This window comes from Bos mutus, chromosome 8, assembly GCF_027580195.1.
Source record: "Bos mutus isolate GX-2022 chromosome 8, NWIPB_WYAK_1.1, whole genome shotgun sequence".
NCBI classification, from domain to species: Eukaryota; Metazoa; Chordata; class Mammalia; order Artiodactyla; family Bovidae; genus Bos; species Bos mutus.
Window position 1 is genome coordinate 74,825,331 of NC_091624.1, and position 288,358 is coordinate 75,113,688.

General features: G+C 40.1%; 1 long non-coding RNA gene across 1 annotated transcript; it reads left to right on the forward strand.

The window, feature by feature from the left end:
* The first annotated feature begins 121,970 nt into the window (after positions 1 to 121,970).
* On the forward strand, positions 121,971 to 240,039 carry LOC138988987 (uncharacterized). Its single transcript, XR_011465243.1, has 3 exons — positions 121,971 to 122,103; positions 151,426 to 151,573; positions 239,978 to 240,039. It is a non-coding gene; the product is annotated as an uncharacterized lncRNA (long non-coding RNA).
* The last annotated feature ends 48,319 nt before the right edge of the window (positions 240,040 to 288,358 follow it).

Genomic DNA, 288,358 nt, shown 5'->3' on the forward strand with positions numbered 1-288,358 from the left:
CCAGATGGCTCTAGTGGTAAAGAATCCACCTGCCAATGTAGGAGATGCAAGAAACAAGAGGTCAATCCATGGGTCAGGAAGATCCCTTGGAGGATGAAATGGAAGCCCACTCCAGTATTCTTACCTGGAGAATTCCATGGACAGAGAAGCCTGACAGGCTATGGTCCATGGGGTCACACAGAGTCAGACACGACTGAGCGACTAACACACACATACTAGTATTTATATTTCTGTGAGATGGCGTATATCTTATACTTTTAACTGTAGCTCTGTAAGTTCTTGATTTATTCCTGGTAGTTAGCAAATGTGTTTTCCTTATTATTGTGTGCCCTGGGGTATCTACTATAATATGTAGTGAATGTTGTTGAATGGGAGAAATTTTGGTGTAATAAAAGGATTCCTGTCATTCACTAGCTATGACCTTAGGAAAGTCACCCAAGTCACTTGAGGTCCCAGTCTCCTTGTATACGGAATTGAAAGATTATCCTAAGTTATCTCCAAGGTCCAAGGTTTTTTCATTTAGTAAAAATTTGTAAGCAAAGACAAGAAAGAACAAGAGACTTGATTCCTTTTTCTCATTTTTCATCCAGACTAGACTATAGCTATACATTTCATAAACACAGCCTCCCCCTTAAAATAACAATTTTGTCTTCAAGTGGAATTCTGCTGTTCTCTAAGAGCAACTGGCTCAAACAGCAGCCAGCTTTTAAAATAGTATTTTACTCTGCATAACACGAGGAACATACTTCCTATAATGTGTCTTCACTATAAAGATTCAAGTCCAGCTAAGGAGGTAGGTCATATGGCCATGTGGCTTCAGCTTATGAGTTAATTGGATTATACCTGGGATTACGAAAGTGTTCCGCAAGAGAAGTACCAGTGACTTTTTGCAAGGTCTCTGCAGATCTACCATGCGTGCATGCGTGCGTGCCAAGTTGCTTCAGTCATGTCCAACCCTGTGCAACCATATGGGCTTAGACTATAGCCTTCCAGGCTCCTCTGTCCATGGGATTCTCCAGGCAAGCATACTGGAGTGGGTTGCCATGCCCTCCTCCAAGGGATCTTCCCAACCCAGGAGTCGAACCCACATGCTTTATGTCTCCTACATTGGCAGGTGGGATCTTTACCACTAACACCACCTGGGAAGCCCCGAAGATCTACCATAAATCTTGGTAAATTTAGATGTATGTGTGGGAGGGGGTAGGGGTAGTATGCAACTCACTAGTTATGGATAACTTGCCACACTTTCCTCTTCTATGAAATAGGGATTTCTACCCTGCCTGCTTAAGGCTGTTGTGAGGAATACGTGAGGTAATTTATATGGAGTATTTAACACAATGTCTGGCTCAGTAAGTTGTGGTTATTTATTATTATTTTTTTTTTTAGTGCTGTCACACTTTAAGCAGATAAATGGGAAGACTGAAATGGCACCCAGTGAATTGAGAAAGCAAGAGCCAGTACTATGCCAGCAAGCCACCCAAACAGATAATCTAATTTGTACCTGTCTCAGAGAAAGAGAAAAAGACGCAGAATATTTAAAAAGTTTAGGATCCATTGTAGGGAACTGTGGTGGTCAAAAGGTTTTGTGTTCAGAAATGAATTGAAAATTCTGGCTCAGGCAGATGGGCAAGCCTGACAGACTTTATTTCAGGACAGACTGAAATAAAGCAGCCACCCAACCACCAAGAAGCTGAAGAAGAAGCTAAACTCATCCCTTGCATGGAGAAGAGGAACGTCAGTGAGCACACGTGGCCCATTCTACCCTTTGCAAAGCCCTTTTTTATTTCGGGTTCCGCTCAGTCTTGTGAGGTAGGTAGAGAAGGCATTCATACCTTCTCTCTGTGTGCTCAGTCGTGTTCGACTCTTTATGAGCCCATGGGCTGTAGCCCGCCAGGCTCCTCTATCCGTGGGATTCTCCAGGCAAGAATACCGGAGTGGGCTGCCATTTCCTACTGTCGGGGATCTTCCCTGACCCAGGGATTGAACCCACATCTTCTTCGTTAGCAGGTGGATTCTTTACCACTGAGCCACTTGGGAAGAAGCCCCAGTACTTTCCCTTTTCCACATAACAAAGGGGCTGTGGAAAGACAGGGGACTTGGTAATTCTCACTTGCTGATGAAATGTATTTGGTCATGAACGTCATCTTATGATTCATTGACAGAAGCTGTTCTTCATTAGTTCTGGTTTCTAGGACTTGCCTGTTTTGAACAAAGAAGGAAGACCCAATTGTCGTCCTTTTCTTTCTTTTCCTTTCCTTTACTACCTTAAAGTTCTAGTTGAATTTATAACAGCTGTTAGGGATAGAGAGTGTGTGTATGTGTGATTTAGAGACAAGATATGCTATTACTTCCCATAGATACTAACCATATCCATGTGTTTCTTCTTGTTTTCTCTTGAGCACAGGAACTCTTTTTTTTTTTTCATATCATGCTCTTTAAATCTTCAAGCAACAGCAAAACTCTGTTTTCCAGTATTCTTTCCAGGAGTATCTGCAGTCCTTTTCAGGAGGAAATGTTCATTTCCTAATCAGACACTTTCTTTCCATATGGAGGACTCTCCACTCTTTGTTGCCCTGTTGGACTCTCTTTAATCCCCTCACTGACTTCTCACTTAGTGAGATGGGAAAGGGCTGACTTACACAACTCGCAGCTTTAGATAGAGAAATTGGACATGCATTCCCTAGCCTTTTCTTCTTAGCAGTGAATGTCCCCTAAGAGAACGCCCTTCCTCTAAGCAACTGCCCAGGTCAGGGGTTGGGGGATGTTTTTAGTAGACTTAATGCACGCATATGTGCTCAGTTATGTCTCTTTGTGACCCCATAGACTGTAGCCCACCAGGCTTCTCTGTCCATGGGATTTTCCAGGCAAGAAGAGTGGAGTGGGGTAACCATTTCCTACTTCAGAGGATCTTCCCAACCCAGGGGTCAAACTGATGTCTCCCCTGTCTCCTGCACTGCAGGTGGATTATTTACCACTATGACACCTGGAAAGCCCTTTTAGTAGGTTTGGGTAGCCTTAAAGTACAGCCTGTTGCTTGAATATGAGTGACACAGGTACAACTGAAACCAATATTAGAATATACAGAGGAGCATCTTTCCAAATACAGACCTTTTGGGCACTGGAAGCAGAACACTATTTGCTGTTTGTAAGGCAAAAATTTTCTATGAGTTCTGTGCTCTAGAATACTGGAGACCTGGCTTCAAACTGTCAGAGCCCAGTCTGGATAGATAGCACTAGACGGCTGCCCCCATTCTTTCTGAATTTAGGCCGGAGGAGGCTAATGTGAGAAGATTACAGTTGGGTTCACGTGGTTCAGGCTCAAAAGCTACCATCGTTTTGTCCCAAGTGGACTCTGGGTTAGTTAATTACAAATGAAGGGAAAACATTACCTGTTTGTTTCTTGGTCCTCAGAAATTCTTTATTAAGGGTCAGATCAAAAAAAAAAAAAAAAAAGCTTCCATGGTAAAATGCTAACAATGACTGCTCACGGGAGAATGTAGATGCTTTGTCACTGGATAGAGCCTACCTTCCATCCGATCCTGGGGTGCCAGAATCTGGGACTTCAAAGAGGAAATGGAAATTAGGATGCTTTAAATATACCAGATGAGAAAGAAAGCTTCCTCAAATAACATTGCGTGACAGTAGTTGCTGCTTTTCAAAGAAAACTGCATTATTCTCTGAGGGAAAAGACAATGCATTTTCCCCTTAAGATATGGTTGAATATATGGTGCCAAATACACAGTGCCAAAATTTACCTTCTGATGAACTTAACATCCAAATGAGCTTGAGCTCATAGATCATGTGTTCTAGAGCCCAGGCATAGACTAACCCCCGTCTTGACAAGACTGAAACCAGCAAGGAGAGTGCGGTGGGTAGGATGACAGGCTCTGGAGTGACGGGGGTGGGGGAGGGGTGGGGCAGGGAGGTTTCCTAAGATTTGCATCTTAGGGCTGCTCTGGACTAGCTGGCTGTATGACCTTGCAAACATTACTCAAGGGGCCTGACTTGTTATCTTTTTTTAAATTTATTTTTAATTAATTAATTTATTTTACTTTACAGTATTGTATTGGTTTTGCCATCATTGATTTGAATCTGGCATAAGTGTACATGTGTTCCCCATCCTGAACCCCCCTCCCACCTCCCTCCCCATCCCATCCCTCTGGGTCATCCCAGTGCACCAGCCCCGAGCACCCTGTATCATGCATCAAATCTGGACTGGCGATCTGTTTCACATATGATATTTTTACATGTTTCAATGCCATTCTCCCATATCATCCTGCCCTTGCCCTCTCCCACAGAGTCCAAAAGACTGTTCAATACATCTGTGTCTCTTTTGCTGTCTCTCATACAGGGTTATCGTTACCTTCTTTCTAAATTCCATATATATGCGTTAGTATACCATATTGGTGTTTTTCTTTCTGGCTTACTTCACTCTGTGTAATAGGCTCCAGTTTCATCCACCTCATTAGAACTGATTCACATGTATTATTTTAATGGCAGAGTAATACTCCATTGTGTATATGTACCACAGCTTTATTATCCATTTGTCTCCTGATGGACATCTAGGTTGCTTCCATGTCCTGGTATTATAAACAGTGCTGTGACAAACATTGGGGTACACGTGTCTCATTCGAGTCTTGTTTCCTTGGTGTGTATGCCCAGCAGTGGGATTGCTGGGTCATAAGGCAGTTCTATTTCCAGTTTTTTAAGGACTCTCCACACTGTTCTCCATAGTGGCTGTACTAGTTTGCATTCCCACCAACAGTGTAAGAGGGTTCCCTTTTCTCCACACCCTCTCCAGCATTTATTGCTTGTAGACTTTTGTATAGCAGCCATTCTGTCTGGCATGAAATGGTACCTCATTGTGGTTTTGATTTGCATTTCTATGATAATGAGTGATGTTAAGCATCTTTTCATGTGTTTGTTAGCCATCTGTATGTCTTCTTTGGAGAAATGTCTATTTAGTTCTTTGGCCCACTTTTTGATTGGGTCTTTTATTTTTCTGGAATTGAGCTGCAGGGTTGCTTGTATATTTTTGAGATTAATTATTTGTCCATTGCTTCATTTGCTATTATTTTCTCCCATTCTGAAGGCTGTCTTTTCACCTTGCTTTATAGTTTCCTTTGTTGTGCAGAAGCTTTTAATTTTAATTAGGTCTCATTTGTTTATTTTTGCTTTTATTTCCAATATTCTGGGAGGTGGGTCATAGAGGATCCTGCTGTGATGTATGTCGGAGAGTGTTTTGCCTATGTTTTCCTCTCTAAATGTGTTGGGGTGATGCCAGTGCATCGCCTAACTAATTGAACTTTAAGACCTAATGTGCAGTTAAGACTTAGCATTGGTCTAGTTTAACTTCAGAGAGTCCAGGATAAACTACATCCATTCCAGTGAGAGACTATTGAGCTATTGCTCTTAGCAAACTCCTAAAATTCTGCCCAGGCATTGAGAACTCCAGGACTCAACACTCCCGAAGAGGAAATTGGGGAGAATGAATTTGGACTTCACTTTCTTCAGACTTCTAACTTACAAGGGAAAGATAATATAACCACAAACTTTAATTACTTGAGGATTTAACTTAATTATGAAAATTTAATTTTTGGACTTTCAATACTCCTTAAGAATTTGACGATACAGGTTTATATTAAAATTTTGGGCATATCATTCTTGGCATTTTAGAACTGTAGTATCCTAGTCTATTATTGGTATACTATGTTAATTGGACATGAGGAGCAGGAGGTGGTGAGTATTCTGGATTCTAGAAAGACACATGCAGAGAGTGGGTGGGAAATAAACTCTCTCCAAATCAGGTACCTCCTACCTCTAAGAAGCATGCATGTGGTAGGCAAATTTTAGAGATGGTACAGGCCACGTTTGAAAATGGTGTTCCAGCTCATTTATCATGCAACGCATTAAGCTACTGGTTTTGAATGGGGCACAAAAAAAGTGAAGTCTCTGCAGTGGTATCAGTTTTCAGTACACATTCAGGACAGCTGATTGGGCCATATGACCCAGCGGATCCTACATTATTAGACATATCTGTGACAAGGTCTCTGGCAAGCTTCAATAGGAGAATCATAGCACAGACCCCTGGAGCAAAGCCATGCCATCTGCAGCAGGAATGTGTGCATTGTTTGAGATGCAGTTCCTGGCATGATCCTTAGCCTCAGCCTCATGGAGGACATTTAGTGATTATGTAATTGGAGCTACTCAGGATGAGTTGGATATTGTCAGACCTATTAAGTAATAAAGTCAAGAGAATACAGCAGTAACCCATTGTACCATGGAGATTATATATTCAGGACATGAATGAGCTTGTCCAGAGGGCACAGCTGAGTGAACAGGTGGCCCCAGCTCTCATGTCACCTACCCGTATTGTACTGATGTCTCTTCTTGAGCTCATGCCTATGGCTTTAGGGAGTTCACAATGGCTGACTGGTGGAGGAAGAAAGTATCCTGACCTGAATCAAAAATGGGTTGGTTTAGTATGGACTGTTGCTGCATGATAGCCACATTCAGGGGTGGCTGTGAGACAGTGGTGAGGGGACATTCTCTCAGTGGACAGAGTACTGAGGCATATACCTGATCATCAACTTGGTGGGCAGCAAGATAAATTCCTGGGAAATGGTGAGTAGGTTTGCAGCTTAATCAGGAGCCTGAAGGAGACAGATGGAAAGATGGAGAACGAACAGATGCAGAAGAGAGGCTTGTAGATAGTCCTGTGGGAGGGGGCACAAAGCATGCAGATCTTTGGGACTCACATCGATGCCCATTGGAGAGCATCCACCACAGAGGTGTCACTGAACAACCAGGTTGAAGAAGTAACTTGTCCTGTAGAGTCCAGCAAAGTACTTGCCTAGTGGACTCATGACTGAAGTGGCCATGTTGGCAAGGATGGAGGCTCTGTGTAGGCCCAAAGGCATGAGCTCCTTTTTACTAAGGCTGCTCCAGTAGCTACTATAGAATGTCCAAAGTGTCAACAGGAGAGAAGAGTGCTGAGCCCTCTTTATGGTACTATTTGTTGAGGAAATTAATTAGGCCCTTGCTGGCAATTTGATGACATTGGACCCCTTCTACCTGGATAGGACAGAGATTCATTTGTCTTGTGTTGGTATATATTCTAGAAATGAGTTTGTCTGCTGCCTTAGTCTGTTCAGGATGCTGTTGTAAAATACCACAGATGGGTGTCTTAAAAAGGAATTTCTCTCTCAGTTTTGGAGGCTGGAAGTTTGAGATTATGGCACTAGTATAGTGGAGTGAGGCCCCCTCTTTCTGGTTCACAGCTAGTGACCACTCACTTTGTCCTCATGTGATAGAAGAAGCTGGTGAGCTCTATGGGATCTCTCTTATAAAAGTGTTAATCTTATTCATGAGGGCTCCATCCTTTTGACTTAAGTACTACCCATAGACCCCATTTACTAATACCATCACCTTTGGAGGTTAAGGGGCTTCCCTGATAGCTCAGTTGGTAAAGAATCTGCCTGCAATGCAGGAGACCCCGGTTCAATTCCTGGGTTGGGAAGATCCCCTGGAGAAGGGATAAGCTACCCACCCCAGAATTCTTGGGCTTCCCTTGTGGCTCAGTTGGTAAAGAATCCACCTGCAGTGCGGGAGACCTGGGTTTGATCACTGGGTTGGGAAGATCCCCTGGAGAAGGGCAAGGCTACCCACTCCAGTATTCTGGCCTAGAGAATTCCATGGATTGTATAGTCCATGGGGTCTCAAAGAGTCGGACACAACTGAGCAACTTTCACTTGGGGGTTAAGATTTAAGCATATGCGTTCTGGGGGGACTCAGACAAAAGCACCTTCCTTGTCTAGAGTGGCTCAGTTGGCACATCTGACTGAAGTCCCAGAGGGATCATGTGCTTATTGTCTGATTTATTATCATACAATCCTGCACCACTTTGTATCAAGCAACCCATTTTTCAAGGAAGAAGATGTGACAATGAGCACATGACCACCATGGTGTCCACTGGCCTTAAAATATTCCACCCCATTCAGGAGATTCTACCTGGTAGAGTCTAAAGCACAGCTAAGAAGCCAGCTTGGCAATATCCCATAGTGTTGGGCTATTATCTTTCATGATGTAATGTGTATTTTGAACTGATGTCCACTCTAAGGTGTTGTGTCTTGATAACTGGAGAACGTGAGTCTGGAATACCAGATGGGGACGTAGTAACAGTTACCTTATCATCACCCCCAGTGACCTGGGGAATTTGTGTTTTCCATCTCCACAAATTTAGTCTCAACTGAACTAGAGATCCTGATTTCCAGAGGGAGTTGGTTGTGGGGAGGGGGTCACTTCTGTTGGGGAACACATTAATAGTTCCATGAATCCCAAGGCTATGATTGTAGCCTGGACATTGTGGGCTTCTCATGCATGTTGACAGTGGGGCAAGAAATGGCTTAGATTATGTTATATGCTACCATACTATATTATACCATACCATACTATACTATCAATGATAGGTAGCCCTGATTATCATGCAGAGGTGAGATTTCTGCTATGTAATGGGGGCAGGGAGGAGTATGTCTGGAATTCAGGCAAATCACTGGGTTACCTCTAGGTGTATTCAAGCCCGGTGTTCAACATGAATTGGCAAGCAATTCTAGTAACAACAGCATGCCAAGAGTATTTTTTTTTTACCAGAAGCTTAGACTCTAGGGAATGAAAGCAATCTAGATCAACAAAAGTGCTGTCTGAGGGTGAGGAGGAGGTACCATGGGTGGTAGAGAGCACAGGTGAAAAAATCATTTGTGGAAGTAAAGACTTTAGTTTCTCCCTCTGCTGCTGCTAAGTCACTTCAGTGTGTCTGACTCTATGTGACCCCATAGACGGCAGCCCACCAGGCTCCCCCGTCCCTGGGATTCTCCAGGCAAGAGTACTGGAGTGGGGTGCCATTGCCTTCTCCAGTTTCTCCCTCTAACCCTCCTGTTTTAGGTTTTGTTTCAGAAATTAGATGCAGGTGTTAGCTAATGCCATGGTAGTAATCATTTTGCAGTATATGAATGTATCCAATCAACACATTGTTCATCTTAAATGTACATGATGTTATATATCAGTTATATCTCAATAAAAGTAGAAAGAAAAAGGAATTGTGACCACCTTGGAGAAGCAGTGACAGTTTGGAGTTCGTTTAGATTGAGGCATTGCAAAGGACAGAATGTAGTGGATGTTATCCGCACCCACTCATACTTGTTCAAACTACTAGCCTCTGCGTATCTCTGCTTGAAGGCCTTCTCTGATGACTGGAGGCCACTCTGTGGTCTAAAGCTGGAATTTCTAGAGAATTATGTTTCTAAAAGCAGCTGTCTCTCAGTTAAGCTTGGTGAGAGGTGAGGTGTCTGTGTCCCACCTCCCTTACTTCACATGTGGACTAACTCTGAAATGTCTGTCCCACACTAGCTGGAGCTTGCCTGAAGGTGGGAAGTTCATTTACCCACAGTAGTAAACTTGCACAGTAATGCATCCTGTACAGGCTGCTTCCCTGTTCTCCCCACCTGCTCCTGTCTTACCCCCTAGTGTTTCCTGGGGTCATCTCTCAAATAAACTTCTTGTTCATCAATCTTTGTCTTGTGGTCTACTTCTAAGTGAACCCAAATTAAAACAATTATCTGAAATAGATCACAGAATCAAATATAAAACAGTTCTTCCCCATTTTACAATCTGTTTCGACTGTGATTTGTCTAAGTAAAGATACATGGTAACTGTGTTTAGACATTTGACATGGACCTAAACAACAAAGAGATAAATATTTGTCTAGATCAGGGCTTGGCATGTCTTTTTCCTAAAAATCCAGATGGTAAATATTTCAGGCTTATGGGCCATGTATCAATACATTCAAGATTACGTATAATTCTTTGTGTGCTATTTAATTAAACAAAATTTTTGTTCTTACTGTCCTTTAAAAATGTAAAATCAAGTCTTAGTTCATAAGTTATACAAAACAGGCTGTCAGTCAGATTGGTTCCATAAGCTGTATAGTTTGTGAACCCCTGGCCTAGGCAGGAACGGGTAGAAATAAGGAGATGATGGTTTCACAACACAGCCTTGCCTCAAATGTGAGGCTTTGAGTTTCAAAGAAGTGCTCATTCTTTGGTATTGATTTATATTTACACAGATAGCCAAAGGTCTTGGCTGAGGAACAAGAAGTGCCTAAAACTTGTAATGATCTGAATTTAAGTAAGACAAAAATGTATGGGTTGAATTTTCTCCCAAAACCACATGAAGGGAGAGAGTGCTTGGCACAGCTTTTACTTGGGATGGGGGAGGGTTATTATTTTAACAAAAACATTTGTAAAATCGTTTTGGAGACTCAACAAACCAAAGAGGTGATTGACTTTGCCCGTAGGAGTCATTCTGCACCTTAAGCCTACACTCCAAATATGTTGACATTTCAAAGTTGAATTTTGGCTTTTATAACCTTCACCAGTGTGTTCCCAGCACTAAATATATTGAGGGAAGAAAATCCAAATGGGGTGATTTATTTGAGAAATTCCCACAATGGGGAAAGGTGTCTCTTGAAATGGTGGCCTGAGGGAAAGAGTATATTATGATATATTTAGTAAATGATGTTGAGGGAAATTGCAGAAGACTATATAAATTGGCAATTGGAGAGGGAATAGAAAGAGAGAAAAATATTTTCCTTGGATGAGATTTATGAGCCAGAAAATAGATAGTTTGGGAAAGAAAATTTTTCCTTTTGTTCTCTGAACTCTGATAGACTAACAGCCTTTGGAAAACTGAGGTAGAAGAGCTTTTGCATTATTTCTCGCCATTTCTCCATAGTACATTGCCTGGCAACATATTTTTCTGTTTCCATTTCTTGCTCATCACAAAAAATAATATGAATTTCTGAATTCCATTGCTTGCAGACAAGCATAGTTTGAAATCACATTCATTCCTCTTAGAAAGTGATTAGCTGTATTGGCTCTCATAGGAACAAGTTGGGTCTTGCATAGTCTAAGTGAAGAGATTGTGTTTTGGCTTAGGAGTCCTGGCTTCTGTGGAAAAGGGAGTTATGACTCAGTATCCTTTGATAGACCAGGCAGTCTGAAGCATCAGTCCTCTTGGGTTCTGAATGTTTAGCTGACTCTGTTCATCCATAGAAATAAGGGACTAGAAGAATATAGTGGCCGAAATTTCTCAGAAAGTACAGAAATCTCTGAGTTTGATATGCCCTCTTTCAGGTCTTACCTAAAAGTTATTGATAGCTAGCAAAATGGATGAGCTATATGGCTGGCTCCTAACTGATGTTCTGGTAGAGACAATAGGATCTCTGGTAGAGAACGAGACAAAAAGGAATAAAAAAGGAAAGAGAGGGAGAACTGTCAAGAATATGAATTTCTTATGATTAGATCATCAGCCTGTGGGCAAGTAAGCTTTGTGTGGCTGGGAAGGGAACTTCTTGATTTCTAAATTTTCTTTTCTTCCTAAGCTAAAGGCCTAGTTACATCATAGTTCAGTTCAGTTGCTCAGTCATGTCTGACTCTTTGCAACCCCATGAATTGCAGCATGCCAGGCCTCCCTGTCCAACTCCCTGTCACCAACTCCTGGAGTTCACCCAAACTCATGTCCATCGAGTCAGTGATGCCATCCACCTATCTCATCCTCTGTCGTCTCCTCCTCCTGCCCTCAATCTTCCCCAGCATCAGGATCTTTTCCAATGAGTCAACTCTTCGCATCAGGTGGCCAAAGTATTGGAGTTTCAGCTTCAGCATCAGTCCTTCCAATGAACACCCAGGACTGATCTCCTTTAGGATGGACTAGCTGGATTCCTTGCATTCCAAGGGACTCTCAATAGTCTTCTCCAACACCACTGTTCAAAAGCATTAATTATTTGGCACTCAGCTTTCTTTATAGTCCAACTCTCACATCCATACATGACCACTGGAAAAACCATAGCCTTGACTAGACGGACCTTTGTTGGCAAAGTAATGTCTCTGCTTAGGGGAGACCTATTTAATGTTAATATACCTCATATCTGTGAGTCTCAAAATTTTTCAAGAACTATTTATGGAGAATCTTCTATGTGTGGCCTTGGACTGAGTGCACTAATCGGAGGAAAAGATGTATAGTGCTCTGGGGGAGTTCATGGTCTTCCTGAGGAAAGACACTTTTATATTTCCAAGCCTTTAAAATGCTGTTCCTTTAGCCTGGGTCCTTCTAGCTTCCCACCTGGAAAAAGCTTGCTTATTCTTCCAGGTTGAACTCAAATGCCCCTGCCTCTTTGAAGCAGTCATACTCCCCTGAGAAGTGAGTGTCCTCTCCTTTCTGCTCTCACAGTGCTGTCAGGCTCTGGTTACAAGGAACAGTTGCGAGATCTCTCACTTGTCCATGTCCTCTGGACCGTAGGCACTCTGCAGGTGGAAACACTGTTGTTTGTACTCCACCACCTAGCACAGAGCCTAAAAGCATGTGAGTTCAACAGCCTAGAGGCCTGATAGAACTCACATCCATGTTTGGTTTTACCTGAGCTGTGTGGAGCTACTTAGCGCTTTCAACTGTTTTGAATGAACTTCTAGTTCAACACAGAGTTACAAATTTATGATATCATCTAACAATTTGAAAAATACAGCAGCATTAGGCTTGTTCTCTTGTGTGGCTGGAGCTAAGAGGTGGTTATTCTATGTGAAAAGGATCAAGAGCTTTCTAGCCAGCCATAGTCCCCACTGCTCCCTGAGGTCAGTTTGATGCAGAATGCTTCATTTATTTGCATTTCCTGCCTGGTCTCTGTAGATATTCAGGGTTATACCTCTGTTTCTCAGAACTGCACAGCACTAAACTTGGTGTTACTTCCTTCCCAAAGTCACCCTGGTATTTAACTCCCCCATACAGGAAGTAATTTATATCTTTTGAACTCCTAGTTCAGTGGTTCTTAAAGGGGAAAGAGAATGTACATATCAGAATCACTTGGGATGCTCTTTCAAAATTATTTTTTTAGAGTCAAGGTAGTTAGGAACATATTTTAAAAATCTTCCACATATAAATCTCTTACCCACTGTAAGAACCACTGAATCTGGTCCTTTATCTATTCTCTTCATTTTATTATCTCCTCTACCAGATGATAAGCCCATAGTGGGTAGGATCTCGGTTTACTTTATTTCTGTCCTGGAAAGTGTATTCAGCAGACACTCAATAAATATTTTTTGATTGAGAATCTTAAGTACAGTAGAGAAGTTTAGAAAAAGGTGACCCTGGACTGGCAGGAGGTGATTGTGCATGGCATCATGGAGTGTGCTGGTCTTGACTTTTATCAGAACAGCATTAACCTTGTGGTTAATTCCCTCTGAGGGGAAAGGACCCCCTGTAATGTTTTTATTTTATTTTTTGTTGCACTGGGTCTTCATTGCTGTACATGGGCTTTCTCTAGTTGTGGCAAGCAGGGGTTACTCTCTAGCTGCAGCATGCAGGCTCAGTAGTGTGGGCACATAGGCTTAGTTGCCTCAGGGCATGTGAAATCCTTGAACGCTTGTTCCCTGCATTGGCAGGTGAACTCTTAACCACTGGACCACCAGGGAAGTCCTGGAATGTATTATACGTACTCTTCTTGTCTATATCGTTCATGACTAAGACCTTAAGCAGATACAGATAAGTGAAACTTGTTCGATTAATATACTTTAAACCACATGAATGTAGCAGTTTTTTAGTGAAATGTGTCTTGTTTCTATTAAATTCTAATTATAACTACTGTAAGAGAAAATGAAATCTCCCTAATTACCACAAGAGGGAGATATATAAATAACAGGCTAGGCACTTGACTTGCTTCTGTTTGGTGCTTAAGCTTGATGAGTTCCACATTCTAGAGTCCTCCGAGAAAAGAGAATAAGAGAAAGGTTTTTATGCTTTATATGATCCCCTTATTATGAGATACCAGCTATCTTTTCTGCTCCGTAATTACTTCATTCTGCTCTAATGGATTTGACTTTCATAACCTGTTTATAAATTTATTAGTATAGATGGGTCTACTTTATGAACAAGTCTGACTTGAAAGAATTCCAGCTCTGCTCAACAGATTCATTCTGTCAGTATACATTGGTTGTATATTTTAACCTTGGGCCAGGTAGAGGGGATGCCAAAAAGCAAGATGATTTTTGTCATTTTGGACCTCTCAGTCTAGTGTCACACCCACCACTAAAACATGAGGGGAATAGATTTAGTGACAGTGGTATGGGAAAAATGGTTAAAGGATTCAGAGAGAATAAAGAAATTACTTCAGATGGGAAATTTCAGAGGAGGTGATGTTTCAAATGGATCATGAAAGATGAGTGGTATTTTCAGAGTCTGAAAATGAAGGTAAGAGCATTCCATGACTGTTGTAAGGAAATATACAGAGACTCTAAACTGTTTCGGCTTCTAGGAGAAATGCAAGTTGTCGTCATGGAGGAACTGAAGGATTCATGGAAGACGTAATGGGGAGAATGATAGAGAAGACTAGAAAATTAGGTTGACATCTTTGGTACATATGAGGAGTAGCTTTATTTAATTCTAACCTTGTTTTAGAGAGCCTTTCTCTACTTCATGTTCTGAAAACCTAGAACTCTGACTTCCTTGAATCTCTTGCAGTAGATAGACTCCATCAATCAGATATTCTCCCATGAGATTTAGAAAGCAGAAGTGAGGTAGAACCCATATTTCTATTGCTTTTGGCTATATCTGTTTGCAAGCATGGTGGTAAAGATTTTGCATTTTCCCAATGTCTAGTCTCTAGCCCTTTGTAGACATTGAGAGGATGTGATGGTGGCAGTGATGTCCTGAGAGATTACAACTACAGCAATATATTTGGAAGCCAACAGCTTGAGTGATACTCTCTTGACTTTCTATTCTTATTTGTGGTTGGAGCAGCAGTATCTTTGGTGGGCAAATTCTGTTGTATCTCTGGGATTCATTCCTGGAAACCCTGAGCTAGAGCCCACTCTTTGAGCCCTTCTAACTAATTTGTAAACTCCTAATACTCTGGATTAAAACTCTCTGCTTAAAATAGGGAATTTTGTTTTTGTTTTCTGCAATTCCTATGTGGTTTTATTCTGAGGACAAGGGAGAATCATTGAAGAATTTTTAAGTAGAGGGATAGATATAGCCAGACTCGTGTTTCAGAAAGCTTAGCCTATTGAAAACATGGAGTGTGGGTTGAATGGGAGTAAAATTGGATACAGAGTTATTAGGAGGTGGTTGCATATCATAAGGATGGTCATAGGGATGGGGTAAGATGGTGACAGCAGTTGGCCTCCAGGAAGGACCAGCTTCAATGACTTTTCACATAAAGACTATATGTGTTGAAGGGCTCAAAGCTTGGGGATTAATATTCTATTTTTACTGTCTTGAAATTTCAATTTTTATCTTTGAACTTGGTTTCATTAGTAAAGTCTAATGAGACAATGAAGCATACATACTGCAGAGGGCTCAAAACCTTGGTCAGTGCTGGGTGTCCTTGCTTCCTTGGGATGGGTGCTTGGCTGACTGTTCTTCCTCTTCCCAGTAACCCAGACTACTCATCCTGTGATTTGCCATCATTTCCCAGCTGCTGTTGCTGCTCCCCATACCCACCTAGGCAAGGAGCTAGGCTCAAGGAGGGTGGGAGTCTGGTGCGTACAATTCTATGGCAATATGGTAGGAAGCTTAGTGGGGTGAGCCTCCTGGACACCTCCTATCCAGTTATAGAGTGTGCCTTGGCATGGAGGATGCAATCCATCGGGGGTTGTTCATCTGCATGGGTTCGAGAGCTGGGCCTGTGGGATGGGGATATTGGTATTTTTGCCTCCAGTTCAAGGGCATTACAATGGCTGGTGGGAGGGGAACCTAGCAGTTGGTCGGGTGTGAATTGATTCACATGACGGGGCCCCTGGCCCTGAATCTGGAAGGGTCTGCATACTCCCAGCAAGTGTCACTGTGCCTCAGGGGTGATAACATTGTATAACCAATAAATCCCACCATGACAGATCAGGAAAAAGACACTGAAGAAAGGGAAGAGCTCTATATTTTACTACTTTTATTGTCACAGAACTGTGTGCCCACATTTTTGTTTTGTCCTGGGTCCTACACATTGTGTAGCTGGCCCTGCCTCAAGGTAAAGCACTATGAACAAAAATTAGATCCTAAGCATTGGAAAGACTAGTCACTTGCTTATAAGGAAATGAACCTTATTATGCTGAAAGAATCGTCTCCTCTCCAGGTTTCAGTTACCTGATAATAGGATATATTCTGTTACCAAAAAGAGTGGAAGAAAAGGAAAATAACTTATTCTTTATTATCTATGGACTGCGTGTAGAGAAGTGGTGGGGGGACAATAAAAAAAGAGTGTGAGAGAGAGAGGAAGAGAGAAAGGTTGAACTCTAGTCAAAGTTGTAAAGGAGAAGCAAATGAGAGATTGATCGAGAGCATGGAGTAAAGTTTGCATCTGGCAAAGAGATGCAGATGCCTTTTCAGGGAAAGAAGGGATGGAAGTGATAATGACTGAAAATAAGTGTTTGTAATGGTGGCTGGGGGTATATGTCTTCTCTTTCTTTATTCTGATTGCCTAAAAGTGAACAAGGAAGAAAATTGAAAAATTTCAGTGTGGGAAATGGGAGGAAAAAAAAATCTGGAGATGACTAAGAAAAGACTGGAAAGGATTATCTGCTGTTTGTGAAAATTCTTTGATTTTTTAAAAAGAATTATTATACTGGCTAAACAGTAAGGTCCCTGAAAACTCCTTGATTTTAAAATGGAGTCATCGTTGGCTTACTACAAAGAACTAGCTCCTTTAATGCATTTGAGATGATTTTGTTTCAAGTGATTCAATGTGACATCATTCCTTTGGCATATCTTTTGCTTAAAGTGAGGAATATTTTAATTTCAAGTTTCTTTTTGCATTTCACTTGGCTTCAGCGGATTCCTAGTTTGTACTCTTGGACCTCAGTTTTTCACTCTTAGCTTGATCTTCTGTTTTCCTTGCTTGGATTTTCAGGGAATGCAGGCCACTGTATACACTGACATTTTTGGTTCATGGGGCCTGCTTGTTAAAAACAAGTTTCAAGGCAGATTTTAGTTGATGTAAGTGGGAAGAACCTTTCCTTGGCTTGGCCGTGCCAGGAACCATATCTTGGAACTTCCTTACTTGTCAACTGTAGTGTCTATCCTTACTGAGGCTCTATTTCTGAGTGGCACTTACAGATTATTTCTGCAAGAAAATAGCCTGTAGTGTGTTCTGGGAGGCTTTCTGGGTATTGCTCTGGAAAATAGAAAACCTGTGCCTTTTGCAACCATTTAGTGCTTCTCCTGGATACACAGTCCTTTTTGTTTTTGCCCTTCAAGAACAGAGAATCTGGATAGGCAAAACATTTGTGTCAGCCCCCATGTTTCAACACAGGACTGCTTTTAGAGCATTAGGAAATTCATCACCATTGTCTTAAAAAACCAGTACTATTTCAATATGATGGTAGAGATTAGTTGTTTTCCCTTGTCCTGGAGGGGTGATAAAGAAAATATCTTCATAGTCTGTGCCTCTGTATTAGTATTAGCATACCTTCATAGACAATAGCATGATGTCTCCTTTGGTACCTTTTGTTTGCAAGCTTATCCCCCACCCCCCACCCTGTGGTTAACGTAGGGGGAGAGGATATATTGTACCAGGGAGACTGAATAAATGCTGACTCTAAGGAAGAATTGAACAACTGAATTTTCTCAAAGGCAAGAACCAAGAGAGCTTTCTGGAGCCAGGTATGAACTAAGGGACAGATATCCTCTTCTTTGAGAAGTGTTCATTACCAAGATTCAGCTCCTACTATTTTTTCTCTTTAATGACACACACATTTCAGATTACCAGGGGAGGGAATGTAATTGGCCTCAAACTGTGCATATATCCACCCCTTGGCCAGGCACATGAGGCAGTTAATATTGACAGTTACACCATGATTACATCCAGCAGAAGAGGGGATATTCTCAACTGAAAATGAGCACCAACAATGGGTGAGGCACATTTACATATATTACCTCATTTAACCCTTGCCATCCACCCATACCTTAGGGGTGCTGCTGCTAAGTTGCTTCAGTCCTATCTGACTCTGTGAGACCCCATAGATGGCAACCCACAAGGCCCCTCCATCCCTGGGATTCTCCAGGCAAGAACATTGGAGTGGGTTGCCATTTCCTTCTCCAGTGCATGAAAGTGAAAAGTGAAAGTGAAGTCGCTCAGTCGTGTCCGACCCTCAGCGACCCCATGGACTGCAGCCTTCCAGGCTCCTCCGTCCATGGGATTTTCCAGGCAAGAGTACTGGAGTGGGGTGCCATTGCCTTCTCTGGAGTATACATTGAGGGGCAAAACAAATGGGGAGTGGATGAAGTATATGACCAGAAGAAACAGCCAAATCTGGGACAGAAGAATGTAAACCATTTGAACTCTGAGGATTTAGAAACAAGGGACCCTAACCTTCACCATAAGTCTCACCCTCTTTTAATCCCAACACATAGTTTAGAGGAGGGATCTTTAAACTGATAAGGGAGGAAGAGTATGTGCCTTAACAAGATTTAAGATCTGTGCAAAACACACATAAGAATTGTATGTGTGTTTGTATTCTACCTTTAATATGTTCAGTCTACTCTTTGAGACTCCCAGATACTGGTCAGATTTAGTGGTATGCTTGAAATCATTGCTTCCTGTTGCTACGAGGAGTATTTCCAGAGAAGGGGCAGTAGAAGAGGACATTTAGGACTCAAGTATGTAGTCATTGAAGGGAAGAACTCCCCCAGGTATACCTAGAGGTAAATGGGTGGGTTCCATCCTCATATGTCAAACATATACTCTCTCACTTCATCTTTAGTAATGGTAACACAGGTCAGTTTTTTGAAATTCCTGTTTCTGTGAGGCCTTATACACCCCACCCCTTAAAATGTACAAGTCAAAACAAAATGGGATATGCTCTTCATTGCAGGGGAGTAAGAGTTCCTGGACTCAATTCCAGTGGTGGTGGTGGTGTGTGTGTGTTTGTGTGTGTAGGTTTCCCCACACCAACCAGCAGTTCTTGGACACCAGCAGGGTGTCTGAGAATTCACCTCAGTTTTGACAGTATCACCTCAGAGATAGAATCAGATTCCACAGGTAAAGGGTTCAGTCCCATAAGACCTCCTCCCACCTCAGATGCCAGTCATAGGTCCAGGTTGTTATCTGTACTTCTGACCAACTGACTATAAATCAGAGATTTATAAACCAGATTTCCCACTCAGTGTCAGTTAATTTGCTAGAATAGCTCAAACAACTCAGGAGAACTCATTTCCTCACTAGATTACTGAGTTATTATAAAGCCTATCAAAGAAATTGAATCAACAGCAAGATGAAGAGATACATAGAGTAAGGTCTTCAACATAGGAGCTCTGTCCTCATGGAGCACGGGACTTGGCATGGTGGCACACAGAAGTGTTCTGTTTCTCCTTTGTGGAAGCTGTCCAGTAAAGGGCCAAAGAGCTGTTATTTTCGGCTTCTATGGAGGCTTCATTATATAGTTATGACTGGCTAAATCATTGGCCAGTGGCAATTGATTCAACCGCCAGTCTCTCTCCTCTTCCTCCTCAATCAAGGGGTGAGACTGAAAGTTCCTGTCCTCCAATCATATGGCTGGTTCTTCTGCAACCAGCCCCCACTGTTAGGTGGGATCATAATGTCAACTCCCATGGAGTATTTTCAGGAACTGAAGACAGGAAACTGAATATTAATTTCATTGTTCTTACTGCTTAGGAAATTCCAAGGGCTGGGGAGCTGTGAGCCAGGAACTGCTTCCCTGGTGGCTCAGCTGGTAAAGAATCCGCCTGCAATGCGGGAGACCTGGGTTCTATCCCTGGGTTGGGAAGACCCCTGGAGAAGGGAACAGACTATGGATCAAGACCAAATATATGTGAAGAAAACACATTTGGTCATTTGAATGACCAAATATATAGATCTTTTTCTTGATAAATACACAGTTGGCCCTCCATATTCTTATGTTTTGCATTTGTGGGTACAGGAGGTTGACTGTATTTTTTATACTTTGCCATTTTATATAAGGAACTTGATCATCTGTGGATTTTGGTACGCTTGAGGCTCCTGAAACCAATCCTCTTGGATACCGAGGGACAATGCTCTGTTTTTCCTATAAATCACAGTATCACACAGAGCTTTGCTGAGACTATACTAGGCTAATTTGTATTATAGAAATTTGTATTTTGAGGATATAGTATACAACAGTTCTCAAATCTGTTTGATCACAGAACATTTTGCCATAGGGGTTATTTTTCCAGGGAACACATTTTGGAAAGCCCTGCTCTGTTGCATATCGTTTGCTCGTGCTCCAGAGTGACTTGAGTTTTGAGATCTTTGAAGAGAATTTGCTGTGTTCTTAGAAAAACATGTTTTCTAAAAGTTTGTGAGGCTTCTTTCCTAGTTGTAACAGGAAAAATTCCTTTTTATCACTTCTCAAGCTGCCATATATTGGAGACACTATTACTTGGCTGTGCAGCAATCATTTCTGTCTCTGTTTCCTTTGTTGACATATACCTTCTTTCAGGAACTGAATCATGAAGAGTTTAATCAAGTATTAGCATCATATTTCCTTGTATAATTGGTGGTCTAGAGGTTGGATATGTGACTTTTCTGACCAATAAGGCAAATAGAAGTCTTCTAAGACTTCTGCAGAAATATTTTTTCATTAAAAAGAAAGTTTATGAGAAACAAAAGCCCATTTCTACCTGTCCCCTCCTCCTGTTTTGAACATTGTTAGGCAAGAATGTGCAGGTATGTGGGACAGGTTGAGATGTTCTGGAGAGTTGCAGAAATTGCATCTGTAACTGATATGTTCGATCCAATCCTATAATTATCCACTTGTGAGATTCCTGTCAAGTGAGATTATTGAGATCTGCATTGTTTAATTCACTTTTATCTTAGCATTCTCCTACCTGCAACAGAAATAATTCTAAGCAATACTTAAGACACACATAGCATCTGTCTGTGTTTCAATAAAACCTTATTTACAAAAGTAGACAGTAAGGTGAGTGATTTTGGCCCATGGGTTTTAGTTTAATAACCTCTTTGCTAATCCACCAAACTTTATCTTTACTCCTTTATGTTCTCTGGCTGATATTTGACAGAAAGATTCCCATTTTATAAATGAGGTATTTAAAGCTTAGAGAAGTTGACTTGTTCATGGTCATGTCACAGGCAAGTTGGGACCCTGCCCAATTCTGGTTTGTTTGCCCACCTGTGGTTGTCCCTAACACATTGCCACTGTACTGTCTTTGGAACCTTCTTTTCAAATCACAGACCCATGTTTGAGTCATAGGTCCACTTTGGTATAGAAGAAGGGCCTAAAAGGCTCCTTACAAAGATTGAAATTTCAGTCGGATAATTGAAAATTGGAGGAGCTAGGTCATTTCCCTCTTCCTCTGTCTAGGAACTCCATGGTGTTCATGGGGTTCTCAAGGCAAGAATACTTAGGTGGTTTGACATTCCCTTCTCCAGTGGACCATATTTTGTCAGAACTCTCCACCATGACCCAGCCATCTTCGGTGGCCCTTTTTGGCATGGTTCATAGTTTCATTGAGTTATAGACAAGTCTGTGGTCCATGTGATTAGTTTGGTTAGTTTTCTGTGATTGTGGTTTTCATTCTGTCTGCCCTCTGATGGAAAAGGATAAGAGACTTATGGAGGCCTCCTAATGGGAGAGACTGACTGAGGGGGAAACAGGGTCTTGTTCTGATGGGTGGGGCCATGCTCAGTTCAGTTCAGTCGTGTCTGACTCTTTGTGACCCCGTGAATTGCAGCACGCCAGGACTCCCTGTTCATCACCAACTCCTGGAGTTTACACAAACTCATGTCCATCGAGTTGGTGATGCCACCCAACCATCTCATCCTCTGTCGTCCCCTTCTTCTCCTGCCCCAATCCCTCCCGGCATCAGGGTCTTTTCCAATAAGTCAACTCTTCTCATGAGGTGGCCAAAGTATCGGAGTTTCAGCTTCAACATCAGTCCCTCCAATGAACACCCAGGACTGATCTCCTTTAGAATGGACTGGTTGGATCTCCTTGCAGTCCAAGAGACTCTCAAGAGTCTTCTCCAACACCACAGTTCAAAAGCATCAGTTCTTTGGCATTCAGCTTTCTTCACAGTCCAACTCTCACATCCATACATGACTGCTGGAAAAATCATAGCCTTGACTAGACAAACCTTTGTTGGCAACGTAATATCTCTGCTTTTCAATATGCTATCTAGGTTGGTCACAACTTTTCTTCCAAGGAGTAAGCGTCTTTTAATTTCATGGCTGCAGTCACCATCTGCAGTGATTTTGGAGCCCCAGAAATAAAGTCTGACACTGTTTCCACTGTTTCCTGATCTATTTCCCATGAAGTGATGGGACCAGATGCCATGATCTTAGTTTCTGAATGTTGAGCTTTAAGCCAACTTTTTCACTCTCCTCTTTTACTTTCATCAAGAGGCTTTTGAGTTCCTCTTCACTTTCTGCCATAAGGGTGGTGTCATCTGCATATCTGAGGTTATTGGTATTTCCTCTGGCAATCTTGATTCCAGCTTGTGCTTCTTCCAGCCCAGCATTTCTCATGATGTACTCTGCATATAAGTTAAATAAGCAGGGTGACAATATACAGCCTTGACAAACTCCTTTTCCTATTTGGAATGTCTGTTGTTCCATGTCCAGTTCTAACTGTTGCTTGCTGACCTGCATATAGGTTTCTCAAGGGGCAGGTCATGTGGTCTAGTATTCCCTTCTCTTTCAGAATTTTCCACAGTTTATTATGATCCACACAGTCGAAGCCTTTGACATTGTCAACAAACAGAAACAGATGTTTTTCTGGAACTCTCTTGCTTTTTCCATGATCCAGCGGATGTTGGCAATTTGGTCTCTGGTTCCTCTGCCTTTTCTAAAACCAGCTTGAACATCTGGAAGTTCATGATTCACGTATTGCTGAAGCCTGGCTTGGAGAATTTTGAGCATTACTTTACTAGCATGTGAGATGCGTGCAATTGTGTGGTAGTTTGAGCATTCTTTGGCATTGCCTTTCTTTGGGATTGGAATGAAAAGTGAGCTTTTCCAGTCCTGTGGCCACTGCTGAGTTTTCCAAATTTGCTGGCATATTGAATGCAGCACTTTCACAGCATCATCTTTTAGGGTTTGAAATAGCTCAACTGGAATTCCATCACCTCCCCTAGCTTTGTTCGTAGTGATGCTTTCTAAGGCCCACTTGACTTCACATTCCAGGATGTCTGGCTCTAGGTGAGTGATCACACCATCATGATTATCTGGGTCATGAAGCTCTTTCTTGTACAGTTCTTTTGTGTATTCTTGCCACCTCTTCTTAATATCTTCTGCTTCCGTTAAGTCCATACCATTTCTGTCCTTTATTGAGCCCATTTTTGCATGAAATGTTCCCTTGGTATCTCTAATTTTCTTGAAGAGATCTCTAGTCTTTCCCATTCTGTTGTTTTCCTCTATTTCTTTGCATTGATTGCTGGAGAAGGCTTTCTTATTTCTCCTTGCTATTCTTTGGAACTCTGCTTTCAGATGCTTGTATCTTTCCTTTTCTCCTTTGCTTTTGGCTTCTCTTCTTTTCACAGCTATTTGTAAGGCCTCCTCAGACAGCCATTTTGCTTTTTTCCATTTCTTTTCCATGGGGATGGTCTTGATCCCTGTCTCCTGTACAGTGTCGAACCTCCATCCATAGTTTATCAGGCACTTTGTCTGTCAGATCTAGTCCCTTAAATCTATTTCTCACTTCCACTGTATAATCGTAAGGGATTTGATTTAGGTCATACCTGAATGGTCTAGTGGTTTTCCTCACTTGCTTCATGGGCTATGCTCAGTAAATCTTTAATTCAATTTTCTGTTGATGGGTGGGGCTGTGTTCCCGCCCTTTTGTTTGACCTGGGGCCAAACTATGGTGGAGGTAATGAAGATAATGGTCACCTCCTTCAAAAGGTCCCAAGCACACACTGCCCCAGTCAGTGGCCCCGATCCTGCAGCAGGCCACCGCTGACCCTCACCCCCATTGGAGACTCCAGGACACTCATGGGCAAGTCTGGGTCAGTTTCTTGTGGGGCCACTGCTCCTTTCTCCTGGGTCCTGGTGCATACAAGGTTCTGTTTGTGCCCTCCAAGAGTCTGTTTCCCCAGTCCTGTGTAAGTTCTGGTGGCTCTGTGATGGGGTTAACGGCAACCTCCTCCAAGACACCTTATGCCATACCCAGGTCTGTTGCACCCAGAGCCCCTGCCCCTGTGGCAGGCCACTGCTGACCTGTACCTTTGCAAGAGACACTCAGACACAGTTCTGGTTCAGTCTCTGTGGGTTCTCTGGGTCTTGGTGTGCACAAGGTTTGTTTGAGCCCTCTGAGCATCTCTGATGGGTAAGGGGTTTGATTCTAAACATGATTTTACCCTTCCTACTGTCTTGTTGGGGCTTCTCCTTTGCCCTTGGACGTGGGGTATCTTTTTTGGTGGGACCCAACATTCTCCAGTCGACGGTTGTTCAGCAGCGAGTTGTAGTTTTGGAGTTCTCATAGGAGAAGGTGAGTGTATGTCCTCGTGTGGATCACAACAAACTGTGGAAAATTCTTCAAAAGATGGGAATACCAAACCACCTGATCTGCCTCCTGAGAAATCTGTATGCAGGTCAAGAAGCAACAGTTAGAACTGGACATGGAACAACAGACTGGTTCCAAATAGGAAAAGGAGTTCGTCAAGGCTGTATATTGTCACCCTGCTTATTTAACTTACATGCAGAATACGTCATGTGAAATGCCAGGCTGGGTGAAGTACAAGCTGGAATCAAGATTGCCGGGAGAAATACCAATAACCTCAGATATGCAGATGACACCACCCTTATGGCAGAAAGTGAAGAAGAACTAAAGAGCCTCTTGATGAAAGTGAAAAAGAGTGAAAAAGTTGGCTTAAAGCTCAACATTCAGAAAACTAAGAACATGGCATCTGGTCCCATCACTTCATGGCAAATAGATGGGGAAACAATGGAAACAGTGACAGACTTTATTTTCTTGGGCTCCAAAATCACTGCAGATGGTGACTGCAGCCATAAAATTAAAAGACACTTGCTCCTTAGAAGAAAAGCTGTGACTAACCTAGTCAGCATATTAAAAAGCAGAGACATTACTTTGTTAACAAAGGTCCATATAGTCAAAGCTATGGTTTTTCCAGTAGTCATGTATGGATGTTAGAATTGGACTATAGAGAAAGCTGATCTTTGAAGAATTGATGCTTTTAAACTGTGGTGTTGGAGAAGACTCTCGAGAGTCCCTCGGACTGCAATGAGATCCAACCAGGCAATCTTAAAGGAAATCAGTCCTGAATATTCATTGGAAGGACTGATGTTGAAGCTGAAACTCCAATACTTAGGCCACCTGAGGTGAAGAACTGACTTATTGGAAAACACCTTGATGCTAGGAAAGATTGATGGTGGGAAGAGAAGGGGACAACAGAAGATGAGATTGTTGGGTGGCATCACTAACTCGATTGACATGAGTTTAAGTAACCTCTGGGAGTTGGTGATGGACCGGGAAGCCTGGCGTGCTGCAGTCCATGGGGTTGCAAAGCGTTGGACATGAACGAGTGACTGAACTGACTGTCTAGGAATTATTCTCTCAGTTTATTTCTAGAATAAAAAGGCTGTCTTTTTTTCTACCTTGAACCAGCCTGACTAGTATCTTTTTAGGTTTGTTAGACGCTGACATGGGGTCTCCCTTTGAGTCCCAGCCCAAGAAAACCAGCTGTCCTCTTATGCTAACAAGACAACATTTTTGTTGGATCATTTCTTCTCCAACCTGGGCCACCTCTGAGTCCATTTCTGTCAAAAATTCTCCTTCCCAACAGGCTAGCTCCTCTCCTACAAATTTGGAAAGGGCCTTGAAAGCCAACACTGTTTACCAATTTGTTCTTAGAAGTGTCAGAGCTGTAATCAGGCGAGGTCAAGCAACAATTCTCACAGCTGTTATAAAACATTGCTAATTGCTCTACAGGCTTAATAGAAAAACATCATGCTGTAGCTTGGAAATAGTAATTATTGTGACTCAGGTTTCTTGGCCTAAGTTCCCTAGCTGCATATTCCCTTCCAGACAAAGGGAAAAAATAAAAACAACCCAAACATCTCAACTTTATGAATAATAATAATGCAAAATCATAAAAGTGTCCTTAACTTAAAAGTCTTCCTGACTATTAAAATTGTGATCCTTTGTTAAGACGGCAGTGTAGATCTCACAAATGGAAACTCTAAGGATTTGGATTCTTTACCTCATGTTAAGGAATATTGATTGCAGCCCACAAGAAGGCTTTCATTTAACCACATTTTAAAAAGCTTTCACAAATATTGCAATAAAGTGAAATTCATTGCCAGTTAAACTCTAACTCCAGCATGAGCTTATTTATCATCCAGATGACTGAACTGCTGGTGAGAGGAAACAGAGGGACAGTGGGGGATTTATATAGCACATCTTGAAATATCTTCCTGTAAGGTAATAAAGGGCATGCTCCACATTCGGATCTGATGGCCAATAAACAATTTTCAGAAAAAGGAAGAGATGGTAGAAGTGGGTGCATTAGGAAATTCTATTTATGCTATAGTCAATTATCGCCATTTTCAGCTTTTATTATAAACTTCTTTTCTTCCCTATGAAACATAACTTGTCAGAAATCCTCTACCAAGGGAATAAAATGTCAGGATGGTGTCCAAATCATTATAGCATGTTCTCGTAACAGATTCTTACTTCTAGAAACTCTAAATGATTTGTGACTGTATTCATGGCATTTGAAAGTAAAATTAGTCAAGTGAGATTTTTAAATGAAGGATCTTTGATAAGAAGAGCTATTTGAGTTAAGCCTGCTGACACATATACCTGATTTTTTTCTGACATATTCTCATTCACAATGTGAAAAGTCCTGTCCAAACGTGTGCTTACATGTGCATCTTTGTTTATGATACTGTTTTAATAGAGTTTATATCCCTGTAGTCATCAAAATAAAAGCATTTTAAAAAGAAAAGAGAGAGAGATTTATTGGCAAAGAATTAGATGGGATTCCCATTCCATTTGAAGCTACTTTAAACTTTAAAGGTGAAATTAAATATAAACCATGAGGAAAACAGGTTAGAGGGAAAACAAAGGTAGAAACATATAAAAAAGAGAGAAATTGATATATAAAATCTGTCTATTGAATGTTCATTTCCTAGAGGTCACATAGTTCATGTTGAACTTCTTAGTTTCCAAGCAAAAAAGGTCAGTAATCACATGATTCTGGGCCCACAAAATAAATATGAAGCAATTGTGTGGGAGAGATGTAAGTGTTTAGGTACTGAGACAAAATGCTGAGAAATTTCTTCTGTGAGTTCCTATAAAGAGAAAACTGTGTAAAGTAGTGAACTGTGTTCTTAAAGACATGACAGTAAGTGTAGTAAAATATCTCATATGCTCTTTATCTCATATGCTCTTTTTCATAGTATCTCTCAGTCTAGGTCAGTGGCAAATTGTCATAGCACAATTCACCCAGAGCAGCCGAGACAGCAGAGGACTAAACCACTGGTCTGTAACTGGAGACACTGTGGTCTCTCTTTGTTCTTGTCCTTTCCTGTTTCTGTCTGCCCCTACTAATTGGTGTCTCATTTCTCATACTTGTGCTTTAGGCTTGCCAAACAGCCTGCCCCAGAAAATACAAGTAGAAAACCCACTTCTCTTATAGAGTTATGGTCATGTTGAGACCTAGTTTTAATATATGTATATGAAATCATACATGTAGTGTGTGTATGTCTGTGTGCATATTTGGAACTTTAGGAGGTCAGGACAAACAGCTAGGATTCCTTTGTGTTAAGGACCTGGGAGTTTGTCCAGTACATTGTATATTTCTGGCTTACGCTTGTCATCCTGGTGTAGATATAACAGCTGTAGATGTAACAGCTCCCTTTCATGCTTAAAAGTACCTCAGTTTGGAAGCTAAGTAATATGGGTCACCTTAGTTCTAAATATACTAGAATCAAAGGATGGAGGCTAATGATATTGTCAATTACTTTCCCTCAGGCCAATAGGCCAATTACTAGGAACATGGAGGAAATTTCATGACAGAGGAAATAGTCAACCTGCAGCATCAAAGATACCTTTGAATGAGCCCAAAGAACTGCAGTCACTGGGCAACCAAATTACCTGTATCGTATCAGAGGTTAAGTCCCTTTCCACTTGGAACAGAAGAGCTCTGACTTTGATGGAGACAGGAGAACTTGGGTCCAGCAGCTGACTAGAAACTGCAACACCATTTATAGCATCATCAATACAAGGGAAGAGGGTGGTATTGAGAGGTGGCTGGCATAGTGGCAATGGCATTTAGCACCTGAAAGCAAGATTGTAAGGGACTTGAGCCATGAGGATACAATGAGAGGACTAGGAGAGGAGAATCTTTTTCTTGAAACAATATACATCCTTAATTACTATTTAAGGTGACAACCATTGCTAGTGTCCCTGATGTGTGTGTGTGTATATCTGTGTGCATATGTGTGTGAGAGAGAGAGTAAGCGTGAGATAGAAAAGAACAATGGAAAGAGTAAACTGAGGATTGAAACAGAGTTTCAATCAGAGTTTCAAACAGAGTTTGCTGGTGATTAATTTGGAGATCTAGGAACAGAATCAAGAACATCTCAGTGACTGCAAACCAGAATAAAGGGGGGTGTGGCTCAGAGGTTAAAGCATCTGCTTCCAATGTGGGAGACCTGGGTTCGATCCTTGGGTGGGGAAGATCCCCTGGAGAAGGAAATGGTGACCCACTCCAGTATTCTTGCCTGGAGAATCCCATGGACAAAGGAGCCTGGCAGGCTACAGTCCACGGGTCGCAAAGAGTCGGACACGACTGAGCGACTTCACTTCACTTCAAGTGCTATAAATAGACTTGACTTTAAAATCAGCTTAACAAACAATGGAACAAAGCTTACAATGAACGAATTTCACTATTTCATTTAGAATCCTGAGTTAAAATCCTATTTTTTTCTAGTGTAAATTGACTTTTTTTCTTAACTAGAAAAAAGGAAGCTAGAAGTGAAAACTGGAATGAAAGTCAACCAGGTATAAATATAGGTCCTAAGGATGTGGAATACTCACACAGGAAGATGGCTGTGGTCTAGATAAGGACATGGATTTGTATTCCCCCCATAAGGAGCAGAGCCTCAAAAAGCTACTTGGCAAAAATCTGAAGAAGTGGATATTTGCTGGGCTATTTCTTTCCAGGAGCTTTAGTGTGTCAAAACCATCATCCAGGGGAAATCAAAATTCAAGGCTTCTAGCCTAAGTGAGCAAAATGTCTGAATTTATGTTGCTCATGTAACATAGGAACCTTAGGCAAGATATTAACATAAAAAATATGTCTAAGAAAACAGATGACTTAGGGATCTAGGCAGAAGGAAGCAAGAGTGGTTCTGTGAGACAGAAAGTACAGGGTTCATGCTGCTGCTGCTGCTAAGTCGCTTCAGTCGTGTCCGACTCTGTGCGACCCCATAGAGGGCAACCCACCAGGCTCCCCAGTCCCTGGGATTCTCCAGGCAAGAGCACTGGAGTGGGTTGCCATTTCCTTCTCTATTGCATGAAAGTGAAAAGTGAAAGTGAAGTCGCTCAGTCGTGTCTGACTCTTAGCGACCCCATGGACTGCAGCCTACCAGGGTCCTCCACCCATGGGATTTTCCAGGCAAGAGTACTAGAACTCCCAAAGTTCAATAATATAGTGAAATTAAGCTCATAAGTTAAAAAAAATTTTTAATCTGTGAGTTCACAGATAGTAAGGTAAAGGAGATATAATACAGTAACAAAATGACAACATATTAGAAAAGATTATATATTAACATATTTAGAGCAGGTTAAATAAATGAAAGACAGAATAGAAACTATAATAAAAATGGATTTGCAGAATAACAGTAAATGGGTAGAAAAAAAGTTTCAAAGAAGCTAAATACATATTGTAGAAATAAAAATATAGTATTTGAAATTAAGCACTCAGTGAATGTGTGAAGTAAGATTAGATATGACTGAAGAAAGATTGAGGGATTTTGGAGATCAATGTGAGAAAATAACCTATAATACAGATTTCAGAGATAGGGAGAGCATGAGAAAGTATTATATGCATCTAATATGAGTTCTTATAGGATGAAATAGAATAAATAAGCAGCAGCTTTCTAAAAGACATTTTCCATATTTGGAAAAAAAGGATCGAATCATCCAATTGACAGAGTACCCTGAACAGGATAAATAAAAACCTAGACAAAGTGTGGGAAACTAGAGAACGTCAAATAACATTGAAATCAGAGGAAAACAGATTTCTCTAATAGAAGAATCACAGCTAGATTGGTATATTTCTCAATGGTGGTGATAGACGGCAGAACATAATGGGGTAATACCTTCCAGGTTCCAAGGGAAACTATACCTCATTTAGTAGTGAGAATAAAATAAAGACGTTTTCAGAGAAAGAAATGTTTGCTAATCATTTACTTTGATAAGGAATTGCTAAAAGATATTCTTTGTGTTTTATTATTTTTTTAAGTGAACCCAAAGGGAAGGGGTAGGAAGCAAGAAGAAATTGTGAACAGACAACTGGAAATATGTGAATAAGCCTACATAAGCATTCACTGTAAAGATAGAAATCTTGTAAAAGATACTAATTTTGGGGGGTAGGATTGTTAAAAAACAACTGAAAGTAAAACACTAAACAACAAGATGGAAAAAAAGAGCAGTGATTTGAATTAAATCGTTTTTAGATATTTGTATTATTTAAGAGGGTAAAGAATGGTTAGTTTTAAATATTACTGAGTCAGATTTACATGGTAAACAAATAATGGTAGTTCATAACAAAATAAAAATAGAAAATGTCTACTTTGATACCAGTTGAGAGGGTAAGAAGAGGAATAAATAAAGCCTTATCATTTCAATAGGAGGAATGGAAAGAGAAAGAGAAAGTTAATAGCATAAAATAAGGTGAAGGAAATCCAAAATACATTAGAAATGACAACACAAATGGTATGGATTTCTGTGTTAAAAGAAAATTTATTATATTATTCAATAACTGAACAAAAAATAGAAACCAAATCAGTAGTAAGACATTCACAGGAGTCAAGCTAATGACACTGAGAGACTGAAGCAAAAAGGATATAAAGATCTACCAGGGATGGCAAAGGCTCTTGATTACCTACCCAGCAGGCATTCTAGATGCCCTTCTTAGCCCTTTATTCTTAATGGCAGAGTGCTTATCTCACTCTAGAGGATGAAACTACAAGATTTCCAGGCAACTAGTTTCATTGGAAACCAGCATAGCCCTGTGCAAATCTCCTGGTTTTTGTATATTTAACTCCTGACTAGATCATTTGGGACCCTCATCCATTCTCACATTCTGAGACCTCCCTCCACTCCACCCACCCCCATTTTAAAAGATGGAGGTCTGTGTTAATTATATAATTTTATTATAGAAATTTAGCATCCATTTTTAAACTGTACCACTTGTTTCAGTTCATTATTGTCTTCATTAATATTCTGGTTGCATATACTTTCTATTAGATAAAACTTCCAGGAAAGCTATTGTTTTCCTGATGTAAAGGCACAGATTGATTAGGGAAAACTACTTCCTGTTTGGAACACAAATGCCTGTAAGGTGGCGAGGGGGTCACTATTTTGCAGTTATGTGGATTAAAACCAAATGCTAAGGACAGTAGAAGAGGAAGCTAGAAGGAGCCAGGGCCCTTTTGAATTCCTCAAGCAACAAAAGTAGCCTTGAGCTGTCTGCCTCTGGACTTGTTAACAAGCAAACAAAAGAATTCCTATCTGGTCTAAGCCATCCTGGTTGAATTTCTCTTACATTCCATTGAGTATAATCCTACATTGAGATTTTAAAATCCAACTTCAAAGCTCTTTTAAGAATCGGAAATTTTTTCTTTAAGAGAAAAACACACAATTTAGACCAGTGCTTCTTAAACATTAGGATGCGTTGGAATCATCTGGAAGACTTGTTAAGATAGAATGGTGGGTCACCCCATATTTCCTTTCTGTAAGCCTGTGGCAGGCCCAAGCATTTGCATCTCTAACATAATGTGGTACTGATGCTGCTGGTCCAGGCAGCACCAAATTAGACCAACCAGAACCAGTGAATATCAGAGCTGGATTCGGAAGCATAAGCTTTTTACCACCCCAAACTCTTAGATATGTCAGATGATTTGCCCAAGGTTCCATGGCAAGTTAATGGCAGACTGTATCTTAAATTCTAAATTTCCTAATGCTTAGTCTAGGACCTTTCTATGTCTACTGCTTTGCTGTTGAGTGAATTTATGGATTTGCTTGACTCTTCTAAAATTATTATTTTTATTATTATATTTTAGAAGAGAGCAAGTGTATATATTGGAGAAGGAAATGGCAACCCACTCCAGTATTCTTGTCTGGAGAATCCCACAGACAGAGGAGCCTGGCAGGCTACAGTCCATGGGGTCGCAAGAGTCAGACATGACTCAGCAACTAAAACCACCACCACCACCACCAAGTGTATATATAATGTGTATATCTGTGTGTCTGTGCGTTTCTACCAAGAAATGATTTGAATTCAATTTGAGCACGTTCTGTTAACAAGGCAAACAAGTAACACAGTGACGCAGGATAAGTTTCAAATTCTTGTTTTGAAACTACCTAAGAAGAACACTGTAGTCCTTTACTTTTCTTTATTTCTCTCCCTGTATATCTGAACTATGCTCATCCCTGCTCAGTGTCACCTTCTTGCAGTCTCATGCTTCTGAAAGAGGAGGAGTATGAACATCTTAGACAAACTAATTTCTTACTAAAGATCCCTGAGCAATCCAACCATTTCTTCCTAACCTGAATATCGCTGTACCTCCCAGCAGGCGAGAAGTCATTGCCTAAACCAGGGGTCAGCAGATTTTTTTCTATTAAGGGCCAGATGGTAAATATTTTAGGTTTTGTGGGCCAGACTGTCTCTCACAGCTCCTCATTTCTGCTGTCGCAGTGTGAAAGTGGTTATAGACAATACATAAATAATGAGTGTGGATGTGCTCCAATAAAACTTTATTTATGGACACTGAAATTTGAATTTCATATTTCTTATGTCACAAAGCAGTATTCTTCTTTTAGTGGTTTTTAAAGCATTTAAAAATGTAAAAGGCATCCTGAGCTTGTACAACAGTGGGCAGCAGGCTGAATTTGGTCCTCAGGCTATAGTTTGCTGACCACTAAATCCAAGCTCTTCCTTCCCCATTCTTTCTCCAACAGCCTCTTCCTGACCCTAGTGGAGTCTGCAGGTCAAAGTTTGTTTCTTTTCTATCATTAAGATTCTATTGCTGATAATTAACATGTAAGAAAAAAATCAACCTGATATACAAACTAAAAGTTCAGGGTGATGGCACATCAGTTTAGTAGAGGCAGGAGAGGTTATAATTGGTACTAACCAGAAAACGAAGATCATGGCATCCGGTCCCATCACTTCATGGGAAATAGATGGGGAAACAGTAGAAACAGTGGCAGACTTTATTTTTGGGGCTCCAAAATCACTGCAGATGGTGACTGCAGCCATGAAATTAAAAGACGCTTACTCCTTGGAAGGAAAGATGTGACCAACCTAGATAGCATATTGAAAAGCAGAGATATTACTTTGCCAACAGAGGTTTGTCTAGTCAAGGCTATGGTTTTTCCAGTGGTCATGTATGGATGTGAGAGTTGGACTGTGAAGAAGGCTGAGCGTCGAAGAATTGATGCTTTTAAACTGTGGTGTTGGAGAAAACTCTCGAGAGTCCCTTGGACTGCAAGGAGATCCAACCAGTCCATTCTAAAGGAGATCAGTCCTGGGTGTTCTTTGGAAGGACTGATGATAAAGCTGAAACTCCAGTACTTTGGCCACCTCATGAGAAGAGCTGACTCATTGGAAAAGACTCTTATGCTGGGAGGGATTGGGGGCAGGAGGAGAAGGGGATGACAGAGGACGAGAAGGCTGGATGGCATTACTGACTCGATGGACATGAGTCTGAGTGAACTCCGGGAGTTGGTGATGGACAGGGAGGCCTGGCATGCTGCAATTCATGGGGTCACAAAGAGTCGGACACGACTGAATGACTGAACAGAACTGAGGGACACTAAAAAAAAAACTATCCTATACTGATGGGAATTGGTACTTTTCCAGAAAGTATTTAATTTGTTTGTGTGCATCAAAGATCTTCAGATATTCATAGTCTTTTCCCCAGACTTTTTCAGAAAGGAATCCATCCTAAAGAGGCAACCAGGGATAGGAACAAAATATACTTATTTTCTGATGATTATAGATAGAGAAAAGTATGTTTATTGAAGTGTTATAATTTATAATAAAATTTTTTTTTTAAAAAGCCTAAATGTCTAACCATAGGGAAATGGCTAAATAGATTTTAGTTTATCTGTGCAATACTATGAGTGATTATCTCTCTGTGTAGTATTGAGGATACGTTTTTTTCTTGTTTAGACTTTTCTATCTTCAGGTTTCCCACAATGAGTATACACGACTTTTAAAATTAAGCGAGATTATAAGTAATTAACAAATAAAAGGAGATTGAAAAAATTTTATGTAATAATCACAGTATTTTCTTTTCCTTTAAATCTTTTCCTTGGGTGTGATGGCATGACCTGAAGGCCTCCAATGCTGTTGAATTTACCTTATTCCCTTTGGTGTTTATGTGAACCTCCTGACTGTTTACAACTGCTTTGCCACCTTGCTGTCATTTCTCCCACCTTCACAACTCTGCTCTAGTAATTCCCCTTAGTTTATGGCCAAAGAACCTTTTTCCCACCAGTGGTACAGTTCTTTCACTAGGAATAAGGTGTTCTTTAATTTTCAGTTTCTTGCAATGCTCCTAGTGTTTTCAGCTGTTTTAATACAGACTAGTTCTTTTACTTCCTAAAGTCTTGTTTTTTTCTAATGAAGCCAAGTTCCCTGACACTCGAGTCAAAGAAAAATATAATTACATACAGGGTTCTGTATCCAAATGATCTCTTCCTTTGCAATCAAGCATTCTCCTCCTACTAAACATGGGCTTCTCACTTCACTTGAACTGTAACACATGAAACCTACCCAAGCTGGAACTGTCCTGAGTTTGTGGGAGACTTTGCATCTCCTCTTCATTTGCCTTTATGTTTTATTATGTTTTCATGTATGTTACCCAAAAGAGACCTTTTAGGTTTCCCTCAAGGGAATAATTGAATAACCAAATTTGCAGACTTTATTTTTTAATTGAAGTATAGTTGATTTACAGTATTGTATTAGTTTCAGATGTACAGCACAGTGATTCAGTTATATCTATATCTGTATCTGAATCTACAGATATATATATATATATACACACACACACATACATAACTGAATCTAAATATATACACACACATATATATTCTTTTTCAGTTTCTTCTCCATTATAGGTTATTACAAAATATTGACTATATTTCCCTGTGCTATATAGTAGGCCCTTATTGTTTATTTTGCATGACAGAAGCTTTAGTGTTTTCTAATAGTTTTTCCCATCAAGGCAAATATATAAAATAAACATAATTTTATAACACATTGAAAAAAAATAGACAAGGATGTTTGGGCTGGAAACGCTTGGCTTAGAAGCTCTTGCTGTCCAGACCATGCCCCAGCATCATGGCACACAATTGTAATCTATTTGAGACACAGCAGAATGCCATGGCATAGTTGGGAAGTCCTGCCTTAAAGATCAGTGAGTCCATTCAACCCTCATTCCCTCCGCTTTACTGACTAAGCAATGAGACCCACTCCAGACCTCAGTGGTATCAGGAGGGCAAGCGAGACTTTGAGCCAATGATCTAGGAAAATGGAAGAGATGAAGCCAGAAAGCCTTCTACTTCTCTACCTGTACTCATTCATTTTAATCTCCTATTTAGAATTTTTAATGTTTCTTTTTTCTAAACAAAATTGTCTCATTATAAGGAGAGATCCAAGGTTCATTCAAAAAGTAAGTGGGGGAAAAGTATATCTAACCAAAGATTTGTTAAATCCTGTAATGTTCCTCATGGTGGTATTTTTCATAAGGTATAGTGTTTTGTTTTTTGTTTTTTTTTGTACAGATTTGTAGCAGAAACTAAAGATTTTTCTCAGTTGTAGTTCTTGAATGTTTATACAAAATTCAAATTTTATACAAAATAGTGAGATGAATTTCTTATAAGAAGAAAAAGTTGAGTGATCACCTAGTTAGGATTACTGGGCTCAGAGGGTTAGTTAAGAGACCAAGTACCCTCTGCCTTGGTGCCTGACCAAAGTGCCTGCTCTCAGGGGCCTGAGGGAAGGTACTTGAGGTAGCTGAGATAAACCCAAATTGCCTTTCTCAAATGGCTATGAACTTTTCCCCTTCATACTTTGGAAGAGACAGAAAATAACGCTAAAGCTCTGACTCTCCTATCTGGGAGATCCAGCCATTTAATGAGGGGCTTTGGCTTTGGTGAGCATCACTTGAGTATTTTGAAGTACATTTCAGATTCCTCACCTTTAAAAATAGATGATAGGCAGGGGGGCAGGGGCGGAGGTGTGAGTCTCAGGCTTCAAATGAATGAGATCATTCTGCAGCCTTTCTATTTCCCAAGCTGCAGATGTCACAAGGTGAGAATGAATCCTCAACTTGTTCTGGTTTCCAAGTTACAACCTCTCTGCTTTCCCCCTCCTCTCCTGAGGGAATCTGTGAAGTCTGCAAAAACACTTGATAGCCGATCATTCTAACAGGCAGCAGACACACACATTACCCCACTGAAACTCTCTTACCCAAGAGTTGAAAGCTCTTGTGCATAACAGGCTTAAGTATAAACATGTGTTTTCGCCATTCATCTCCCCACACGCCTCTTTAAGGAAGCCATATGTGATCAAATTCTGGGAGGCAACACAATCTACAGCAGGTGGGCTCTTTAATTGGCCTTCTTGGGGAGTAGCAGAAGTTGGTTTCAAAAGGTACTGACCTTATGGGTTTGGTTAGTAGGAGTTTGTGAAGTGGGCTGTAAAACCTAAACAGAGGACTGGACTGCCTCTCAGATCCATAGGAGAACAGTGGAAACCAGTGTGAATATTTTAGGGGAACTGATACAGAGAATGTGTAGGGGTGATGATGTTGAAGGCCATCAGTATTTAGCTGAAAAAATACTCCTGTTTATCCCCACAGCAGTCCTGTGCGTGGCCTCACAGGCGCTCTCTGGGCTTTTATTCATCTTCTTCCTGGATAGGCTGACAGTGACACAGCATGCCGGGGCTTGGGGAGTGTCTGCTAAGCCACCAAGGTTAATGGCAGAACCAGCATGTTCTTGCCCTCGTATCCTGGTTGTTACTGGTTTGATCAGAAACAAAGTTATAAAAAGATAATGTCAGAGCTGTGTACACAGTAAAGAAAAGTCATGATAAAGTGATGGCTGATGAGTTTGATCAAAAGCAAACTATATAATTTAAGTGCAAAGTATCCATCTATGTAGCCTACCCCATTGAAGTTAGCTGCATGATGAACAATTTGCTTTGTACTCTTGAGGAATCAGCTTATATGTGGTGAATGCTTTCAAGATGGGATTCCTAGAACTCATTAATCCAACTAGTATTTATTGAGTGCCTGCCATATGGAAGGTGCCAGGAGCAAAACAGAGAAGCACTCAGGCCTTACTCTCAGCAGTTTATGATCTGGAAGAAGAAGCATTTGTTAACAGGTCATCTAAATTCTCTCTGATAGTTTTTATGGGAACACATAGGAAAATCCACCCTAGGTTATGGTGGTCAATGGTAGTAAAGAGTGGTTAGGGAAGGATTTTTTGAAGAGTAGCTAAACTGAAACACAAAGGATGGATAAGACTTATTTGACTAAAGAGAGGGGAGAAAGAATGTCGTAGTATTAAGAGCCTGTTCAAATGTCTAGGGTGCAATAGAGGAAAATTCTTCCCAGAGCCTGCAGAGAGTTCAGATATGTAAGGCAGAGGCAGTAAGGGGCAAAAATCATAAAAGACCTGCATGTCTTGTGGTTGGTTTCCTTGTATTTAGAATGCAGATTACCTTTTTGGGATGGTTAGAATGTAGAGTCTTCCCTTTCAGTCTAGAATATTCCATTTGGGATTTACTGCATAATGTTTCTATGTCATGTTTTTAAAGCTTTGTCTATTATCTTAGTGTAAGGAGATAGGCATTAATGGTTTGAGAAATGGAAAAGGAAAGGAAAGTGAAGTCACTCAGTCGTGTTTGACTCTTTGCGATCCCATGGACTGTAGCATACCAGGCTCCTCCGTCCATGGGATTTTCCAGGCAAGGGTACTGGAGTGAGTTGGCATTTCCTTCTCCAGAGGATCTTCCCAACCCAGGGATCAAACCTGGGTCTCCCACATTGCAGGCAGATGTTTTACTGTCTGAGCCACCAGAGAAGCCTAGGGACATCAGTTAACCACTTCTACCAGAAAGGAAAATACGGGTTTGATGGAGATACAAGAAACAAAGATAGAATCAGTAACTTTTGGTTATTTCCATTGTACTGATACAGGTGGGGTTTCTCGGGATGAGACACTAGAAAGTTTCAAATTTTTCATAAGCAGCTATTGCTAAGGATTTAGTTCAGCTCCTTTTTATTATGTCATATTTTCAGATTACATGCTGCTATTAATTTCTGGAGGAAAATATTAAAGATAAATAATAAGCTTTCCAGATGGCTATAACTGTAATTGGCATGAGTTTTATGTAAGTGAACCACACTTTTGTCATTTCTTTCTTCTGCCTTTGTTAGTACTTGAGGAATAATAATCATTATTGTTGGCAGATTTCCCGGATTCCACCTATAGTTTAACAACAACAATTCTTGATATTAGAATACTGTACAGATTACAATACACTTCTACAGGTGTTAGTGTTCTAATGCCTCCTATGTCCATGATTATGCCACTTACATGTACCTGTGATCAGAGGGTGAGTCCTGGGTCTAGTTTCTCATAAAGTGTCCAGGCCATACTAACATATTTAAACATGCCTTGAATTTGAAATCAAGGTTAAGTGATTTTTATTTTCTTTCTAAAAGTTCTGTTCCTGAGTATGGCAAACTGTTGGTTTCCTCTGTTGTACTTTTATCATTTTCTATTAAATCACCCTTATTTGCAAAACTTCTCATTTGCAAAAAATGAGTAGAGAGGAAAAGAATGTTTTGAAATTTCTGGGATATGAAGTTACTCTTACCAACATCTTATAATTTTCTACTATTACCTACTAGGCCATGAATCTTGCAACCATCAAAAGAATTGGAAAAAAAAATGAATTGTGCTTTATTATTACCATATATGGGACATTTATTGAACTCATGTTAGACATGTGAGAGAGATTATTTTAATCCTCACAATAAGCCTACAGGATAGGTTCTATATTTCCATTTTTAATGAAACACTTACAGAGAGATGAAATAAATTGCTAGCATCTACACTGTAATCGACACATGTGATTTCGATGCCTCCATCCTTTCCACCATGCCATCCTCAACGGTTTTCCATTCCAAGGTGACTTGCTTCAAATCACCCAGAGCATCTGATCTACTAAAACTTACTAGAACCTCTGAACATCAGGTTGGAAACTGCAGAACTAGAGCAAAAGGGAAATGTGAAATCACTCTATTAAAATGACAAATATTCCAGATGTAGCTAATTAGTATGATAACCTAGGCGTAAAAGAGAATTGTTAAATTAGTGCCATCAGCCTTGCAATGCCATTAACCATATTATAACTCTTCACATGATTTTCCCCTCACCATGAAATGCCTGATCTCAATTTGCTTTATCATATGGTGCAGTACATCAGTGCCACACACTACTGTGAACACGGTGGTTTTCACAGTGGGATGTTTTTTATCTCTGTAGATTGGTAAATTGAAATAATTTCACCTAGGGTGATCCCTGTACCAAAAGAATACTGGCGACCTTGACTACAGTTCTATATTGTTTTCCTCTCACTTTCCCATGATTTTCTTTTTCTCTTCTGCTCTGAATCACCTACTCTAGAATATAAAGACCCAGGCAGATTCAGAAGACAGTCCCGCTTATCCTAAAAGCTTTCTCTGAGAGGTAGATTTCTGGGAGGGAACTGAGCTTTCTTTTTGGATAGTGAAAGCAACAGACAGCAGGTTAGAGTTAAGGAGGGGTACTTGTGGACTAGCAGGTTTGGAAAACCTGGGGGGGGACAGAAGCACGAATGACAAATTATATCTACAAATTAGGCTAGAGACAGTCTGTACATTCAATGGTAGCCATGAAACTAACACATGAAAGAGGAGTAAGCAAAGTCAGTTTCTGTGATGGCAGAGGAAATGTTTGGGGAAGGCAGCTGGTTTGATGTTTGTTTCAGTAAATGTCAGCATAACTGATACCAACTCTTCTGCTGTTCTCTCTTAGTCTCTCAGTAGAGAGACTTCCCCTCTTCTGGTTTGTACATACCTACCTTGAAGCCTGTTATCACAATTCCCTGTCTTTTGACAGGATTTTAAATTTGAACCAGAAAGCACATGGTGATGCAGGTAGAAGTTCCAGTTAACCAAGTTGGGCCTTGTGAAGTATGTGTGCGAAGAAGAACCAATTTATATAAATTTATAATTTATGTAAAATACACTGTTGACTCATGGTAGCCTCTGATGTTTACTACCATACTGCATGTTTTCTGCCTTGACTTGAGTTGAATATGGCTTGTCAGTTCAAAAGAACAGAGTATACCTGGTGCCTTATACATGAGGGGCTCTCGAATGAAAGAATAAAGGAATAAATAAATTGATGCATGCCTGAATGTAATTAAGATATGCTAGCATGATTTGGCAAAAGATCTTGTCTTAATCATAAGCTGGGTTTGCAGGGGAAAGACATTTCATCGCTCACTAACTCATTCAGATCATTCATTCATGTATTTATTTTACACATATGATTTATTGAAAAACCTATTTTGTGCTAAGTACTGTGGTATCTTCTGAATGTAGAGTGGAAAGAAAAACTGAGCTGGTCCTTGCACTCAAGAATTTATATTCTTGTGGGAGACAAACAATATCAATCTGTAAACTGATAAAAGTGCAGGCAATTTTCAGGATTGTTAAATTGATAGTATTTAGATGATGCAGTTATTAGGAAAGGCCTGTTTGAAGAGACTTGAAGAAGTAGCCATGTCCAGAGCCACAGGTGGAGAGTTCCATAAGGTGGATGGTCTGGGAGGAGGGAGCTTGCGGTGACTCAGCATGGAAAGAACAGAGGAAGAGCAGAGTGGGCTCAGCTGGGGGAATGCATGCCTGATCATGCCATGTCATGGAGAGAGACCCCAGTTAACAGCAAATTGTATTGTAAAAACTCATTTGTAAGTTCATTGCAGGGAACTTGGAAGACATTTACTTGTAGAAAGAACATTACATGTGATTGTCAGCTTGGCAGCCTGCAAAAACCCCACTCACCTGTAATATCTCTGCAGCCAGACCACCAAAGGTTAAGATTTCAGTAGGCAAAGACGTCATAAGATTTGTTCAGTGAGGCGACCCACTGTCTTTGCACTTCAACAAGCTCTGGCACAGATCCCTCCATTGTTGTTCAGTTGCTCAGTAGTGTCTGACTCTTTGCGACTCCATGGACAACAGCACGCCAGGCTTCCCTGTCCTTCACCATCTCCAGGAGTTTGCTCAAACTCACATGCATTGACCCTCCATGGTGACCCCAAATACAAGCTGACTGGTTTTCAGATTGATGTTCATCATGCTTATCATGTTAAGGCTACCCATTTCCTATTCTACCAGTAGCAGTTTATTATTTTTTTTGTCTGTTTTTTTGTTTTGTCTTGAATTGTTAAGAATATATGTGAAATTTTACTAAATGTATTTTCTGTAATTATTAAATTGTAATAGTGGAAACTTTTTGTTAAGAAAATACATGCAATTATTCAGTATTTATTAGTATTTAGTATTATAACATTGCATGGGACATATATTAAAAATTACTAATACTAAAAAATTTCATTATTTATCTGAAATTCAAAGTTTAACAGGGCATCCTGTCTTTTACCTGGAAACCCTAGACAATCACATTCTTATTTGGAACATGAGATGCAGAACAGGAGGCCAGTGGGTCCTTTTCACTTTCTCCTCAGCTGGCCTTCTCCCCAGGCTCAGGAACTGAACCACTGCTTTGTCCCTTATTTCTTACTGGCTCTTGATTCTTTTTTAAATTTTTATTTTATTTTTTGCTGCACCTGGCAGCCTGCAGGATCTTAGTTCCCTGACCAGGAATCGAACTCCTATGCCTGCATTGGAAACATGGAGTCTTTAACCACTGGACCACCAGGAAAGTCCCTCTTGATTCTTTTACATAATATCATAATTCTTCAAAAGACTGTGGTTGGCCCTTCCCTACCCATGCCTAGGGACTAGAATTCTGTACCCAAGTAAAGTCCCTTGGGTAAGTCCCTGCCATTTGCTACCAAGCCTCCCTGATACCTTCATATGGTGGGAACTTTTGGGGCCTAGGTCAACACAGAGGGAGGGAAGAACAGGGTCTGAGAGTAGAGGTATAAGTGGAATTCCTCCCATCTCTCTTCACCTGTGCAAACTTGTGTTTATTGTCTCTGAACCTTAGTGTTTTAAGTCAGTACCATGAAGTCATAACAAACAACTTACAGGATTGTTATGTGGGTTTTACATTATAGTTGTGCACTTAATGTGAGAGAGCTTTTGTCTCATGATTAGACACTGGTTTACTGCTGGACCCCTTTATGGTGTTTGCCTATTGATCCTCTGGGCTTCCTTAATGACTCAGAATGGGTAAAGAATTCTCCTGCAATACAGGAGATGTGAGTTCGATCCCTGGGTCAGAAATATCCCTTGGAGAAGGAAATGGCAACCTACTCCAATATTCTTGTCTGGGAAATCCCACAAAGAGGAAGCTGGTGGGCTACAGTCCAAAGGATTGTGAAGAGTTGGACAGGACTGAATGAGTAAACACATTGAACCTCTTCCTGGTGACTGATACTGGGGATTCCCCAGCACCCAATACACTGAGGGCTCTGTGAAGTCTTCTATGGGTCTGACTGTACTATTCTCAATATTAAGAATAAATATCAATGAATAGAATGCCTGGCACACTAATTATTGTTTTTCTGGTCTTTGGGTCCCAGTATCTAATTCCTGCCTCACAGATATGGTCTCACTCAGCCCCTTAATATTGCAGGCTCCTATGGAGGTCTCATAATCCCTTGCCTCCTCTGCTCATCCTTAGTAGCCAGAGATAGTTGGTCTGGCTGGCCATCCCGCAATGGGAACGGCCCTCACTGCATTCCCAAGACTTTCTCCTGATCCAGCATAAGATGCCTGTCCCATTGCTAGACTTTGCTTGACTCTTACCTAGGCACTTCAACTTCAAATAAGTTCTATTAATATTTACTTGGGAACGAGGTCTTGTGAGACCTTCCTTATTAATGCTTGGCTGAGAAGGTCCAGTGGCACTAATGTTTGCCTCTTTATGTCTGTTAGAGATGGTAGACGTCTTTTACTGCTCATGTCCATTGCTCTTCTAGCATGAATCTAGAATAGGCTTTATGACCAGCTATCCCCAACCTGTTTAATATCAGCTTTCTGTGAGCAATCATAGGTATTTAAAAATGCCTTGAACCTTTATTCTCAGCTCTGAGGGTCCTACTCCTTAAGTCCAAAATTCTCTGCTAACCAAGATAATTAGATATTAATAGTTCTGGGTATGTGTCTGTCACCTTGGTGCTATGTTCTGAAGTCAGGAGAGACTGGGGAATGTAAGAGAAACATCTTGAGCAGTTTATCTCATCTTGAAATATTTCCTAACCTATTCCTCTTCCTTGAGAATTTCCCAGGGGGAATAGCGATTCACCACCTGTTTTTTAGCACCTCCCCCTTTACTTCCACTAACTCTTGTTTTAAAACAGGATAGTTAATTCAAAGAAAAGAAAAAAAAAACATTGCATTACAACATTGTGTATTAGGTATAGAAAAAGAAATTCAACAAATCTCTCTACAAAAATAATGACATTACGTCAAACTAAACTTGGCCTTTTATTTTTTAGTCAGAGAAGTAGGTAACTTTCCAATTAATGTTTAAAAAGAATTAAAAGTTCCCCCTCTAGGCAACTGTACCCAGAGATAGTTTCTAGCTAAGTGAAGCTGGTAATTTGCATGTAAAGACTTCTTTTAATTACTTCCTTAAACTTGCAGTTTTTACAAACTACCTGGGACATAAACTGTTCAAGTATCCTATTGCAAAGGAATTCCTGTGCATCTAATTCTAGGGAAAGCAGTGCCCCAATCAAGAAAGAATTTCCCACATAAATGTTGACCCCCTGGAGGAGAGCACGGCAACCCAGTGTCCATGGAGGATTCCATGGACAGAGAAACCTGGAGGGCTACAGTCCACGGGTTCGCAAAGAATCAGACATGACTGAGCGACTAAGTACAACTCTCAAGTTACTCTCTTGTTTTTGAGCGTTTCTGAATCTCTTGGGTCCGTTTTTCTAGGATTTAATCAAGGGTTTTTCACCTAAAACAAAACTCCCTAATGTTGTTTGGATTGAATCAGAACCCTTTACTTTTATTGATGTCTAGCTTGATCATTGTTTGCTCAGTTCAAAGTCCTTCAGCCTTGGCACTATTGACAGTTTGGATCAGCTGATTCTTTGTTGTGGGGGACTGTCCTACACACTAGAGGGTGATTAGCAGTATCCCCGACCTCTGTCCACCAGATACCAGTTTCACTTCTTCAGTGGGACAACCAATTATGTCTCCAGGCATTGTCAGATATTCCCTGGAGGACAAAATCACCTCTAGCTGAGAAACGCCGATTAGTTGGGTTTAAATTAAGCTGAATAGGAAGAATTGCAAAGAAGAAAAGGGGAGAATGTCTATCTCTTGATACGTACATTTGCTTTTTGTTTTTTGGCATGCTTTCCTCCTTTCCGCTTAACTTGAATATCTCTGTTCTTATATCAGAGGTGAGTGCTTGACGATAACTAGAATGTTTGTTCTGAAGGGATGAGGAAAGTTGAAGTCAAAGGATGCTTCAGTAAGGGAGTTATAGAGTCTGGAATAGAGATATAGAATGAAAATGTCCTCTTGACTTTTCTCTATCTTCCCCACGGCTTCTCCTGGAAACCTGTGTTTAGAAGAGGATTTTATCTCTGTGCAACTAGTGTGAGAACAATGGGTATTAATTGAGTGAAAAGGTATGATAGTTTGATGGTCCAGGTTTTCGTGTCACATAGATTTATCAGTTGATCTTCTAAATAATAGACATTCAGATAAATTCAACATTATGCCCATTTCACAGATGGGAATGAGAGACTCATTCCCAGACTTGGAAGACGAAATAACTTGTCCCAGGTCACCCATAGTTTACATGGCAGAAACAGGTTTCACATGAAGGCCTGTAGATTATTAAAAAAGCCTGTTTTCCCCACTTCAACAAGTCCTTTACTGTGCTGATTTTGGTATCTGAAGCCACAGGGAAAGATCTCTGCTGTTTTGGAGACTTTGTAAAAGATGGCTTTAGAATAGCTGGATCTTATTTGAATATGTGAGGAGTTAGTATATGCACATCCCTATGCCAGTCCTCCTCCATTTTGTAAAGTGGTTTTTAAATGCTACTAAGCCTTTGTGGTTATCTGGTAAGACTCTTCTGACCTACATAATTAAGCTTTTTTTCTGCAGTCCAATATTGTTCATTATTTTCTGCATGTTAGCACCTTCTGCTTTTAGAATAAATAACACCTAATAAAGATAACTCCATAAAATTTGCATAGAGGATGTATGTTTGACTGAGAGCATATGTTGGGTGAGGTGTACCTGCTTACTACCCAAATGTTTAAACAAGGATAATAAAAGAAGCTGCTGTTATGTTACATTGCTGAAGCAAATGTTTATGACATTCATTTCAAATGGGGCATAATATAGCCTTGCAAATAAGGAAAGAGCATTTGCCAGCCATTTTTTTCTCTGCAGAATGATAATGAAATAATCATTCTCTTCTCCTTTCCTGCATACAATTTTGAATAGAATTATAGAAGTTCAGTACTGCAAAAGGAATTAGAGATTTGGCTTCAAGTCTAGATCAGTCACCTAGAAGCTATGCCACCTTGAAGCAGTCACTTAACTTTGTAAGCCTCCATTTTCACATCTTAAAATTGATAGTATTAGATTTTTCATAAATCTGTTGGAATAAGTAACTTGTGATACTATAATGATTATCAAATATACAAAACATTTTGTGCTTGCTGAATTTAACTTCAAATAATATTACTTAAAGATAAATAAGAAAAAACTCTTGACTTCAAGGAATTCTTCCTTAGAGCAAGAGGGAGACATACAAACAAGTAATACTAATATAAGTCCTATAAGAGAGGACAGCAGAAACAATAGAGGAGAAAGAAACAATGCCTGATGCTGAAATACTTATGAACAAGGAGGTATTTGAACTGAAAGATATTTAGTGTTTGTTTTGGACAGGCTAAGAAAGGAAGATGGTAATCCAAGAAAATGATGAAAGCAAAAGCATAGGTGTTTGGGAATAGATGATATGTTTGGAGACTGAAATTTGTTTAGTGTAGATGAGTGAGAAGATTCCAAATGGAGATGGATAGAAGAGGAGACTTGTGTTTAGAAGGTCACTTGAGTGGCAGCATGGTGTGTAAAATAAAACAGGGGAAATTGGCAAATGAGTCGACCAATTGGTTGCCAATTGTAATTTGTTGGAAGTATATATGAGTATCAGGGTTTGTTGGATAGGTAAAGAACTTGGGTAATTCTGAAAATATGTTTTGTTGTGGATTATGTTTCTCTGACTACAAATACATCTGAAATTAGACAACATGTCTAAGATTCATAAGGCTTTAGTTAAGGAATAAAAGTTAAAGAGACAAAGGTATCAGAAGCTGAGTGTAGGGTATTTAAAGGATATTCTAGGAAGAAGGAACCACATGAGTGGATCCTCGGTTGGTAATAACAAAACCGCAAAATCAACAGCAGAGCACAGAAAAAATAGGAAATAGGTGGAGAGAAAGAAGCCTGGAGATGTCAGCAGGGGTCTGATTAGGTGTAGCCTTGAAAGTCTAAATGGAAGGGGAGCTAATTTAGAAAGGAGGAGGGTCATGTCTTCCTTTGAGGCAGAGCTCAAACTTCCAGGTCACCAAATGATGGCTATTCATTGAACCAAAGATCTTAGAAATAACCACTAACTTGGCCAAGAAAAATCTCCCAATTTCTAAATATAATTCCAACAATCACTTTCCAGAGCATCACATGGCTGTGTAGAATAGGTTAGATATCTTCGTGTGATTTCTCAGGAGTGTTCGTTTGGAGGTGATGTCATGGCCATCCTCTAGGCTCCTCCACCTCTTCCCTCCCCTAAGCCTGCACCCGCTGCAAAACGGAAGTCAGAGAACTTGAGCCAGCTCCAGACTGTCCCCTTCCTTCCTACCTTTCTTTGTGCTTTGCTGTTGCTATTTTCAAAGTGGTATGCGAGGGCAGGACAAAGTGTCAGTCTCCCCTTGGAACACATGCTGAAAATGGAAAATAAGATGCATTGTGACATTTTAGCTAAGAGACCTTTCTCAGGCTTTGGGAAAAGCCAGCTGAACAGGCACTCATTGTCACACACCCGGAAAAAAAAATACAGCCCAAATGTCATCTCGAAGCTTGTTTGCTGCTAAATTTTCAGCGTACATTTGATTATTCTTCCTTTTCATTTTTAAGGACAAGGGGTCAGAGCTACTCCAGTTCTACCTTTCTTCTCATAAAAGTCTCCCCGCCTCTTCTCATAAAAGCCACCCACACAAAAGCAAGACTTGCATAAATTTTTTCAAATTGGCAAGAGTACTTCACCTGAATGGGATGAATTCACTTACACTTACTCATATTTTTCAGAGAAATTGACCAAAATTGCCAAACATATAAAACTACATTTTGGACATTTCAAATCCTTTGCTCTCAGTACTAACCTGTAGTGCTCTTTTTCCTTAATCTTCTTTTACTTTTTGTACCTTTTAAGGAGGTTAGATCATGTGAGTGGAAAGAACCAAAACTTTGGAAGCCCTTGGATCTGTTTCTGCTTTGGCATCCTCCCTAGCTGCGTGGCTTAGGTCAATGGCCACTAAGTCCTACTCTCCGCATTTGTTAAATGGGGATAATAACAGTATTTGCCATATGGAATGATATTGATGGTTATGTAAGATAATGGATCTAAAACATCTAGCCCATTGCCGGCAAATGTTGTCATAATACCTCCTGATTTAGCCCAGGGTGGCCACATGCAGGTCAGGGGCTTCTAATAGAAAATGGTTGATCAGGGCTGAATGGAGGCAGAGGGCTCCCTTGTTCTTTGATACCAGTGTGGCCTGAGGAAGCATGGAAGGAGTGTCATAGTCAGGACATTTCCTGCTTGAGTTCCAGGTGAAGACTTGGGGTACAGTAGGGATCCAGGCTAATATGGACCCACATCCCAAGGGCTTATATTTCTGTGAATCTCATGTGGCAGTGCCTTTGCTCCAAGGGCTGTGGGAAAAGAGCAGTGCACCTCTCAATTCTGGGGCTCTGGGCTTGACTCCCAGTTTGCCATTTCTGAGCTCTGTGCTGTGAGTGATGCATTTAACTTCTGTTTTGCAGAGGGTGCAGGCTTAGGGGAGGGAGGAGGTGGAGGAGACTAGAGGATGGCCATGACATCACCTCCAATCGAACACTCCTGAGAAATCACACAAAGATATCATGCCCCAGCTACCTCACCTATCAAATGGCCAGTGATCTACCTAATAGCATTGTTGGGAGAGTTAAATGAGGTAATATTAGCTAACATTTTTTGAGGGCTGCCCATGTGTTAGGCACTGGTATAAGCTGTTGATGTGCGTTAACTCTTTCAGCTCAGGACAACTGTATGAAGTCTGTGCTGTTAGTACCCTAATTCTGCAAATGAAGTTTAGAAATATAAAGAAACCCAAGCTACCCAAGTTCATTCCAGTTGTAGGTAGAAGAGATTGTGACAGGTTCTTTGGCTTTGGAGCTGTGATCTTAAATATCTACTACACCATCTAGGCCAGTGATTCTCAAAGTGTGGTCCCTAGACCATCAGCATCAGCATTGCCTGGGAACTTGATGGAAATGCAAATTCTCTACCCAACCCCAGACCTCCTGAATCAGAATCTCTGAGCATGGAGCCCAGTACTCTGCTTCAGGAACCCTCCAGAGGATTCGTAAATAGACTCAAGTCTGAGAACCACCGCTCTAGACCAGCCTTTGGCAAGCTATAGTAGCCACCTGTTTTTGTCAATAAGGTTTTATTGGAACATAAGCTCATTCATTTATATATTGTCTGTGCTGGCTTTTTTTGCTACACTGTCAGAGTTGAGTAGTTGGGCCAGATACCATCTGGCCTGCGAATTCTAAATTATTCACTATCAGTCCTGAAAAAAAAAGTCACGTGCAGATCCCTGGTCTAGGCAATACAGTGAAAGTACCATGCCAGCACAAACTATTAATAAGTACGCAATAAGGGCTATTATTATTAAGTACTTGGGAGACAAAACTTGGTGATTCAGAGGCCCAGATGCTCCTCTGCCTTGGTGAAGGGTGGGCTAGATCAGTGCAGAACTGAACCACAATCAACTAATTTTTCCTTAGTTTGGATCCAGGGACAACTAAGTAATTTGGTCATGGTGATAGTCATTTCTTACCAAAAGGGGATAAAGGGAAGGAGGATCTTACTCTTGAGGCCATCACCCTGCTGTGTCTTCCTCCTGTAATCCCCGTGGCCTAGGGCTCTCTGAGAGATGTGGGCTTTGGAATGTGGAGCCCCTGCCACCAGCCTCTCAGCCTTTTCTGCTACCTGATTCTCACTTGCAGCAGGGAGCGCCCTTGAGTTCCAGAATCACAGGGACAGAAAGACTGATAGGTGAAGTATTACCTTTATTCCATATCTCCCCAAGTCCGTGGTCCAGTTTGAGACTAAATGCAGGATGCTTTCCCACACCAACAAAACCCCCCTTATCTTTATTTAACAAATATATATTACTCCTCTGTCAAGTGCCAAAGATTTACACGTCAGTTTTTTAGACTTTGAGTTAAGCAGTGTGTTATCCAGATAAAGAAGCCAAGGCTCAGAGAGGGTGTGTGACTTCTTAGGGTCACAGAATGTATGTGCTGTAGTTCCACGACTCAAACTTCCTTCTCCTGAGTCCTGGGCTCAGGCCTCATCTTGTTGTCGGTTCCTGTGACAGGAGCAAATTGACCCTGTAAGAACACCTGTGTGTTTCCCTTGAGGGCTTGTAGGGAAAAACCTTGCTGCCTCCTGAGGACATCAGTTATGCTGGTGGCATCCTTCTCTCTGCATAAGGAAATATATGGATCAGGTTCCTGGCAGGATACAGATGGCACACTTGAAAAGATTTTGATAAAGGGGCCAGGAGCAGCTCCATAGTTTATGGGCCCAGTGAAAGAAGAAAAAGAAATATCACCAGACCCCCCCCAAACACTGGCTGTATAGAAAGGGCTCCCTACCCTACCACGTGTTTCTCCCTCTAGTCCCCTATATGGACACGTCTCAAAAATTACCATCTCAGCAGCCCTAAGGGAAGGCCCTTAGAATCATTATGGCATAACCAAAAGGCCACTTTTTCTCACAAAAATGCATTTGAAATTTACATTACTAACGATAGAGAATTGAGTGTTTTTAAATGGGAAGAAAAAAAGAAAAACTTTCTCCAGTCTTCAGTAAAATAACACAGAAAGATATACCCTTTCTTGTATCAAGGCTTTGGCAGAACTCCCAAAACCCTGATCATAGACCTGAGGTTTACTTCTAGGCAGTCTCTGGGCCTCCCCTCTGTCTCTGGCAGTGTGGAAAGAGATGAAGTGCTGGAACTGAGCTGCTCCAGGTTCCAGTCTCTTCTCTTGCTACCTTGGATTGTGTACTTCTGGTCCTCAGTTTCCTCACCAGACAGGATGCCACTAGCCTTGCAGAATCACCACTGATTAAAATGGATGCCATGTTTGCACATGTGCCCTCTCCTCCCTCTGTCATCAAAGCATTCAGCTTTCTCAGCTTCCACATGGCACACAGTGGCTGAATGCCTATTTCCTAGGCACTGAATGTGAGCATCTCTGCATTCCTCCAGTGCCTTTCACAGGTTCTCAACAGTGTTTTCCTGCTTAGCTGGTGGAAAGCCGTGGAAAGTGGTGTCTCTGAGAACAAAAGGCTGCCGCAGGCACACGTGGCTATACACTGCAGCTTGGCTGTCCCCTTCCTGGAGGTCTTGACTCTTGGCCCCTTGTTTAACCCTTGCTTCTGAGAGCAGGTTATTCACTGAGCTTCAAAGGAAACATCAGGAAGACTTTCCTCCATGCTCAGAGCTGTGGTCTTTTTGGTTTCTCTGCTCCCATTGGGGATCCTCCCTAGCCATCCAGGAATACTAGTTAGCTAAGGGCTTGGCTGCCAACCCCTGGCCGGGGCCACTGGGCAGGGACACGGACATCTGGCAGGCGGGTTTCAGAGAATGCATTGCAGCAGCTGTGTGGCCTGATTGTTCCAGGCCCATTATTCATTTTCCGTAATTGTTGACCTTTCTGTCTGCACTCTCCATGGAGAATTTCAAGCCATTTTCCAGAGCACAGATGAATATCTGAAGTGCACAATAGCACAGGAGACTGTCAGCATCAGCCTTATAATCCCTCTTGGCAGCAGATGGGGAGAGAGGAGAGGCCTATCTACGAGGGGAGCTCTGGCTCAAGCGAGGAGCTCCAGGAGTCAGGCAGGTTTGCAGGGCTAGACAAAGGAAGCCTATTAGTGCTGCCCCTTGGGGGTGTTGTCTGTGTATTTCTAAAATTCAGGACTGGCCATGACATGCCCTTATAATCACATGTACATAGTGCTTGCCGATTAGATTCTGACCCTCCTTTCCAGCCACATCTCTCTGTGCTTCACTTGCTCACCCACTTGCAAGCTGTAATGGACTCTTGGTGATTCCTGATAAAGGCTGTGCAGCTTCATGACAATGGGCCTTTGCACACACCATGTGCTTCTCCTAGAATGTCCTTTCCTTGCCTGCTAAACTTCTTTACCAGCTCTCTTTGGCTGAATGAGTCTCTTCATTCTCTGTGTTCCCATAGCACTTTCCACTGTCACTCATACTGTATGGTATTAGCTGTGCTCACACCTCTGCCTTGCACTTCTTGTGGGCCAGGGTCAGGACAATACTAATTTTTCTATTCCTGTTGCCTGGTACTTGATAGGTACTCTGTAAATGTGTTAAAAATGAATGAGAAAATGAATACCTACCTTTTATTTGTTGGGATTATTTTTTTATGTTGTAAGCAAGATAAGCTCACAGTAATTAAAGCAAAAAATAAATTTATTGTTTCATGTCGCTGAAAAATCTAGGGAATATTGGCTTTAAGAATGGCTTGATTCAAGATTCAAACAATGTGGCCAGCAGGCATTTGTCAACTCTGCTTCCTCTAGCTGTTTCTTTTATCCACAGCCTGGGTCCTCTTACAGTGTTGAGGTGACTGGAGCAGATACTCTCATTCTATTAAGGCCAGAGAAAGAAAGAGAGTGTTTCTTTTCCCAGAAGTCTCAGCAAAGGTCTCATTGAATCTGATGGATTATGTGCTAATCTCTGAACTAATCCCTGTGGTCAAGGGGTTGCACTATGCAAATTGTCTCATCAATCAGGGGTTACCTTTGTCAGTCCCTTTCAGTACAACACTGGCAGAAAGTGGGAGAAGAGGTGAATTCCACAAAGGGAAATTAAAGTAATATTTCTAAATATGGATGTTGGCCAATCAAACAATCAGCTTTCACTTTATGTATTCCGTCCTGCGGGCTTCAATCCAGATAAAAAGGATACAAACCAAAACGTTTCAAAAGGTTTAGTGGCCGTATGCATTTGTTGTGTATTAAATCCAAACCTGAAAGTGAAAAGTACAGTCAAATCCTAGGCTTTACAGTTAAAAAATCCTAATGAAGCTTCCATTTCATAAATCACATGGTTGAGTTTTTTATTATTAAATAATAGTTTTTATCACAGTATACATCAGATGTGTCATCCTTTCTTGTGGTCTAGGTGTATTTTCTCTTGCAGTAGTTCACAATCTTATGATTTGGGAAATCGTGGTAAGGTCCATGAGTAGAGAATTACAAGTTTTTAGACACAGCTGTGTGCCTCAAATTGCTGACTGGGGTTTTCATCTTGTTTTCTTTTTCTACAGCAAATATCACCACTTGGGAGGGAAAAGAAATCAATAGTAATATGAAGAAAATTTTATCTTTTTAGTAGTAATATGATAATTTCTTTCTGAGGAAAGATAAGTCATGTCAAAAAGAAGTTTTGGGCAGTGGGCTCTGTGGTAGAGTCAAGTTCTAGTGGCACACAGGTCCCCAGCACCCAGAAGAAAGAAAGGACTTTTATAAAATACTAGTAGGAGGGCGGAGGGTGGGGGGAGTCAGGCAGAGTTAGCAGAGGAAGAGGGAGACCTAATAAAGAGAAGAGAATTTGTCCATTTGGGATTTTGTTTTTGTGTGCGTCTGAGTATAGAATTAGTGATGTGACATTCCTTCTTTCTCTCAGAAAATCCTTAATAAAATCAATACCATGCATAACACTTTTGTATACAAATTTTTAGGAATTCCAAGAAGGGCTGATGACATCTTCAGGATTGATAGAAGCCTTCTTCTATAGGCATATATGATGACAAAGAAGCTAAGTATGGTTAGCAGTCAAGAGAGTGTCTGGAGAAAATTTATGTATAAAGCCACAAAGAAGCATTAGTCAGGGCAGAGACTGTTCATCAAAAGTTCAAGGCACCTAGGACCCCATCCCCTTACACAGAGTTCATCTGGGACCATTTGTATAAAGTTTGTGGATCAGGAACAAAACCAAAAGAGGGGGCAAAAACTTGGAGCAAGTCTTCCCAAGGTGGACTGTTTTAACTTTACAAATCTTTATTTTATAAGCACAAAAAAGTGGTAGGACCTGGCCAATAAACATTAGAGTGATGGACATCGAGAGTATGGGGACTCCTCTCTTCACCAATGATAGCATCAAAGACTTCAGATAGGTTCTTTGTTCTCCTCCCAGTACTTTTACTGTTTTCCAGACAGCCAGAGGAAAGGTTGAAAAAATACAATTTCTTTTATAGAAGCCAGCTCTGCCTTTATATCTCTTTAATCCTTAATGACCCAGGACCAAAATTGTTTGCTGGTTAAAAACAAAAAGAAAGAAACGAATATCCTTGATAAGAGTTTTGAAATTCAAATTCAACTCAACTGGTTTGTTGAGCCTTTTGGAGTATTTTGAAAGATCTCTCCAGGTAATTGTGTGGTACAAATTGTTACATCATCTTTCCATCCACTTGCAATTCAGTTCATCCACAGATTTCAGAGAAGTCAGTTTTGAACACAGAGTACTAAAGACAGACATGCTACCCTATTCTCAGTCCATTGGCAGCAGTGGGTTTTCACTTTCCCTGTGGAGGGAACGTACTGCCCAGGGGACAGAAAATACTGCCCACAAGACAGTGAGTTTGGTCCTTCTTGGATTCTCTGTTCATTTGTAGCTTCATTTTCTTTCAGTGCTTTCAAGATGTCCCCAGCTTTAGTCAGCTTTGCACAGAGCTCTGTGCTTAGAAAACGGCTTTCCCTTGGCTGTCCCTCTAGGTGAGGGATGAAGACTGCTTCTGCCTCTGGATTTGGGGACAGGTCTTAAATCTTCTCACAGTCCAGTTAAAAGTCACTTCAACAGAGAAGTGCTCCAGCTGCCTTAGTCGCGTTCACCATGAAGAGATTTCATTTCATTAAACTCTAGACTTGACTCTCTCTCAGCAAGATTGGGGAAATGTTACCCGTGCACTATTCCTTGACTCCACTAATGCCACAAATTTTTGATTTATGACAGCTGAGCATTTGGGAACCTCCAAAGGGCCTTGCTGAGGAATGCCTGCTTCCTCTGAAATTAAGGGGAGCAGACAAAGAGTTCGATGTGTGTTTGTGAGTGAGAAATGGAAACCTTCATTCATCATTTGGACTGGGACTGGGGCTTATGGGGCCAAGGGAAGCTGCTCCTTTTAAAAGATCAAGGAAGTTTATATAATTTGGATCTCGTGTATATGTGTGTATGTGTGTGTGTATGTGTGTAAGCACATCATGTGGAGAATGTTAAATCCAAACTTTGAGATTGTGTGACCTTTTTAAAAAGAGACTTTACTTTTTAAAGTAGTTTTAGATTCACAGCAGAATTGACAAGGCACAGAGTTTCCCTATCCATGTATGCATATACATAATATGTTTTAATATTACATTTTAAAACACAATAGGTTTTAACTGATCCTGAATTCTAACTCTAGTTATCTTTGAGTTGGCAAAAAAAATATGAGAATAGTTGCAAGATATGGCATATGGTTCTGAGAACATTGGACCTGAGATTTCAAGGCAATATATTCCCGAGGAACATGTCATTCAGGCTTCATAGAACTCAAGTTTTATTTTGGCCGAAGATCGTGCCTGGACTTAACATTTCTAAATTCTAGACAAGTATCAATCTTTAGGATTTTGGAATGAGAAATCAGAATTCTAAGCATTTTCAGGTATGCCTGAAGTCATGTTGATCTTAAAATACACCTAATATTCCTAATATGAAAGAAAGTGAAAGTGAAGTCACTCAGTCGTGTCTGACTCTTTGCGACCCCATGGACTGTAGCCTACCAGGCTTCTCCATCCATGGAATTTTCCAGGCAAGAGTACTGGAGTGGGTTGCCATTTCCTTCTCCAGGGGATCTTTCCGACCCAGGGATTGAACCCGGGTGTCCCACATTGCAGGCAGATGCTTTAGCATCTGAGCCACCAGGGAAGCCCACTCCTAATATAGGAACTAAATAATAAATTCCTAATAGAGGAATTAAAGAACCTCTTGATGGTATCCGGTCCCATCAGTTCATGGCAAATAGATGGGAAACAATGGAAACAGTGACAAACTTTATTTTCTTGGGCTCCAAAATCACTGCAGATGGTGACTGCAGCCATGAAATTAAAAGACGCTTACTCCTTGGAAGAAAAGTTATGATCAACCTAGATAGCATATTCAAAAGCAGAGACATTACTTTGCCAACAAAGGTCCATCTAGTCAAAGCTATGGTTTTTCCAGTAGTCATGTATGGATGTGAGAGTTGAACTATAAAGAAAGCTGAGCACCAATGAATTGATGCTTTTGAACTGTGGTGTTGGAGAAGACTCTTGAGAGTCCCTTGGACTGCAAGGAAATCAAACCAGTCAATCCTAAAGGAAATCAGTCCTGAATATTCATTGGAGGGACTGATGCTGAAGCTCCAGTACTTTGGCCACCTGATGCGAATAGCTGACTCATTGGAAAAGACCCTGATGCTGGGAAAGGTTGAAGGCGGGGACGACAGAGGATGAGATGGTTGGATGGCATCACTGACTCAATGGATGTGTGTTTGAGCAAGTTCAGGGAGTTACTGATGGACAGGGAAGCCCGGCATGCTGGAGGTGGACATGACTGAGTGACTGAACTGAACTGAATATCCCTAATACTATTTACATGTTATTAAGAATAACAGATAGTTGAAAGTAACAAATAATAGCACTTAACAGAAAATATAACTTATAATGCATATTCAAACACTGGAAAATACAAGTGACATAACTAACATGAAGTGTTCACCATACGTAGTGTTCAAATAACAGTATTTGTATCTCCTAGCAAGGTGAAGAGAGAATTGTCAACTAAGAACATATTTTTCTTTCAGTACTTGTTATTTCTTTGAACACCACTTATAGGACTTGTATTAAGTATACTGCCCATATAAACTTATGAATATTTGCTTTCAAGCAAGTATAATTCATGGTTAATAAATATTAAGCATATTAAAATTTAATTTCATGCCAAAAGCTAGACAGGGACGCATACATATGCTGAGAACATGGTCAGTAGCTATAAGCGAGTCCAACAGGTTTGATCCTGATCATTTTTCTCCTGTGTAATTCTCTTCCAGTTTCTGGATATACCAATCTTGCCTTTTTTTCTATGTGTCAGTTGATTCCTTGGAGCCAGTAATGTCTCCAAAATAATTGATAAATTTTAATACTCATAGGAGAATTAGAATACTTCCTCCCATTTCCCCAGTTTCTCAATTGATTTTTCTTGGGATCTGAGGTTCAGGGAATCATACATTTCCTAAGTAATTCTGGGGAAGGAGTTCTGCAGGGACTCATTGCCTCAGCTATATCTGCTTTCCTCATCATGCCTGGCAAGGCCTTGTACAGTCAGTTCTATAACATGGCAACATGAATTCCTAAAAATCATGGTGGTATGCACAATCAGGCAAGAAAAAACACAGGGATTTGTAGAAAATGGACCAGGAATATAATGCAAAAACTTCATCAGTAACACATAAAAACAAAGATAAGAACCACATAAAAATGGTAGCATGGTTTTATATATAGTTAAATAATAAAGATGTATGTGAATGTAACAACAGCTTTCAGACTACCTTGAAGAATACCTGAGGTTTGCTTCTGGAATTAGGCTTTAGAGGAGTTGGAGCTTGTGAGTTACTGCAAAGTGGTGGAAGGAGTATGATCTGAACCACAGTTCAGCTGGTTCCATCCGGTTCGGCTGGATGGAAAGGTGTGGCCTCAGGTGTGTGTGAGTGGAGCTCATAGCACACATGCGGAACTGAGGAGTGAGCAGATGTTTGAGGCATGCGTCTTGTGTATTCCTGTGCTTGGTTCAGCAAGGTACTGTTTCTGCTTCACCTCATGTTACTCACATATAAACTCATACTTAAGCAAATGTGAAATTCTTGTTATGCTCAAATTATTCCCAGTTAAGTCAGTCACTCTGGAACAAATTCAGGTGTTCCAAACAAGCCCGAGAGCAGGACTGGCCATACACTGGAGTCAACTGAAGTTACTGGATAAAAGTATGATTTTTCTCGCTCTTTTCCACTTATTCTCAAGGTACACTTAGGGGTTTGTTAGGAAGAGCCACATCCCCTCAGTGGAGATACTCATCCTTTAGATGTTTAGCAGAGTCAGACATGCACTGATGGTATGTCCTTTATTCTTTTCTTTCCCTTTCATCCTCAGTTGCAGGCATCAGAGATACTCCAGGGACCCAAGAGTGAAGGAGTGTAGGTAACTGATGATGATCCTACTCTTTGTGGTATAATTTGAAGGGAGTCAAAAGTTTCACTTAAGAACAGTGGTCCTGACACCTCCCATAGTAGCTTGTGTGTGTGTGTCAGTCGCTCAGGCGTGTCCGACTCTTTGTGACCCCATGGACTGTAGCCCCCCAGGTTTCTCTGTCCATGGAACTCTCCAGGCAGGAATATTGGAGTGGATTGCCATTCACTCCTCCATCTATAGTCGCTTGAATTGAGAAACAGGTTGTTGTGTCTTTTTCCTAAAAGAAACATGAGACACTGGAACTGAGCACATCATTTCTTCCCAAAGCATCTTACAGAAGTATCTACTGTGGTCTGCTAAGCAGTGGAAAGAGACTTTAATGGTCAGTATTCCTTTCTATGTTTTCAAAGTGGTCTCTCTCTCTCTCTACATATACATATATATATAATCCATTATGAAAAATAATACATATCCATGAAAGAACATTTTAGAGAAATAGATAGAAGAGACAAAATCATATCTGTCCCCTCTGGCAACACGTCCATGCATTTCCTTCCAGTCTAGAAACAGTACGTTTTGGTGACAGAAGAAGAGAATAAAATGGAGCTGGCCATATAGCAACTTTCCTTGCTGGTTTCTCTAACATTGTCTTCATTCATGAATGTAGGAACTGAATGGAGGAAAGCTTGGGGCATTGAAGCACATGGTAGCTTCAAAATGACTCCTTCAGTTCTCTTGGCTGATCTTTCTGGTTAAAGCTTCACCACCCGTGATTATCTAAACTTTCCAGCCAGCTATTGGCCTCAGCTGGCTTTAAAAACATTATTGGCTTGGCAACTCAGCTCTTGAATTTATCTTCTTGGTTCTTGAATTGGGCATGTGCGTTTTACTTGACTAATTGTTGAATTTCCCTTTCAGCTTTAGGAATCTCGTTTATACAGACTGCCTGGCTTGTGGTCTTCATGTATCTATGGACTTGGTTTGGGATCATACATTTGACCTGGGTGAAGTAGTCTGTACTATAACCACAGTCAGTGATCTACCTGATGGCTTGACTAGACAGGCCCACACCCAGCCCCAGTGTGAGGGCCAAGGTTAGCTTAATGGGAGCCCATTGTCAGGGAGAGCAGGTCTGCCTTGGTACTATAAATAAAGGACCCTGGGCAGCAGCAGAATAACTTACATAGTTTACTCAGGTAAGTGCCGTAGGGTTGCTGATGGTCAACACTCCCAAAAGAAGACTTCTTAAGCTTCTGAGCTACATCTTAGCTTCTTGACTGGGGAAAGGAGGAGATATGGCTGAGTTTTTTTTTTTTTTTAAATTGTGCTGCTTGATGACTCTTCAGAGGAATAACCTATTCTTCATTGACTGAACCACTGTAATTCCTTTGTTTGAATCTTACTGAGACCAGATCCTTCTGGGAGACTAGGCCTACTGAATACCTCTAAACATGGCCCAAATCAGCTAGAAGTTCTGCTGATACCTCTGCTGTCTCAATAACTTTCTAGTCCCTGGGTAGTAGCTGCCACTCTCGCTTCATAATTATGCTCTTGTCTATCTGCCATATTTAGACTGTCAGCTTCAGAACCCAGGAAGTCATCCAAGGCTGAGATAAACTAAGCTTTGACCACTATGTTACGCTCAATTAAAATGGAATGGTATCAAGTACACTTTATAATCCAGGGTGGGTAGAAACAGTATTAGGTGCTTTGGTGAATTAGCTACAGCAATAGAAAAATATGATAATAGTGAAGCATTTTACTTGTATAGGGCTATACAGATTATGAAATATGTTCACTTTCACGATTAAATTTCGTATTTTTGAATGCTCTGAGGAATAGTCAGAAAGTGATGGTAATATGTAGAGAAGTTAGGTGACTTGATAGAAGATGCAGTCAGAGGAATGGGAGCCAGGTTTCTGAGTCAGATCCTCTGATTCCTAGTCCAGGCATCATTCTATCATTGTATAGTAGAGGCTCTTCAATCAGCCCTTAATATAAGGTCAGAATTACAAACTGAAGATGAAGTTTCTTTCTTTGTGTATACTCTGACATATTATGGGGAATCCCAGGGGGCCCACATGACTATTTATAAACTGGTTTATCCTTTCATTTTAAAAATTGCATCATACTTTTTCCTAAGACTCATAGAATTGTAGATGTACAAGGAACTGTAGAGGTACAACTTAGTCATCCCATTTTATAGATGGAAAGACTGAGACTCACGAGACTTAAGCTGACCTGTAAGAAGGAGGGCAACCCCATTTTGTGAGTTTTGATCCAGCACTTTATCCTACTTTAATCTATCTGAGGGACAACAAGCATCTTTACTGCCTTCAACTTTCGTCTCCTACCATCTTCACCCCATCCACATGGCAGGCTGAGTTAAAGTCTTAAAAAAAAGCCCTCAGGCTTCTCAGGGCTTTTTTCCTGGATTAGTGCTCTACACAAGCCTAGATATGTGGATAAAATCCAAATCAATGGTTAGACAACATCCCTTTATGTATGTGCCATGGCCTTAGCCTAAGAGTGAGGCTGTGCGTCGGCAGCGCGTGGAGCTGCATGGTGGAGCTGGCCAAAACCTGAGCCTCCCACACGGGCTGCAGGCTGTTGTAAGTTGGACATGATTTCATGTCTGCTTCCATTTGTATTCTCTGTTCTTTTCATCTAGACTCTGTGCTAAGAGATCCTTGGCCCATAGCCTTGGTTATATGATGGTGGTTTAGTCACTAAGTTGTGTCTAACTGTGACCTCATTGACTGTAGCCTGTCAGGCTTCTCTGTCCATGGGATTTTCCTGGTAAGAATACTGGAGTGGGTTGCCATTTCCTTCTCCAGGGAATCTTCCCAACCCAGGGGTCGAACCTGGGTCTCCTACATTTCCTGAAAACCTAATTCTGGGCCTGCTTCTATGGTGCTAACGTAGTTTGTAGACCCTTGGATTCTTTGGACTCGTAAATTATGAAAGGAGGGAAAACTGAGGAGGCCTTGGCATCTTTATTACCCCTCTTCATCTCCTTCAGACATCTCAGCAATTAAACTTTTATGACACTTCAGAATCAGAAGGAAAACAGCAATGACTACTATGTGCAACAGTTGATACCACTCATTGAGCGTGTGTGCTGGCTGGCTTTCTGATGTTATCTCACTTAGTTCTCCTACAAACCTCCTCAGGTGAGGAAACTGAAATTCAAGGGTAAGTGACTTGTTTAAGCTTCCTTCCTTGTGAAGTCAATGTCTTGATTTGAGCTGACTGTCTGCTGCAACAAGCTCTGTATTCTCGCCACTATACAGGATAGTGCGTTGCCAGTGAAATCTGTGGTAGTGGACTGCCACGTGCCAGGGAGGATGCACCTGGAATAAAGGGCATGTGGAATGGGAACCTGGAGTGGAGCTGGGGGATTGAGTGCAGGAGGAGGAGAGCTTTAACCATTGTCACCCTCCTTCAGACTGAATTCTGTCTCATCAAAGATACCTGGCCTTTTCTCTTAGTCTGTCCTGGTGACATTTTATACAGGCAAGGGAACTTCCTCCAGGATCTATGAACTCAGGGTAGTGCAGGCATGGTGTCGTCACCCAGGTAACAAGGTTGGCTCCCCACCATTCATCCTTGTAGACTTTTTCAGGACGGCAATTCTAGTTTATAATATTTTGTTGCTATCTTTGTAATTGTCTTTTTCACATTATCAATTTGCCTCTTGCCCAGGAATGGGCTCTTCTCCATCTCTTGCTCTCAATGAACATGTCTTCAGTGTGAGCTGAGACAAGTCTCCTGCATTTGCACATGCATACCCTTCATGGTGCCACTTTGATGCACTTGATTATCAAGTAGTGGCATGCAAAAAGGGTTCAGGCAAAATGCATGCACCAAAAGGCAAAATGAGCTGCTGTGGGTGGCGCATGCATTACATCAATAAAGGATGTTTGGAAACCTAAATTTTTTGACCAGCAAGGGCGAGGTAATAATGGTTCATCTACTGTGTGACTTTGGGCAAGTTTCTTAATTCTTATAAGTCCCAAATAATGTGTGAATAATGCTGACAACTAACTTTAAAGAGCTGTTAAAAGAACTAAATGAGCAATATATGTAAAGCAGGTACTAGTCAGCTTGATAAATACTAGGTACAAAATTACTGGAAGCTCATATCCTTTGAATAACATCTCCCTAGCCCTCACCCCATCCCAGCTGCTAGCAATGACAAATATACTTTCTGATTTGATTTTTTAAGATTCCACCTATAAGTGAGATCATATAGTTTATTTGGTTCTCTGTTGACTTATTTCACTTAGCATATCAATGTTGTTGCAAAAGGATTCCTGCTCCCGTGGAATGGTTTCTTTTTCATGGTTGAATAATATTCCTGTGTGTGTGTGTTGTCTCTGTTTACATACCCTGACTTTGTGAATAACGCTACAGTACAACATGGGTTGCAGATAGCTCTTAGAGATAGTCGTTTCATTTTTTTTGGATATATATGCAGAAATAGACCTGCTGAATCATTTGGTAGTTCTGCTTTCATGTTTTGAGAAACCTCCATACTATTTTCCATAGGGATTATACTAATTTATGTTAACCACCAACAGTGTATAAGATTTCTTTTTCTCTACATCCTCACCAACACTTAATATCTCTTTTTTTTTTTTTTTTTTTTAATAGCCATTCTAACATATGTGAGATGGTATTTTATTGTGGTTTCAATTTTCAATTCCTTTATGATTACTGGTGTTGAGTACCTTGTCATGTATCTGTTGACATTTGTGTGTGTGTCTTTGGGAAAATGCGTGTCTATGCTTTTTGTTCATTTTAAAATTGGATTGCATGTTTGTTTTTCCTGTTGAGTTGTATGAGTTGTCAACTACAGTTGACTTACAGTATTAGTTTCAGTGTACAACATAATGATCCAATGTTTTGCATATTAAAATACATTTAAAGGTATTATAAAATATTTGCTATATTTCCTGTGCTGTTCAACATGTTTTTAATAGTTTATTTATTTTATACATGGTAGTTTTTATCTCTTAGCCCCTATCCCTATCTTGCCTCTCCCCCTTTCCTTTACCCATTAGTAATGACTAGTTTGTTATCTATATCCATGTCTGTTTCGTTATATTTGTTTGTTTGTTTGTTATGTTTTGTTGTATTTGTGGAGTTTCTGTAGACTCTACATGTAAGTGATAACATATAGCATTTATCTTTCTCTATTTCACTAAATGGTCTTCACCCTAGTTGAGAGCTGCACCAGAGCTGGAGGGTCTGGGATGGTCAGAGGAAAGCAGCCAGAGCCCTGGGGCAGTTTCAGTCTGCTTCCTCCGCCTTGTTCCTGGAAGTAAACAAGCATGCACACACTTCATAAACAGAGGGTTGGTTTCTTACAGCCCTCCTGTAAGTCCCACTAGTTTTTAAACCAGCTAAGGGGACTCATCTCTCTGTTGTCACACCTCAGGCCTGGAGTGCCCAGTATGTGGCTCAAACTGCTTATTCCCCAGCCAGGATCTCTGAGCCCACGATAGCCCCCCTCACTTGTGTCTTCTCTTAGCGGCATGGGTCCCAACCTGATGACTTCTGTTTCCATCTGACTACATGTGATCTTTCTTTATAGGCTTGGTTGAAGAGTCCTTCTGCCAGTTTCCCGTTTGTTTCCCAGTGAGAATTTCTCCACATGCAGGTGTATTCTTGATGTTTTCTCAGGGGAAGATGAGCTCACCATCCTCTTACGCCAGCATCTTGATCTCCTCTCTGTTTCTCTCCTCAGTGTCTTATGGTTTTCAGTGTAGTGATCTTTCACCTTTCTGGTTAAACTTATTCCTAAGTATTTTATTACCTTTGATGAAATTGATAATGGGATTGTTTTCTTTATTTCTCTTTTAGATAGCTCATTGTTAGTATGTAAAATAAACTTTTAAAATGTTGATTTTGTGTTCTCCAACTTCACTGAATTATTTTATTAGTTCAAACAGTTTGGGGGTTGAATTTAGGTTTTTCTATGTATGATATTATGTCATCTGCAAATAGAGATAGTTTACTTCTTTCTTTCTGATTTCTGTATCTTTTATTTATTTATTTGCATAATTGCTCTGGCTGGGACTTTCAATACTCTGTTGAATAGTACTGCCAACCATGTACTTGATACGGAAAGTACACTAATGGGACCTATAGACCCCATAGAGGCTGTACTAATGTGATACATGTTGTTTTCTCCATAAAGACCTGCACGTCTTGAACATATCGATGAACTTTTACCTTTATGTTACTTGAGTGGGGGCTTCCTTATGTTCTTGGAGTGATGATTCATCCCAAATAAAGGGATGTCCATGGATGTAAAAAGCAAATATATTCACTAGCTTTTCACCTTCTTATCAGCCTAGTGACCAGAAGATCATGCCTATCATTCAAAAGCAGCTCTTGTGCTTCAGATGTTGATAAAAGACCAGTGACCCAAGAGGGAAAATATTTGAAGAGGAAAAGGTGTTTGTCAAACTCTCCTTCCCCAGCTGGTCCTTGCTGCTTTGTCCCAGTAACAGAACCCACTGCTGCCCTGGTCTGGAAGTGCTTTGATGAGTTCAGATTTATTGACCCTCCTGTCACCAAGGTCCATTTCAGATTTGGATATTGTTTATCTGAGGCTTGCCCTTGGGACCCCTGGAAGATGTGTGATAAAGAATGTGGATTTCTCTTCTTTCTCTTCTTTTCATCCCCGACCCTGCCATCTCATTTGCCTTCTGTTCTGTCTTCTCTGTTATGATGAGAGCACAGATCTTCGAACCCATGATACTATATCCCATTGGCAAGAAAACACAGGGGAAAGAAATCAAATTCAAATAGGGATAGAATTCATTCAACAAAAAATGATTAAATGCTGCTTATGTGCCAGGCTCGTAGATGCTGGAATACAACTATGGACAAAATGATTTTACTGTTCTCATGAAGCTTGCATTGACTTGGGGAGAGAGATGCTGAACAAATAAGTGTATAAAATATATTTCTGTGTTGGTTGCCCTTAAAGCAAACCCCAAAATGAGGGTTTGGGTGTAAGTAGTTTATTTAAGAGGTAACCTCATGAAGGGATAGAGAAGTGAGGCAGAGAAGGGACGCAAGTGAATAAAGAGTGCACTAATGATTGGGTTGCCCCTGTGGGCAACTGGGGCTGAATCCCACTGAGAATTTTCTGAAAGTCAGTGCAGAAAACTGCTCAGAGTGGTCCTCATGAAGGACACAACGTTGGAATATTTATCTACAAACTTATGTATCCCTCCTTGGTTCCTAGGTTGTTAACTTTTTAACATTTCTGGCCTGCCTTGCATGTAGGCTGAATGTGTTTTCATTGCTAGAGGAAAGCAATAAGGCCATTAGTCAGAGAGACGAAGGAAACCATAGGCTGTAAGAGAAGTATCTGTGGTTACCTCTGGGGAAGGCCAAAGATATGATCAAGGATGTAGACAGTGCAACATCAACTCTGTTGTATCAGGTGAGAATAAATACTAATATAGAGTAGTAGTTAGGAGATAGAACTTCTGAACATAAGGTGGTCACCTCTTCGAGGAGGTGATATTGGAGTTAGGACCTGAAAGAAATGAGGGAGCCATGCATACATTTGGGGAAAGATCATTTCAGGCAAAGGGGACAGTGAATGCCAAAATCTTAAAGCAGGAGGGGGCTTGCGCCTATTGTCAAAGTGAATCTAATAGGATTTGTTGACGGATTGGATGTGGCATGTAGAAAAGTGGAGTCATGAATGATTCTAGGGATTTTGGTCAGAACACTGGTGAAATGGAACTGCTGTCTATTGAGATTGTGAAAGGGAAGGAACATATGGGGGTATGATTTCAGACATGTTAAGTTTGTGATAACTTTTATCCAGGTGAAAATGTTGAGCAACATAATTGTGTATATTTGAAGTTCAAGGTAGAGATTAGTTCTGGACATACAGATTTGGGAGTCATCCCTGTGTAGATGGTATTTAGAGCTGCTGAACTGAATGGATAACCTTAGACATGATTATAGATAAAAAGAGAAGCTCTGGAGTATTTCAAGCTGTAAAGGTCAGGAAGATGAGGAGAAACCAACCAAGGGATCTGAAAATAGTGTTGTGCCCAGGGACAGGTGAAGAAAGGATTTTGAAAGTAGCTAGTGATGGGGTCGCACAGAGTCGGACACGACTGAAGTGACTTAGCAGAAGCAGCAACAGTGATTGTGTTAAATGCATGGGGAGAGCTCTGCTGAGTGGGAGGTGAATGGGTTTGATCTGGATTGTATAATGAAAGGAAGCGTAGGTTTCATGATATTAATGTAATTGAGGGTCATAAGGCATTCGTGAAGGGCTTCGGAGCAAGGCTGAAATCAGAGAACATTTGAGGGAAGGGGGATGATTCCTGAGAGACAACTTCAATGGGTTGCCCAGTAGTTCAGAAAAGAATATAATGAAAGTGAAAACTTCAAGGGGAGATTTTGCTTCAGTGACTTTTTTTTTTCTCTGTCATTGGACATGCTAATTGGTGCTCAGAAAGGTACTATCTTGATGTGGCAATCGAAATCCTCACTTAAGATTTCGATTTAAAAATTAAGAAGTAAACCAAAACTGTTTACATTTTTGTATATGAGTACATTTAAACTGATAAAATGCTATACCTAAAATGGATACACTGGCTGGGTGACTTTGGGCATATTGCTTAGCCTCTCTGAACCCAATCTTCTCTTCAATGAATAGGAGGTAAAAATACATAGGTTTGGATAGGTTTGAATATGATGGCGTGTGAAAGTGCTTAGCAAAGAGTCTGGAAAAGTATTGGGCAAAGAGTATATACTTTACTATATTCTTCCTTCTGTTTCCTTTAAACTGCACCTTGCACTTTAAACTGCAGGGATCAAAAGAAGTCATCTGTATGAAATCACTTTGAAAAGTACAGTATTCTGGACACCTGTAAGGCATTACCGTTGTTGTATTGTAAGCAAGGAAGACACGCTAAGGTAGTACTCTACTCTTTCCAGGGGCAGTCTCCCCATGAGGCCATCAGCAGAGCTGTACATCTAGCTTTCTGAGGATTCCTGGATCAGATCCTTCAGTGTTCCTGAGTGAGATGTGACCTGTGGCTGACCACTTGTACCCTTCCTCCAGACACCCCCCTACCCCAGAGGAAAATTTTATTGAATAATAGATGACAATTGTCATCACTATCCTGTTACTCCTTAGTATATAAGATGATGGAGTCCTTTATTTCCCTCTTTTTAAAAATTTGTCCCTGTCCCCTCATTCCTTTTTTTCTCCTCTTGCCTTTTATTAGAACTGATGAGGAAAATATTGGTAAATTTTGGTTTTCCTCTCCAACCCTTTGGGATGCTAGTGTACCAGAAGGGAAGTCAAAGACAAAATTTTCGTTGTGACTTTATTATGCTCTCTGCTGTTGTCCTTAACTTTTCTGTCTTCCAAATTGTTATAATTAAGAGAGTGCTCATTAAATGATTTCTCTTTGTCAGATGGAGTATATTTTGCATTGGAGCCAAGTTCTATACTCATGAATCCCCAGGCCAATGCCAGCAAAACGTTTGCACCTTTTCCCCCACAGCATCTGAACAGCAGAGGAAGGTCACTTATCTACAGTTTGGGAGGAAACCAGTGTAGCTTTCAGCCAGTGGCCTCCTATTCTTGAATGTCAATAAGGTGTTTTTTGTCAACTCAGGGCCTTTGCTCTTTATGAAGTAGGGATTAAAAAATGTGGTGGCATCAAAGTGCCTCAGCTCAACAAACGACCAACAAATCTTAAACTAAAGTGATGTTGAATTGACCTGCATAGACCTGAAAAATGTCCCATGCTGGGGATCCTGGTGGGTCAAGATATCTGTCATCCCCATGCTGTGTTCTCATGCTGTGATTACACCTCTGGGTTGCTGTGGCCAAGCTCCATAATGAAAAGGAAATGATCCCATCAATCGCCCAGATGTTTGGCAGAGGGTAGACTAAACATCTGCTTGATTGACTGAATGGTTTTCTCTTAGGCCAGATGTTTGGCATCAACTAAGCACAGTGTGTGAGTAGACCCTTTAGAAGGTCATTCTCCTGAGGCCCTGCATCACTTCTAGTTTATAGGAAAGTCTTCTCTTCTACTAATATAACTTTTGACTCCAAGATGGAAGCTTGTTTGCTTTGCTTACTGCATAATTTCTCTGCATTTTTACCAACCACCCATCAACAACTTTCCAGCTTTGTTTAATACCCTCTTCTATAAGACAACTGTGGCAGAGATGCTAGCAGTGGTTACAGCAATACAAAAGTGTATCAGCATGAGCACAGCATTTAGGTATATTTTCGTGGCATAGAATATCTCACAGATTATCCCTATGTTGAATTTTCCTTAGAGGGAGAAGCTATCACTTATCAATTGGACATTCTGGATTCTAGATATAATAAAGTAGGTCTTTTGTAAACATGACAATGTCCTTTCTACTATCCTCTGTTTAGCCAGGCAACTCTCCTGTGCCTGAGAGAAATTCTGTTGGTAGGTTTGAGTGAAACATTTGGGCTCCAAAACAGTATATTGCAGAGTTGGCAGTGTGCTGGAGGGGAAAGAGCACTGGATTAGGAGTTAGGATTTTAGCAGTAGAGCCAGTTCATTCATTGGGTCTCTAAGTGACCTGGGCATCAATTCAACTTTGTAGGTGTCCATTTCCTGACCAGAAAAAATGGTGAAATACAACTGAGGTTTGTAGGGCTCTAGTAATTTGTTATTTGCTGAAACCCAGGAGGTGATGGATGAGATAAAAATCAGTGTCATGACACTGAGTTGGGATTGCTGCTTGAGGAAAATAAAATCCCATACAGGTAAGAAAAAGACCTTGCACAATGAGTTAGTGGTTCAGTTTACTTCCAAATGTTTCTAGATTGGGCAGTGTTGTAAATACGATTGTGTCATTGATATCCTGGAATGCATTTGTTTAAAAAAGCTTCATTCTTACTGAAAAGCACGAGACAAATGTGGTTTGAGAGTGGACATAGAAAACCTTCAAAAGGGAAAGAAGGTTCTTCGGCACTGTCATGGGGCAAGGGAGGGGGCTGGTGACTGACACTGGGTGAGGAGGGTTGACAAGGACAGGAAGAAAATGTAGGAAGAGGATGGGGAGGTACAGAAGACTAACTTGGCTAGTACCACATTTTTGTTAAGAATGGCCCACTCCTCTCTTAAGTCCTACTGGATGGATCATAGTATCTCAGGGTCAGAGGGATCAAAGACCACTGACTATCTGGGCACTAATTAGATATCAAAATAGCTAAACTTAGCCACTGCTTCATCTTTTGAAACTGAAGATAACTGTGCATATTTCTGAGTAAATAGAATGTGTATTTTAAAAAGCTATATTTCTAACTAGGAGGTTTTAGGGAAAATAAGTAATTTGTGGATTCTAGTTTGTGATGTTTCCAGATGAAATTTCTAAGCTCCTCTGTTGTTGTTAAGTGTTTTGAAAGCATTTTAACATTTTTAAAATGCTCAACTAATCATTCAGAATGTGAGCTCCTATTAATTTTACTCATATCTAACAGAGCTGTGGAAAAAACTAAACTAAACCAGCCTACCTTTGGGTATACAAAAGTCAGACTGCAAGACTTTAACCTCTGTGGTCTAACATGCTTAATAAAAAGCATACTGTAAGCATTGGCCATGATTTTGTTATTCAGAGCAAATTTGCTTGCTTATTTTTTGTTGGAAGGTCTGAAGTTTTTTCTTCCATGGGTCTGGAGTATTCTCCTCAATATTCTGCTCAGATTTTCATCTCTCCTCATCCATCCCTCATTCCTCGTATTGTTTCCAGAAATGGTAAGGGTCAGGGAAGAGGGGACATAGCTAGAGGAAAATTCCCATTCTTTAATTCAAACACTTTTTTTTTTCTCTTGGAAATAATACCTCAACTGAAGACCCAAACCTTCAATGAGAGCTTTCAAAAGTGTGTTTCATCAAGGCAGCCAATGACTGGAAAGGGTAGAGGGAGGATGGTGTGTGTTCTTCTCCATACCATACCCCTTACATGTAAGATAAATGCTCATCTATCTGGGCCAAGTTAGGGGCAGTTGTGCCTGGAGTCCTAGGGTCACGGTGACTTCTGGAAGGTCCCCTGGTCCTCTGGTTCTGCAGCAGGACCCAAGAACTGCTCAGACATATGTGACATAAAAGTCCATATGGTTTCAATTTCCTTTACTACATATCTGTTTTTGCTTTGTTTGTGCACAGACCTGCCTTACTCAAAATTCCTGCTCTTCTATGCCTCTTCTGCCACAGAACTAGGGATGGGATGAGGTTAAAAAGAAAAACAAAACAAAAAACACTGAAATGGAAGAGAGCTCCACCAGCTCATTCTGTATGATAAAAAATCCATTTCACTGTGGTCCTGATTTCATCAAGTAATGCAAGTCAACATCGGACATTAATGAGAGAAGGTTTCTAATTAGATTCAGTCTGACACTGGCCCTGCTTCTCAGTCACCTTCAATTGTCAGCAATAAAAAAAGGGACAGTTCAATATGATATGGATCATTCACTCTGAATCTCCACAACTCATTTATGACAAACACAACTAACAGAGCATGGGGAACTGCAGAGTTGTTTTTCATTATCCCAGCACACTGGCTTCCGACTACAGCTGTAATGATCTTCAGTGCTTTTCCATACAGCACATAGTTAATGAATAGTCTAAGATGTGATGGCAACCAGAATTCTGACTGAAAGGTCTCAGTAGTCCTTTTGTTTGGGGTAGGATGTATGGGTTTCCAGAAGAAGAAAAGAAGAAAAATGATTTAAAAAGAAAAAATGTTTTGTTTTCATAAGAGACGTGGGTTCTGCAGGGAGATAGGGTAGCATTACAGTAGTATTTGTGGAGGAAGAACCTGGAGAAAGCCCTGGAGCTGTAACTCACAGAGAACCTTGAACGTGGCCACGTACCCAAATCATATTGTCTAAAGCAATGAGATACTCTTAGGATTTAATGAAAGCCAGTGCCAGAACTGACATAATTCCAACATGGTAAATAGAGCCTAACCACTAGGACTTCTGGGAAATAGTGCTATTTAAAAATAGTCGTGCATCAATATTCCATGTGGTCCAGTCAGGGTCCCTCCATTGTGTAGGGATTTTGGGCCAGGAAACAGATCCCTAGGATCTGGAAATACAAAGACTAGTGTGGTTGATCCTCAGCCAACCAAGCAGTCTGGGGTTCATTCATTCATTCATTCATTTATTCACCTAACAAGTATTATTGAACCATTACTCTGCACCAGATACAGTGCTTCATAGTTACAGATGGTGAGCATTATAGACATTGTCCCAGGGAATGCAAGAGCAAACAGGCAGCCGAGTCTAAGCTCTGCGCAAGGCAGATGGAAGCCTTTTTAGCTTAGCACATGCAGAGACTTCAGTAGACTTGACTATTTTTTTCTTTCCCCTTAACAAGTGTATTGTCAATGATCAGTTCTACTTTTTTTTTTTTTTTAATTACCAGCTTCATTTCAATAGCAAAGCACACAGGTATTAGGAGGCAGGGTAAGGCAATAGCTGACCACAGAATCAGGATCCACAGGGTGCAGGTGATGAGAAATAAGATAAGGTAGGACCAGACAAGGCAGGCATCTCAGATACTGGTGGGCATGGCAAAGCTATGAACTTGGCATCCAGGCTAACAGTCTAGGCAATGTATGTAAAATATCAGCTGTGAGGAGATGACGACAGTGATACAACCTGAGCCTCAGCCAGGGTGCTTCTTAGATGCTCTTTGGGAAGCAAGAGCTAGTCTTCCTGGATTCTTCATGTGGGAGCACACAGGTAGGTGGAGTTGAGTGAGCTTCCTCCTGAAGCTGCTAGGTTTAATTATCCCAATTATTTAGGAAGCAGTCTTATTTTTTAATTTTTTAAATTAATTTGTATTGGAGTATGGTTGCTTCACAATGTTGTTAGTTTCTACTGTATAGCACAGAGAATCAGCTATACATTTTCATTTATACCCTCTTTTTTTGACTTTCCTTCCTATTTAGGTCACTGCAGAGAATTGAGTCCCCTGTGCTATACAGTATGTTCTTACTAGTAATCTATTTTATACTTACTATCAATAGTGTATATATGTCAATTCCAACCTCCCAGTTCTTCCCACCCTTCAGTTCTCCCTTGGTATCCATTCATTTAATTTCTATGTCTATGTCTCTATTATTGCTTTGCAAATAAGACAGTCTGTACCATTTTTCTAGGTTCCACATATATGTATTAATATGACATTTGTTTTTCTCCTTCTAACTTGAAGCAGTTTTATAAAATTAATTTGGATCTTCTCTTATTTGGTTGACAGACTCATCTCTAGAAGGGTCCTGCACTGAAGATAGGAGTTATAGTCAGTCAGAGAGCCCACTATTCTTGCTACATACATCTCCAAAGGCTCAGCCTTCAAAATGAATGAAAGTCAAGGCAATGTCATGTGGTTCCAGAATTACAACATGAGCGATGGAAATGACCTGTGAGAATGTGTACGCTAGCCCTAATGGATCCACAGAACATAGCTTCTGGTGTCTTGGCTTAGGTACTTTGGGTCCAATCAGATTTTAAATATTCCAAAGGGCAGACTCCACCTCTAATCTTGGAAGACATGTCTAGAAAATAATCAATTTCATTTTAAAGTATTTCTGTATGTTCAACCTTTGTTTTTTCTTTTCTTCATTGAATTCCATTAATCCAAAGTGTTGACTTTTATCTCCTTGCCTTTAAAATATCTTTGCTTCCTTTATAACATTTGTACCCTTCAAATATTTATAGACTTCCTTGTCTTTCCTCAGTCATTAGCCCAAGTCATGCATATTTAGCACTTTTAATCTTCTAGACTCTTTTCATAAATCAGTGCCCACATTGCTAGCGTCACTTTAGCTCCTCCGCCTATTTGATCTGTGTCTTTGATTCATAGGTGTTCAAATCTGCACTCATTTATTCCATTGCAAGTGTCATTATTACTGTAAACATGTTAGTGAAAATCTGTCTTTCTCATCTAACATCAAAGCCAGCCCTGGACTCTTCCTGAAAAATTTCATAACTGACCTGGACTTACATAATCACTCTATCCTTTCAAAACCATCTACTACTACTACTACTAAAGTCGCTTCAGTCGTGTCCGACTCTGTGCGACCCCATAGACGGCAGCCCACCAGGCTCCCCCATCCCTGGGATTCTCCAGGCAAGAACACTGGAGTGGGTTGCCATTTCCTTCTCCAATGCATGAAAGTGAAAAGTGAAAGTGAAGTCGCTCAGTCGTGTCCGACTCCTAGTGACCCCATGGACTGCAGTGCACCAGGCTCCTCCGTCCATGGGTTTTCCAGGCAAGAGTACTGGAGTGGGGTGCCGTTGCCTTCTCCGTCAAAACCATCTAGGAGGCAGCAATTTGGTGAAAAGATCTATGCACTAAGCTTTGGGTTCAAGTGCTTACTTTGCAACTAATTAACTGTATTCTTCCTGAAAGAAAGTGTAAAGAGAAAGTCACTTTTCCTCTCCAAGCCTCCAAGTTTTCTAATGTGTAAAATAAGGGATTGAACTAGAAGTTTTTAAGGAGGAATCAAGTTCTAAGTTTCTATAATGGTCCTTGATTCATGAATTAAATAACCTTGTAGAAAATACTTCTCCTCTTTTAATTTTCTCTTCTGAAATGGCAATTCTAAATCTTCTATTGCTTACCTCATTAAGCCATTTTGAGAATCAAATGAAGTGATATATGTGAAAGTGCTTTTTAAAGTTATAAAGTGTTAATCAAATAGAGGTTTTGTTGTTATTATTGTTGGTCATTATTATTAATAACGATAGTATTACTACTACTTCTACTTCCTCAAACTCAAGCATACTCTTGTCTCTTAGGCTAAAAGTCACTCTTCCTGTTAATAGTGGCTTTGCTCAGACCACCAGTTCCTGAGATAACATTATATGATACTAACTTTCAGAAAAGTTTGTGGCTTTTTTAGGTATTGGTGATGGCAAATATGTTTTTATTTTTATAACCTGTGTGTCTTGATTTTTGTGATCAAGTTTATTTCACTTTATCTAATCACTGGTATTTTTGGTTATTGCCTAGGAAAATATTGTGCATTTCCCTCCTAAATTAGATCTTAATACATCTTTGCCAGAGAATCTGCAATTTGTATTTGTCCTTAGTGGTGTTTCTACCACCTCCTAAAAATATCAGCTGAAAATTTCATCAGTGTGCTATTTACTTCTTTAAGATCACTGGTGGGATAAGAGATGGGGTGGGGGGAAAGAACTCTGAAGGTTAAAAGATCCAGAAATATAGTCTAAATGAGATAGCACTAAGTGGTGCCTTGTCAGTGCATTAAGCTGAGAAGCGTCTTGCTAGAATGGAAAAATAAACTAAGTAGAACTAAAACTCAGATTCTCTAACTCAAATCCCATAACCTTTCTTTGTTGACATGGCTCCCTCTTATAGTTACAATTTGCCTACTTCTGTGACATTAAGCTGTAATTGTCTTTGGTAGGGTTTAAACAGTTCCAGGGATTTTTGCACCTGAAAACTAAGTTTCCTTGGGTCAGCAATGTCTTAATCGAAAAGGAGTAATAACAGACTCTCCAGCATGGCAAAATTGTGGAGAGAAGTTCTCTGGGTGGGTTTCCCCAGTTCCACAAATAATGTTTGCAAGACAATATCCATTATATATACATGTACATGCTCAGACAGTAAAGTGTCTGTCTACAATGTGAGAGACCCGGGTTCGATCCCTGGGTTGGGAAGATCCCCTGGAGAAGGAAATGGCAATCCATTCCAGTACTACTGTCTGGAAAATCCCATGGACAGAGGAGCCTGGTAGGCTACAGTCCATGGGGTCGCAAAGAGTCGGACACGACTAAACGACTTCACTTTCACTTTCAAGGTTGGTTTTGGCAGTGGTGCTTATTAAATGTAAGATTTCCCAGAGGTTACACTACCTGAAATTATTAGTAACAATTATAATAAGAGTACTACACAACATTTATTGACATATTTTCTGCCTCAACACTTTAGACTAATCAAGTGTTAGATATATATTGTAAATAAAAAAGTATCTTACCCCCTTTAATATATAAGTCTCTAGTGAGAGCCCAGGCTTGAAAAATAAAATAAAAACATTATTTTACTAAAGGACTAGAGCTTTGAAAAGTTTAGTCAGTGTAAACTTCAAGGCTTGGAATTGGAGTTGGAAATTCTGGTTTCTGCTCCTGTTTCTGACTCATTTACTAAATTTTATTGGACAACCCATTTCACTACCCTGAACTTCAGTTCTTTGTGTGTAAAATGAAATAGTGAAGTTTGCCTGGACTGCATCCTAGAAATGTGATAAAAATTAGATGAAAATATTATAAAATGATCATTATTATTTCCAATTAGAAGGTTTTGAGCAAGTGAGTAATTTAGTACACTACCAGTTGAACAGGAAAAGAAACCAAACAAAACATGTCTAAGGCACTTTTGGACAAGGACAATTAAGATAGGTGGATTTTTAATTCAAGTAATCAAGAACTCAGCATTGAGAAAAATTTATTCAATAACTTATTAGGAAAATGAAGATCTCAAAATTAGCCCATGACTAAGATCAGCAACTAAAATCAAGTTATTTGATAACAGTTTCAGTCTACGAATGCTGAGTACATTCTAGGAAGTTTGACTCAGTGTGTGAGTGAAAATAGGTCTTTAAATGATGATTGGTAATGGTGGCACCGAGCTAGGCAAAGTAGCGATTGTGAACAAGTATTGCGGCTCATCAAATTTTGTTCAAATAGTATGTCCGCTGTCAGTATCCATAAATGCTATTAAAAGTAATAAGTACATAATAGCTTACATTTATTGATCACTTATGTGCTCTGTTTCAGGTGCTTTGCTGCAATAAATTATTTAATCCGCATAATAATCCAATAGTTCAATCAGTCACTCAGTCGTGTCCAACTCTTTGCGACCCCATGGACTGCAGCACGCCAGGCCTCCCTGTCTATCATCAACTCCCGGAGTTCACTCAAACTCATGTCCATCGAGTCAGTGATGTCATCCAACCATCTCATCCTCTGTCGTCCCCTTCTTCTCACAAGTTCAATCTTTCCCAGCATCAGGGTCTTTTCCAATGAGTCAGCTCTTCGAATCAGGTGGCCAAAGTATTGGAGTTTCAGCTTCAGCATCAGTCCTTCCAATGAACACCCAGGACTGATCTTCTTTAGGATAGACTGGTTGGATCTCCTTGCAGTCCAAGGGACTCTCAAGAGTCTTCTCCAACACCACAGTTCAGAAGCATCAATTCTTCGGTGCTCAGCTTTCTTCACAGTCCAACTCTCATATCCATACATGACCACTGGAAAAACCATAGCCTTGACTAGACGGACCTTTGTTGGCAAAATAATGTCTCTAGTTTTGAATATGCTATCTATGTTGATCATAACTTTCCTTCCAAGGAGTAAGCGTCTTTTAATTTCATGGCTGCAATCACCATCTGCAGTGATTTTGGAGCCCAGAAAAATAAAGTCTGACACTATTTCCATTGTTTTGCCATGTATTTCCCATGAAGTGATGGGACCAGATCCCATGATCTTCGTTTTCTGAATGTTGAGGTTTAAGCCAACTTTTTCACTCTCCTCTTTCACTTTCATCAAGAGACTCTTTAGTTCTTCTTAACTTTCTGCCGTAAGGGTGGTGTCATCTGAATATCTGAGGTTATTGATATTTCTCCCAGCAATCTTGATTCCAGCTTATGTTTCATCCAGCCCAGCATTTCTCATGATGTACTCTGCATGTAAGTTAAATAAGCAGGGTGACAATATATAGCCTTGACATACTCCTTTTCCTATTTGGAACCAGTCTGTTGTTCCATGTCTGGTTCTCACTGTTGCTTCATGACCAGCATACAGATTTCTCAAGAGGCAGATCAGATGGTCTGGTATTCCCATCTCTTTCAGAATTTTCCACAGTTTATTGTGATCCACACAATCAAAGGCTTTGGCATAGTCAATAAAGCAGAAATAGATGTTTTTCTGGAACTCCCTTGGTTTTATAATGATCCAGTAGATGTTGGCAATTTGACCTCTGGTTCCTCTGCCTTTTCTAAAACCAGCTTGAACATCAGGAAGTTCACGGTTCGTTCATGTATTGTTGAAGCCTGGCTTGGAGAATTTTGAGCATTATTTTGCTAGCGTGTGAGATGAGTGCAATTGTGCGGTAGTTTGAGCATACTTTGGTATTGCCTTTCTTAGGGATTGGAATGAAAACTGACCTTTTCCAGTCCTGTGGCCACTGCTGAGTTTTCCAAATTTGCTGGCTTATTGAGTGCAGCACTTTCACAGTATCATCTTTTAGGATTTGAAATAGCTCACCTGGAATTCCATCACCTCCACTTTCTTTGTTCGTGATGATGCTTCTTAAGGCCCACTTTACTTCACATTCCAGGATATCTGGCTCTAGGTGAGTGATCACACCATCATGATCATCTGGGTTGTGAAGATCCCTTTTGTATTCTTGCCACCTCTTCTTAATATATTTTGCTTCTGTTAGGTCCATACCATTTCTGTCCTTTATTGAGCTCATCTTTGCATGAAATGTTCCCTTTGTATCTCTAATTTTCTTGAAGAGATCTCGTCTTTCCCATTCTGTTGTTTTCCTCTATTTCTTTGCACTGATCACTGAGGAAGGCTTTCTTATTTTTCCTTGCTATTCTTTGGAACTCTGCATTCAAATGTGTATATCTTTCCTTTTTTCCTTTGCTTTTGGCTTCTCTTCCTTACACAGCTTTTTCTAAGGCCTCCTCAAACAGCCATTTTGTTTTTTTGCATTCCTTTTTCTTGGAGATAGTCTTGCTCCCTGTCTCCTGTACAGTGTCATGAACCTCCATCCATAGTTCATTAGGCACTCTGTCTATCAGATCTAGTCCCTTAAATCTTTTCTCATTTCCACTGTATAATCATAAGGGATTTGATTTAGGTCACACCTGAATGGTCTAGTGGTTTTCCCTACTGTCTTCAATTTCAGTCTGAATTTGGCAATAAGGAGTTCATGATCTGAGCCACAGTCAGCTCCCGGTCTTGTTTTTGCTGACTGTATAAAGCTTCTCCATCTTTGGATGCAAAGAATATAATCAGTGTGTTTCAGTGTTGACCGTCTGGGGATGTCCACTAGAGTCTTCTCTTGTGTTGTTGGAAGAGGATGTTTGCTATGACCAGTGTGTTCTCTTGGCAAAACTCTATTAGCCTTTGCCCTGCTTCATGTTGTACACCAAGGCCAAATTTGCCTGTTACACTAGATGTTTCTTGACTTCCTACTTTTGCATTCCAGTCCCCTTTAATGAAAAGGACATATTTTTTGGGTGTTAGTTCTAAAAGGTCTTGTAGATCTTCATAGAACTGTTCAATTTCAGCTTTTTCAGCATTACTGGTCAGGGCATAGACTTGGATTAACATGATATTGATTGGTTTGCCTTGGAAATGAACAGAGGTCATTCTGTCATTTTTGAGATTGCATACAAGTACTGCATTTTGGACTCTTGTTGACTGTGATGGCTACTCCATTCCTTCTAAGTGATTCTTGCCCACAGCAGTAGATATAATGGTCATCTGAGGTAATTCACCCATTCCAGTCCATTTTAGTTCACTGATTCCTAAAATGTCGATTTTCACTCTTGCCATCTCTTGTTTGACCACTTCCAATTTGCCTTGATTCATGGACCTGACATTCCAGGTTCCTATGCAGTATTGCTCTTTACAGCATAATCCTATAATCTGTCCTCTTTATAACCACCTTGTTTCAAAAGAGAAAACTGAGGTACAGATAAGTTAAGGAACACACTGAAGGTATAATGAAGGACCCTGTCTAAATAAAAATACAAAAATTATTACGAAATTTCTCAGTCTTCTCACCAGACCTTGGAAACTTAAGCTTTATTAGATTCACAGTGAATTCTCTTTGCCTCTATTCCATGTACCATTTCATTGAGTTAAAGTTTTAGAGGAATGAGAGTATTGACATTATTTTCTTGGTTTATCCACAAACTTTTAATCATATAGATGGTTAATAATTGATATTCCATGTAGTAATAGTTCAGTTCAGTTCAGTTGAGTTGTTCAGTTGTGTCCGACTCTTTGTGACCCCATGAATCACAGCACGCCAGGCCTCCCTGTCCATCACCAACTCCCAGAGTTCACTCAAACTCATGTCCATCGAGTCAGTGATGCCATCCAGCCATCTCATCCTCTGTCGTCCCCTTTTCCTCCTGCCCCCAATCCCTCCCAGCATCAGGGTCTTTTCCAATGAGTCAACTCTTCTCATGAGGTGGCCAAAGTATTGAAGTTTCAGCTTCAGCATCAGTTCTTCCAATGAACACCCAGGACTGATCTCCTTTAGGATGGACTGGTTGGATCTCCTTGCAGTCCAAGGGACTCTCAAGAGTATTCAGAAGCATCAATTCTTCAGTGCTCAGCTTTCTTCACAGTCCAACTCTCACATCCATACATGACCACTGGAAAAACCATAGCCTTGACTAGATGGCAAGGCTGTTGTTGGCAAAGTAATGTCTCTGCTTTTTAATATACTATCTAGGTTGGTCATAACTTTCCTTCTGAGGAGTAAGCGTCTTTTAATTTCATGACTGCAGTCACTATCTGCAGTGATTTTGGAGCCCCCCAAAATAAAGTCTGACACTGTTTCCACTGTTTCCCCATCTATTTCCCATGAAATGATGGGACCAGATGCCATGATCTTCGTTTTCTGAATGTTGAGCTTTAAGCCAACTTTTTCACTCTCCTCTTTCACTTTCACCAAGAGGCTTTTTAGTTCCTCTTCACTTTCTGCCATAAGGGTGGTGTCATCTGCATATCTTAGATTATTGATATTTCTCCCGACAGTCTTGATTCCAGCTTGTGCTTCTTCCAGCCCAGAGTTTCTCATGATGTACTCTGCATATAAGTAGTAATAGTTAACGTCTATTATTTCATGTCATAATTCAGACAACTACTAATATCCACTTAATAGCAACTACCAGAAATTATCCCTTATTCCTAGAAGGAAGTAAAAACTTTGAGTGTTTTGTTTTGCTTTGTTTTGTTTAGATTGCAAAAGGTTTAAGTGGAAAACAATGTGTAGAGCATGGCTAGTAAAGACCCCTCAACTTTGGAATAAAAGAAAGAAGCCTCAAGAGGAAGAGGTATAGGGGAACTATTTGAGAACTTGGTCTTGGAATCTATCCATCTGGATTGTAGACTCATAGAGCCAAATCTCACCAAGTTTTATCATCTATAAAATGGTGATGATAAATGCTTACATTAAAGAAAAGTAGCAACTGAATGAGATGCTAAATGAAGAATCCTTACCATAACTTCTGGCAGATAAAAGTAAGAGCAAAAGTAGAAGTTAATAGTAGTTGTTGCAGTTGACATGTCTTGTTCAAAATCATGCATATGTGTTGGCTAGGGTCAAGATCTCTTGGCTTCTGATCAAAGGACCTTTTCCAATCCTCTATACCATCTCATCCCCCAAATCCAGGTATTTCTAGGAGACAGGAGTGGGAAATGGGAACAAAATGTCTAGTCTTTGATGAATAGCTAAGCATTTTAAGAGTGGGCTTATATAACTTAATGAGGTGTTACATTACCTAGCAAGGCTGTTGGTAGAAATTTGGTTCCCATATAGTCCTAGCACTTCTTGGGAACTAGAACTTATTGGTCCCAGATGGAGAAACTTCTTTCTATGGAAAATGTTATATTCAGGACCCTAGACTTCCCTCTGTTTTTCTTTCAGTCTCACTACTAAATCCACATGTCAGTAAAGTGGAGTTAGAAAACTAACAGTAACACCTGGTTAGAAAAGTTATCAGTAAGTTCTTATAGAGTTTTGACCCTGCAGATCTTTGGGTAAATCCCCACCATGCACTGGACTTTAAGCTGGGACTTAGACATCAACTGTGTTATTTTCAGATGGCATCTCTAAAAGGACTGAAACACATGACCTCTTGCACATTTTTCTCAGTGACCCAAATAGGTTACATTTAATGATGGGACATTGACAGTTAACTTCTTTAAGCCTAATATTCTTCACCTTTAAATGGAAAATATTTTCTTAATGTTTGAGGGACTTGTTCACATTTAGCCAGATAGAGTAGTATCTGACACATGAGAGGTTTAAATAAATGTTAATCTTTATTTTTATTAGTTTGCCCTTTTACATAGCATTTGGGGTGAATATATACTTTTCAAAATATAAGTTTCTATAATATAATGTTTATATTTTTAAAATATAAAATTAATTAAGTTTGAGGAATGTTTGAACAAAGTGGAACAGACTTCTTTGCTATAGGATTTCTCAGAGTATTTGTGCTTATATGTTATAGGAAATGTCAAGAGGGTAGGAAGTACAACATGCTAGGTTTCCCAAACTCAATTGCTAGAAAAAAATCTACACATGAATTTGCCCATGTTTTGTAGGATGCAGTTTGGGAAATGCACCGCCTTATCCAGAATAATCTTTAGGAACAGAGCATGAGCCCTGAACTTGAAATCATACTTCTGACTCTTCATGGAGAGTCTTCAAAGTTAAGCAGCAACTTTGACAGAACAAGTGGCTTATATAGAAATGATGGATGAGTCAGGAGTTTGTATTTAATGGTCACAGTAAGTTTCACTTTTGGAGAAATGGGGTTAATTTCATAGAAGTGTATTTCTTTATTCCCATTTCCTCAGTAAAAAATCCTGTGACAGGAAAGCTTTAATTAAACACCAGATTGGGGCTCCCTTTTCCAGTGTCCAGTGTTGTTACAAGGAAGAGACTTCCCAGCCAGGGCTGCATCTCCCAGCCACTTGCCTCTGTATGTGGCCATGTGACCAGTTTTATCAATGAAATAAGGGCAGAAATTATGTGTACCATTCTAGGCCATAACTTTTAATCAATGGATGTGCGTCCTTCAGGTTTTCTTTCTCTTTCCGCTGCATGGGTAAGAAGGTGAGATAGCCCCTGTAGCACAAAAAGGAAGCCAGGGTCTCTGGACCATCACCAAGAGTATGCTAAGCAGCAAACCAGATTGAATACTACTGTGAGAAATAGAACTCTACTGTGATAAGACACTGATATTTTGGAATGTGCTTGTTATAGCAGCTGATATTCCTTAACATGATCTCTTCCTCTTTTTCTTTTTTCCAGAAATATTTTCTCCCTTAAAACCATTAGCTGAGGGTTTAGTCCTGTGTGAGACAAGAGGTTATAGGAAGGGGAAATAGAGATGTTCAAGACATAATACTTTTTCTTGGAGAAGCCTACAGTCTAGTTAGAGAGACAGTGATCCAGAATACATATACATGAAAGGTAGGACTCCCTGAGTTCCTGCAGCTTGTTCCAGTCTTTGAGGTTTTTGTGCTCTGCAGAGCAGCTTCTTGGAGACATGACAACTTTGATTGACTGTGCTTGGGACAAGATGGATGTGGAACAAGTAATGTGCAGGCCAGGGTTTGTAATTCCCTCCAGATCTAGCCTATCAGCCTGCCACCTGGTGCTGAAAAGTCTCTAGATAGCTGGTGGCTGCAGTGATGGTTTTTAGTTCTAGCTGAGTAATTTTTTTTTTTTTTTTTTATGAATGAATGACTGTTTCCAGCTTTATTGATGTATAATTGACACAAAATTATAAGGTATTTAAAGTCTTTGTATATTGTCGTGATTTGATATATGTATGTACTGAGAAAGGATTCTCTCTCCATCAAGTTAATGAATACATCCATCACCTCACATATTTACTTTATTTTATTTTATTTTTTTTGGTGATAACATTTAAGTTCTACTCTCTTTATAAATTTCAATTATACAACACAATGTGATCAACTATGCTTACTATGTTACAGTTAGATCCTTAGCTAAGCAATTCTTGCTGCTGCTGCTGCTAAGTCACTTCAGTCATGTTTGACTCTGTGCGGCCCCATAGACGGCAGCCTGATTTCTGAGTTTCAACTAATACTTTGTTTTCTACTTGTTGGTTTCATGTATTCATTCTTTCAGCAGATCTATGAGTATGTACACTATACCTAGGACAAGGAAAATTCCAGTCTTTCTCTCCTGTAGCTCATAGATTAATGTATACCCACAATCTCAGCAAATGTAACAAAGGCTGTAATAAAGACAGAAGAACTCTGCTCGGTGGGATCAAAGGAAAGAGTGATGAACTTAGCCAGAGGGAGGCAGGGAGGAAGCCCATAGAATGTGTTACTCAGGAGAGTTCTCAAGCAGGAATAGGAAATTTTCAGATAAACTGGGGAGATGTGATTGAAAGAGTGCTCTAATGTGCATCACCAGGAAAGTCAAGGAATTGAGAAGAGGTTGAATGTTGGAGAAAGCAAGACGCTCCATGTGGATGGTATTGAAAATATCTCCTGAACCTGTAAGTGTCACAAAGATGGTGCTCAGTAAATATTTGTGTAAAGCATAAATAGCACAGAAAGGAGGTTGGTATTTATTCTATAAAGGGTTAGATGCTATCAAAAGTTTTAAAGCAGATGACTCAGATATAAAAAAAGAACAGCAGAAGATGAATTTCTAAGAAGCATATCACTTGATTATGAGATAGTCCCCTGGAAAACTAAAGCTGCAATATAGATTTTCATTATGGGCAATAGAGATGGGTTTATAATGCTGTGCCTTTGAAATCTTAACTATGACATTATTTGCTACTACCTTGCAATATCAGGAAAAAGAACAGGCCCTAAGGCAAGCATTGAAAAGCACAGAAAATAAGACTTGGTTGATGAGTTGCTTATTGAGAACATATGTGAATGGAAAATGGGATGTTGAAAACATTCCTACATAAACTGAAGGTTGTTTATCCTATAGTACAATCAATCCCTATTATGCTAGTATAAATAAAACCTTCCTTCGGAGAATCAGGGATGCTATGAAATTTCGTTTGCATTCTCATCCACAGATGATGCTAAAAAAATAATGGTGGTGAAATCATTTGGAGGTTGCAGACAAGGATGGAAAACTTATTTGAATTCAAAACAAAAGCATCATTTTGAATTGGAAAGCAACTACGTATGCATATAGGTTAATGCATTTTCAAAAACAAGGAACAGAAAGTGCCAAAATATCACTACCTCTTTACAGTTATATTGAACCCAAAGAAGATGATTGTTATTTCCAGATGGCACTACTGCCCAGTTATGTTAGTAGGAAGTATAAGGTCCCACTGGAAGCAATGAACTTCACCTTCTACCAGGTTCAGCACAATAGGGTCATGAAAAATATCCTGTGCCAGATACTTTAACTAGCATGAAAACAGTCCAGTTTGAGATGTTTAAAAATTCACATAACAGTTTAGCTAAGAAATAATCTCTTATCATCTCCATTTTCTTTCTTTTATGGGGTGTTTGACAGAACCCCTTCTGACCATAAATAAGCAGAGGTAGAGGGGAGATAATCTGAGGACCATTACCTGTGATTTTCCCCTAGGAAAGAAGGTATGGAAGGAGCCCAGAATTGCTCATTTGCATTTTACCTGCCAGCCTACCATAATCTCATCCAAGGTCCATCTTTTCTAATGCTCTCTGAATTTGTAGGGGAGTCTTTTCAGGGGCTGCCTTGACATAATTCTTATTCTAACGGGTGAGGAGAGTATAGGAGAATTTTCACTGATAAATTTTCACTGATATGGTCTACCATTACATTCACTAGTTTGTTTCTATTGGTAGGCTAAGAGAATATCTTTGGGGGTGTTAATTTCTGTGACCTGGTGTACTGGGTATATTGGGTTGGCCAAGAAAAGTTCATTTGGGTTTTTCCATATAGCTTATGGGAAACCCTAAATGAAGTTTTTGGTCAACCCAATGATGTGCCTGCTCTTGTGCTTTCTTTCTTCTTTCTTTCTGTTCTGGGAGGTTGACAAACATGGATAACATCAGTAGGCTCCCCTCCCTGTGCTTGGCTGGATTCCTTCATCACGTCATAGCTCCTGTCACGTGACTGACTGTCACCTGGTGTAGGTAAATGCTTCCTGCTCTCACTCCATCAGGCCTGGGGAAGTGATAATGCCCCATTGTTACTCTCCTTGTCATTTCCAGGTACCCTTCATACATTTTGCCCATTCAGATATTTCATCTGTTTTCTATCTGGCTTCTACTCTAGTTAATGTCAGCTTCACTCACAGTTGACTCAGCAGGTGCCACCACAGGTAGCTGTTACTTTGTCAGTGCACCAACTTCCCAACATTGTGTAATTTGCCAGAGAGAAGAAATTATCTTGTGTACCTTTAATCCCAGGCCTGCCTGGTGGCTCAGATGGCAAAGAATCTGCCTGCAGTGCAGGAAACCTGGGTTCAATTCCTGGGTTGGGAAGATCCCCTGGAGAAGGGAATGGCGACCCACTCCAGTATTCTTGCATGGAGAATTCCATGGATAGAGGAGCCTGGTGCGCTATAGTCCATGGGGTCACAAAAAGTTGTACACGACTGATCATCTATCACTCACTCACTCACCTTTAATCCCACATAGCAACCTAGCATGGAGTGTGGTGTACAGCAGGTGCTCACTAAGTACTGGTTCAGTGAATGATTAACATGTTAATTGACAATTTAGAGTCTCAAATTTTCAGACTGAATGAATGGATAAATGAATGGATAAAGAAATTGTAGTGTATACACACACACACACGATGGAATGCTATTCAGCTGTGGAAAATAATTAAATCTTGCCATTTGTGACAACAAGGGTACACCTTGAGGGCATTATACTAAGTTAAATAAGTCAAGAGAGAGAAACATAAATAGTGTATGATCTCTCTTTTATGTGGGATCTAATAAAAACAAAAAATTAAGCTCATAGATGCACAGAACAGATTGGTTGTTGCCAGAGGTGAGGGATCAGGGGTGGGGAAAATGGATGAACTGTTGTTCTTCTTATTTTGAATAGATTGAACAGCAATACAAAAGAAAAAAAAAAAAGAAAAAAACTGGAATACCTCCAAAGGTGCTAGAAAATTTTTCAGGTGATTTAAAAATCCTCCAAACTTCAAAATTACTTAGATCAAGAGAACACATGTTGCAAAAAATTTTTTTCAAGTCATGTCTTAAGTTCTGTATATTAGAAAGTTGGATGAGTTAGCAATTATTTTTATCTTAACTGCTTTTGCATGTTCTTATCAAAAGAGACTTTCTTATCTCTGGGTTTCAGGGTAGATCATTATGAGGAGAATACTTTTTCAAGAGTCAGGATAATTATAGTTACTGTTTTTTTGAGTTCCTACTACTTTCCAGGCATTTTACAAGCATTATCTGACTTAATTTAATAATAATATATCTTGTCACCATTGGCCCCACTTACTAAATAAGAGCTAAGTGTTAGAGAAAGTAGGTATCAAATATATGTAGAGGAATATCTAGTTTATATCAAGGAATTACACTTGAATTGCAGTGTGAATAGGGGGAAGGCATGATTCTAACGCTTGGTCAAGAGAAAGGGGAGCAGCCTCCTCTGGGTAGGGGGGTGGTAGGGAGTAAAGGAGAGGAGTAGAGATTTCCGAGAGTAGAGGAGACCTGTTTCCCCCTTGCTGGAGTTTCCAAATCAGTTCTGGATGTGACAGTCCTGTGAAGGCTGATACTGGTTTCTAGAGCAACAGTAATTCTACCTAACAGGGTATTACAAAACATGGTGGCTGCACTGAAAGTTTGTACCCTTTGACTAGCATTTACCCATTTCTTCCACCTCCTACTGTAGTTAGTAATACTGTAGCATATACATGAAATTTGCTTAAGGAGTAGATCTTTTGTCTTCACCACACATGCATACACACATGTACAAAAATGGTAAAGCAAATAAAGAGGTTTTAATCCATGGTCCTTTAGAATTGCTCATATGTGAGCAATTGTATTGGGTTTTGTCTAATCTAGTTTGGGCTTAGCTGGGAGCTCCACTGACTACGGGTGTCCAGGTTGGTTGACAGGGCTCAGCTTCAGTTGGCTGGTACAGCTCTGCCCGACATGGCTCTTCACATTCTTAGGACCTGTGTTCAAACTGGGGATGTTCTCCTCACAGCAACACTGGAGGCATAGGGGGACAAGTGGAAACATACACGTCTTCTTCTTAAGGTGTAGGCTTGAAATTGACACAGTCATTCCTCCTTCCTTGAATTGGCCCAAGCAATTTGCATGTCTCAGCCAACATCAGGAGCTGGAGAAATATATACCTTTAGTAACGCAAAACTGGAAAGTCAAATGTCAAAGGACATGAATCCTGGGAGGAGTGAAGAATTGGGGGAAATAATGCAATCCACCACAGCTGAACTGTGGTTTGCAGTTTCTTGATTTCATATGCAGACTAGATTTTGGTCGGTTTGTATATCTGTTGTCTTATTTCTGTGGCATTAATTTTTCATGGCCTTGAGAGCAACAGGTTTGTGTGGTCAAGTCCACAGTCAAGAAATGGCACACAGGAAGGGGCATGTCTGAGCCAACGCAGTCAGACCATCATGAGCTTTCACCTATGCACCATTTGCAAATTTAGCAAAAAGTCATCTTCTGTTTTCCAACATAAGGCATTCTTGTCATTTTGGAGAACAGTGGTCTAACTACATTTTTTGTTTGTTTGTTTGTATATCATATAACTAGTGATATTTAAAACTATGTTATACCAAATCATGGAGTTATTTTGAGTCATTTTGGAATTGAAATATTCACACATGAACTCTACAGAAAGCTGGTCACTTCAAATGTGGGGCATGGAGAAAGGCATTTTGAGAGGAAATCATATGTGAATAAACTTGAAACTAGAAATGAACTGGCTTAATATCACCTCTGTTGTATGTATTGTACAAAGAAAGAGAAGCATTCTATAGTTTTACCACCATGAGATTCCTCTGGTCTCCATCCCTGCCTTTCCTATTCATGGCAAGTTCACATGGGAGCTTGTGCTCATTAACACAATGTTCCCTACTGAGTCTCTCCTCCCAGGGTAACTTGCTCCCTGCCCATGAGGACTGCAGGTGTTATCAAAGACTGAGAATCTAGATCCTGAGCCTTTCCTAAGGGAGCAGCAACTGACCTTTCCTACTTAATATCTTCTTACCAGAAGTTTCCTGTTTACAAGCCCTCCTATATTCACTATATCATTTGCATACTAATGTTTGCATGCTAGTTATATGCATATATAATCTAAACTAATATGGGCATGTTTTCAATAATTAGTTACAAATTTTTTTGACCTGTGATTGTTTATCCTATTTACCACCTTCCTCATTTTTTTGAGATTTAAATAGATTTCTAGTATAGTAATGTTGATTTGTAAAACAGCATAGGAACTTCTGGCGTATTTTGATGGGAACAACTGAACAAAATGTTTGGAATTTTGACTTTATTTTAAAATCCAGGAAGAAGTTTGCAATGCCTTTTGTACAAAATGCTTGGCATTATTTTGTAATCAGCAGCGAGGCTCTGCACATTCCCTTGCCCATCCCAAGCCAATTATTTATGGTATTTTTCTAGCAGTGATAAAATAGAGCCAGAGCATAAAATGTCACAAGGAATGCTGAAAAAGAATGAAAAGTAACCCTTAAATATTGCATATTGCCTATTCTTAGCAGCATTGAGTGATGTTGACCTTTGATAGGAAAGTGTGTGTGTGTGCTCATTACTTCAAATAGACTATAAGTTCAACTTGCAAAGACTGATAACAAAATTATAACTGTCCAATAGAAATTATCTGAAATTCATGCAGCTAGATCAAAAGCCTCCCCCAGCTCCAAATGAGCAGTAACTGGAATGAATTACATTATGGAGCCTTCCCAACTGCAGCTTAAATCATTTAAGACTTGTTTGGTATGGCACCTGCTGCTCACTTATTTTTAGGAGAGAAAATGTACATTCTTGAACATAAGGGCTTGAAGGATTTTTATACCCAAGGAAAAGCCTAAATGTGCCAAAATTTTGGAAGCTGAATTTTTAGAAGGGCAGCTTAATTTGCTGCTCTTGCAGGAGGTTTAAGGGGCTGAGATCACAGTGAAAGAGCTCACAGCATCATGACCCCTCTGTGTCCTTACTGTAGGAACTTTAGTGGGAGGCCGTTGTGAAGGCTGCTTCCAGTTTTTGATCACATAAGCCGCAGACTTCATTACAGTGTGCAGAAGGATGAGCTTAAGGAAAGAAGGATAGAAACTGGAATTCCAAATATTTGCTTAGTTTTCAAGGGAGCTTTATTCCTCATGATGTTTCAGGGTGAACTTTACATTTCAGAAATGAGAAACCCTGACCTAATTACTTTCTAAGCTCACTGGAACTCTCATACCTTATGTAACACTGATGCCTTTACAAAACTAAGGGTTAGAAGAGAGAGCTGATGCTGCATCTACATGTGAGAGGTTAAGAGGGAAACGAGGGCACACAGCTGTGTCATCCATGTCAGCCCTGACAGAGCTTTGGTACATACCTGTGATGTCTGGTAAGATCACTAATAGCCACATAAAACTTCTTAAGTAACTTAAAATTCAATGTAATTAAGGCTATGGTTTTTCCAGTGGTCATGTATGGATGTGAGAGTTGGACTGTGAAGAAGGCTGAGCGCCAAAGAATTGATGCTTTTGAAGTGTGGTGTTGGAGAAGACTCTTGAGAGTCCCTTGGACTACAAGGAGATCCAACTAGTCCATTCTAAAGGAGATCAGCCCTGGGATTTCTTTGGAAGGAATGATGCTAAAGCTGAAACTCCAGTACTTTGGCCACCTCATGCGAAGAATTGACTCATTGGAAAAGACTCTGATGCTGGGAGGGATTGGGGGCAAGAGGAGAAGGGGACGACAGAGGATGAGATGGCTGGATGGCATCACTGACTCGATGGACATGAGTCTGAGTGAACTCCGGGAGTTGGTGATGGACAGGGAGGCCTGGCATGCTGCGATTCATGGGGTCGCAAAGAGTCGGACACGACTGAGCGACTGATCTGATCTGATAACATAAAATATAATTAAATATAAAAACCTAAATGTAAGACTGGAAACAATAAAACTCCTAGAAGAAAACATAGGCAAAAACACTTTGACATGAATTGTAGCATGTTTTTGGATCTGCCTCCTAAGGCAAAGGAAAGTAAAAATCAACGAATGGGACCTAGTTCAACTTAAAAGCTTTTGCATACCAAAGAAAACCAACTGAATGTTCGGAAACACTTAAAAATGATGTGATTTAATAAGGGGTTAATATACAAAATATATAAACAGCTTATATAACTCAATATCAAAAAAACAACCTGATGAAAAAATGGGCAGAACATCTAAATAGACATTTTTCCAAAGAAGATGCATAGATGAGCATTAGACATGTGGAAAAATTTCAGCATTGTTAATCTTCAGAGAAATGCAGATTGAAACCACTATGAGGTATCACTCTACACCTGTCAGAATATCTATCATCAAAAAGTCTACAAATAAATGTTGGCTAAGATGTGGAGAAAAGGGGGCCCTAGTATGCTGTTGATGGGAATGTAAGTTGCTGCCGCCACTGGAAAACAGTATGGAGGTTCCTCAAAAAACTAAAAATAGAACTACCATATAATCTGGCAATTCCACTCCTGGAAATATATTAGAAAAACATGAAAACACTAATAAAAAAGATATATGCATCTCAATGTTCCTAAAAGCATTATTTACAGCAGTCAAGATATGGAAGTAATCTAAGTGTCCATCAGTATATAGATGGATAAAGAAATGTGGTTTATATAGATAGAATGGAATATTACTCAGCCATAAAAATGAAATTATGCCCTTTGCAACAGCATGGGTGGACCTGGAGGATGTTATACTTAGTGAAATAATTCCGAGAAAAACACTGTATGTTATCACTCATATGTGGAATCTAAAACCTGAAACAAATGGATGTAACAAAGCAGAAACAGACTCTCAGAGAGCAAACTAGTGATTTCCACTGGGATGATGCAAGGTGGGAGGAACAAGAGAGGGGTAGGGCACTAAGAAGTAAAAAATATTATGTATAAAATAAATAAGCTACAAGGATATCTTGTACAGCACAGATAGCCAATATTTTGCAATAACTCTAAATGAAGTATGATCTATAAAAATATTGAATCATTTTGTTATACCCCTGAAACTAATAAAAGTGTATAAATCAACGGTACTTCAACTGGAAGAAAGAAAAGTAAATATAATTAAGCATTCAATTCCTCAGTCACACAAACCATTAGGCACATATGGCCATTTACTGGACATTGAAGATTTTGGAATGTTTTCATTATCACAGAAAGTTCTTTAGGACAGCAGTGGTAGACTTTTCCCCTATAAGAAAGGACTTACTCTTAAAAAGTTTTGGGCAGAGTTTTAAAAAATTCTCAAATTAAAAAAAATGGATTAAAACCCATGTGTTTACATAATCTAATTTCTTCTAATTTAGTTGATGTGTATTGAAGTTTTGTTTGAAGTTTTTGGTACTTTCCTCTTACACGTCAAATGATATTCCTATTGTCCTGCGTCACTGACTTTTTATCCAAGTCTTCTGCACAATCTAGTGTGTGAGCTGAGTTTATTCTTACTTCCTTCTTACACTGATGGTAACTCTACATAGAAAACCCTTTTCTTTTCTTCCCCACTTAGCTCAAACCTATCCCCCGTGGAAGACCTCATTTATGTCCCATCTCCCTGTGAATACTCTCCAGAACACCACAACTCATCTAATTACTTTCTGTTCTGATAATTTGCCACTTTTTTTTTTTTTTTTTGTATTATACGTTCTTTCATGTGCTGATTTTCTTTTCTTAATTAGAATGTAATGTCTTTGAAAACTTGGACCCTGTCTTATATTCTGCTCTTCAAATACGACCTTTGCAATCATCCTGAACTCCATAAAATTTAGGAATCTTAACGTAACTTTTAATCTAGGCATATTCCAGTTTTGTCAATTGTCCCAACAATGTGGGCTTTTTAGCAGCAATTTTGTTTTTCTTTAAGATTTAGTTCAGAGTGGTGTATTACATTTAGTTAGCATGGCTTTTGGATCTTCTTTGTTGTTCAGTCACCAAGCCATGTCTGACTCTTTGTGACCCTATGGACTGTGGCATGGCAGCCTTCCCTATCCTTCCCTGTCTCCCGGAGTTTACTCAAGTTCATGTCCATTGGGCTTCCCAGGTGGTGCTAGTGGTAAAGAACCTGCCTGCCAACGCAGGAGACATAAGAGATACGGATTCAGTCCCTGGGTTGGGAAGATTCCCCTGGAGAAGGGAATGGCAACCCACTCCAGTATTCTTTCCTGGAGAATTCCATGGACAGAGGAGCATGGTGGGCTACAGTCCATAGATTTGCAAAGAGTCCGACATGACATGACTGAAGTGACTTAGCATGCACACATGTGTGTCCATTAAGTCGGTGATGCCATGCAGCCATCTAATTTTCAATTGCCCCCTTCTCCTCCTGCCCTTCTTTACTGTGGGACAATTCCTCAGTTTCTCATTGTCTTTCATACCACTGGCATTTTTGATAAAAATACAGGCTTTTTATTACCTTAGCCTAATTGCCTAATTTTTTCCACTGTACAGTTACTATTTTTTTCCTTTTTTAGTCAAAAAGTAATTGTTGATGGGCTATGTTGAGATGTAATATCCTTTTAACCCTGTTGAACTTTCCTGTTACTCAAATTTAGCACCTATTGAGGATTCTTGCCTGCATCAGTTTTTACAACGTTGTTTGCAAAATGCTGATTTTCTAAATGCATCCCACCTTTACTCTATTTTCATATCAGTATTACATGAAATTTGTTAATCTGTGTTTGTTTACAGTATAAATTAATGTATTCTATTTTATTTAATAGTTTGTAACTTATTACTGTCCTCTATTTTAATGATTACATTTCCTGAATTTGGTCAGTTGGCATTCCTCAAGCTGATTCTTAGGTCTTTGTGACATAGCCACACTTCTTTTTTCAGTTCTTTATTTTCAAGCTCAAAAATAGGATTCAGGCTCATCTAATACTTTCTTGCCCCAGCCTTGGAATCAGACATTTCTCCAAGGAGCTATGGTTCCTTTTAGTGGAGAATGGTATTTAGAAACCAAGATCTGGGCAAAAACCTGCAATTTGAGCAGGGCTTTGTGAGGAAAGTTTATTTCTACTTCATGTCCTGTCCTGGGATTGCTCAATTGAGAGATGTCCTGTCTTGAAATAAGGGATGTGTTTCCATTGTTCAAATCTATTTTTGGTCTTTCAGTGTTTTTTCCTTTTAAATAGTTCTCTTCATATAGGTTTTGAACATTTAGTATTAACTTTACTTTTAAGTATTTTATCTTTTATTTATTTTTGCTGTTATAAATAGAATCTTATATCTGCTGTATCTTCTATTAGATTTTATTTGAGCATGAAAAAAGCTATTGGTTTTTGCATGTTAATTTTAAAGCTGCCAGGTCGCTAAATATTTTTTGATTGTTTGAATTATTTTTAGCATTATTCTCTAGGATTTTTCAGGTATACCACCATGCCATCTGCAAATAGAGATAATTTTGTTGCCTTTCCAGCTCATATGCCATGAACTGTTTTCTGTTCTCTAATTGTGTTAGCTAATATCTCAAAGATATTGTTAAATGTAGTAGATACAGTGATCATCCTTGCCTTGATCTTAACCTTTGTCAGAACACTTCTAATGTTTCTCCATTAGATAAGATATTAGCTATGGAAAATCCCATGGACGGAGGAGCCTGGTGGGCTGCAGTCCATGGGGTCGCTAAGAGTCGGACACGACTGAGCGACTTCTCTTTCACTTTTCACTTTCATGCACTGGAGAAGGAAATGGCAACCCACTCCAGTGTTCTTGCCTGGAGAATCCCAGGGACGGGGGAGCCTGGTGGGCTGCCGTCTATGGGGTCACACAGAGTCAGACACGACTGAAGCGACTTAGCAGCAGCAGCAGCATAGGATGAGGTATACATAGTTCATTACCACAATAAAGAACTATATGTCCATTCTTTTAATCTCAAGTACTTTTATTAGGAATGGGTGTTGAATTTTGTTAAATGCTTTTTTTCAATATCTTTATAAGATTTTTCCTCTTAAAAGTATTAATCTGGTGAGGTATTTTAATGGATTTAATCCACAATATTTGCATTCCTGGTATAAACTCTACTTAGTCATGGTTTTCATAATGTGCTGTTGGGGTTTAGTTGCAAATATTTTTTAAAGAATTTTTGCATCAATAGTTGTTAGATATATTAGTCTGTTTTCTCTTTCTTGGTTTGTTTTCTAAATCAGATTTAATTATAAATATCATAATACTTTATAAAAGGGATTTGGAAGTTCTCTTTCATTTTATATTCTCTTGAACAATTTATGTAGCATGGGAACTATCTGGTAGAGGTCTCCTTGTGAAGCCACCTGGACTTATGCTTTTTGGTTAGATAACTCCTTAAAACTTTTGCCATTTATTCTACAGAAAATGGTCATTTAAATGTTCTATTTCTACCAGAGTAAACTTTGGTAAGTTAAATACAACTAAAAAAATGCCCATTTCATCATTTCCTAAATTTTTTTGATGTATAGGGTGAAAATTGACCTCATGATTTAAAACATTTCCTCTGTACTAATATTTATCCCTTGTTGTTTCTCATTTTGCATCTTTGCATATTCTCCTCTTTTTAATAAATTATAATAAATTAGCCAGTGGTTTGTCTATTTTATTGATTCATTTTAGGGAACCAGGAACCAGGATTGTATATTTAGTTATGATTTGTTTTGTACCTCATTAACTTTTTTTTATCTTTATCATTTCTTTCCTTATACTTTTAGCTTTCTTTGTTGTCCTTTTCTTGCTTTTTGAGTTGGAAATTAATTTCTTTTTATTATAAATATGTTCTCAAAGCTATGAACTTCAAACATATCCCATCAATTCTGCTGATATGCAGTGTTTTTTTATTTCCCCTTTCAGTGTTCAGTGTCTTTTTATTTCCTATTCCACTCAAAAATTGTTTGAGGACTTTGTTTTTTTTTTTTCAGATGGAAGGGTGCTTTGGGTTTTGGTATTATTGTAATTTTTTAGTTTTATTGCATTGTGGTCCAAGAGTAATTTTGCAGTATTCTTGCTTTATTAAATTTATCAACATTGTCTTAGTGAAGTAATACATTATTAACTATTATGAATGTTCCCTGTATACTTGAGAACGTATATTCCCTATTATTGGGGTGAATTGTTAGGTATATATTCATAAGTTCTACACTATCCATAGCACTGGTTGCTTTCTTTAGGTCTTCTGAAACATTACATAAATATTGTCACCTTATTCTTGTACTGAAAATGATGTTAAAGTCTCCTATCATTACTGTGCTTTTGTCTGCTTCTTTTGCATCTCCTCTAGTCTTGGCTTGAATTCTATTTGTCTAATATTAAGATTGCAACCTTGCCCTCTTTTTGTTTCCATTAGCCTTGTCTATTTTTCCTACCCATTTATTTAAGCCTTTTTGAGTCATTATTTTAGGTGTGTCAACTGTATGATGCAGAGTTGACCTTTGTTTTGAGTCATTTGAAAAAAAGTTTTATTTTAATTGCCAAGTTAAGCCTAATTACATTTGTTGATATGACTGATAAGTTTTGATCTCAACACTGTTGCATTATTTTCTATAACACAGCCTGTGTGTATCCTTCATTCTTTTTTGAAAATTTCTTTTAGTATTTAGAAAGGTTTGTATTTTTTGTTGTAGTGCTTAACTTTGTATTTATATAAAATCTTTTATAATGCTATTATTTTTTCTCAATTTTTTATGATCTTGTTGCTAAAGTTTTAAATGATACCCTTTTACTTCTATTTCCTATATAATGATCAATTTAATTTTCTTTTTCTATTATGTTAATTTGCATTTTTCTACTTTGTCAGAACACATAATATTTACCTGTTTTCCCATCTATGCTATTACCTTTCAGTCTTAAGTCTTTAATTAAATGTATTAAACTCTTACTCTCAGCACTTTGTTAAATTTCTCTAGTTATGTCTTGATTGAAAGGAGCTTCTCTAGTAAATCCTTCAAGAAATGGTTCTAAAAAGAGCATTCCTTGAATTCTTTGATATTTAAAATTATCTTTCTGTTGCTTTGATACTGGAAAGATTACTTAGCTGAATATAAAATCTTTGGCTCCTACTTTTTTCCCTTGAGTTTCTTACTGTTAATTCTTATCTTTCTTTGTGTGTTTCTCTTGAGAAATTTGATGCCCATGTGAATTTGTTACTCATATAATAACTAGTTCTTTTTGCCTGAAAGTCTTCAGAAATTTTTGTCTTTAAAGTCTTCTTCTCTATTAGACTCTATCTCAGAACTGATCATTTCACACCAGTTTTTCCCAGTGTACGCAGTGGATACTTTCAATATGTAGATTTTCTTTTTGTCTCATCTCTGGAAACATTTCTCAGATACATATGTAGTATTTCTTTTAGTTACTGCAATCGTACCTGTATTGGATTTTGTTTTCCTTCTTTCTCAACAATTTTCTTTCTGACCCTTTTTACTTTTTTCTTTTTTCCTTTCTGTTCTTTTTAGTTGTTTCCTTGTCTTTGTTCATTGTCCCTTATAATCATTTAGATACCTTTTACATTTTTTTTGAGACTTTTTCTTTTATTTTTTCTGGAGTTCATTGCATGTCTTTATTATTTTTCAATTTTATTCTTAAATTTTTGAATTCCTGATTTTGAATAGTTTTGTATCTCCAAATGATTATTTGAGGAAGTTTAAATTTGAAACATTGATTTACACTTTTTATCTCCTCATTATCTTTCTTGAGGGAGCTAATCATCAGCTGAAATGTTTTAAGTCTCATTTTTTGTTTTCTATTTCTCATTGCTTTGAATAGAGTTAGCCTGAAAAGTTTGTTATTATTGTTCATTTGTTTTGTTTTTGTCTTTTCTATTCCAAGATATTTCAGAGTTCATCACTGAAGTGTACACACTCATGCTAGAATATTGAAGTATAATTTCCTTACTGAGTAATCTTTTTATTGATGAAGGTGTTGGAGGAGGGATTGGTATGAATTGTGTTTCTCTTTCTCTTACTCCTCTCTCTCTCTTTTTCCTGTAGATTCCTTAACTTTTTTCCTTCTTATTTCTTTGTTACTTTAATGCCACATCAACAAAGTTTCACTCCTTCATTTATTATCTTCCCCCCAAATACTTTGCAGACATCAGTGGAATCTCTGGTTTCACTCATTTTCAAACCTCTTTTCTATTGGTGTTACTATAAACTACTAAGCCCAGACCTATGTTCAGAATTTAAGCATTCAGTATGCAGTCTCTCCCTGGGAGTTATTTTTATCTGGCTTTTGTGTAAGTCTTATATACGCCTCTTGTCTTTTCCCTGGAGACTCCTAAGGCAACAAATGCCTCACTTTCTGAACCTACAAGCTTGTGATAGTGAAAACTCCAGTTGGAATTGATGATTGTTCTTCTGCTATTAATGGGGGTTTCCCTTGTAGCTCAGCTAGTAAAGAATCTGCCTTCAATGCAGGAGACCTGGGTTCAATAGGTAATTTGAAATTTGTGCTATTATTTTTCTCCAAATAATTCTTTAATATGTGGTATATTTGATTTTATTTGAGATCTTTATTGAGCTTAAGACTTTGGGGACGGGTGTGTAGGAAGCTGCCTTTATGTTAGTGTCAACCAGGCCTCTCCATAACTTTTTTTTTCTTTTCTTTTGATGATCTGTATTTTAGCTTTTCCTTTTTGTCTCAGTGCCCCAGTATCTGTTTCTGCATCTCAAGCTTAGGACTCCCATGGCTTCTGCCTTTATCACCATTTTGTATTTTCCTCATATTATTGGTCCATGGAAATATACTGCTCATTTCTTGTAGACTGGTTATACATTTTTCAAAAGATTTCTGATTGTGAAGAGTAGAAGATATATCACACCATGAATTTACTGCATCAATTTCACCTGATAGCTCTTTACTTGGTACATTAGACAGAATCAGGAGAAAATAAAAACATTATATTTGGTGAAATGTCTCTTTAGGTCTTCTGCCCATTTTTTTATTGGGTTGTTTGTTTTCCTGATATTGAGCTTCATGAACTGCTTGTATATTTTGGCAGTTAGTCCTTTGTCAATTGCTTCAATGGCAATTATTTTCTCCCATTCTGAGAGTTGTCTTTTTATCTTGTTTATGGTTTCCTTTGCTGTGCAAAAGCTTTTAGGTTTAATAGGTCCCATTTGTTTATTTTTGTTTTTATTTCCACTCCTCTAGGAGGTGGATCATAAAGGATCTTGCTGCAATTTATGTCAGAGAGTGTTCTGCCTATTTTTTTTTTCCCTTTAAGGGTTTTATAGTTTCTGGTCTTATATTTAGGTCTTTAATTGATTTTGAGTTTGTTTTTGTATATGGTGTTAGGAAGTGTTCTAATTTTATTCTTTTACATGTGTTGACCAGTTTTCCCAGCACCATTATTGAAGAGACTGTCTTTTCTCTATTGTATATTTTGCCTCCTTTGTCAAAGATAAGGTGCCCATAGATGTGTGGGTTTATCTCTGGGCTTTCTGTCTTGTTTCATTGGTCTTCATTTCTGTTTTTGTGCCAGTACCATACTCTCTTCATGACTATAGCATTGTAGTATAGTCTGAAGTCAACAAGACTTATTCCTCCAGATCCATTTTTCTTTTTTAAGATTACTTTGGCTATTCAGACTCTTTTGTGCTTCCATAAAAATTGTGAAGGTTTTTGTTCTAACTCTGTGAAAAATGCAATTGGTAATTTGATAGGGATTGCACTGAATCTGTAGATTGCTTTGGGTAGTGTAGTCATGTTCACAATATTGAGTCTTCCAATCCAAGAACATGGTATATCTTTCCATCTGTTTGTGTTGTCTTTGATTTCTTTCATCAGTGTCTTATAGTTTTCTGTATACAGGTCTTTTGTCTTTATTTAGATAGGTTTATTCTTAGGTGTTTTTATTCTTTTTGTTTCAGTGGTAAATGGGATTGATTCCTTACTTTCTCTTTCTGACTTTTTGTTGTTAGTGCATAGGAATGCAAGGGATTTCTGTGTGTTGATTTTGTATCCTGTGATTTTAGTAAGTTTGCTGATTAGCTCTAGTAATTTTTTGATATCTCTAGGTTTTTCTATGTATAATATCATGTCATGTGCAAACAGTGAGAATTTTGCTTCTTGTTTTCTAATCTGGATTCCTTATATATCTTTTTCTTCTTTTATTGCTGTGGCTAGGACTTCCAAAACTATGTTGAATAATAGTGGTAAGAGTTAGTACCCTTGTCTTGTTCCCAATCTTAGAGGAAATACTTTCAGTTTTTCATCACTGAGTATATTATTTGTTGTGGGTTTGTTGTATATGGCCAGTAGAGGACCTAAACAGACATTTTGCCAAAGGATACATACAGATGGTCAATAAACACTTGAAAAAATGCTCAACAATGCTCATTTTTAAAGAAATGCAAATCAAAACTACAATGAAGTGTCATCTCACACTGGTCAGAATGGTCATCATCAAAAAAACTACAAACGATAAATGATGGAGAGGGTGTTGTGAAAAGGGAACCATCTTGTGCTGTTGGTGAAAATGTAAATTGATAGAACCATTATGGAGAACAGTATGCAGATTTTTCAAAAAAAAAAAAAACAAACTAGGAATAAAACTACCATAATGACACACAATCCCACTATTGAGCATATACCCTGAGAAAACCACAATTCAAAAAGACACATGTACCCCAGTATTGACTGCAGCACTATTTGTAGTAACTAAGACATGGAAACTACATAGATGTCCATCGACAGATGAATGAATAAAGTTGTGGTACATATATACAGTGGAATATTACTCAGCCATGAAAAGGAATGGTTTTTAAGTCAGTTGTAGTGAGGTGGATGAACCTCAAGCCTGCTATATAGGGTGAAGTAAGTCAGAAAACAAATATTGTATATTAATGCATATACACGGAATCTAGAAAAATGGTACTGATGAACCTACTTGCAGGGCAGCAATAGAGCTGCAGCCTCAGAGGACAGACTGTGGACACAGTGTGGGATGGAGAGGGTGGAGTGAATTGAGAGAGTAGCTTTGAAACATATGCATTACCATATGTAAAATAGATATCTGGTGGGAATTTGCTATTTGACACTGGGAGCTCAAACTGGTGCCCTGTGGAAACCTAGAGGGGAAAGATATGGTGGGAAATGAGAGGGAGGTTCAAGAGGGAGAGGGCATATGTATACATTATGGCTAATGTATGGCAGAAACCAATGCAACATTGTAAAACAATTATCCTCCAGTTAAAAATGAAATTAAAAAGATTATATTCTCAAATTAGGTAACTTGAAAATTTATTTATTAAAGAATTACTTCCACTTGCATAATTGGAGTATAGAGAATGTCAAGGAATAATGCAGAGTGTAGGAAAGCACAAGGACTGGTGTAGTGCCTTGACTAGTAACAGACAGGGATACTTACCACCTTTAAGTCCAAAAAGGCAAGGAGAAGGAAAAGGCTATCAAATCCTAAATAAAGAAAGCAGAGTGGAAAGGGTTGCCTCATAGGATCTGGGGCTTTTAGTTGAAGGGCATAGCTAGTCAAGGTGAACTTGTTTTCAAAAGACTAGAGGAATGACTAGATTAAATTCGCTCTCCCTTCAGTCTCTTGTTGGTGCTCCTTTTTATCCAACCCAAAAGGAAACCAAAGGAAAGACAGCCTGTTGCTGGTATAGTCCATATATTTAGCTTCTCCACATAAGAGCAGACTGAATTATGGACAGTATATTTAGAGAAGTGTGGTTAATAAAGATTTTCAGGTATGACTGCAATACTACCTACTGTCTTGGTGTTCTTCCAGATTACTACCATACCCATACTGCCATACTCAAGACCTAGAGTTGGGTCATATCTCCTTAGGTGAGCCTTTATGACTGTCTGAACTAATAAGGTGAGGTGGAAGTGAGGTTATGTGACTTTCAAGGTCAAGTCATAAAAGCAAATACAGCTTCTCACTGGCTCGCTCTATTTGGATGCTCCCTCTTGGAACTTGGTTGCTCTGCTTTGAGGAGGCTCCAGGCATGTGAAAGGATCCATGAGAGAGGAACTGAGGTTTCTGGCCCTGAACCCTGGTTGAGAAACCAGCTAACTGTTGGCACCAATTGTCAGTCTTCATGAATGAGCCATCTTGCTGAAAATCCTTTACACCTTGGTTGAACCACCCCAGTTTACACCACATGGAGTAAGAGGCAAGTGTGTCCCATTAAACTCTGTCCAAATTGCAGGTTTGTGATCATAATAAATAACTGTTTTTGTTTTAAGTCCCTAAGTTTTAGGATCATTTGCTACCGGAAACAAAGGGCGAGTGGACACTATCCAGCATACCTGGCTGATGTGAAAGTATCCTTCATATTTTAGCTCAAATCTCATATCCTAAGAGACTGTGTCCCTGATGGAAGAAACTTCTAAGGACTGAGATGTTTCCTTACCTCCCCTCTGGCACTCTGTACTAGTCTATCATGGAATTCAACCTCTTGTATTTTAATTACCAATTTATTCCCCCTTGTACTAGGTTACATGCTTCATGAGGGCTGATATGATGGCTTGATTATCATTTTACCTCCAGTGCCTACTACTGATTCTGAAGCAAGTACATGTTTAATATATTTTGGTTAAATAAATGGATATGGATTTGGACCTTTTTTCCCGAGCTTTAACTTTCTAAGAACTTTTATGGGTTGTCATTCATAGCCCCAGGGTTGCAGATTAAGAAGCAGTTGTGAGCAGCATCGCAGCATGAGGCTGCCATTTGAGCAGTTTCTCTCTATAATATACCAGCCTTTCAGAGTGCCTGGTGTGACACCACTATCATTTTTGCAGAACACCAATAAAAAATGATTTGATGTCGTTAAAAATGATTTCTCAAACGTGTTCTTAGGAGGAAAGGGAAATGGAGAGATGGTACAAGGAGATTTGGAAAAAAAATAATTGTCTTCCTTTCCTGAGGAAAGAAATGAGGATGAAGAGCTCAGGAAAGAAGGGAGGGTAAGTGACAGGGGAAGTAAGATGTAGTAGCCCAACACCTAAGACAGGTGGTGTTGCAAAGGGGAAAGATGGGGGATTTTAGAGTCAGAACTGAATTTAGATTCTGTCTCAGCAATTTTTGGGCTGCTGGATAAGTGAATCTCAGTGTCCTCCTTTGAAATGAGCATAGTACTAGCCATTATACAGAGTTGTAGAGGATTAAGAGACCCTATATAATGGCTAACACAATACATGGCCTATGGCATGTGATTAACAAATGTTTTCTACATCATTCACATCCCTACAACCACTGCTACCAGAGCTGTGGAACTAATTGAGAGAGAAGATGGGGGTTGTGAGTATCTGCTGACCTCCAGAGTCTAGTTCCCATCCGATGGGTGACAACTGATGCCTAATATTCAGTAATATATTTCTTTGCTTCAGGTGTAAGTATAAGACAGCTGAACACAATCATGATGTTATTTCATAGTCATTGAACTTGCTTCATGGGAAATAGATGGGGAAACAGTGGAAACGGTGTCAGACTTTATTTTTTTGGGCTCCAAAATCACTGCAGATGGTGACTGCAGCCATGAAATTAAAAGACGCTTACTCCTTGGAAGGAAAGTTATGACCAACCTAGATAGCATATTGAAAAGCAGAGACATTGCTTTGCCAACAAAGGTCCGTCTAGTCAAGGCTATGGTTTTTCCAGTGGTCATGTATGGATGTGAGAGTTGGACTGTGAAGAAAGCTGAGCGCTTTCTTCAAAAAGCACAAAAAGAATTGATGCTTTTGAACTGTGGTGTTGGAGAAGACTCTTGAGAGTCCCTTGGACTGCAAGGAGATCCAACCAGTCCATCCTAAAGGAGATCAGTCCTGGGTGTTCTTTGGAAGGTCTGATGCTAAAGCTGAAACTCCAATACTTTGGCCACCTCATGCGAAGAGTTGACTCATTGGAAAAGACTCTGATGCTGGGAGGGATTGGGGGCAGGAGGAAAAGGGGACAGAGGATGGGATGGTTGGATGGCATCACCGACTCAATGGACATGAGTTTGAGTGAACTCTGGGAGTTGGTGATGGACAGGGAGGCCTGGCGTGCTGTGATTCATGGGGTCACAAGGAGTCGGATACAACTCAGCGACTGAACTGAACTGAACTGAACTTGCTAGTTTATAAGCAAATTCTCCCTTGGGTTAAGGTAGCCAGAATGCAGATACACCTAAAGAAAGAGGGAGATGAATCATGACTGGTTCACCATCATATCAGTGATTCATTTAGATGTTCTGAACAAAAAGCATATTATTGAGTACCCAGAAGTTACCAAGACAATTTATGACAAAGAGCAAATTTGCCATCCTGAGTATACCTTCAGAAATTTTTCAGACACTTTTATATAAATGTGTTTATTAGTTACATAAGAAAAAGGATGTAATTTTTGATTTCTATATTTAAATCTTGACTCACTACTCATTACCAAAGGGACCTTAGGCTAGTTTTAATTTTCCAGAGCCCAAGTTTTCTCATTGGCAAGAAGGAGATAAGAATAATGCTTACATTGTAGGATTGCTATGATAATTAATGAGAAAATGTATAAAATGCCTGTTGCAAAGATAGTTCATCCTAGATACTCAATGTCCACTTGCTAGAATAATTATTTTTTAGATCAAGGAAAAGCAAAAAGTTGTGGGTGGGGGGCAGAGACAGGGTGTTTGAAGGGGAAGAGTAGGAGATAAGGTTAGGGGATAGGTCTGGGGATAAATTTTCAAATACCTTGGAGGGTCTGAAAGTTTGAATTTTAGTTAGTGGATATTAGATCAACTTAGTTCAGATTAGATATTAGAAAAGAGCTTTCTTATAATCTGATGGAGGGGTATTGTCTAGAAAGAGATGGCTGTTAATTGAGAGACAGTGATTTGATGTGGGCAATGTAGATACAGCAGAGTACATGGTTCAGGACCCAGTTTAAGCTGGGTTAAACCCAGCTGCCTGAGTTTAAATCTTGGCTCTGCCATTTATGAGCTGTAGGGCCTGGACCACGATGTTTAACCTTTTGACATGTCATTCCTTATCTCTAAAATGGGTAAGTTTTAGTGCCTTCCTCACAGGGCTATAAAGCTTAAGGCAGTACCTGGCCATGACTAGCATTTTTTAGATAAGAACATCACTCATAAAAAGGTCCATTTCACTGGACCACAGACAGGGAAGGCAAGAAGAATGGAGGGCGGATGTGAGGCCCCATTCGGGAAACTGAGTACATGCTGGTGTCAGCAACTGACCTAGCAACACAAGAGGAGCAATGAGTTTGAGGCTTTTCATGATAAGCCTGGGGTCTGGGAGAAGGTCTGGAATGAATGTAATTTGGGACATGCATTATGGAAAGTAATGGGAATAGATGAGTTTACCCAGTGAAATTAGGTAGAGAAGAAGAGCACTGTGGAAACTTGGGGAACATTTATATCCTTAGGTGGGTTGAGGACTATGATTTGAGCAAGAAGGGGGCTGAATGACTGACAAGAGGAGAACCAAGAGATCCTGGGGTGGTAGAAGCAAAAAGTAGACAGAATTGTCAATCTGACTGGGTGGTCAGCAGGGTCAAGGCCAAATGATTCTATGACTTTGTCATCGTATGATTTACCTCCCCATGGGCCACGCCTCTAATGTTTCTGGTAATGGGATTTGCCTTTTTGCCTCATGAATTTCCAGCTGTTTGAATTTTCAGTCATCTAATGAGTCCCAGACATGTGCACACATCTACTGTGCAGCAGAATGGAGAAAGACTCCCACATCCACCAGCCACATGTACAGACACACACCACAAAGCCTCACCTGGGAAATGAATTAATACGGCCAGAGAGAACTTCCTGTCCTTAAGTAGAACGCTAATGCTTTTCTGTAAGGTCATGAAAGTGGTGTTAATCAGTATGCTTGTCCTGCTTTGCTGACCTCCCCACTCCCCACCAAACTACGGTGCCTCTCAGATGGCCTTGTTTTTTTATTTTGCCCTCACTGGGCATAGAAGTCATACTGAGATGTGGGCTCCATTAACTCAGTTCACAGGATTATCACATACATTCTTAAAGCCTGAATGGCTGAATTCAGAGTTGGCTGTCCCTGACCCCGGTCTTAGTAACAATGGTGTAAGTGGAGTCTTGGACACATCTGATGGAAAGGGTCAGCCTATTGTCATTGAGGCTATCTCTCTGCTTCTGGAAGGGACTGCATCTCTAATATTCCAAATAAATGTCTTAGGTTTCCAGAGAACAAGCACTGTTTGATTCTGTCCATCATAAAGAACAGTTTGCTTTGAGCACCAACTGTGCACTCATTCCTAAGTGAGTAGCAGAGGGTGCCACCACCCAGTGTTCCTATCTCCCAAGTCACAGTCAGCATCAGGAAAGCAGACCAATAACAAGCAGCACTGGAGAGAAAGAAAGAGTGCTTTGGGGCTTTAAGGAGGTAGGAAGAAATGTCAGGTACTTGTTTTTATTTCTAGAATGCTAATAAGATAAAATGATTGAATTTGGAGAAGTGATATACTATTGTCCCATGGCATGTTTCAGGGTTGCTTTTTGGGGTAAAGCACTGGAAATTGGAATATGGAATGAAAAACAATGTTGGCAAAGAGACTTTCTGTTAAGGTAAGTTAGGTCATTAGTTAATTAACTCAGCATATATTTATTACATGTGCACAATGAGGAAGGCACTGGGCTAGCTGCTGAGGATATAGCTGCTTCTGTTGAGAATGCAGGTGATGATCAGCATCTCCAGGGAGCACTCTTGTCCTTCAAAGTGAACTTGAAGGGGAAGGAGGCTGTCAGCAAAGGGTTACATCCACTTCTGCATTGTTCACATTTTTGCAGGATTCTTCTGAACCTTGACTGAGTGGGTTTTTTGCTGATGCATCAAACATTTTCCTCCTTTCAATTCCACCATTAGCAATGAAAACCAAAAGAGTGGGAATAAATTGTCCATTCCACAAATCATTGGTAGAGACATTTAATTAATGGATAGAAAAATGCACAGTAGTTAAATGTTAATTAATTTCTTTTTTTTTTAAAGTGATATATTCTTTTTGAGGTTGTCTAGTATTTTGCCTGGAAAATCCCATGGACGGAGGAGCCTGGTAGGCTGCAGTCCATAGGGTCGCTAGAGTCGGACACGACTGAGTGACTTCACTTTCACTTTTCACTTGGAGAAGGAAGTGGTGACCCACTCCAGTGTTCTTGCCTAGAGAATCCCAGGGACGGGGAAGCCTGGTCGGCTGCCGTCTATGGGGTCGCACAGAGTCGGACACGACTGAAGCAACTTAGCAGCAGCAGCAGCAGTAAACAGATTCGTATTACTTTGGTTCAACCATTGAATTTCCCAAAGTCACTTATCCTTAACATTCATTAATTTCCACCAGCTCTAGAGACTAAATTCTTGCTGAACATTATCACAAAGTGCAGCTCAAAAGCAAGGAGCATGTCTGCTTCATGTTCTAAAAAAATGCCCATAAGGAAGGAGAAGTGCTTGAGGGAGCCCCAAAGACAGGCTTTGATGATGTTGATGATAATGATAGGGTAATGGAGATGGTGATAGTGATGGCAGTTTTGGGTTTATTCCCTGTTTTGATGCCAACTGAAGATGAGAACTGTGGTGTGAGTAACTTTTCAGGTGTGTTAAAAAGATTGTGTGTGTGTGTGTGTGTTTACCAGGGGCACAAAGGAAGATGCTTGCAGGGGAGAGTTTGTTAGATAATCTAGCTTAGAAGGGCAGCTGAGGAGTGAATGGACCAAAATGGACTTATACCTACCTGCCAGTAAAATGGAATAAACCCTTAGCCAGTGTAAGGGAAAAATCTGAAGCCAACCTGGTCTAAGTACAAATCCAAGGTCAGTTCTGTCAGCCTGAGTGGTCACATAAACGCCAAGTCTCCCTTTTCTCATGTGTAAGTGGAATACGGCTCCATGCAGTTCTCTAGGTCTTGGGGCTGTTGTGAAGATTCAGTTGGGTAAGGTAGCAAAACTTCCGTGTGGTTTCTAATGCATAAGTTGCAAAAAAAATATTTTTTTTTATCTTTCTCATATTCCCCATAATCATCAGTTTACTCACTTGCATCAAATACAGTAATGTATGTGAGAATACTTTGTAAAGCAGAGTGTGTGATAGACTTGCAAAGATGAATTATATTCTGGTGAAATATAGGCTGTTAGAGATGAGCAGGTCCTTTGGAAATCCTTGTAAATCTCAGGGCTTTTTCAAGATTCTGTGACTTTGACCTCAAATTCAGTGTCAGTGTCAGTGTCATTCAGTGAAGAGTTACAGCCATCCCTTTGAACCATGGATTGTAGTCGGGGAGAGAAAGCAAGAGATGGGGCATTCTATAATGTAGAATGCTGTAATATAGAATTCTATAGTGTAGAATGTAGTAGCTGCCAAGAATCCATGAAACTTTACAAAGTTCATCTGTTTGATGGTTGTCACAAATGGCAAAGAGAGCTGGGCCTCAGCTCTGAAGAGAGCCAGTGGGGGATGGGTACTGCCAAGCCCATGTGATGCTCTGAGAATGGTTATGAATTGATCACTTCTCTTAATGGCTCAAGAGTATCAATGGCTCAGTGCCCAAAGCTCCCACAAGCTCCCAGCCACCCTGCCCACATCTCCCCTCCAGGGAACTGGATCTCTGCAGCTGCCTCTGCAACGAAAGGCTTGTCTATATGACATCAGGAAGATCAGTCTATACCTTGGCTTCACAGTAGTCCCATCATCATGCAGATAACTCCTTTTGCTCCTGCCAAACCTCTTTATTGAAAAATCGGATTATCTTGTCTTTATTTTAAATTTTAAAACAGGGAAATTAATTTTATTAGTTAAACCACTCTGGGGGAAGAAAGAGATTTTTACCTAAGATGCCATGACATCATCTCCTCTGTCACCTTTTAAAAGCCCTGTGTCTGTAAAAGTCCAAGCCTCTTGGCAGTCTGTACTTGGGCAGACACAGCTTTAAAAAGAGGGAGAGAGGGAAAAAAAGTCATAAAGTGAACTGAACTGACTTTTGGAAATTTAGTGACATGACTACAAAGAATCAAATAGAGCCTGAGCTGGAACAGCTGCTCCAGCCTTGAGTCCGAGCTCCAGGGACAGCCAGCTCCCAGCACGTCACACACTGCAACAGATGCCAAATGTAGCAGGAGCATTAGCAGTTATTAGAATGGGGACAAGGTTTGAAATGGCACTGGGGCCAGTGTTCTAAGGAATAACTGTTCCTCTCTTTCATGCAAGCATGAGGGAAGTTGGAAGCATCTCAGCTTAGAAGGGATTAGTGTGTTTCTTTCATTGACTCCACAAATGGTCTGTTCTCTCATTGTTATTCTGGGACCCTTAGGACTTGAGAATTTCAATCAGTACACTTCTCTCCCTGGTATCCACTGCTAAGGCTGCTGTCACGTGTTGCCAGCTTCCTGTAGTCTTCTGATTGCTTGGCTGACTTGGGTTGCATTCTGTGAGACATAAACTTTGAGATGAGAGATTGGCATGCAAGACGACTACTGAGGAGTGCTCTGGCATCACCGATGTGAGAAGTGAGTGTTGCAGGATTGGGCAGAAGAAGTTCAGTCATGATGTCATTGCAACAAGGTCTCTGCTGATACCATCTGGAGCATCAGAGCACAGATAGCACACCAGAGCCACCCCGAATGGAAGCTTTTGTAGCAACATGGATCAGTTATCTGATGTCAGCTCTCCCCAAGGAGGAATGGCCTCCAAATAGCAACTTCCTTTAGTCAAGGGCTACTACCAGAAACGGTTTTAACTATTGAGTTGTCAGCAGCCAACACTTGCTCCTATAACCGGTAGAATGCACTGTAGTCCTGAAGGGGTACCTGGGATACACATAACACCATCCACTGCACTGATCTCTATCCACTCCAATACCCCCATCCCCTGTTCTTTATACCCTACTCCAAATTATCTTTCCAAAACACAATTGGTTATACCTCTCCCCTGCTTATAAATTAACCAATGACTTACTGCATCAAAGTAAAGGGCCAAGTCCTTCTATGACCTACTAAAACCTGAATTAGTTCCACTCTACCTAAATTCCCAGCCTCATCCATTTCTCACAGTCTCTCCACCCTTCTGGCATGAGGCCACTGTGCATCTTTTTCTCTTTCTCAGAAATACTCTTCTCCCTTCTGCCTTAATATCAGACTGATTTTCTTTTTTTATGTCCAGTGTTGCACCCACCATTCATAATTTTGGGAACTCTCAGCATGTGGGTCAATAAAAGAAGAGCCAGTTTCTTCTTGGACATCTGACCTAAACTTGTACATCTGGGTGTTCCCATCCTACACTTTGAATCTGGAGTTAGTGACAACAAGACAAAGGAGAATGAAGTTCAGTTGCTGGCCTCAGTGGCAGCATCAGTGAGCTGGAGTAGCTACAGATCCAAAAGTTTCTGCCATCAGCTTCCCTTGATGTTCTGAACTTATTCCTTCAGTCTTCCTGTCAATTCAGTGAGTTGCTACCCAACACCTTCTTATACATTCTTCATTTGATATACCTTTGCTTCATTACTCCCACTTGTGATTGAGTAAGTAACCCACTCATGAGGTACTTCCTTAGGGAAGCCTTTCATGGCACTCCTCCCCGATGTGGGTCAATTTCCCATCATATCACTGGTCCTCTTCATCCAGAATACTTACATACCTCTAATTAAGCATTCATGAAAGTGATTATTTGGTTAATGTCTGTCTTCCCAATTAGAGTTTGAACTTTCTGAGAGCAAGTAGGTATCTATTTTTGCTCATAATTTTTTTTTCTGCAGTTCTAGTAGAGGGTCTAAAGCTAAATATGTAAGCACATGTTTTTGAATAAACAAAAATATAATGAAAGCCAGTGTCAGGAATTTATCATCTATAACTTTTTAAAAAGTAAGATAGATATGGACTTTGAGGGAGGGTGGTACAGGAAATTTTCCCAAAAGACTGAGAAAATGCCATTATTGTTATATACTGTCTTATTGCTTTTAACAATAATGTCCTGTGTTTCTTTTTTTTCTTGTTACCCGTTAGTAAACTGTCTTTTTTTCCCCACAACTAAATTTTTTATTGAAGTATGCTGCTACTAAGTCACTTTAGTCATGTCTGACTCTGTGTGACCCCATAGACGGCAGCCCATCAGGCTCCCCTGTCCCTGGGATTCTCCAGGCAAGAACACTGGAGTGGGTTGCCATTTCCTTCTCCAATGCATGAAAGTGAAAAGTGAAGTATAGTGAATTTATAATCTTGTGTTAGTTTAGAGTGTAGAGCAAAGTGATTCAGTTTTACATACATACGTATATATGATTTTCAGATCCTTTTCCATTGTAGATTTTTTAAAAAATTATTTGTTTTTAATTTAAGGATAATTGCTTTACAATTTGTGTTGGTTTCTGTCATACATCAACACGAATCAGCCATAAGTATACTTATGTCCCCTCCTTCTTGAGCGTCCCTTCGCCTCCCACCCCCTGCCACCCCTCTAGGTTGTCACAGAGTACTGGGTTGAGCTCCCTGAGTCATACAGCAGTTTCCCACTGGCTGTCTGTTTTACATATGATAGTGTTCATGTTTATATTCTACTCGGTTGTTCCCACCCTCTCCTTCCCTGACCCATGTACAAGTCTGTTCTCTATGTCTGCATCTCCATTGCTACCCTGCAAATAGGTCCATTAGTACTATCTTTCTAGATTCTATATATGAGTGTTAATATATATTTGTTTTTCTCTTTCCAGCTCACTTCACTCTGTATAATAGGCTGTAGGTTCATCTGTCTCATTAGAACTGACTCAAACACATTCCTCTTTATGGCTGAGTAATATTCCATTGCATATATGTACCACAACTTCTTTATCCATCCATCTGTCAATCATTTAGAAAGTTTACTACATGAAAGTAAACTGTCTTACTGATGTAATTGATCAGCCCTCTTGCATTCAGATCCTTACCACACTTGAGGAAGGCTGAAAATTCCAGCTTTACCTCTTTTGAATCTGTTTCTGTATCCCCCCACTGTTTAACACAGTTTTGTTTCCTTCTCATCATTAACTGAACCTTTAAAGAATTACTGATGAAATCAATAGACATTTGATACATGGAGTCAGATTCCCTTAGAGCCTCTGTCAGGTGGCTCCTGAGAGCCATGTGGCAAAGATATCCCTTCAGTAGAAAGAGCATCAAATGCGAGAGGCTCCCAATCCTTCCCTTTTTGGGTATCTGCCAAGTCTCACATATCAATGTATGAGTCCAACCTTAATGTCCCTTCATTTGACCCTTGCAGGAAGTTTGGTTTTTGGTTGACCTCAGGAGAACTCTCAGGGCAGAGTGGGTAGATGCTATAATGATAGTTGCCTAGGACCATACAGCCACCAGCATGTTTGTGGGGAGGATGAAGAGGGTTGAGTTTCACAATCTGGAGGGCTTTTCAGATAGCATGGCCTGGATTTAGCCCACATCAGAGCATATGGGATTCCAGTGTGTTCTCTTTGCACAAAGCTCCATGTCATCTCTACATATTCAAAGCCAAATTGAAATAAGAATTTACTACCTTCCTCCATCAACTTCTCACCTTTTCCCAGGACGAGGATACTATAATACCAACCAGAACCAGTCCCTGTGATAGCATCAAATTAGTAGGATGTTTACCCAAAAGGAAAGGTAGGTATTCCTTAGGAAGTCAGCTCTCTTATCAGAAACCAAATGTCAAAGGGAAGGGGAAATAAAGGCATATTCAATGGGCTTCAGAGCTGTGTTGGTAGCTTAACACATACGAAGTTGCTGGATCCTCATACTATCCTTGACAGATAGGTAGAAGTGTCTCTGCTTTCCTTGTGGCTCGGATGGTAAAGAGTCTTCCTGCCATGCAGGATACCTGGGTTCAGTCCCTGGGTTGGGAAGATCCCCTGGAGAAGGGAATGGCTACCCACTCCAGTGTTCTTGCCTGAAGAATCCTAGGGACAGAGGAGCCTGGCAGGCTGCAGTCCATGGGGTTTCAGAGTTGGACATGACTGAGTGACTAACACGTTCACTTTTACTTTCATAGATAAAATATTGAGGTTCAAAAGGGGTAGGTGACGAGCCCACATCACACGACATTAAAGTGACAGAGCAATGATTAAAATGGAGGACTGACTGATTCAAAGTTTTGGCTTTTCTCACACTTCCCAAGTGTCATGCCAGAAGGGCGCTGTGGGAGACAATTCCTATACCTGGTGAGACTTCCTACTGCTGTTTAGACACAGCACTGGTACCTCTTTATAGATGTTGCTTGGCACTGATCTGGCTGGTACTCCTGTACCCTGTGTATCTTGAGATGTCTGTATTCACAATTATTTTCTTGGTATCTTATTTTTGATTCAGATAATGTCTTAGTTGGACAGGATGGTGCTATGAAAACTGCGAAGGGAGAACTAAAAGTTATAACATCTAGAATTTGGATCCCAGCTTTGCCTTTTACTACTTGTGTGATGATGAGTGAGTTACTTTAATGCTCTAAGTTGCATCATTAAAATAGAAATTTTCTTACCTTTGTGGCAGGACTAACTGTGTAGTAGCAAATATGATGCTACCTTATTTTCTTTAAATCAATTTAAATCTGACTCTGAGTTCTTCCTGTTAGCTTATGAAAAATTTGTTCTCCAATAGCATAGGGGCTTCCTCTGCTAGAATTGTCCTTGACGTATATATGAGAGACATATGTGGTAGGTGCACAACAGAGGATTAGGTTGGAGCATTGAGTGAGTATCTCTAAATCAACCACTTACTGATAAATCAACCAGTATGTTCTATTCTGTGATACATGTCGGGTTGAGAATGGAAAAGAGACTCAGTCACTCCAGTAAGAATGAGAAGACAGACAACGTTACAAGATAGAGTGATTAATATTGTTACAGGGGAAGAATGTGTGGGAAACTAATCCAGTCTGGTTGTCAGGCAGAGTGGTTCATTAATTCTGCCATGTGTGTGTGTGTGTGTGTATGTGTATGCATGTCCAGTTGTGTTCAACCCTTTGTGATCCCACTAACTGTGGCCCACCATGCTCTGCTGTGCATGAATTTTTCCAGGCAAGAATATTGGAGTGGGTTGCCGTTTCCTACTCCAGGGGATCTTCCTAACCCAGGGATTGAACCTGCTTCTCTTGTGTCCCCTGCATTGGCAGGTGAATTCTTTACTGCTGGTGCCACCTTGGAAGCCCAATTCTGGTATCAGATCAGATCAGTCACTCAGTCATGTCTGACTCTTTGCGACCCCATGAATTGCAGCACGCCAGGCCTCTCTGTCCATCACCAACTCCCGGAGTTCACTCAAACTCACGTCCATCAAGTCAGTGATGCTATCCAGCCATCTCATCTTCTGTCATCCCCTTCTCCTCTTGCCCCCAATCCCTCTCAGCATCAGAGTCTTTTCCAATGAGTCAGCTCTTCGCATGAGGTGGCCAAAGTACTGGAGTTTCAGCTTTAGCATCATTCCTTCCAAAGAAATCCCAGGGCTGATCTCCTTCAGAATGGACTAGTTGGATCTCCTTGCAGTCCAAGGGACTCTCAAGAGTCTTCTACAACACCACAGTTCAAAAGCATCAATTCTTCGGCGCTCAGCCTTCTTCACAGTCCAGCTGTCTCATCCATACATGACCACAGGAAAAACCGTAGCCTTGACTAGACGAACCTTTGTTGGCAAAGTAATGTGATCTAGGTTGGTCATAACTTTCCTTCCAAGGAGTAAGCGTCTTTTTATTTCATGGCTGCAGTCACCATCTGCAGTGATTTTGGAGCCCAGAAAAATAAAGTCTGACACTGTTTCCACTGTTTCTCCATCAATTTCCCATAAAGTGGTAGGACCGGATGCCATGATCTTCGTTTTCTGAATGTTGAGCTTTAAGCCAACTTTTTCACTCTCCACTTTCACCTTCATCAAGAGGCTTTTTAGTTCCTCTTCACTTTCTGCCATAAGGGTGATGTCATCTGCATATCTGAGGTTATTGATATTTCTCCTGGCAATCTTGATTCCAGCTTGTGTTTCTTCCAGCCCAGCGTTTCTCATGATGTACTCTGCATATAAGTTAAATAAACAGGGTGACAATATACAGCCTTGACATACTCCTTTTCCTATTTGGAACCAGTCTGTTGTTCCATGTCCAGTTCTAACTGTTGCTTGCTGACCTGCATATAGGTTTCTCAAGAGGCAGGTCAGGTGGTCTGGTATTCCCATCTCTTTCAGAATTTTCCACAGTTGATTGTGATCACACAGCCAAAGGCTTTGGCATAGTCAGTAAAGCAGAAATAGATGTTTTTCTGGAACTCTCTTGCTTTTTCCATGATCCAGCGGATGTTGGCAATTTGATCTCTGGTTCCTCTGCCTTTTCTAAAACCAGCTTGAACATCAGGAAGTTCACGGTTCACATATTGCTGAAGCCTGGCTTGAGAATTTTGAACATTACTTTACTAGTGTGTGAGATGAATACAATTGTATGGTAGTTTGAGCATTCTTTGGCATTGCCTTTCTTTGGGATTGGAATGAAAACTGACCTTTTCCAGTCCTGTGGCCACTGCTGAGTTTTCCAAATTTGCTGGCATATTGAGTGCAGCACTTTCACAGCATCATCTTTCAGGATTTGGAATAGCTCAACTGGAATTCCATTACCTCCACTAGTTTTGTTCGTAGTGATGCTTTCCAAGGCCCACTTGACTTCACATTCCAGGATGTCTGGCTCTAGGTCAGTGATCACACCATCGTGATTATCTTGGTCGTGAAGCTCTTTTTTGTACAGTTCTTCTGTGTATTCTTGCCATCTCTTCTTAATATCTTCTGCTTCTGATAGGTCCATACCATTTCTGTCCTTTATCAAGTCCATCTTTGCCTGAAATATTCCTTTGGTATCTCTGATTTTCTTGAAGAGATCCCTAGTCTTTCCCATTCTGTTGTTTTCCTCTGTTTCTTTGCATTGATCGCTGAGGAAGGCTTTCTTATCTCTTCTTGCTATTCTTTGGAACTCTGCATTCAGATGTTTATATCTTTCCTTTTCTCCTTTTGTTTTTGGCTTCTCTTCTTTTCACAGCTGTTTGTAAGACCTCTCCAGACAGCCATTTTGCTTTTTTGCATTTCTTTTCCATGGGAATGGTCTTGATCCCTGTCTCCTGTACAGTGTCACAAACCTCCATTAGACAAGCATTTATCTAGTGCTTAGTATGTCAGTCACTGTTTTCGCCTTGAGAATGTACCATTAAATAAAGGAAGGCATAGACAGCAAGAAAGTAGAGTGACGTGAGATGTGCCTGGGGCATTGGGAGGGGCCACATAGTTAAAAATCAGGTTCAGATCCTGAAAGGGTAGATGACTTGCTGACAATCACAACATTAAAGTAGCGAAATAGTTGAAACTAAAGCTTGACCGATTCATTTGTTTGTCTCAGTCTTGTAGTCAAGGCTCACAAAGTCTTCCCCCATAGGGTTTATACAACAGTTTTATCTAAAGGGAAAAATTGTAAAGCAGGAGAAAAGAAGTAACTGAGATTTACGGTATGATTCACATATTTATTTGTTTCTTGAACACTTACGTGTGTCAGACACATTGTTGCTGCAGCCATAACCTCACTTAAGCACCAGAGTAGCCCAATGCAGTATGCCCATTATCATGCCTGATTTATATAATAGAAAATTAAGGAGTAGTGAGGTAAAATAATTGCTCAAGATGACACAGGCCATAAATGATAAAACCAGGGTTTAAATCTAGATATTCTTTATTCCAGAGCCCTTACTTTTACCTTAGAATTTCTGACTAGTTAATTGTGTAAGTTGCCTCTTAGCAGAAAGCAGTTATCTTGAAGTTGTACATAGAGTTAACATGTTTTGATAGTGAGAGGAAACTAGTTTTGGAAGGTTAAACTGAAAGCAAAGAATGAATGCTTCCAAAGGAGCAACTGTGATATTGGTGTGTATGGGGGTACATGTGCTCATCACACATGCACCAGGATGGAGTCCATGCCAAAGGGACTTTGATATTTGCAGGACCATTTGATCCTGTTCAAAGTATCCACAAGACATTTGGTTCTTGTAAAATGTCCTTAATACTTGGTTAGGTTTGGTCCTGTCCAAAACATCCATGAAGGCATTCGGTCCACACCAAAAGGCCCTTGATATTTGGTCTTGTCCAAAACCATTTGGCACGGACTCCTGGTAGCTCAGGTAGTAAAGAATCTACGTGCAGTGCTGAAGACCCTGGGTTTGATCCCTGGGTTGGGAAGATCCCCTAGAGAAGATCATGGCAACCCAGTCCAGTATTCTTTCCAGGAGAATTCCATGGACTAAGGATCCTGGCAGGCTACAGCCCATACAGTTGCGAAGAGTCAGACACAACTGAGAGGCTAACACACACACAAATATGCCTGTGGACATTTTGAACAGAAACAAATTTCGAGAAGCTTTTGGCTTGGACCAGATGTCTCATGCACTAAATATCTTACAGACATTTTGGATAGGACTGAATATCAAGGACTTTTTGCCATGGGCCAAATGTCCTGCAAGGGAGATGAGTGATATAAGAGGTTGAGATTCTGTCCCAGAGTTTTCCAAACTGTGTTCCACAAAGAGTTCTAGTCTGACACATGTTAAGAGACGTTTTCGGAAAGAGAATTTCTGCAGTCAAATTAATCAAGGAAACATTGGAAAACAGAGTTAAATTTCTTAACTCCAGGACTTCTCAGTTTCTTCAGTATGATATGTAAAGTATGACCCTTCAGGAGGGAATTACTGTTTTTTAAAGATGATTGGTACCATTATCTATTATTTTTTTCCTTAAATACTTATTGACTAGTACCATATATAACATAGGTTAGAGAATGCTGTTGTAAACAATCTTTATGACTTTTATGATTTTGCATTGGTAAAACTGATTATGGTATTCAGTATAATTCTGTGAATTCAGTTCAGTTCAGTTGCTCAGTCATGTCCGACTCTTTGCAACCCCATAGACCACAGCATGCCAGGCCTCCCTGTCCATCACCAACTCCTGGAGTTTACTCAAACTCATCTCCACTGAGTCGGTTGATGCCATCCACCCATCTCATCCTCTGACATCCCTTTCTCCTCCTGCCCTCAATCTTTTGCAGCATCAAGGTCTTTTCAAGTGAGTCAGCTCTCTGCATCAGGTGGCCAAAGTATTGGAGTTTCAGCTTCAACATCAGTCCTTCCAATGAACACCCAGGACTGATCTCCTTTAGGATGGACTGGTTGGATCTCCTTGCAGTCCAAGGGGCTCTCAAGAGTCTTCTCCAACACCACAGTTCAAAAGCATCAGTTCTTAGGCACTCAGCTGTCTTTATAGTCCAACTCTCACATCCATACATGACCACTGGAAAAACCATAGCCTTGACTAGATGGACCTTTGTTGGCAAAGTAATGTCTCTGCTTTTCAATATGCTGTTTCTAGGTTGGTCATAACTTTCCTTCAGCTTTTGATAAATACTCCCTGGAAGTTTGCTTTCTTTGAACACAAGGATTATTTTTTATTGACTTGTTTGCTTTAAAAAGAAAGGATGTTATTATTGTCTTGGGCCAATTCGAACCTAAGAGAAAACCCTTGCCCCTCCAGATGCACCTGAACAGCTGTGAATTACACTGTGATTTAATAATACTTTCAAGATTTCATTACAATATATCTGTAGGGGTGGATGAGTTTGGCACAGAAGGGTTACAAATTAGGCTTTAAATCCAGAAGGCTAAACTTATTTCCTGGTATAAAGTATTTTGTATGAAAAAGACTTAATTCATGTTTCAGAGATGAACAGATTGAGAAGTGGAGTGAAAATCTGGCTTTAGGAGTTAGTAACATCCGCTGGATCATAGAAAAAGCAAGAGAGTTCCAGAAAAACATCTATTTGTGCTTTATTGACTATGCCAAAGCCTTTGACAGTGTGGATCACAATAAACTGTGGAAAATTCTGAAAGAGATGGGAATACCAGAGCACCTGATCTGCCTCTTGAGAAATTTGTATGCAGGTCAGGAAGCAACAGTTAGAACTGGACATGGAACAACAGACTGGTTCCAAACAGGAAAAGGAGTTCGTCAAGGCTGTATATCGTCGCCCTGTTTATTTAACTTATATGCAGAGTACATCATGAGAAACGCTGGGCTGGAAGAAACACAAGCTGGAATCAAGATTGCCAGGAGAAATATCAATTACCTTAGGTATTCAGATGACACCACCCTTATGCCAGAAAGTGAAGAGGAACTAAAAAGCCTCTTGATGAAGGTGAAAGAGGAGAGTGAAAAAGTTGGCTTAAAGCTCAACATTCAGAAAACAAAGATCATGGCATCCGGTCCCACCACTTCATGGGAAATAGATGGGGAAACAGTGGAAACAATGTCAGACTTTACTTTTCTGGGCTCCAAAATCACTGCAGATGGTGACTGCAGCCATGAAATTAAAAGATGCTTACTCCTTGGAAGGAAAGTTATGACCAACCTAGATAGCATATTCAAAAGCAGAGACATTACTTTGCCAACAAAGGTTCGTCTAGTCAAGGCTATGGTTTTTCCAGTGGTCATGTATAGATGTGAGAGTTGGACTGTGAAGAAGGCTGAGCACCAAAGAATTGATGCTTTTGAACTGTGGTGTTGTAGAAGACTCTTGAGAGTCCCTTGGACTGCAAGGAGATCCAACCAGTCCATTCTGAAGGAGATCAGCCCTGGGATTTCTTTGGAAGGAATGATGCTAAAGCTGAAACTCCAGTATTTTGGCCACCTCATGGGAAGAGTTGACTCATTGCAAAAGACTTTGATGCTTGGAGGGATCAGGGGCAGGAGGAGAAGGGGATGACAGAGGATGAGATGGCTGGATGGCATCACTGACTCGATGGACGTGAGTCTGAGTGAACTCCGGGAGTTGGTGATGGACAGGGAGGCCTGGTGTGCTGCAATTCATGGGGTCGCAAAGAGTCGGACACGACTGAGCCACTGATCTGATCTGATCTGATCTGAACAATAGAGAATGGAAATGAATACAGAAGAGAAGAGGAAAGAGTTTACTGAATTGTAATTTTCTTTTAAAATCTATTTGGAGAGGACTTTGCCTTTACCATAGTGTTCATCCATTAAACTTTTTCTTTTTAGCAGTAAGCATTGATTTGTGAAAATAATGGCTCCTGCTGGAAGATGAGAATTTCATTTAAAAAAACCCACATTTTTTAGTTTATGATATCTTTAAAAATAATCTAAAAGAAGAAATTGCTAACTTGATTTTGTCAGTTTTCACTGTGATTTGTTTTTTTTAAATTCTTGGACTGTTTCCACTGATAGAAACAATTTCAGTGCTTATGGTTTGGCAGAGAAATGACTTTTTTTTTGGTCCCCAATAATTATTTTCTTTAATAGTTTTCATCAAAAACAAAACTTATTCTGCAAGATGAAAACTTGCTAGGGTTTGAGTGTTTAACTAAACTAAAATTATTCTTAAGAATGATGCCAAATGATAATAATCCTCATAGAATTATGAACTGGAAGACCTAAGCTTCAGTAAAGTGGAGCAGAGTAAACTTGGTTTCACAATTTAAGGTGGGGGGACAAGCATGGCCATAGATGCTTGTTCTCAGTGATGCAAGTGGCTACAATAAAGAGGATGAGGTGGGGGGAATCTTTAAAAAATGCATAGTTCTTATAAGTTACATGCAGAAAGTATCATTTAGTTTACATTATCTCACTTTAACAGCAATTTTATGACAAAGGTGTTGCCATAATCCTCATTTTACAGGTGGGAAAACTAAAGCTCAGAGATGTTAATTGACTTGTTGACTTGTTCATGGATTGAACAGAAAGCTAAACACTTAAACTAGACTGTATTAGTCAGAGTTCTCCAGAGAAACAGAGCCAATGTATTTCTATATTCAAAACTCACAGTGACCTAAGACATGTATATGTACACACACACACACAGATTATATGGATTGATTGGCAGATGTCAATATGGAGGCTGACAAGTCCCAAGGTCTGCTCTCAGTAAACTGTTCATCCAGGGGAACTAATGCATGGTTCCTGTCTGAGTCTGAAGACCTGAGAACCAGGAGAGCTGATGCTGTAAGTTCCAGTCTGAAAGCCAGTAGCTTTGGCAGACTCAAGAAGAGCTGATGTGTATTTCCATGTGAATTGGAGGGCTGGAAAAGACAAGAACCTCAGTTCTGCAATCAGGTAGCAGAAGTTCCCTTTTATTCAGCCTTTTTGTTCTTTCTGTTCAGGTCTTCAATGGATTGGATGAAGCCGCAAACACTAGGGAGGGCAATCTGCTTTACTCAGTCTGCCTCTTCAAATGTTAATCTGATCCAGGAATGGCCCCACAGACACACCCAGGATAATGTTTGATTAAATATCTGGATACTCCATGGCCCAGTCAAGCTGACACAAAATTAACCATTACGTGGGTCTTCTGGGTCTAAATCCTATGCCATGCTTGCATCATAATAATATTAAGGCCCCTTCCCATATCTGTTTCTGAAGCTGTCATCCATGCTCTTGTTTGTTTATATTACTGTAAGGTTTTTACCCATTGTCATTCAATATTGATCTCATAATATTAGAGCTAAATAGGATGCAACTGGGGGAAATTTTTGCCCTCAGAGGGACACATGGCCATGTCAAACAATTTCAGTCATCACAACTGCTTTAGAGGAGACTGGTGGAGAGGTTAGACTTCTGGCATCTAATGGGTAGAGGCCAGAGATGCTATTAACAAGGATAGTCTACAGGCTAGGTACCCCCCCCCCCAATAAAAAAATTACCTAAATATCCCAAATATTAATTGTGTCAAGGTTCAGAAACTGTAACAGTGTAAAGAGTTCTTAGATTCCATGGTGAGTTTGGGGAGATATGCACACACCATGAAAATATATGCAAAAAATTTATACATGCATTATGTACCTTTTTTTCATTTTTCTGGAGAAGGTTCATGGCTGTTATTGGATTGACAGAGATCCATACTCTCAGTGGTGGATGTGGCAGGTTGGCACAAGCTTCTTTTATCCTGTTTTCCTGTAGTGCAGAGCTTGAATGGGTTAGAGCTATATTTTCCAAACTCACCGTAGCTATAGTGTTGGGTATAACTTCATTTCTTCCCAGTTTGTGAAAGGCAGATATGAGGCAGGAGTCATATTCCTGCTGCTTTGGTTTTCTACTGGCAGGTTGTGCTGGTAGTCGTGTTAGGTTTTTCTGCATTTTCTTTCTGGGGATCAACCCAGAGCTTCACGGGTGGTAAGAGGCAATGTAGTGACAGAGGCAGTGAGGACAGTGGTTTTCTGCTCTTGTATCACCATTAGGAGAGTATGTTCTTGAAGTCCACGGTTTCAGAAGCCACCTTCTCATTTCCCATCTTTTCAAAGGCAGCAAAAATATCCATTCCTCCGATGGACCATTTTTTGAATATTTTTCTAGAAGTCATTTCTGGAGGCCCAGTCTAGAACTTGTTCCTCCATACTATTGAACATTTTGAAAGCACCTACTTCCTTGAGCTAAATCCCATTCTACTCAGAATAGTTAGGCAGTTATCAGTTCCTTGCAGTTGAACCCTACTGACATACCTCCACAAAATTTAGGACCATTAATTTGCTGGACTTCTGCTCTGATGGACTGTTGATTATCGTTCTACTGTAAAGTACTCATGTACCTCAGTGGCAAGGTCTCCTTAATATCTGTGTCAGGGCACTGTTAGAAAAATGTTTTCCCTGGTGCCCAAGTAAGCTTGTCATTGTTGAGGATAAGCAAAGACAGTTGTTCGATATAAAACTGTTCTTCACTGGTATAAAACTGTTGCTGTCCATGTAAGAAATATTGAGGGGGGAGGAGCCAAGATGGCGGAGGAGTAGGATGGGGAGAACACTTTCTCCCCCACAAATTCACCAAAAGAGCATTTAAACGTTGAGTAAATTCCACAAAACAACTTCTGAATGCCGGCAGAGGACATCAGGCACCCAGAAAAGCAATCCAACTCTTCGAAAGGAGGTAGGAAAAAATATAAAAGACAAAAAAAGAGACAAAAGAGGGAGGGACGGAGTTCCGTCCTGGGAAGGGAGTCTTAAAAAGAGAGAAGTTTCCAAACACCAGGAAACCTTCTCACTGCTGAATCTGTGCCGAGCTTTGGAAGCACAGAGGGCAACATAACAGGGAGAAAAAATAAACAATTAAAACTCGAAGATTGAGAGTCCTATGGTAACTCCCCCAGCGGAGAAGCAGCGCAGACGCCTGCACACGCCATTAGCAAGCGGGGGCTGGGCAGGGAGGCGCGGCGCAGGCTGCATAGCTTAGAGTAAGAATCTGGCCTGAATACCCTGAGCACTATCTGAGCGAAATAATTTGGGCTAGCAAACCAGACTGTGGGATATCTACCACGTGAAAAGCCAGCCCCAACCTAAGACACTGCCAGGCCCGCGCCCGGAACAAAGAACTGAACAGAGATAGCCGGCTGCAGACCTTCCCCCTCCGGTGACAGGCAGCCAGAGCCGGAAGGGGGCAATCGCAGCCCCAGAGAGACATTATCTATAAAACTGTAAGCAGGCTTCTTTGCTAACTAAAACTTCTTGGGGGTCTGGATGGTTAACATCTGCCTGAGAAGGTGTACCGGTTTTACACCCAGATAACCGAGTGGCGGGGAGGCGATGAGTGGCGGGGAGGCGATAAGTCGCAGCATTGGCGCTCGCCAAACACCTCATCACTTGAGCTGCTCGGACCTGGGAAGAGCACAAAACTCAGGCCCAACTGAGTCTGCACCTCTGAGGACTACCCGAGTGCCTGAACCTGAGCGGCTTGGACCTGGGAGGTACATGCAGCCCAGGGCCAGCCTCGGATTGTTCCCGGCAGAACAACCTAGAGCCCGAGCAGTGTGGGCAGGGAGGCTACATGCGCCGTGAGTGGGGGCAGACCCAGTGTGGCTGAGGCACTGCGAGCGCACGCCAGTGTTATTTGTTTGCAGCATCCCTCCCTCCCTCCCCACAGCGCAACTGAACAAAGAGAAGAAATACAGCTCCACCCATCAGAACACCGACACAAGCTTCCCTAACCAGGAAACCTTGACAAGCCACCTGTACAAACCCACACACAGTGAGGAAAAGCCACAATAAAGAGAACTCCACAAACTGCCAGAATACAGAAAGGACACCCCAAACTCAGCAATTTAAACAAGATGAAGAGACAGAGGAATAGCCAGCAGGTAAAGGAACAGGATAAATGCCCACCAAACCAAACAAAAGAGGAAGAGATAGGGAATCTACCTGATAAAGAATTCCGAATAATGATAGTGAAATTGATCCAAAATCTTGAAATTAAAATGGAATCACAGATAAATAGCTTGAGACAAGGATTGAGAAGATGCAAGAAAGGTTTAACAAGGACCTAGAAGAAATAAAAAAGAGTCAATATATAATGAATAATGCAATAAATGAAATTAAAAACACTCTGGAGGCAACAAATAGTAGAATAACAGAGGCAGAAGATAGGATTAGTGAATTAGAAGATAGAATGGTAGAAATAAATGAATCAGAGAGAATAAAGAAAAACGAATTAAAAGAGATGAGGACAATCTCAGAGACCTCCAGGACAATATTAAACGCTACAACATTGAATCATAGGGGTTCCAGAAGAAGAAGACAAAAAGAAAGACCATGAGAAAATACTTGAGGAGATAATAGTTGAAAACTTCCCTAAACTGGGGAAGGAAATAATCACCCAAGTCCAAGAAACCCAGAGAATCCCAAACAGGATAAACCCAAGGCGAAAACACCCCAAGACACATATTAATCAAATTAACAAAGATCAAACACAAAGAACAAATATTAAAAGCAGCAAGGGAAAAACAACAAATAACACACAAGGGAATTCCCATAAGGATAACAGCTGATCTTTCAATAGAAACTCTTCAAGCCAGGAGGGAATGGCAAGACATACTTAAAATGATGAAAGAAAATAACCTACAGCCCAGATTATTGTACCCAGCAAGGATTTCATTCAAGTATGAAGGAGAAATCAAAAGCTTCTCAGACAAGCAAAAGTTGAGAGAATTCTGCACCACCAAACCAGCTCTCCAACAAATACTAAAGGATATTCTCTAGACAGGAAACACAAAAATGGTGTATAAATTCGAATCCAAAACAATAAAGTAAATGGCAACGGGATCATACTTATCAGTAATTACCTTAAACGTAAATGGGTTGAATGCCCCAACCAAAAGACAAAGACTGGCTGAATGGATACAAAAACAAGACCCCTACATATGTTGTCTACAGGAGACCCACCTCAAAACAGGGGACACATACAGACTGAAAGTGAAGGGCTGGAAAAAGATTTTCCAGGCAAATAGGGACCAAAAGAAAGCAGGAGTAGCAATACTCATATCAGATAAAATAGACTTTAAAACAAAGGCTGTGAAAAGAGACAAAGAAGGTCACTACATAATGATCAAAGGATCAATCTAAGAAGAAGATATAACAATTATAAATATATATGCACCCAACACAGGAGCACCGCAGTATGTAAGACAAATGCTAACAAGTATGAAAGGAGACATTAACAATAACACAATAATAGTGGGAGACTTTAATACCCCACTCACACCTATGGATAGATCAACTAAACAGAAAATTAACAAGGAAACACGAACTTTAAACGATACAATAGACCAGTTAGACCTAATTGATATCTATAGGACATTTCATTCCAAAACAATGAATTTCACCTTTTTCTCAAGCGCACATGGAACCTTCTCCAGGATAGATCACATCCTGGGCCATAAAGCTAGCCTTGGTAAATTCAAAAAAATAGAAATCATTCCAAGCATCTTTTCTGACCACAACGCAGTAAGATTAGATCTCAATTACAGGAGAAAAACTATTAAAAATTCCAACATATGGAGGCTGAACAACACGCTGCTGAATAACCAACAAATCACAGAAGAAATCAAAAAAGAAATCAAAGTTTGCATAGAAATGAATGAAAATGAAAACACAACAACCCAAAACCTGTGGGACACAGTAAGAGCAGTCCTAAGGGGAAAGTTCATAGCAATACAGGCACACCTCAAGAAACAAGAAAAAAGTCAAATAAATAACCTAACTCTACACCTAAAGCAACTAGAAAAGAAAGAAATTAAGAACCCCAGGGTTAGTAGAAGGAAAGAAATCTTAAAAATTAGAGCAGAAATAAATGCAAAAGAAACAAAAGAGACCACAGCAAAAATCAACAAAGCCAAAAGCTGGTTCTTTGAGAGGATAAATAAAATTGACAAACCATTAGCCAGACTCATCAAGAAACAAAGGGAGAAAAATCAAATCAATAAAATTAGAAACGAAAATGGAGAGATCACAACAGACAACACAGAAATACAAAGGATCATAAGAGACTATTATCAACAATTATATGCCAATAAAATGGACAACATGGAAGAAATGGACAAATTCTTAGAAAAGTACAACTTTCCAAAACTCGACCAGGAAGAAATAGAAAACCTTAACAGACCCATCACAAGCACGGAAATTGAAACTGTAATCAAAAATCTTCCAGCAAACAAAAGCCCAGGTCCAGACGGCTTCACAGCTGAATTCTACCAAAAATTTAGAGAAGAGCTAACACCTATGCTGCTCAAACTCTTCCAGAAAATTGCAGATGAAGGTAAACTTCCAAACTCATTCTATGAGGCCACCATCACCCTAATACAAAAACCTGACAAAGATCCCACAAAAAAAACTACAGGCCAATATCACTGATGAACATAGATGCAAAAATCCTAAACAAAATTCTAGCAATCAGAATCCAACAACACATTAAAAAGATCATACACCATGACCAAGTGGGCTTTATCCCAGGGATGCAAGGATTCTTCAATATCCGCAAATCAATCAATGTAATACACCACATTAACAAATTGAAAAATAAAAACCATATGATTATCTCAATAGATGCAGAGAAAGCCTTTGACAAAATTCAACACCCATTTATGATAAAAACTCTCCAGAAAGCAGGAATAGAAGGAACATACCTCAACATAATAAAAGCTATATATGACAAACCCACAGCAAACATTATCCTCAATGGTGAAAAATTGAAAGCATTTCCTCTAAAGTCAGGAACAAGACAAGGGTGCCCACTTTCACCATTACTATTCAACATAGTTTTGGAAGTTTTGGCCACAGCAATCAGAGCAGAAAAAGAAATAAAAGGAATCCAAATTGGAAAAGAAGAAGTAAAACTCTCACTATTTGCAGATGACATGATCCTCTACATAGAAAACCCTAAAGACTCCACCAGAAAATTACTAGAACTAATCAATGATTATAGTAAAGTTGCAGGATATAAAATCAACACACAGAAATCCCTTGCATTCCTATACACTAATAATGAGAAAACAGAGAAATTAAGGAAACAATTCCATTCACCATTGCAACGAAAAGAATAAAATACTTAGGAATATATCTACCTAAAGAAACTAAAGACCTATATATAGAAAACTAGAAAACACTGGTGAAAGAAATCAAAGAGGACACTAATAGATAGAGAAATATACCATGTTCATGGATTGGAAGAATCAATATAGTGAAAGTGAGTATACTACCCAAAGCAATTTATAGATTCAATGCAATCCCTATCAAGCTACCAACAGTATTCTTCACAGAGCTAGAACAAATAATTTCACAATTTGTATGGAAATACAAAAAACCTCGAATAGCCAAAGCGATCTTGAGAAAGAAAAATGGAACTGGAGGAATCAACCTACCTGACTTCAGGCTCTACTACAAAGCCACAGTTATCAAGACAGTATGGTACTGGCACAAAGACAGAAATATAGATCAATGGAACAAAATAGAAAGCCCAGAGATAAATCCACGCACATATGGACACCTTATCTTTGACAAAGGAGGCAAGAATATACAATGGATTAAAGACAATCTCTTTAACAAGTGGTGCTGGGAAATCTGGTCAACCACTTGTAAAAGAATGAAACTAGAACACTTTCTTACACCATATACAAAAATAAACTCAAAATGGATTAAAGATCTCAACGTAAGACCAGAAACTATAAAACTCCTAGAGGAGAACATAGGCAAAACACTCTGACATACATCACAGCAGGATCCTCTATGACCCACCTCCAAGAATATTGGAAATAAAAGCAAAAATAAACAAATGGGACCTAATTAAACTTAAAAGCTTCTGCACATCAAAGGAAACTATTAGCAAGGTGAAAAGACAGCCTTCAGAATGGGAGAAAATAATAGCAAATGAAGCAACCGACAAACAACTAATCTCAAAAATATACAAGCAACTCCTACAGCTCAACTCCAGAAAAATGAATGACCCAATCAAAAAATGGGCCAAAGATTTAAATAGACATTTCTCCAAAGAAGACATACAGATGGCTAACAAACACATGAAAAGATGCTCAACATCACTCATTATCAGAGAAATGCAAATCAAAACCACTATGAGGTACCATTTCACACCAGTCAGAATGGCTGCGATCCAAAAGTCTACAAATAATAAATGCTGGAGAGGGTGTGGAGAAAAGGGAACCCTCTTACACTGTTGGTGGGAATGCAAACTAGTACAGCCACTATGGAGAACAGTGTGGAGATTCCTTAAAAAACTGGAAATAGAACTGCCTTATGATCCAGCAATCCCACTGCTGGGCATACACACTGAGGAAACCAGAAGGGAAAGAGACACGTGTACCCCAATCTTCATCGCAGCACTGTGTATAATAGCCAGGACATGGAAGCAACCTAGATGTCCATCAGCAGATGAATGGATAAGAAAGCCCTGGTACATATACACAATGGAGTATTACTCAGCCATTAAAAAGAATACATTTGAATCGGTTCTAATGAGGTGGATGAAACTGGAGCCTATTATACAGAGTGAAGTAAGCCAGAAGGAAAAACACCAATACAGTATACTAACGCATATATATGGAATTTAGAAAGATGGTAACGATAACCCTGTATACAAGACAGCAAAAGAGACACTGATGTATAGAACAGTCTTATGGACTCTGTGGGAGAGGGAGAGGGTGGGAAGATTTGGGAGAATGGCATTGAAACCTGTAAAATATCATGTATGAAACGAGATGCCAGTCCAGGTTCAATGCACGATACTGGATGCTTGGGGCTGGTGCACTGGGACGACCCAGAGGGATGGTATGGGGAGGGAGGAGGGTTCAGGATGGGGAACACATGTATACCTGTGGTGGATTCATTTTGATATTTGGCAAAACTAATACAATTATGTAAAGTTTAAAAATAAAATTAATTAATGGCATTGAAACATGTGAAAAAAAAAATTAAAGAAAAAAAAAAAGAAATATTGAAAGGTTAACACTGGAAAAGACCTTAGAGATCATCTAGTCCAGTTATTCTCAAACAAAATGGAAATTTGTGGGGAACGTTGCGTTGATACAATGACTGGGGAGTGCTACTGGCATTTAGTGCCCAGGTGTGCTCAACTTCCTGCCATGTGTGGGACAAACCTACACCATAAACAAGTGTTTCTTGCCTGCCATGGCCAAAGCATTCTTTCTGGATAATACCAGTGCAGTCTCCTTGCTTTACCAAAGAAGCAAGTAGAGCACAGGACAATGAAGTGATTTTCCTAAGGTCACAGAACTCATAGCACTAAGACTGAAACCTAGGTCTTCTGACTCCCAGGGGAGGGGTCTTCCCTCATCACAATAGGAGAGGCTGTCTGATGTTGCCAGTTGACAAAAGAAGCCAAGAAGTAGGCCTGGAAATGGGATTAAGAAGGAGTTGAAAGGTCTACCGGACCTATGCTATTCAGTCAACATACTCCTCAATAGCCAGATTTTTGTTCTGGCTATTTTTATATGGGCAGAGCCAGTCCTGACTGTTCATTACTCATGCTGTACTAATTGCTAAATGTTTTGTATATTGACTGAGTTAGAGAGTCTTGCTGAAGAAAAAATGTGAATGGAGAGATGCTGGCTTAGCATTTGTTTTCAGCATGGTGTCTCCATCTTGAGATGCTTATTCCTTAATGCAAACAGGGAATTTAAAATCCTTCCTCATTATATTGAATTGCTAAGCAGTACTATTTTTCTTGCTATCATGTCTTAAAAGGACACCTCACTTGCTGTAGCTTTTGTCACTGCCATGATATTTTCCTTTCTGGGGTGTTCTAAATTAAACTAGAAAGTTTTACAAATGTTTTTGAGGTTCTCAAATTGTCCCCAGGATTCCCAGTGCATGACTAATTGTGCAGGGATCAGTGATTAGTTCTTACTTTGGAAACGATATTTCTCAGCTGAACAGAAAACAGATTTAATGAGTAGGTTGCCTTGTTCTAATGTACAGTTCAGTCATAATCACCTTTCTCTAAGAATCAGACTCCTGAACCTTTTTGAATTTCATTATAAGCTTGCTATTTACTCGTATGATAATTTTTAAAATGTAGGTATTAGAAATAAGATAACTAATTAAGCTAGAAATTCAGGCATATTAAGTTAAATCTTAATTTTGCCCTTATACCTGTGGTCAATAGTTATCCATATCTCCTATAACAATGAAGTGCTTTTTGGCAGAGGTGATGTCTTACTGCTTTTTCCATGTGCACAAAGTAGGCATTCATTTGCTTGTTCCTGCTAGAAACAAATATTTATGAAGCACCTACAATCTGTCAGGCAGTAATAGGTAGAGGGGATTTATCTAAGGCTGTGTTCCCCAGCCCAAATGTCAGTATGTCTGGAGGTACTGTAATTTTATGACTGGTGGTTTACAATGGCCTAGGTTTTTTTATTCTACTTCCCATTTTGTCTATGAGTCTGGAGGTGAAACTGACAGTGATCTAGAAGAGTTTGTATGCACTTAGTCGTGTCTAACTCTTTGCAACTCCATGGACTGTAGCCCGCCAGGCTCCTCTGTCCATGGAATTTTCTAGGCAAGAATACTGAAGCAGGTTGTCATTTCCTACTCCAGGGGTTCTTCCTGACCCAGGGATCAAACACATGTCTATTGCATCTTCTGCATTGGCAAGTAAATTCTTTACCACTGAGTCATCTGGGAAGCCCCAATCTAGAGGACACGGGTCTCTCAAATGGAGAAGGAAACCAAACAGTCCTTACCTTCAGGGAGCTTATACTCTGATATCGTTGTCTGTTGAACTAGAGTAAGCTGTCTTATCAGAATATCACAAGGGTTTTGAGGAAAAAAAATAAAGAATTCAGTACAATGATCAACTCTAGTGAGTGCACTAAAATAATTAATATTGTGTCAGTTATAGTTGTTAGGTGAGTTTTTCATAACTGTTTTCCAGCTGTCTGTCTTTCCCAATAATGTGAGTACCAGCCAGACTCTGTTCCAAATCACTCAGTGTTACCTCCTCACTCCTGTGCAAAATGAGACACAAAACATGTGATTGGTATCTATTGCAAGATACCAATCATAAAATTACAGTACCCCCCAAAAGATTGACGCCTTGGCTGGGGAACATAGTTTTTAGATAAAGTAGCTCAAATTTGTGTTAGTTTTTACATTCAGTGAAATGCATGTCACCTCCTCCTCCTCTGGAGCTGGGAGGATTGATGGGGGCCTAGGTTACAAGCTTATTCAGCTTATAGGATGTAGTCTTTCTTAGTGGGTAGCACAGTATGATGACAAGCTGCTGTCCCAACAAATATGCCACAGAAGCAGAACAGCAGATAAAAAGATGCTGACTTTATGTTCCGTTTAAAATTTGATACGAGTGAGGGTGGGAAGAGTGCATGTACATCTAATGGAAAAAAATATTAATAAAAGACTGAAGAACAACCAGGAATTAGAATTGATGAAAAAAATAATGAGGGTGCTTAGAAAACATTTGAAGTGAAAAGTAGAGTATAATGTTGGCAGTTGTATAGAGGTGGTGTAATCGTGACAACCGAAGTTTACAGTGAAGAAAGGCGACAATGTTTGAGAAAAGTTAAGCCTGGGCTCTGACTAGCCTGGTGACTTCTGGCATCGTTCAGTCTCTCTGGGTTCCAGTTTTTTCATCAGTCCAATACTAATGCTTGCTCTGAGCCCCAGAAATTGTTCTGAAGACTAGTGAGAACAATGAAAAAAATAAGAAAGGGCTTTATTATAGAATTATAATATAGCTGAATTATATGTCTCCCAAATGCACATGTTGAAGTTTTAACTCCCAGTACCACAAATTATAACTTTTTGGAGATAGGGTCTTTAAACAGATAAGTTAAACTGAGGTCATTAGGGTGTCCCTCATCCAATATGACAAGTATCCTTATAAAAAGAGGACGTTAGGACACAGATACACACTAAGGAAAGACCATGTAAAGTAAAAGAGGGAGATGATGGCCATCTACAAGGCAGGGAGGGAGGCCTCAAAAGAAACCAACCCTGCCAACACCTTGCATGCAGACTAGTAGCCTCCTGAACTGCGAGAAAAGAAACATCTGTTTAAACCTCACAGTTTGTGGTACCTTGTATGGCAGCGTAAGCAAATGAATGCAGTCCTTGACACAGTAAAGGCACTGGCTATTTTGTTTTTGTAGTTTGCCATTGCTGTGGACTAAATATTTGTGTCCCTCCAAAATTAATTTGTCTAAGCCCTAATGTGATGGTATTTGGAAGTAGGATCTTTTGGAAGTAATTAGGCCTTGAAGGTGGAGCCTCTATAATATGATTAGCATCCTTATTAGAAGAGAAAGAGGCCAGGCACTGTCTCTGTCTATACCTGTTGTGAGGTGAGAAACCTAGAAGGAGGAGGGGCAGGATTTGGGGTGACTGATTAGTGAAGTTTGATTTATGCTGAGAATAACATGTGCTCATATTCCTACATTGATTTTAGTACCTCTTTAAAGCTATAGTCATTTTATGTATCTTTATTCAGTTTCAAAAAATCCACTAAATCTTTTGGATCTTCTTCCCTTGAGTGCTCTTAGATCCCTGTAAACAAACAGCCCTCGACCTGAGGATACTTCACAGTCTGTGCTCCACATTGTTCAAGAAAGAATGAGTTGGAGAGGCAAACAGGCAGAAAAGAGAAAACAAGCATCTGGAAAGAGATTCAGTTCAGTTCAGAACAGCACAAATACGTGGCCCCAAACACGCCTCATTTTAATTTACAAGAGAAAGCATGAGGCCACATGTTTCAAAGTTAATGTGTTTGAACATGATTTTTGCTAAAAATACATTTTTAGAGGGGAAGAGTGGAGGATCCCTGATTCTATAGCTCTCTTCTTATTCATAGCCTTTGTATTTCTTTTGGTGGAGTCTTTTCCATATGAATTGACAGACACCTGTCCAGAGGATTTCCCCTGGGGGAATCAGTGCTTTCCAGGTCCTTGCTCTTGTAGGGATGACAGAACTAGAGGCATGTTCACCACATTCTCCCATCAGTTCGGTGAGTCCTGTTCCACATACATGGGGGCGGGGGAGTGGGGGTGGGGGTGGTGGAGGACGGTTAAAGGCCTCTGCTGGGTCCTCCTAGGAGACCTCCGACTTAGGGAGGGTAAGTGGATGAGGGTGGCTGCCTTGTTAACAAAAAACAATTTACTGCTTTCTTGTTTGTTTAAGTCTTTTGGTGCCAGTTAGTGATTACTACTTAGTCAGCTGAAATATTTGATAGCAGCTCCTGAGAAGAACCAGAACCAGCTTGGATTTGGAAAGATATTTCATGCTCCTTCCAAGCCCAGACACTGGATCAGGAGCTCCTGAGCATGCAGAAGCCATGGCGGTTGGGGGTGCCCTTTATTGCAGATAGGACTTTATCACTTGGATTGACTGGTATATGAACAAAGGGGCTCTTCAGAGCCCTCCCAGAACAGAAGGCCTGGCCTACCCCCTCCTCCTGGCCTCTCCTTCGCCCCCAGCTGTTGTCTTTGGATTGTTAATTTCCATGCCTAGTTGTGGTCCCAGTTCGAAAAATCACCAAGATTACCCTTTTTGATTTTGGCTTGTTTTGTTTGAAGCTGACTGGAACTTTTGAAGCCAGTCAGCCTTTGGGGAACTCAGTGGCTCCACTGTGAAATACAAGGAATGCACCAGAGAGAAAACGAGCGGGATTTTATAATGTGTCTTTTCTTTTGCCCATCGTTTCTCCTAAACAAATGGCATCACGTCTTGTCTGATTTTTCTGGGGCAGAGAGAGGGTAGGGGGATGTTATAAAGAGTGCAAAAAGCAGAGAAACCTGCACCCTCCCACCCCCACACTCTTCTTTACCCCTAGGAGAACAAGTCTCTCCAGCACACCCACCCCTCTCCTGCCCTCTTCGCACTCAACCTTTGGCCTGAAAGAGCCACTTGTGGGCTGAAGGCTAGAGGATGCTTTCAAGAGAGGAAGGGGAGGTGTTTCCCAGGCTCCTGTTTTCTGTTTTGGGCCATTAACAGTGTTAACTGAATAAACCAACCACCAGGCACAGCTGTTTTATTCCAAATACTTGCTGATCCACACAATTTCTACAGAACTCCACAGTTGTTCTGGGCTCATAAAGGACATTTGAATAGATTGTTCTAATTCTGACTGGCACTGGAGTGTGGGATTCTGACCTCCCCGGAAACGACATTTTTCCAAGGGGAGAGATGGTAAATAGGATGTTTTCCTCCTCTTCCCTCCCCTTTATGGCCGATGCTCGCTGGGTTGAATTGTTTAGAGACCCGTTTCATACTCCATCTTCCTTTCGGAGAGGCTGCAACATTACAACTCAATTACCATATGGCAATATTTAGAAATGATCTGAATAAATGAAAGCAAACAAGCACATAAAGCACACACACACTCATATAATTTCTAGCTAAAAAGCTAATCTATTGAAAATGTAACTCTAAATTGGTAACTTCTCATTGCCACCCAGGGCCGACATGAGGTCAGTAGATCATTACACATTTCTTGGTACCGTTAAAATTTCTCCTAATGCAATTTGGAATAAATATGTGATATTAAAGGTATCATCTTTACAGCATCTCAATCCAGAGCACACTGAGGGCTTAAAGTGCTCTAGTGGGATGAAAGTTCTTTGCTCAAGTTGTGAAAACCTAACTCCCTTCTGCAGTGATTCTCAATTTTCCTTTTTCCTATTAGGACCACAAAACCACTAGAATTTGCTTCCTTTCAGAGTGCTGCTTTAGCACATATGGAGGACCTGTGGATCTTGGATGCAAGTCCTTGTGAGAGGTTAGCCTGGCCCAAGTAGCCTGCACTTTCCCACTCTTTTCAGACAGTTCAGATCATCTAACACTGTGTCTGAGTTGCCCTGAATGAAATGTGTGAGCCAAGATGGTAGTTAGGGTGACCACAAAGTGACTCTTTTTCAGGGCTTTCGGTAGGGAGTACCATGGTTATAGCCCGGTAGGATTCCTTTTTTTCACTCTTAAAGGTTACTTTTGGAAATGACCCACCAATTTGTGATTTCAGGGTTAAAAAGTATTGAGGCTTAAAAGCTGTCATTCTAAGTACCCTGTGTACGTCAACATTTCTATCGTTTATGGTGATGCTACCATAATGGGCTTTCCAGGTGGCACAGATGGTAAAGAATCTGCCTTCAATGTGGGAGACCCGGGTTTGATCCCTGTGCTGGGAAGATCCCCTGGAGAAAGAAATGGCAACCCACTCCAGTATTCTTGTCTGGAGAATTCCATGGACAGTACAGTCCATGGGGTGTTGAAGAGTCAGACAGGACTGAGCAATTAACACTTTCACTTTCACCTCATCACAAGTAGAGTTCTAGGCCTGCTGAGCTCTTAAAAAAAGGAGTAATAACTGTAGTTAGAAAACACTTCAATGTTTGGAAAATTAATGACTGTAATGTAATCATTAAAGAAAAAGTGAGATTCTTGCTCTACAGTCTGCCCCATCTGCTCTCTGAATAGATTTTTTTGGGGGGGAAGAGGGAGGAGGAGCACTATTTGTCCCCTCCTAATGACTGTCACATAATGTGTTGGAACTAACATATGTTATTGGTTCTTGTTCTTGAACTATTTGCTTTTCCTAAACAGAAACAGAATCAAGGTAAAGCAAAAAGAGGCATCTAGGGCACAAAATTTAAGGAAAGACTCTTAGGGTCATGCAAGTTTCAGGCCTGCTCCTAAACATGAGAATCCACTTTCCAGAAGCAACCCAGAACATCTTCACTCTGGACCTTGGACAGAGTAAATTCTTTAATTGTCTGCCCTCTGCTCTGTCACAAAGCCCTGCTAAGAGAAGAAATATTTATGAAGCATCATTCAAAGGATCACCTCTTTCTCTAGATAGGAAGATTCTATTCTTGGATCAGGTTATTCTCAGAACAATACCCAATTGAACTCTTTTTACGTTAGCTGCTTTCAGAATTATAGCTTATTTAATTTTCTTTTAATGGCATTCCCTTAGCTTTTATCTGAAAATAGTATTTTTAAAAAGCCAAATCACACCCATAACTTTATCTTTTGAAGAAAACTTGCTCAGAATGTTTCCTCTAGAATATTCAATGCTTCCTAAATTAATTCTTTTACAATTTCATACTAGGAAAATGTTACCTCCCTTGAGGAATAGTTATGACTCACCTTGTGATGGTTAATTTTATGTGTCAACTTGACTGGGCCATGGGGTGCCCTGATACTTGGTTAAACATTGTTCTAGGTGTGTATGTGAGGGTCTTTCTGGATGAAGTTAACGTTTGAGTTGGTTGACAAAAAAGCAGATTGTCCTCCCCTGGGTGGGTGGGTCTCATTCAGTCTCTTGAAGTCTTAATAGAACCAAAGGCTGAGCAAGAGAGAATTCACTCTCTGCCTGATGGTATTTGAGCTGGGATATCAGTCTCTCCTGCCTTTGTACTCAGACTGCAACTTACACCTTTGGCTTTGCTGGTTCTCATGCTGTTGGACTGTAGGTTGTGGGACCTCTCAGTCTTCATAATCACATGACCCAGTTCCTTTTAATAAATCTCTTTTTCTCTATGTTTCTTTTTCTCTATATGTCTTAGTGCTTCTGTTTCTTTGGAGAAACCTGAATAATGCACATCTTTTCTGAAAATTAAGCTTATGTACTTGTCTACATCCTCTTTTTGCTTTGGTTTTCAAACTTCTCAGCTTCCAGTTTGAAGCATATCTCTAACGTGTATGTTAACTATTACAATTTGTCTTACCTTTTTTGGGCCTGCAATGCAGGAGACCCTGGTTTGATTCCTGGGTCAGGAAGATCCCCTGGAGAAGGGATAGGCTATCTACTTCAGTATTCATGGGCTTCCCTGGTGGCTTAGTAAAGAATCTGCCTGAAATGTGGGAGACCTGAGTTCGATTCCTGGGTTGGGAAGATTCCCCTGGAGGAGGGCATGGCAACCTACTCCTGTATTCTTGCTTGGTGAATTCCCATGGACAGAGGAGCCTGGCAGGCTACAGTCCATGGTGTCACAAAGAGGTGGACATGACTGAGCAACTAAGCACAGCACACATACATAATGAACATAACATAAACTGCATGGCTTATAGACAACAAACATTTACTTCCATTTATTTCTCATAGTTCTGGAGGTCTGGGAAGTTCAATACCAAGGCACCATCAGTTTCAGTATCTAAGATTCAGGTTCAGTGTCCAAAATTCAGAAGCTGTCTTTTCATTGTAACCTCCCATGGCAGAAGGACAAGAGAGCTCTCTGGAGCCTCTTTGATAAGGGTACTTATCCCTTTCATGAGGGCTCTACCCTCATGACCTAATCCCCGCCAAAGGCCCCATCTCCTAATATCACCACTTTGAGTGTTAGGGTTTCAATGTAATTTTGAGGGGGACACAAGCATTCAGTCATTGTAGTCTGCCTTTTTGTCTTCATCTTGGAATTGACTTTCTACTTTTATCCATAGTGAAGTTGCTCAGTCGTGTCTGACTCTTTGAGACCCCATGGACGGTAGCCTACCAGGCTCCGCCATCCATGGGATTTTCCAGGCAAGAATATTGGAGTGGGCTGCCATTTCCTTCTCCAGGGGATCTTCCCAACCCAGGGATCAAACCTGGGTCTCCTGTATTGTAGACAGATGCTTTATCATCTGAGCGACCAGGGAAGCCCATATCCATACTTTCATCCATACTTTTGTCTAGTTTGTATCTTTAAATAAAAATATTTAACTTTTCTTGAATGCTTGTCAGGTGACGAGTATATTCTAAGCACTTGCTGAAGATTACTCCATTTAACCCTAAAACAACCCTACCAGTTTATTATCCCTGTTGTATATGAGAAGAAATTGAGGCCTGGAGTAATTCAGTAATTTGTCCAAGGTCAAGTAAGGATACAGCCAGTTTGAATTTGGACAACCTTATTCTGAAATCAGTATTTTTATTCAGTATCTATGTGACATTTGTTTGAATGCATTAGTATAACCATTATTTTCCCTGTCTTTATATAAACCATTTCAGATATTTTGAGTGAGAGATGCATATATATATTTAATTTAATTTTCTTCTGTTTCAAATTTATATTAAGACTTGAATTACAAGGCTATTTAATTCCTTAATATCTCTCTGCTATATGATTTTCTAGTTGAACTTTTTAATCTTGAACAAATTCAAGCTTACAGAGGAGTTTGCAAGAACAATACAATGAATCCTTGGATACTTTTCACATAGATTCTTCAATTGTTTAGACTTTTGGAATATGTTTTTGCTTTAGTGCTTTTATTTATATCTGTCTTTATTACTACTTTTCTTTTAATTTTCTGAACTGTTTGAAATTAAGTTATAGCCATCTTGACCTTTTACCACTGACTATATCAACACAGATATTTGAAGAACAAAGATATGTTCTTATATGATTATCAAGTTCAGGGACTTTAAAATTTATAATTATTCAGATTTCACCAGTTATCCCTAATATATTTTATAGTATTTGTTTCTCTCTTTCTTCCTTTTTTTTCCCATCTGTTCTGTCTAGAGTTTTTCCTATTTCCTTCTTTTTTCCCTTTCCAACTTCCTTCATTCTCCTCCCTCCTCCTTTCTCTCACTCTCTCTCTATCTCTGTCTGTCTCTTTACTATCCAGGATCTAGTCTAGGACTGTACATTTAATTGGCATGCCTGGCTATGTGCTTTGAACGTTCTGAGTTTTAAGTTTCGTCACTCAGTCATGTCTGACTCTTTGTGAACCCATGGACCATAGCCTGCCAGGCTCCTCTGTCCATGGGGATCCTCCAGGCAAGAATATTAGAATAGGTTGCCATTTCCTCCTCTAGGGAATCTTCCCAACCCAGGAATCAAACCCAGGTCTCCTGTATTGCAGGCAAATTCTTTACCCTCTGAGTCACCAAGGAAGCCCTCAAATACTTACTTACTTTCTCTCCCCACCAAGCCAGTTATCCTCCAGTCTTTCCTTCCTAGAGAAGATCTACTTTTCCTACCTGTTTCTTAAAGGAGCTGTGTTCTGTTACTTGCAGACATTTAGAAACCATCAGAAACAACATGCATCAAAAATTCAAACTAAGTTTTTTTCTTTACTTTTGCATTGGAAAACTTTCTAACCTCTATTATAGATCAAATTTGATTACTTTTCCCCCCAAAGCTATGTAAGATCAACAAAGCCAAAAGCAGAGGAGTACAATTTGAAGACCAAATTGAGTAGGAGTGTTTCAGGGTACATGTTTCTGTGAGTGAATACATGTAACACTTCTTAATAAAAGGAATCATCAAATCAGCACATCTTGGTATCAAATATAATTGTATTTGAGACAACATTATCTTCTAATTTTGAAGCAGTTAGGACAGAAGCAAAAAAGATTATAAAAGTGAAAAACAAGGCCATTTCAGTAAACTAGAACACATACTCAAAGCTCATTCAAAGCATTGTTTATGTTTAAACTCTTGAATTATGATGGGCACAATGCAAGGAACAGACAAGCAATTTTCCATCGACCTCCCTCATAAGGAACAGCATTTTCAATTCATATAAAATTATTTTATGCCAAAATTATATTTTCTATTACTTTACAATGCAATTTAGGTAGTTTTCATTTTTAAAAATTCATTTCCATTAGTTGGTTGAATATTTTAACACTCTAATTTTAAGGCTCTGTTCTCTCCACCCCCAATCTTCATGTCAAATATTTAATGATCTATAAATATTTAGAAAGTTCCAAAGTAGCATACTATTAAAAGCAAACCTATAAGGAAGTCTGATAGTATTTGAATAATCTCTCTTAACTTATCTCTTTGTAAATTTGGATATATAAATATTGAATTTTCTCACCCATCATTTTATTACATTTTTCCACCCCTTTTACAATCTGGTAGGGAGTACAAATTCTGTTACTCACTGGATAGGTTACTGGACAGGAAGTGTTGACTAAGTACTGGCAGATTAATAGGAAGAGGAGGTCTTTTGTAAAAATAGTATCAGGGAATTTTATATAGTAATGAATAATACTTAGACCCATTCCACCCAGTTGAGTGCTCGTGAGTTGTCATATTTGTCTTCCAGTTAGGGTTAGCAGAGTACATCATGAGAAACACTGGGCTGGATGAAGCACAAGCTGGGATCAAGATTGCTGGGAGAAATATCAATAAACTCAGATATGCAGATGACAGAAAGTGAAGAAAGTGAAGAAGAAACTTATGGCATAAAGTGAAGAAGAACTAAAGAGTCTCTTGATGAAAGTGAAAGAGGAGAGTGAAAAAGTTGGCTTAAAGTTCAACATTCAGAAAACTAAGATCATGGCATCTGGTCCCATCATGGCAAATAGATGGGGAAGCATTGGAAACAGTGGCAGACTTTATTTTGGGGGGCTCCAAAAGCACTGCAGATGGTGACTGCAGCCATGAAATTAAAAGATGCTTGCTCCTTAGAAGAAAAGTTATGACCAACGTAGACAGCATATTCAAAAGTAGAGAGCATTACTTTGACAACAAAGGTCCGTCTAGACAAAGCTATGGTTTTGCCAGTACTCATGTATGGATGTGAGAGTAGGACTATAAAGAAAGCTGAACACTGAAGAACTGATGCTTTTGAACTCTGGTGTTGGAGAAGACTCTTGAGAGTCCCTTGGACTGCAAGGAGATCCAACCAGTTCATCCTAAAGGAAATCAGTCCTGAATATTCATTGGAAGGACTGATACTGAAGCTGAAACTCCAGTCCTTTGGCCACCTCATACAAAGAGCTGACTCCTTGGAAAAGACCCTGATGCTGGGAAAGATTGAAGGCATGAGGAGGAGGGGACAACAGAGGATGAGATGGTTGGATGGCATCACTGACTCAATGGACATGAGTTTGAGTAAACTTCAGGAATTGATGATAGACAAGGAGGCCTGGCATGCTGCAGTCTGTGGGGTCACAGAGTCAGACACGACTGAGCTACTGAATTGAACTTGGGTTAGAGCATTTGTGTTCCTGTGGAGGCAGTGGGGTCCACAAGAAAGAGCAACCATCTGGGAATCAGGAGACACTGGTTTCTGCTTGGCCTTCATCACTGAAACACTGTATGCCATGAATCTGGAGTTTCACCTCTCTGGAGTTCAATCCTCACCTTCAGTGTGGTGAACTAGATGATCTCTCATTTTCTTTCTAGCAGTGTACACAATACTAAGAGATCTAGACATTTGATGGAAGCATAGAACTGTTTATTGACATGTTTTGATTGGTATTTATGGTTGCTCAGACATTAAAGAATCTGCCTGCAATGCAGGAGACCCAGGTTTGATCCCTGTGTTGGGAAGATTCCCCTGGATAAGGGAATGACCACCCACTCCAATATTCTTGCCTGGAGAATCCCCATAGACAGAAGAGCCTGGTGGGCTATAGACTGTGGTATCACAAAGAGTCAGACATGACTGAGCAACTCACATTTATGCTCAAGCAATAACTTTCTATTTAATGTTGATTTATCTTTATTTTTCCAATGGTTTGCCAATGCTTTCCTGGATATGAATCCAGGTAAGTATCTTAATTTACAGATAGAAGAAAATAGTTGAGCATAATGTGGATATATTGAATTTAGGTTAAACAGACTCTTGAGAGTCCCTTGGACTGCAAGGAGATCCAACCAGTCCATCCTAAAGGAGATCAGTCCTGGGTGTTCATTGGAAGGACTGATGTTGAAGCTGAAACTCCAATACATTGGCCACCTGATGCGAAGAGCTGACTCATTGGAAAAGATCCTGATGCTGGCAAAGATTGAGGGCAGGAAGAGAAGGGGATGACAGAAGATGAGATGGTTGGATGGCATCACCAACTCAATGGACATGGGTTTGGGTGGACTCTAGGATTTGGTGATGGACAGGGAGGCCTGGCATGCTGTGGTTCATGGGGTAACAGAGTCGACATGACTGAGTGAACTGAACTGAACTTTTCATTGAAATTTTAAATTTAAAAAAGAATTTAAAGGGATACCTTTATTCAGAATGCCTTTCTGTAGGACTATATTTTTTAGATTGGGTCTCAGCTTTTTAGCCTTCTAAATGAGGAGCTGATGCCTATTCTGGAATAGCACACGGGATTATCTGAAGTACTGACTCTAAGCCTCAGCAGGGAAAAGCACTTGCCATGGTTAAGAACCAATGTCTAGCAAAGTTAAGAGAAGCACTCAATGCCTTCCATTTCATGGACTTGGACAGAACACCATTAAGAGTCTTTCCTAAGTATAGTCTTCTTCCACAGTTAGCTGTCCATTGAATAATCCAGTTGCCTAACCCACAATCTGGAGGTGATTCTTGCTGCCTTCCCTTCCCTCATCTCCCCACTAGCAAAATTAATCACCGGAATCTTTCTATTTACTTCCGAAGTCATTCATTACCACTGTCCTCATCTGAAGAACCAGCATCTCTCATCTGAACCACTGTCTCCCTCTGATAATGGGCTACACAACAGGTGGTCTAAGCATGTGCTTAGGGTACCAGCAAGATGGGAACACATTTCCTCCCCCTGCCGCATAAACACACAAAATGACTAAAAAAGGGGGAAAAGCTATTTTAATATCAGCACTCATGCTCATCTGGGTCATTTAAAGATGAAAAATTGCTATATAATGGTATATGATTGCTTGTGTTTTGCATTATAGAACAGTATTCTTATATATGTGTATGTGTGTTGAGGGGGTCGGTTGGGCAACATAACTTTGTTTTATGAAATAGTATCTTTAAAATTCTGATTCTTGCCCTGCCTCTAATCTATATTGCAGCAGAATAATCTTCTATCTCTCTCTTTTTTTTTTTTTTTTCCTTTGAGAACACAGTAAAATCTCACTAATTCAGACTGCATTAACTATCATGATTCATGAACTGAGTAAATTTACATTGGTATTATCTATTTTTATAAAAAAGGTATACTTAGAAATTAAGCTTATAAACCAAAATAATCTTTTCAAAGCAAATTTTGATCTTGTTACTTCCTGCTTCTCCCTCCCCTTAGGCTAAATCTTAAACTCCTTATTATGGCCATGTATACTCTGGGTCCCTGCCTGCTTCCTCCTACCTCACATTTCTCCACATTTTCCCTTTCTCTTTTGGGTCCAGTCATGTTGTATGTGTTGGTCACTCATTATGTCCGACTCTGTGACCCCAAGGACTGTAGCCTTCCAGGCTCCTCTGTCCATGGAATTCTCCAGGCAAGAATACTGGGTTGCCATGACCTTCTGCAGCGGATCTTCTTGACCCAGGAATCAAACCTAGGTCTCCCTGATTGCAGGTTGGTCTATGTCAGTTCCCCTAAAGGTACTGTGTAGTAATTTATCCCTCTCCCTGCAAAGCTATTCTGCTTCTTTCCCTTTAGCATTTAATACTGTGACTCATACTTTGATCTCAGCTCAAACATCTCTTACTTGAGGACTCTTTCTCAGCCTTCCGGATGAGATCAGAAGCTGCCATATTCTTGCTTTATATCACAGAATTTTGTTCTTACTGTTTTTATGAAATTTATTTATTTTTTAAATGAAGGTTAATTGCTTTACAGAATTGTGTTGGTTTCTGCCAAACATCAACATGAATCAGCCATAGGTATACATGTTATTTGAGTTGTATCTCTCTCTTTGTTCACTATTGTTCCAGGGGCACCAGGTTAACATCAGGCTCAATAAATACTGGTGGAGGAGATGGATGCTTCTCTAATTTCATGCAATCTAGGATTCCTCAGGAAAGTAGTAGAGGAGATGCAATCTAAAGAAGTTAGAGCCTTATTCTCAATAGTCTTTGATCATAGTATAAATTCAACACCAACAGTTAGTTGTTGTGAAATATCCCAAGTTTTTAGAAGTTCTTAATTATAATAATTGCTTCATTCATTTCTCACATTCATTTCTCACCTTTTTCAAACTTTTTGTGGCCAAACAGAACTCTTGAAGTCTTCCTCCCGTCCCTCGCTGAATAATATAAACATATTCCTCTCCCAGCAATCTGTCTTAATGACTTAAATCCTTAAGGTCTGCCTTTGCTCCATCCCTTCTCAGTTCAGTTCAGTTCAGTTCAGTCACTCAGCCATGTCCGACTCTTTGCTACCCCATGAATCACAGCACGCTAGGCATCCCTGTCCATCACCAACTCCCAGAGTTCACTCAAACTCATGTCCATCGAGTCAGTGATGCCATCCAGCCATCTCATCCTCTGTCGTCCTCTTTTCCTCCTGCCCCCAATCCCTCCCAGCATCAGTCTTTTCCAATGAGTCAACACTTCACATGAGGTGGCCAAAGTACTGGAGTTTCAGCTTTAGCATCAGTCCTTCCAAAGAACACCCAGGATTGATCTCCTTTAGAATGGACTGGTTGGACTCCTTGCAGTCCAAGGGACTCTCAAGAGTCTTCTCCAACACCACAGTTCAAAAGCATCAATTCTTCGGTGCTCAGCCTTCTTCACAGTCCAACTCTCACATCCATACATGACCACAGGAAAAACCATAGCCTTGACTAGATGGACCTTTGTTGGCAAAGTAATGTCTCTGCTTTTGAATATGCTATCTAGGTTAGTCATAACTTTCCTTCCAAGGAGTAAGTGTCTTTAATTTCATGGCTGCAATACCATCTACAGTGATTTTGGAGCCCTCAAAAATAAAGTCAGCCACTGTTTCCACTGTTTCCCCATCTATTTGCCATGAAGTGATGGGACCAGATGCCATGATCTTCGTTTTCTGAATCTTGAGCTTTAAGCCAACATTTTCACTCTCCTCTTTCACTTTTATCAAGAGGCTTTTTAGTTCTTCTTCAATTTCTGACATAAGGGTGATGTCATTTGCATATCTGAGGTTATTGATATTTTCCCAGCAATCTTGATTCCAGCTTGTGCTTCTTCCAACCCAGTGTTTCTCATGATGTACTCTGCATAGAAGTTAAATAAACAGGGTGACAATATACAGCCTTGACATATTCCTGTTCCTATTTGGAACGTCTGTTCTTCCATGTCCAGTTCTAACTGTTGCTTGCTGACCTGCATATAGGTTTCTCAAGAGGCAGGTCAGGTGGTCTGGTATTCCCATCTCTTTCAGAATTTTCCACAGTTGATTGTGATCACACAGTCAAAGACTTTGGCATAGTCAGTAAGGCAGAAATAGATGTTTTTCTGGAACTCTCTTGCTTTTTCCATGATCCAGTGGATGTTGGCAATTTGATCTCTGGTTCCTCTGCCTTTTCTAACTTGAACATTTGGAAGTTCATGGTTCACGTATTGCTGAAGCCTGGCTTGAGAATTTTGAACATTACTTTACTAGCGTGTGAGATGAGTGCAGTTGTGTGGTAGTTTGAGCATTCTTTGGCATTGCCTTTCTTTTAGATTGGAATGAAAACTGACCTTTTCCAGTCCTGTGACCACTGCTGAGTTTTCCAGATTTGCTGGCATATTGAGTGCAGCACTTTCACAGCATCATCTTTCAATATTTGGAATAGCTCAACTAGAATTCCATCACCTCCACTAGCTTTGTTCGTAGTGATGCTTTCTAAGGCCCACTTGACTTCACATTCCAGGATGTCTGGCTCTAGGTCAGTGATCACACCATCGTGATTATCTGGGTCGTGAAGCTCTTTTTTGTACAGTTCTTCTGTGTATTCTTGCCACCTCTTCTTAATATCTTCTGCTTCTGTTACATCCATACCATTTCTGTCCTTTATCGTGCCCATCTTTGCATGTAGTGTTCCCTTGGTATCTCTAATTTTCATGTAGAGATCTCTAGTCTTTCCCATTCTGTTGTTTTCCTCTATTTCTTTGCATTGATTGCTGAGGAAGGCTTTCTTATCTCTCCTTGATATTCTTTGGAACTCTGCATTTAGATGCTTATATCTTTCCTTTTCTCCTTTGCTTTTGGCTTCTCTTCTTTACACAGCTATTTGTAAGTCCTCCTCAGACAGCCATTTTGCTTTTTTGTATTTCTTTTTCTTGGGGATGGTCTTGTTCCCTGTCTCCTGTAGAATGTCACGAACCTCCATCCATAGTTCATCAGGCCCTCTGTCTCTCAGATCTAGTCCCTTAAATCTATTTCTGACTTCCACTGTATAATCATAAGGGATTTGATTTAGGTCATACCTGAATGGTCTAGTGGTTTTCCCCACTTTCTTCAATTTAAATCTGAATTTGGCAATAAGGAGTTCATGATCTGGGCCACAGTCAGCTGCCGGTCTTGTTTTTGCTGACTGTATAGAGCTTCTCCATCTTTGATGCAAAGAATATAATCGATCTGATTTCAGTGTTGACCATCTGGTGATGTCCATGTGTAGAGTCTTCTCTTGTGTTGTTGGAAGAGGATGTTTGCTATGACCAGTGCGTTCTCTTGGTAAAACTCTATTAGCCTTTGCCCTGCTTCATTCTGTATTCTAAGGCCAAATTTGCCTGTTACTCCAGGTGTTTCTTGACTTCCTACTTTTGCATTCCAGTCCCCTGTAATGAAAAGGACATCTTTTTGGGGTGTTAGTTCTAAAAGGTCTTGTAGGTCTTCATAGAACCGTTCAACTTCAGCTTCTTCAGCGTTACTGGTCGGGGCATAGACTTGGATTACTGTGATGTAATGGTTTGCCTTGGAAATTAACAGAGATCATTGTGTCATTTTTGAGATTGCATCCAACTTCTGCATTCCAGATTCTTTTGTTGACCATCATGGCCACTCCATTTCTTCTGAGGGATTCCTGCCCGCAGTAGTAGATATAATGGTCATCTGAGTTAAATTCACCCATTCTAGTCCATTTTAGCTCGGTGATTCCTAGAATGTAGATGTTTACTCTTGCCATCTCCTGTTTGACCACTTCCAATTTGCCTTGATTCATGGACCTAAGATTCCAGGTTCCTATGCACTATTGCTCTTTACAGCATCGGACCTTGCTTCTATCACCAGTCACATCCACAACTGGGTATTATTTTTGCTTTGGCTCCATCCCTTCATTCTTTCTGGAGTCATTTCTCCACTGATCTCCAGTAGCATATTGGGCACCTACTGACCTGGGGAGTTTCTCTTTCAGTATCCTATCATTTTGCCTTTTCATACTGTTCATGGGGTTCTCAAGGCAAGAATACTGAAGTGGTTTGCCATTCCCTTTTAGTGGACCACATTCTGTCAGATCTCTCCACCATGACCCCTTGGGTGGCCCCACAGAGCATGGCTTAATTTCATTGAGTTAGACAAGGCCGTGGTCCATGTGATTAGATTGACTAGTTTTCTGTGATTATGGTTTCAGTGTGTCTGCCCTCTGATGCCCTTTTGCAACACCTACTGTCTTACTTGGGTTTCTCTTACCTTGGACGTGGGATATCTCTTCACGGCTGCTCCAGCAAAGCACAGCCATTGCTCCTTACCTTGGACGAGGGCTATCTCCTCACTGCCGCTCCTCTATTCCTTCTACCCTCAACCAAATCCATCTAACAGAAAAGATTATTGGCTCTAAAAAATACATCTGGTGTCTGACTCTTCTCACCTTCTCTGCTATCATCCCATTTCTAGTCATAAATATCTTTCACCTGTACAACTTTAATATGTTTCCTATTGTTGTCCCTGATTCCAGTCCTGCCTCCCTTGATCTGATCATCTTGGAATGGCCAAAGTAATTTTTTAATGAAACATATTAGACCATATCATGCCCTTATTCACACTTTCCTTTGCTTTTTTGACTTGATTTACCCTTTATATGAAATGCTATTATTTACCATTGCTTCTTGCCTACAACTCTGCTGTCATCTTTTACCACTCCACTCCCCTCTCTTGATAATTTCTAGTCACATAATGGCCTCCTTGTAATTCTTCAACTACAAAATACCGAGTCTCACTTGAGGACATTCATGCTTTCTGTCCACTTTGCCTGGTATTCTATTCCCTATCTCATGGCATATGTTTCTCCTTCTCAATATTCAGGTCATAGCTCAAAGACCATGCTCTAAAAGACCTTGCCTGGCCACATGATCTGAAAGTGTCCCCTCCACCCCACCATCATTCTCTATCTTCTTATAGCCAGCTTTGTTTTCTTGATAGCATTTACAACCACTTAAAATTATTTTAGATGTGGTCCACTGGAAAAGGGAATGTGGTCCACTGGATAAGGGAATGGCAAACCACTTCAGTATTCTTGCCTTGAGAACCCCATGAACAGTATGAAAAGGCAAAAAGATAGGACACAGAAAGATGAATTACCCAAGTCGGTAGGTGCCCAATATGCTACTGGAGATCAGTGGAGAAATGACTCCAGAAAGAATGAAGGGATAGAGCCAAAAAAACAATACCCAGTTGTGGATGTGACTGGTGATAGAAGCAAGGTCTGATTGCTGTAAAGAACAGTATTGCATAGGAACCTGGAATCTTAGGTCCATGAATCAAGGCAAATTGGAAGTGGTCAAACAGGAGATGGCAAGAGTTAACGTCAACATTCTAGGAGGCGGTGAACTAAAATGGACTGGAATGGGTGAATTTAACTCAGATGACCATTATATCTACTACTGTGGGCAGGAATCCCTTAGAAGAAATGGAGTAGCCATCATAGTCAACAAGAGAGTCCAGAATGCAGTACTTGGATGCAATCTCAAAAACGACAGAATGATCTCTGTTCGTTTCCAAGGCAAACCATTCAATATCATGGTGCTGAAGAAGCTGAACGGTTCTATGAAGACCTTCAAGACCTTCTAGAACTAACACCCCAAAAAGATGTCCTTTTCATTACAGGGGACTGGAATGCAAAAGTAGGAAGTCAAGAAACACCTGGAGTAACAGGCAAATTTGGCCTTGGAATACAGAATGAAGCAGGGCAAAGGCTAATAGAGTTTTACCAAGAGAACGCACTGGTCATAGCAAACATCCTCTTCCAACAACACAAGAGAAGACTCTACACATGGACATCACCAGATGGTCAACACTGAAATCAGATCGATTATATTCTTTGCATCAAAGATGGAGAAGCTCTATACAGTCAGCAAAAACAAGACCGGCAGCTGACTGTGGCCCAGATCATGAACTCCTTATTGCCAAATTCAGATTTAAATTGAAGAAAGTGGGGAAAACCACTAGACCATTCAGGTATGACCTAAATCAAATCCCTTATGATTATACAGTGGAAGTCAGAAATAGATTTAAGGGACTAGATCTGAGAGACAGAGGGCCTGATGAACTATGGATGGAGGTTCGTGACATTCTACAGGAGACAGGGAACAAGACCATCCCCAAGAAAAAGAAATACAAAAAAGCAAAATGGCTGTCTGAGGAGGACTTACAAATAGCTGTGTAAAGAAGAGAAGCCAAAAGCAAAGGAGAAAAGGAAAGATATAAGCATCTAAATGCAGAGTTCCAAAGAATATCAAGGAGAGATAAAAAAAGCCTTCCTCAGCAATCAATGCAAAGAAATAGCGGAAAACAATACAATGGGAAAGACTCGAGATCTCTTCAAGAAAATTAGAGATACCAAGGGAACATTTCGTGCAAGGATGGGCTTGATAAAGGACAGAAATGGTATGGACCTAACAGAAGCAGAAGATATTAAGAGGTGTCAAGAATACACAGAGGAACTGTACCAAAGGGGTCTTCACAACCCGGATGATCATGATGGTGTGACCACTCCCCTAGAACCAGACATCCTGGAATATGAAGTCAAGTGGGCCTTAGGAAGCATCACTATGAACAAAGCTAGTGGAGGTGATGGAATTCTGGTTGACCTATTTCAAATCCTAAAAGATACCTCTGTGAAAATGCTGCAATATATGCTAGCAAATTTGCAAAACTCCGCAGTGGTCACAGGACTGGAAAAGGTCAGTTTTCATTCCAATCCCAAAGAAAGGCAATGCCAAAGAATGCTCAAACTACCACAAAATTGCACTTATCTCATATGCTAGCAAAGTAATGCTCAAAATTCTCCAAGCCAGGCTTCAGCAATACATGAACTGTGAACTTCCAGATGTTTAAGCTGGTTTTAGAAAAGACAGAGGAACCAGAGATCATTGCCAACATCCGCTGCTGTTGCTGCTGCTAAGTCACTTCAGTCGTGTCTGACTCTGTGCGACCCCATAGATGGCAGCCTACCAGGCTCCCCTGTCCCTGGGATTCTCCAGGCAAGAACACTGGAGTGGGTTGCCATTTCCTTCTCCAATGCATGAAAGTGAAAAGTGAAAGTGAAGTCGCTCAGTCATGTCCAACTCTTAGCTACCCCATGGACTGCAGCCCACCAGGCTCCTCCATCCATGGGATTTTCCAGGCAAGAGTAGCTCATGGAAAAAGCAAGAGAGTTCCAGAAAAACATCTCTTTCTGCTTTATTGACTATGCCAAAGTCTTTGACTGTGTGGATCACAATCAACTGTGGAAAATTCTGAAAGAGATGGGACTACCAGACCACCTGATGTGCCTCTTGAGAAATCTGTATGCAGATCAGGAAGCAACAGTTAGAACTGGACATGGAACAACAGACGGGTTCCAAATAGGAAAAGGAGTTCGTCAAGGCTGTATATTGTCACCCTGCTTATTTAACTTGTATACAGTGTATGTCATGAGAAATGCTGGGGTGGAAGAAGCACAAGCTGGAATCAAGATTGCCTGGGAAAATATCAATACCTCAGATATGCAGATGACACCACCCTTATGGCAGAAAATGAAGAACTAAAGCACCTCTTGATGAAAGTGAAAGAGGAAAGTGAAAATGTTGGCTTAAATCTCAACATTCAGAAAACTAAGATCATGGCATCCTGTCCCAGCACTTCATGGTAAATAGACGGGGAAACAATGGAAACAGTGGCAGACTGTATTTTGAGGGGCTCCTAAATCACTGCAGATGGTGACTTTAGCCATGAAATTAATAAGACACTTACTCCTTGGAAGGAAAGTTATGACCAATGTAGACAGCATATTGAAAAGCAGAGACATTACTTTGTCAACAAAGTTACATCTAGTCAAGGCTATGATTTTTCCAGTAGTCATGTATGGATGTGAGAGTTGGACTGTAAAGAAAGCTGAGCACCAAAAAGTTGATGCTTTTGAACTGTGGTGTTGGAGAAGACTCTTGAGAGTCCCTTGGACTGCAAGGAAATCCAATCAGTTCATCCTAAAGGAGATCAGGCCTTTCTGTTCATTGGAAGGACTGATGTTGAAGCTGAAACTCCAATTCTTTGGTTACCTGATGCGAAGAGCTGACTCCTTGAAAAAGACCCTGATACTGGGAAAGATTGAGGGCAGCTGGAGAAGGGGACGACAGAGGATGAGATGGTTGGATGGCATCACCGACTCAATGGACATGACTTTGAGTGAACTCTGGGAGTTGGTGATGGACAGGGAGGCCCTGCATGCTCTAGTCTATGAGCTTGCAAAGAGTTGGGCAGGACTGAGTTACTGAACTGAACTGAAAATTATTTTATCAGTTTATAATATATTTTTTTTATTATTTTCTGCACTGACATATGGTGTTCAGAGAGAAAAACTCCTAATTGCCTTGTTTACTGTTTTTTTGTTTTTGTTTTTTTTTTTTGCTTTTAGAATAATGCCTGTAAGTGTGGTAGTTATGCAAAATATATTTGTTGAATGAATGAATGGAGATTCACTTCAGATTAGATTCATGCTGGGCAAAGACTGAAAAATAACAAAAGTGTTTCTTGAAAACCATTTTAAATCATCTTAGTCCTGTGATTACTTTTAAGCTTTCCCTGTTCCAGGCCTCTATAGTATATAGAGGTTTACTCACAGCTTTACCTTGGAGCATAATCAGTCAAGTGATTGTTTTTGAGGAGTGAAATTTCACAATGGGTTGCATAATTTACATGATTATAACCTTTAGTGTTTGACTTTTTCTCAGAAGAGAGTTTTGTTAAAATAGGTATCTACATGTTGGCTTTCCTGGGACTGGTCAATCAGCTGATTACTTAGAACTCGTTTTTTTTTTTTTTTTTTTTCCCCATCTTCTTAGTTTCATTCTCAATAATTCCAATCTAAAATTCACATTTTTTGCTGTTTTATTGAAGGGCACAAGAAACCCTCATATTCATCGAGCATTGGATTCCTAGTCACTGACAGGTTACTGGAATGACTGCGTCATCATTTCCACCAGGACCATCTTTTGACCTTTATGCCTGCTGGTACTGATTACCACTGGGTGGCACCTATTAGATGGTAAGGCAAAATGCTGGCTGATGGACTTTTTGCTTTTAATTTGTGAAGGAGTCATGGAAAAATTGTAAAATGAGTGTATAAAAGTCAAGGGCTGGTGAAATTTGAGTAATTTTTTTTAAAGATACATGAGAAAAGAAAATCATCAATATGTAATACGTAATGGTAACTTGCATTTCCTCAAAACAATGCATAACTCAAAAAACCATTGCATGTATGATAATTAAGCAATAGAAGTAGATTTTATCACTTGCCTACTGTGCTCTGGACTTTAGTTAGGTTAACGTTTTTAGTGAATATCTTGGTTATTTTATCATATGCGTCTTTGTTATTGAAATGGAAAAATCTAGATAAATGAGAGTTTCATTTAGTTGTATTAAGATAAAATGAGAATTACTTTACTTTATCAGAGTAGCAAATACCTATGGTAATATATCAAATCGTACATAACTGCTTATAATAAACATCAACCATCCTTCTTTCTATTTCTAGCCAGATTCCATAAGGAAAACTTAAAAAAAAACACAAACTTTATAAAGCCATTATTTAAATACAGAAATATGAAATTATTTTGAGTTAAATAGATATGGTCTTTCTAGGAAGATTAATATGCAAAAATAATGTGATGTTGGCATGATTCTGTACACTTGTTTCAAACTACAATGGATACCTAGGAATGAAATCTTAGACATCTGTTAAAAATTCTCTTTAAATTGTGTACAAGATGCTTAAGCTTCTGGAAGTCCTTTCGTATAAGTAATTCAACTGGTAAAGAAGGGGTAGGGAAGAGGGAGAAAGAAGGAGAATGAGTGACAGGAAAGTCAAAGAACAGCAAGTGATGGAGAAATGGACAGAGAAGATCTTGGTGTTGATCTTCAGACTTCACTGTCTAGGATCTCTGGTCAGTCTATTCCTTACTAAGACTCTAAAGGCCACCAAAACCTGAGTTGGGGTGGGGAGGACAACTTGAAACTGAAAAACTATCAAATTCTACAATTGAATCCCTTGCTTTGAGAAGAAATTCATCAGAAGAGCCTCTGATGATTATCTGGTTTACTGATGAGATCATGGGATAGTAGGCATTGCATGGCCTGGGTAACTTGAATGTCTGCCTTTCTTACTAGTTATAGTTGCCCTGTGATTTCAGTTTTTTCCATTCACCACCTGTGGGCCAGCTTATCCTAGATAGATGGCATAGTCATGATTTGTGGATAAAATCACATTTGTGAATATGCAAAACTGCCTGTGAAGGCTTCTAATAAACTTTCTGGGAAAGAGTGTTGGTGGAATGCCCAGAGGACAGCCTCCATTTCTTTCAAGTCCCTAAACACACATGTTCTACAATTCATAGCTTGAGCAATGTCTATAGCATAGGGAAGGACTAGGCCCACATCTTCCCAGTTCTTACTTACATAAGAGTTGGTTTCTACTAGCCTAATATATGTACAGCTTATATTCAAGCTATAGAATGAAGGTAATTAATTAGAAATGGCATTCCAATCAATTCTGCAGTGATCATTTGCACACCATGAAATCCTCTTGCTCCAGACTCTTGAGAACCTGTTAGAACTCTCCTTCTGCATGATCTCATATGTGCACTCCAGGATTCCCCCATGAATTTCTCATATCCACTCACTCTGACTAACCTAAGATGGTTAATTTCTTAGTGCTTACCTGCCCAGGTTCTGTGTCTTTGCCTTGAGAACCTCTCTCAATATCTTGATATTGGGATATTTTGGCATCTTCTCTTAGCTGGTGCTTTTTATTATCTTCTTTTTGTTTTTTAAGTTGAAGTATAGTTGATTTGCAGTGTTGTCTTAATTACTGCTGTACAGCAAAGTGATTCAGTGATAGCATACACACACACACACACTCTTTTTTGAAAATGTTCTTTTCCATTATGATTTCTCACAGGATATCAGTATAGTTCTCTGTACTATGCTAACCCCAACCTCCCACTCTTCCCCCCGACCCCCCATCCCCTTAGGAACCACCAGTCTGTTCTCTGTGTGTCTGTATCTGTTTTCTAGATAGGTTCGTTTGTGTCATAGTTTAGATTCCATATGTAAGTTTTATGGTGTTTGTGTTTCTCTTTCTGATTTACTTTACTTAGTATGATAATGTCTGGTTGCATCCATGTTGCTGCAAATGGCACCATTTTGTTCCATTTTATGGTTGAGTAGTATTCTTTTGAGTATTCTACTAAAAAAAACTAAGATCATGGCATCCTATTAAAAAAAACTAAGATCATGGCATCCGGTCCCATCATTTCATGGCAAACAGATGGAGAAAAAGTGGGAACAGTGACAGACTTTATTTTCTTGGGCTCCAAAATCACTGTGGACAGTGACTGCAGCCATGAAATTAAAAGAAACTTGATTCTTGGAAGAAAAGCTTTGACAAACCTAGACAGTGTATTAAAAAGCAGAGACATTAGTTTGCCTACAAAGGTCCATATGGTCAAAGCTATGGTTTTTCTAGTAGTTGCATATGAATGTGAGAGTTGGACAATAAAAAATGCTGAGCATCAAAGAATTGATGCTTTTGAACTGTGGTGTTGGAGAAGACTCTTGAGAGTCCCTTGGACTGCAAGAAGATCAAACCAGTCAATCCTAAAGGAAATCAACCTTGAATAGTTACTGGAAAGGTTGATGCTGAAGCTGAAGCTCTAATACTTTAGTCACCTGAAGCAAAGAGCTGACTCATTGAAAAAGACCCTGATGCTGGGAAAGATTGAAGGCAGGAGAAAGGGATGACAGAGGATGAGATGGTTGGTTGGCATCACTGACTCAATGGATGTGAGTTTGAGCAAGCTCTGGGAAACAATGAAGGACAGGGAAGCCTGGGGTGCTGCAGTCTGTGGGGTCTCAAAGAGTCAGATATGACTGAGTAACTGAACAACAATAATAATTATTTGGAGGGTCACAAAGTTTGTGAAGCATTGCAAATACATGGTTATGTTACAGACTCCTCTATCTGGATCAGTCTTTCTACTTGCATTGATACACATATGATCTCTTGTACCACGTTCCTGGTCAACTGGGATGAAAGCTGAGGTTACTGATATTTCTCCCAGCAATCTTGACTCCAGCTTGTGCTTCATCCAGCCCAGCAGTTCACATGATGTACTCTGCATTGAAGTTAAATAAGCAGGGTGACAATATACAACATTGACATACTCCTTTCCCAGTTTGGAATCAGTCCATTGTTCCTTGTCTGGTTCTAAGTATTGCTTCTTGACCTGCATATAGGTTTTGCAGGAAGCAGGTAGAATAGTCTGGTATTCCCATCTTTTTAGGAATTTTCCACAGTTTTTTGTGATCTACACAGTCAAAGGCTTTAAGGTAGTCAATGAAGCAGAAGTACTTGCTTTTCTGAAATTCTCTAGCTTTTTCTATGATCCAACAGATGTTGGCAATTGAATATCTGGCTCCAAATAATTATATTTCAAATTACAACTCAGTATATGCTCAATATATATAACTGAGAAACTTATAAAATAATAAATAATACTGGAGAACAAGATGGTGGAGGAGTAGGTGGACATGGAGTACATCTCTCCAAGGATACATCAGGAATGCACCTTCAGACACGGAAGTGCATGCAGAACACCAGCTGAGAGCGGACAGAAGTACCTGACCAGTGGAAAATAATATATAGAACCATGCAAAACTTAGTAGGATGAGGAACTAGGGGGAAAAACAGGAGTGTTAATAGGACTGGACCTACCCCCAGTAGGTGGGGGAACTGAAGCAGGGCTCCGATCCCCACACCGAGACAATTGTCTGAGTCAAAGGAGAAACATTTAAGGCTGAGAGTGAAACAGCTGATTTGTGGCAGCCTAAATGGAATGAGAATCACACAGTCCTTTCCACAGCTGTACATACCCTGGACAGGAACGCTGGTCTCCTGGAAAGCACAGTGGCTGGGAGCTGGAGTTCAGGGATTATGGAGCAATCCCAGGGTAAGGGCTGCTATTGACTGTGGAGAGATGGATTGAGGGGATGTGAGGGAGGAGATTGTGGTGGGAAATGCCAGTGGAGGAAAGCCAGGCAGCCATGGAAGCAAGGTGATACTGCTGAGTCACGTGTTGGGGGTGGAGCCATCACTGAAGCCTCTCTCCCCACACCCGCCAGCATTGGCAGCTGAACAATAGAGAGGCTGGCCCATCAAGCGCCTGATGCACTGAACTACAGAGTAGGACCCTACCCAGAGTGCACCTTTCAGTGACTGATGCACCGATCTATAGAATAAGACCCCAGTCAGGGGGGCCCTTTATGTGCCTGATGTACCGAACAACAGAGAAGGACCCCAGGCAAGGGAGCCCTCTAAGTGCCTGAACAGACGGAGCTATGGAGAAAGACTGGCCAAAGAGGCCTTCTGATTGCCAGCTATAAGAGGCTCGAAAAGACTCTGATAGGGTCATAACTCCTGTGGCGGAGGCAGTCCATGTCCCTGCGCACTTGGTGCTGCCAGGGCCCCTGCAAGCCAAGCAGCTGTGCCACGTTCACACTCACCTCTCACTGGGGCACAGCTGCCACAGGCAAAAAAAGTCTTGGCATCTATGCACACAGGGTCACTTCAGTCATGTCTGACTCTTTGCGACCCAGTAGACTGTGGCCTGCCAGGCTTCTCTGTCAGAGAAGGGGCAAGAATACTGGCCAATACTGGTTGCCATACCTTTCTAGAGCACTATATTTCTTGCTTCCCTAGCTGCAACTCCCCTGAGTACCTGGTGCTGTCAGAATCCCTGCAACACAAGCAGCTGCACCACCTCCACACCCGGCCCTCACGGGGGCAAGCCCAAACCCTCTAGAGCAGCCTCAGAAGCTAAACCCCAGTGGACGACCCACATGTAGAAGTGGAAATAAAACCATAATTGAAACCCAGGGGCAGTGTGGCTAAGGAAGAAGACCCAAAACTTTCCCACCAGCTGTACAAGCTGTAGATTAAATTCACACAATCAACTAAGCAGACTCTGTGTCTATGGAATATATAAAAGGTCATTGAGAGCTCCCACAAAAGAAAACAGAGGCAAGAACACATAAGAATAGGACCAGATTAGAATCTAAGCTGCCCCCACGTTAGGTCCAGAGATCAGCAGTGTTGAAGGGCGTTCTAGGGAGGTGAGGTGGACTGTGATTCCCAGCAAGGGAAAGGACCCTGATAGCAGTGACTCAAGAAAAATATTTATTATTCTTATTTTTTGACTTGTTCTGTAGAATCTTTTGGATTTTTTATTTCTTTTTTCCCCCTTTCCCGCCTCCCTGTTGTAGTTGTCGATTTTATTGGCACTAAGAAATCCAACTAAGCTTTTGAGCATTTTTTTCCTCAGTCATGTTTTTTATTGTTATCATAAACCTTTGCCTCTACATTGGGCTTTTGAAGTTCTGTGGAGTTTTCCTCTTTTTTTTTTTCTTTTCTCTTTTCTAATTTTAATCTTTTAAACCTATAATTTTTTCTACATTTATTCCTTTGTTTGCTTTAACTACTGTTCTTTTCCCCTTGCAGTTAATCTTTAATGTATATAAATCTTCTTTATCTACCTCTATTTAACTTTGCATATCTATTCTTTCATTTCTTTCTCTGCTTTCCTCTCAACATATTTGTTAGTTTTATTTTCATTACTTTATTCCCCAATTGGCACCTTGCTTTAGTTTTGTTTTCCATTTTATGCTTTAATTAGTTTTGTTCTGGTAGATATAATTTTTGGTTTCTTTTGTTCACCAGGTCAATCTATTGTACTTTATTTTTGTTGGACTGTTTTGCTTTTGCTTATGGGTGTATATGTATATGTGTACATTCAGTCACACTTTCTATTGTTGTTATAAACCTCTGCCTCTACATTAGGCTTTTGCCGTTCTGTGGAGTTTTCCTTTATTCTTTTTTCTTCTGTTTTTTTTTTTTTTTTTTCTCTTTATTATAATTTTAATTTTTTAAACCTATTATATTTTTTCTACATTTATTCCTTTGTTTGCCTTTCCTACTCTTCTTTTTCCCTTGCAGTTAATCTTTAATGTGTATAAATCTTCTTCATCTACCTCTGTTTAACTTTGCATATCTATTCTTTCTTTCCTTTCCTCTCAACATATTTGTTAGTTTTGTGTTCATTGCTTTATTCCCCACTTGGCACCTTGCTTTAGCTTTGTTTTCCAGTTTGTGCTTAAGTTAGTTTTGTTCTTAACTGGTAAATATAATTTTTGATTTCCTTTGTTCACCAGGTCAATCTACTGTACTTTATTTTTGTTCAACTGCTTTCACTTTGCTCATGGGTGTATATGTATATGTGTATATTCCATTATTTTAATTATTATTTGCCTGATTTTATAACTGCCATTTATCTGGGGTTCATTTTTGGTTTCTCATTTTTGGATATTTATTTTAATCTCACTTAGTCAAGGCTGTGGTTTTTCCAGTAGTCATGTGTGGATGTGAGAGTTGGACTATAAAGACAGCTGAGCATGGAAGAATTGATGCTTTTGAACTGTGGTGTTAGAGAAGACTCTTTTCAGTCCCTTGGACTGCAAGGAGATCCAACCAGTCCATTCTAAAGGAGATCAGTGTTCATTGGTAGAACTAATTTTGAAGCTGAAACTCCAATACTTTGGCCACCTGATGCAAAGAGCTGACTCATTTGAAAAGACCCTGATGCTTGGAAAGATTGAGGGCAGGAGGAGAAGGGGATGACAGAGGATGAGATGGTTGGATGGCATCACTGACACAATGGACATGGGTTTGGGTAAACTCTGGGAGTCGGTGATGGACAGGGAGGCCTGGCGTGCTGCCATCTTGAAATCATATCAAGCATCTTCTTGGACCAAAATGCTATGAAGCTAGATATCAACTATAAGAAAAAAAAAAAACTGTAAGAAACACAAACATATGGAGATTAAACAACACATTTGTAAATAACCAACAGGTTGCTAAAGAAATCAAAAGGGAAATCAAAAATTTCTAGAAACAAATGACAATGAAAACACAACTCAAAACCTATGGGATGCAGCAAAAACAGTCCTAAGAGGGAAGTTTATAGCGATACAATCCAACCTCAAGAAACAAGAAAAACATCGAATAGACATCCTAACTGTACACATAAAACAATTGGAAAAATAAGAACAAAAAATCCCAAAAATTAGTAAAATGAAAGAAATCATAAAAATCCTAGCAGAAATAAATGGAAAAGAAATGAAAGAAATGTAAAGACTAATAAAACTAAAAGCTGGTTCTTTGAAAAGATAAACAAAATTGACAAACCTTTAGCCAGACTCATCAAGAAAAAAAAGAGAAGAATCAAAAATTAGAATCAAAAAAAAAAACAAAAAAACAAATTAGAAATGAAAAAGGAAAGGTTACAACAGACAATGAAGAGATACAAAGGATTATGAGACTATTATAAACAACTATATGGCAATAAAATAGATAACCTGGAAGAAATGGACAGATTCTTAGAAAAGTTCAGTCTTCCAAGACTGAACCAGGAAGAAATATAAATTATGAACAACCCAATCACAAGCACCAAAATTGAAGCTGTGATCAAAAGTCTGCCAAAAAACAAAAGTCCAGGACCAGATGGCTTCACAGAAGAATTCTATCGAACATTTAGAGAAGAGCTAATGTGTATCCTTCTAAAACTCTTTAAAAAAATTGCAGAGAACACTTCCAAATTCATTCTTCAGGGTCACCATCACCCTGATACCAAAACCAGACAAAGACAACACAAAAAAAGAAAACTACAGGCCAATATCACTGATGACCATAGATGCAAAAATCCTCAACAAAATTTTAGCAAGCAGAATTCAACAACACATCAAAAAGCTCATACACCATGATCAAGTTGGGTTTATTCCAGGGATGCAAGGAATCTTCAATATACACAATTTATGCAAATCAATCAATGTGATACAGCACATTAACAAAATTGAAAGAGGAAAACCATATGATAATCTCAATAGATGCAGAAAAAGTCTTTGACAAAATTCAGCACCCATTTATGATTAGAACTCTTCAAAAAATGGGCATAGAATGGAACCTACCTCAACATAGTAAAGGCCATATATGATAAGCCTACAGCAAACATTCTCAATGGTGAAAAAACTGAAAGCATTCCCCCTAAGATCAGGAACTAGACAAGGGTGTCCACTTTTGCCACTATTATTCAATATAGTTCTGGAAGTCCTAGCTATAGCAATCAGAGAAGAAAAAGAAAGAAAAGGAATCCAGATCAGAAGTGAAGAAGTAAAGCTCTCACTGTTTGCAGATGACATGATACTATACATAGAAAACCCTAAAGATAGTATCAGAAAATTACTAGAGCTAATCAGTGAATTTAGCAAAGTTGCAGGACACAAAATCAATACACAGAAGTCACTTGCATTTCTATATACTAACAATGAAAAACCAGAAATTGAAGGAATCAATCCCATTCACCATTGCCCACAAAAAGAATTAAATATCTAGGAATAAACTTACCTTGGAGAAGGCAATGGCACCCCACTCCAGTACTCTTGCCTGGAAAATCCCATGGAGGGAGGAGCCTGGAAGGCTGCAGTCCATAGGGTCGCTGAGGGTCGGACAAGACTGAGCGACTTCACTTTCACTTTTCACTTTCATGAATTGGAGAAGGAAATGGCAACCCACTCCAGTGTTCTTGCCTGGAGAATCCCAGGGATGGGAAGCCTGGTGGGCTGCCGTCTGTAGGGTCGCACAGAGTCGGACACAGCTGAAGTGACTTAGCAGCAGCAAGGAGACAAAAGCTCTATACACAGAAAATTATAAGACAGTGATGAAAGATATCAGATGGGGAAATAGTGGAAACAGTGACAGACTTTATTTTCTTGGGCTCCAAAATCACTGCAGATGGTGACTGCAGCTATGAAATTAAAAGACACTTACTCCTGGGAAGAAAAGGTATGACTAACCCAGACAGCATATTAAAAAGCAGAGACGTTGCTTTGCCAACAAAGGTCCGTCTAGTCAAGGCTATGGTTTTTCCAGTGGTCATGTATGGATGTGAGAGTTGGACTGTGAAGAAAGCTGAATGCCAAAGAATTGATGCTTTTGAACTGTGGTGTTGGAGAAGACTCTTGAGAGTCCCTTGGACTGCAAGAAGATCCAACCAGTCTATCCTAAAGGAAATCAGTCCTGAACATTCATCGGAAGGACTGATACTGAAGCTCAAACTCTAGTTTTTTGGCCACCTGATGTGAAGAACTGTCTCATTTGAAAAGACCCTGATGCTAGGAAAGATTGAAGGCATGAGGAGAAGGGGATGACAAAGGATGAGATGGTTGGATGGCATCACCAACTCAGTAGACATAAGTTTGAGTAAACTCTTGGAGTTGGCAATGAACAGGGAGGCCTTGTGTGCTGAAGTCCATGGGGGTGAAAAAAGTCAGACACGACTGAGTGACTGAAGTGAACTGATGAAAGAAATCAAACATTACATAAACAGATGGAGCTATATTCCATGTTCCTGGGTAGGAAGAATCAATATTGTGAAAATGACTACACTACCAAATGCAATCTACAGATTTAATGCTATCTGTATCAAATTACCAATGGCGTTTTTCACAGAACTAGAACAAAAAATTTCACAATTCATATGGAAACCCCAAAACCCCCGAATAGCCAAAGCAGTCTTGAGAAAGAAGAATGGAGCTGGAGGAATCAACCTTCCTGACTTCAGATTATACTACAAAGCTACAGTCATGAAGACAGTATGGTACTGGTACAAAAATAGAAATATAGAACAATGGAACAAGATAGAAAGCCCAGAGATAAACTCATGCACCTATGGGTACCTTATTTTTGACAAAGGAGGCAAGAATATACAATGGGGCAAAGACAGCCTCTTCAATAAATGATGCTGGGATAACTGGACAGCTACATGTAAAAGAATGAAATTAGAACACTTCTTAACACTATACACAAAGATAAACTCAAACTGGATTGAAGACCTATATGTAAGACCAGAAACTATACAACTCTTAGAGGAAAATATAGGTAGAACACTCGATGACATAAATCAAAGCATGATTCCCTATGACCCACCTCCTAGAGTAACGTAAATAAAAACAAAAGTAAACAAGTGGGACCTGATTAAACTTAAAATCTTTTGCACAGCAAAGGAAACTATAAGCAAGGTGAAGAGAGCTCTCAGAATGGGAGAAAATAATAGCAAATGAATAACTGACAGAGGATTAATTTCCAAAATATACAAGCAGCTCATACAACTCAATACCAGAAAAACAAACAACCCAATCAAAAAATGGGAGAAATACCTAAACAGACGTTTCTCCAAAGAAGACATACAGATGGTTAATAAACACATGAAAAGATTCTCAATGTCGCTCATTATTAGAGAAATGCAAATCAAAACTACAATGAGATATCACCTCACACCAGTCAGAATGGCCCTCATCAAAAATCTACAAACAATAAATGCTGAAGAGGGTGTAGAGAAAAGGGAATGCTCTTGCACTGTTGGTGGGAATGTAAATTGATACAGCCACTATGGAAGATGGTATGGAGATTCCTTAAAAAACTAGGAATAAAACCACCATACAACCCAGCAATCCCACTCCTAGGTGTATACCCTGAGGAAACCAAAATTGAAAGAGACACATGTATCCCATTGTTCATTGTAGCACTATTTACAATAGCTAGAACATGGAAGCAACTTAGATGTCCATTGACAGATGAATGGATAAAGAAGTTGTGCATATACACAATGGACTCAGCCATAAAAAGGAACACATTTGAGTCAGTTTTGATGAGGTGGATGAATCTGGAACCTATTATACAGAGTGAAGTGAGTCAGAAAGAGAAAGATAAATACTGTATTCTAACACATATATTCAGTCCTGAATATTCATTGGAAGGACTGATACTGAAGCTGGAACTCCAGTACTTTGGCTACCTGATGTGAAGAAGTGACTCATTTGAAAAGACCCTAATGCTGGGAAAGATTGAAGGTGGGAGGAGAAGGGAATGACAGAGGATGAGATGGTTGGATGGCATCACTGACTCAATGGACATGAGTTTGAGTGAACTCAGGAAGTTGGTGATGGATAGGGAGGCCTGTCATGCTGCAGTCCATGGGGTTGCAAAGAGTTGGACCTGACTGAATGAGTGAACTGAACTGAATGCACACATAATGGAATTTAAAAAAAAAATGGTACTGAAGAATATATTTACAGGACAGCAATGGAGAAACAGACATAGAAAATAGACTTCTGGACATGGAGAGGAGGAAAGGGTGAGATGTATGGAAAGAGTAACATGGAAATTTATATTACCATATGTAAAATAGATAGCTAACTGGAATTTGCTATATGGCTCAGGAAACTCAAACAGGGGCTCTGTATCAACCTAGAGGGGTGGGATGGTGAGGGAGATGAGAGGGAGTTTGAAAAGGGAGGGGATACATGTATACCTATGGCTGATTCATGTTGAGATTTGACAGAAAACAGCAAAACTCTGTAAAGCAATTATCCTTCAATAAAAAATAAATTAATACAAAAATAGATAAATAATACTTTAGTACCTATGAAAAAGTAAAAACACAGCAGTTAATTTAAAGCTAAACATTTATTAACATAGAAAACTCTTTAAAAATGCAAAACATGATCAACAGCAATAAGAAAAATGTGACCGTTGACTCTCCAGATGGGTTTCATTGCCCACTAATAATTTATAACTCTCAGTTTGAAACAAACGGATCTTAAATATATGGAGAAGCATCTCCTTTTCACTCAGGCATTGCCATTTCCCTTTGGTTATCTTTTTACTTTATGTTCAAGCACAAAGAGCCTTCATACTTCTGGAGTAAGTTCACCTAGGCGTATAGTTTTGCTTTTGACTTAGCTGAGCAAGAGACCACCTAAAAGAAAATGTGCATTGTAAAGGGCTCTCTAAGCTTGTAGAATGAGATCTAGTCTTAAATCTGTGAAAGATAACAACAATCTTAGTGTCATCTATCACTGGTAATATTGCTCATTGCCCTGACCAATGCAGTACAAGGACATTTTCATTTTTATCTCTTATCTCTTCCTCACACTCAGGGTAACGTGCTTACAATTCCCTTTTTTGCCAGTGCATACACATCTTCACAACAATCTCAGCTTTGTATAATTTACTCTGCCAGAAAGCAATGGGAGGGAAGTCAGGACTCTTGAGTTTCCTTTGGAACAGTTTCTCTGTGTTCCCTGCCCTCTTTCAAGCTTCTCTTTCAAGTTACTTTCCTGAAGTAAGATGGATTCACTCATTCATTTATCAAACGTGTACCCAGAACATTTCTGTTTCCAACTACTCTGACAAATGAGACAGGTAAGATTCTTGCTCTCAGGAGTGGCTGAGCAGACAATTGGGCTTCCCTGGTGGCTTGCTGCTGCTGCTGCTAAGTTGCTTCAGTCGTGTCTGACTCTGTGTGACCCCATGACGGCAGCCTATGGTGTTCTCCAGGCAAGAACACTGGAGTGGGTTGCCATTTCCTTCTCCAATGCATGAAAGTGAAAAGTGAAAGTGAAGTCACTCAGTCGTGTCCGACTCTTAGTGACCTCTTGGACTGCAGCCTACCAGGCTCCTCCATCCATGGGATTTTCCAGGCAAGAGTACTGGAGTGGGGTGCCACTTCCTTCTCTGCCCTGGTGGCTTAGACGGTAAAGAATCTGCCTGCAATGTGGGAGACCTAGGTTGGGTCCCTGGGTTGAGCAGACAATTAGCAGGTATTAACAGTGAAATGTGATGTTTATCATAGCAGGGGACACAGAGAGTCACAAGCAGGGCATGGACATAGTCGAGGTGTGAGAGAAGGGACCCTTGAAGAAGGGACTTTTTAGCTGGAGACCCTGAAGAATAGTATATAAAGTGTTTGCAAGGATTAGATTATTCTAAGTAAGGAGATGACATCTTAGAAATGTCAGAGGTGAGAGACTCTGGCCCTGTGTGAGCTTTGCAGGGAACCAACAGCAACCAGGAGGTCTGGTGCGAAGGAGACTTGGAGACTGAGGCAAAGCACATTTTGCTCGGCTTTCAATAAGCCAGGTTGAGAACACTTAGATGTCTTTATGGCCAATAAGAATGGAAATCCATTACAGTGCTTTAAGTGAGGGAGTGACAGAGCCATATTTATGTTTTGGAAAGATCATTTTAGCCTCGGTGTGGGGAATGACTTGGTCAGGATTTAGTGTTTGATTGCATTGAGGGTGAAGGAAAGGGAAGAAGCAACAATAGCTTGCCTTGTCAAGTCAATAAAGTTATGAGCAATTAAATTGCCTTCTTCGGCCTGGGAAGGGACTAAGTGTACATACCTGGGGAAGAGCTGATCAGTTAGAAAGGTTTTTTTTTTTTTTCCTTTCATGTCTTTCTTTCTACCTTCAAACAAATCACTATATTCTTGACTCTTAAATTATCCTTCTTGTCTGCAAATGCTCTGCCTTGGACCAAAATGTCTAAACAAACTCTATTCCAGAGGAGCACTTGCCTGCGGTAATTAGGGCAGTGTGTTTCACTCAGTGGGACTGTCAAAGCCTGGCTGTTAATTAGGCCTCAGGTAGCACCCCACCCCCACCGCAGGCCCACCTCCTCCTCCTTTTCTTAGAAACTCAAGACACGTAGCAGGTGGGGCCTAATTTATCCTCCCAGGATTACTGGGAGGCAAGTCAGTGTGGGCCTGTCTGCATCTGCATCTGTGTTTTCCTGTTGAGGACACGGAAGAACAGGGTGGGCAAGCAGTGCTTGCTCTGTTATCCAGTCAGGCGGCCAGTTCTTTTCCAGAACTTGGAAGAGAACCAAGAAGCATATGTCCTGCTCTTTGTTTAATGAGAGTGGTGATTTTCACCCTGGGACCTGTCCCCAGATTCAGCACAGGAGTGCAAGGGTTACATAGGGCCCAAGGGGAAAGCTGAGTGGGGGGACTCAGGGCTTCTCATTCCTCCAAATTCCCTTTTAATATTCTGCCTAAGAAATTGTACATGTGAAATTAAAACAGAGTGTTTACTTCAGAGATTTCCCAAGGTGAATCCATTTTGAATTATAGAAGAGCAGGCATTAAAACCAACCCAGTTCTCTTAACTGCTTGTCTAGTTCTTTTTGTGTGTATGTACATCGTGTTTCAGACTGTATTAGACATGTCTTGACCTAGTTGTCTTACCCAGTTCAGTTCAGTTCAGTCTCTCAGTCGTGTCCAACTCTGCACAACCCCATGAATCCCAGCATGCCAGGCCTCCCTGTCCATCACCAACTCCCAGAGTTCACTCAGACTGCCGTCCATCGAGTCAGTGATGCCATCCAGCCATCTCATCCTCTGTCGTCCCCTTCTCCTCCTGCCCCCAATCCCTCCCAGCATCAGAGTCTTTTCCAATGAGTCAACTCTTCTCATGAGGTGGCCAAAGTACTGGAGTTTCAGCTTTAGCATCATTCCTTCCAAAGAAATCCTAGAGCTGATCTCCTTTAGAATGGACAGCTTGGATCTCCTTGCAGTCCAAGGGACTCTCAAGAGTCTTCTACAACACCACAGTTCAAAGGCATCAATTCTTTGGCGCTCAGCTTTCTTCACAGTCCAATTCTCACTTCCATACATGACCACTGGAAAAACAATAGCCTTGACTAGATGAACCTTTGTTGGCAAAGTAATGTCTCTGCTTTTGAATATGGTATCTAGGTTGGTCATAACTTTTCTTCCAAGGAGTAAGCGTCTTTTAATTTCATGGCTGCAGTCACCATCTGCAGTGATTTTGGAGCCCCTCAAAATAGAGTCTGACACTGTTTCCACTGTTTCCTCATCTATTTCCCATGAAGTGATGGGACCAGATGCCATGATCTTCGTTTTCTGAATGTTGAGTTTTAAGCCAACTTTTTCACTCTCATCTTTCACCTTCATCAAGAGGCTTTTTAGTTCCTCTTCACTTTCTGCCATAAGGGTGGTATGATCTGCATATCTGAGGTTATTGATATTTCTCCCGGCAATCTTGATGCCAGCTTGTGCTTCTTCAAGCCCAGCGTTTCTCATGATGTACTCTGAATATAAGTTAAATAAGCCGGGTGACCATATACAGCCTTGACGTACTCCTTTTCCTATTTGGAACCAGTATGTTGTTCCATGTAGAGTTCTAACTATTACTTCCTGACCTGCATACAAATTTCTCAAGAGGCAGATCAGGTGCTCTGGTATTCCCATCTCTTTCAGAATTTTCCACAGTTTATTGTGATCCACACAGTCAAAGGCTTTGGCATAGTCAATAAAGCAGAAATAGATGCTTTTCTGGAACTTTCTTGCTTTTCCCATGATCCATTGGATGTTGGCAATTTGATCTCTGGTTCCTCTGCCTTTTCTAAAACCAGCTTGAACATCTGGAAGTTCATAGTTCATGTATTGCTGAAGCTTGGCTTAGAGAATTTTGAGCATTACTTTACTAGCGTGGGAGATGAGTGCAATTGTGCGGTAGTTTGAGTATTCTTTGGCATTGCCTTCCTTAGGGATTGGAATACAAACTGACCTTTTCCAGTCCTGTGGCCACTGCTGAGTTTTCCAAATTTGCTGGCATATTGAGTGCAGCACTTTCACAGCGTCATCTTTCAGGATTTGAAATCGCTCAACTGGAATTCTATCACCTCCACTAGCTTTGTTCATAGTGATGCTTTCTAAGGCCCACTTGCCTTCACATTCCAGGATATCTGGCTCTAGGTGAGTGATCACACCATCGTGATGATCTGGGTTGTGAAGATCTTTTTTATACAGTTCTTCTGTGTATTCTTGCCACCTCTTCTTCATATATTCTGCTTCTGTTAGGTCCATACCATTTCTATCCTTTATTGAGCCCATCTTTGCATGAAATGTTCCTTTGGTATCTCTGATTTTCTTGAAGAGATCTCTAGTCTTTCCCATTCTGTTGTTTTCCTCTATTTCTTTGCATTGATCCCTGAGGAAGGCTTTCTTATCTCTCCTTGCTATTCTTTGGAATTCTGCATTCAGATGCTTATATCTTTCCTTTTCTCCTTGCTTTTCACTTCTTTTCTTTTCACAGCTATTTGTAAGGCCTCGCCAGACAGCCATTTTGCTTTTTTTGCATTTCTTTTCCATGGAGATGGTCTTGATCCCTGTCTCCTGTACACTGTCACCAACCTCCATCCATAGTTTTTCAGGCACTCTATCTATCAGATCTAGGCCCTTAAATCTATTTCTGACTTCCACTGTATAATCATAAGGGATTTGATTTAGGTCATACCTGAATGGTCTAGTGGTTTTCCCTACTTTCTTCAGTTTCGGTCTGAATTTGGCAATAAGGAGTTCATGATCTGAGCCACAGTCAGCTCCCGGTCTTGTTTTTGCTGACTGTATAGAGCTTCTCCATCTTTGGCTCCAAAGAATATAATCAATCTGATTTTGGTGTTGACCGTCTGGTGATATCCATGTGTAGAGTCTTCTCTTGTGTTGTTGGAAGAGGGTGTTTGCTATGACCAGTGCATTTTCTTGGCAAAACTCTATTAGTCTTTGCCCTGCTTCATTCCGTATTCTAAGGCCAAATTTGCCTGTTACTCCAGGTGTTTCTGGACTTCCTACTTTTGAATTCCAGTCCCCTATAATGAGAAGGACATCTTTTTTAGGTGTTAGTTCTAAAAGGTCTTGTAGGTCTTCATAGAACCATTCAACTTCAGCTTCTTCAGCGTTACTGGTTGGGGCACAGACTTGGATTACTGTGATATTGAATGGTTTGCCTTGGAAACGAACAGAGATCATTGTGTCATTTTTGAGATTGCATCCAAGTACTGCATTTTGGACTCTTTTGTTGACCATCATGGATACTCCATTTCTTCTGAGGGATTCCTGCCCGCAGTAGTAGATATAATGGTCATCTGAGTTAAATTCACCCATTCCAGTCCATTTTAGTTCACTGATTCCTAGAATGTCAATGTTCACTCTTGCCATCTCTTGTTTGACCACTTCCAATTTGCCTTGATTCATGGACCTGACATTCCAGGTTCCTATGCACTGTTGCTCTTTACAGCATTGGACCTTGCTTCTATCATATCACATCCACGGCTGGTTATTGTTTTTGCTTTGGCTCCATCCCTTCATTCTTTCTGGAGTTATTTCTCCACTGATCTCCAGTAGCATATTGGGCACCTACTGACCTGTGGAGTTCGTCTTTCAATATCCTATTATTTTTCCTTTTCATACTGTTCATGGGGTTCTCAAGGCAAGAATACCAAAGTGGTTTGCTATTCCCTTCTCCAGTGGACCACATTCTGTCCAACCACCCAAGGATTGACCAACTCTGGGAATTTCATGCTAGGTTGGGCAGAAGTGTATATCCTAACTTGTAAGGAAGCATGTGACGGTGAGAGTGGGAGTGTAAGAAAAAAAAGAAAAAGTGATGTGAAAGGCATCCTTCAACACACGCTCATCATACAGTTAATACCTTAGCATCTGTGTTAGTCAGGACTCTCCAGAGAAATAGAATCAATAGGAGATAGGTAGATAATAAGCAATTGGTTCATGAGAGTTTTTCAGGTCCAATTTGCAGGTGGACAAGCAAACTGGAGACCCAAGAAGAGAGCCAGTGTGCAAGTTCAAGGACCATCAGGCAGGAAAAGCCAGTGTTGTAGATGAAGTCCAATGGCAGTCTGGTGGTGAATTCTCTCTTACTTAAGGGTTGGTAGATGGTAGTCTTTTTTCTTTTCAGGCCTTCAGCTAATTGGATGAGTTGGATGAGGCCCGCCCACATTACAGAGGACACTATGCTTTACTTTACCAATTGAAGTATTAATCTCATCTCAAAGTATCCTCATAGGAACACCCAGAACAATGCTTGACCAAAATCTGAGAACTCTATGGCCCAGTCAAGTTGACATAAAATGAACCATTGCAACATCCTTCAACACAGTGGTATTTTGAATATCCTTCAACTTGCCCCTAACACATAGGTAGTATCTTGAGTATCCTTCAACTCATGCTTAATGCTCAGTATCTTGAATATTCTTCAATTTGGAAACAACATACAGATAGTATCTTGAACTTGCTTCCCACATAGGATCGAACCAGAATGTCAGTTACTCATTTGCATCTGAATTTTAAAAAGCATATATATTTAAAAAGTGAAGATGATCACAAGATAAAAACTTCGAGTTATAAGATAAATGAGTAATGGGGATGTGATGTACAGCTTGGTCACAATAATTAGCAATACCACATTGTATGATTGAAAGTTGCTAAAAGAGGTAGATATTAAAAGTTCTCATCATAAAAATAAAATTCATAATTTTATTCATAAAAAAAGTGAGATAGAATTTAATTTGCTTTCACTGATTGACTGTTGTTTATTGCACTGCTTGTTAGGCTCCAAACCACTTGAGAGCAGGGATCATGTCTTCATATCATATACACATTGTGCATGCTGAATAAGCAGTGACCTGAGCTGGCTTGACCATCAGGTTCTTTGCCAAGAAGGATGCTACTCCTGAGATTTCAGTCATTGGCCTCCCTAACATGTTTCAGTCTCTTGGAACTTGCTGAAAAATTATCCTTTGGGCTTTAAATTTCATGCTTGATTTCATCCAAAAGGTGAGTTTTTTTGGTTGAATGTTGAGAGAAAGATTTGTTCAGCTGTTTCTGACACTTGGGTAGCTGAAGAAGAAGAAAAAGAAGCCGACCGTCAGTTTTATGCCATAAAAATCATTTAAGATTATTTTTGCACATGAATAACTCCAGTGTAGAGTGAATTTAAAATTTGAAACTTTCCATGCATCTGCATCTCACAGGGGAAGAAGTGGGGTCATTTTGGAAACTTTTTTTTTTTTAATTACATATCCATAGCAGCTTCAAGTGACCAAAAATGTGCTTCGTACATGCAGATCTCAGATTTAAGGAACTGTTTCCATGATTCTGTTTGGTAAATGCATAACAGCTCTATCCAACACTTACTGTATGGCTTTTTGTAGATTTGATTATAAATTTGTTTAAGGTTAGGGATACTACATCGTGTGTCAACAAGAAGGAGTTGAAGCCTTTTTACCCTTGTTTTTACTGCTTTCTAAACCCATGTTCTTTATTTCTCATGCTCAGGGAAGGTTAAGCTTTTCTTTTACTTAGTAAATCTCAGCCCCGAGCCCTCTTTGTTTTTGGTTCCTTGTTCTTCTGGAGTCCAATCTTGCTATACTCCATCCCCTTGTTTACATATGTCATACTACCTGCCTTCAACACTAGACTGTAAGCTTTCTTTCTAGGTCAGAGACAGTGTTTCATTTGCTTTTGCTTGAGTATCTAACTGCAGCTCTGCTGTAATTAGGCACTCACTGGATAAATGGATGATCGAAAGCAGGTATCTGTACAGGCTGGTAGTAGGACCTCTGATATGGAAAAGCTCTGGACCTCTAGTCTGGTCTGCTGCCAAGCTGATTCTGCTTTCTGCTTGTCATTGGAACAGAATGTATTATAAGTGCTCATGAGGGCTTTGCTTTTTTTCACTTCTGTGCTTATTTTCAAAATACAAACTATTCTCATGATTCTTACCCCTCCTCCATTAAGAATCTTCCTTACTCATGGTACACACATTTTTGTCACATTTGACCTTTTTAGTTTATATTAGAAAAATAATAAAGCCATTTGAGTTTTCCAAATATGTAATATTGTGATGCTGAGCATACTTTAAAAGCTATTCATCCCTCATCTTTGTTACTTCAAGAAGCAGATATGTCCCCCAGAGTGGGGACAGGATATGTCATTCAATCACCTGTGTCCCCGTGCTCCTGCCCATGAGAATGAAGGCTTTTAACATCATCAGAAATAGTAGCTACACAGGAAGCTCACTTTTGAGTTCTGTTTTCATGTTTAATTATCCTTGCAGTAAGGAAGCTCTGATCTTAATCCCTGTGGTTGCATATCCTCTAATATTGCATTCTGAGAACAGCTGTTCACTGTCCCTTGTCCTAAGTGTCGATGTAGATAAAGAAAGTTAATGAGTTTGCTGCTTGGTCTTCTTTCTTTCTAGATTAAAAGACCCCCTAGCCTCTTAAATTTTGTGCCCATGGGACTGATTCATAGACTCTTTAATTAATTTTAGTTGATACTCTCTGTTTTTCAATATTTCTCCATTTTTGGTCTTTTCTTCAAACACTGCCCTAAAACATCTCACCAAAGCTCAGTGACATGGAGAAACAGCTTAGCTTTCTCTCTAGAGTGGAAAAGTTAGAACCCAGGGATGGAATGACTGCCTGAAGCCTCATAAAAACTCATGGAAGTGGATGGAGTCAAGGAACTCACTGATAGGTGAAGGAATCAAGTGAAGAAATCAAGAAAAAGGGATTTGACTCTGTCACCTCCCTGCTGTGTCACTTATCTGTCATTTGAGAAGTGGAAATAATGATACTGCATATTCTGCCCCTTTCTTAGAGATATTAACAAGTTCATAAGTGACCATAAGAAATAATGGGAAGTTGTAAAGCTCTATACAGAGGGTTGTTGGAACCTGAGGGAAAGAGTGCAATGTCTTCAGAAGGTAAACAGAAAGTTCAAAGTGCAATGAAGGAGAATTTAAGCAGCGGAAATGAGATTGGTGATTTGTTGCAGTAAATCCTTGGTAGAGATTCTCTGAGTAATCAAACCCAGTCAAGATGATCAGGTGGAAAATTAGGAAAAACATTTTACAAAGTTCCTCTGTGTCTACTGTATGGTTAAATTAATGTATTATTTAAAATTTTTATGTGCAAAAGAAATAGTCTTTTTCTCCCTCACAAAGGGAGTCTTCATGTTCAGAAGTATTAAATGGTTTGCCCAAGACAGTACAGCCATTGGAGGCAAAAGCTTGGACAAGGACCTTCTGTCTCCTTATCTTCTCAATTTTATTTTTGTTTCCTTCAAGAGTTCGAAGTGTAATGAACATGAATCTGTGAACACCACTGAGACTGCAATTTCAGTTCAGTTCAGTTCAGTCGCTCAGTTGTGTCCGACTCTGCACAACCCCATGAATCGCACAGCACGCCAGGCCTCTCTGTCTATCACCAACTCCCAGAGTTCACTCAAACTCACGTCCATCGAGTCAGTGGTGCCATCCAGTCATCTCATCCTCTGTCGTCCCCTTCTCCTCCTGCCCCCAATCCCTCCCAGCATCAGAGTCTTCCAATGAGTCAACTCTTTGCATGAGGTGGCCAAAGTACTGGAGTTTCAGCTTTAGCTTTAGTTCCAAAGAACACCCAGGACTGATCTCCTTTAGGATGGACTGATCTCCTTTAGGATCTCCTTGCAGTCCAAGGGATTCTCAAGAGTCTTCTCCAACACCACAGTTCAAAAGCATCAACTCTTCAGTGTTCAGCTTTCTTCACAGTCTAACTCTCACATCCATACATGACTACTGGAAAAACCATAGCCTTGACTAGATGGACCTTTGTTGGCAAAGTAATGTCTCTGATTTTTAATATGCTGTCTAGGTTCGTCATAACTTTCCTTCCAAGGAGTTAAGTGTCTTTTAATTTCATGGCTGCAGTCACCATCTGCAGTGATAAAGTTAATAGAAACATCTCTCTCTTTACATAGCAATACTTGGGCAGACTTCCTTATACATTAAACTCTTGAAGATTGAATTATTATGTGTCAATACCTCAGAGCCAGTATCCTCACAAACAGACTTTTCTGGCAAAGTCAAAAACTAACTAAACCATGGCGACCTCAGCAAGATTCTAATGCCTCTTGAAGGCTAGATTGGTGGTCAGCCCTCCACCTGTGACATCTACCTACTCTCTTTACTTGCAACTACCACAGTGATATTACTTTTGTCTCTAAGTATACTTTTGCTAAAATTATAGAATTTTAGATTGTAACCCTATTACTCCCATTCTAGTTAGCCTAATAAATTAAGGGATTATCATCCAAGTAGTGACAGAAATTAGATTTGAACCCAGGTCTCTTGTGTTCCATTTGAGCTTCCTCTTCTTTTTTCCACAGTATCTGTTTCTTATAATCTACCTGCTTTTGGGGGTTTGTTTTGGCAAGGGGGAGTTTCTTATAGCAAATACTTTGTCTCCATCATCTATGACTTATTCTAGTCTTTAAAATGTGGGTAATAATGCTTACCTCCTATGGATGCCATGAGAATGAAATGACAGAAGAAAAACACAGGGAACCTTGCTTAGGATATAGTAGATGTTAAATAAACACTATTTTCCATTCAGTTCTTTACTCAAGGTATATTCTCAGACATTTCTATAATGAACTTGGTTTCATTACTTTTCTCCACTAGACTAGAAGCCAGTGGTCTCTATCTTTGTCTGTAATTGGAATCTCCTGGGGAACTTTAAAAGATACTGATGCTGATGCTGGGGTGGGCCTCATTCCCAGAGGTTCTGATTTAACTTCTCTGGTGGCAGAGATAGTCCTTGAATATTAGTACTTAAAATCTCTCCAGATAATTTGAATGTGCAGCCAAGGGCTGAGGAACAGGCCTCACCACCAAAGTATTGTAAGGGCTGTGTTTTTGTTTTACTCATCTTTGCAACCCTAGGATCAGTAGAGCCTCTCAGTGTGAGCACTGAGATTTGGGTTACTTGGAGGGACACAAATGGCCATATATTTCTCATTCCTCCTTTTGTTAATTCATTCAAATAATTCCATCTTATTCCAGCTTGTTTGTCCCTCTGATTTAGTCTAAGCTATTTTATAGTTTACCAAATCATTCTTTCTGGAATGATACATTCCTGGAGTACACCATTCTTTTCCTTTTAGTGTTTGTTTATTTCTAATCTCAGGCTTTCAGGAAATTTGGAGATTCAATATTTGTCAATCAAAATTAATGAACTCATGGAAGACAGAAAGAGAAATACTGTATGACATCCCTTATGTATGGAATCTAAAAAGGAATAATACAAATGAACTTTTTTACAAAACAGAAAGAGTCTCGCAGACTTGAAGAACAAACGTATGCTTGTCAGGGGGAAGGATGGGGGAGGAACAGTTAGGGAGTTTCAGATGGACAGGTGTACATCTATTTAAAATAGATAACCAACAAGGGCCTACTGTATAGCATAGGGAACTCTGCTCAATGTTATGTGGCAGTCTGGATGGAGGGGAGTTTGGGGGTGAATGTATATGAATGGCTGCATCTCTTTGCTTTTCACCTGAAACTGTCACAACATTGTTAGTTGGATATACCCCAATACAAAATAAAAAGTGAAAGAATGAGCACATAAAGTCTTTTGCCCAGGCATAAAAAAGAAATTAATGAATTCATGCATTTATCCATAGTGGTGATAAGCATTTATTGAGCCTCTGAAATATGTTGTGCTGGGCAAATGAGATACAAAGATGAACAAGATGAAAACTGTTTTCAGAGTGTAGCAAGTCTATTGGTAAAATGAACATGTTAACAAATCATTGTACTATCACCTGGTAAGGGCTTTGAGAGAGGTATTACCCTTTCCATTGCCCATCAACAGCTGCTGTTTTTTCCATATCTCTTTGGTTTAGTTTTTCTCCAGTTTGTGTGTGTGTGTATACACACATATGGTGTATATATATTATATGTATGGATATACACACACACATATAGTATCACTTTGAATCTGGATGGAATCATTTATGGAAGTAGTTGGAGACAGACATACAAACCAATAAATAAGCGAAATGGCTAAGAAGTCATTCTGGTGCACAGCCTGATGCTCTCCAGATAAAACCCTAGAAGACTATTTGTCTTTGTCCCTATCACAGGAGCATTTTACCATGACATTTTAATAGCATTGATTATTTATAGAAAAGATTTATTTCTATTCTCAGTCCTTTTCCATTAACACATGAAGTGTTTTTAAATTATGCAAACTTTCAGAAGTCTCTTTCCTAATCAGGGGGAACATTCTTGGCAATTGGGAAAATTAAACTTCTTTCCTTATCTTCTGACTGAATTATACCATCTACCTGCTTTCCTGGGCCCCTTGGGATACTTTAATTTTGGATGACAAGGCTGGAGGATGGGCTCCATTTAGCCAGTGAAAATCAAATATTATACTCTGGGGCAGAAATAATAGAAAAATATTATTCTAAGCTTTTTTTAGACCTCATCCATTCAATAGGTAATTGGCCAGTATGACTCATTTTAAGCTTAAAGCTAAGTTAAAAGCACTTACTATATGAGATTGATTAGTCAATCATCTTGCAAGCCTCTTTCAGAATGGGATTAAAAAAAAAAGTTTTTTTTTTTTTTTGAAGGGGTCAGAAGGATATGAAGTATGAGTTGTGGTTAGATAAAGTCATCCCAGAGGAGCCTGTGGAACATAAGAGCCGTGGAAATATATGTCAGTCTGTCTACATAGAAGTTATGGTGAGGGTGAGGAGGGTGGTACTGAGAGATCAAGGAAATGAGCCTCCTCTATATCATTTCTGGCTTGTCTGGGGCAGGATTTCTCAGCCTCTGTAACCTGGACACTTTGGACTGGGTAGTTATGTGTTCTGTGGAGCTGACTGTGTGTCATAGGATGTTTGTCAGCATCCTTGGCCTGTACTCATTAGATGCTAATAGCACCTCCTTCTTTGTTGTGAGAACCTAGAATATCTTCAGACTTTGCCTGGTTGAAAATCACTGGTCTTAGGCAAGCCCAGGGTAATTGAAGGCCACTAATTTTTAAAATCCTTTTATTAAAAAAAAAAAAATCTGTAATGGAACCTCAATCTACAGTCTGCTAAATAGTAAAGTCAATAATGGGAGGAACCCTGTGTATATTACCCACTGTTTACTAAGTGTGCAGTTAAGACTAAATTGTGAATGAACACCATCAGCAAATGAGTTAGGTATGGGAAGATTTGTTGTTGTTCCATCACTCAGTCGTGTCTGACTCTTTGCGACCCCATGGACTGCAGCATGCCAGGCTTCCCTATCCTTCACCATCTCCTGGAGCTTGCTCAAACTAATGTTCATTGAGTTGGTGATGCCATCCAACCATCTTGTCCTCTGTCATCCACTTTTCCTCCTGCCTTCAATCTTTCCCAGCATTGGGGTCTTTTCTTCCAAAGAGTCAGCTCTTTGCATCAGGTGGCCAAAGTATTTTAGCTTCAGCATCATTTCTTCCAATGAATATTCAGGGTTGATTTCCTTTAGGATTGACTGGTTTGATCTCCTTGCTGTCTGAGAGACTCTCAAGAATCTTTTCCAGCACCTCAGTTCAAAGGCATCAATTATTCGATGCTCAACCTTCTTTATGGTCCAACTCTCACATCCATACATGACTACTGGAAAAACCATGGCTTTGACTATATGAACTGTTGTTGGCAAAGTAATGCCTCTGCTTTTTAATATGTTGTCTAGGTTTGTCATAGCTTTTTTCCAAGGAACAAGCATCTTTTAATTTCATGGCTGAGGTCACTATCTGCAGTGGTTTTGGAGCCCAAGAAAATATAGGCTGTCACTGTTTCCATTGTTTCCCCATCTATTTGCCATGAAGTGATGAGAATGGATGCCATGATCTTTGTTTTTTGAATGTTGAGTTTTAAGCCAACTTTTTCATCTTGTTTTTGCATAAACTACCAGTTTTCTAAGGACTGAGGAGGTGAGAGCACAGATTGTCAGCTCACATATTCTGTGTTTGGTTTTATTTGTTTATTTATGCACATATATACTAATGAGGCTTCCCATGTGGCGCTAGTGGTAAAGAATCTGCCTGCCAATGCAGGAGACATAAGAGATGCGGGTTTGATCCCTGGGTCTGGAAGATCCCTTGGAGGAGGGCATGACAACCCACTCCAGTATTCTTGTCTGGAGAAACCCATGGACAGAGAACCCTGGTGGGCTACTGTCCATGGGGTCATAAAGAGTTGGATGTGACTAAGTGTCTGAGCTGCTGCTGCTGCTCTAAGTTGCTTCAGTCATGTCCAACTCTGTGCGACCCCATAGATGGCAGCCCACCAGGCTCCCCCATCCCTGGGATTCTCCAGGCAAGAACACTGGAGTGGGTTGCCATTTCCTTCTCCAATGCATGAAAGTGAAAAGTGAAAGTAAAGTCACCCAGTCGTGTCTGACTCTTAGTGATCCCATGGACTGCAGCCTACCAGGGTCCTCCATCCATGGAATTTTCCAGGCGAGAGTACTGGAGTGGGCTGCCATTGTGTCTGAGTAGATATACTAAAAAATATATTTATTTAATACCTGAGCTCCTGGTACTGTATGTTCTTGGGATACGTTAGTGAGCAGAACAACTACTTCTTAGCTGTGTAACCTTGAACAAATTATTAGGAACCTCAATTTTCTTATATATAAGAAGAGAATAATAATAATATGTGCTTACTACATCTATTTCTGCTTTATTGACTATGCCAAGGCCTTTGACTGTGTGCTGCTGCTTAGTCGCTTCAGTCGTGTCCAACTCTGTGCGACCCCATAGACGGCAGCCCACCAGGCTCCGCCATCCCTGGGATTCTCCAGGCAAGAACACTGGAGTGGGTTGCCATTTCCTTTTCCAATGCAGGAAAGTGAAAAGTGAAAGTGAAAACGCTCAGTCGTATCCGACTCTTATCGTATCAGACCCCATGGACTGTAGCCCGCCAGGCTCCTCCATCCATGGGATTTTCCAGGCAAGAGTACTGGAGTGGGGTGCCATTGCCTTTTCCGTGCATCACAATAAACTGTGGAAAATTCTGAAAGAGATGGGAATACCAGACCACCTGACCTGCCTCTTGAGACATCTGTATGCAGGTCAGGAAGCAACAGTTAGAACTGGACATGGAACAACCGACTGGTTCCAAATAGGGAAAGGAGTATGTCAAGGCTATATATTGTCACCCTGCTTATTTAATTTATATGCAGAGTACATCATGAGAAACGCTGGACTAGAAGAAGCACAAGCTGGAATCAAGATTGCCGGGAGAAATATCAATAACCTCAGATATGCAGATGACACCACCCTTATGGCAGAAAATGAAGAGGAACTAAAAAGCCTCTTGATGAAAGTGAAAGTGGAGAGTGAAAAAGTTGGCTTAAAGCTCAACATTCAGAAAACGAAGGTCATGGCATCTGGTCCCATCACTTCATGGGAAATAGATGGAAAAACAGTGGAAACAGTGTCAGACTTTACTTTTTTGGGCTCCAAAATCACTGCAGATGGTGACTGCAGCCATGGAATTAAAAGACGCTTCCTCCTTGGAAGGAAAGTTATGACCAATCGAGATAGCATATTCAAAAGCAGAGACATTACTTTGCCAACAAAGGTTCGTCTAGTCAAGGCTATGGTTTTTCCAGTGGTCATGTATGGATGTAAGAGTTGGACTGTGAAAAAGGTTGAGCACCGAAGAATTGATGCTTTTGAACTGTGGTGTTGGAGAAGACTCTTGAGAGTCCCTTGGACTGCAAGGAGATCCAGTCCATTCAAAGGAGATCAGCCCTGCTAAAGCTGAAACTCCAGTACTTTGGCCACCTCATGCGAAGAGTTGACTCATTGGAAAAGACTCTGATGCTGGGAGGGATTGGGGGCAGGAGGAGAAGGGGACGACAGAGGATGAGATGGCTGGATGGCATCACTGACTCGATGGATGTGAGTCTGAGTGACTCTGGGCGTTGGTGATGGACAGGGAGGCCTGGTGTGCTGCGATTCATGGGGTCGCAAAGAGTCAGACACGACTGAGTGACTGAACTGAACTGAACTCCACTATTAAATAACAAAATATAATGCATGTGAGGTGCTTAGTATAATGCCTGCATAGAATAACAGAAACAACAATAATTACTATACAACTGATAATGATTTAATGGTAATTGTAAGAGTCACCAGCTTAACCTTTCAGAAGAGGAAACTGAGTTCAAGAATGTGTACAAACCTCAGTGCCCAGAGCTCAGAGACAAAAGTGGGGCCACCTGCCTCTCTACACTCTTTTTCTCATTGAGAGGAGGTTTTAAGTATTATAGATATTAATAAAATGATGGAAACTTCTGAAAATCCATTCTTTTAAAGAAAAAATCATAGTTGTCAGAAGCTGAACAAAGATTACCCATTTACCATAGATGGTTGAACAAAAGATACATCTTAGTGTTTAATTTGTAAGCACCATAGTCCAGATGATTATCTGGGTAGGGTTAAGAGGATAAAAGCACGAAAGAAAAATGAAAAAAAAAAAAAACCCACACAGCAGGAGCTTTCTTCAAAGGGGCCATTAATTCACAGGTTTTTGAACTCTTCTCTGCAAAAAATTATAAGGCAGAAATTTCACATGAGGGTGAAGAGAGACCATGCCGAAGCAGTAATGGCTTTAAGAAAGACATCTTAATGGACTCTACACATGCTATTTGAAATTTCTATAAGAGTCAAAACAGGAGAATAAAATATAAAAATACCTGAAAAGTATGTTGGAGACAACCACTTAAATTTATGCATTGGCTTCAATTAAAATGTCCTCTGGTTTGACTCCATGCTTCTGTTGGCAAGTCAAGAGGACAGTCAGAAACCCCAACTTTCTCTGGACATGACAACTGTATTTGGAGAAGTTGAAAAGGGAGTCTCTGAAGGTCTTTATGATTCTGACCAGACCTCCACCCTTTCCTCCTACTCAAAAGACATGCAACCCCACCACTACTGTCTACTTGAGACCATCAACACTAATCATAAATCTTTATCCTCATTTATTTCTGTCACCACTGGCAGCTCAGGACTCTCTGGTCAGTGTTCTTCCCTGTTTGGTTCCATATATCCATCACTTGTACCCTCCCCTGCCACATACATGTCTACTAATCTCTCTACTTGCTTTATTCTCTTTAGAACTCATCAGCATCCACCTTATTATAAAGATTGTCTACTTTTTTGTTTGGTTTCTTTCAACACTAAGGAAAATCTAAGAAATCCTTTTTACTAAGGAAAATCTTTGTTTCATGAGGTTATAGATGTATGTGTATTTTGTTCAGGGCCGTATCTCCCTCACATAGAACAATGCCAGGCATATGGTAAGCATTCAGTAGCTTTTTGGTAAATTAAAAAAAAATGAACTTGATAAATATGTTTGGATAGTGTGCCAGGGATTGTGCTGGAGAGGCACTGGGAGGTGGAATTAAGGATGGATCAAATAGAATATCTGCCTTCTAAGGATATGTAGTATAGAAGGAGAGAAAATTATCACTCAAAGTGGATTCAAACAGGTGTCTTAAGGAGTGTGGTAAAGACTTCCAGTGCTCACCTCTGTCTTATTCTCTCCTTTCAAATTTATAGAATCATAATCTCTCATACGCTTTGCCATTAGGGGGGCCATGTGACTTTTGTTCTGACCATTGAATGGTTGTAAGCAGAAGTGATGTGCATCACCTCAGGGTTTAACAAATCAGTGCAAGATTCTATATCATTCTCTTTTGGCATGTTCCAAAAATGCAGCTTGAGAATGGAGAATCCTGTATCAGCTTAGACTGAAAAAGCACTGAAAGAAGGTTGGATGCCCTAGAGAGTCTCTGAGGAGCAGATCCAAAAAAAATACTGCTAAGACCAATGTCATAGAGTATACTGCCTATGTTCCCCTCACCCAAGGAGCTTTATTGTTTCAAGTCTTATACTTAAACCTTTAATTTTGAGTTTACTTTCATATATGGTGTAGGAAAATGCTCCAGTTCATTTCTTTTGCATGTAAGTATCCAGGTGTCACCACTTATTAAAGAGGCTGTCTTTTGCCTGTTACACATTCTTGCCTCTTTTGTCATAGATTAATTGACCATATTATGAGTTTGTTTCTGGGCTCTCTATTCCATTCCATTGATTTATGTGTCTGTTTTGATTACTATAACTTTGTAATATAGTTTGAAATCAGGGAGTGTGGCATCTCTAGCTTTGTTCTTCTTTCTCAAGAATGCTTAGGCTATTTGGAATCTTTTTTTAATTCCATATGCGTTTTAGGATTATTTGTTCTAGTTCTGTGAGTAATTGTGTTTGTATTTTGATAGGAATTGCATTGAATCTAATAGTTTGCTTTGGGTAGCATGGACAGTTTGACAATATTAATTTTTCCGGTTTGTAAGCACAGATGCATTTCCATTTGTTTCCATTGTCTTCAGTTTCTGTCATCACTGTCATGTAGTTTTCAGAGTATAGCTCTTTCACCTCCTTTGTTAAATTTATTCCTAGGTATTTTTTGATGCATTTGTAAATGAGATTGTTTTCTTTATTTTCCTTTTGATAGATCATTATTAGTGTTTAGGACAGATCATTTAGAAATAGAACACCACCCATGGTTTGAAAAACTGTGAGACACCTTTGTGAGTTTCTATAAGGAGGAGAGGTTTTGTTTCCTTTTATTAGTGCATTCTGTACTACCTTCTCTCTAACTTCAGAATGTCCAAACTCCAGGGGCAGCTGGAGAAAAGAGAGAAGAGATGTACCTTTCATGATAACAATCCATCCAGAAGAGCATAAATTGTCAAATGTTTCCTGAGTGTCCGTTCTATACCCACCACTAGGTTTGGCATAAAGACAGATGCCAAAGGAATAGAAAACAGTATCTGCTCTGGAAGTGACTATGTCCTTTCCTGTAAATAAGTGCTCAATGTGTACTTGTATTAGCTGCAAGATTTGTAAAAATTTAAAGGAAAGGGAGATCTTTGAAGTCTGGAGGAATTTAGGAAGGGTTCCTGGACGTGAAGATTTGACCCTGACCTTGAAAAAGGGCAGAATTTAATACAGCTAGTAAGATTGAACTTACTGTTGAGCTTACTATGCACTGAACACAATGTGAAGATTTATATAGCCCATTGCATTCATCCTGCATATAGTATCTCCACTTTATAAGTAAGGAAATTGAGTCATGGGGATGTTAAATAATTTGGATTCAAGCTCTATGGCAAAATTTGTTCCTTGTCAGAGCAGATGTTCTTAATCATGAGGCTATCATGTTGAGATGAAAGGATGAGGAACAGGTCTTTTGAAAGGAAGAACATGTTGGAATGAACCTCACTTGTACTGTTCTCACACCCAGAAAAGCCTCTACTTTATTGATTTTCCAATATAAATTTCAGGTCCTTTATCCTTTTGGTTGTAGAAGAGGAATTAGGTGAACTGATCTTTAAATAGTGCCTTAAGCAATGGAGCTGCTGAGCTATCAGCTTTGCTGAGTAAGCCAAGCTACTTCTTCCTATTTCTCAAGTATGAAAATCCATCTCAACTCTTTACTCACATAGATGTATAAGGAAAGTGAGGGTTGGGTGGAACTGGTCCTAATTCATTGAGACAGCTGATGAGTCAGAATCCTTGGACTATGAGGATTAGTATAGGTTAATGGGTTCATCGATGGCCTTTTAATCACACTAGAACTCCAGCCACACAACTTTACCTGTGATGAGTGAATGAGCATTGTGGTGTCTGGGTCCTTGCTAGAATCATATGGCATGCTTGAAGGGTTAATTGGAGATAATTTATTAAAGAAACTCTTTGTAGAGATGAGGGTGGGGTAAGGGAACCAACTGCAGATGGTGAGGCCTCAGAGATTAGCAACATCAAAAAGCCCTTGCCACTTCTAGACATGAAGGGTCAAATAGAGGGAACAGTGTTACTGGAACTGATAAGAGCTAACCCTGTGTGAAGTATAAAGAATAATGGCCCCTCATTGATGATGTTGTGGCCTAATCCCTGGAGCCTGTGAATATGTTACCTGTGTGGCAAAAGGGACTTGGCAGATATATTTAAGGTTGAGGACCATGAGATGGGAACATTATTCAGAATTATCCTGATGGGCCCAATTTAATCCCATGAGTTCTTGAAGGCAGAAAACCTCTCCCCTGCCCATGGTCAGAGAGAGATGCGATGAAGGATGAAGCATCTGAGAGATGCAACATTGATGGCTTTGAAGATAGAAGAAAAGGGGATCACTAACAAAAGAAAATAGGCAGCCCCTAGAAGCTGAAAACTTCTATTTGGAAAGATTGGAAATGTATTATCCATTTCCATAGGGCCTCCAGTGTGGAAGCAGCCTTGCCAACGTCTTGATTTTAGTCCATTGAGACCTTGCTGGATGTCTGACCTACGGAACAGTAAGATGATACATTTGTGTGTTGTAAGCCACCAAGTTCCTGGTAATTAGTGGTAGCAGCCTTAAGAAACTGATATACCATGCAAAAGAGACTTCTTGACAGGAGCTATGGGCTTAGATAGAGGGCAGCTACTGCCCAAGTGTATTCCAATAAGTTAGGGAGGGAGATAAATACCCTGGTCTCTCTCTCTTCCTTCCCTCTGGGGTCCCTCCAGTGCTCCCCTTGGTGAATCCATTAGCTGAAAGCTGCAGGGCAGAACAGCCTGGGTGATGCCTTTCCTAGTGTTTAGTCTTCTAAACACAGAACAGGGCAGCACAAGGTGGAGATTGGATCTACAGGGGCAAATGGAAAAGAACCAGCGTGGAGGTTAAACTTTAGGGTGGAGGTTTCAAATGGTTGGATACTTGACTTGATTTCACTCATTACCATAAAGAGGGGGACCTGGCAGGAAGCATTGCTGAGGAACTGCTTTCAGACAAGCGGTTGGATTAGCTCCATATATTTCATCTTTACAGCTGGAGAACAGATATGTAAATGTGTTTAATTCAGTCCAATCAATCAATCAGTACAGTCAGTCATCATTCAACAAATCTGCTTGAAAGACTTGCTCTTTACTGGCACAAGGAGCAAGTTGGGGTGGGGTGGGGAAGTATACAAGAAAATAGGAGACACCACCTTTGCTCTGGAGGAGTTTAAAATATGCGAAGTAGAGGTGGAGTTGAGACTAGATGGAGAGGCAGACAGACAGCCATCCATAATTCATGCATCAGGGCTGTATGCATGTGTCTGAAGGGAGAGGACATGGGGTGGAGGTCAAGGGTAGTGGAGGTGGGGAGGGAATGTTCACAGACAAGGTGGTACTTAAACTGGACTTTGAAATATCAGTACAATACTTCAGTATGAAAAAGAATAAAGAGCCCCCAAAGCAGAGAGAATGGCATGAGAAGAGGAGAGGCCAAAGGCTTGACATTCAGGCAACAGCAAGAGATTCCATTTTGCCAGAATAGAAGATGCTTGGGGCATCTGGTGCTGTAGGGTGGGGGCTTGAGGCCTGATAGGGTGGGTTGGATTATGAAGAATCTTAAATGGAACTCATAGACATGTGTGTGCACACCAACAGACACATGCACATATACACAGAAGAAGCTTAATGGGGTGTGTGTGCATGTGTGTGTGTGTGGTTTTGGTATAGACATCATAAACTCATGAAAGTGGTTGATAAGGTCTGTAGAAATAATATGTTTATTATGAATACACTTGTAAAACAAAATAAAAATAAGCAGAATGTGTGAAACAAGTCATTGCTTCCATAATATAGACATTTTTATCTCTTAAAGTGAATTCTTGTCTTATACCACCAGATACCCTGCTCTGACCATTTTAATGGAATTTTGTATATCAAAATAAAATGTGAAACAAAAATACTGAGAGAATCACAAACTCTGAATTCCCTGAAGGTAAACACGTCAGATGACTTTCTTTACCTCAGTTGATTCTTGACCTCTTTCTTTCTGTAATCTCTTTGTCTCGTGCAACTTACACACACGTGTGTGTGCACACAGACACACACACACACACACACACACACACACACACAGAAGAAGCTTAACTCTGAAAGTTCCCTTATGCTCGCAGGAAGATGACCAGTGTCTCGCCCCTGACCTCTGAGGAATCACTGTTCCATTCAGCCATTTGGCTGACTCACCATATACATAATTTCATTACTCAGACCCCAGCCACTGCCTCAAACAAACATGCTTTGTCTTACTTAAGAAAAGTAACACTCCTATTAAAAAAAAAAAAAAACACTGAATAACTTTCTTCCTCAAAATCTGCCATCAGAGTGCCTGGTCAGGGCTTCCTTGACATAGGTCCAATTACATCCTTTATCTCCTGTGACGGAATCTTCACCTTAGTGCAAGTGAGGCAGGCACTGCATGAAGACATATGGCTCCTGTTATGTAATTACTTTTGACTGCCTTTAGTAATGTACATTGTAACTTTGTGGTAATAGCACACTTATTTTCCAAGAACCTCAATAGCTAAACAAGCATGGGGAAGTAATATTGAATCCAGAGAAAGCTGCTGCCAAGGATTCAAGAAACTCAGCTCTGGAGAAAGTGGGTTTCAGCTCTGTGGACCCAGTTTATCATCTATAAAATAAGAGCTTGGGTAAAGCACTTCAGAAAGGCAATTAGGAGAGTAGCTACTACTACTAAGTCACTTCAGTCGTGTCCAACTCTGTGCGACCCCACAGATGGCAGCCCACCAGGCTCCCCCATCCCTGGGATTCTCCAGGCAAGAACACTGGAGTGGGTTGCCATTTCCTTCTCCAATGCATGAAAGTGGAAAGTGAAAGTGAAGTTGCTCAGTCGTGTCCGACTCTTTGCGACCCTGTGGACTGCAGCCTACCAGCCTCCTCCATCCATGGGATTTTTTGGGCAACAGTACTGGAGTTGGGTGCCATTGCCTTCTCCCAGGAGAGTAGCTATTCAGTCCCTAAGTTGTTCATGTTCATCTCTTTGAAACCCCTCAACTGCAGCATACCAGGCTTCCCTGTCCTTCACTATCATCCGGAGTTTGCTCAGGCTCATGTCCATTAAGTCAGTGATGCTATCTAACCATCTCATCCTCTGCCACCCTCTTCTCCTTTTGCCTTCAGTCTTTCCCAGCATCAGGGTCTTTTCAAGTGAGTCAACTCTTCACATCAGGTGGCCAAAGTATTGGCACTTCAGCTTCATCATCAAGTGTGGAGGTTAAAAACACCAATATTACTCAAAGCCAGTCTGCCACCTGTTAGCTCTGTGGGTATGACACATCAGTTCACTGAGTTTCATCTGTAGAAGGATAAAAATAGTAGCTAACTCACAGGGTTATGAGGAGGGATACATTGAAGGATACAGTGAAGTGCTTGGCATGATTGGTGTGTGTGCCTGCCTGTCTGTTTTACAAGTAGACAAAATGAGGAGGCAAAGAAAGGATGAGACTATGTGAGGCAATGACATAGCCCTTTGCAGTCACATAGGGCTATTTTTGAGTTGGGAAATTTAATGCTATCTCTTGAAAAAGGCACTGGGTCTAAGGTGCCACAGATCTGTGAGACTGGCTTTATCTAGTTATTTCTAGTAAAGATGTTTTAATATGTAGGAAAGGAAGCAAACCTAAACCCAAAAATGGTGATTAAAAATTATTTTCCAGAGAGAATCAACGGAGTATCAAATAATAGTGTTCACACACCCCAGTAGCAAATGCTTGTTGCATGCAGAAATGAAGTAATTTCTGGTTGGACCTGAACACTTGTTACCACTGGCTTGGCTTCACCTTTTATTAATTTTGGAATCAGTGGTGGATGAGGCAGCCTGTCATCCTTTCCTAACCTCCTCTTATTGGAATTGGAGAATTAGATCAGCCTAACCAACCTCTCATCAAGAAGCTGTGAAAAAACCACAAACAGAACACAGTGAAGAGAGACTTATCCTGGATTAAGTACTACAGATTCATACCTCCTTGGAATTATAGAAAATGATTCATAGTTCTGGCTGTGGAATTCTCAGAAGATTAGAGGGTGGGGATTATTGTTGTTCAGTTGTTAAGTCGTATTCAACTGTTTGTGACCCCATGGACTGCAGCACTCTAGGCTTCCCTTCACTATCTCCTGGAGTTTGCTTAGATTCATGTCCATTGAGTTGGTAATGTTGTCTAACCATCTCATGCTCTGCCGCCCTCTTCTCCTTTTGCCTTCAATCTTGCCCAGAATCAGGGTCTTTTCCAATGTGTTGGCTCTTTGCATTGCTGCTGCTAAGTCGCTTCAGTCGTGTCCGACTCTGTGACCCCATGGACTGCAGCCCACCAGGCTTCTCCGTCCATGGAATTCTCCAGGCAAGAACACTGGAGTCGGTTGCCATTTCCTTGCATTAGGTGGCCAAAATATTGGAGCTTTAGCTTCAGCATCAGTCCTTCAGTCCTTCCAATGAGTTTCCTTTAGGATTGGTCCAAATAGTCAAAGCTATAGTGTATAGTAGTCATGTATAGATGTGAGAGTTGGATCATAAAGAAGGCTAAGTACTGAAGAACTGATGCTTTCAAATTGTGGTGCTTGAGAGTCCCTTGGACAGCAAGGAAATCAAACCAGTCAGTCCAAGAGGGTGGGAATAAGATGGCACAACTCAGCCAACTGCTTGTTATGTTTCTCAGGGTATAGTCATAGATCATGTGGGTCCACAACTTGCTCTTTAAAGAGTAGGGTAAGTCAGAGTGACCACGAAGTCAGAAAGAGAATGAGTCTACAATGAAATGTTTGTTCTGTGTAGACAGAACCTTGCCAAAACAAAAACAAACAAGCAAAACCCCTTAAAACTCTAAATTGGGAAAGAGACATCTCCATTCCTTATTTCCTATTCAGCTCTCTTATGTCTAGAAATGCTTTAAATACTTCCCTCTGTTCCTGAACAATCACAAAGTTAGGTGTTCATCTCTTTCATATGTGTGGAAGGTGGTTCTTTGCTTAAGGAATGCACGGGATAGGCCCATTAGTATGTATTTAGAGCACTGAGTTTTATCATTATAATCGTTATTATCATGGTCTTCCTGTCTGTTCAGAGTTTAATGTTTATTGAAACCGCTGTCAGTATCTTAAAAGTCCTTGCCTTAAGCCTAAGATTACATAAGGACTTCCTCTACTTGGCAGTGAGCGGTAATTATCTTCACATGTATGGAGGTGGCCCAGTACATGGTTGGGCTATCACACAAGAAAAACAATATCTCAGTTTGTGTTTATTGGTTCAGTTTTTGCAATGCTGAATTCCTCTGTGGCTTTATTTCTATATGCAGTGGAATTTGTCACGAGGCCTGCCTATATTCATATATCATCTTTCAGCGCACTCAAGTCATTCTGACAAATGTTTATATTATTGCTTCACTTTCTCCTGATCCTCGAGCTGATCAGGACATACATCCAATGTTTCAGCACATTCCTGTTACCACTGTGATGGAGTGTTCTTAGAAGACTCTCCAGTTCCTGACTTCTCGGGACTTTGGCTTCTTTCCAAAGAATGTACCTTTGGAGAGAGTCCTTATCAGTCCTGAGTTAGGGCTTTCTTGTCTCCACCACCTTGCATGTCTAATTCCTTCTGACTCTGGCCCAGATGAGGTTTACCACCCTCATATGTCTAAATGAATCCAAGATTCCTTTTGAATAGCACTTTACACGTTTCAGAACACTTTCTACGAGAACTCTGATACCTAATTGTTTTACCGGTTTTTACTTAAGACAAGGAATGGGCTGGATAATTAGTGTTTTCTAACTTGAAGTTGTGTCCTTGAGGCCAGCTGTGGAGCTATTTACCCTGGTTGTCTTCAGTAATAGCAAAGATGCCGGGCAGATGTGGTTTTGGATACGATTGTAGCCAACAGGGTAAACCAGTCTTTTCAAAGCACATATGGTCTGATTTTCATGTATATCTTGAGGAACTACTTTTTTTTAATTTAAAAAGAAAACCAGTCTGGTGTACTTATACATCTGCATTTCTGAGTGATATCATGAGCAGATACTTCATTTAGTGTATTGGGATCCAATAACCATCCCCACCCCACAAATATCTTTCTTATTTATTCTTGTATGCCATAGAGAGTTAGTGTGGTTACTCGCTAAATCAGTACCATAACCGCTAAAAACCCTCCTCTAACTCTCATACTGGGAGAAAGCTCTTGTGTTACTATTACTTATAATATTTCAGTAAAAAAACAAGACTGTGAACAAACATGAAGGTTTTGCATCTTTAAGGAGCTTTGACATCATAAACCTACAGTGTTGTTCCATTGATGTTAATCAAAATCAACTGCAGGAGTTCTCCAAGTTTAAATTTACTGTTCATTCAGAAATCACACGGTAAGCACTCACTGCATCACCCAGGCTTCTGGGTTGTTCTGCTTGTTGGACATGGCTGGATACAACAGACTTGTGAATTAGATGTGAAATCAACCGAAAGTCTTTAGGGCATCTCTTGCTGTGACTGCTCATGCTCTCAGGACCATTCTCTCTGGGAGTTCTTCAACTCATAGGTTTTGACACAAGAGGAAAACCTAAGAAGATCACTGGCACTAGAGGTATTCTAGAAGGCTCATACAGGTTAAGGAAGATTATACAGCTGACTAGTGGCCAAGTCAGGACTGGAGAGATCAAATATTTTAATATTATCCTGGTGTTTCCACAGCCACATGTAACCTTTACATGTTCTTCCAGGTAAGAACATAGCAGCAATTCTGTGTCATTTGTAACTGAAAAAGATAAACTCAAGACAAGTAATTTTCTGTTGGTGTTTATGGCAAAAGGCAATTGTTAGTGTGTAGCTAAAGAGCATAGCATTCATTCTTAAACCTTTTCTGATGCTCAAGTTTGATTTAGAACCTTTGCCAAAATAAAGCACACATTTTTGAAAGAAGCCTTTATCTCTGCTACATTCATCTCTTTGCTGTTCATGGCTATTCCACATCTTTTGGAACATATTTATATAAGATCAAAAGTTCACTGGGACTTAATGAAAAAGCAGAAATCACTATTCCAATACCTTTTCTACCTATAAAATTCAATTCTCTAATTATAAGAAATTGTTGTCATTGTTTAGTCACCCAGTCATGTTTTGTGTCTGGCTTTTTGTGGCCCGATGGACTGCAGCACGCCAGGCCTCCCTGTCCCTCACCATTTCCCAGAGTTTGCCCAAGATCATGTCCATTGCATTGGTGATGCCATCCAGCCATCTCATCCTCTGACAACCTCTTCTCCTTCTGCCCTCAGTATTTCCCAGAATCAGGGACCTTTCTAATGAGTTGGCTGTTTGCATCAGATGACCGAAATACTGGAGCTTCAACTTCAGCATCAGTCCTTCCAATGAGTATTTAGGGTAGATTTCCCTTACGACTGACTGGTTTGATCTCCTTGCATAGGACTTTCAGTTTTCTCCAGCACCACAGTTTGAAGGTATCAATTCTTCAGTGTTCTGCCTTTATGGTCCAGCTCTCACAACAATATGTGACCTCTGGGGAGTCCATAGCCTTGACTATATGGGCCTTTGTTGGTAGAGTAATGTCTCTGCTTTTCAACACACTGTCTAGGTTTGTCATAGCTTTCTTGCCAAGAAGCAATTGTCTTCTGATGTCATGGCTGCAGTCACCATCTGCAGTGATTTTAGAACCCAGGAAGAGGAAATTTGGCACCATTTCCACCTTTTCCCCTTCTATTTGCTATGAAGTAATGGGACCAGATGCCATGATCTTAGTTTTTTTTTTTAATATTTAGTGTCAAGCTGGTTCTTTCTCCTCCTTCACCTTCATCAAGAGGCTCTTTAGCTCCTCTTTTCTTTCTGCCATTAGAGTGGTATCATCTGTGTATCTGAGGTTGTTTAAATTTCTCCTGCCTATCTTGATTCCAGCTTATAACTCATCCAGCCTGGCTTTTCTCATGATGTGCTCAGCATATAGGTTAAATAAACACGTTGACAACAGACAGCCCCGTCATATTCCTTTCTTAATCTTGAACCACTCAGTTATTCCATACAGGGTTTTAATTACTGCTTCTTGGCCTACATACAGGTTTCTCAGGAGACAGGTAAGATGGTCTGGTATTCCCATCTTTTTAAGAGCTTTCCACAGTTTATTATGATCCACACAGTCAAAGGCTTTAGTAGTCGATTACACTGAGATAGATGTGTTTCTGGAATCCCCTTGCTTTCTCTATTTCTTATTTTCCTTAAGAAATTAAGGAAATGTAAATTTGCTTCAGCATTCCATTTCTGCAACACTGAAGATTTTGGATTGCTCATAAATTTCCAGAACCAGACTGACTACCCCTCTTGAGGATTTTAGGAATTAGATCAGTTGATTTATGCACACTGGATACCACTTTTACTCCACAGAGGTTTCTCTCCCAAGGGCAGACCAAAGATAAGCTAATCTGATTTTTCCCCTTCGCAGTCTGGAACTGGTACATAGAGGCTCTAGTTACTCTCTTCTGGGATTTGGAGCTGGGAGTTTAGCCTGGGCTGGGATGACCATTTTCTATCAAGTGTACACAAAAAAGAAAAATCTTGTTGGCAGAGAGAAAAAATAAATGTAATGCAAAAAGCAGAGATGAGGATCGTGTGGTCCCAAAGAGATGGCAGCAGTAACTTGGGGTCCTGACTCCCACATTCCTGGTTCAGTAACCACATACGGTACATCCTTCCTTACTCATAAATCCCCACTGAGACTTAATTTAGTGTGAGCCGCATTCTGTTCTTGGAAAAACTAAAGCCAACTGAGTTTAAGACAAGGGCAATTCCTCTCTTGTTCCCAAATAGCAGACGTGGTGACAAAAGGACATGAAAACAATGTGACTGGTTTCGCTTTAAATTTACACCCACAAACCGTAAGTGAGGCTTCAGTACTGCCAAGCATGCAACAGTGTTTCCCTGAATCAATTTATATTTCACTCTCCAAGACAACTCTTTCATAATTTCTCCTCTTTGTTCAAACTTTCAACACTCCCTCCCCTTGTCACTCCGCCCTAATGACCCTGATTTTTATTTTGCTGGGAAAATAGGATCAGAAAGGAATGGTTTCATCTTCTCACAGACAATAAATCTACTAGTCTACTTGTATTTGTGCTCATGAGCTTCCCCTCCTGTAAAGTGGATCAACTGCCCATATACCTAATAAAGCAACCCCTCTTCATCTGTACTGGGTTCCGTTTCTCTTTGCTAATTAAAGCATTTTGCCCATTTAATTATTCCCCACACTTTACCTTTTCTTACATCATTAATTTTTGCTTCTGTACTTAATTAGCATCCAAAGATATCATGAGTTCTCATCTTAATAAATACTTACACCCATAAATGAACATCATCTTTGATTTAGAGCACCTGCTTCACTACCACTCCATTTATTTATGACTTTTTAACAGAAAAAAATCCTTGCAAAAATTGTTGACCTCCTATCTATGTTTTTTTTTCTCTTTACACCATGCCATTCAGACTTTTATCACCACCATCAACATCTCACTCCCTTTAAGATCCACAGTGATCTCTGTGTTCTCAAGTCCTATGGACAATTTTCAAACTTCATTTTATTTAACTTTTCATCCATATTTGGCAGAATTGATGGTTCCTTCTTTCTTCAGGCACTTTCAGCATGTGGGATCCAATAAACCACTTTCTCCTGGTTTTCCTATCTTCTTCCTGACTGCTCCTTCTCAGCCTCATCTGCTGGCTCCCCTTCCTTCCTCTTCTATGCCATGTTTCATTCATCTTGTATCCGTGTTGGCATGCCAGGTTGTTTTACTGTCAGCTTGGTTAAACTGAGAACTGCATTTCCCAGAACCCCCTTTCCTCTGCCTTCAGATTGGAACTGCTCAAAAGAGGAGCTTGAGTGGGATTTGAGAAAGGGAACTAAAGCAGAGTCATTACTTTCTGAAGAATTTCAGGGTCAAATATGGTGATGAAAAGACAAAGAAATGCCTGGCAGGTTCCTACTTGTTTTTCTTTTCTTTGACTCCAAGTCAGGTTTCTGCCTCCTGATTTCTGGTCCTGTTGACCAGCAATGGTCCCAGTCACACGACCATATGCTTGGTTATAGATGCACAGAAGTGGTAGATATGTAGACGCATCAGCTGCTGTGTTCCTCATGAAGGGGTCCTCATTTGGGGTTCCACTTTAGTGACTGGATGAGCCTAGCTTATCAAATTTCCCTGAAAGCCCCATCTTGTCCACCTGTGTCAGTGCTTTGAGAACACCGGTTCGTAACTTCTTCAGGTCCTCCGTCCCCTCTCCTAGATCTTTACTGCTCCAGCTCCTCCAACAATTGTGTAAGGCCTAATTCCTATTAACAAATCTCTTGTCCTCTATCATTCCTATTTGAATCCTGAGGTAAATATTGCTGTTGCCAGAAGTGGTTCTAGGCAAATAGAACATTAAGGATAGCAATATGGTATGGCATTAGGATTCTGATATGAATAGATTTAAAGGGATTGATGACCTTGTTGTCAGTAGCAAATGGGACATTTTTAGACTATGTCAAGCAATAGTTATTGCCCTAATTATGAAATGTATAATTGAAATAGACAAATAAGCAACTGGCACAACCTCCATAGTGGTTCTCTGATCTGTGGAGTGAGGCCTTTTATCACAGGAATTGCAAGATGGAAACCTCCAGAACTTCCTCTTCCTACTAAATCAGTAACCCAATAAAAAATCAATGCTGAATTTTTTTTTGGTAGGGTTGGAGAGGTTTGTTTCACCATCGAGGACTTGAAAAATGCAAGAGTGGTGATTCCTACCACGTCTTCATTTAATATGCCTGTGTGGACTGTGCAGATGACAGATCTTGGGGAATGACAGTGGTTTATCATAAACTTAATCAGGTGGAAGGGAACTCCATTTGTAACCTGTGACAGGTGTGGTTTCTTTACTGGACTAATCAATACATCCCCTGGAATCCATATGCGGCTAGTAAGCTGGTAAATACCTTTGAGTAGAGAAGAAGCTTGCTTTTAGATGGTAGTTAGCAATACACTGCTCCATCTCAGGACCATTCATCCCCTTTTCATAACTTTTTTTTTTCAGGGACCTCTCTGCCTTCCCATTCCAAATGACATCATGCTGGTTTACCATGTTGATGACGTTGTGTGTTCTAGACCTGTTGAGTAGGAAGTAGTTACTTCCCTAGAAATATGTGCCAGAGTATTCAAAATATTTCTCATAAAAATGTGGGAGATGCCAATTTAGTCAAGCATTTAGGTCTCCAGTGGCCTAGGGCATATCAAGATACCTGCTATGAGAGAAATCATAGATATTTATACAGTACCATGGGTTTCAGATATAGCATAGGATTTATTGGGTGAAAAACTTAAAATCAGAGAAGTAGTAGAATGCATACATTTCCTCATGTTTTTATTGCTCTGTTGCACAGGCTGAACATACATGCCCTGTCTGCACCATGATCCAAAGTCCAGCAGAGACTTGCTTTAGCCAAAAAGCTGCTAAGTGTTAAGTGAGAGTCACTCCGTTATGTTCGACTCTTTATGACCTCAGGGACTATAGCCCACCAGGCTCCTCTGTCCATGGAATTCTCCATGCAAGAATATTGGAGTGGGTTGCCATTCCCTTCTCCAGGGGATCTTCCTGACCTAGGGATCAAAACCAAGAATCTGGATCATTCCAGGCAGATTCTTTACTGTCTGAGCCAGATGTACAAAAAAATAACTCCCTGCTTACTCACTCCATTATGTAAGTTAGCCTAAGTTAGGGAGCATCTGGTTTCTTGCAATAAAAAGAAGTAAAGTGGGAGATCTCTGGGTCCAGAACATGCTAGGGAAGAGGCATACTGGAGACCAAGGTCTGAATACTGAGGGCTCAGGAAACAGCCTTGCCTGCGGAATGGAATGTTGAAATTAGCCAAAGGCTTTATCTCTGCATGCTGGCTGAGCAGTGCTAAGCCAGCTCTCTGCTAAGTGTCCAAAATGAGCAGGAGATGAGCCCCCAAGGCCATCTGGATTTATCTCTACTCAATATCCCTTCCAAGGAAAGGGTATCGTTGCTGCACCTGGCTGCTCTTGCAGTTGTAAAGCAGTGCATCCAACTGTCCATTTTCCCTAGGAAAAATGGCCAGTTCCTTGGCTCTATACTGATTCGTGGGTAGTGGCTGATGGTTTGATTGGATAGTCAGAGACTTGGAAACAACACAATTCAATAATTGTGTCAAGCAGTCCAGAAATAGTACATGCATAGAACACTTCATAATGGGCACAAAGTATAAATGTCTTTGTGTTCTGTGTGCTTATTTACAAAAGACCTCCTCCAGCAGAGGTTAGTATTAAAAACCAGATGGACAAGAATGGTACAGATGTTAGTCAGCCCCTTTACCCAGCCATTCCAACCATTGCCTAGTAGGTGAGGGTGGCCTTGTGACAGTAATAGAGGTTTTACATGGAATCAGCAGCATAGACTTTGCTCACAAAGATTGGTTTGGTTTTATTCATTACTGAGTGCCAAACCCACTAACATAGAAACCAACACTGAGTCCATAATATGTCACCACTCTCACAGAACATCAGCCAACCACTTGGTATAAGATTGATTACATTGGGCTACTTCCATCATGGAAGGAATAGCATTTTGTTCTCAGTGGCATAGACTCATATCCTGGATATGACTTTGTCTTCCCTGCCTCTGATGATTCTGCCAAAATCATCACCCATAGATTTCCAAAATGCTTTATTGAGTGTTAAAATTTTCCACTCAATATTACTTTTACCATGGAAATTATTCAATATCAAATTCATTAGCACTGTTATAGTCCTCATAATCCTGAAGCAATTCATCTGAGAGGTCCTTTGGAGGCTCAGTTGTGGCTCCAAATGTGTAGCACTATTTTGAAAGGTTAGTGTAAAATTCTTTAGAATGAATATATGCTCTGAATGAGTGACCCATAGGAATGGTTCTTCTCTGTTACCTCTAGTGATCCACTGGCAGAAATTGTCCCTACAATTTTCTGCTGTGATGATTTAGAGTTCTTTTTCTCCCTTTCATTTCATTTTATTGGGTTTGCAAACAAGCAATATAATATTGACCCTAGGTTTTGTATTCTTTTATGAGGTGGGCACTTAGATGTGACCACAGAAAGTAAAAGAGAACAGTCTCAGGAAAGAAAAAAGAATTTATCTTCACAAGCCCCAGGAGGTAAGGGTGGTCAGGAAACAGGTGATAGGAGCTGAGGGAAAGCATTAGGTCAGAGCCTTTTGGGGGGGTTTCCATTGGAAAGGCAGGCAGGGCAGGGTAGACAGCTTAGAAATGGCTAGTTTGAATAATATCATGGGGCTTTGGGCTGTTTGAGGTCCCTGGTAGCCTGGTCCCCATTCCTCAGATGATTAAAATAGAAGAGGATTGCCTGAGATGGGAGAAGGCAATGGCACCCCACTCCAGTACTCTTGCCTGGAAAATCCCATGGACAGAGGAGCCTGGTGGGCTGCCATCTATGGGGTCGCACAGAGTTGGACTGAAGCGACTTAGCAGCAGCAGCAGCCTGAGATGAGGATGGGATATAGGACACGCTGGGCCAGATGATCATCTGTGTCAATACTGAAATCACTTGGGATTGTGACACAGCTGTCCTAATGAGTGGTGGTAAACTAGGACCTGGGGTACTGAAGAATGGCTGTTTTGAGGATTAGTATATGAGAGAAACAAGCAGAAGGGCTATAATTTGATTTAGCGTTCTTAGTGAACAGTGGAAGACTATTTTTATCAGAGGGCACAAGATGCTTCACTAAACTGGAAGTTGAGAGACTGTTACCTGGTCATTTTGGACTCCTCATCCCACTGAACCAATAGGCAAAGGAAAGAATCATTGTATTGGAAGGGTGATTGGTACTGTCAGTGGGAACATTGGGCTTCTCTAATACAGTGAGGGCAGTGAGAGTATATCTGGAGAGCAGGAGGTCCTCTGGGTGCCTCCTCCATGTCTGATGTTAAAATTAATGAAATACTACAACAGTCCAATAAAAGCAAAACTGCCAACAGGACAGACCTTTAAGGAACAGTTGTCTGAGTCACCCTGCTATCAGACAGGTAACTGTGACCAGCCAAGGTACTTGCTCAGGACAAAGAGAATACAGATGGATAATGGAAGAAAGGAGTTCTAAATCTCAGTTATGATGGCCTGACGAGTTACAGAAATCCTCTGGTACTTCTAAGTATTTGTTCCTTACTTGGAGGTGAATATGTGTTGTGCGTACGTATGTGTGTGTGTGAAATGCCATTTGATTTCTCTGTTTTTTCTGTTCCTCTTTACTTTCCAATGTGAAATATATTAATAGTGTTTAATGTTTAGATATCAAAAGAAGTGTGTGACTCAGATAAGAGATGAATACCCAAAAATGGATAAAGAAACAGAAAAGTTACGCATCCTCTTCTGGAGAGGATTATGTTGTGCATTACTAGTTATATCAAGGATAATTGTATCATGTTAGGTAGAAACATCATTTTGCTGTTGCCTCTATTTGAAAATTAAATATGGTTAAAAGCAGTATATGTAGACGACAAGCTGACAGTATGAATATGGACTAGTTTGGGTTGCTTAATCTTAGCACTACATTTCCAAGAATCTCCTTTCCTGACTGGTTCCAAGTTATAGTTGGCCGAAACAGGAGCTTATGTGAGATTTAGAGGGTAGAAAAACATGCAGAGACACCCAGTTTGTCCTCATTCTCTCCTGCTCTGCATCCATCTCTTCTTTCCAACAGTGAGGCCTCTTACCCAAGCATCTCCACCAGATGCTTGGCTGTGGACACACAGAAATAGTAGCTGCACAAAGATGACAGCTCTTACAAACTCTGTTGCTGGTTGTGCTTGGTCTTTCAGATTTCCCCAGGTACCCCAACAAGTCTACCTGCACCAGCACTTCAGGGGGACTGGTTTAGTGACTTCTTCTAAGTCTGCAAGGCCCCCTTCCAGGCCTTTTCTTTCCCCACTACTCCCATAATTTTATCAGATCTCCTAAATTCCTCAGTCCACAGTGAGCACAGTGCTTTGCCTCTCTCTTTGAACCCCAACTGCTACAGAGCCTACAGAACATCTGGCATGTAGTAGATGTTTGATGAAGATTAAGTAAGTTTGTGTGTGTCTGGGTATATGGTATGGGTAGGTAAGTTGCTGAAGACTCCACATTAGAGATAAATGCTATTCTAATTTGTTCTAATATGCATTTAGCATGGGTAACATTGAGAATTTATAGCCCTATGTTATTGAGAAAGGGAGTTTGGAATAGTTCTTGGACCTATGACCGCAGACCTATGGTGCTAGGGGAGAGTAGTTAAATATTGTGTTCTCAAACTTGTTCTGTCTCAAACATCCAAATTACTCTTGATTTCTAGGATTTTGTTGAATTCAAGAATGTAGAAGTCAATGATTTGTGACATAAAATCAGAAGGGCATTGGATATTTGAATGATGCATTAGACAAAGTAATAGTAACGAAAACAACCAAAACCCAAAAGACAGTAGAAACAAGCACAAACTTCCTAGTCTTTGAACGTGTATACTTTCTGCAACAAAGCAAAATGAATTTTAAAACATTTTTACTGAAACTTCAGAGAATACTCAAAAATTCCTGGTGAGCAGGATATAAGAAATTAACAGTATTAATTAGAATATATAGGCTGTTATAGATATTATATCTAGTTAGTGGATATCTTTTAGTCATTTTATTTCAAAAAATAAAAATATTTATAAAGTCTCTAACAACTATATACACCGTGTCAGTCCTCTTGTTCAAGTCTTCCCCATAAGATTTTTTAAGTTTTTACAACAGTGATAGTAATTGGTTACTATTGGTTCCACCATTCATTTTTATTCATTAAGGTAAACAATTCCCTTTCCTTTTACTTGTCCTGCTAAAGTGACAGATTCTAGAGTGGTACATTTTCCTTGTGAGCATTTTTTTAACCTTTAAAACAAGTGAAAAAGGTGGGAATTACAGTTCCTGTTTTAGTGTCCAGGGAATTGAAGATCAGAGAGATTATCTAAATGATGTATTCAGGGTCACCCAATGAAGTCATGAGTTTAACCCTGACCCACATTCCTTCCACTGTCTTGCTTCTATTTAATTTCTGAATCATGGCTTCCCTGATCCCACAAATGGCTGTGCAGTTTTTATACCTATTGCCAAATTTCCCTCCAGAAATTGCACCAAGGTACATATATTCCTACCAGAGTAGGAAAGTCTCACTTTCTCGTCTTCATCATTCAGTTCATTTCAGTTCAGTTCAGTCGCTCAGTCGTGTCTGACTCTTTGTGACCCCATGAGTCACAGCACTATCACCAATTCCTGGAGTTCACTCAGACTCATGTCCATCGAGTCGGTGATACCATCCAGCCATCTCATCCTCTGCCGTCCTGTTCATCATTACTAGCTAGATTTTTCCAATTTTTTTAGAATTAGGAGGTGATTATAAAGATTCTTACTGGGGTAGAAGGTGAGAATAATCTGATATCTCAGGTATTTAAAAATTGTGCATGTCAAGCATTTGTGTTTGAGTGTGTCAGTCAGTTCAGTTCAGTCACTCAGTCATGTCTGACTTTTTGTGACCCAATGGACTGCAGCATGCCAGGCTTCCCTGTCCATCACCAACTCCCAGAGCTTGCTCAAACTCATGTCCATTGAGTCGGTGATGCCATCCAACCATCTCACCTTCTGTCATCCCCTACTCCTCCTGCCTTTAATCTTTCTCAGCATCAGGGTCTTTTCCAAGGAGTCAGTTCTTCGCATCAGGTGGCCAAAGGATTGGAGTTTCAGCTTCAGCATCAATCCTTCCAATGAATATTCAGGACTGATTTCCTTTAGAATTGACTGGTTGGGTCTCCTTGCAACCCAAGGTATTCTCAAGAGTCTTCTCCAACACCACAATTCAAAAGCATCAATTCTTTAGTGCTCAGCTTTCTTTATAGTCCAACTCTAACATCCATACATGACTACTGGAAAAACCATAGCTTTGACTAGATGGACCTTTGTTGACAAAGTAATGTCTCTGCTTTTTAATATGCTGTCTAAATTGGTCATAACTTTCTTTCCAAGGAGTAAGCGTCTTTTAATTTCATGGCTGCAGTCACCATCTGCAGTAATTTTGGAGCCCACGAAAAGAAAGTCTGTCACTGTTTCCACTGTTTCCCATCTATTTGCCATAAAGTGGTGGGAACAGATGCCATGGTCTTAGTTTTCTGCATGTTGAGTTTTAAGTCAACTTTTTCACTCTCCTCTTTCACTTTCATCAAGAGGCTCTTTAGCTCTTCTTCTCTTTCTGCCATAAGGGTGGTGTGATCTCATATCTGAGCTTATTGATATTTCTCCTGGGAATCTTGATTCCAGCTTGTGTTTCATCCAGTCTGGCATTGCACATGATGTACTCTGCATGTAAGTTAAGTCAGCGGGGTGACAATATACAACCTTGACGTACTCCTTTCCAGTTTTGGAACCAGTCTGTTGTTCCATGTCCAGTTCTAACTGTTGCTTCTTGACCTGCATACAGATTTCACAGGAGGCAGGTAACGTGGTCTGGTATTCCCACTTCTTTAAGGATTTTCCACAGTTTATTGTGATCCACACAGTCAAAGGCTTGGCATAGTCAATAAAGCAGAAATAGATGCTTTTCTGGAACTGTCTTGCTTTTTCTATGATCCAGTAGATGTTGGCAATTTGATCTCTAATTCCTCTGCCTTTTCTTTTTTTTTTTTTTTTTTTTTTTTTTTTCGTACAAACATGGATTTATTAATTTAACTTCAAATATAACTGGGTTCCAGAATGCAAGTAATTTACTAAGTATCATGAGTGTGTGCATTTTTTCCCATAACAGTTCCATTTCATCCAGCTTTTAGTAAAAATTAAAAATATATATTTGTAATCTTCATTGCATCCTCTTTAGATTAAGAAAATCTTCTTTCAGCAGTGGAAATAATGGCCAAATGATTGATTAAAATTACTAAAATTTCATCCAGTTTGATTCACTAATACACCACAAAACCTTTGAAATGGGGAAGTTATATATATACATACGCTAAGCTTTTTCCATCTTCAAGAAACAAGCAGAACCCCATAAACTCCAACAATCTATAGCCTTTCCTTCAATTAAAAAAAGAAAAAAATGAGAAGTGGGGATTGAGGGGAAACAACAACAAAAATAATAATAATAAGGGAGATAAATTTGGACATGGAATTTGGAAGATAAGTTTGGTTTGATTTTTAATCATGGTGTAGGTTAGCAAGAACCTGTAAAGATAATGATCTTATTTAGAAATTTACCAAATCATTTTTTTTCTTTTAAAAATAATAATTTTGGGATTTCCTGGCAATCCAGTGGTTAAGACTCTGCTTCCATTGCAGGGGCCCCAGTGTTTAATTCCTTGTTAGGGAATTAAAATTACACATGTGCAGCATGACTGAAAAAAATATTAAAAAATAAAAATAAAATAACAGCTTCTTGGAATGTAATTCACATATCATTAACTCCCCATTTTATTTATTTATTTTTTTCTAATTTTATTTTATTTTTAAACTTTACATAATTGTATTAGTTTTGCCAAATATCAAAATGAATCCGCCACAGGTATACATGTGTTCCCCATCCCAACCCTCCTCCCTCCTCCCTCCCCCATACCATCCCTCTGGGCCCGTCCCAGTGCACCAGCCCCAAGCATCAAGCATCATGCATCGAACCTGGACTGGCAACTCGTTTCCTACATGATATTTTACATGTTACATTGCCATTCTCCCAAATCTTCCCACCCTCTCCCTCTCCCACAGAGTCCATAAGACTGTTCTATACATCAGTGTCTCTTTGCTGTCTCATTAATCGGGTTATTGTTACCATCTTTCTAAATTTCATATATATGCGTTAGTATACTGTATTTATGTTTTTCCTTCTGGCTTACTTCACTCTGTATAATAGGCTCCAGTTTCATCCACCTCATTAGAACTGATTCAAATGTATTCTTTTTAATGGCTGAGTAATACTCCATTGTGTATATGTACCATAGCTTTCTTATCCATTCATCTGCTGATGGACATCTAGGTTGCTTCCATGTCTTGGCTATTATAAACAGTGCTGCGATGAACATTGGGGTACACGTGTCTCTTTCCCTTCTGGTTTTCATTGTGTATGCCCAGCAGTGGGATTGCTGGATCATAAGGCAGTTCTATTTCCAGTTTTTTAAGGAATCTCCACACTGTTCTCCATAGTGGCTGTACTAGTTTGCATTCCCACCAACAGTGTAAGAGGGTTCCCTTTTCTCCACACCCTCTCCAGCATTTATTATTTGTAGACTTTTGGATCGCAGCCATTCTGACTGGTGTGAAATGGTACCTCATGGTGGTTTTGATTTGCATTTTCTGACAATGAGTGATGTTGAGCATCTTTTCATGTGTTTGTTAGCCATCTGTATGTCTTTTTTGGAGAAATGTCTATTTAGTTCTTTGGCCCATTTTTTGATTGGGTCGTTTATTTTTCTGGAGTTGAGCTGTAGGAGTTGCTTGTATATTTTTGAGATTAGTTGTTTGTCGGTTGCTTCATTTGCTATTATTTTCTCCCATTCTGAAGGCTGTCTTTTCACCTTGCTAATAGTTTCCTTTGATGTGCAGAAGCTTTTAAGTTTAATTAGGTCCCATTTGTTTATTTTGTTTTTATTTCCAATATTCTGGGAGGTGGGTCATAGAGGATCCTGCTGTGATGTATGTCGGAGAGTGTTTTGCCTATGTTCTCCTCTAGGAGTTTTATAGTTTCTGGTCTTACGTTTAGATCTTTAATCCATTTTGAGTTTATTTTTGTGTATGGTGTTAGAAAGTGGTCCAGTTTCATTCTTTTACAAGTGGTTGACCAGATTTCCCAGCACCACTTGTTAAAGAGATTGTCTTTAATCCATTGTATATTCTTGCCTCCTTTGTCGAAGATAAGGTGTCCATACGTGCATGGATTTATCTCTGGGCTTTCTATTTTATTCCATTGATCAATATTTCTGTCTTTGTGCCAGTACCATACTGTCTTGATAACTGTGGCTTTGTAGTAGAGCCTGAAGTCCCTCTGCCTTTTCTACAACCAGCTTGAACATCTGAAATTTCATAGTTCACATACTGTTAAAGCCTGGCTTGGAGTATTTTGAGTATTACTTTGCTAGTGTGTGAGATGAGTGCAATTGTGTGGTAGTTTAAACATTCTTCGGCATTGCCTTACTTTGGAATTGGAATGAAAACTGACCTTTTTCAGTCCTGTGGCTACTGTGGAGTTTTCCAAATTTGCTGGCATATTGAGTGCAGCACTTTCACAGCATCATCTTTTAGGATTTTAAATAACTCAACTGAAATTCCATCACCTCCACTAGCTTTGTTCGTAGTGATGCTTTCTAAGGCTGACTTGACTTCACATTCCAGGATGTCTGTCTCTAGGTGAATTATCACACCATCGTGGTTATCTGCATCATGAAGATTTTTTTATATAGTTCTGTGTATTCTTGCCACCCCTTCTTAATATCTTCTGCTTCTCTTAGGTCCAAACCATTTCTGTACTTTACTGTGCCCGTCTTTGCATGAAATGTTCCCTTGGTATCTCTATTTTTCTTGAAGAGATGTCTAGTCTTTCCCATTCTGTTGTTTTCCTCTATTTCTTTGCATTGATCCCTGAGGAAGGCTTTCTTATCTCTCCTTGCTATTCTTTGGAACTCTGCATTCAGATGCTTATATCTTTCCTTTTCTCCTTTGTGTTTCAGTTCTCTTCTTTTCACAGCTATTTGTAAGGCCTCCTCAGACAGCCATTTTGCCTTTTTCCATTTCTTTTTCTTGTGGATGGTCTTGATCACTGCCTCTTGTACAATGTCATGAACCTCTCTCCATAGTTCTTCAGGCACTCTATCAGATCTAATTCCTTGAATCTATTTGTCACGTCTACTGTATAATCGTAGGGGATTGGATTTAGGTCATACCTGAATGTTCTAGTGGTTTTCCCTACTTTCTTCAGTTTAAATCTGAATTTGGCAATAAGGAGTTCATGCTCTGAGGCACAGTCAGCTTCCAGTCTTGTTTTTGCTGACTGTATAGAGCTTTTCCATCTTCGGCTGCAAAGAATTTAATCAGTCTGATTTTTGTATTGACCATCTGGTAATGTCCAGAGTCTTCTTTGATACAGAGAGTCTTCTCTGGTGATGTGTAGAGTCTTCTCTTGTGTTGTTGGAAGAGGGTATTAGCTATGACCAATGTGTTCTCTTGGCAAAATTCTGTTAATCTTTGACCTGCTTCATTTTGTACTCCAAAGCCAAATTTGCCTGTTACTCCAGGTATCTCTTGTCTTCCTACTTTTGCATTCCAGTCCCCTGTAACAAAGAGGACATCTTTTTTGGGTGTTAGTTCTAGAAGGTCTTGTAGGTCTTCATAGAACAATTCAACTTCAGCTTCTTCAGCATTACTGGTTGGCTCATAGACATGGATTTCTGTTATATTGAATGGTTTGCCTTGGAAACAAACAGAGATCATTCTATCATTTTTGAGATTGTATCCATTTTTTTTTTTTTTTTTTTTTTTTTTTACTATGATGGATACTCCATTTCTTCTAAGGGATTCTTGCCCATAGTAGTGGATATAATGGTCACCTGAGTTAAATTCACCCATTCCCATCCATTTTAGTTCACTGATTCCTAAAATGTCGAATTTCACTCTTGCTGTCTCCTGTTTGACCACTTCCAATTTGCTTTGATTCATGGACCTAATGTTCCAGGTCCCTATGCAATATTATTCTTTACAGCATTGGACTTCTTCCATCTCCAGTCACATCTACAACTAGGCATTGTTTTTGCTTTGGCTTCATCTTTTCATTCTTTCTGGAGTTATTTCTCCACTGATCTCCAGTAGCATATTGGGCACCTACCAACCTGGGGAATTCATCTTTCAGTGTCCTATCTTTTTGCCTTTTCATGCTGTTCATGGGGTTCTCAAGGCAAGAATACTGAAGTGGTTTTCCATTCCCTTCTCCAGTGGACCATGTTTTGTCAGAAGTTTCCACCATGACTCATACATCTTGAGTGCCCTAAAGGCCATGGCTCATAGTTGCATTGAGTTAGACAAGGTTGTGGCCCATGTGATCAGTTTGGTTAATTTTCTGTGATTGTGGTTTTCATTCTGTCTGCCCTCTAATGGATAAGTATAAGAGGCTTATGGAAGCTTTCTGATGGGAGAGACTGACTGAGGGGGAAACTGGGTCTTATTCTGATGGGCAGGGCCATGCTCAGTAAATCTTTAGTCCTATTTTCTGTTGATGGGTGGGGCTGTGTTCCCTGCCTGTTGTTTGACCTGAGGCCAAGCTATGGTGGAAGTAAGAAAATGGCAGCCTCCTCCAAAAGGTCCCATGTACCCACTGCCACTCTCAGTGCCCCCGACCCTACAGCAGGCCACCATCAACCCATGCATCCTCTGGAGACTCCTGGACACTCCCGGGCAAGTCTGAGTTAGTCTCTTGTGGTGTCACTGCTCCTTTCTCCTGGGTCCTGGTGCATACAAGGTTCTTTAAGCCTCAGTGAACTTCTACACAATTGCCTTTAATTGTGTCAGGGCTTAGAATCAGCTGGAGTGTTAGGTCTCTGCTGGAATTGGCTTCTAGGTATCAGAGTTGCAAGCTACTGGTTAACTGAGGCTCTCAGCAAACAATGGGACCTGAGGCTCCTCACTGAGAGGGCTCAGCAATTTACTACTCCTATCTTCATAGCTTAAGCTTGGTTTTGCCACCAAGCTCAGCAGACAGTTGGCCCTGCACTGTCATTCCTGTTGACTCAGAGAAAGATACACTTCTGATGGACTATGTTCACTGGAAATGAGTATGGAATCCACACTCTTCTCCAAGCATAAGGAGGTTCTAGCTGCTTCCTGGAGCTGCTCATCCATGGCATCTGGTCCTAAGATGTTCTAAAGACTTTTTAGTTTCCCGTGGTTTTCTCCACCTTCTCCATTTCAGCACTGCCAGTCAGTACAAAGAGCATGTGAATCTCATTTTCCTCTTCTTACAGTGCATGGTGGCGGTGGTTTAGTCACTAAGTCAGGTCCGACTTTTACAACCCCATGGACTGTGGCCCGCCAGGCTCCTCTGTCCATAGAATTCTCCAGGCAAGAATACCGGAGTGGGTTGTGCATACTTTTCTTTTTTCTTATCTGCTATAATTTCTGGCCTTCCAGGAAATAAATTTTGATACTCTCTCTACCTTCCTGGTAGAGAGAAAGAGGGAATTCTAGAATCTGGAGCTTGTTTTAATTAGGATTCTTCCAAATGCAGACCCTAAAATAAGAACCTGGGTTCAAGTAGTTTATTTGGTTAATCATTCCAGTTGGCACAAGACAGAGAATGAGTAAAGTGACCCAGGGAAGAGATAGAAGATGTAAAGGATGCATTGATCTGTGGGGTTACCGCTGTGAGTAACTGAAACTCAGTCCTCCTTGAGAGCTCCTGAGAAACCATGTTGAATGTGGTTCATAATTGAAGGGTGGAAAAACTGGGGTTTATCCACCCCTTATTGTTAGAAATTGTCTCTTGGTACATTGGATCCTTGGCTGCTGATTGGTGCACACTTCAAAAGTGATGACCCATTGAACATAAAACCAAATAACTTGGTCTGTATTCACTACTATATATTCTCCATCCATGGATTCCAAGAATTCATTTTATCCTTCTAGCCTACTTTTCTGTATAAGTTTGAAGGCATGTGTGTGTATCTTCCTGATACTAACAGCTGCTGAGGGAGTGGAGGCAGTGTGCTGAGAGGGAATCAGATGAGGCTGGCTTAGTTGGCACTGTGCCACTGGGGCAATTCTACTGCAGCCGGAGACCTACTATATGTCAGATTGGAATCAAACTTCCTATTGCTGAAAATCACAGTGCCTCTGATCTCAGCACCATCAGATAAGCTGCCAGAAAATAACATCTTAGATATTCATTTAATAGGAGGCAGGGGTGTTGATAGAACTGTCTGGCTTTGAAAATTCCTACAAGAAGGCAGAGCCGGCAAAACTTTAGTAGAAGCACCAGAGAGACAGAAGCTAAAAGTATGGCAGAGACAAAGGATGTGAGAATCTTTGAATGTGTTCCCTTTTAAGAACATTAGACAAGCACATGGCAGAGACTGCATACCCCTTAATTATTTCCTGGCCTCTGGGCTCACAAACAAGCACCATTTCCAGCATGAGAAAAGGGAAAAGAATAATTATAAGAAAGCACAGAAATGTTCAAGAAATTATCCTGGCTGCCACTTGCCTTAAGCACTGGGATGATGCTGGATCTGGGGACACAACCTGAATGACGTGCAGGCTTGCTCTTTAGAAGCTGTGAGGGTACTAATCATGGTGATATTCCATCTGGAAGTCTTGACCCTTGTGGTTTCTCTCTGCATTCCCCGTGCCTACCCCCAAGGCCTCGTCCCATCATTTCCTACATGAGTCACTGAAAAACCTTTCAGGGTCCTCTTTCTTTTTTCACACTGCATACTGCTCTAATATTATCTCTTCCCAGCAGAATATTTATCACATCACACCACTGCTCAAGAAGTGGCAGAAATTTCCCTGTTGCTTATAGAACAGAACCTGAGGAGGTTCTCTAGTTCCTCACAAGGATGGTCTTCCAGTGGCCTGCTTGACTGGTTCACCTCATTTAATCAGACAGGTCACAGTGCTATTTTTGACACATCATGCACTAAGTCTGGGACCAAACCATATATTTATTTAGTGTTTTTCATCACTAGGCATTTAGCTGTGTGGCTGTGGTCACATCTCTTATTCATCCCAGATGTAAGTTTACTCATCTAGATGAACTCTTGATTCCTTTTAAGTGCAAAAAAGTCTTTGCTTTTAGACATTAGCTGATTTCCTCTTCTGGGTATGATAAACTAAAACCTCATGAGATAACTTCTCTGGGCAGAAAATAAGTATACAGTTTAGTCACAATACAAAAAAGCACCTACCTGATGGTATTGGAGAGTGAACAGAGGCAGACAGACTCAACTGAAGAGTGTACACTTGGGAGGGTGGGCAATGGTTCACTATAGTAGTCAGTTCTTATATTGTGCTTTTTGACTAGAGCTCAGTGCAACCCTCGCAGAGCATAGAGCCAGTGGAATACAAGTGGGAAAACCGCCATCTTTCTGGGTTGGAAAATAAAGAAAAATGAAGCTAGGAAACTTAATGCTAAAGAGAGTGGGGAGATCACATTAGGAAAAAAGCCAATGAAAACACCTCAAAGGTCTGTCTATGCATGTTTCTGACCCTTGAACCACATGTCCATGGAACAGAATAAGAGTTTCAGCCAAAGATTAAAAAAAAAAAAAAAACTGATACCAGAGCTGCTACCCTGAAGGTACTGAAGAGAAAACGTAAGCAGACAAGTCCTGGTTGGGGAATTGATCCTAACTTGGGGGTGGGGGAGATGGAATTGTATAAGTAGGTCCCCATATCTGCAGCTCTTAAACTGAGTTTAAATGCATATGATGCATATAGAAAACTATAGAGAATCCACAAAATATTACTAGCATCAAAATCAAATTAGTGTGTTTGCAGCCTAATCTACTTAGTTATTGTATATACACATACCTATTTTATGGATTGAAAGGCTCAATATTTGAAGATAATGATTTCCCCAAATTATCCTAGATATTCAATACAATTTCAAGAGGCTTTAGAAATAAGAAATTAGCAAGCTGTTTTTAAAATTTTATGGAACTCTAAATGACTAAAATATAGCTTCACATTTTTTTGAAAGGAATAAAATTGGAGAATTTATACAGATGGGTTTCAAAATGTACTAAAAAGCTACAGTTATCAAAACATTGTGATATTAGTAAGAATTGACATATAGATTGATGAATAGTGTAGAGTCTAAAAATAGGTGTATACTGGGATGATAAACTGATTTTTTTTAAAACATGTTTATTTATTTGGCTGCAGCAGGTCTTGTTTGTGGCATGTCGGATCTAGTTCCCTGACCAGGGATCAAACTCAGGCCTCTGCACTGGGAGGATGGAGTCTTAGCCCCTGGACCACCAGGGAAGTCCTGATCAATTGATTTTCAAAGTAATGTTGTCAGTTGAGTAACTAGGCATGTTAACTAGGGTAGGTGAGGCTGTAGTAGCAAATGAATTGCCAACTTAAGTGGCTTAAACAATAAGAATTCTATTTTTTGTTCAGAAAATATGTTTATATTGGTAGGTCAGCTCTCCTCCATGAAGAAATTTAGTGACCCAGGCTATGGTGGTACCGACATTTTCAGTATGTGGCTTCTAAGACCATTCTGAGTCTCACTATAGACATCATAAGTCATATCTCTGAGACATGGATGTAATGAGGTGGTATATGTGAAAGGTTTTTAAGGGACCAGATATAGATGTTTTTACTGGCCAGACCTAGACCTGAGTTACATGGTCATACTCAGCCCCAGTGGAGGCTGGGATATGTATTAATAGTTTAGATGTATGTGTAGGAAGAATAGAAAGTACACTTTGGTGAGGAGCTAATAATCTCTGTCATGGTATGGGAGGATATGTAATTTAAGTGGACAGATAAAAATAAAATAAGTAAATGATAAATAACAACTGCATCAACGCAAAAGTTGTCATTGTATATGTGCCAATGTAATTGTAGAGGCATTGCTACCAGGTAAGATGGTATTAACTTAGTGAAGATAAGAAAGATGGCATACAGTATTACACAGTGAATCTGTATCTAATGCCACATTGTTTTGGTTTTCCTTTTAGGTCCTAAATCTAGAGAATGTATGTCATATAGAGCAGTCATGAGTAGTGTAACGGTAACTGATTATCAAAATGTAATCATAGTGCCTTCATTAGATTTGTCAGGCACAGTGTAATGTGGACATCTATATCCTGAATAGAAGCTGTCTTAGATTCCTGTTTGTGAAGAGTTTTGATATCACCATTTCCCCATGTATATGAATGCATCTTACACTGTTTCTAACCCATGGTAGTCCCTCGGGTAGTGCTTGTGAATGAATGAATCAAAAGAGCATTTGCTATTGGTATTCTTGGTTTTTCACAGATGAGTAAACTGGGAAATTACTTTGTGTATATGAGAATATAGGTTTTGTTTTTCTGCTTCTACTTGTTAGAGGATGCAGAAAAAAATTATGGAAAACTCTAAAATACCATGAAAAGAAATACAAGACAAAATAAATCCTGGAGTCCTGGTAATAATTAGTGATGTCATGTATCTTCTGAGTGTGTGCATGATGGCCAAGTGAAAAAGGCCAGATAAATTCCAGGTTATGTCAGGGGAAGTATGAGATCATAAATTCTTGTTGTAGAATTATATCACCAATTTTAAGTGAAAAATAATTTTTAAAAAACAACTACAGAATATCTTCTAATGCCTTAAAGAAAGTGAAGTCGCTCAGTCATGTCCGACTCTTTGCGACCCCGTGGACTGTAGCCCACCAGGCTCCTCTGTCCATGGGATTCTCCAGGCAAGAGTACTGGAGTGGGTTGCCATTTCCTTCTCCAGGGGATCTTCCTGACCCAGGGATCAAACCCAGGTCTCCTGCATTGCAGCAGATGCTTTAACCTCTGAGCCACCAGGGAAGCCCTCTAATGCTTTACTGTATTCAAATATTAAGTAGAATACTTGAAAGAAATCTTAGAGAAACTGCAAAAATCTAAGGAAACATTATCTGAGTTTGAGTTTTAGAAACATAAATGGTTGAGATAAACTACCACTTTCCTAAAATATTCATAGAGCTATAGATGTAAAGAGGATATTATGAGAGTGTCCTCTGACCCAAATATGGGGAGTTCAAGAAAATGTAGTCATTCACCAAATATTTCCTTTGTGGCAGGCTATTTGCTTGCTGCCTTCATATGCATTTACACAAGAATCCTCAAAACACCCATACAAATTAGATATTACCTCCCGTTGAAAAAATGGAAACATTGAGGCTCAGACAGGGTTCAATAATTTGATTGCTGAGATTTTATTTCAGATTTTCCTGATCCAAATTCCAGTTTCTCTCATCAAAATCTCAGTGAAATTAAACAGTAGGTCATGTGTCTCTACCTTCCTATGGAGAAAATATTAGGACAAGTCTTTCCTTCCTGTTAGGCTCAGGTCACTTCTGTCGCTCAGCTGTTTCCAACTCTGCGACCCATGGACTGCAGCATGCCAGGCTTCCCTGTCCATCACCAACTCCTGGAGCTTGCTCAAACTCATGTCCATCTAGTTGGTGATGCCATCCAACCATCTTATCCTGTTATCCTCTTCTCCTCCTGCCTTCAGTCTTACCCAGCATCAGGGTCTTTTCCAGCGACTCAGTTCTTTGCATCAGGTGGCCAAAATTTTAGAGCTTCAGCTTCAGCATCAGTCCTAATGAATATTCAGGACTGATTTTCTTTAGGATTGACTGGTTTGATCTCCTGGCAGTCCAAGATCCAACTTAAACTGTTTCCCTCTTCCTGCCTAGCTTTTCTTCAACCTTTCCTTTGTTAATCCTCACTTCTTTTGCATGGGCTTTGCCTCCATGAAAATGGGCAAGAATTGGGTATAACGTAAGTTGTCCACATTAGATGTGGTAGGAACTATTCAGATGCCAAAATCCCCACTATTACTCTGGACACTACAACTGAGTGCTTCTGATCCTTTATTATCATTCTTGCACCATTGCTTTTCTCATAAAAGAGTTCAGAGGCATCTGCCATATTTATTGTTCTCATGTTTCTACCAAAAGTGGGAAATTAAATACAGATTGAGGAAGTCATGCAAGCTTCACTCAGCTGACCTTGCTCATTTATGTTGTCTGCCTGTCTTGGAGACATTTGAGTTTGTGATTCCTGGGATAGAAACATTCCATGAGCCTTTCAAGGTGACAGCAAGCCCATTTGATGAACTCATCTCTATTGTATGAAGAGAGGTTTAGAACCTACATATTTTAGCAGCATTTCTCCTTTTTCTCTATATTCCCTGATTGTTTTCTAAATTAATAGTGTCCAAGTACTGGATTATCTAGGCCAACTATCACATCTGGAAAACTGGTTAAAATATACATCCCCTATGCCCTGGCTGTCAAGATTCTGATTCAGGGTTTGGAAATCTGATTTTTTAGCAAGTTCCCCAGGTGAATCCAGTGCACTGCTGTGTTCAGTAACCACTGACAAAGAAACAACTCTACAGGGAGTGATACTATAGGACATGTATCAGGCTGGTGGAGAGCATTTGAGGGGAGGCAGAACGTCGCAGTACTTATATGCGTTGCAGTTGTAGACTGTTGAATAAGTCTGAATGATCAGTTTTATGTCACAGACCCCATTGTCAGATTATCCTGTCTCTACCACCTGCCCCTACCCTTTCCCCCGACCCCAGCAGTTTACATGTCAGGCCAGTTAAGACTCTGTTTCTACAAACTCTAAGAAAAAGCAGATTCTGGAGATTTTGAAAAGAAGCATAGCTCTTCAAAACACTCACCTTCCAGACAGGGACTTAGGTCTTATGAAGATAAAATTTTCTCTCTTTTGCTCTCTTTGCTTTAATAAGCAGACTACAAATATAGAAGCCATTAGATAGTGGACAATTTCATATCCTTACATAATTTCCAAAGTTGTTACTTTTTATGTAACATCCTTGGTTGGAATTCATTTGGTGTTGAATTTTAGATATGGAGGTTCATTGTATATGCACTCTAAATTAGAGATATTAACTGCTTAGTTTAACTAAAACTATAATTAAGGTATTTAAAATGCTTAGGGTTAATTATATACACTTAAGATTTTCACATCCCCCTGGTTAATATATTAACATATAGCTAAAAATATGGAATACACATTTGAACTCTTACTACACAGCTGGACCCAGAGGAAGTAATAAAAAATAAATTGTACTTGTTACCAGGGGAAGGGTTGGTTTCAAAAGGTGAAGCATTAGGTGTTAGTATTTACCCTGAGTACATGTTTGAGTGATGGTTGATATGCAGGACATCTGTGTGAGTAAAGATTTTGAACACAATTTGATTGGTTTGCAGTGGAGGTGGTTTAGTTGCTCAGTCATATCCGACTCTTTGTGATACCATAGACTGTAGTCCGTCAGGCTCCTCTGTCCTTGGGATTTCCTAGGCAAGAATACTGGAGTGGGTTGCCATTTCCTTCTCCAGGGGATCTTCCCTACACAGGGATCGAACCCTGGTCTTTTGCCTTGCAGGTAGATTCTTTATCATCATCCAAGCCACCAGGGAAGCCCAGTTTGGGATAGTCATGGTTTTGGTATTGTCTTGTTCTCTAGAACCAGTGGTACCAGGAATTATCTTGGAGGATAAAAGTCACAGCAGTCTGAAGGAATAGGAGTTTTAAGGTTTTACTTTCAAATGTGCTCCATTCCATTTTGGTCTAAAGTATAGCCTCCTTTCATCTTTTGGGGGGAAATTCACTGAATTGAAGAGAAAGAAAGCCACATCAGATCTTGGTCAGATTCCCTCAAGAAGCATTCATTCAGAGCTCACTTCCAGGTTCAGAGTTGAGGCTTTCCTGGCTTTTGTTCTGTAGTGTTGTTGCACTTTGTGCCATTTTATAAACAAAATGGTGTACAACAGAGTGCATTTATCACACAAGAAAGGCAAATCGCAGAGCCATGGAAGTGAATTTTATTAAACTGAAAAGCTTTCTCTGTATTATGATTTTTACTACTGGTTTATAGTAACTCATCAACCTAAAATAATTGGAGAGTCAAAATTCACCTATTAAATGGCCTTACTTAATTCAGTATATGGACGTGAGTCTGAATGAACTCTGGGAGTTGGTGATGGACAGGGAGGCCTGGCGTGCTGTGATTCATGGGATCGCAAAGAGTCGAACACGACTGAGCGACTGAACTGAACTCACTGAATTCATTATATACTCCCCCATCATCAGTTCTTTGCCCTAGTTTCTGATACAATTTTTGATGATCGTGGTTGTTTATATAACCAAATTTCTTAAAAGTTTTCTTCACTAGTAAACATTTAAGGAATTCTGTTTTAGTAGCTCCCAGAATGCACCTGAAGTGGATGTTAATGTGAAGTCTGATGGCTACATGGTGCAGCAAGGGTCTGGGAAATAGAAGGAAAGTTATCCCAGGGTCATATTCTGGCCAAAGATAACAATGTGCTTAGCTCATACAGAGAGTTATATTAAGCTGTCATCCTTTGATGGGTTTCACGGGATTAAACATGGATGGGTTTGCAGTGTGCAGATGTGCATGGCTTTAGACTGGAATGTTGTCTGTTTGTGCTAGGGGTATTTCCTGACTCAGTCCAAGACCTAGAAGTGATGACAGGGAGCTCGGGTGAAGTATAGTATAAAAGACCACTGGGAAGTTTTCTGTCACCATAGCCAAATGATTTCATCTACAATAGATCATAACCATCCTTCAGATAAGTACAAGCAAGGAGGTTGTTTTCTCTGGCCTGTTTCTTTCTACGCTGCTGTTTTTGGTGCATTTTTGGGTATGTGTACACACACATGTATGTATATTGAGCAGACAGACATATGTTTTGATACCAGCAGTCATCTAGAAAGTGATGTCTTGTTAACTCTAAAACTTTATCCTTTGGCATTTACACTTGGATGTGCAGATAGGAAGGCTTAGTCTTGTCAAAACAGTGTTATATGTCTAAATGAGGGAATGTATTAAATTAGAATCCTCAGGCATTGTGACATTCTTCATCACCCTGGTACTGTACATTCATGCACGTTCACACACACACACACACACACACGTGCATGCACACAGACACACACACATACAGGCACACACTAGTGGTGGTTGAGAAAGTACTAGGTTTCCTCAGCAAAGGGGAGTTTCCTGACTCATTTCCAAACAGAAGCTTATTTTCTACCTCAAATTAAATGGCCAGTGTTGCACTTAAAGCCATTAAGGCCTCCAAAGTCAATAATCCCTCTAACTCATCACTTTACCCTTCATTTAACATAAGTCACTGTTTCCTCTTCTAGCCATTACTTAGAAATACATCTTCTATCCTCGTTTTTTTCATCTATTAGTTCACCCTACTGGGATTTTGGCATAGAGTCAGACATAGATGTATAAATAATACCATACAATTCCACTGAGCACAACCAATATTTCCCAAGTGTGTATTTTGTGCCAACTTCTGTGCTAAGCACTCTAGGCAGTGTAAGAGTGAAGATTCATGGGCCAGAGTTTATTTTCCTAAGGAGTCTCCAGAGATACTTTAAACTCATAGTCAAATGATCAGTAGTATTTACTGGGCATCTGTGGGGTATAGGAACTGGCTCGTTGCAGTTGTGAAGCGTGTATTTCAAATGCCTTTTCTAACTTAACTGGATACTCACAAGACCTTTCTATTTCAAGTATTCACAAGCATGTGGTGACATGACTGAGGGGGTTGAGAGAGGCTGAATAAAAGCACCTGTTTCACCATTGCCTGTGAATGGAGAGATATAAAGAACATAGCTTTGCTCATCATAGAGGCAATTCATCCACTTAGTCATCATCAGCCACCAGCCAAGTCCGTGTGTTATATTTGGATTATTCTCCTTGGTAGTGACAATATGGGCTTCCCTGGTAACTCAAGTGGTAAGGAATCATCCTCCAGTTCAGGAGACCCAGGTTTAATCCCTGGGTCAGGAAGGTCCCCTGGAAAAGGCAAAGGCAGCACACTCCATTATTCTTGCCTGGAGAATTCCATGGACAGAGGAGCCTGGCGGGCTGCAGCCAATGGGGTCACAAAGAGTTGGGCGTGACTGAGAGATTAACACTTTTACTTTTCACAGTGACAATATGTTTGTATTTATTTATTCAGGCTAGCTGCTCTGGGCCCCTTCATGGCAAAGAAGAGAGCTACTTTTGAGATATCTTGGTAACAGAAAGGGTGTTAGAATGAGGGAGTTCAAGTCAAGGACCAGGTTTCATACATGTCATTTGCTGAATAATTAAGCCATGCAGTCACTTGGGACACAGCAGAGACACCTAAAAGATAAGATGATATGAGGGTAATAGGATAATGTGAGATACTGATTGAGATCTTTTCCTTCCTTAGAGAATAGTGAGGAGTGCAAAAGTTCCAGTAGGAGTGGTACCCTGTAGAGAACTGAGCCATTAAATTCTCGGGCCTGAGTTTTTGAAAAATGCCTGGCTCTTCTGTGAGATTCCCACTCAGTTGCTGACATGAACAGAATTAAACTTGTTTGATGATCTGTGACAACTGGAGTGATAACTGGGGACTGAAAGAGTCAGGGAAATGGAAATGGTGTTCATGAGGAGAAGAAAAGGGAAGAAACACACAACTTGTCCCGTTCCCTCCATCAAATGGAATTGGAGGTTGGTGAACAAGCGGAAGTATTCACAGAGTTTGTGGGCATCTGTGTAAAGGGAGACTGTCACTTATTTCACAGTTGACTGAGAAATAAGACACCAGAGATGCTGATGTGTCCTGATGCTACTGGAGTAGGGCAAAGAGCACCACGCAGAGGTGGATTATGGATTAGGCCAGGCAGGGTTGTCACGGCCCACTTGTTAAGTGTTTGATTTCTGAGAGGTATGGAAAATAGATCTCACCACATAAGCCCCCAGACTTGGGTAAAATAGGGAAGATGGGGGAAAAGACCTTCTTGGTGGGGATTGCTGTGACAGGGGACAGAGAGAAAGGCATGGTCATGCTGCTGTCTGGAGGTGAGCTGAAGAAAGCAAAATTTCTTAAGAGAGTATTAATATGGAGACTAGCTGCATGGGATTGAGTCCCCTGTCAAAGAGTTTGGAGGCCTGTAGGTGCCACTTTATAAACTACATATAACAAACTAGATCAGCAGTGATGACCAACAGAAAGAGGAAGACATTTGCTTGTCTAATCTATGGCTACTCAAGTGTATTAGAATCTAATTATTGCTATAATAAATTAAAACAAACTTTTAAGAGAACATGGGTTTATTCTCCTACAGTTCCAAAGGTCAGAAGTCCAAAATGAGTCTTAAGGACCTAAAGTCATGGTGTCAGTAGAGTTGGCTTCTTCTGGAAGCTTTAGGAAAAATTTCTATTTCTTACCACTTTCAGTGTCTAGAGTCTGGCATTCCTAGGCTCATGGATCCATCACTCCAATCTATGATGCATCACATGACCTTCTACTGAACCTGAAGTCTCCTGCATCCTTCTTATAAGGGTGTTTGTGATTATATTGAGACCACTCAGATAATCCAGGAAAATCTCCCTACTTAAGATCCTTAACTCAAAATTATTATGTTGAAATTCTAACTTCCAGTACCTCACATTATGTCTATATTTGGCAATATGATTTTTAAACAGATCATTGCCACTGCTGCTGCTGCTAAGTCACTTCAGTTGTGTCTGACTCTGTGCGACCCCATAGATGGCACCCCCACCAGGCTCCGCCGTCCCTGGGATTCTCCAGGCAAGAACACTGGAGTGGGTTGCCATTTCCTTCTCCAATGCATGAAAGTGAAAAGTGAAAGTGAAGTCGCTCAGTCGTGTGGGACTCTTCACGACCCCATGGACTACAGCCTAGCAGGCTCCTCCATCCATGGGATTTTCCAGGCAAGAGTACTGGAGTGGGGTGCCATTGCCTTCTCTGAAACAGGTCATTAAGTTAAATTGAATACTAGCAGATATGAAAGGAGAAATAGACAACAGCACGGCAATAGTAAGGGTTATATTCATCAATGGATAGATCATTCAGACAGAAGATTTATGAGGAAATGCTGGACTTGACCAATAGACTTAATGTACACGTGCAGAACATTCCACACAACATCAGCACAGTGCACATGCTTCTCAAGCGTACATGAAACGTGCTCCAGGATAGATCATATCACAAAACAAGCCTTAACAAATGCAAGAAGACTGAAATCATATCATGTATCTTTTCCAACCCCAATGGTATAAAAATAGGAATCAATAATAGGAGGAAAACTGTGAAGTTCACAAATGTGTAAAAAAGAAGATGACATAGGTATCACATGAACAATTATATGCTAATTCATTGGATAACCTAGACTAGGTGGATAAATTACTAATACTAGAAACATACAACCTACTAAGACTAAATCATGAATAAATTAAAAAATGTGAAGAGATTATAGTGGTTGTTTGGGTACTGGTGGAGAAGGAAATAGCAACCCACTCCAGTACTCTAGCTTGGAAAATCCATGGATGGAGGAGCCTGGTAGGCTACAGTCCATGGGGTCTCAAAGAGTTGGACACAACTGAATGACTTCACTTTGTTGGGTACTGGGGTGGTGATTGTGAGGAGGAGCAGAATGAAGGAATTAGAAAGAACACAAAAAACTTTGGGAAAGATGGATATATTCAGTATTATTATAGACTAAATGTTTGTGTCTCCCAAAATTTTACTTGTAGAAGTGCTAACCCCATTTTGGTGGTATTTGGGCCTTTGGGAAGTGATTAGGTTTAGATTAGGTAATGAGTGTGAGTCCTCATGATGGAATTAATACCTTTATGTGAAGGAGACTTCTCTCTTTCTGTGCACAAAGAGATTTCATGAGCACACAGTGAGATGGTGGCCATCCACAAGCCAAGAAGAGAGCTACCAAGATTTGAATCTTCCAGAATCTTCATCTTGGACTTCCCAGCCTCAAGAGCTATGAGAAGTAATGTCTATTATTTAAGTCACCCAGTCTATAATTTTTGCTTATGGTAGCTCAGGCAGGCAAAGATCCTCACCTTGACTGTACTGATTATTTTACAGGCTTTTAAACCTTTATAAAGCTGTTTAAAAATAACATTTTCCATATTCTTACTGTGTAGGCATTTAAAGATTTCAAAATTCTATCATGAGGTTACTACCAAAGACATTTAGCACCTGCAGGTTACAAGTTGAGAGAGGGATGCAGAAAAGGCACAGGAAATAGATCAGAAGCATGTTATCCAGTGTGAAATGTAGTTGTTATACAATCAGATTCTCTGATTTATATTGTGATCTGACTGAGCAGCCTGAGCTATTGGCTTCTGGTCCTTTACACTGAAATCCGGTATTTATTTAGAAATTTCTCTTAATGAAGAAAAGAGATAACACAGCTTTGAATCACTGACATGAAGTGTACCCTTCAGCCTCTTGAAACAGAACCCAAGAAAGAAACATACTAAACATATGAAAAATTACATGACAGAAATGGAGGAAAATAACCTTGGAGTAGAAAAGGGGGTTCATTGCCCTACCTCAAGCCCATTTCTTAATTAACCCTCCTCAGGAAAAAGAGTAGATTATCTGATCTTAAAGACTGTCAGCCTTTTGTTTCCTAATGCAGAGTGAATGTGAAAGTTGCTCAGTCATGTCCATTGCGACCCCATCGACTATGCAGTCCATGGAATTCTCCAGGCCAGAATTCTGGAGTGGGTGGCCTTTCCCTTCTCCAGGGTATCTTTCCAACCCAGGGATCAAACCCAGGTCTCCCACATTACAAGGGGATTCTTTACTAGCTGAGCCACCAGGGAAGCCCTCCTAATGCAAAGGGACACAGCAAAGTGGGTAGAAAGGGCCTGGCCTGGGAGCCCCACATCTCTGGGTCTCCTTGACTAAGTTACTTGGCGTGAATTATTACTTAGTGCATATAGGAAGAGGTTGCACTGGATGACTTCCCCTGCAATTATCTGTTTTAATTATCAAGAATCCAACAGTAGAATAAGTTAAGAGCTTGGAGATATTGTAAGAAGCCTATACCTGGTGTTTGAAACTTTCATTAGTAAATGTTCAACATAGCCTTGCTCTTCTGCTCACTTCAGCCCAGTTTCTCGAGACTGCTTATGCCGCACTATGCTCATGTTATTTACATTTTCAAATGCTGGCCAACTTTCAGAACAATAGAATTGGATTTGTTTTATATCCAATGTATTTAATGAGCCTTCTCCACTCTAATCATTATAAGTTACAATAGGACAAAATTAAAATGATTCTCATGTTGGAGGGGTTGTTTATCCATTGTGAGAGAGAACAGATTATTCCAGTCGCCTCTGAACATCTGAAAATTTTTCCTGGCAAAATAAAGGACATCCCCCAGAAACGCGAACAGCCTTGGTTTGAGGATATACTAAATTGCAAAGCTGAGGAGGTAAATCTGAAGACTACTGTTTTCAGAGGGAGAGTCTTGGTTCTTTTTTGGCCCCACCATAAGAATGCTTCACCATGAGAGCTCTGACAAAGTTTTCTAGCATTCCTGTACCCAGTGGTTTCAAGGAAAATGTAAAAACTTGGGAAGATTCCAAATAAGTGAATGAGTCGAATTTTTGAAAAGCAAAATTTAATTGATTTTTTTAAGTGGAATGGATTCTCCCAAATAGGAGTACATGAGAAGTGAGTGAAATAGGTTATCCCCCTCACATTTTCTTATTGAAATGGATTATCCATTCGATGCTTGGTAAGTATGTTGAAAATGAGGCATCCACCCTGCCCCTCACACTTTACTCTTCCAGCCTAGCTCCAATGAAGAGGAGAAGAATCCTTCCAGAGCCCTTGCCCATAGACAGGCTGCTTGCCTGATGCAAGAGGTGTTTAATATGCAGCACTGCTGAGAATGACTGTCCCCCGACACAATGCTGGCCTTTCCTTCTGGATATTATTAGGTTTAGTCTATTGTTCATACACCAAACCTTCTGAAATCTATTGTAATAAATGACCCTGCTCTTTTGAAGCTATTCATCATTTCTATAAATGGAACAACTCTTCCTCTTAAGGTAGATATTTCCTTCCTGTTCTCACTTAGAATGTGAGATGGACAGTTTCTAATAACTACATCTATGTGTTGTGGAAGTATGCCATTAAGAGACTCAGATTTTGAAATTAGATGAGATGAGACTTATTCAAAGAGTTCATTTGCCATTAAGAACATCACTTCTAGACAGCCCGACAAACACAGGTGTGACAACTCTAACTGTTAACAGTAGCTGAAGAGTATGGGAAAATATAGATGACATCACAATTCTCAACTTTGTCTCCGAGGGGGAGGTTCATGTGGCATATGTGTGTGTGTGTGTGTGCATGTGTGAGTGTGAGTGTGTACTTCTGTGTGGGAAGAACTGATTAAGCAGTCTGTGTAAATGAGAGTAGTCTGTCATTTATCCATCATTAAATTGTATTTATCTACTCATTAAATTGTCTTAACTTGTTTGAAGTGGTGCCTTTCGCTGTGGTGTGTATATAGCTAAGTAGTCTAGCAAATGACCTTCTGACTTCAGAACTGTTGGTTGCACAGTTCTAGAGACCATAGTTGCATTGTATTTTGAGTGAATTATATCTCCTGCAGTTGTGTTGTAGCTCTGGTTATCTTGATTTCTTCAGCCAGTTTGATGCTATTTTTCAAAAACAGGCCTTCTTATAGAATAGCCTGTTTAAGGCCTTCTGTGTCTTCTAGAAGTACCTCCCATGTCTGCCTCACTGTCTAGGTTTTTAGCTATCACTGTGCCCCAGAAGTGATCAGTTCTTCCCCATTGTCTGCTATTATATTTTTTCTTTTGTTTCCTGAACCAGTATGTTGGTCTACCCACTCTGCTCCCTGATAGCATCTGGGTTTGTTCTTTGATAATGTTGAAGTGGGAAAGGAACTTTGCAGTTAAATTCCAGCTGTGCCCATTACTAACTGTGAAATCATAAACTCTCTGGTCTCAGTTTCTCTGTTTGTACAATGGAAGTAATAACATCCGCCTTCTCGGATTATGAGATCAGGTAGGATGCTATGGTTGCTATGCAAATTGTCAATTTGGGTAAACTAATTTCCCCAGGTTTTCCTTGTATGTTTCTGGATAGGATGGACTACAAGAGAGATTCTTGAGTGAGTTTTAGAGGGTGAAAGGGAAGTAGTAGTATAATCGAAACCATTTTATAGCTCAGAGATACTGTTGTTTATCTGCAGGCTCACCTCACTGACCAGGTCTGTAACTGCTCCCCCTATTCCTGACTCCTCCTGCAATTTCTCAGATTCTTGATCTAGGTTTAGCTTTGGGTTGAAGGACTCAAGCTTCTGGAAGATATCATATCATCAAGACCAGAGGCAAGAGCAACTGGCAAGTTTCAGTGATTATCGTGGGCTCTAGTTTGTGCTTGTGCCTTCTGGCTTGTCCATGCTGTGCTTCACCTTACATCTATCTTCTTCTGTCTGCTGTGTTCCTTGTGGACTTGAATTTCAACACCAGATCTGAAAAAAGATGTCTTATAGGGACTGCTTAATCAGCTCCCACAGTTACATAACTCGAATTTCTGTAAAAAATTATTTTTAAGCAAGCACAGACTCAGAGTTATGTCTTTTAGTGATTTAAGTGATTGAACCTTAGCTGATACAAATTTGATATATAAACTGTAAGTGCAAAGATTATGAAAGGCACTCAATAATAGACAAATGAATGGACAGATGGATGGATGGATGACACAGACTTACTGGCCTACATGAGGATGGTAAAAATAAGAAACTTAAACTTACTGAGCACCTACTATATGCCAGAAACTATGCTATGTGCTGAAGAGACAGTTGTATAAAAGTCAAACTAAGTCCTTTTATTCATGACAGTTGCAGTTCAGTAGCATTATTTAGTTTTGTTAACTTTGTTGATAGCTTGCTTGGATTCCTGATGACAATATTTAAAGATCACATAGCACATAGATAATATTTAGGTTATTAAAGAAGGCAGATAAGATATCTACACCTTCCTTTTTTTCCCCTATACCTTGGCATCATATCTGGCCCATAGTATATATTCAGTAAATGTTTAATGAATGAAGAAAATCTAGAAAAGACCTAGTTCTCATGGGCACCAAAGGAGACTGGGCATCTGTTTCTCTAGGAGATATTGGGTGCTAGTAAGGAGCACACAGGGCTTCCCCAGTGGCTCAGTGGTAAAGAATCTGCCTGTAATACAGGAGATGTGAGTTCCATCCCTGAGCTTGCTCTTGGAAGGAAAGCTATGACAAATATAGAGAGTGTATTAAAAGGAAGAGACGTCACTTTGATAACAAAGGTTCATCTGTAGTCAAAGCTATGATTTTTCCAATAGACGTATATGGATGTGAGACCTGGACCATAAAGAAGGCTGAGCTCGAAGAATTGATATTTTTGAAAGGTGGTGCTGGAGAAGACTCTTGGGAGTCACTTGGACAGCAAGGAGATCAAACTAGTCAATCCTACCAGAAGTAGACTCTGAATAATTACTGGAAGGACTGATCCTGAACTGAAGCTCCCAATATTTTGGCCATCTGATGGGAAGAGCTGACTCTTTGGAAAAGACTCTGATGCTGGGAAATATTGAGTGCAGGAAAAAGGCAACAGAGGATGAGATGGTTTGATGGCATTAAAAAAATCAATGGGCATGAGTTTGAGCAAACTCTGGGAGATAGTGAAGGACAGGGAAGCCTGGTGTGCTACAGTCTATGAGGTCACAGAGTTGGACACAACTTAGTGACTGAACAATACCACCAAAGGAGCACACACTGGCCACACTGACCAGAGTTTCTATTCCTCTGATTAATTCCTTCCATAAGGAACATTCCAACCAAATAGGAAACTCTAGGGGGGAAGAGTCTGGATCTTTTTTGCTGACATAATCTTTTAGCAGATAGGCTATTTCCCTGGCTTAAGCTGGTTTGTGGTCTTGGGCTCTTCAGAATCACCATCTCTTTAGAGTATGATATTGACTTAGCCATGATTTTTCTAATACATTGTATGTATTTGATGTATAGGATATCTAGAGAAAAATGCACACTGTAAGGCAGGCTCTGGTAAGGTTACTGCTTACCAGGGAGTATGCTAAAAATAAATAGAAAAGCTATGGCATGGATAGCAATAGTCAAAACAGGTATCCAGAGTTCCTGGAGGTCCCCTCCTTGCCTTGTTTTAATCCTTTAAGTTCTGGGTTCCAGGAAGATTCAAGAATTCCTGGGAAATAGTTGGTTGAAGATTTAGGTTGGTTCTGCAGAATAGCCAGGGGCTCAAAATGGAAGCATGTTAATATCAGTGACTGATAGAGATGAACTAATACACAGCAGCTCAGTATCAACTCCATGCTCACTTGGTTTTCCCTACTCCAGACACGTAATTCTTGCTGCTGCCAGAGTAGTTTCATAAAGTCTATATTCATAACAGTTCAGTTCAGTTCAGTCTCTCAGTCACGTCCGACTCTTTGCGACCCCATGAATCGCAGCATGCCAGGCCTCCTTGTCCATCACCAACTCCCAGAGTTCACTCAAACTCATGTCCATGAAATTGGTGGTGGCATCCAGTCATCTCATCCTCTGTCATCCCCTTCTCCTCCTGCCCCCAATCCCTCCCAGCATCAGAGTCTTTTCCAGTGAGTCAACTCTTCGCATGAGGTGGCCAAAGTACGGGAGTCTCAGCTTTAGCATCATTCCTTCCAAAGAAATCCCAGGGCTGATCTCCTTCAGAATGGACTGGTTGGATCTCTTTGCAGTCCAAGGGACTCTCAAGAGTCTTCTCCAACACCACAGTTCAAAAGCATCAATTCTTTGGTACTCAGCCTTCTTCACAGTCCAACTCTCACATCCATACATGACCACTGGAAAAACCATAGCCTTGACTAGATGAAACTTTGTTGGCAAAGTAATGTCTCGGCCTTTGAATATGCTATCTAGGTTGGTCATAACTTTTCTTCCAAGGAGTAAGTGTCTTTTAATTTCATGGCTGCAGTCACCATCTGCAGTGATTTTGGAGCCCCCAAAAATAAAGTCTGACACTGTTTCCCCATCTATTTCCCATGAAGTGATAGGACCAGATGCCATGATCTTCGTTTTCTGAATGTTGAGCTTTAAGCCAACTTTTTCACTCTCCTCTTTCACCTTCACCAAAAGACTTTTTAGTTCCTCTTCACTTTCTGCCATAAGGGTGGTATCGTCTGCATATCTGAGGTTATTGATATTTCTCTTGGCTATCTTGATTCCAGCTTGTGCTTCTTCCAGCCCAGCGTTTCTCATGATGTACTCTGCATGTAAGTTAAATAAGCAGGGTGACAATATACAGCCTTGATGTACTCCTTTTCCTATTTGGAACCAATCTGTTGTTCCATGTCCAGTTCTAACTGTTTTTTTTGCTGACCTGGATATAGATTTCTCACGAGGCAGGTCAGGTGGTCTGGTATTCCCATCTCTTTCAGAATTCTCCACAGTTTATTGTGATCCACACAGTCAAAGGCTTTGGCATGGCCAATAAAGCAGAAATAGATGTTTTTCTGGAACTCTCTTGGTTTTTCCATGATCCAGCGGATGTTGGCAATTTGATCTCTGGTTCCTCTGCCTTTCTAATACCAGCTTGAACATCTGGAAGTTCACAGTTCATGTATTGCTGAAGCCTGGCTTAGAGAATTCTGAGCATTACTTTACTAGCGTGTGAGATGAGTGCAATTGTGTGTAACAGTAACCCAATGATTTTACAAATTAGGGCTTTACAAAGCCATCCATAGATTTGTTGAGAATCACTGACCCTACATTTTGCAGTACTATAAATTAAGTGTATTACAGTTTTTAGCTTAATGTAGGTAACTTACTGTGAAAGTAGTTTATCTTTTGGTCTAAATTTCTTCTCTATAAGTTTGCATTTCATTGATACTTTTCTGGTACACACCAGTGTGCTCTAAGATGTCATATTCTAGTTCTCATCTGTCTTTCGGTCTCTGTCTCACACAAACACACACCCCCCTCACCTTCCACCTCTCATGAATTGGAATTATTCAGTTTACAGCTCCTGATGGAAGCAGTTTGGTGACTGACTTGTGCGGTGGCATCCTACATGTGCATGGCTTAGTAGGAGTGAGCCACAGAGGCAAGGGAACCTTCATGCAGGCTCCTAGAGGTCTTCTTCTGTGTATCTCCCTCCCCTCCTGTTCTCTGCCCCTCAAATTCCAGCCCCCTAAGCCTTAACCACCTCTGATCTCTTCTCACCTCAGTGAGATGGTTGTGCTTTGCTTGGTGAGCCCCCACTACTCCACACCTGCCCATTGCCTCCAGGCAGGAAGCCAGACACTTGCGTGGGCTTGTGGTTCACTTTTGCTCAGAGATCACAGTCCTAGCCTGTGGGTTGTGGAATGTCTGAACACTTTCGTTTCCTTTATCTTGCTCAGTTTTCCAGTTGTTTTGGTATGGGGGAGGGTCAAGTTCAGTACCAGTAACACAATGAGGCAAACCAAGAAGGTCTGCCTTCATCTTTGAGGAGTAAGGACATGGTGCTCAATATTATCTTCTTTTTTTGGGTGCTCTCCCTGTGGGGGTGTGAATACCCTTCTCAACATGCTCTGGCAAAGGATGGTTTGAAGGAAAGAATCACTTCCTAATTAAACTCCAAATTGAAAACCATTCCCCTACTTTGCGAAGAGACATGGATGCTATGACATGCCTGACTTACTGTGGGTGACTATCATTAGACACTCTCCCCTTTACTAGCCCAGAGCATATGGGTGCTCATTCTTTAACATTTTCATGTCCAGTGTCCTATAAGCTACACATCTCCATGTGTGCACTTAGAACATAGGACTCAACACAGAAAGCCTTCTATCTAAAGAGACATGACCCTGGAGGCCTCTCAGCTTGCTCTGGAGAGGACTATAGGAATACCATTCAATTCGGTTCAGTTGTTCAGTCGTGTTCAACTCTCTGTGACCCCATTGACTGCAGCACGCCAGACTTGCTTGTCCATCACCAACTCCCGTAGCTTAGTCAAACTCATATCCATCGAGTCGATGATGCCATCCAACCATTTCATCCTCTGTCATCTGCTTCTCCTCCTGCCTTCAATCTTTCCCACCATCAGGGTCTTTTCCAATGAGTCAGTTCTTCCCAGCAGGTGACCAAAGTATTGGAGCTTCAGCATCAGTCCTTCCAATACATATTCATGACTGATTTCCTTTAGGATTGACTGGTTTTATCTCTTTGCTGTCCAAGTGATTCCCAAGAGTCTTCTCCAACACCACAGTTCAAAAGCATCAATTCTTCAGTGCTCAGCTTTCTTTATGGTGCAATTCTCACATCCATATGTGACTACTGGAAAAGCCATAGCTTTGACTAGATGGACCTTTGTTGGCAAAAGAATGTCTCTGCTTTTTAATATGCTGTCTAGGAGGCAGTCCTAAGATGGCGGAGGAATAGGATGGGGAGACCACTTTCTCCCCCCCAAATTCATCAAGAGAACATTTAAACGCTAAGTAAATTCCACAAAACAACTTCTGAATGCCAGCAGAGGACATCAGGCACCCAGAAAAGCACCCATTTTCTTCGAAAGGAGATGGAGAAGTCTTGAGGCTACTGTAAAAATAAGACTGAAAACCAGAAGCAGGAGGCTTAAGTCCAAATCCTGAGAACACCAGAGAACTCCTGACTCCAGGGAACATTAATTGACAGGAGCTCATCAAAGGCCTCCATACCTACACTGAAACCAAGCACCACCCAAGGGCCAACAAGTTCCAGAGTAAGACATACCATGCAAATTCTCCAGCAACACAGGAACACAGCCCTGAGCTTCAATACACAGGCTGCCCAAAGTTACTCCAAAACCATTGACATCTCATAACTCATTACTAGACACTTCATTGCACTCCAGAGATAAGAAATCCAGCTCCACCCACCAGAACGCCGACACAAGCTTCCCTAACCAGGAAACTTTAACAAGCCACCCGTACAACCCCACCCACAGTGAGGAAACTCCCCAATAATGAGAACTCCACAAACTGCCAGAATACAGAAAGGCTACCCCAAACACAGTAATATAAAGAAGATGAAGAGTCAGAGGAATACCCAGCAGGTAAAGGAACAGGATAAATGCCCACCAAACCAAACAAAAGAGGAAGAGATAGGGAATCTACCTGATAAAGAATTCTGAATAATGATAGTGAAAATGATCCAAAATCTTGAAATCAAAATGGAATCACATTAAATAGCCTGGAGACAAGGATTGAGAAGATGCAAGAAAGGTTTAACAAGGACCTAGAAGAAATAAAGAATCAATATATAATGAATAATGCAATAAATGAGATCAAAAACACTCTGGAGGGAACAAATAGTAGAATAACGGAGGCAGAAGATAGGATTAGTGAAGTAGAAGATAGAATGGTAGAAATAAATGAATCAGAGAGGAAAAAAGAAAAACGAATTAAAAGAAATGAGGACAAACTCAGAGACCTCCAGGACAATGTTAAACGCCCCAACATTCGAATCATAGGAGTCCCAGAAGAAGACGACAAAAAGAAAGACCATGAGAAAGTACTTGAGGAGATAATAGTTGAAAATTTCCCTAAAATGGGGAAGGAAATAATCACCCAAGTCCAAGAAACCCAGAGAGTCCCAAACAGGATAAACCCAAGGAGAAACACCCCAAGACACATATTAATCAAATTAACAAAGATCAAACACAAAGAACAAATATTAAAAGCAGCAAGGGAAAAACAACAAATAACACACAAGGGGATTCCCATAAGGATAACAGCTGATCTTTCAATAGAAACTCTTCAGGCCAGGAGGGAATGGCAGGACATGTTTCAAGTGATGAAAGAAAATAACCTACAGCCCAGATTACTGTACCCAGCAAGGATCTCATCCAAATATGAAGGAGAAATCAAAAGCTTTACAGACAAGCAAAAGCTGAGAGAATTCAGCACCACCAAACCAGCTCTCCAACAAATGCTAAAGGATCTTCTCTAGACAGGAGACACAAAAAGGGTGTATAAACTCGAACCCAAAACAATAAAGGAAATGGCAGTGGGATCATACTTATCAATAATTACCTTAAACGTAAATGGGTTGAATGCCCCAACCAAAAGACAAAGCCTGGCTGAAAGGATACAAAAACAAGACCCCTATATATGTCGTCTACAAGAGCCACACCTTAAAACAGGGGACACATACAGACTGAAAGTGAAGGGATGGAAAAGATATTCCACGCAAATAGAGACCAAAAGAAAGCAGGAGTAGCAATACTCATATCAGATAAAATAGTCTGTAAAACAAAGGTTGTGAAAAGAGACAAACAAGGACACTACATAATAATCAAAGGATCAATCCAAGAAGAAGACATAACAAGGATAAATATATATGCACCCAACATCAGAGAAGGCAATAGCACACCACTTCAGTACTCTTGCCTGGAAAATCCCATGGATGGAGGAGCCTGGTAGGCAGCAGTCCATGAGGTCGCTAAGAGTTGGACACGACTGAGCAACTTCACTTTCACTTTTCACTTTCATGCATTGGAGAAGGAAATGGCAACCCACTCCAGTGTTCTTGCCTGGAGAATCCCAGGGATGGGGGAGCCTGGTGGGCTGCCGTCTATGGGGTCGCACAGAGTTGGACACGACTGAAGCGACTTAGCAGCAGCAGCAGCAGCAGCAGCAGCATGGACCCAACATAGGAGCACCACAATATGTAAGACAAATGCTAACAAGTATGAAAGGGGAAATTAACAATAACACAATAATAGTGGGAGACTTTAATACCCCACTCACATCTATGGATAGATCAACTAAACAGAAAATTAACAAGGAAACACAAACTTTAAATGATACAATAGACCAGTTAGACCTAATTGATATCTATAGGGCATGTCGCCCCCAAAACAATGAATTTCACCTTTTTATCAAGTGCACACGGAACCCTCTCCAGGATAGATCACATCCTGGGCCATAAATCTAGCCTTGGTAAATTCAAAAAAAATTGAAATCATTCTAAGCATCATTTCTGACCACAATGCAGTAAGATTAGATCTCAATTACAGGAGAAAAACTATTAAAAATTACAACATATGGAGGCTGAACAACATGCTACTGAATAACCAACAAATCACAGAAGAAATCAAAAAAGAAATCAAAATATGCATAGAAATGAATGAAAATGAAAACACAACAACCCAAAACCCGTGGGACACTGTAAAAGCAGTACTAAGGGGAAGGTTCATAGCAATACAGGCGTACCTCAAGAAACAAGAAAAAAGTCAAATAAATAACCTAACTCTACACCTAAAGCAACTAGAAAAGGAAGAAATGAAGAACCCCAGGGTTAGTAGAAGGAAAGAAATCTTAAAAATTAGGGCAGAAATAAATGCAAAAGAAACAAAGAGACCGTAGCAAAACTCAACAAAGCCAAAGGCTGGTTCTTTGAGAGGATAAATAAAATTGACAAACCATTAGCCAGACTCATCAAGAAACAAAGGGAGAAAAATCAAATCAATAAAATTAGAACTGAAAATGGAGAGATCACAATAGACAACACAGAAATACAAAGGATCATAAGAGACTACTATCAGCAATTATATGCCAATAAAATGGACAACATGGAAGAAATGGACAAATTCTTAGAAAAGTACAACTTTCCAAAACTGAACCAGGAAGAAATAGAAAATCTTAAGAGACCCATCACAAGCATGGAAATTGAAACTGTAACCAGAAATCTTCCAGCAAACAAAAGCCCAGGTCCAGATGGCTTCACAGCTGAATTCTACCAAAAATTTAGAGAAGAGCTAACACCTATCCTTCTCAAACTCTTCCAGAAAATTGCAGATGAAGGTAAACTTCCAAACTCATTCTATGAGGCCACCATCACCCTAATGCAAAAACCTGACAAAGATGCCACAAAAAAAGAAAGCTACAGGCCAATATCACTGATGAACATAGATACAAAACTCCTTGACAAAATTCTAGCAATCAGAATCCAACAACACATTAAAAAGATCACACATCATGACCAAATGGGCTTTATCCCAGGGATGCAAGAATTCTTCAATATCTGCAAATCAATCAGTGTAATACACCACATTAACAAATTGAAAAATAAAAGCCATATGATCATCTCAATAGATGCAGAGAAAGACTTTGACAAAATTCAACATCCATTTATGATAAAAATTCTCCAGAAAGCAGGAATGGAAGGAACATACCTCAACATAATAAAAGTTATATATGACAAACCCACAGCAAACATTATCCTCAATGGTGAAAAATTGAAAGCATTTCTCCTAAAGTCAGGAACAAGACAAGGGTGCCCACTTTCACCACTAGTATTCAACATAGTTTTGGCCACAGCAGTCAGAGCAGAAAAAGAAATAAAAGGAATCCAAATTGGAAAAGAAGTAACACTCTCACTGTTTGCAGATGACATGATCCTCTACATAGAAAACCCTAAAGACTCCACCAGAAAATTACTAGAGCTAATCAATGAATATAGTAAAATTGCAGGATATAAAATCAACACACAGAAATCCCTTGCATTCCTACACACTAATAATGAGAAAATAGAGAAATTAAGGAAACAATTCTATTCACCACTGCAATGAAAAGAATAAAATACTTAGGAATATATCTACCTAAAGAAACAAAAAACCTATATATAGAAAACTCTAAAACACTGGTGAAAGAAATCAAAGAGGACACTAATAGATGGAAAAATATACCATGTTCATGGATTGGAAGAATCAATATAGTGAAAATGCGTATACTACCCAAAGCAATCTATAGGTTCAATGCAATCCCTACCAACCTACCAACGTTATTTTTCACAGAGCTAGAACAAATAATTTCAAAATTTGTATGGAAATACAAAAAACCTCGTATAGCCAAAGCACTCTTGAGAAAGAAGAATGGAACTGGAGGAATCAACCTGCCTGACTTCAGACTCTACTACAAAGCCACAGTCATCAAGACAGTATGGTACTGGCACAAAGATAGAACTATTGATCAATGGAACAAAATAGAAAGCCCAGAGATAAATCCACACACCTATGGACACCTTATCTTTGACAAAGGAGGCAAGAATATACAATGGAGAAAAGACAATCTCTTTAACAAGTGGTGCTGGGAAAACTGGTCAACCACTTGTAAAAGCAAAAATAAACAAATGGGACCTAATTAAAAGTAAAAGCTTCTGCACAAAAAAGGAAACTATAAGCAAGGTGAAAAGACAGCCTTCAGAATGGGAGAAAATAATAGCAAATGAAGCAACTGACAAAGAACTAATCTCAAAAATGTACAAGCAACTCCTGCAGCTCAATTTCAGAAAAATAAACGACCCAATCAAAAAATGGGCCAAAGAACTAAACAGATATTTCTCCAAAGAAGACATACAGAGGGCTAACATACACATGAAAAGATGCTCAACATCATTCATTATCAGAGAAATGCAAATCAAAACTACAATGAGGTACCATTTCATGCCAGTCAGAATGGCTACTATCCAAAAGTCTACAAGCAATAAATGCTGGAGAGGGTGTGGAGAAAAGGGAACCCTCTTACACTGTTGGTGGGAATGCAAACTAGTACAGCCACTATGGAGAACAGTGTGGAGATTCCTTAAAAAACTGGAAATAGAACTGCCTTATGAAGAAAAGTTATGACCAACCTAGATAGAATGTCGAAAAGCAGAGACAGTACTTTGCCAACGAAAGTCCGTCTAGTCAAGGCTATGGTTCTTCCAGTGGTCATGTATGGATGTGAGAGTTGGACTGTGAAGAAGGCTGAGTGCCAAAGAATTGATGCTTTTGAACTGTGATGTTGGAGAAGACTCTTGAGAGTCCCTTGGACTGCAAGGAGATCCAACCTATCCATTCTAAGGGAGATCTTCCCTGGGTGTTCTTTGGAAAGAATGATGCTAAAGCTGAAATTCCAGTACTTTGGCCACCTCATGCGAAGAGTTGACTCATTGGAAAAGACTCTGATGCTGGGACGGATTAGGGGCAGGAGGAAATGCGGACGACAGAGGATGAGATGGCTGGATGGCATCACCAACTTGATGGATGTGAGTTTGAGTGAACTCTGGGAGTTGGTGATGGACCAGGGAGGCCTGGCGTGCTGTGATTCATAGGGTCACAAAGAGTTGGACATGACTGAGCGACTGAACTGAACTGAACTGAACTGATGACCCAGCAATCCCACTACTGGGCATACACACTGAGGAAACCAGAATTGAAAGAGACACAAGTATCCCAATGTTCATTGCAGCACTGTTTATAATCGCCAGGACATGGAAGCAACCTTGATGTCCATCAGCAGATGAATGGATAAGAAAGCTGTGGTACATATACACAATGGAATATTACTCAGCCATTGAAAAGAATACATTTAACCAGTTCTAATGAGGTGGATGAAACTGGAGCCTATTATACAGAGTGAAATAAGCCAGAAAGAAAGACACCAATACAGTATACTAATGCATATATATGGAATTTAGAAGGATGGTAATGATAACCCTGTAAGCGAGACAGCAAAAGAGACACAGATGTATAGAACAGTCTTTTGGACTCTGTGGGAGAGGGAGAGAGTGGGATGATTTGGGAGAATGGCATTGAAACATGTATAATATCATATATAAAACACATTGCCAGTCCAGGTTTGATGCAGGATACAGGATGTTCGGGGCTGGTGCAGTGGGATGACCCAGAGGGATGGTACGGGGAGGGAGGTGGGAGGGGGGGTTCAGGATGGGGAAAATGTGTACACCTGTGGTGGATTTATGTTGATGTATGGCAAAACCAATACAATATTGTAAAGTAATTAGACTCCAATTAAAATAAATACATTTATATTAAAAAATATATGTACTGTCTAGGTTGATCATACCTTTTCTGCCAAGGAACAAGCATCTTTTAATTTCATGGCCGTAGTCACCATCTCAGTGATTTTGGAGCCCAAGAAAATAAAGTCTGTCACTGTTTCCATTGTCTCCCCATTATTTGCCATGAAGTGATGGGACTGGATACCATGATCTTAGGAATAACATTAATGATTCCTATTTGTGTATCACCTCACAGCTTATATAGACTTTCCCATCATTATTTCATTGAATCCTTGCAAGTTGTCTGTGAGGTAAACAAGGCAAGTAACATTTTCCAAGTTTATCAGAAAGGAACTAAGGACTCCAAAATTCTTCCTCAGGTGTCTTCAACAGCTTTATCCTGAGTCCTTTTGGGACCATTGTCATGCATGCAGCTTAAATGTTAAGTGTGTGATGTGACTGGAATCATATTACTTTATATAATTTAACAATGTTGCTGCTTCAGTTGTCTTAATTTTTAAAGAAGTAGCCTAAGTTCATTAAAAAGTGTGTTGCAAATGTGTTTGTTCTTTGAAGTTCAGTTAATCTTGCTTGTGGGGAGCTAAGCTTTCACCCCGTGAGGTCATAGATCAAGCACCACTAAGTAGTGGCTTAAATAAATTGTCAGTATAGCCTCTGGATGGAAATAATTCCAGTATGTCAGCCTTAAAAATTTGTTTGTTATAGCACCTGATCAGAATGGCCAACATAGCTGTAGATATAGAATAATGAGATGGATCTTTTAGGAGACTGTGGATACAATGATGTGATAGATACCACCAGACTCCCTAGCCAGGATTCACACCTTTTCTTTCTAAATTATTCCCTAATTTAAAAAAGTAATTCTCTAGAAAAGACATTTAGTCAACTAATCAGTCAGTCAAGTAATTTAAAATTTTCTGAGACTCTGATGCTTGGAGGGATTGGAGGCAGGAGGAAAAGAGGACAACAGAGGATGAAATGGCTGGATGGCATCACCGACTCGATGGACGTGAGTTTGAGTGAACTCCGGGAGATGGTGATGGACAGGGAGCCCTGGCATGCTGTGACTCATGGGGTCGCAAAGAGTCGGACACAACTGAGCAACTGAACTGAACTGAACTGAGGAGAGGAAGCCTCATTCTGTGATCCTGTAGTGAGGGATCTTTTACCATTTAGAGGTGATGGGGCTGGAAATTGTGTCCAGTGGGAATTATCTGAAGGTTCTTTAAGAAGGAAATTGTCCCTGGAATCTGTGAACAGATACGTAGTCTTCCTGAACCTTCCAAAGCAAAAAGAGAGCTCTGAGTGCCCCGGGTGGCCGGGAGAGAGTGCTGGCTGGAAAAGAAGACATCAATATGAACAATCAATCCCTGCTGATGGCAGAGAAATGGGTCATTAGCAGAAGATAAACATCCTTCTGTGTGAATGGAAGATGCTGATTTAGTAATAACACTGATAATAACATTACTATTAGCTACCAATGATGGCATACCTAATATGGGCCACATATTGTGTCAGTTAAGTACACAAAAGTTAGCTGTAATTATCCAGTTTTACAAATAGTAATGCTGAAAGCCTCTTGAAGGTTAAGTTACTTTCCCTGGGTTACACACCTAGTGAATATCTATGTGATCCAATGTCTCTACATTGACCCTCAGCTGGTAACATTAAATAATATTGAGTGACTGTGTGCTTACTCGATGATATTTTAGTTGAGACTGAGTAGGCTTTAGTTTTGGAGAGGGCAATGGCACCTCACTCCAGTACTCTTGCCTGGAAAATCCCAGGGACGGAGGAGCCTGGTGGGCTGCAGTCCATGGGGTCGCTAAGAGTTGGACACGACTGAGCGACTTCACTTTCACTTTTCACTTTCATGCATTGGAGAAGGAAATGGCAACCCACTCCAGTGTTCTTGCCTGGAGAATCCCAGGGACGGGGGAGCCTGGTGGGCTGCCGTCTATGGGGTCGCACAGAGTTGGACACGACTGAAGTGACTTAGCAGCAGCAGCAGCCACAGGCTTTAATTTAGGCTTGGTGATATCTCCTTTTCTTTATTAAAAATGTATTTAGATGCACTGAGATCAGCATGCTTAGAAATGAGCAGTTAGTGTCAATCTGCAGAGCTGTCTAGAGTAGAGATTGCTCCCTCTTTCTGAGTGAGGGGCTTTTACCAAAAAAGTAGGCAATTCCCATAAAGTAACTCTGGCCTTTTGTATCAAGAGCATTGATACAGAAGAATTAAGTGAATAAATATTAGTTTGCAATAAAATGGAATAAATGGAAGAGGCGAGGGGCAGGAAATGCTAGTGGGAGAAAAGAAGAGTTATTAGGCTATTTATGTCTTTTTTGTGGCCTTTCTCTTGCTGTCTGGCTAGACCTGGTCCTGAATAAGTGGCTTCAAGCACTGGTTGGTATCTTGCCTTGCTCAGTAAATTTGTTCAATGGTCAAGGGAAAATGATTATTTCCCACTGCACTGTTGTTAGAAATTGAAGTCCCCATATAACAGAAGCAATTTTTCAGTTCTGTTGAGCTGCAGTTTTCTACCTTGTGAAAAAATAAAGACTGTGCAAAATATATACTCTGATAATTTCAAGCTTTAAGCCTTCAAAGAAAATTCATGTTTTTTTTTTTTTTTCTATTTAAGGAGCTATGAGTATATGTGTGTGTGTATATATATATTTATGCACACATGCACATAAACATATGGAATTAGAGGAAAATTAGGGAAATGGGAAATTATACTAATTTGCTCTTTCCTTTATTCTATCTTAGGGGATACATACACAACACATGAAAACTCACAGCTTTTGTTCAGTTCAGGCAGTGAAAGCCTGGTTCACTTCGCTTTATAGAAAGAATAGAAACAAATAGAAGGATCTTTAGACCCTTATCATTCTTCCTTGCCTACAGCTCTCTCCCAGACATTTCCTTATTCAATCCTGTTGTAGCAACAATACATTGGATGGTGTCAAGCCTCAGGGGCTCAGGGAGGTACAAAACCAGTTTGGGCCTTGTATTTCTCCATTTAAGTTAAGGTTACAATTTGTCCGGAGGCTGATTTTTATTTAGGCCTCAGGCCTCCAGGCCTGTACTCATTTGTGTGGCACATTATAGCAATTCTCTTCAAGCAGACTCTCACCAGAGGGATTTCATTCTTGCAAAAATCTAAGTTAGTGTAGGGATGGTAGCATAGGAACAAATGGCCAAGGAAGGAACTGATGTCCACTGGGCCCAAGGGTGAGTTGTTCTAATCTATTCTCTTATTCTCACCATCTCACCACAGACATTTAGCATTAGGGGTTATGGCAATAAGTTAAACATGCTCCCCACCTTCAAAGACATTATAGCCTAACAGGGCAGAGGGACCTGCAGAAGAGCAACTTATTAATAGATACCATAAAATGGTGGCCAGAATATGGAAATGGGCAAAATTAAGTAAAGTACATATGGAAGGAGCCATCCACCAATGCCTTTTGCCCAAACCCTGGACATCCATTTCCAGAAGTAAATTCTTTCCCTCCCTATTTTAAAAAGCCCCCACCTCACACCTAGATACCTGCTATCATTCCCTTTTTGAAAACCAGGCATTTCATGGGGCGGGTGCACCATCGAGAGTTTGCAAGGTGTCTGTGTAATCTGTGAATTCACTGTGCTTATTTACATCTGTGGCTCTTTGGCCCTTTCCCCTTCTTTTGTCTCTTTCCTGTATCCGTGACTCCAAAACCTTCATTTCTATTCAACATATGTCAAATTTTCAACTACCAAGACTTTGAAGTGAAGGGAAGTCATCCCAGAGAGGGGGAAAAAAGTTTTATCTGTGAAAGTGGGATCTGCACAGGGCAAATCTGTTAAGCAGAGGGTCATTAGCTGAGCAGTCCTCAGGCAGGTGGGCCTGGGTGTGTGGATGACAGAAGCAGGCCTGCTGTGTGAATGAATGTGATGGGGCAAAGGTTTACCACCTGTAAATTGTGAGCCCCTATCTGAGAAAGGATGCCTGGAGACAGAAGAAGTATACTAGTAGGTTGAAATATGTATGTATATATTTCCCTCTCTTGGGCCTTATCAAAAAGACTGTATATTTTAAAAGTTTTAACTTTTTCCCAATTCCAAGTGGGGCTGTATCTAAGTTAATGGTGCCTAGGAAAGATGTATGGCTGCATCCCTTTCTGAAAGTGCTCTCCAGAGACTTTCCTCAAAAAGTCCCACTTGATGACAGAGCAAGAAACAAAACTGCTGATATTGTTCAAACAGCAGGAAACATATTTTATTTACAACATTACTAATAAATCCTTCCTACTACATTTTAAATTTTCCCTCTTAAAGTAGACAGTATGAAATCTCATAAAAGGGGTGTATACATGGCATTGATGAACATGCCTCTCCAGGAGACGTATCTCCGCTGCACACCTGGGGAAAGGGGCAGCCTAAATGAACCTGGAGGATTCTCTCCTCAGTATGACCCACCATGGTTTCTCTGTTTCCTACATCCTTTTAGATTTCTTTGTTTAAAGAAACCCATTTCCTAACAAGCACAGAGCAAATACCCCCATGGATACATTAGTTTCTTCTTTTCTCATAAACTTTTTCTTTCTTCCTCTGTCCCTCTGATGCTTCTTTTCCTTCTCAATTTTTTTTTTCTAGCTCTTTTTTTTTTTTTTTTTACATACTTTCAACCAGTTTTCTCATTTCTCCTCTCTTCTTTCTTTCTTCCCCCCTTCTAGGCATTTATTGAGGGAGGAAGAGAGATATTTTTTAAAGGTTAAAAAGGATGGCTATCATTTTCAAGAATATATCAATCTAATATCGGAGAATGTTAGTCCTTTCTGTTTTTTAAGTCTTTAAAAAAATGCTGATCATGGATTTGGGGTGATTCTGATAGTGATTATACCTTGCTTTTGTGTCTATTTTGCTTACTGTTCACAAAGTCTTCTTTCACTTAGGTTTTATATACTGTAGGACTGCCAGAGACAGTATTCAATGTGTTGATTTGAGTCTTCCAGATTTGAGGTCACTAATATTTCTCAGGCTATGACACCTGAGAGACAGATAATTGGTGACACGATTCAATTCCATAAGCATTTACTCGCTGGGTCCTGTGTGCCCGGTACCATATATCCAAAGAGGAAGAAGCTGCAGCCTTGGCTTTCTTAGGAGTTCCCAGGCCAATGCAGAGCACTAAGTGGTAAACTATTGGTGTCATCATTGGAATATGAAGGATTGCTTATTATTATGATTATCATTATATATTTTTGATTGAAAATGAATGTTATGGAAGATTAAGGGCCTTAAAGAATGAGCAGGAGTTTTATGTATTGTGATTGGAAGGGATGTATATGGAATAACCTAATCAAAGGAACAAGTGAAATGTGAACTATTATTGGCCATATCAACAATGGTTTCACCAACTCTCAGGAATCCTCTACCACCTTGATCTTGTTCTGTTCCCATTATCAACACTGGGGAATTTCCACCATCTGCTTTTTCATATCCTACTTTTAGCCAACTGAGAATTTTCACTGAATCCATGTTGGTTCAGTGCACTCCTTTTTAATTAAAAAAAAAATAAAATAAGCCCCAGAGTTTCAGAAGGCAATTTCAACATCCTAAAGGGTTGGAGTGACATGGTACCAGCCAGTAAAGTACATGAGGGAAGCCGAGATCAAGGAATCAAGGACTATATCACCAGATGTAGGAGAACAAGTGACTTCCATTCATCTGTTTTTGTGGAAAGTGCTGGGAATAGCGTGTATTTTCAGAGTCATAGTTACTTTGATAGTATTTGAAATCATAAATGCCTATTTCACAACCATGCATGTAGTATGCTCATGTATTAGGTTGATCCATGTGAAATGCTAGTATCATATGATAATCAGAATGGGACTTCCAGGGCCTCCTCAATTTCTCAGCCATTAGAAAATTAAAGGTTTTAGGAATCTTTAATACATTTTACACAATCCATTTTAGATAACTGATGAAACTCAAAGATTTCCTGATGCAATATGGGAAACATTTTTTCACATAAGGATATTTCCGTGCACAGCAAATGGGGTGTAAACAATCAAGTTTTTTGTCTTGTTTTGGATCTATATCACAGCAAACTATTCAGAACTCTTTCAAAAATGTTTTAGGAAATTCTGAAAATAGACTCTTTAGGAATTTTGTTTCTAGATCCAGCTGGAAATACTAGGAAACCAGCCTAATGTGAAATATTCCATCTTTTGGTTGAATACATTTGGTCTGTTCAGATTCAAATAACAGTTATTAAGTACTTGAGCATTTTCTAACTTACTAGCTCATGTTCTAGGTTCATTCATTATTATTTATACATTATTTTCTTTAATAACAACTCTGCATGTGACCTTACACTTATTTAGGTACTATTTTCTCATTCCACAGATGAGGAAACAGCTTGAGAGAAGATAAATGACTTGGTCACATGGAACAGAGGAAGAATGGAGCCAAGCATGGGAGCCAGGCATTGGACCCAGGCCTCTTGACTGTAAGTCTTGTGTTCTTTCTGCTCTTCCATGATCCTTATGTCTAAACTTCTAAAGGAAAATTAAAAATTACATCTAGGGTGAGATGCCTGTGAAAAGAGGAATGAGATATTTATTATTGAATTAGGCTCATATGTTTCTATCCTTTATCATGTAGAAATGTAACTATATTTATGCATGATATTATATACGTCATAGTGTTGAACATATATATGTTCATATATGATATTATATATGTCTTATATGTCATAGTGTTGAACAAGAGGGCCATTCTATTTAGACAAGTAGTGAGAAAATTTTCAGAATATCCTGGACTATAGGAAGAGGGCTGTAAGGGAATGACATGATTATAGAAGAAGGTATGTATATAATGCATGGAGCATGTTGCCTTGATCTCTGTGACTATTAGTTTGGAAACATAAAAGAAATGTGTCTGTGTGTGTGTATCTGTGTGTATGTGTGCATGCATGCGTGTGCTTCTGTCCTATGAATTTTAACATGTAATTTGATATTACCTAAAAGTACAATTTATCTGAAATGTCTTATATGTTTCCTATTACAAAATTTGAGCTCGTTCAAAATTTATAAAATAGACTATGATCATCTTACTGAAGCATTTTTTGGTTTACACAGGTACCATCACAATGTAAATATTATGTGATTTATATTTGACTTTTAGAGATGCATCCATTATGTTAAGCAACTTGCACTTGTCCATATACAGTCTGGTTTATGCAGGTCTGTATAATTTCTGGAGAGTGTGGACCTTCTTTATTTTTTATATTCCTACTGTGATGCTTGATGTTTTATGGATAATGATCCCTTTGAGAATCTGATGAAGTAATGAAGCTTGTTCTAAGAATAGATACACGCATAAAAGTCAACAACCTTGCATTTCATGCCAGGGATTCGTGAACTTCTTGGCACCAATCCCTGGACCTCCAAGTTAAGAATAACTTGGCACTAAGTCTGCTACATAGTAGGTTTCATAGATACTTCTCTTATGCTCCTCAACCCATAACTATGAGATGTGAGTATGAGTGAATGCATCACTCCACAGCTCAATCCCATCTCCTCATCCTCTCTAAGTCTAGTCCCATCCAAACTCTTCACTCTGACTGAAGGGAAAGGAAGGGACCATAATTCCTGTGGATATGTAGTCAATCTTTGCTTTTAATGGTACCATTTGGCATATCTACTCTGGCTTGGAAATTTTTGAATTAGACATAAGTAATAAAGCTTTAAGTTTTTTAATCACCAGATGACGTAAAATAAGTGCCCTTTGTCTCTGAGCTTCACTGAGTCATTGAGACCCATTTGTGGAGACTGGATGAAGTGAAGTTCAAATCTGAACTTGGGAAGAAAAACAGGCGAAGTCCTCAAATGCATGGATTATGCTAAAAAACAGTGATTTTACATTTTGATGTGGTTGTTGTGTCTCTAAAGTTAGACATGAGAAGAATGGTGGTGTAGAAATGCCAGTGTATTGGATACTGCCAAGAATATTTTGGCGATCAATGACTTGCAGAGTTGTGTACGTTGCAAAGTTTGCCTTCAGGCTCAGGATTTGAATTGGTATCATTGAAAAGCTTTGTTTGTAAATAGACAGACTCAGGCCATTTCTAGTTTGTGTTGCATGGGATCAAATTAATGAACAGGGATTTTTTGGTAGTAGAATACAAATTTTTGTAACAGACATTACTATTTTCCATTAATATACTATTTTCCTTTCCTTCTGGACACAAGTTAAAATTGCTCTTTCCACCCTACCTCCCTGAAATTAATTGAGGCCATTTGATTCTCTTTGGCCAGTGAAATGTAAGCTAAATGAAATTTAACACCCATGATTCTACACCTCCCCTTCCATCTACCTCACTGACTTATGGAGTTCCAGATGGCGGTGCCTCCATCATGCTTGATCCCTGAGTGAGGATAACATGGAGCAGAGGCCACTTACCAACCTACAATGGTTGCATAGCTGAAGCAAGAAAAACACTTTGGTTGTTATAAGCCACTGATGTTTATGGTTATTTGTCATAGCGGCACAGCCTAGTCTGTTATGCCTGCTATTATACAACTTCTGTTTAAACAGTGTAAACAGATTAATGAGCTAGTGAGTAGATAGAACAATGTAAAAGGGAAAATTAGTAGTTTCTTGTTTTTAATAGTGGGTCTGTTCCTCATAGGAGCATCTCAGACAGTCGTTCTGGGATTCTTGGCTATTCCACAAAGCAAATATGTGTGTGCAAACATATCGATAGCAATGAAAACTTAGAGAATTCACAATGGCTGGGCTGGCCCAGTGGCCCAGGCAAATAACCACTATTTGCTTCCTTTCCCCTTTTGTTTTCTCTGAGAGCTAGAGAGTACTTGAGTCACTCAGCTTCCTCCACTGGGACAGTGGTGACAATGATCTTGTTGTTCTCTAGAGGCTCCATGTCATGGTTAAGTCACTTGAAACTGTTTAATAATCTGTGCAGGGCTTGTTGGGTCACAAAGTCCCAAAGCCTCTTCCTCACACATTATCTTCCACCGCTCTCATTTTTTTGCCCATGAACAGAAGAGTCTCTCAGGACCCTTTAAAGTGTATCCATCACAGGCTTGACTACAATGGGAAAGGGGTAGGAGAAAGTACTTTCACCATTAGCAGGCACAAGCTGAACAAATCTCAATAAGTGACAGGCATAGGTGATGAAGAGCTAATTCTTAGATTCCAGCAATTCACCAGTGTCACTTTTTAATTTGACGGAAGATGATATATAGGTAGAGAGGCAAATGTTGTCAAGAGAAGCACAATGGATTTGGAATAAATGATCTTGTCTCAAACATGCTCTCTACCATTTCCCAGTTTTGTGGTTGTAAATACCTGCTTAAGCTAATCCCATATTCTTTACCAGCACCAGTGGGTGCAGTGATACCTACCTTCCATGGTAACTCTAAAAATGTATTTCACAAAATAGGCTTTCAGGGACTTTCCTGGCAGTCCAGTGGTTAAGACTTCCTGCTTCCCCTGCAGGGGATATGGGTTCAATCCCTGGTTGGGGAACTGAGATACCACATGCTGTGTGGCCAAAAATATGGGGAGGCTTTCATTCAACACTGCTTTCCTATTGTTTGTTTTCATATTCAGTAAATAGTACCATAATGCAGGTGTCCAGACAGTCCTCAAGAGTCATGTTTTCCTTTAATGCCCAGTCAGTAATAATCTAAAGTTCTATCCCAACCAAGTCCAAGAAGTCCAGTGTTTTTCTTCATTCCACTCTTAGGTTTTCTGAGAATCTCTGAGGGATGTGTACATATTTCACAAATGTATCCTAGCTGTTCTTATCACTTTAGCCAGTTATCTGGCACCAGACTCTTACTCTGATTCTCTGCAAGTCCCCCTTGCTGTTGTGTAACTGTCTCCTCTAAGCTCTAGCTCTTCATCTCTACATTGCTTTTTCTTAAAATTTGACCCAAGTCTGTCTCTTTATTGCCTCAGCACAGCAAAAACAGGCTCTGAGAAGATTATTGTGAAGGCTTAGGGACAATAGAAAAAGATTTCAACTTGATGAGGGGTTAAGTAGAGGAGGCAGAATTTATATGCCCATTATGTAATGATCCCCAGATCCAGTGCTTTTCAAATGGTCTCTGTAGCAAATGAACAGAATTCCCTGTTAAACACAATCCTAGTGAATTAGAATCTCTTAGAGTGACTGCACAAGAGTGTATATTTTAATAAACTTATGAAAAATTTCTCTGTTGGGACATTGGAATGGAATCGTTTGGGAACTTGTGCCCCAGTGACATGTTGCAAGGAGAAGTTTACGTCAAACTCGAAAGAATGATTTGATCATATTTCCCTGACCTGGGTTTGTGCTTCCAACTTATCCAGGACCAGACTGAAAAAAAACAAAATGAACAATAACAACGGTAGCAGGAACAACAAACTTTAAAAAGAGCTTTCCCTTGGGTAAACTTTGTTTTTTGCAGTTTCCACACCATCTCTCTTCTTTCTTGCTCATGGAACAATTATGTACCTAGCTTCTGGTGATGAATTAGACTTTGTCCAAGTCAGTTTTGATTATCCTGCCTCCTCTATTTTAGCCTTCTTTCTATCTAAGGGGTAGTCATATGATCCAATTCTTGGCAATAGAATGCAGCAAGAAACTTTGAGGGGAACAATCTCTGGGAAAACTTTCACTTTTCCATCTTAAATATAGATGTCATTATTAGATAATTGATTCTGAGAGTCAAATTCTGATCATGAAGGAAAGGAATAGAAAATTACAGAAACATTGTCCATTCCTAGACCAAAGTCAGTGTCTGCTTTACCCCCAGTCTTCTTTTGGTGGGAGAAAGACCCCCAGTCTTTCTTAGGCCACTGTACCTGTTTCTTTGTTCTGGCTACTAAAAACATTTCCAGTCTCAGGCTGTCCTCCCTATAAAGGTCATGTTATTTCAGTGGTAACCACAATGATGATCGGCTTTCATGCTACATGACCTATTTAGCTCCTCATTATTGCAAATATCTCCATTTCAAAAGAGAATGTTGGCTTTGTCAAAAATCTCATTGTTTTTTATCCCCTTCAAATTAATGAAGAGGCTTGTCCTTAAAATTTGCTGTGACAGTGGTTTGTCCTCTACTAAGAAAAAGCTTGGAAATAAGGTTTTTCTCTTCTGTCTCATCTCCCCACATCCCTCATTCTCATGGTTTCAGAAATTGGCACACTTTTTGTACTAATATGTAGTATGCCAAAATCTTTTTTATAATTTCCAAATATTCTTTATCATATAAATGCACAAACATATGCAAATCATATTCATACATACACATATACATATGTAAATTCATATTTTCTCTCCTTTAAAATATTATGAAGGAAATATGTACACATTAATTATCAGATCAGATCAGTCGCTCAGTCGTGTCCGACTCTTTGCGACCCCATGAATCGCAGCACGCCAGGCCTCCCTGTCCATCACCAACTCCCGGAGTTCACTGAGACTCACGTCCGTCGAGTCAGTGATGCCATCCAGCCACGCCCCCACGCCCGAGGTCAGGGGTGGCGGCCAGGAGGAGATACCCCACGCCCCAAGCCCGAGTCCAGGGGCGACGGGCGGGAAGAGCTACCCCACATTAATTATAGATACATTTAAAAATGCAGACTAGTATACAAATAGTAAACATTAGTAAAAATAGTATACAAATAGTACAGATAGTATACAAATAGCATGTTAGTATGCTATTCACCAACAGTATCCACAGTCTCCTACAAAGCGTTTCCATATCTTGAGAAAATATTTGCAAACCATATATCAAATAAGGGGTTAATATACAAAATATAAAAGGAATTCATGCAGCTCAATAGCAACAAACAAACAACCTGATTGCAAAATGAGAAGAGAAACTCAATAGACATTTTTTCAAAGAATACACACAACTGGCCAACAGGTATATTAAAAGGTGCTCAATACCCTGGTCATCAGCAAAAGGCAAATCAAAACCACAGTGAGATATCACCTCACACCTGTCAGAATGGCTGTCATCAGTAAGACAAGAAATAACAAGTGCTAGTAGGAACAAAGAGAAAAAGGAACCTTGGTACACAGTTGGTGGGAATGTAAATTGGCACAGACATTATGGAAAACTGTACAGGGTTTCCTCAAAAAACAAAACATAGAACTATCATATGATCCAGCAATCCCTATTCAGGATATATTCCTAAAGGAGATAAGATCAGTATCTCAAAGAGATACTGCAACCCCATGTTCACACAGCATTATTCACAATAGCCGAAATGTGAAAACAGTCTGGGTGTCTGTTGATGAAGGAACAGATAAAGAAAATACTGTTTAGTTCAGTTCAGTTCAGTCGCTCAGTAGTGTCCGACTCTTTGAGACCCCATGAATCGCAGCATGCCAGGCCTCCCTGTCCATCACCAACTCCCGGAGTTCACCCAGACTCACGTCCATTGAGTCAGTGATGCCATCCAGCCATCTCATCCTCTGTCGTCCCCTTCTCCTCCTGCCCCCAATCCCTCCCAGCATAAGACTCTTTTCCAATGAGTCAACTCTTCGCATGAAGTGGCCAAAGTACTGGAGTTTCAGCTTTAGCATCATTCCTTCCAAAGAAATCCCAGGGCTGATCTCCTTCAGAATGGACTGGTTGGATCTCCTTGCAGTCCAAGGGACTCTTAAGAGTCTTCTCCAACACCACATTTCAAAAGCATCAATTCTTTGGTGCTCAGCCTTCTTCACAGTCCAACTCTCACATCCATACATGACCACTGGAAAAACCATAGCCTTGACTAGACAAACTTTGGTGGCAAAGTAATGTCTGTGTTTTTGAATATGCTATCTAGGTTGGTCATAACTTTCCTTCCAAGAGATCTGTCTGTATATGAATATTCAATTCAGTTCAGTCAGTCACTTCTGTTCAACTCTTTGTGATGCCATGGACTGCAGCACACCAGTCTTCATTGTTGATCACCAACTCCTGGGGCTTGCCCAAATTGATGTCCATTGAGTCAGTGATACCATCCAACCATCTCATCCTCTGTCATCCCCTTCTCCTCCTGCCTTCAGTCTTTCCCAGCATCAGGGTCTTTTCCAAGGAGTCAATACTTCCCATCAGGTGGCCAAAGTATTGGAATTTCAACATCAGCATCAGTCCTTCCAATGAATATTCAGGACTGATTTCCTTTAGGATTGACTGATTTGATCTCCTTGCAGTCCAAGGGACTCTCAAGAGTCTTCTCCAACACCACAGTTGAAAAGAATCTATTCTTTGGCTCTTGATTTTCTCTATAGTCGAACTCTCATATCCATACACGACTCCTGGAAAAACCATAGCTTTGAATAGACAGACCTTTATTAGCAAAGTAATGTCTCTACTTTTTAATATGCTGTCTAGATTGGTCACAGCTTTTCTTCCAAGGAGCAAGCATCTTTTCATTTCATGGCTGCAGTCACCATCTGCAGTGATTTTGGAGCCCCCCAAAATAAAGTCTGACACTGTTTCAACTGTTTCCCCATCTATTTACCATGAAGTGATGGGACTGGATGCCATGATCTTAGTTTTATGAATGTTGAGTATTAAACCAATTTTTTCACTCTCCTCTTTCACTTTCATCTAGAGGTTCTTTAGTTCTTTTTCACTTTGTGCCATAAGGGTGGTGTCATCTGTGTATCTGAGATTATTGATATTTCTCCTGGTAATCTTGATTCCAGTTTGTGCTTCATCCAGCCCTGCATTTTACATGACGTACTCTGTATATAAGTTCAATAAGCAGGGTGACAATATACAGCCTTGATGTACTTCTTTCCAGATTTGGAACCAGTCTGTTGTTCCATGTCTAGTTCTCACTGTTGCTTCTTGACCTGCATACAGATTTCACAGGAGGCAAGTAAGGTGGTCTGGTAGTCCCATCTGTTTAAGGATTTTCCATAGTCTGTTGTGATCTACACAGTCAAAGGCTTTGGCATAGTCAATAAAGCAGAAAGAGATGTTTTTCTGGAACTGTCTTGCTTTTTTGATGATCCAACGGTTGCTGGCAATTTGATCTCTTGTTCCTCTGCCTTTTTAAAACCAACTTGAACATCTGGAAGTTCACAGTTCACATACTGTTGAAGCCTGGCTTGGAGAATTTTGAGTATTAATTTGCTAGTGTGTGAAATGAGTGTGATTGTGCAGTAGTTTGAACATTCTTTGGCATTGCCTTTCTTTGGGAGTGGAATGAAAACTGACTTTTTCCAATCCTGTGGCCAATGTGGAGTTTTCCAAATTTGCTGGCATATTGAGTGCAGCACTTTCACAGCATCATCTTTTAGGATTTGAAATAGCTCAACTGAAATCCCATCACCTCTACTAGCTTTGTTCATAGTGATGCTTGCTAAGGCCCACTTGACTTCACGTTCTAGGATGTCTGGCTCTAGGTGAGTGATCACATTATTGTGGTTATCTGTGTCATGGAGATCTTTTTTTGTATAGTTCTTCTTTGTATTCTTGCCACCCCTTCTTAATATTTTCTGCTTCTGTTAGGTCCATACCATTTCTGTCCTTTATTGTGCCCATCTTTGCATGAAATGTTCCCTTGGTATCTCTGATTTTCTTGAAGAGATCTCTAGTCTTTCCCATTCTGTTGTTTTCCTTTATTTCTTTGCATTGATCACCGAGGAAGGCTTTCTTATCTCTCCTTGCTATTCTTTGGAGCTCTGCATTCAAATGTGTGTATCTTCCCTTTTCTCCTTTGCCTTTAGCTTTTCTTTTTTTCTTAGCTATTTGTAAGGCCTCCTCAGACAGCCGTTTTGTCTTTTTCATTTGTTTTTCTTGTGGATGATCTTGATCACTGTCATGAACCTCTATCCATAGTTCTTCAGGCACTCCATCTATCAGATCTAATCCCTTGAATCTATTTGTCACTTCCACTGTATAATCATAAGGAATTTGAATTAGTTCATACCTGAATGGTGTAGTGCATTCCCCTACTTTCTTCAATTTAAGTCTGAATTTGGCAATAAGGAGTTCATGATCTGAGGCATAGTCAGCTCCCGGTCTTGTTTTTGCTGATTGTATAGAGCTTCTCCATCTTTGGCTACAAAGAATATAATCAATCTGATTTTTCTATTGACCGTTTGGTGATGTCCGTGTATACAGTCTTCTCTTGTGTTGTTGGAAGAGGGTGTTTGCTATGCCCAGAGCATTCTCTTGGAAAACTCTGTCATCCTTTTCCTTGCTTCATTATGTACTCAAAGGCCCAATTTGCCTGTTACTCCAGATATCTCTTGCCTTCCTACTTTTGCATTCCAGCCCCTTATAATGGAGAGGACATCTTTTTTTCGGTGTTAGTTCTAAGGTCTTGTAGGTCTTCATAGAACCGTTCAACTTCAGCTCCTTCAGCATTAGTGGTTGGGGCATAGACTTGGATTATTGTGATAGTGAAGGGCTTGCCTTTGAAACAAACAGAGATCATTTTGTTGTTTTTGAGATGCACCAAAGAACTGCATTTTGGAGTCTTTTGTTGACCATGATGGCTACTCCATTTCTTCTAAGGGATTCTTGCCCACAGTAGTAGATATAATGGTCATCTGAGTTAAATTCAACCATCTGGTCCATTGTAGTTCACTGATTCCTAAAATGTCAATGTTCACTCTTGCCATCTCCTGTTTGACCACTTCCAGTTTACCTTGATTCATATACCTAACATTCCAGGTTCCTATGCAATGTTGTTCTTTACAGCATTGGACTTTACTTACATCACCAGTCATGTTCACAACTGGGCATTGTTTTGCTTTGGCTCTGTCTCTTCGTTCTTTCTGGAGTTATTTCTCCACCCTTCTCCAGTAACATATTGGGCATCTATCGACCTGGGGACTTCATCTTTCAGTGTCATATCTTTTTGTATGACACTGTCTTTTCATACTGTTCATGAGGTTCTCAAGGCAAGAATACTGATGTGGTTTGACATTTCCTTCTCCAGTGGATCACATTTTGTTAGAACTCTCCACCATGACCCATCCGTCTTGGGTGGCCCTACACAACATGGCTCATAGTTTCAATAAGTTAGAAAAGGCTGTGGTCCATGTTATCAGTTTGATTTGTTTTCTGTGATTGTGGTTTTCATTCAGTCTGCCCTCTGATGGATAAGGATAAGAGGATTATGAAAGCTTCCTGATGAGAGAAACTGACTGAGGGGAAAACTGGGTCTTGTTCTGATGTGGGCGGGGGTGGGGGGGTGAGGGCATGCTCAGTAAATCTTTAATCCAATTTTCAGTTGATGGGAGGGGCTGTGTTCCCTCCCTGTTGTTTGACCTGAGGCCATACTATGGTGGAGGTAATGAAAATAATGGCCACCTCCTTCAAAAGGTCCCATGCCCCCACTGCCACTCTCAGTGCCCCCGACCCTGCAGCAGGCCATAGACAACCCACACCTCCACCAGTGACTCTTGGACACTCACAGGCAAGTCTGAGTCAGTCTCTTGTGGGGTCACTGCTCCTTTCTCCTGGGTCCTGGTGTGCTCAGGGTTTTGTTTATGTCCTCCAAGAGTCTGTTTCCCCAGTCCTGTATAATTTCTGGGGGCTCTATGATGGGGTTAATGGTGACTTCCTCCAAGAGGGCTTATGCCACACCCGGGTCTCCTGCACGCAGAGCTCCTGCCCCTGCAGCAGGCACTGATGATGGTACCTCTGCAGGAGACACTCAAACATTCAAAGGCAGGTCTGGCTTAGTCTCTGTGGGGTCTCTTGGTGCACACAAGGTTTTGTTTGAGTCCTCTGAGTGTCTCTGGCAGGTGTGAACTTTGATCCTAAACTCAATTTTTACTATTATTCAGCCTTAAAAAGAAAGAAATTCTGCCTTTTGCAAGGATAAATGGATTAACTTGTTAGTCATTATGCTATGTAAAATAAGTCAGATACCTAAAGAAAAAAACTTCAATCTCACTTATATGTGGAACCTAAAATAAGTCAGCTACATAGAAACAGAGAATAGAATGGTGGTTATCAGGTATGGGAAAGGGTGCACAGTTATGGGGAATGGAGAAGTTTTGGTCGGAGCATACAAAGTTGCATTTGTGCAGGATGAATAATTCTAGAGATTTGTTGTATAGTATGATGACTATAGTTAATAATACTGCAGTGAATACTGAAAATTTGCTGAGAGAGTAGATTTCAGATGCTCCTATTACACACAAAATGATAACTATGTGAGAAGATATGTTAGTTGGCCTGACTGTAATAATTATCTCACTAAATATATATATAATCATTATGTTTACTTTATAACTGGCTGGTTGGATCTCCTTCTGTCCAAGGGGCCCTCAAGAGTCTTCTCCAGCACCGCAATTCAAAGGCATCAGTTCTATGGCCTTCTTTGTAGTTCAACTATCATATCCATACATGACTACTGGAAAAACCATACGTTGAACTAGACAGACCTTTGTTGGCAAAGTGATGTTTCTGCTTTTTAATATGCTGTCTAGGTTTGTCTTAGTTTTCCTTCCAAGGAGCTAGTGTCTTTTTATTTCATGGCTAGAGTCACCATCCACAGAGATTTTGGAGCCCAAGAAAATAACATCTGCCACTGCTTCCACTTTTTCCCCATCTATTTGCCATGAAGTGATGGGCCAGATACCATGATCTTAGTTTTCTGAATGTTGAGTTTTAAGCCAGCTTTTTAACTCTACTCTTTCACCCTCACCAAGAGTCTCTTAAGTTCCTCTTCACTTTCTGTCATAAGGGTGGTATCATCTGCATATCTGAGGTTGTTAATATTTCTCCTGGCAATCTTGATTCCAGGTTGTGATCCATCCAGCCCCACATTTCAGTTGATGTACTCTTCATAAAAGTTAAATAAGCAGGGTGACAATATATAGCCCTGATGTATTGCTTTTCCACTTTTGAACCAGTCTGTTGTTCCATGTCTGGTTCTAACTGTTTGAACAATTCTGGGTTGTTACAGGTTTCTCATGAGACAGGTAAGGTGGCCTGGTATCCCCATCTTTTAAGAATTTTCACACTTTGTTATGATCCACATAGTCAAAGGGTTTCACGTAGTCAGTGATGCAGTACTAGAAAATACATGTTAAAAACTCTTTTCTGAAGCACATTTGCCACACATTTTTATTTATTTGGAGTCTGAAGGAGTCTTAAAATTCATTTAGTTTAAACCGTCATTTAGCAGAGAAGACGAAATCAAATGATTTTGTCTTTTTAAGATCACAGAATTATTATTGGCAGATAACAGACTAAAAGTCAACTCTTCTACTGTCTAGTCTAGTGATCTCCACATATCCTTCTATTACTTCCCTAAATTCAGAATTATGTGAAATTCAGATGTTAAACAGTAAAAAGGAATGGCAAGTTGCTAAGAATTTTATTTAGAAAGTCTTTCTAGTTTCTCTTCACTTTCATTAATGCATTTATTTTTTAATTAGTTGGGTAACATATATTCAGACTTTATCATTTAATGTTAGTGACTATGAAATTGTAACCTAAAACACTGCCATTGAATTTCATCTATAATGAAGATATTTGATAACACTAGAAATATCAGTTTCTACTTTGCAGTATAACCTCCTGTTCTGATTTACTCTGATCTTCCTAGCAACGATATGGCTTTCTTTGCTTGTCTCATAACCTTTTCCCCTAGCAGTTCTTCAATGACTAAAAAGATTTTCAGATTAAATTTGCAAGCCCTCAATGAATTCCTGGCAAGTGGTGCTCAGTTATTGAGTGATCCATCAGTGGTACCATGGTACATCAACAGATACTGGATTGTTACCTCATCAGGGCCCTGGCGCCAAGATTTATTTTAGAAATTTGACCCGAAAAACTTTTGTTTTACAGATATTCCTTTTGAAAAAAAAGGAAAGGATTAAATATATCTTTATTATATTTTATTTTGTATAGTGAAGATTTCTTAGGATGGATAATATGATATAGCAAGAGAACAAATGAAGGGGGAAATATGATACATAAGAGTATGGAGTAAAAAAAACAAAATGGCTCAGTGAACAAATGATAGGAAATTCATAAATAATCTCTTATCCTAAAGCACAGAGAACATTTGCAACCACATGTGGGTCCATTCATATAGTGTCTTCTTTTTTGAGTGTATGGGTCCATCTGTAAATGATTCTCAAAGCTGGCTCAAAATATGAACAAGCTTTAAAGAGTCCTTTATTCTACACCGGTATTTTTTCACCAGACTCTGGGATTCCTTCACCTATCCATCTCCATACTCTTACTAATTCCCAGATATTCACACATACAAATTCTTTCCACATATTGGAAAGCAGATTTAAGTCACTTTGGAAGGCCAGTCACCCCAGTTTTAGAGCTAGTTGTTTCCTGAAAACAAGTTAGAAGGACAAAACTTTTGAAAGTCATTGCCTCGCCAAAGGTCATGTATAATCCACAAAGAAACCAATTCAACCTGGAAAATGTTATATGGAATCATTGTTGTGTGCTAAACTGCAATGAAAGAAACACAGACAAATCAGAACAATCAAGAAATTGGATGAAACTTAAAGAAGTTTATGATCTAAAGAAGAAAAGAGAAATGGGGAATAGTATTTAGTGATATCTTCTATGTTTTGGACCCTGTGCCATCTCATTGTTTTAATTGCACAGAAGCTTTTAGAATAGTGTTCAGGTCCTAGGACAATGCCTAGCAGAGTATTAGACCTTTTAAATGTTTACCAAATGAAAGAGTAAATGTGTAATCCTATGAAGAATGACATTACTTTGCCAACAAAGGTTCGTCTAGTCAAGGCTATGGTTTTTCCTGTGGTCATTTATGGATGTGAGAGTTGGACTGTGAAGAAGGCTGAGTGCCAAAGAATTGAGGCTTTTGAACTGCGGTGTTGGATAAGACTCTTGAGAGTCCCTTGGACTGCAAGGAGATCCAACCAGTCCATTCTGAAGGAGATCAGCCCTGGGATTTCTTTGGAAGGAATGACGCTGAAGCTGAAACTCCAGTACTTTGGCCACCTCATGCGAAGAGTTGACTCATTGGAAAAGACTCTGATGCTGGGAGGGATTGGGGGCAGAAGGAGAAGGGGACGACAGAGGATGAGATGGCTGGATGGCATCACTGACTCAATGGACGTGAGTCTGGGTGAACTCCGGGAGTTGGTGATGGACAGGGAGGCCTGGCATGCTGTGATTCATGGGGTTGTAAAAAGTCGGACATGACTGAGTAACTGATCTGATCTGATCTGATGAAGAATGAAAAATTCAGAGGAGCCACATATCTGTTTGAGGTTAGGTTGAATTTACTTGCATGAAAACAGTAATGGGTCACTATTTATTGAGCATTTTGTGTGTGCCCAGACTATTAGTGTAGAGGTTTGATCAACATGGCAGCCAAGTGCATGCGCTTTGGAGTTAAGCAGACACAGGTTTATATTTTTGCTCTACTAGAGTTACCAACATAGCAGTGTAAATCCAGGTGGCCTCATATTACCAAGCTACAGCTTCTTCATAAAATACAGATGTGTGTACCTCTACTTCAGGCATTTTTAAGAGACTGAATGAAAATATGTAAAGTGCTTGGCAAAGTGCTTGGCACAGAGTAGGAACTAAGAGATGCAACTAAGATTGGAACCCAGCTCTGGTAGAATGAAACATGTTCCTGCAAAGATGTCCACATCTTAATCCCCAGAACCTGTGAATGATGACAGGGACTTTGCAGATATGATTAAATTAAGGCTCTTCAGATAGAGAGGTTATCTTGGATTATCTTTGTGGACCAAGGTAATGACATGGGCCTATAGAAGAGGGAGATAAGAACGTCTGAGTCATGGAAGACGATATGACAATGGAAGCAGAGGTCAAAGTAATGCAGCCACTGGTAAAGAATTCAGGCATCAACTGGAAGCTGGAAAAAACAAAGAACTAATTCTTGCCTGAAACATTCAGAAGGAAGCAGTCCTGCCTACACATTGGTTTTAGCTGGGTAAGACCCATTTTGTACTTTTGACCTTAAGAATAAATCTGCATGGCGTTAAGTTTGTGGTAATTTGTTATCAGAGCCACAGAGAACAAACACATCAACCCGTGCTTTTACCTCTATGCTTTGCTGCCCTTTGCAAATACAGAATTAAATAAGAAAGAAATCTCACATTGGCAGCCTAGAATTGGTTTTCTTTTGAATTTCTTTTCTCTTAACCTGCTTGCTCTTTCTTCTCTCATGGCCAGACAATTTGACATATCCGTTTCCTCTGTCTGATTGCTTCGTCTGTGGCCACTGACTTGGGAATTATATGGAAAAAGAGAGAGAAAAAGCAGAAGGGAGAAGCAAAGGGATCATTGGCAGAAATAAGGTTTTTTGTGAGAAAAGGCAGATCCTCTGTATCTGTGGGCTGTCTTTCTAAGCTAGAAAATATGGGCTTCCCTTGAGAGGGCTTATTGTCTCCACCCTTCCCCAACATGCATCTCCATGCCTCTTCCTGTCTCTTCCAGACACAAACCCAGAGCATTTTTGAGAAGCTGGACAACTCCTCTAATGGTGGCCCACATTCAAACTCCAAATCTCCTGTATAGCTTTTTCCATTGTGTTCTTTAGAAGATGCCTTTACTGAAAATGATTATTGTAGTGACTATATGGGGCTGTCTCTAATCTTTATTTAAAGACAGGTTGTTCACTTATTCATGTATTAATTCAAGATGTTTATTTGGAGAACTTTGCATGAGTCAGATTTCTCCTGAGGAACCCAGTGGTGAATGATCAGATCAGAGAAAATTCCTTTCCTCATGCATTTAGATTCCAAAGAGAGGCAGACCAACACAAGTAAACACACTTAAAATGTGTGTCAAAAGAATTGCAGATTGTGATAACATTTACTAAGGAAATGAACCAAGGGATGAGGTAGCTAATAAGGTGCATAGGGAGTGGGGCAGGGGAATAGGGTTACTTACACGGGGTTAGTTAAGGGAGAGTCTCACACATTTAGCTGAGACCACTGGAAAGGATGGGTAGGAGGAGCCTTGTGAAGGAGAAGGTCTGGAGAGCATTCCAGGAAAAGGGAACAGAATGCTCAGAGACTTAAAGCAGGTTCAGTTCACTTTAGTCGCTCAGTCGTGTCTGACTCTTTGTGACCCCATGGACTGCAGCACGCCAGGCTTCCCTGTCCATCACCAACTCCTGGAGTTTACCCAGACTCATGTCCACTGAGTCGGTGATGCCATCCAACCATCTCATCCTCTGTTGTCCCCTTCTCCTCCTGTCTTCAATCTTTCCCAGCATCAAGGTCTTTCCCAATGAGTCAACTCTTCGCATTAGGTGGCCAAAGTATTGGAGTTTTAACTTCAACATCAGTCCTTTCAATGAACACCCAGGACTGATCTCCTTCAGAATGGACTGGTTGGATCTCCTTGCAGTCCAAGGGACTCTCAAGAGTCTTCTCCAACACCGTAGTTCAAAATTTCTAGGAATTGAAAGAAGACAGTGCCATTAGAATGTGAGGTGTGTTTGGAGCCTTTGCATGTTTACTTCATGGAGAGTCTTATAGGCAAGAGAAAGGAATTTGATTTGATTTTGTGTGTAGTAGAAAGCAATTAGAAATTTTAAGGAGGCAGTGACTTAAGCTGGTATATGTTTAAATCTGCCATGTGGTTATTTGGAGAATGGATCCGAGAGGAGCAAGGCTGGAAATGGGGAGACTGTTTTATAGGCTTTGCCATCTCCCAAGTGAGAGCTGAGGAAGGCCTGAACTCAGGTGGTAGAAGTCAACTATATTCAGAAATATAATAGAAAGATTCTATGAATACATCTAATATGGTAGAGGATTCCTGTTTTGAGTACTTGGGCAGAAGGGCTGCCATTCCAGTTGAGATGGAAAAAAGATAGATGTGAAGAAGAAATAATCTTGACAAAGGGAGTGGGAGATACGTTTTGTGCATTAAAGTTTCAGATGTCTGGTAATTATCTAAGTGGAGTGATCAGGTTGAAAGTTGGATGCATATGTACCCCTGGAGTTCAAGGGACGGGTCTGGGCCAGAGAGGTAAATGTGGAAATTATTAGCGTACTATGGCACTTAAAGCCAAATGCCTTGTGATACAACTGGAGAATATGTATGGAGAAAAAAGACAGTCAAGATGAAGCCCTGGGGAACTGCCCCACTGAGATGTCAACTGGAAGAGGAGCAGGAGCCAGGGGAACAGAAGGAGAGTGGTCAGTGAGGGAGAGAAACCACCAGGTGAACAGTGCAGGCTGCAGATGAGAAAGCAGACTGCCTGCACAGGGGGAGAAGGCGTCTCTGTCTCTTGGTGCTGAGGGCTCGAGTATAACAGAGGCAGAAAGTGGTGTTTTGTTTTTTAATAAGTTAAAAATAAGACTTTATACACAGTATTTCCTTTTCTATTTCATTCCATACTACCTTTTAAACTTGTGTATACATTCAGATTTGGGAGACCATTTATGATATATTAGATTCTTTATCTAGATCTACCCATATTTGGGGAGTGTTTTTTGGATTAGCCAACATGGAAATCACTGATAACCTTGACCAGATGAAGGTATGCCTAGGTCACCAGGTCGATTGTAGTGGGTTAATGAGTTAACGTGTCAATAATATGAGGAAGTGCAGACAGCATTTGTGTGTACAAAACTTGCCAAGAAATTTTCAAGAAATTTGGTCATGATAAGGGACAGGTAAATGGGGCAGAAGCTGACAGGAACTATGTGGACAGTGGAGGTGTTTTGTGCAAGGTGTGCAAGATGGAAATGCTAAAACGTGTCTGTGCGCTGAGGAGAAAGAGCAAGTGGATGGAGAGACGGTGAATGTACGAGAGAGAGTGAGTAATAGAAGAGTAAAGTTCTTGAGAAAACAGAAAAGGCTGTGAGCTTGACCTTCACTGACAGACGCAGTAAGGAGGCAGGGGATGTGCAGGTGTCAGTGATAGAAGATACTTCTCCCTCCCAATGCTACTGTTCTTCACTGAATTATGAAAAGTCATCATCTCATGTTAGTGGGAGGTTTGAGGAAGAGGAGAAAACATGAAATGCTTGTCTCATATGAATTAGATAACTAGCTTCCCTTAAGCTGACTTCATGCTTACTAAGCAGCCTTATTGTTGTAATTGGGCTTCCTGTGGGATTTTCCAACAGAAGGAAGATGTGAGGGACAGAGGCTCCAAGTGTCAGACTAGAGGAAGTTAGAATTCTCCCAATAAAATGTCTCTTGTGAGTTTGTCTCTGTGAGCCAACTTACATGGGTCAACTCAGGGAGGAAGAGAAGTCCAGATCAGAAGTGCAATGTGATATGTGACAACTTTATCAACTTTGTATATGGTTCACCTGGCAAAAGGCTTGATTTATTCTATTTAACTTAAGTAGGGAGTATATAATTTACCTGCATTAGTTCAGTCACTAAGTCGTGTGTGACTCTTTGCGACCCCATGGACTGTAGCACAGCAGGCTTCCCTGTCCTTCACTATCTCCTGGTGTTTGTTAAAATTCATGTCCACTGAGTTGGTGAAACTGTCTAACCATCTCATCCTTTGTCACCCCTTCTCCTCCTGCCCTCAGTATTTCCCAGCATCAGGGTCTTTTCCAGTGAGTTGGCTCTTCACATCAGGTAGCCAAAGTATTAGAGCTTCAGCTTCAGCATCAGTCCTTCCAATGAATATTCATGACTGATTTCCTTTAGGATTGACTGGTTGCATCTCCTTGCAGTCCAAGGGACTCTGAAGAGTCTTCTCCAGGACTGCAGTTTGAAAGCATCTATTCTTCAGTACTCAGCTTTCTTTATGGTCCAACTCTCATATCTATACATGACTCCTGGAAAGACCATAGCTTTGACTATATGGACCTTTGTCAGCAAAGTGATGTTTCTGCTTTTCAATATGCTGCCTAGGTTTGTCATAGCTTTTCTTCCAAGGAGAAAATGTCTTATAATTTCATGTCTGCAGTCACTGTTTGCAGTGATTTTGGAGCCCAGTAAAATAAAATTTGCCCCTGTTTCCACTTTTCACCCATCTATTTGCATTAGAAAGCCAAGAAATATGGATCTTTCGTTTAGGCTCACAATAAACTATGCATTCTATCTCTTAAACAATGATTCTAGAGACTCATTGGTTGTAATCATTAATAGTCTCATAGAAGAAGCATTTTATACCTCCAAATGCTCCCACTGTGTATCTTATAATGGAAAGTTTTCTGCTCTTCCTTACCTGTAGAAATAACACCTGTAAACAATTAATGGGGAGAAATAAGGAAGCTCTAAGATTAGCCTGAGAAAGAGGCTTCATGCCATTATCAGGTACATTATGCAGCTATATTTCCCTTGAAGATTTACAAAATGTTCATCTAATGGGTTCATAATTGCTGGAAAAATAGAGAAGGGATGAAAGAGTTGGTAGTATATCAGAATATTTAAGTGGTAAAAACCCAAGGTTGTCCCCTGCTCCCATCATCAAGAAGATTTTGGTTTCAAAACAATCAGGGAAATTTTATACCTGTGGTATTTTTAACAGAGTAAATAATGACCATCCAGAGAAAGAGACTATAGGTTTCTTTCTTAGATGGGATTCTTTTAATGCTCCCTTTGGGGATTTCTCAATAGATCATTATGATAATCACTCTTTTTGTATCATATATTTTCCTCTCAAAAATGCAGAAAAAAAAATGAGTGTGGGTTCTGGACAAACAAAGCTATAGAATAATTCTTGTACATAACAGCTGGGAGTGTGTGTGGCAGGGAGAGGTTTGGTGAGAGAGAGAGAGGAGGAGGACATAAAAATGTTGCTGTAGAGTGTTCCTTACAAAACAGAACTCAACAGAAACATCAGACAGAAAAAACAGAACAGAATGTTTATTCCAAAAATATTTATTGAACATCTAAAGAACAGGGCACTGCTCTGGGTGGTGCACATACTATAGCACAGGAAGTAGACTTCAGAAAAGCCTGCTGTCAGGGAGACTTGTATTTTGATGGATGGCACCTGACTCCTCCCTTTCCCAGAAATTTTCAGTACATTGCTATGAGACCCAAGGGAGTGGAAGGCTTTTTGCTTTCTTGGATCAAACACAACCTGACTGGGTACTTTGTCTTTCTAGTTGATTTAAATGAAATAAGAAGTGACTTTCAGGTTTATCTTGGTAATAAAACTTGAGACCAGTGAGAAGGGGATGATGATATTATTTGCTATAGAAAAGGAAGCATGTCTGTAGAGTGCTGAGATTAGATCTATCAAGGTAGCATGCAGGTAACTAGAAAGCAGCCACCAAATATGATTGAATCCTTCCCTCAGTAGCGATAACATTGTCTTCTGTTCTATTGAAACTTGCATTTCATTTTCTGAGGAAACAAGGATTCTCTCTCTTTCACTGCCAGACAAACTCTCAAACACACATGGGCACTGTCTCTCTGTTCTGTGTCTCTGTCTCACACACACACACCCACACCTCCAAGCCAGTTGCGTCAGTGATTCATCTCAAAACTGCCTATCTAGAAACAAACCCATTTTTCTCCCTCTTACCAATCATCCTAAACTTCTCCTTGAAGTAAAATCAGAAAATGCACCAGCATAGTTTTCCTTGTTGCTAGAAATCCCGTCACTGTATTTTCACACCAGGATTCTCAAGCGGCCAATCTTACTCCTGAAGTAGCACAGGGACCATTTTCCTACTTTTATCTTTGTTCACATGTGAAGGAATCACATTAGGCAACACAGGAGTGTATTACATCCACACTTGTCTCCTTGGTATGGTTTATAGATTCCGCGTCAACACTCAAGATCCTCGATGATAACGGAGAAGGCAATTAGTCTATAATTAGAAGTTAATCACAAATCTATGAGAAATTTCAGCATATTGACAAAGACTTTTCTCTAAGTGACATTTCTATGCATAGTTAATTAATTGCTGATCTCAAACTGGGTCACTGGAAATGGTATTCTTCTGATCTGTAGTAATTTTTCATCCAGACACACTTTAAAAAAAATTCAGATTAAATCTCTCAGTGCCCCTGTGCAGTTGAGTTTTACTGAAGTGGGAGAAAAGACAAACCATCCAGATACAGTTGATGCATTTGCTTAAAAAAAATGACCACGCTGTAACTGATGCACCGCTGGAGTCTACTTTGTGAGTGACAGGACAGGACACACTCAATCAGTTTGTTCTCAACATCACTCGTTATCAGAGAAATGCAAATCAAAACCACAGTGAGGTACCATCTCACATCAGTCAGAATGGCTGCTATCAAAAAGTCTATAAACAAATGCTGGAGAGGGTGTGGAGAAAAGGGAACCCTCTTACACTGTTTTGGGAATGCAAACTAGTACAGCTACTATGGAGAACACCGTGGAGATTCCTTAAAAAAGTGGAAATAGAACTGCCATACAACCCAGCAATCCCACTGCTGGGCATACACACCAAGAAAACCAGAATTGAAGGAGACACCTGTACCCCAATGTTCATTGCAGCACTGTTTACAATAGCTTGGACGTGGAAGCAACCTAGATGTCCGTCAGCAGACAAATGGATAAGAAAGCTGTGGTACATATACACAATGGAGTATTACTCAGCCATTAAAAAGAATACATTTGAATCAGTTCTAATGAGGTGGATGAAACTGGAGCCTATTATACAGAGCGAAGTAAATCAGAAAGAAAAACACCAATACAGTATATTAATGCATGTATGTGGAATTTAGAAAGATGATAATGATGACCCTATATGCAAGACAGCAAAAGAGACACAGATGTAAAGAACAGACTTTTGGACTCTGTGGGAGAAAGCAAGGGTGGGATGATTTGAGAGAATAGCATTGAAACATGTATATTACCATATGTGAAATAGATTGCCAGCCCTGAGACAGGGTGCTCAGGGCTGGTGCACTGGGATGATCCTGAGGGATGGGATGGGGAGAGAGGTGGGAGGGGATTCAGGATGGGGAGCACATGTACACCTGTGGCGGATTCATGTCAATGTATGGCAAAAACCACTACAATATTGTAAAGTAATTAGCCTCCAATTAAAATAAATAAATAAATTTTAAAAAAGGGACTCCCTCACCCTCCCCCCAATTCTCTAGGAAAGTCAATGAACCAGAAATAGCTCAGATTTCACTGTACACATATAAATGTGATATTAACATTACAAGATTAATAATGAGGAAAAAAACAGGAAACAGTCCAGACTTTTTTACTCAGTATATGCAAATAAATAAATATAATATGTCTACCTGTGAAATTGCACTAAGGCTCGACACATGGAAATCTAATGGAATTTTAATAGAAAAGAACATGAGGATCAGTATGGAATGACACTGGTACTGTACTCAATAATACCAAATGCATTAGTTACAGTTAGCACTGTTACCATTACTGGCTAAACAGGGGTATCATGCCTCTAATAATTTGCTGAGCAGGTTTCAGAGACTTTCCATCAAGTAGGAATAAAAAGCAAAATGCTTCCTGAGGTTCCAACTAGAGAGAAAGATAATGATGTTGGAATTGTGAGTTAAGCTTGAAGCAATGTTCATTTCCTGTATTATGTTTCAACTTAAGTAACACAGCCATGGGCAAGCGTGTGAGAGGATCTTACTCTGCAGTCTTGAAATGGTTGAAGAAGGGTCATCCACATAGCTGAACTGTGGATGTCAGTTCCAGCTCCATATTCTCATACATTGCCTGCCCCTCCCTGTCATTAGTGGGAAGCCGTATGGCCACTATATCATAGTTCTCATGTTGCTAAACAGAGGGTTTCAGGAAAAATCTTGCCCCAGCCCTGGGCTGATGCTTTTGGACTTTACAGAAGTGCTGGTGCTAATGCTCTGCTGTCCTATTCCTGCGTCTGCACCCCAGGTGATGTCCCCATGGGAAAGCTGAGCTGTTTTTCTGATTCTACCATGCCACAGGAAACTGAAGATTTTGGCATTTTATGATACTGGTATGATACCCATTTTAAGTATGAGAAAGTTGAAAGGCTCAGAAATTTTAGTAATCTATAACAATAAGGAAATGACAAAGCTAGGAGTCAAACATAGGCTGATTTCAACATTCACCTACTAACCACACTCCCTCATATTTCCCCCTGTGTTCCTGAAACTGGGGCACCTATATCATTGGTTCCCAGGCCTGACTGCACACGAGAGGCACCAGCAGGCTTATGACAAACGCAGATTCCTCAATAGTCTTCCTCCCTCTGTTTTTTGAGTAAGTAGATCTGGGGTAGAGCCCTGGAATCTGATATATTTTTAAGTTCCTGTCAAGAATTCTGAAGGATACCCAGGTTCAGGAACTGCTGATTCCGATCAGGGCGTTGAACACAAAATTGAGATTCATTCATTGTTTGTTTCAATAAATAACTGTTGAATGCTGACTATCTACCAGTACTGTTCTAGATGGTTAAGACAAGTCCCTGTGTTTGTGAAATTTACACTCTAGTTGGAAGAGCCAGAGATGAGAAAAAAAAAAAAAACCAATATGTTTTGATATATGTATTCTATCAAGTAGTGATAAATGCTACATAGAAAAGCATAGCATTTATTGTTGTTGCTAATTGTGTCTAGCTCTTTTGTGACCCTATGGACTGTAGCTCACCAGGCTTCCATGTCCATGAGATTTCCCAGGCAAAAGTATTGGAGTGGGTTGCTATTTCCTTCTCCAGGGGATCTTCCCAACTCAGGGCTCTAACCTCTGTCTCCTGAATTGCAGGCAGATTCTTTACTGCTGAGCCACCAGGGAGGCTGAGTAATATTCCACTGAGCATATGTACCACATCTTAAGTCATAGAAAGGAACAGAATTGGGTCATTTGTAGAGACTTGGATGGACCTAGAGAGTCTCATGCAGACTAAAATAAGTTAGAAAGAGAAAAACAAATATTGTAAAGTAATGCATATATGTGGGATCTAAAAAAATGATACAGATGGACCTATTTGCAGGGCAGGAATAGAGACGCAGATGTAGAAAACAGATGTGTGGGTGTGGCAGCGGGGAAGGGTGGTGGGATGAGCTGGGAGATTGGGATTGACACATACTGCCATGTGCAATGGAGAAGGCAATGGCACCCCACTCCAGTACTCTGCCTGGAAAATCCCATGGACGGAGGAGCCTGGTAGGCAGCAGTCCATGGGGTCGCAGAGAGTTGGACACGACTGAACGACTTCACTTTCACTTTTCACTTTCATGCACTGGAGAAGGAAATGTGTTCTTGCATGGAGAATCCCAGGGATGGGGAAGCCTGGTGGGCTGCCGTCTATGGGGTCGCACAGAGTCGGACATGACTGAAGTGACTTAGCAGCCATGTGCAAAATAGATAGCTATTTGGAACCTGCTGTATAGCACAGGGAGCCCAACTCAGTGCTCTGTGGTGACCTAGATGGGTCACTTCATTGTACAGCAGAAACTAACACAGTATTATAAAACAACTATACCCCAATAAGAAAAGAAAAACATAGCATGGAATCTTCAGGAGATACTAACATTGTGACTGATGATAAAAATGAGCATGACTATATGGAAAATGATAAGAGATGAATCTGGAGAGGTTGGAAGAAGTCAACAGATTCATGGACAACTTCCAAATAGGTTGATATTAAAGATATTTCTGGAAGAATATGAGGATGGTCTAACTTTTTGTCTCCAGCTGTTGTGGTGACTATAAAGTGACAATACAATCTGTCCTTTTTGGGGAAGTAGCTTCTTCGCATGTGGAATTCTGGACCCCACAGTCTCATCTCTGCCTTTTCAGGCAGCAAGAGAGAATTAGCTCAGCAGCACTGATGAATAACCACCCTCTGGAATCAAAGATAAAGTTCACTTTCTGACCAAAGATCCTGAGGGTGTTTTCAATGCCACTTGATTCTAAGTGCTGCTGAGAATCCTTTAGGTCTCCAACACAGCAGTGAATGAATCTCAACAGAGTGGTTCACAAATAGATCTTGGGAGATGCTCCTTCTACCTCATGGCAAACCTGGAGCCCATGCACACCCAGTCAGCATTTTCTGTAAGCCAGGACCCTCCAAGTACAAGTTCACTGTTTCCCCAAGGCATCTCCTGGGGAGTATCAGTAGTAAGCCCGATGCTTTGAAACTCCGTTTCTCCAAGATCCTTGGAGACTTGGGACTGAAGTCATCACGTGTTTCTGAAGAATTTTGCGAAGTATGTTTCCTCAAATTATTTCAGGTTGAGACTAGGGGCAGGTTATTTTAGTCCACATTTACTCAAGGCTGTGGCAGGTATATATGCAACTTCTCTGAGGTCCTCTCTGAACTTAGGGGAAGGATCAGGAAAAGCTGAGCCTCTCAGAGAGAGAGGAACACATGTGATGAGGTGCATGGGTCACACACAGAAGTGCCTTACTCTCAGATTTCTAGCTGTTTTGCTGAGAAGACTCACAGACTAGGATGGCCAGCATGTTGTCCCCAGGACTAAATTTGTATTTCATAAGGAGTTAACCTAAGTAGTAATACTGTTTTCTGCCAGCTGGAAATGGCAATGCTGTGGTAACTAAAGGGTAGTAGTCTTTGTGGGAACTGGAAAAGGGGGAAATAGGGAGGAAGGATAAGGCTGTTTCTGATCCTGTCCAAAGAAGAGCACTTTGTCCACCTAATACAAGCATCCATCTAACCTTTACCTGAAAATCGATGTGTCTGGCCTTCAAATCTTGAAGGTTTAAAATCATTGAGCTCCCTTGACTCTGAGCCAAGCACACGACAGTCCCAGAAGATTTGGGCATTCACGGAAAGGAGAATACACTGAGTGGTAGCCTGGTTATTCTGAGCTTCTTGAAAGTATGATTTTTTAAATCACTGAATTCATAATTTCTCAGTATAAATTAATCATGTGTTATTTGATGAGAATGAGTCAGTCCCAAGAGCCTGAAAAAGTCTGACTGATAAAACTGGACTTCTGTACCACAAAGGAAATGATCCTGTCTGAAGGCAGCTGGTCTGTCTCTTTAACATTGTTCATCCAAATTTTACCTGGATCATTAGATATGACCTACTCCAAGGCAGTTTTAGATTCAATTTTATGTATGATAATGTATGTAGTATATATATATTTGCATATATATTGATAGTGATTATATGTTCATAATAGTAACCTAAAGAAAAAGTAACTCTGATTTTAGAGTCTGAAAGGGACTTTGATATAGTCAGGGTAAAAGCTACACACACACACACACTCCAATACATAATATAAGGTGTATATACTGTTGATACATACATGCTGAGTGACTCTCACATTATAATAAAATTGCATAGTGGAAAATTTGTTATGATCTAGTTCTCTGGTCATCTAGCTAAATGTCCTTTCTATTATCTCTAGCGTACCATATTATTATGATCACACTATTCACTTTTATTTAGTCTGCTAGAGAAACAGACTTGCCCAGAGACATGTATGCCATTTTATTACTCTTAGTAATGTAATCTGGAAGTCAGCTGCAATACAGATTCTATATACCAAACAAGAAAGATTAATAAAGACACTTAAAAAAAAAAAAGTACAAACAACTTGTCTAAAAGATAAAATTGGCAAGTGAGCTTATTAAAGGAAAAAATGGTGGTGAAATCAACTGAAAAATAGAAAATAAGATTGAAATAAAGATAAAAATAAAAGTGGTTATTTTCTTTTTTTTTCAAGTTCTCTCATATGTTTATTACCTTTTAGTGCAGAATTATTTAGCCCCAGATTCTTTTGTTTGTGAATATAAGCACTTGGGTTATTTTAATGATTTGTCTCTCATAAGTTTATTTGGATTTATGTCAGCAGCATCTCTTTCCCAATTAAACTAAGTCACCTCAAGGTTTCCAAAACCATAAGATCAAGCTTATTGATGACTTCAATTCTTAAGAGCCAATCTTCTCTTACTGAGTGCAAAGCCTCAGCCCAGTAACAAGATCTTATTACAAAGGAAAAGCATAAAATGGTCATTATAATGAATATTGCTGTGATAAGTTATAATAACCCCTAAGAGAATTACAGGAATTTGTTTGGAGTTCTGCCATCAGTAACCTGCTTTAGATAAGCAACTGATTTAAATGGGACCAAAGTATCCAGTATGTAGAAGATATAGTGAGTTGTCCCAAAGAAAATATGAAATATGAATGGAAATATGAATGTGCCTTGAGTGATCAAATCAATACTCAGTGAATAAGGACAGAGATACAGGAAATCATCTTGAAGATTTAGAGATGATATAGAGCGATTCCCAGGATAGAGAGAATATTCTTACTGATTAGCACACTTGAACCATTTGAATACTGTTAGTATCAACACACTTGAACCGTGGCTGAACCTAAGCAAAGGGATTGTTTAACCATACAAATATAAGAAAGGGAATTTTCAAAGCCAGCAATGCCCAGGAAGAAGGGAGTGTGTGAATTGTACATCAGGTTTGATAGACAGTATCCTGAGAAGCTCTCAAATCCCCATTGGCATAGAATCCTACCAATCTTCTTATCTTTTAAAATGGAGATTAAGAGTGTTGTGGACCAGGTACTTAAGCAACAACCAGAGCAAGAGGGACCCTTTAACACTCTTCTCTGTCCTCCTGAAAGCAGGATATAAATCTTTCCCTATGAATGATACACTCCCTGCACCTGGAGTTAGAATACCCTTATCACCAGAGATCAGAGACTTGGAGCTGAGAAGTCTGTAGAAACAAACCTCATTTCTTCTTTAACTTACTACCCCAAACTCAAACTCTGTTTAGATTCTTCATTTATTAAGCATCCAAAGCCTAAGTTTCTTTGTCCCGTCAATTCCTCACAAATTTATTGTTTCTTTGTCTAAAAGCTAAAAGCTGATTGTTTTGGCAAGTTCCTGGGTCCTATTTCCATGAGACCTCTGTGTACATGAATTGAGATTTGTTTCTTTTCTCTCTTGTTTATCTGTCTTGTTTTCATTTTACTGTTAACCCAGCCACAAGAATTCAAGAGTAGTTAGGGGAAAAATTTCTCCTCTCAACAACAGTATCAACTTCACAACATTGTAATAAAGTTCATATGAAATCCTGTATTAAAATTAGAATGATCTGAATGATATGTGTAAGTTCATTCTCTAAGTTTCTCTTTCCCATAAGTCAGCTGAGCACCTCTGTTGAGATTTTTACCATCGTAATATACACCTCTCCTATTACTTACTTGAAAATAGTTTCTTCCAGTTTTACTGAGAAATAATCAGCATACATCACTGTGTAAGCTTGAAGTGTACAGCATGATTATTTGACTTATACATATCATGAAATGATTACCACAGTAAGTTAACATCCATCATCTCATATATTTATAAAATATAAGAAAAAAAATTTGTGTGGTGAGAACTCTTAGGATTTAATTTATTAACTTTATATGTAACATTTAGGGGGCTTGTATATATTTATTACCTTGTACATTACATCCCTAGTACTAATTTACCTTTGTTGTTGTTCAGTTGCTAAGTCTCATCCAACTCTTTGCGACTCCATGGTCTGCAGCATGCCAGGCTTCCCTGTCCTTCACTGTCTCCCAGAGTTTGCTCAGACTCATGTCCACTGAGTCAGTGATGCCATCCAAACATCTCATCCTCTGTTGCCCTCTTCTTTTCCTGCCCTCAATCTTTCCTAGCATCAGGGTCTTTCCCAGTAAGTTGGCTCTTCTCATCAGGTGGCCAGAGTATTGGAGCTTCAGCTTCAGCATTAGTTCTTCCAATGAATATTCAGGGTTGATTTACTTTAGTAGTGACTGGTTTGATCTCTCCACTGTCCAAGAGACTCTCAAGAGTCTTCTGCAGGACCACAGTTTGAAAGCATTAATTCTTTGGCACCCCGCCTTCTTTATGGTCCAAATCTCCTATCTATACATGACTACTGAAAAAACCCTAGCTTTGACTTTATGGACCTTTGTCAGCAAAGTGATGTCTCTGCTTTTTAATACACTGTCTAGGTTTGTCATAGCTTTTCTTCCAAGAAGCAAGGGTCTTTTAATTTCAGGCAATTTATACATTTGACTACCTTCATCCAGTTCCCTGTCCTCCCACATCCAACCTCTGGTAACCACAAATCTGATCTCTCTGAGTTTGGTTGGTTGGTTGCATGATTTTTGGAAGTATAATTGACCTATGACACTGGTGCCCAACATAGTGATTTGATATTTCTGTACATTACAAAATAATCACCATGATAAGTTCTATTTACCATATGTTTCTATACGAAGATATTGCATTATTATTGAATAAGTGCTAGGAATGTATTGAAAGGAAAAATATCGTCCAGCAGCTTATTAGAAATGTAGAACCTCAGGCATTTTTTAGTTGATGAACTCTTCTTAAGTTTATTCCTTAATTATAGTTCTTTGTTTACCAAGCAACCTCAACTGGTGAGTTGGTGGGAAGTAATATACCAGTAAATCATGCTACCTTCATGACAGAATATATACTTTCCTATACATTAATGAAGCTCACATCCAAGTTTTTATAGTAAACTCTGGGAACCTAATTAATATCCACGTAGAGACTTAGATATACTCTAGGTTTGTCATCAAATCACATTTTTGAGCCTACAAGACTTCAAGTCTCACTGTGAACCATGGTAAATGAACCAGGAAAATTCCATCTGGTGAAACCTGTTCTAAAGAGATTGACAGCCAACCTCTTCTTGTGCCACCCTGACCACAAATGTTCTTTTCTCATAAATAGGAACACCATATCTACCTGGTTCTGAGATATGCCACCTGAAAATGATGAATTATTCATCAGCTCTGAGTTTCACGTAGAAGTATTAGCCTTCTTAAATTTTCAGTGCCTTGGCAACCCTAAAGTCTTCTGAGGCTTTGACTCGCCAAGGGAGAGTCGGACCATCTAAAATACTCATCCCAGTCACCTCAGTTTAGGCCACTTAAAACAATGGGTCTTCATTGATTCCTGCCTCCTAAGCCAGCTTCCTCTATTAAGGTTTTGGGGACCGGCAGATCTGAGAAATCCATTTGGACTGCACCTGTGATAATGAGACACTAAGGAATGTAAATTTGGATAGAAAAAGACTTTGGAGTCAAGAATAAGAGAACCAGAGAACCCAGGAATCAGGAAGGAACCTAGAAATCAGCCAAACAAACCCCTTGGGGAACTGAGACCCAGAGAAATGAAAATATTGGCTAAGGTCATTGAGAGGGTAATTAAGTAACAGAGGTGGAATTACAATTAAGTCCAGCGACAGGTTCACCGCAGTGTATTCTTCATCACATAAGTGCATTGAACTGATTGCTGTTAGAGAAAGCGGGGGAGGTGGTAGAGAAACCAGGCAAGAAGGAAAAAAAGAGGATAAGATTTCTGAACTTGGTTTTCCCTGCAAAAACCTTCAGAGGTTGCTCTCACTTTGATATAGATAATGTATTCCTCTAGCAGTATTCTAGCTTCTCTTTTCCTTTCTCTGCTGCATATGGTTTAGCTGAAGGCTCTGGGACTTTTCTCCCATAACCATGGAACTATTTCCTAATCGCTATTCTGCATTCCCTTTCCATTTATCTAATAGTTCCACTGAGCATTGTCTGCCTCTCACTGAACTCTTTATCAGCATTCAGCCTTTCTTTCCACCTACTCTTCACCATATCTGACTGCACTATTTCATTGTTTCTTATGGCCTGTGGGCAGTCACCTATTCTCCCACCCCATGGTGTCCCAGTCCCTGGTAGAATGTGACAGGGGATTTGGAAGAGAGGGCACAAAAATGAGAAACAATCCCTCTATATTTCACGTCAAAATTGGAATTTTCTATGGGATTTATGTATTATATAGGAATAAAGAGTTCATTTTTTTTGCTTATTGTTCCTAACATCTAAAATCAGAATGTTTTTGCAAGGCTTAGATACATAAATTGTTAAAAAACAAAAAACAAAAAAAAACTAATACCCAATTTCCACTGGGTACAGACTATCTTAAATTCATTTCCATTTAAGGGATTAAAAGGAAAAAAAGAAAAATGAAATCCTTTAAAGAAATTTGTCTTCCTTATCCTAGCAGATTTAATGCTCTGGGTTCTTTTTCTAAATGTTAGAGTCTTCAGTGTAATTCAGGAAATCCTGGACCTATTACATTTAGCTTTTCCAACCTCAAATGACTCCCATTAGGGCTTTGTGGCCCAAATGAAGTAGATGAAGCCAACCCTCAGAATGAGTTCTGTTCTATAACTCTTAATTTATACTTCATCAGCCAGAAATAGATGATTTAACTTTTTCCACAATGACAAATCTTTTGGGTTTTGAGGAAAAAGATGCAATCACTGTATTATCACTTATAAGACCCATCAAAATCCCAGTGGTTAGTGTTGCCCAGTAAATGAGTGGGAGAACCACAGGGGGCATGTTGGACCTGGGGTCATTCTGAACATGAGCCTGCAGGAGAGATCAAATGGCACTGTAAAGAATTTAAAGACTGGCCATGGAAAATTAATATAGAGAAGAAAATGCAAAAAAAGAGAGAAGACTGAAAATTGAATAAAATTAAACAAATCAATATTTTGCCTAGAAAGATGAAACTAGGTGTATTTGAGGTCTGAAACATCAGTGTAGAGAGTACAGATCCTCATTTGATGAAGCATGTTACATGTCTGCTCAGTGTAAGGCTCTGTGTTGAATCTGTGGGGGAAATAGAAGAGTAAGACAAGGTTCATGCCACAGAGTTGTATGCGTTTTAGTGTTTTTAAATTTAGAAGTGTATCGGTAACATAAATATCGATAGAACATGGCACACGTCTTAAGAAGCATAGATAAAGCATTAGAGTATTTCAGGAGAACAGTGCTAAGTGAAAGCGTCGGGAAGGGAATAGTGAATAAAGTTGTATCTCAGTGGTTGAGTACAATCAGACATACCTATATTGGAGAAAGGGGCATATGATATAGAAGAACTATAGCAGACAAATATACATTAGTGTGTTAGTTAAGGTAAAGTTTGCTGATATAGCAGATACACCAGAAAATTTTTAGAGAATAGAAGCTTTCAGAAAGCTTCTTTTCATTAAGATTTTTAAATTCTTGTTTTCATGAAGTCCAAAAGGGGCTTTCCTATTCATTGGGTGACTATCTGCAAAGTAGTGATTGAAGGCTAGGTTCTGTCTGTCCTTTGGCATCACCAAAGTGGCAATCTTAAGATTCCCAGAAGCATCAAGATAGGGCAAGCTACAATGCTTAGAATTTTTGTAATGCTTTGTAAGACTCTGTTTGTTATGTTATTATCCCATCAACTAATACAAGTCCTATTAGCCAAGCCGAGTCACATAACAGTTGACTATCCAAAGCCATGGATACAAGGAGATAAAAACAAATTGGAACTACAGCAGTCCACCACATCCAATCATGGTGTTGCTGTATAGATTAAATAATATTATGTTTATCAAATTTATGGATATAGTTGAACAATTAATAAATGGGAATGATAAAGATGATGATTGTGCATGGATCACTGCCAATGTGGCGTATCTAATTGCCATTTACAGTTAAGGAAAATGTCTAATGGAGGATAGGAGATCTGCACACTAGTCTAGCTTTGCTGTTATGTGATCTAACATAGAGATGTGAGACCAGAGGGACTAGGAGTGGTTTAGCTGCAATAGTTGACAGATGAATAACATTTCTTTGTTAATTGCTGCTGCTGCTGCTGTCGCTTCAGTCATGTCTGACTCTGTGCGACCCCAGAGACAGCAGCCCATCAGGCTCCCCCGTCCCTGGGATTCTCCAGGCAAGAACACTGGAGTGGGTTGCCATTTCCTTCTCTAATGCATGAAGATGAAAAGTGAAAGTGAAGTCGCTCAGTCGTGCCTGACTCTTAGCAACCACATGGACCGCAGCCTACCAGGCTCCTCCATCCATGGGATTTTCCAGGCAAGAGTACTGGAGTGGGGTGCCACTGCCTTCTCCGTGTTAATTGCTACTCCACTGCAATTTTTCCACCACCACTCCTACTTCATATCACATCCCACCATACTATATTGTCCCCCAATACCCACCCCTTGCCCAGCTCACCACAAGCACCCTTTTCTGCCCACCATTTCCACCATGGTACACATGGCTTACTATAGAACCTCTCACTCCATGTCAGATCTCTTGGGCACTTTTTTCTTTCTGTATTTATTAGAATGTTTATAGTTTCTTGTACCTAAATTATGAAGTGAAATGGCTTAAATACTGAGAAATTACTACCTCATGTAACAGCTATGCAGGCAGCAGTCACTGAGTTGATTGATTGGTTCAAAGGCTGGATAAATGGTGTCAGTGCTCAAAGATGGCTTCTCTGAGATCCTCTATGGTTTCCCCTCACTATTATTGCAAGATAGCATCTATAACTTGCTAGCATCTGCTCTCACAAGAAAATAGGTAAAGAAAAGAGAGAAGGATCATTTCCCACTCCCTGCTTCTAGCCCTCACTCCCCTTTATTTGTCAAAGAGGTAAACTTCTCTCAAAACCTCCTCCCTTATTTCTCATTAACTAGAATGTGACCACATCTCCAAACCAATCAGAGGCAAAGGGGAAAAAGGTTTTCATTATCATGATTAGATCATATTCATCATGGTTTATCTCCTAAAATTCAAAAGGGACCCATGTTTCCTGGATATACTGTTGCAGAATGCATTGCTCAAGGATAATAATTTTTTTAACTATTTTTTTATATTGGGGTATAGTTGATTGATAAACAATGCTGTGATAGTTTCCAGTGAACAGCAAATGGACTCAATTGTTTTTTAAAGGTTAATCATGACTCTCATAAGGATATGAAATTAACAGGTGTCAAGGATTTAATTAAATTAATTAATTAAGAAGAGAACTATAAAAGAAGTTATCAGTTCAGTTCAGTCGCTCAGTCGTGTCCAAGTCTTTGCCACCCCATGAACTGCAGCACGCCAGGCCTCCCTGTCCATCACCAACTCCTGGAGTTCACTCAAACTCACATCCATTGAGTCAATGATGCCATCCAGCCATCTCATCTTCTGTCGTCCCCTTCTCCTCCTGCCCCCAATCCCTCCCAGCATTAGAGTCTTTTCCAATGAGTCAACTCTTTGCGTGAGGTGGCCAAAGTTTTAGAGTTTCAGCTTTAGCATCAGTCCTTCCAATAACACCCAGGACTGATCTCCTTTAGGATGGACTGGTTGGGTCTCCTTGCAGTCCAAGGGACTCTCAAGAGTCTTCTCCAACACCACAGTTCAAAAGCATCAATTCTTCGGTGCTCAGCTTTCTTCACAGTCCAACTGTCACATCCATAGGTGACTACAGGAAAAACAATAGCCTTGACTAGACGAACCTTTGTTGGCAAAGTAATGTCTCTGCTTTTCAATATGCTGTCTAGGTTGGTCATAAAAGAAGTTATAGACAGTTCCAAAGAGAATCCAAAAACCAAGACAAATATTTACGATCTCATGATTTCTGAAATGCGTTTATTTAATCACTTCAAAACTGTTTTCCTGCACTGGAGAGGAAGAAAGTCAATTGACCGTTATGGAACAGAATTTACATATCTAGAGACAAGAAATACTTGTTTTACACCAGTTTTATACAAGTTAACTTCTATCTCTACACAGCTGTAGAAAACAATGAAAAGCACAAATAACGTAAAGTCAGATACCTTTGAGAGAGTGAGTTTCAATCAATACCCAATTTTCAACTGAAGGCATTTTCTAGTCTTTTGGTCCACTTAAAGACCTTTCGATTTTTCCTTACAATATGCACAAAATCATGATTCATTAGCAAAGAATAAAGAGGAAATGACTGTTGGGTGGACAACCAACAGTATCTGCCGATCACATTGCTGAGAAGTAGGAGAAAAATAAATGTATCATAATTTGCAGTGAGACTTTCATACTGCTTTACAGGGATTCCTTTGGAGGTGAATGATAAGCCAAGAGATACTGGTTGACGCTGAGAAGGCCTGGCCACTTGCCCTGAGCCTAAGCCTGAGCTTGTAGTGGGGATGGGACAGCAGCTCATATCTTCCCTCCTGAAGAGTCGCTAAAATCATGTGTTAAGTAAAAGCTCTGACCAGAGGCATTTCTGTCATGAAGGATGATACTATGAATAATTCCTTTATGGAAGCTGCAGCTTTTAATTTTTCTAATGTACATGACCATTTTCTGTTCCCATTCTACCCCCTCCCTTGGTTCTTTCTGCATTTATTGTAAATTAAATTTCAAAGGAATAGTACCAATAATCATGTACAATTCATTTCAGTCTGTCGACAGGCAATTTTTCTGTAGTACCCTGCTGGGGATTTGATAGTGAGAGGGGGTGGTGTGAAAATGTGATATCTGATATTCTTACAGCCTTTGTCCCCAATCTGGTGTTTATGAGCTTCTTTTTTCCTCTTATACAATTCAGGATACTATATTTTTATACCTTAATTAGTTTCAAAATTAATAAACCAAATGTTTTATATATTTTTTTAAAGTTCCAAACCATATAGTATGCTTGCTGGTACTGTTAGTGGCTCAGTAAGTCTGTCATGAAAAAGAAATCTAGTCAGGATTTTGCTAAATGCTACATTTCACACATATACATTTTGCATATATAGTTCTGATTTTGTCTGTGAGTAATCCCCTGGAGAAAGAAATAGCAACCCATGCCAGTATTCTTGCATGAGAAATCCCATGGACAGAGGAGCCTGATGGGCTACAGTCCATGGGGCTGCAAAAGAGTGGGATATAACTTAGCAGCTAAATAGCAACAATTGCTCCTTGAGAAAGAATTGCTCACATTTTTTTACATGGTTCTATTGTAACTACATACAGGTTCATTGGCCATTTCCATGACAGAGTTCAATTCTACCTGTGAAAACACTGCTTTCTCTTGGCTTCTGGCTCTTAACTATTAATGCCCATCATAATCACATGGCAGGGGCGACTTGTTACTACACAGATGGCTGTTCCCCACACCAGAGTTTCTGATTCAGTAGAACTGAATGAACCTAAGAATTGGCATTTCTGACAAGTTTCCAGGTAGTGCTGATGCTGCTGGCCTGGGGAAAATCTTTTAAGAACCCGTGCTCTAGGCCATGTACCTTCAGGTTAGAAAAGATTCTCAGTCCAGGAGACAGCCACAGTCTACACATGACAGAAAAGGGAAGATATTTTGTTAATTCAGGGAAGAATTTTTCGCCCTTCAAAGGAGCCTATTTGCACTTCCATTATCTTCATCCAGTGAAAAATTGATATGAATAATTCAAAATGGGAGGCCATTAAAAAGATCATCATATTGGAATAAATCTAGGACTTCCAATTAACTGATGATGCAGAACATAGAGAGGAGAAAGTCAGAAATGAAGATCAGCAGATTCATAAACCTGAGTACTAGTCTTAGCATGGGCTTCCGTGGTGACTCAGATGGTAAATAATCCACCTGCAATGTGGGAGACCTGGGTTCAAACCCTGAGTTGGGAAGATCTCCTGGAGGAGGGCGTGGCAACCCACTCCAGTATTCTTGCCTGGAGAATCCCCATGGACAGAGGAGCCTGGAGGGCTGCAGTCCACGGGATTGCAAAGAGTTGGGGGTGACTGAGCAACTAAGCACACAGTCTTAGTGTATCCTGGCTGTACCACTTAGGCCAACCAGTGACTGTAAATTTCATTAGTAGACAAAGATTGTGGACTGTTGATTGCTAAGTTCCTTTCTAGCCCTATTCTTCCATGACTCTGATCCTAACCAAATGTCCAAAGAGTTCCCCAGCTTTATCTGCTGGTGTGGACATCTTGAGCCAAGACATGTAGCAGGAGAGGGGGCAGCATCTGCCTCTGAGCCCTCAGCTACACTTTTGCCAACCCTGATGTCAGAGAGTAAAGCTCAGTGGAATTTCAAGGAATTCAAAACTATGTGACCCAGGCAAAATCGATCTGATGAGCAGGGTATAAACCTTTTTCTTCAGTAGAGCTGCCAGGGGCTTACTGCTGACCTCAGCTGCCTGACAGCATTGTGCACCTTTTCACAAGTGTGTCCTCAGCATTTTTTTTTAGCACTAAAGTTCTTCAATTAAGGGAAAAGCGCCATCTCTACCTTTTCACTGGAAACTCTGGGCATCTTTCTATGACGTGTTTTGGGTAACTGCAAGCATCTGAAAGGATGCAAGAGAAAAACAGTTTGCTTTCTATTTCACCTCAGAGTCTTAGAGTTCTATGCAAGCTTAGGGTGAGTAGATAGGAGAAAGCAGACTATTGGAAGGGAAAACTGTTGCTGCACCTTGTGGACAGTTGAGTATGTGTGTATATGTGTCTCCTTGGCAAAACTCTGGGCTTTTAGGTAAAGGGCTGTGCTTTTTCTCCCTCTTTGCCTCATTAATGAGTTTGTCTGCTGAGAGGACTTGGAACAGAGGTGTTTCATAAGGTTTGCTGAGTGGATAAGTATGCAGAATGTTGCTGTTTTGCTGTGTGCATGGAGTTATTTTGTTGGTTTGCCTCTTCTTTCAGAAAATTCTCCAAGGTCAATACAAGTACTAGAAAGAAAGAAAGTGAAGTCACTCAGTCACGTCCGACTCCTTGCAGCCCCATGGACCGTAGCCTACCAGGCTTCTCCATCCATGGGATTTTCCAAGCAAGAATACTGGGTATTCCAAGCAAGAATATCCAGGGATTGAACCTGGGTCTCGCACATTGTAGGCAGACGCTTTACCGTCTGAGCCATCAGGGAAGTCCAAAAGTACTAATGAATGAATAAATAAATGATTTTTAAATATATAAAACAAAGTTATGCTGAAGGCTCAGAAACTACATTGCCTCAATAAGGAACCATTGTGTGGATGGATGAATGAATTTTTTCTATAGAAGCATCAGTGAAAATGGGGTTGTTTCATGGCTTGCAAAACTAATATCTGAATTTCTAAGTCTTGATAAACTTTCAGTGGGTTCCAAAAGTAACTATGCCGTAATACATAAATAAATGATTTCTCCCTGATCTTGACTCTTTGAGTCATACAAATGTTTATTCCTCTTTATAGTTTAATTATTACAATAAAGCAGTAACAATAATGATAATAATAGCTAACTTCAGTTAGGCACTGAGACCCAAACTCTGTGCCAGCCTTTTTGTTGTTGTTATTTAATGCTTGTAGCAATCTGAGAAGTAGTTACTGTATTATCCTCACAAAGACTGTGTAGCTTACTCAAGGGCATCTAGCTGGTGATGGGTGGAGGCAGACTTTTTGCCAAGGAATTCTGACCGTAATGCTCTGCTTCTCATCACTGCACTGTATCAGAAGCACGGATGATAAATGAACCTTTGGAGAAATAGCTTGTGGTGGATTGAATAATGGCCTCCAAACATTTCTATGTCTTCCTGCTTGAAACTTGTGAATAAATGACCTCACGTGGAAAAGGGGACTTTATGGTTGTGATCAAATGAAGGACCTTGAGATGAGGAAATTATCCTGGATTATCCAGATGTGTTTGCAATCACAAAGCTCCCTTAGGAAGGTAAACAAGGGGGCCAGAGTAAGACAATGCAATGTGGTGACAGAAGCAGAGGTTAGAGTGGTGCAGGGCCATAAGGCAAGCAATGTAGGCAGACCCTAAAACCTGGAAATGGCAGGAAGACTCCCCTAAAGTCTCCAGAAGAAACGTACTTCTGCTGACCCATTTGGGACTTCTGACCTCCAGAACTGTTAGATAATAAATCTGTGTTGCTTAATGCCACGAAGTAGTTATTATTGCAAATATTCTTTTTTGTAGTTTGTTAGAGTAGTTGAAAGAAACTGATACCCAGTCTGTATAACCTGATGATGGTCACACTCTGCCCTTGGTGGGAATATGCTAACACAAGGCCCCACATCTGCTATAATGGCGTCACAGACCTTACTCTGCAGAGAAACACCCTGTTTGTTTTGAGGTTTTCTGGTTTGCCTGCTGCTTTATTTATCAGTACATAAATACATGCCATTTCAGAAAGTGGGTGCCATTCCCCAACACACTCACAGCAATCAAAATAGCAAAACAGACTGAAGATTGCCATAATAGCGCTTTATTCTTGTCTTCACATTGGCTTATAAAATGACATGCTCACAAGATTTGTAAAAATCTCTGCTTCTCTTTGCTTCCCCCCACTCCTTCCTTCTAGATCTTTCCTTTCTCTCTCTGCTAAGAAATTCAGCCCCTTGGTGGGTTTTCCATTCACGGAAATATATTGTGAGCTTTGTTTTCTTTTTAAGTGAGCATATTTTTTCCCCTTTAATTATTTTTATGACATGTGTTGGGTTAGCAACAAAAGGGAACTTTGAAACGACAAACATAAACATGAGAAATGCAGAGTCTAAATTAATTTCCCCTCTGATTCAGAGGAAACCATGCTTGGTCCCTATTTGAGTTTATCAAAATTATGCAGTAGGGGAAGTAGAATTGTTTTAAACATTCAAAAGAAGAGAGGGAAACTAATGTCTTTTAGATACTTGCTGTAGGTTTAATGCTTTATGTGGGCTAGCATGTATATGTCTTACAACTTATAAATGCTAGGTATTTCCTCCATTTTTTTTGAAGAAGAGTACATAACTGTGCAAGGTCTCCTTTCATCGTGGGCTACCACCAGGTAGCTTTCGGAGAACTTGCTGGTACCTGGGAGCTGGTGAGGGTCCTACTTCTTGTGTTGCTGCCATTTCCCTATTTGGAAGTTGTCTGCCCTCAGGGCCATTGCTTCACATCTAAGCCTCCTCTTGTCCTCTAAGTTGTGGAAGGTGCTCCTGCTCATTGATTCAGATTTTTGCCTGTGCTTTTCCCTCTCACGAATATGTCCTGGTTGATGGAGATGGAATGTTTGGCAGACAAGGCTCTTGTGCTATTACTGTGGCAGACCTGGTCCATCCATATCATGTTTCATCTCCAAATATGATGGTTTCTCACCCACTGGTGAAACAAGATTGTTCACCTTAACATCTCTTGGCATTAGTTTCAAATGTTGGTGCCCATTACAAATAAACCTTGTGAAGATAACTCTATGGTTATAATGCTATCTGATATTGATATATATATTGGGTTGGCCAGTAAGTTTGTTTGGGTTTTTCCATAAGATGTAACAGAAAAACCTGAACAGACTTTTTGGCCAATCTGATATAAAGAGACAGAGTATAATTTCGGATAAGCTAGTATAGGGGGATGGAAACAGAATACTGGGATACAGAAAAGTCATAAAAGGGAGACATAAAAAAGAAAAAGAAAATCATGATTTCATGTTAATCAAAGCTAGATAAGTTAAAACTAAGCATATTTGGAGACTTGACAAATAGTCTCCTGAAAAGGGTGGGATCTCATTCTCCCATTGCACTTTGTAGGTATGGACTTCGTTTGTTGACTAAAACTGAAGTGGAATCCTGCTGAAGACAAGAGAAAGAACATTTGATGGACAGTAGATTGTCTCAGTACAGTTGCTCTTCTCCTTTTGTCCTATCATCTCTCCCTGATTCACTTTCTGTCCTACTCTGAGCTCCTCCAGCCTGAACCTTTGGACCACAGCCTCCAGACTTCAATGGCTTCATCTTTTCATTGTGTTCTGCCAGTGAAAGGTACTTGCAGATTTTAGGATGGAGGAAAAAAAGAGTTAGGGAATTTCTTGCTTGCTTGCTTCCTGTTAAATGTTACAGGTCTTGTGATGTCTACACTCTTCAGTTACTATTGGGCTGTTGTTGTTTAGTCACTAAGTTGTGTCTGACTCTTGTGACCCCATGGAATGTAGCCTGCCAGACTCCTCTGCCCACGGGATTTCCCAGGCAAGAATACTGGAGTGCATTGCTCTTTCCTACTTCAGGGGATCTTCCCAACCCAGGGATCGAACCCACATCTTCTGTGTCTCCTGCGTTGGTAGGTGGATTCTTTACCACTGTGCCAGCTGGGAAGCCCTAGATATTGGGTCCTTCTCCATAAATCTGTCACTCACTGGGCTTCACTGTCTCTTTCTTTTGCTCCTTTATATGCACAAGTAGTCATGAGTTTCCACTATTGCTAAGCTTTGGGTGCCTCAGCCTCCCTAGTTGGTCACCTAAAGCTGCCCGCTTTTAATGCAAATAGTCCCTTTATTAAAATCTCTTCAACTCAACCATCTGTGTATGAATTCTGTTTCCTGCTGACACCTCAACTGAGGCATAATTCCCTTTTCAGAACCTTCTGAATAGAGAATTTTCCTGCAAAAAATGATTATTTAGTTTCTCTGTTTTGTCCCAGTATCAGAGCTAGCCATGTTTTTAAATCTTAAGTTCCTTTGTTTGCTTGTTTTCTTTTGTAAATGGAGAAGTGGCGCTGCCTGTTCCTTAGGAAAAAATAAGGAAAAGTAATACTTCTTTAAAAGTGGCATGGGTTTTGTTCCCCTGGAGGGCGTAATCAGTGCATCCCTGGAAATAATTTCCATTTTTCATACAGGAGCCTGCAGTGTGCACTCTTACCTTAGTGCCACATCTCTTGGGCAGAAGTTTTGTCTTGTAACATCAGGGTGACAGTGAGACTCCACCATGCTCATTTATAGGCCCTACAGTGTCACTCTTATGGCTGCACATTACCTATGTCCCTAAATGTCCCAGATATTTTTAGAAAATTTAACATAGCCATCTGTAATAAAATGTTATAAAGAGTTGGAGTCTTACCTCCACCAGGCAAAAGCCTGATTTAAAAGATCTTGTGCTGGCCCTGAAGGTCAGTATTTATGGCACTGTATTATTTATAAATAATGTGAGAATTATTATAGTAATAAAAGTTGGCGTTCCAAAGAATGGGCATATTAGGGATGGCTAAATTATGGTGACATTGAGATCATGGGTCATATCTGAAGCTTTCTTTCAAACCTATGGAAAATTATCACCAACTTGACTGCAAAGCTACAGGAAAGTCTTGAAAGGCATAAAAAACAGTGGGAAAGTCCTACTCACTGGAAGAGTAAAGACAGCTAGGTTGATCCCAGGGGCTGGGAGTTTCTTACCAAGGAACGAATAATTCAGCACCCTTTCTCAGTCTCAGGACTGGCAACATTTCTACCTAACTCTATCCTTTCTGAATCTGAGTAGAGTCCTGATACAGTCAGAATTCAAGAATCTCAAATAGAGATACACAGCTGAAGTAACCTCTGTAGGAGGATGAGATTGGGTGCTGTCTGTTTCATACTTCCCAAAGAGAAAATGCTAGCTTAACCACAAATCACAAATTGGACCTTAGCCTACAAACCTGTCCTCTTCTGTAAAAGATTGGGCAGATCCATGGTGCCCTGTTCATACCACTGCATGGTCAAGGCTCAGACAATTAATAAGTTTAAATAACACTTGGAAGTCTCTTCTTATAGGAAAGTTCTAGAACTACATAATGGTTGGAACACTCTTTGGAACTCTATGGAGATAGGGTCCACTTGATAGCTGCAGAACACAATTTTATCATGAGATCTATGAGTTTTAAGAAGTAACACTCATTAAGAAAGATTGTCCTTTATGATGTCCCTACTTCACCCCTTTGCTGATTTAGATGCCTCAAACCCACAGATCAGTTTTCATTCAAAAATGGAGTTTACAGGTGTTTATTTCCCTAGGAATCAAGTAAGTTTTCAAAGTTCAACTTGTTTCTGACTGATTCTGAAACTTCTGAGACGGGAAAGAGCCCAGAAAAGGCTTTTCAAAACCAGTCTTCTAATCATACTGTTTCTGGCTATGGGCAAGAGATTGATATAGTCAAGAAAAATCATTCTTGTGGCATCTGTAATCTGCCAGTAGGGTCTCTTTCTGCTGGACGATCTCTTTGCCCAAAAAGCATCAGAGATGCAAGCAAATTTCTGAGCAGTTGAAGGGAAGCAAAATAAATCTCCAGTCTTTTGATAGACCGCCATTTCCCTATTTTCTTTTTCTTATGCTTTGGCATTCTGAATGTTTATTTTCTTTTCTTGGGGTTCATTTCACACAGTGTAAAATTTCTGTAAATATTTTTTCTTTCTTTAGGGAAAATTCATACTTCTTATAGATCTGGTAAAGTTCTTCAGCAACCTTTAAACTACTAATTATGTGGAGATTATACTGGGGAGGAGGTAGATTCAATTCAAGGATGATTACCATGTAATCTGGAGAACATAAATAATAATGTACTTAGTGCAGAAGAGTTTACAAATGCGCAGCCATTTCTTGGCTCTGTGTGCCTGGGGAAAGAATAAGAAACTCAATGTTTGTGATTTATAATTCCTTCATCTCTGTTGGGAGTTGTCTTATATATATTTCTAATCTTTTCCTCATGGGGATAAAAATAATCTTCAGCATTGCATCTTTCGTTTTCTCTTGCCTCTCTGTACTCTTGAGGTCAGGTCAGGCTGCTCAGCACTGGAATTTGAGGACAGCGTTGTGAGGAAGCAGCAGCAGAGGCTCTAGATTTGCTTGGCTGGAGGGAAAGCTGTACCCTGTATTTTTATAAACTGTATTCTATATTATTTTCATGTTCTTCTATACATTTTTTGCGCTGTGGAGATTCAAAAAGCTCTGGTGTCTTAGACTCAGGATGTAAGGTTTCATTGTTTGCAAATTCATTGTGCACACTCCTGTGGTTTCAAATCCCTCCGCTCAAATTAATAGTGGATTGAGATACTAAGGAAAGTTGTTTAAAAACTAGCAGTTAATTGAGACTTCTCTCATTATGGAATGTGAATTCCAAGGTATTGCAAAGAGAAAACTGACAAGTCTGTCAAGTACTGATACATTTTTATGGATTTTCCAATCTTAAGAAATTTAAATAGTCTATCTCATCTCGCTAAAATAGAGAGGATATAATGCATAGTGTATTATTCTTAATTGTGGTGACATTTAATTGATCGTGAATGTATGGATTATTTCCCCAATTGCTTCATAATATTTATAAACCAGATGGACTGTCTTTCAGTTTCTTCATCTGTACCTCAGTGCTGTATGTATGTTCTTATGTATACAAAGCTGACACAAATCTCTGAAGACAAATTATAGTTCATTGTAATAATTCAGAAAATGTACCGTCAGTCAGAATAGGCTAGGATATGCTTCAGAAACACATGATCTGAAAATATCAGCTGCTTCTAACAAACATCCTCATCTTCACCCTGGTTGTCACCTTGGGATTTAAACAAATATCCCTCAAAGAGAGGGATTTAAACAAATGCTTCTATTTGAAGCATTGCTTATGTCATAGTAGGGCAAATGAGAGACACTTAATCAAGTGTTGGCTCTTAGAGCTTCTACTTCAAGGGGATACGCATCAGTTCTACATACATTTCATTGGTCAGCATAAGTCTTGTGCCTACTAACTGAAGGTAGAGAAAATAAAATCCTGGGAAAATCATAATGTAATCTTCCAGAGGAGACTTAGGAGTTGAAAAAAAAACATACTGGGACATTATTGAACATGTATATATCCTCCCAGTCCTAAGCCAGGCCCTTAGCGGCCATTTTTCACCACTTTCCTGTCTCGCCTAACCTTGGGTATGATTAAATTAATTGGTTAAGGAAAGCTGGTATGTATTTCATATGATTAATGCCTTGGAAAACAATTGTGGTATATTGCATTGATTTGTTTCATTTTACATGCTTGAAATTAGAGGCTTATGAAGTCTACATGCAAATTTATGCAAAGTGGGATGCAAATTCATATTGTGAGCACTACCCCCCCACCCCCCAGAAAAAGAACTGCACCATTGAATATGCATGTGCTGCATATGGTACTGCTCTTTTCAAATAGCAGCTCAGAGCCAGCAGCCAAATAAATCCCAGTGACATCAACCAAGCAACAAACAAAAGTTTAAAGTCATTTAGGAACAAAAATTGAGCTCCAAAGTCTCAATATTTTCAGGGTCAACATTTTTAAGCAAAATTTAAGTTAACAAATGCACTGTCCTTTGGCTTTCAAACTCTGTATGGGTAGGGGTCAGAGGCCTACAATAAAAAAAAGGTATTGGCGGAACCCACTCTGGAATTTTATTCTCTTGATTACTTGCTTCTGGTGATCTCTTGCCTGGCTGGATCAAATAAATCTTCATTGCCACGAGCCAGTGCCCATGTGTGCTGACATATTTCTCCCTCATTTGTACCCATCAGTGGGGGATTCTGGTTCCAAGATTCAGACATAGAGTTATTATTAAGATGGTCTCAAAGAGAGGAACAAATTTTGCACCTGAGTGCTTGCAAGTCAGGCATAGGGGAAAATTAACCACTTGTAGGAATGCCAATTAGAATCAATATCTTGATTGGCCTGCAGGTGGTACTCAGATGATTCACTGAACTCATTCTGCTCTTGTGAGACCCCAAATTTGCTTTGATACTAAGTACATGTAAAATATTTTAGTGAATGTTTATAAATAAACAGATATGGGGCACAGTCTCATGCAGATTCTTCTAATTTAATGCTAATGAATTCAGCGTGTACTTATTCACTCATTTATCAAGTATCTTTTTGGTTATCCTCCAAGAACTGGGCAGGGACCTGGGGGGCATCAGAACAAATAATAGGCATTCCTGCCCTTGGGGAGCACCAGCCCACCTCCTGAGCTCCTGGAGCTTTGTGTAGTGTCAGGGACACTGTCTCTGGATGGCTTTTCATAGTAAATGCATGTGAATCATGTTGAAAAATACACCAGATGGGAGGAGGGAATAATGAGATCCTTTGATGTAATGGAGCCCTTCATTACAGCAACTGCTTTTATAAAATTCTAGTCAGGAAAATATTTCTCAGCCGTGGCTTAGGTTTCAAACAACATTTCATACAACAAAATTTCAGTACAACAAATGCACTTCAAATGTCCCTTGGAGTTTGTCATAATGGGGTTTGCTCTATGAATTTAAAAAATATGCCCAGTGGTTTAGATATTTTACTTATAAAACTTTCCTGCAGCAAAGGTAAAAGGGAAATGCAGAGACTGTGTTGGAATCATAAAGTGACCTAGGGGTTAAGGGACTTATGTTTTTTTTTTTTATTTACCCTTGGAGTGTGGCCTTCAAAATTATTCACAATAATTGGCATGCCAGTAACAAATGTGTCAGGGTTCCCCATGTATCAGTGCACAAGAGTAAAGTCAAGTCTCCATATAGGTTGGGACACTCAGTAAAGAAAATGACAATCATCAAAAGATGGATAATAGAAATAATAACCATCATTATAATGGCACTGGGTCATATTTATCAAATGTTTAAGTATGCAGTAAGCACTGGGATAAGAGTATTTATTTGTTCCATCAGCTCAGTATTCCTATTTTACAGATTAGGACACTGAGCTTCAGAGAGTATGTTAAGGGCAAAGCCTGGTATTTGGTCTAATAGGACCCACAGCCTCTTCTTTTCCTTGGTGTTAAACCTTTGCTTAGGAGAGCCTCCTTCCCTCAGCTGAGATAAGGAGGCTGTCAGAGCAGGCATGTCCACATCATCTTACTCTCAGTGAAGGGCAGCCTGCAGAAGGCTGCTCACATCTGGCTTGTCAGTGAGCACAGCTGATCCAATCCAAGGACCAAAGGAATTGCTTCTTTTATGCCTGTGATGGAAGGGACCTCTTTGTGGCTTCCCACCTCTTAGCTTGTTTCAAGTTTGTGGATAGTATATAGAGTGGGTTAAATTTTCAGGTCCTAACCCTGGTACCTGTGACTGTGGCCTTATTTGGAAATAGAAACTAGGCTGATGTGATTAACCAAGATAAGTTCATACTCGAGTAGAGTGAACTCTAAATCCAGGGACTGGCGTGTTCGTAAGAGAAAGCAGATGGAGATCTGAACACAGCAGGGAGAAGGCCAGATGGAAACAGAGGCAGGGATTATTAACGATGCAAGTGATCAGCACAGAACAGTGAAGATGGCTGACAACACCCAGAAATTAGGACAGAGGTGTGAAAGGATTCTCCCCTAGAACCTTCAGAGAAAGCAAGGCTATACTAACACCGTGGTTTTGAACTTCTACCTTCAGAACTAGAATAGAATAAATTTCTGCTCTTTTAAGCCAAGTGGTTTGCGGTACCTTTTTATGGCAGCCCCTAGAGTCTAAATACCACATCTCTTGTCTCTCCATTGAATCCTGTTTTGTTATCATGGCCACCACCCAGCTTAGACCTTTGTCTCCATCAGTTGAACTCTTGCAGTGGACTTTTGTCTTGTCTGGCCATAAAATATTCTTCCCTTGTACAGTACATCTTTCCCAGTGCTGCCAGAATCATTTTTCAGAAGTCCAGTTCCAATTATGTTACATCTCTGCTGTTTGAAGTTTTCAGTGATCCCCCAGTATACAACACCCACAGCCTGGGACCCAAAACTGTGTGCTAGCTTCCTTGGTCTTCAGTTACTGTAATGACTCTTCTTATTGTCTCATTCTGTACTAGATTTTGAGCTCCTCAAGGTTGGGGTCTGCAATTAACTCACCTTTGGTTTCTCTGCAGGGCTTAACGTAGTGGGAAAGGCTCTAGGTCAGGAGGTTGGACCTGTGAGTTTTAGACTTGACTCTGCTATGAAGCAGTACTGTGGCTTTGACCAGTTTTATCACCTTTGTAGCTCTCTGTGAGCCACTCTGACTATGCTGCTGCTGCTAAGTCGCTTCAGTCGTGTCCGACTCTGTGCAACCCCATAGACGGCAGCCCACTAGGCTCCTCTGTCCCTAGGATTCTCCAGGCAAGAACACTGGAGTGGGTTGCCATTTCCTTCTCCAATACATGAAAGGGAAAAGTGAAAGTGATGTCGCTCAGTTGTGCTTGACTCTTAGCGACCCCATGGACTGCAGCCCACCAGGCTCCTCCATCCAAGGGATTTTCTAGGCAAGCGTACTGGAGTGGGGTGCCATTGCCTTCTCCCAGTCTGACTATACATAGCAACTATTACAATGGCTCAGAGCTCAAGCTTAGGAGAACAACGTGCATTGATGTAACTGAAATTAATTAAGAGCAAGTCTAGCCATGGTCAAAACATTGAGACAAACCAGAAGGCATGGGTTCATGGATGAAATGTCCATTTGATTAGTTGTTGTTTTGTTCAGAAACATTGCTTTAAGCTTAAACACTCTCATATAAGAACCCCCCTAAAACAGAGACAGATTATTTGCTAAAAGCAAGTCTGCTTAATCTTTTCCTATTGTCACTTTAAATCAGATGGGCTTTCTATTTTTAACAAGTCTTTGTTTATTAAAACAAACTCCCAACATGTGATGTAAGGCATAAGATTTAGCAGTAGATTTTAAGGCCACTTTTAAGACAGCTTGGTTAGTACTGAGATGTTTGAAGATCATAATTAAAATTAGACATTAAAAACAAAGATTTCTCAGCTCTTCAACCATCAAAACATTTGGCGTTCCTTTCTTTTCTGGGCCCCAAATAGCCATGTAATCATCGCTCTGTGTTTTACATGTAATTCTGCAGCTAAGTACATCATTATTTAGACTCCACAGATTATATGGTAATCATGGATTTACTGTAAACCCAATTTAATTTCTACGGAATTACTGACTTTAAGGTTGCAAAACAATATTGTTTACAAGGCAGTATAATAGCACTCAGAATGAATGCTGATTAGAGCTAATAAAGAAAGGAATGCATAGCTCTCAGGACTAAGCCGAAATAGTTAAAGTGATCGATATGGTAATCAAGCGTTTTTAAGAGAATACCTGTTGAATACCTGCAGTCTCCACACAATAAAACTAAAAATATGGACAAAACCAAAAGTCATTAAAAAATTCAAGAATAATTGCTATAATGGGTCACCTCAATTTTTTTTATTTGCTTATTCTAAGTAATAACTCTGATTCTGCTTTTGGGATTTCAATTTTTAACTAATAACCAAAATGTTAAATTCTTGGATAGGTTAGTCATAGATGCATCTCTTTGAAACCTAAATGTTGCACAGTCAATTCATTGCACACTGAATTTGCTCCTGTTATACTTTTCCCTGTAACCAGTTAAATGTGTCTGA